The sequence below is a fragment of the Gorilla gorilla genome, chromosome 8 (assembly GCF_029281585.2).
Source record: "Gorilla gorilla gorilla isolate KB3781 chromosome 8, NHGRI_mGorGor1-v2.1_pri, whole genome shotgun sequence".
NCBI classification, from domain to species: domain Eukaryota; kingdom Metazoa; phylum Chordata; class Mammalia; order Primates; family Hominidae; genus Gorilla; species Gorilla gorilla.
Genome location: NC_073232.2, coordinates 81,546,104 through 81,834,461, shown reverse-complemented (window position 1 = coordinate 81,834,461; position 288,358 = coordinate 81,546,104). Strand labels below are relative to the sequence as shown.

At 40.1% G+C, this 288,358-nt stretch overlaps 1 protein-coding gene, 2 long non-coding RNA genes and 2 pseudogenes across 5 annotated transcripts; 4 read left to right on the top strand and 1 right to left on the bottom strand.

Moving 5' to 3' along the window:
- Positions 1–46,028: 46,028 nt before the first annotated feature.
- On the bottom strand, positions 46,029–47,418 carry LOC129524851 (uncharacterized). The gene is made up of 2 exons (XR_008668782.2): positions 47,295–47,418; positions 46,029–46,391 (listed from the first exon to the last, which is right to left on the bottom strand). It is a non-coding gene; the product is annotated as an uncharacterized lncRNA (long non-coding RNA).
- A 2,183-nt stretch (positions 47,419–49,601) lies between these two features.
- Positions 49,602–166,361, top strand: LOC109028496 (uncharacterized). Of its 3 annotated transcripts, none has more exons than XM_055352079.2 (4): positions 49,602–49,914; positions 55,091–55,154; positions 56,408–56,513; positions 161,510–166,361. In XM_055352079.2, the coding sequence occupies exons 1-4, from the start codon at positions 49,808–49,810 to the stop codon at positions 161,575–161,577; spliced, it is 345 nt and encodes a 114-aa protein (XP_055208054.2). In that variant the 5' UTR covers positions 49,602–49,807; the 3' UTR covers positions 161,578–166,361. The 3 variants fall into 3 exon arrangements, with proteins under 3 accessions (XP_055208054.2, XP_055208056.1, XP_055208057.1); XM_055352081.1 differs by lacking the exon at positions 161,510–166,361 and adding an exon at positions 83,331–83,423; XM_055352082.1 differs by lacking the exon at positions 161,510–166,361 and adding an exon at positions 83,331–83,418 and having other exon boundaries at positions 49,602–50,062.
- On the top strand, positions 78,347–80,432 carry LOC101126211 (transmembrane protein 161B-like; annotated as a pseudogene).
- Positions 98,688–111,670, top strand: LOC129524850 (uncharacterized). Its single transcript, XR_010135109.1, has 3 exons — positions 98,688–98,768; positions 110,496–110,570; positions 111,169–111,670. It is a non-coding gene; the product is annotated as an uncharacterized lncRNA (long non-coding RNA).
- Positions 166,362–254,418: 88,057 nt separating the features above from the next.
- Positions 254,419–262,080, top strand: LOC101126568 (transforming acidic coiled-coil-containing protein 1-like; annotated as a pseudogene).
- Positions 262,081–288,358: the final 26,278 nt, after the last annotated feature.

The window sequence follows — 288,358 nt, the reverse complement described above, 5'->3', positions numbered from 1 at the left end:
ATCAGAAAATGTCTTCATCAAAGGCATGCAACTTAAAATGACAATGGGATACTATGACACACAGACCAGTCTGGTCAAAATAAAAAATACAGATAATGCCAAGTGACAGCAAGGATATGGAACAACTAGAACTGGTGAAGGTAAAATAGCACAACCACTTGAAAAATTCTTAGGCAGCATTTAATGAAGTTAATATATAAATATTTTAAGACCCAGCAGTTTCATACTTGTTATATACCCAACAGAAATGCACACAAGTGTGTACCAAAAGAATGTTCATAGCAGCATTATTTGTCATAGTCAAGAGCTGGAAGCAACCCAGTTGTGCATCAATGGTAGAATGGATGACTAAATTGTAGTGTATTCTTACAATAAAATACTATAGAGCAATGAAAATAAATAAACTATGGCTATATGCAACAACATGGATAAATCTTACCAACAATGTTAGACAAATGTAGCCAAACCAAAAAATACACATATTCTATGAATCCATATATGCAAGGTTCACAATAGGTGATAGTAGCTACTCTTTTGGGAAGGAGTGAGGAAAGGACTAAGAGAGTACTGCAGAGGGGGCTCTGGGTGTTTGTAGTTTCTATTTCCCAGTGCAGGTGTGGTTTGCATGAGCATGTTCACTTTATGGAAATTCATTGAGCTGTAACTAAATATACAGAATTATTTATGAATGAAATGATATATAATTCAGTGGGAACCTGGGAGGATAGGGAGGAGGTGGGGGAGCTGAAGAAACATGAGTGGCCAAATGCTTACAATTGTTATTGTTAGGTTATGGATACCCGGGGAGTGGTTGTACTATTCTTTCCATTTGTGTATGTTTGAAATTTTCCATTATAAAAAGGACAAAAAAAAAAGAGAGAGAAAACTAAAAAAGAAAAAATAGTGTTGCGCTTGTTAGTAAAACCAATCTTAAGGCCAGTTACTAAAAAGTAAACTCCTACAATTTTGAATAGCTATTTGCTAATACATTGATTTGCTGCCTTCTTGGGGTTAGTTTAGCCTGTCCATTCCTTTTTTAACTTGCTCCCTTCCTTCCCTTTTAATAAGTCCTGCCTAAGCTCCAGGCTTTATTTTCCACCTCTCCCCTAAGATTTAGGATTGTTCCGTTTTAAGTCAGTGGCCATATGTCTTCCTGTTCTCCTAGTGTAACTCTTACCTTACCCAGCAGCAGGCCCTCTGTTTAGGGCAGCCTATAATATTGCTTTTATGATTAATCTTCCCTTATCCACAAACTTAACTGTGGAGAAACAGGAGAAAGTGTGTGCCTAGAAGCTGGATTCAGGGACCCATGGTTACCCACTTCTACTTATGATTCCATCATTACTGTTGTTTTAGGAAAATAAACAGATCTTGATTCTTTCATAAAAGTCGATTCTTCAACAAGCAAATGGGAAAATCGGCAGGCCCAGATATGTGTGTATAGCAGCTACTGGTTGGAAATTTGGACACAAAAGTCTTTATCTACCCAGCCTCTGAGCCACAAATCTGGACTGAGTATAAAAAAGAATCAAACTAAATACCACATGTTCTCACTTATAAGTGGGAACTAAACATTGAGTATGCATGAACATATAGATGGGAACAATAGACACTGGGGAACATGAGAAGGGAGGGAGAGAGAAAAGGGTTGAAAAACTACCAATTGTGTGCTATGCTCACTACCTGGATGATGGATTTGTTTGTACTGCAGCCTTAACATTCCACAATGTATCTTTTTAACAAACTTTCACTTTACCCCCAAATGTAAAATAAAAGTTGAAAAAATATAAAAGAATAAAAGGTGGTTGGCTGTGTCATACAAAGATACTGAGGCTTATCTTAAAAATAGGCTCTGACCCCTCAGGATAAAAATCAGACTTCTCCATGCAGCTTTAGTTGACATGATTAGATGACTCTCCCAGAGTTCTGCCTTAGTGGTTGTCATATACATTGTTATAGACATCCTTGAAAAAACAAGACAAGACAGGAAAACTGAAGCTTTGAAATCCTTCCTGTATTTTCTAAACATCTATCATTGGATTGCTTGCATTCCTCTAACTGATAGGTTCCAGAAACTCACATAGTTGCAAATAAGAACATGAGTAGTAAATATCCCCCCGAATTATTTCAGAACTCAGCCATTATAAATTGATTTTATATTCATATAGTTATCTTTTTATTGATCTGTAATCCAAATTTAGCAAAAAATTAAAGATGAATCATAAATGAACACTTGAAAAAAGGTTCAATGTTGGCATTTTATAAAAATAGGTTAATAATTTCTTATTCCTTATCAAAAAACTGGATAAATAGAAATTTTAATCTTCATAAACATGTAAATTCCAATGCAGATCAAGTGTTTGGTTGTTTGGTTTGTTGAAAGCTTGACTTTGTTTGCTTCATTTAGACAGACTATAAGATGAAAAACTTTAGCCCTAGAAACAAAATTAGGCATTAGAATCACAGAGAATGGGATTTTGAAATGCCCCTGTGAGTTTACAGATGTTTCTAAAGTTCTGTGTTTAATATTTTGAATAAAATATGTGGCCATGCTCAGGATCTAGGAAGTTAGCAGTAGCCTCTTTCTTTTTCAGATACTGTGTTGACCAGTGGTCATGCCACTGCCCATTGATTTGTTGAAAATATTGTTTACACAGTAAGTTTATCTCTGTTTACTGAGTCATTCTTAAGCAGCTCATGTGTGGCTTGTACTTCTCTAAACCCTTTATATAAGACCTTCCTTGTTATTATTCCTTATTTTAAATCTTCAAAATGTATTTGATAGATCCTTTAAAGGCCTGAATGGTTATGAAGTGCTTACATTATTGTTTTTGAAGGTTATACAAAGTCAAAGTTTCTTGACAGGTGATTAGCAGATTTCCCCATTCTTCAAATGACCATTTCACATCTACCTGCAAAAGAGAACAACACTCAGAAAGATGGTGTCTCCCAAATCATCCAAGCTAACAGAAAGTCTTTCTCTACTATTTATGAGAAGGTCCATCACTAGATTGAGAGCTCTTCTGGAAGTGAATCTGCCTGTATGTTCCCTAAAAACAACCTCTAGAGAGTTAGCTGCTGAGATGGCTGTATTTTCAAACTTGAGCTGCCTTGGAGAAAGCAGATCTGGAGTGGAGACATGGGATTTCTCATGGAAAGTGAAAATAACTCACTCAGAATAATGTTTTTTCAAACTCTTCTGTCTTTCCACAGTATGTTCTTGTTACTGATTGTCAGAAAGCTGGTTTTGAGACTGCAGCTTGGACTAAAGTAAGTTTTGTCTAGAATTGTTTCTCTATTCAGTATAGACATTTTCATGCTATGATTTATTTCTAAGCCTAGGGGAAACAATGAACAGCATCTGGCTATCTTATTTCAAATTTGTTATGTAAAAATTGTGGATTGATCTTTATTGGAGCAAATTTGCAATCCAAATTCTCTTGGTGATTTATTTGCTTGGCACCTAATACACCTCTAAGCTAACAACAGTCATCTCATTTCAAATGCAAAGCCTCATTGTAAAAACAAAAAGCATATACATACACAAATATATAGAAAATAAAGACTAAAAAAATTTAATTTTCATAATTTTATCATCAAGAGATAGCCACTACTAATGCTTTGCTGGGGATCCTTCCAGACATTGTTCTATGTCTGTGTGTGTGTGTATTTTTAAATAAGATGATGCATTACAGAACACAAGGCTTTGTTATTAAAAAAAATTAGACACAATTTCTATGCCTTAAAATCTAATTCAACAAAATTATTGTTTATGATTAAAGATTAAGTTTTATAGATGTTCCATCATTTATTTCAGCAGTCTCTTATTTTAGACATTTTCGTTATTTTCAGCATTTAAAGATTATATCTAAATCTTTATGTTTGTTTCTCATGAAGTGTCATGACCTGCCTGATATTTAAATGCTCTGCTAAAAAAAAAAATGAGTATGAGGTGGTAAGTCAATGTGGAATAGGTAATCTCCTAAGATAGCAGTCCCCAACTTTTTTGGCACCAGAGACTGGTTTCATGGAAGACAGTTATTCTATGGAAAAGGGGACTTCCATGAGTCTCCTAGGAGCTGGTTTCAGGATGATTCAAGAACATTACGTTTATTATGCACTTTATTTCTCATATATTACATTGTAATGTATAAGAAAATAATTATACAACTCACCATAATACAGAATCAGTGGGAGTCCTGAGCTTGTTTTCCTGCAACTAGATAGCCCCATCTGGGGGTGATGGGAGACAGTGAGAGATCATCAGGCATTAAATTTTCAGAAGGAACATGCAACCTAGGTCCTTCGCATGCGCAGTTCTCAATAGGGTTCGTGCTCCTATGAGAATCTAATGCCACTGCTGATCTGACAGGAGGCAGAGCTGCAGGTGGGAATGCCAGTGATAGGGAATGGCTGTAAATACAGAGGTAGCTTTGCTTGCTCACCTGTTGCGCACCTCCTGCTATGCAGCCTGGTTCCTAACAGGCCATGGTCTGGTACCAGTCCATGGCCTGTGTCGTGGGTTGGGGCCCACTGCCCTAAGAGACAGTGGCAGTTAATCCAGGTTAAATGTGATGATGTCTTAATTAGCCTGGGATGTTAGAGGAGGAGGCAGTGAGAAGTGGTCAGAGCCTGGATTTATTTTATCTTTTTAAAAGCTAACAGAACTTGCATATGGATTAGATTGTGAGTTGTGGAAGAAAGAAAGAAGTCAAGGATCATCATATTAAGTAAGAGGACAAAGGAGGAAAAATGAACAACTCAGTAGATGCTTAAAGAAACATTGTTAAGAGGCAATATCCATTTCAGATTTTTTTAAAAAACAGTTTTTGCAAATTGAACAGAACAATTGAAGTCCCAAAATGATCAATAAAAACATCTTATTGATTTTGTCCATTCAGCCACTCTCTTACCAGATTAATGAATCCTTGTTGTATACAGCCTTAGGTTGGAGCAAACCCTTGCCATGAACTGAGAGGGGCCTGCTGTCACTATGGGATAAATCTTAGAGAAAGGCCAGCCATGACAGCAAAAGTGTGTTCATCTTCAGAGTACTTTGGGGACACTCATTACTTGAAGTCATTGTTAAAAATTCTGAGACAAGGAAATTAGGAAGATTGACCTCCCCAGTAAGCTATGAGTCATGAGAATCCTTCCATAAGAAGAGGTAGCTAGGATGCAGGGATTCTGTAGCGGGTGGAGTTCGGGTGAATCTGCCATGCCAGCCAAGAAGCCCTGTCTGAGTGACTGTTTTCCTCTGCAGTTCAGTCATCTGGCTGTCTGGGGAAGCATGCTGACCAGTCTGGTGTTCTTTGGCATCTACTCAGCCATCTGGTCCACCATTCTCATTGCCCCAAATATGAGAGGACAGGTAAGTATGCCAGATTGGAAGTTTGCCTTCTGTGTCTTGTGATAACAATGTTTCTCCATGTGTAGGCAAGCAGGCTCTCTGTGTTTTACAACTGTATTGAGGTTCGATAGACGCTGGTGCTACCTCTTTCTGTCAGGATCTATCAGGAGGTAAACCAAATTAAAGCACCTGGAAGATGTCATCCAATCCACAGAAATGGCATTTCAAATTTAAAGTATTATAAAAAGTCAACCTAAATCCCCTTACTTACCTGGCATGTCCACATTTTCATAATAAATTATGTGTTAATTGCACATAGTACTGATATGTGCAGTTTATGGCTCTTTGGAAACTGGAGCTATTTTGAGTTGCTCATAATCCAGTGATTATACTGGTTACAGTTTTGATGTTGTACTCTGATTAGTAGTTATCCTCTGCTGAGTCATCTGTGGAAGTTAAATCTAACAGCTCTATGAACCAGCATCTCTCATTGTTCCGTCTGTTTGAACTAGAAAGACTGAGATTAAAGGTCTTTATACTCACTTGAATGTCTTTTTATTTTTTTCTTTTATATTACCTTTTTCTAGTGCATGAGATTCAGCCATCAACCGTGATGAACTGGATCATGGAATCTAACAATATCAAGTTTGGATAGAAAGGAGCTTGGCAATCTTGTGGTCCATACCTCCTCAATTTACCAAGGAAGCTGTGCAAGCTCAGGTCTCCAGGTTCATCCCAGAGACCCCACCCTGGGGTTGCCCGCAGCATTCCTGTCCTTAGACCCCAAAAACAGGCTGCTGGGCCCTGTATTTAGGGACCTCTGCACTGGCTCTTCTTCGCTGGGTGTATTTCTCTGCACAGAGTGAAAAGCTGTGATGCACACAGCCAGTCTTCCCACTTCTAATCTGTTCTCTGGGCTCCCAGGAACCCAAGCCTCTTTCTCAAACAGCCAAATGCCCACTGCCCAGGCCTGCCTGGGCCTCCTTCCAGATCCAGGCCAGTTTGCACAACCTTAGGCCCAAGGGACAGTTGTTTGCAAGGGGTGTGCACTGAGTAGATTGATGTTTGCACTGGTGTTTCCACCGACGTTTAAAGGAGGATGTTCATGCTGGGGCACAGAACCCAGGTGGAAAGGGAAGAACTGTGGGTCAGACTTTAATTGGTGTTTCCCACCCAGGAATACATATTTTAGGGGCAGGTCTGGGCATGGCACAGCTGTCTGCTATCTCTGCCTCAGTTACTCTGCGGAAGTAAACAAAACCCCCTGGGTTGACCCAAGTCTAGACTGTGTCCAGCAGCTGTTTCTTGTGAGGTAGCCCTGAGTAGTGTTGCTTGTCTTTTGACCTGGTGGCTCAATTGGCTAATATCCCAAGGTGCAGAGGACCTCCACTGAGGATGCTGAGTGGGATGGACCTGTCCTGCAGGAGCGGGCGTGCTTGCCCTCTAATGCATTTTTGCTTTTTGTAAGAAAAGAGGACAAATATCTAATGTGCTTTTCAGTTCTTTTCCAAATTCAGACAATAGAGGAAATTAGAGGGGATTCAATAAACCCAGAAGATTGTTGTGTAGCAAAATGAGCATTTCCAACAAAGAAACTTTGTGTGTTTAAAGAAAGCAATTCTATTTTAAAGCAGCATGATTGAGCCCCACAAAACAGAGTGTCAGCTACAAGACAACAATCTTTTGGTAAGGTATTGGGGCTTACGATATCTGTTTTGTGCCCTCTTCCTTCTGGTTCAGAGTTGATCTGCTATGATAAATATTTTATTTGGGGAGTTTTTTGGTACTGGACAATAAACAGGGCCACAGCTGATTGCCAGAGACAATTTTCTAAATTAGAGGACAATGACAGCTGACAGGATGGGTCACTTGGTTTGTGACTGGCAAACTAAGCCCATTTGTCTAGGTTCCTAGGTTGGTGAATGCTCAGAAGTGAAGGGTATTCTAGGAAAATACTGCTTTTTATAGGCCCGGCACGCTTCCGCTGCACAACTCTGCTATCGAAAAGACTTTTTTTTTTTTTTTTTTTTTTTTAGACACAGTCTTCCTCTGTTGCCTAGGCTAGAGTGCAGTGGCAAGATCTCGGCTCACTGCAACCTCCACCTTCTAGGTTCTAAGCGATTCTCCTGCCTCAGCTTCTGGAGTAGCTGGGATTACAGGTGTGTACCACCACACCTGGCTAATTTGGTATTTTTAGCAGAGACGGTGTTTCACCGTGTTGGCTAGGCTGGTGTCAAATTCCTGACCTCAGGTGATCCACCGGCCTCAGCCTCCCAAAGTGCTGGGATTTCAGGTGTGAGCCACCATGCTTTTAAAATTACTATTTGAATAACGCTTCTGATAATTTTTCTTTTTTTTTCTTGAGAATGAGTTTTGCTCTTGTTGCCCAGGCTGGAGTGCAATGGCGCAATCTCGGCTCACTGCAACCTCTGCCTCCCAGGTTCAAATGATTCTCCTGCCTCAGCCTCCCAAGTTGCTGGGAGTATAGGCATGCGCCACCACACTCGGGTAATTTTTTATATTTAATAGAGATGGAGTTTCACTATGTTAGGTTGATCTCAAACTCCTGACGTCAGGTGATCCACCAACCTCGGCCTCCCAAAGTGTTGGGATTACATGCATGTGCTACCACACCTGGCCAGCTTCTAGTGATTTTTATAAACCATTTTTTGTAGTTCACTAAACAGTAGGTTTTTGGCAAATAAACATGGTTATTTGATGCTCTTCTATTAAACTACTGTGTAATAGCAAATGGCGTTTTTCACCCAGAAGCCAGAGAGATTGGATACACAAAACATTTTCTCTATTCATAACTTTTTTTTTTTGAGATAGAGTTTCATTTTTTTTGCCCAGACTGGAGTGCAATGATGCAATCTCAGCTCACTGTAACCTCCGCCTCCCAGGTTCAAGTGATTCTCCTGCCTCAGCCTCCTGTGTAGCTGGGATTAAAGGTGCCCACCACCATACCCAGCAACTTTTTGTATTTTTAGTAGAGACAGGGTTTCACCATGTTGGCCAGGCTGTTCTTGAACTCCTGTCCTCAAGAGATCCACCCACCTCAGCCTCCCAAAGTGCTGGGATTACAGGCGTGAGCCACTGTGCCTGACCCATAACATCTTTAACTTTCAAAAAGATGCAGTTTCTGCTGGGGGTTTCTTTTACTAATTTGATTAGAGAATTCTTTGTTTTGTCCATGATATTTGGAGTTTTTCTCATGGGGGAGAATGCAGGTTTTCTCTTGATGGTAATAATTCTACAGTAGAATTAGAATTCTTCTTCACTATCAAAGAGTCTTTATCTTCTGTAAAGAATCTCATGATGTGGTATGTGAAACCCAACCAGACAACACATTAGGAAGTTCCAGTTGAAGTTTCTGAAATCAAAGAAGCCACCTGTGTCCTTCCTCTCTTGAAAATATGCCGCATTTGTGGGATCGTAAAAGGAGACCTGTTTTTCCATTTGTCTCTTCTCAAGCTTAGATCTATAGTAAGTTAAAAACTCAGATTGTATCTATCATGGTTAATGCCAGCCAAACCCTCAGCTATGGAAAATATGTGATAATGTTTTTTCTGTAGGGGATTACAGAAAGTGTTTTTTCCCCCAGTAACATATCTGTGAGATTTAAGTTTCCCCATAATGGGTCCCCAAGGCAAATACTTAAAAGTAGAATATAACTAAATTATTTTTAGTTCGCTGCCTCCCCCAAAGTTGCCTACTGATAGAGAATTGGAGAGATGAGGAAATCTTGATCCAAAATTAGATTAGGAAATGTGTTTATATTTTCTGCATGCTTTTCCCAATGCTTTTGACTTTAGTAGTGGTAGAGGGAATGCCATATTACTTGACCTCTGTACAAAAGTCAGGAGACCTGGCAGGGTTTATGCCCCAGGCAGATATATAACATTTGGCAAATCCCTTTACCTGCATTAATCTCCCAATCAGCAAAGTCAGAATAGTACCACTCACCCTAATTACCTGATAGGATTCTGGAAAATATGTAACAACCTGTGGAAAATCTAAAACATGCATGCTCTTCTTTTTCCTGGAGTGATGAATTATTTTTAAACCTTCATGAATAGAAATATTGCTGTGATTTAAACTCCAAATTCTTTTGGCCACATAGTTTTAACATTTTGTAGGTTCTAAATTGGATGTTTCTCAGCAAGGTCCATTGATTACCTGCACTCAAATCATTTGGATTGCTTGTTAAAATGACAACCCCTCCACCTGCAGGCAATCTCTCTCTCTCTCTCTCTGTCTCTCTCTCTCTTACACACACACACACACACACACACACACACAGAGTGAATTTGGAACCTCTGGGTGTGGCACACCAGCACCTAAATTGTAATAAATCTTCAGGTGATTCTTTCCTTTAAACTTTGAGAACCACTGCTCTAAAACACCTAAAATATGACTTCATTAGAATGTTTTAGCTGTCATAGGGTGTTACAGGAGAACATGATACATTGAAGATATTCACAGCTGAGAATGTCAGTGGAGGAGGAGAGATTAAGTGTAGGAATCTGCCTAGGGCCAGGAGAGGACTTGTTTTCAGGTTAAGGTCTGTGGTGTGGAACCATGTTTGCTTGTCTCAGCATCCATTCTTCTTCACCCTTTCCTAATTGTTCCCATATGTGCTGTGACTTTCCCCCTTACTCCTGGGGAAAACTTAATCCCATCCCTTCTGTAGTGATTGGTTCATGAAGCCGAGAGACATGGGGACACACTTGTCAGGGGCTTCTGGGATAGCAGCAAGTGTGCTCCTAAAAGAATCCGTCAAAGAGACAGCTTTCTCATCTGAATGCTGTGGTTGCTGCTGTGACACTGGGAATGGTTCAGCTAAAGGAGGAAAACCACCCTCAATACCACCCTACTGCTGGCATGAAAGATAGACTAGAAAGACAGAAAGGCAAACAAAACCAAAAGTCTCTTTTTTATTGCTTTATTTGACAAGTAAATAAAACCCAAAAGTCTCTGCGTGATTGTTGAGACCCTGTATAAAGCCAGCTTCAAAGCCCAACCCAAATGGGGCACTCGGAGAGTCTCCTGTGTGTGGCTTGGCATTGTGGTCAGCTCTTGCCAAGGAAGCTTCTCTCCACCTAAGTGAGGCTGTCAAGTTGTTTGCTTAGCTTCACAAGCACGTGGTCAGCCAAGGAAGTAAATGCTTTTTAAGAACAGTCTTTAGTATAGCATGTTTAACTGTTTTACTATGCCTAAAGTTACAGATTGGTTTTACGAACCTTGTAAAGAATTATTTAGTGTTGCAATTATTAGTTTTTTTAGGCAGTAACATCCCAGAAAATGTCTAATGGGCATATCTTAAGCTTATTGGAATAAATCTCAAATACAATGTTGAATAGACTCAGTCCAGTTTTCTTCAAGTATCATCTTTCAGAAACCTGAGGCCTGTCTGGTGAGGAGCAGTCAGCCTCATCAAGGAGGAAGTCCCATCAGCGGAGGCTTGCCTTTCTGTTTGAAATAACATTGTGGCATATTTTTATACAGTTTTCTTGAATATTGAAGTTGGCTGAATTATTTGTTGTAGTCTGATTTCCATTCTGGCTTTTAAACTTGTATATTTTGTGGAACAGTAAGACTCACTTAAAAGAAGTAACATGCTGTGTTTCTGGATGATATTCTTATCTGAGTACAAAGCACGATGAGATGAGCAAAGTTAACATGGCACAGACTTCCTGGTTTCTCCCATACCTGTGACTCTTGTTGCCTGCAACCTGGGGTCTCCCATTCATGTATATTTCTCTCCTTGAAGGCTCCTGACATCAATCCCTGTCTGAGGCAATTTCTAGAATAAAAGAAAATTAAAACTATAACAAAAAGCCGTCTTCACTGATAATAAAAAAAAAGTCAGAAACATTGACTTGACCAGTGCTAGCAAGGTGCGTTCTCACAGTCTATAAATATTTGGGATCTAGAATCAGAAAACTCAGGCATCCATCAGACAACAATTCTGTCACAGAATTGCTTTGTCATTGTTACATGTAATACCAACTTGTTTTGAGTTTTCTTTTCCTAATTAACAAATGAAAAAGAAAGTAGATTTTCTTAAGTTGAAAGCTCTTTAAAGTGATTTCAGATTCTTTCGATAGGCAGTGATGGGCACAGCATCTTCCTTTATCAAAATTGCCTCTGGATTCTCTCGAATCCTTCCAAATTAAAGTGACCCGAATCTAATGTCTTTCCTATTCAGTTAAAATTATAACTGTGAAAGTAGGATTTGAACTAAATTACCTAATGCCTAAATCATTTATGACGTTGAGTCTATTGTCCATATTAGCCATACTTGTGTTATTTCTGAGCCTCAGCTTTTCAGGTGTATGAAGGTGATAATATCCTTGGATTTTATATGGAAATTAAAGAAAATAAGTCATGTAAATGAGACTTTGTTGTTTATTGAACAATTACTATGTGTCAGACAGAATATATTTATGAAAATATGTTTTTACTTTATGCAATTACATGCAGAATAACTTTAGCATCAGCTCATTCAGTAATCTGCAACCTCAGGAAACAGGCTTAGAGAGAAAGAGTCAGCTTTTTGGCCAGGCAGGGAATAGAGTAGCTGGAATTTCCCCTGGAGTCAGACTCCAAGCTGTGAGTCTCCTCACTTTGTGACTCTGGATAACACCTACAGTGATAATAAACCAGGCATCTGAGAAATGGTTAACACTCCTGAATATTTTGCACTTAATAAATTTTATTTGAAGTGACTTACCCTGCAATGCAATTTAATTTTTAAAAGATAAATGGAGAGTTAGAAGGAATAAGCAGACTTTGTGCTTGAACTGCAATCTTGTGTCCGTGAGCCCAATCTTTCCTATGGTAAAGCAGGTTTCAAACAACAGTGTTTATTTTTTATGTACATTATGAAAAGTCAAATGGTGTTTCTGGTTCTAGATCCTTGAGGAATCGCCACACTGTCTTCCACAATGGTTGAACTAATTTACACTCCCACCAACAGTGTAAAAGCATTCCTGTTTCTCCACAGCCTTTCCAGCATCTGTTGTTTCCAGACTTTTTAATGATTGCCATTCTAACTGGCATGAGATGGTATCTCATTTTGGTTTTGATTTGCATTTCTCTAATGACCAGTGATGATGAGCTTTTTTTCATATGTTTGTTGGATGCATAAACATCTTCTCTTGAGAAGTGTCTGTTCATATCCTTCATCCAGTTTTTGATGGGTTTGATTTTTTTCTTGTAAATTTGTTTAGGTTCCTTGTAGATTCTGGATATTAGACCTTTGTCAGATGGGTAGATTGCAACATTTTTCTCTCATTCTCTAGGTTACCTGTTCATTCTGATGATAGTTTCTTTTGCTGTTCAGAAGCTCTTTAGTTTAATTAAATCCCATTTGTCAATTTTGGCTTTTATTGCAATTGCTTTTGGTGTTTTAGTCATGAAGTCTTTGCCCATGCCTATGTCCTGAATGGTATTGCCTAGGTTTTGTTGTAGGGTTTTTATGGTTTTAGGTTTTACATTTAAGTCTTTATTCCATCTTGAGTTAATTTTTTTTAAATAAAGTATAAGGAAGGGATCCAGTTTCTGTTTTCTGCATATGGCTAGCTGGTTTTCCCAGCACCATTTATTAAATAGGGAATCCTTTCCCCATTGCTTGTTTTTGTCAGGTTTGCCAAAGATCAGATGGTTGTAAAGGTGTGATGTTATTTCTAAGGCCTCTGTTGTGTTCCATTGGTCTATACACCTGTTTTGGTCCCAGTACCATGTTGTTTTGGTTACTGAACCCATGAAGTATAGTTTGAAGTCAGGTAGCTTGATGCCTCTAGGTTTGTTCTTTTTTGCTTAGGATTGTCTTGGCTATACGGGCTCTTTTTTGGTTCCATATGAAATTTAAAGTAGGTTTTTCTCTAGTTCTATGAAGAAAGTCAATGGTACCTTGATGGGAATAGCATTGTATCTATAAATTACTTTGGACCATATGGCCATTTTCATGATATTGATTCTTCCTCTCCATGAGCATGGAATGTTTTTCCATTTGTTTGTGTCCTCTCTTATTTCCTTGAGCAGTGGTTTGTGGTTGTCTTTTAAGAGGTCCTTCATGTCCCTTGTAAGTTGTATTCCTAGGTATTTTATTCTCTTTGTAGCAATTGTGAATAGGAGTTCACAAATGATTTGGATCTCTGCTTGTCTATTGTTGGCATATAGGAATGCTTGTGATTTTTGCACATTTATTTTGTATCCTGAGACTTTGCTGAAATTGCTTTATCAGCTTAAGGAGTTTTTGGGCTGAGATAGTGGGATTTTCTAAATATACAATCTTGTTGTCTGCAAACAGAGACAATTTCACTTGTTCTCTTCCTATTTGAATACCTTTATTTCTTTCGGTTGCCTGATTGGTCTGGCCAGATCTTCCAATACTATGTTGAATAGGAGTGATGAGAGAGGGCAAACTTGTCTTATGCCGGTTTTGAAAGGGAATGTTTCCAGCTTTTACCCATTCAGTATGATATTGGCTATGTGCTTAACAGAAATAGCTCTTACTACTTTGAGATATGTTCCATCAATACCTAGTTTATTGAGAGTTTTTAGCGTGAAGCAGTGTTGAATTTTAATGAAGGCCTTTACTGCATCTATTCAGATAATCATGTGGTTTTTGTCATTGGTTCTTTTTATGTAATGGATTATGTTTATTGATTTGTGTATGTTGAACCAGTCTTGCATCTCAGGGATGAAGCCAACTTGATCGTGGTGGATAAGCTTTTTGATGTACTGCTGGATTCATTTTGCCAGTATTTAATTGAGGATTTTCATCTCAATGTTCATCAGGGATATTGGCCTGAAATTTTCTTTTTTTATTGTGTCTCTACCAGGTTTTGGAATGAGAATGATTCTGGCCTCATGAAATGAGTTAGGGAGGTGTCCCTCTTTTTCTTTTGTTTGGAATAGTTTCAGAAGGAATGGTACCAGATCCTCTTTGTACCTCTGGTAGAAGCCAGCTGTGAATCCATCTGCTTCTGGACTTTTTTTGGTTGGTAGGCTATTAATTACTGCCTCAATTTCAGAAATTGTTATTGGTCTATTCAGGGATTTGACTTCTTCCTTGTTTAGTCTTGGGAGGGTGTATGTGTCCAGGAATTTATCCATTTCTTCTAGATTTCCTAGTTTTTTAGCATAGACATGTTTATAGTATTTTTTGATGGTAGTTTGTATTTCTGTGAAATCAGTGGTGATATCCCCTTTATCATTTTTTATTGTGTCTATTTGATTCTCCTGTCTTTTTTTCTTTATTAGTCTGGCTAGTGGTCTATTTTGTTAATCTTTTCATAAAAACAGCTCCTGGAGTCATTAATTTTTTTAATCCAGTCTATCATTGATGGACATTTGGGTTGGTTTCAAGTCTTTGCTATTGTGAATAGTGCCGCAATAAACATGCGTGTGCATGTGTCTTTATAGCAGCATGTTTTATAATCCTTTGGGTATATACCCAGTAATGGGATTGCTGGGTCAAATGGTATTTCTAGTTCTAGGTCCTTGAGGAATTGCCACACTGTCTTCCACAATGGTTGAACTAGTTTACAGTCCCACCTACAGTGTAAAAGTGTTCCTATTTCTCCACATCATCTCCAGCACCTGTTGTTTCCTGACTTTTTAATGATTGCCATTCTAACTGGTGTGAGAGGGTATCTCATTGTGGTTTTGATTTGCATTTCTCTGATGGCCAGTGATGATGAGCATTTTTTCATGTGTCTTTTGGCTGCATAAATGTCTTCTTTTGAGAAGTGTCTATTCATATTGTGTCCAAAATTGGTGGGTTCTTGGTCTCGTTGACTTCAAGAATGAAGCCACGGACCCTCGTGGTGAGTGTTACAGTTCTTGAAGATGGTGTGTCCCGAGTTTGTTCCTTCCGATGTTTGAAGTTTGGACGTGTTTGGAATTTCTTCCTTTTGGTAGGTTTATGGTCTCACTGGCTTCAGGAGTGAAGCCGCAGACCTTTGCGGTGAGTGTTACAGCTCTTAAGGCAGCGCGTCTGGAGTTGTTTGTTCCTCCCGTCTGGAGTTGTTCATTCCTCCCAGTGGGTTCGTGGTCTTGCTGGCCTCAGGAGTGAAGCTGCAGACCTTCATGGTGAGCATTACAGCTCATAAAGGCAGTGCGGGCCAAAGAGTGAGCAGCAGCAAGATGTATTGCAAAGAGCAAAAGAACAAAGCTTCCACAGTATGGAAGGGGACCTGAGTGGGTTGCTGCTGCTGGCTCCAGCAGCCTGCTTTTATTCCCTTATCTGACCCCACCCACGTCCTCCTGATTGGTCCATTTTATAGAGAGCTGATTGTTCCATTTTACAGAGCGCCAACTGATCCATTTTACAGAGAGCTGATTGGTCTGTTTTGACAGGGTGCTGATTGGTGTATTTACAAACATTGAGCTAGACACAGAGTGCTGATTGGTGCATTTACAATCCTTTAGGTAGATATAAAAGTTCTCCAAGTCCCCACCAGATTAGCTAGATACAGAGTGCTGATTGGTGCATCCACAAAACCCGAGCTAGACACAGAGTGCTGATTGGTGCATATACAATCCTCTGGCTAGACATAAAAGTTCTCCAAGTCCCCACCCGACTCAGGAGCCCAGCTGGCTTCGCCTAGTGGATCCTGCACCAGGGCTGTGGGCGGAGCTGCCTGCCAGTCCCTTGCCATGCACCTGCACTCCTCAGCCCTTGGGCGGTCGATAGGACTGGGCACTGCAGAGCAGGGGGCGACACCCATTGGGAAGGCTCAGGCCGCATGGGAGCCCATGGCAAGGGGGAGGTTCAGGTATGGCAGGCTGCAGGTTCTCAGCCCTGCCCCGTGGGGAGGCAGCTGAGGCCCGGCAAGAAATCAAGCATGGCGCCGGCAGGCCAGCACTGCTGGAGGACCTGGCACACCCTCTGCAGCTGCTGGCCCAGGTGGTAAGCCCCTCACTGCCCAGGGCCGGCAGCGCTGGACAGCTGCTCCGAGTGCAGGGCCTGCTGAGCCCGCACCCACCCAGAACTCAATGCTGGCCTGCGAGTGCCGCATGCAGCCCCGGTTCATGCCTGCACCTCTCCCTCCACACTTCCCTGCAAGCAGAGGGAGCCAGCTCCAGGCTCAGCCAGCCCAGATAGGGCCTCCTACAGTGCAGTGGTGGGCTGAAGGGCTCCTCAAGCATGACCAGAGCAGATGCCAAGGCTGAGGAGGTGCTAAGAGTGAGCAAGGGCTGCTTGCATGCTGTCACCTCTCAATCCCCGCTCTAAACAGGACACCCCAACTGCTGTTGGGAATTTGGCCAGTGACCACTCTAGCTACTTCCTGCTGCATAGGGGCAATGAAGAGGCCCTGCAGTTTTAGTGTCCTCCAGAGGGGAGCTCTCTAGACCAGTGAAAGTGCCAGCGGGTCGGTCCAGGGTCCTCATTAGAAGTCGTTAATTGAACTCATTTGGGGTTCCATTCGTAAGACCATCTGTAGCTTGATGGCCTCGATTCTGGAGGAAAAAAATTTGACAAGAAGGTTAAAAACACAGGGCCCAAAGGTGAGTAACAGTAAGATGGCTGCCATGGGACCTAGAAAGGGGAGAAGCCATGTTGCCCAACTCCAGAGGTTGGTATGAGTTTGAAAGGCATTGCCTGATTTCAGAAGCCTTTTCCTGTAAATGCTGGGTGGCATCTCATACTATCCTTGACTGGTTAGTGTAAAAACAATACTCTTCCCCTAAGAAGGTGCAAAGTCCTCCTTTCTCAGCAGTGAGGAGGTCTAGGCCTCGGAGGTTTTGGAGAGTCATTGCTGCTAAAGAGTCTATTTGGGATTGTAAAGTAAGGATAGATTTTGTTATTTCTTGCAAACTGAGAAATCCTTTGAGAGTGTGTGGTAGTAGAATAATGAAGTAGATAAACCAGCTATTCCAGTTCCTGTAGCAGTAGCCATTCCTCACCCTATAAGTAGGGTTATTAGTTGTATGGCTCTGCACTGAGGGACTTGAGCTTTGAGGGGTACTGATAAGGTCTGATTTCCTGGGGCAATGTTAATGTTGGGACTTAGAAAGACTAAGGTGCAGGTGCCTGTCCAGTTAGTGGGGAGGCAGATATAGGTCGATGTTCCACATAAGAATATACCTTGGCTGGGTAGACAGAACTGGTTATGTATGTTAAAAAAGTGTGTGAGTTTGTTGTTTTCATTTTCCCATACTCCTATAGCACTTGCCAAGGTAGCTCCAGTGAGTGGCTGGAAAGGGGTATTGGGAGCAAACTGAGTGGCTCCCTGTGTTCTGTTTTCCCATTGGAGAAAAAAACATTTTGTATCCACTAGGAACCATTCGAGAGAGTGATTGAAAGAGGGGATGAGAAGGCATTCACTAGTGGTGGGGGCACTGCTGCACGGGGTCCAGGGGTGAATGGCCATGCAGGGAGTATGTTTGCCATTACAAAACCTGGACTATTTGTTAAGCAGGGAGGAGATGATGATTTTGGGGGGGCCCTGAGAAGCGGACAAGCCATCTGAATGGAGCTGTTTGGGTGACTCAGAAGTTACTATGATCAGTTGGGGCTTGAAGCAATAGGGTGTAATTACACTGATGAGGTAGTAGGTGCCCCACGGGTAGACCTGATAACAGGTTGCATTGGATGCATAAAGGGGGTTGGAAAGGTAAGATAGTATTCGTGGTTACAGGGCCTTGTATGGGATTTTCATTGCTTGTGTAGTAGGTGAGATTGGAAATGTAAGAACCTAAAAGTTGGATTGCACATCCTCTTATGGTATTCTTGGTCCTATCAGATATGGGGAAGTCGGCTAATGATTGCATATTTAGAAGTCAGAAAGGGTCTTTTCCTTCATAACGAGGGTAGTAGGTTAAGTTGGTAAAGACCCAGTTTTTTCCGGGAATGGGAGTGGCAACGTAGACAGAGGTTGATAGAGAGATAGAAAGGCAATAGTCATTTGCCAGGGAAGGATTGGACTGGTTTAACAGAGAGTGAGTTAAGTTGAGAGTCTTGTAGAGGTAATTAGGAGCTAGTGGAAGGGGAGGGGTGATTGTGTGAGGTATCCAAGGAAGCAGGAGGGATACATAGGCAAAGAGCAAATAGGAAGGTAAAGAGGGTGCTCTGGAAAATGAGATCATTTTATCTAGTCTGAGTTAAAGGTAGGAGTAAATTGCTGTCAAAAGGAAGGAAGATAGAAGGTTGATGTGATTAGGATTTTCATCCCGGCAGGAGCTACAGTATATAGTCCTATCACAAAGAGTATGGTTAGTATGCTGTTTTCACTTATCTTTTTTAAGGAGGAAGGGGTCTTTCCTCAGGATCAGTGGTAGGAGCCTTTTTAGTCTGGGATGTTTCCTTCTGAAGTAGGAGATACAATTCCTTCAACAGTTTGCAGGTGTATCGAGGCTGGTCTGGCTGATCTTGGGACTCCTGAGTTGATGGTCCTGCAGGTTCCTCAGGGGATGTCCAAAGTTTAACTCGGGTGTGGTGAATCCAAGATTCCACTCCTGCCACCTTAACTGCAGTGGGAGTAGAGAGGATTACCGAGTATGGTCCTTCCCATAAAGAGTCCATAGATGGGGAGGTAAAGGGGAGATATTTGACCAACACTAGATCTCCTGGTTGAAACAACTCTGTTCCCTTTTTTCTGTGACATCCTTCAGGTAGGTTTTAAAGGTTTTGTTGATGTTTTGCCAAAGAAGTTATATCTTTGACCAAGTTGGCCATTTCCTGATCAAGTAAGAGGTCATTTGTGAGAAAAGGTCGTCCATACAGCATTTCATTTGGACTGAGCTCTATTTTGTGAGGAGAATTTCGGATTCTCAACAGGGCCATGGGCAAAAGAGTAGGCCATGGGAGATGAATTTCTTGTGTTAGTTTCCTTAAGTGCCTCTTGAGTGTTTCATTTGCCTTCTCAACCTTCCCTGAAGATTGTGGCCTCCAGGAGCAGTGAAGGTGATATTGTATCCCTAGCACCCTGGAAATTCCCTGATTTATCATGGCTTTAAAAGCCAGACCATTGTCACTCTGTAAGCTTTGGGGAAGCCCAAATCTAGGAATTATTTCATGAATTAGGACTTTAATCACTTCCTGAGCCTTCTCTGTCTTGCAGGGGAAAGCTTATATCCAATTTGTAAAGGTATCAACACAGACCAACAAATATTGAAATCCCTTTGACTTAGGCATATGGGTGAAGTCTAACTGCCAGACCTCTCAGGGATAGTGACCTCTTCTTTGTTTCCCCAGAGGGGCCTTATGATGAACAAAGGGATTATTCTTTTGGCACACCTCATAGGCTTTGACTACGTGTTGGATGGTCCAGAGGAGACTTGGCCCTGTAAATAGGGATTTGGCCATTTGATGAGTGTTTTCAATACCCATATGAAAAGTTTGGTGGAGGGTTTTAAGTATTTTCCACTGGCTGGCTTTGGGTATAAGTACCTTTCCTTCTTCTATCACCAACCACCCCAAGGGGAGAAAACTATGCCCCATGAAAGTCCCCATTCTGCTTCAGTCAGGGAATACTGGGGCTTAATCTGTTGGAGTGGGTTGATCCATACCAAGGGTCCTTCCGTAAGTATTTCTAATGGGGGGTTCCACCTAGCAGCAATTTTGGCCTCAGCATCTGCCTGATGGTTTCCTTCTGCCTTTCTTCCTTCACCTTTCTGATGGCTGTGGCAGTGTAAGACTGCCACCTCCTTGGCTTTTTGCACTGCATGCAATAACTCTATAATTTCCTTGTGGTATTTAATGGCAGTTCCCCCAGAGGTTAGGAACTCCCTTTCTTTCCATATTGCAGCATGGGCATGTAGGATTAGATAAGCATACTTGCTATCTGTATACACATTTATTCTATTTCCCTTTCCCAGTTCTAAGGCACGGGTAAGTGCCACTAGTTCTTCTAACTGGGCACTGGTCCCTGGGGGAAGAGGCTTACTTTCAAGTACAGTTACATCACTAACTATGGTGTAACCTGCCCTTCATATCCCATTCTCCAAGAATGAACTTCCATCGGTATATAGGTTAAGGTCAGGATTAGCTAAGGGGACTTCTTCTAAGAGATAATCTTGGGTGGCATAAGTCTAGACTATAATTTTTTGGCAGTCATGCTCAATTGGTTCCCCATCCTCTGGGAGAAAAGTGGCAGGGTTGAGGGCCACGCACATGCATATTTGAAGCACCAGTCAGTCCCTCAAGGAGTAGCACCTGGTATCTAAATAGGTGGTTGTCTGATAGCCATAAACTTCCTTTGGCACCTAGTATGCCATTTACATCATGAGTAGTCCAGACAGTGAGATCCTTTCCTTGCATTATCTTGATAGCCTCTGACACTAAGATGGCCACCACTGCAACTACCCTTAAACAGTGAGGCCAGCCTTTTGGTAGTACATCAATTTCCTTACTTAGGTATGCCACTGGTTGTGGGGTTGTCCCACAAGTCTGAGTAAGGACTCCCAAGAGCTATCCCTGCTCTCTCTGTGATGTATAAAGAAAAGTTTTGTCCTGTGGGAAGGCTTAAAGCTGGAGCTTGTACTAGGGCCTGCTTTAAGGTTTTAAAGGCTGTTTCTGCATCTTATTCCCATTCTATTAGATGAGTATTTGCTCTCTGGGTCTCCTTGATTAGAGTATAGAGTATAGAGTATAGAGGGGCTTGGCTATCTCGCTGTATCTGGGGATCCATAGTTGGCAAAAGCCTGTGATTCCAAGGAACCTCCACAACTGTTTTAATGTCTTAGGGTGAGGATAAGCCAGTATAGGTTGTATTCATTCTTGCTGAGAGCCCTGGTCCCTATGGCTAAGATTAGGCCTAGATATTTGACCTGCTGTTGGCAAAGCTGGGCCTTCGACCTAGACACCTTGTACCCTTGATTAGCTAGAAAGTTCAAGAGATCTAGAGTAGCCTGCTGGCATGATGCTTCCAAACTGGTAGCCAAAAGTAAATCATCCACATACTGAAGGACCAGAGTGCCTGGACTTGAGAAGTGGCCGAGATCTTGGGCCAGTGCCTCACAAAACAGGTGAGGGCTATCCCTAAACCCTTGGGGCAAGACCATCCATGTAAGTTGGGACATGTGGTCTGTGGGATCCTCAAAGGCAAAGAGAAACTGGGAGTCAGAATGCAGGGGAATACAGAAGAAGGCATCCTTGAGGTCCAAAACCATGAACCATTCTGCTTCCTTTGGTATTTGAGAGAGCAGGGTATAGGGGTTGGGTACAACTGGATATAGAGGAATTACTGCCTTATTGATGAGTCTAAGATCTTACACTAGTCTCCACTGATGGTTTGGTATTTGTACTCCTAGAATTGGGGTGTTGCAGGGACTGCTGCATTTCCTTACTAAGCCTTGAGCTTTTAAATGTTTAACAATATCCTGTAATCCTTTATGAGCTTCAAGCCTTAAGAGATATTGACTTTGATAAGGAAAAGTGGTGGGATCTTTTAACCTGATTTGGACTGGGCGGGCATTTTTTGCCCTTCCAAATTGTCCTTCCAATGCCCAGACTTCAGGGTTGATTCCCTCCTCAAGTAGGGGACAACAAATGGGTAACTTGTTCCCCACATTCCTGTAGATAATAGCTCCAGCCTTGGCTAATATATCCCTCCCTAATAAAGGTGTGGGACTTTCAGGCATAACAAGAAAAGCATGTGAAAAGAGCAAAGTCTCCCAATTACAACTAGGAGGTGGGAGAAATACCTGGTTACAGGCTGTCCCAGGATTCCTTAGATAGTAATGGGCCTTGAGGACAGTCATCCAGGAGAGGAGATTAACACTGAGAAGGCCACGCCAGTGTCCAGGAGGAAGTCAATTTTGTGGCCCTCAATGGTTAAACGTACCTTGAGCTCAGTGAGGGTGTTGACATGAGCTCACGCTTGTCCCAGGCACCCTCAATCCTGTTGTTGGATCATCTGGTTGGGGGCTTCTGACCCAGAGGACCTTTTTCCTCTGGGGCAGTGCACCTTCCAGTGATTGCCTCGGCATACTGGACATGGATGAGGGGGCAGCTTGTTTCTCGTTGGACAATCTTTTTTAAAGTGTCCTAGTAAACCACACTGATAACAAGCCCTACCGGGTAATTGGCCTGCTCCATTTTCTGTTCTCTCTGAACCACCAAGGTTTGTTTGTCTGAGGGCCATGACTAAGTCTGTGGCCTTTCTCTGATCCCGCTTTTCCTTTTGGGCCTGTTCCTCTTGGTCCCTGTTACAGAACACTGAGGTTGCCGGGTTTAATAATGCCTCCAAATTTTGTTAAGGGCCCAGGGCTTGCTTTTAGAGCTTTCTCCTGATATCTGTGGCTGATTGGGTAATAAACTTATCTTTTAGAATCAATTGACCGGGAAGTATATTTTCTTAAGGCCTCCTGTAGCCACTCAAGGAAGGCCAAAGGATTTTCTTCCTTTCCCTGAGTTATGGTGGACATCATTGAATAATTCATGGGCTTTTTTCTAATTCTCCTTAGTCCTTCTAGAACACAGATCAACAGATGTTTACAACTCCAGTCCCCATGATCTGAGTCAAGGTCCCAGTGGGGATCCATACTGGGGATGGCTTGCTGACCGGTAGGAAATTTGTCCCTTTCTTCAGCTGTCATTCTATCATTTACTTGACTAAGATACCAGGTATCTCCAAACTCTCGGGCTGCAGCTAAAGGCACATTCTTTTCATTAAAGGCCAGAGTTTGATCTAACAATAGCATGACATCTCTCCAAGCGAGGTCGAAGGTTTCCCCTAGGCCCTTTAGGACATCTGTGTGCCTATCAGGATCATTTGAAAACTTCCCCAGGTCTTCCTTGATCTGCTTTAAATCAGAGAGGGAGAAGGGGACACGTACCCGAGTTTGGCCAAATTCCCCTCCCCCTACAGCTTGAAGGGGACATAACCAATAGCCTGGGGTTTTTTGTGGTCCTTTGGAGATTTATTTGCTTATTTTCTTCTGGGTGGGGGTGATTAGAGGAGGCTTATCACTAATAGGAAGGGGAGCTGTAGGGAGGCTAGGATTTGGGGGTAAGCTGAGAGGTCCTCCTGTGGGATGTAAATTTCAAGCTTTGCATAGTGTATTCTCCTTCAATGAAAAGAAAGCTTGGACATAAGGTATTTCACTCCATTTGGCTTCCCTCTTACAGAAAAGGTCAAGCTGCAGGATAGTATTGTAATCTGTACTTCCCTCAGGTGGCCATTTTTTCCCCATCAGAGAGAGAATGTTGGGGCCAAGCCATAGTGCAGAAAAAAAATGAGCCACCTCTTTTTCCAGGGTTTGTGGGTCAAATTTGTCCCATTGGCTTAGGATGCATTTCAAAGGTGAGCCTGTTGATGCCTGAGTGTTTCCCATCTGAAAGACAAAACTGCCCATGGTTTTGGTTTGTTTTGTTTCTCCCCCTGCCCAAGAACCCGCAGTGGTCCCTGGACCCTGCTGATCAGAATAGTTGTGCTCACTGACACAGCAACAGAAACACTAGTTTTCCTCCCAGACCACAAGGAGGAACGAGGAAGGTCGGATTTAGTGGCCCTTACTGATGCATTCTTGAAAATCTGCACCCTTGCCTGTCCTCCTAGACCACAAGGAGGACCAAGAAAAATTGGATTGAGTGGCCCTTACCAACACATTCTCAAAAACCTGTTAGAGTCCTAAGCATTCTCCTGTTAGTATTGGGACTTTACCCCTGTCCCATAAAGATGTTACGTACCAAAAATGAAGTGGAGGGCCATACCCTGAGGGAGGGGAGGGATCTCTAGGGTTGGAAGAGTGATACCTTTTGTCCTCACTTGAATAGGAAGGATACCATTTCTGAGGTTCCACATATCCTAGCTTCAGGAATAGCTTTTATTAGGCCTGTTAGTCTGAGGAGGGATCCTAAAATTACAGATATTCCCCCCTACAATGGGGCTTTGGGCAAAAATTATGTCATTCTGCTTGGTGAGCCAGGTTTCCTAAAAAAGGTAACAGAGTCCTGGAGTTTATACTAGAAATCATTCTTACAGGAAAAACTAGAAAACCACTAGAGATGGAGTGATTTTTAGAAGCGGGGCTAGCCTTGGAGAAGAGAGGCAAGAGGGAGTTTGTCTGGCAGGCATTAGGACCCAGGGGGCAAGGGTCAGGATAGATAGGATAGATGGGTGAGTCTCACTTGGGTGACATGCCTTTGAGAGTTCCACTCTTGGCTGCAGGGTCAACCAACTTGTTGTTGGGACCCCAGAGCTAAATGGCTTTCCTCTCTGTTGACCCTCGGCTCAGCCCAGAAGTAAAGGAAAAGTGAAAGCTGGTTCCAGGCAAACCAATGCTCCCAACTCTGAAGAGTCAGAGGTTGTTAGAGAGCCCTTTCCCAGAAAGCCTGACACCTGTGTCTTTACTCTGGCAGCTGTGCTAGTCGCTTTTAACTGGCTGACAGGTGCATGGTATTTAGCCCCCAAATTCTAAGGAAAAATAGGACAGAATAGCAAGCGAAAGGGGTCCAATGGTACCGCTTGGTGATAGGCAATGGCCTCACCACTTGGCGACAGGTGATGGTCTCACCATTTGGTGATAGTCTCACCTCTTGGCGACAGGTGATAGCCCCATCTGGCTTGCCAAAATATGCCCAAAATTGTGAGTTCTTGGGTCTGACTTCAAGAATGAAGCCGCAGACCCTTGTGGTGAGTGTTACAGTTCTTAAAGATGGTGTGTCTGGAGCTTGTTCCTTCTGATGTTTGGACGTGTTTGGAGTTTCTTCCTTCTGATGGATTCGTGGTCTCACTGGCTTCAGGATTGAAGCTGCAGACCTTCACAGTGAGTGTTACAGCTCTTAAGGCAGCATGTCTGGACTTGTTCATTCCTCCTGTCTGGAGTTGTTCATTCCTCCCGGTGGGTTTGTGGTCTCGCTGGCCTCAGGAGTGAAGCTGCAGACCTTCGTGGTGAGTGTTACAGTGCATAAAGGCAGTGTGGACCCAAACAGTGAGCAGCAGCAAGATTTATTGCAAAGACCGAAAGAACAAAGCTTCCACAGTGTGGAAGGGGACCCGAGCGGGTGGCTGCTGTTGGCTCTGGTAGCATGCTTTTATTCCCTTATCTGGCCCCACCCACATCCTGCTGATTGGTCCTTTTACAGAGAGCCGATTGGTCCATTTTACGGAGAGCTGATTGGGCCATTTTGCAGAGAGCTGATTCTTCTGTTTTGACAGGGTGCTGATTGGTGCATTTACAATCCCTGAACTAGACACAAAGTGCTGATTGGTGTATTTATAGTCCTCTAGCTAGACATAAAAGTTCTCGAAGTCCCCACTAGATTAGCTAGACACAGAGCACTGATTGATGCATTTACAAACCTGGAGGTAGACACAGAGTGCTGATTGGTGCATTTACAATCCTTTAGCTAGACGTAAAAGTTCTCCAAGTCCCCACCAGATTAGCTAGATACAGAGTGCTGATTGGTGCATCCATGAACCCTGAGCTAGACCCAGAGTGCTGATTGGTGCATATACAATCCTCTGGCTAGACATAAAAGTTCTCCAAGTCCCCACCCAACTCAGGAGCCCAGCTGGCTTTGCCTAGTGGATCCCACACCAGGGCTGTGGACGGAGCTGCCTGCCAGTCCTGTGCTGTGCGCCTGCACTCCTTAGCCCTTGGGCGGTCGATGGGACTGGCCGCCGTGGAGCAGGGTGCGGTGCCCATCGGGGAGGCTTGGGCTGTGCAGGAGCCCACAGCCAGGGGGTGGCTCAGGCATGGTGGGCTGCAAGTCCCAAGCTCTGCCCCACAGGGAGGCAGCTGAGGCCTGGCCAGAATTCGAGCGCAGCACCAGTGGGTCGGCACTGCTAGGGGACACGGCACACCGTCCACAGCTGCTGGCCTGGGTGCTAAGCCCCTCACTGCCTGGGGCCGGTGGCACCAGCCGGCCACTCTGTGTGTGGGGCCAGCCCATCCCATGCCCACCTGGAACTTGCCCTGGCCCGTGAGTGCCACATGAAGCCCTGGTTCCCGCCTGTGCCTCTCCCTCCACACCTCCCCACAAGCAGAGGGAGCCAGCTCCAGCCTTAGCCAACCCAGAGAGGGGCTCCCACAGTGCAGCAGCAGGCTTAAGGGCTCCTCAAGCATGGCCAGAGTGGACACTGAGGCCGAGGAGGCGCTGAGAGAGAGTGAGAGCTGCTAGCACGTTGTCACCTCTCAATATCCTTTGCCCACTTTCTGATGGGGTTGTTGTTTTTTTCTTGTAAATTTGTTTGAGTTCTTTGTAGATTCTGGATATTAGCCCTTTGTCAGATGAGTAGATTGCAAAAATTTTCTTCCATTCTATAGGTTGCCTATTCACTCTGATGATAGTTTCTTTTGCTGTGCAGAGGCTCTTTAGTTTAATTAGATCCCATTTGTCAATTTTGGCTTTTGTTGTCATTGCTTTTGGTGTTTTAGACATGAAGTCCTTGCCCATGCCTGTGTCCTGAATGGTATTGCCTAGGTTTTCTTCTAGGGTTTTTATGGTTTTAGGTCTAACATTTAAGTATTTGATCCATCTTGAATTAATTTTTGTATAAGGTGTAAGGAAGGGATCCAGTTTCAGCTTTCTACATATGGATAGCCAGTTTTCCCAGCACCATTTATTAAATAGGGAATCCTTTGCCCATTTCTTGTTTTTGTCAGATTTGTCAAAGATCAGATGGTTGTAGATGTGTGGTGTTATTTCTGAGGGCTCTGTTCTGTTTTTTGAATGGTTTTCTGTGTCTGTATCTCTTTCAGTTCTGCTCTGATCTTAGTTATTTCTTGTCTTCTGCTAGCTTTTGAATTTGCTTGCTCTTGCTTGTCTAGTTCTTTTAATTGTGATGTTAGGGTGTCGAATTTAGATCTTTCTCACTTTCTGACGTGGGTATTTAGTGCTATAAATTTCCCTCTAAACACTTCTTTAGCTGTGTCCCAGAGGTTCAGATACATTGTGTCTTTATTCTCATTGATTTCAATAACTTACTTATTTCTGCCTTAATTTTGTTTTTTACCAAGTAGTCATTCAAGAGCAGGTTGTTCAGTTTCCATGTAGTTGTGTAGTTTTGAGTGAGTTTCTTAATCTTGAGTTCTAATTTGATTGCACTGTGGTCTTAGAGACTGTTATAATTTTTGTTCTTTTGCATTTGCCAAGGAGTGTTTTACTTCCAATTGTGTGGTTGATTTTAGAATACATGCTATGTGTTGCTGAGAAAAATGTATATTTTGTTGATTTGGGGTGGAGAGTTCTGTAGATGTCTATTAGGTCCACTTGGTGCAGAGCTGAGTTAAAGTCCTGAATATCCTTGTTAATTTTCTGTCTTGTTGATCTGTCTAATATTGACAGTGGGGTATTAAAGTCTCCCACTATTATTTTGTGGGAGTCTAAGTCTCTTTGTAGGTCTCTTAGAACTGGCTTTATGAATCTGGGTGCCCCTGTGTTGGGTGCATATATATTTAGGATAGTTAGCTCTTGTTGTTGCATTGATCCCTTTACCATTATGTAATGCCCTACTCTGTCTCTTTTGATCTTTGTTTGTTTGAAGTCTGTTTTATAAGAGGCTAGGATTCCAACCCCCGCTTTTTTTTGGCTTTCCATTTGCTTGGTATATGTTCCTCCATCCCTTTCTTTTGAGCCTATGTGTGTCTTTGCACATGAGATGGGTCTCCTGAATACAGCACACTGATGGATCTTGACTCTTTATCCAATTTGCCAGTCTGTGTCTTTTAATTGGGGCATTTAGCACATTTACATTTAAGGTTAAAATTGTTATGTATGAATTTGATCCTGTCATCATGATGCTAGCTGGTTATTTTGTACATTTGTTGATGCAGTTTCTTCATGGTGCCATTGGTCTTTATATTTTGGTGTATTTTTACAGCGGCTGGAACCAGTTTTTCCTTTCCATATTTAGTGCATCCTTCAGGAGCTCTTGTAAGGCAGGCCTGGTGGTAACAAAATCCCTCAGCATTTGCTTGTCTGGAAAGGATTTTGTTTCTCCTTCACTTGTGAAACTTAGTTTGGCGGGATATGAAATTCTGGGTTGAAAATTCTTTTCTTTAAGAATGTTGAATATTGGCCCCCACTGTCTTCTGGCTTTTAGGGTTTCTGCAGAGTATCTGTTGGTAGTCTGATGGTCTTCCCTTTGTAGGTAATCCAACCTTTCTCTCTGGTTGCCCTTAACATTTTTTCCATCATTTCAACCTTGGAGAATCTGAAGATTATGTGTCTTGGGGTTGTTCTTCTCAAGGAGTATCTTAGTGGTGTTCTATGTATTTCTAGAATTTGAATGTTGGCCTGTCTTCCTAGGTTGGGGAAGTTTTCCTAGATAATATTCTGATGTGCATTTTCCAACTCTCTCCTCATCACTGTCAGGGACCCCAATCAATTGTAAGTTTGGTCCAGTCCCATATTTCTTGGAGGCTTTTTTTGTTCCTTTTCAATCTTGTTTCTCTAATCTTGTCTTCACATCTTATTTCAGTAAGTTGATCTTCAATCTCTGATATCCTTTCTTCTGCTTGATAGATTCAGCTATTGATACTTATATATGCTTCACGACATTCTCATGCTGTGTTTTTCAACTCCATCAGGTCATTTATGATTTTCTTTAAACTGGTTATTCTACTTAGCCATTCCTATACCTTTTGTCAAGGTTTTTGGCTTCCTTGCATTGGGTTAGAAGGTGCTCCTTTAGCTCAGAGGAGTTTGTTATCACCTACCTTCTGAAGCCTACTTCTGTCAATTTCTCAAACTCATTCTCTGTCCAGTTTTGTGTCCTTGCTGGAGAGGAGTTGTAATCATTTGGAGGAGAAGTGGCACTCTGGTTTTTGGAATTTTCAGGATTTGGGTGCTGGTTTTCCCTTCATGGGTTTATCTACCTTTGATCTTTGAGGCTGATTACCTTTGAATGGGGTTTCTATGTGGCAGTTCTTTTTGTTGATGTTGATATTATTGCTTTCTGTTTGTTAGTTTTTCTTCTCACTGTCAGGGCCCTCTTCTGCAGATCTCCTGCAGTCTCCTGGACGTCCACTCCAGATGCTATTTGCTTGGGTATCACCAGCAGAGGCTGCAGAATAGCAAAGATTGCTGCCTACCCCTTCCTCTGAAAGCTTCATCCCAGAGGGGCACCAGCCTGATGCCAGCCAGAGCTCTCCTGTATGAGGTGTCTGTCAACCCCTGTAGGGAGGTCTCTCCCAGTCAGGAGGCACGGGGGTCAGTGATCAACTTGAGGAGGCAGTCTGTCCCTTAGCAGAGTTCTAGTGCTGTGCTGGTAGAGCCTTCCTTGTCAGGATCTGCTGCTCTCTTCAGAGCTGGCAAGCAGGAATGTTTAAGAGTGCTGAAGGTGTGCCCACAGCTGCCCCCTTCCCCCAGGTGCTCTGTCCCAGTAAGATCAGAGTTTTATTTATAAGCTCCTGACTAGGGCTGCTGCCTTTCTTTCAGAGATGCCCTACCAGGTGAAGAGGAATCTAGAGAGGCAGTCTGGCCACAGCCACTTGGCCCCCCACTTCTTGCACTTCCTGGGTGAGGTGACACTCCATCCTGCTTCTGCTCACCTTGCATGGGCTGCACCCACTGCCTAACTAGTCCCAATGAGATGAACAGGGTACCTCAATTGTAAATGCAGAAACCACCCACTTTCTGCATTGGTCTCACTGGGAGCTGCAGACTGGAGCTGTTCCTATTCAGCCATCTTGCCAGCCATTTTATGAACTTTGAGCAACCAGCTATCATAAGTGTTTGGCATTTCTTTGGCTAAAGAGAAATCTAGATTGCTTTTGTCTGTGCTCCTATGCGAACTTTGAGTCACAATAGTTCTGTAATGGTTGCGACCTGATTTCAATGAAAGGTGGAAAATGAAAGAAGGGCATATTTAAATGCACAGATACTTTTCAGTGTCCTCAGAAGACAAACCCTACCATTTTGCTCAGCAGTAGCAAAGACATCTCTTGTGCAGGGTGCATTGGCATCTTGTCATCTTCTGCTTGCTCTGCATTCATTTCCCTTTCTTCTGATCACAGGCCCTTAATCCCTTGCTCTCTTTTAGAACATACATTCAAATGGTGGTGGTTCCAGCTCCGTGCCACCTCTGGGGTCTGGATCTGTGGCCAAAGACTAGTCAACCAGGTTTTGCATTTGGAAAATAGTGAGAAAAACATGAGGCAGCTTCTAATCCACAGCCCCTTAGTATTCCATAGGCTTTACATGGTTTTGCTGGTTGCTAATTGTAGGGTCAAATTTAAAAAGAAAAGGATAATCAGCTCAGGCAAGTTGACAACAGCTGACCAGCTAGCTGACCGAGAACACTTTTTATGGAGTCCTTTTAGGAAAAAGGAGTCAGGCTGGCAGAACCAGGGGAAAGCAAAAAGAGAAAGCAGATAAACTATAAGTCTGCTTTTCTTCATGGTTCAGAACATGTAGCCCTCCTGCACCCAACTTATCACCAGGCACCTGCAGGTTAGCTCACTTGCAACTTTGGTGTTGTCAGTACTGCACAAAGCTCTCTTCAGCACACAGCATAAACACTAACCTATAAAATATCCAGAAAGACTTGGTTTTATTGCAGTTGGCTTCTCTCATGCTGGTGTGCTCATTGCTTTCTTGCAACATATTTTTATATTTTCTCTCATAAGTCTACCTTTCTTTATCTACAACTGTCTTCGTAAATTCTTTTGCCCCTGCACCACCAGCCCAGATGTTTGTTGGGCTTATCTGCAACACTTTTTTTATACCTGGCAAGGATCCATAATATCTAAGTATGCTCTGTGAACATCCATCCCGTATGACTCATTTGGATGAAGTTTCAAAGCTTGCGAAACTAGTTTATGATGTTGGAGGTCAGGAGAGTAGTTATGCCTGGGTTGAGGGACAATGAGTGAGAAGTGGAAAGGGCATGAGGAGGCAGCTTCTGACTTTTTAGAAATATAAGTGCTGCCCATATGTATTCATATTTTGAAAATGGAACACCATTTGAGATGCACACATTTGATCTGTGCAGTTTTTGTATGTATATTCTACTTCTAAAACGTTTACACTAAAAATAACGCATAAGATTGTAAAAAAAGTTTTTCTCAGTCCAACTTTTATTAATACTAAACTCAAACAAGAGGAGGAAAGAAAGATGACAAAGCTAAGTACTACATGTCTTCCATATGCAGGCTCTGAGACAGAAGCTTGCTTCACATTTGCCCTGTGAGCCCTTTAGGTTATAATTACATCTAAGTTTTGATTTGTTTATTGATAATTCCCAGTTTGTTATTTTTATTTTGTTTTCTTTAACAGACCAATAATAATCATATCAATATGTTTTTGACTCTTAGTGGAATACTTTTGAATAAATGTTTCAGTGGTCTGCTTATGTAATAAATAATCTAGAAATTTATTTCAACACACTGACTTGGCTATTACTGCCATTTGGGTGATATTTGATGTCGTAGAAGAATGGTACCGGTACTGCCAATGGAGATGGAGGAAGGAGACAGAAAGAAACAGAGCCCAGACCCTAGGGACCACCAGCATTTGCAGAATGGATAAACAGCCTTCTTCCTAACAAAGGAAGCACAGGTCAGCAAGACAGAGTGCCATGATTGCTCTGTAAGAATGCTCGACTATTTCAATTTTGTTTTAACTTTACAAAAGTGAAATTGCTTTCACGTATTGTAAAATTCTGTCTGCAATTTCATGGTAGGGCCAAAACAATACATTGACGAGAATTTGGTATCACCAGATTTTATCTGATTAGAGAACTTTATCTAAAAGATGCCTATAAATATTTTGTATAAAATGTCAGAAATTGGCTGATAAAAAGACTTGCCTTTTTTCTCTATCAAGTTCATAAAAAGCTAAAATGGAGGAGGAAGCAACAAAGTATAGACATTGCCTGCAGTCACTAATCAAGAGAGTCGATGTGGCTGGGAATATGCAATGTTTTCAAACATTTTGCAGCTCGGTTATTCAACCCTGTGGTATATAGAAACCTGCAAGTTTAGTAAAGATGAATATTTTATTGAAATAAGAAACTTTTTTCTTTTATTAATCTGGAAAGACTATTTCTGAAGTTTCCTTCTCTTCTTTAGCGAAATATGGCATTTTTTTCTATGACCTATCTGTGACTATGCCAAGAAGCAGTGTAATTTCTAGCACATAAGAAAAACACATAAGAAAGACATCCTTTTTGCATCCTCCACAAATATTTAAATTTCATTTGTATATCACCTTCAGACAGTAATTTGTTTTACTATTTTTGTTTTTGTTGTTTCAGCCCCGAGCTTTTTCTCCACATCCTAATACAGATTAATGTCTTTTAGTTGCTGTTAAATTTGTTTGCTCATCCTTTGTCATATGTATAACAAATGATTAATTAAAAATAATAAAAAGTTACATCTTTATATTGAAAGGATGAAAAAATCCCCTAGATGAAAGATTTCATGAAAGCTTGCATGAAAAATCCTCTAGTGTTTTTTCTAAATCACACACTTTTCTCTATTTTGTGGCTATAGAACTCTTTAAGCAGTAACTTCACTATTCTTAGAAAAAATTTTGAGATGTGCTTTCATCATAACCCTGTTCACACTTGCTTGAGGCCCATTGGTGGTTTAGTGTTCTTCTAAAAAAGAACAATTATCTGAGGCTTGGTATATGTTTTTGTGCACCTTAGCTCTTTTCCTGTGGCATTTTGTCACTGTCACTTCTGCATCTTCCTTCTTAAATGTGTGACTTCTCCTTAAGCTTCATGATGGTCACTCTCCTGGCAGCACTTACTTCTGCCCATTCATTCCTTCTAAAAATTTTTTCTCTTTTGCTTCTGAAGCATAATTCTTTTCTAGCTTTCCTTACTGCTGTTTGATTAGTTTATTCTCCTCTATCACTCATATCTTAAATTGGGCTGGAGAATTTTCTCTTCAAGTTTTTTGTATTCTTAAATTTTTTTACTTTCCCTCTAGTTTATGTCATATATACCAAGGCTTCAAAAACAACTTCCAAATATATATCAGTAGCACAACACTTTATATATAGTTGCCTACAGCTCAATTTACTTTGTAATTGGAGACAGAGCTTTTTTATCTTTTGTATATCTTTAAATACCTAATAGAATACTTGGCACACAAATATTAGATAGAAGAAAATTATACATCAATTAAATTTTAAAATAATTTCTATATCAATTTCAGGATTGTATTTTAATGAAATATTTTCCAGTGATTCACTGGACAAAACGAATGCTGTAGATATTTTTTCCCCAGATGTGTATTTATACTTATGTCCTAATGACCAACAGACCATCCTCAAAATTGATCCGTTTTTAACTCAAGCCTCTAAGAGACAGAAGTGCCTGTTAGGGACTTAGATGACATTTTACACAATAATTGTTTTCTTTATTCTTGTGGGACATACTGATTTTGAGCATAAGTCTGTGGAGTAGAAATAAGAAAATATTTGGAAAATCTATTTTTTTTCGTAGTTGGAGTTTTTTTTTTTTTTTTTTTTTTTGAGACAGAGTCTTGCTCTGTCACCCAGGCTGGAGTGCAGTGGTGCGATCTCAATTCACTGCAACCTCCACCTCCCAGCTTCAAGTGATTCTCCTGCCTCAGCGTCCCTAGTAGCTGAGATTACAGTTGCTTGCCACCACGCCTGGCTAATTTTGGTATTTTTAGTAGAGACGGGGTTTCACTATCTTGACCAGGCTGGTCTCGAACTCCTGACCTCGTGATCCACCCACCTTGGCCTCCCAAAGTGCTGAGATTACAGGCATGAGCTATCGCACCTGGCCTGTTGGAGCCTTTTATTGCTAAAAGTGAATATTCCATAGAGGTAAAGAAAGACCTATGTCTTTAGCATGTAAAAACAGAGCTGCATTTAAGTTCTGTGGAAACAGAAGATATTAAAGATATTGGTTAAAAATGACATGGTAGATGTTATGAAATTTGTTTTAAAGCATTACTCCCAGGTTAAGTTATGTCTGCCAAATCACAACCTAAAACACATTTTTTTCAAATCAGCAAAGCTCTGAATTGAGAGTCTGTGATGATAAAAGGGTGCTCACATTCTGTGATGGGCCATAAGTGCTCTGTCAAGCTATGCATGAGGAAATGAACCTTACATTGCCTTAGGAACATGCTGTGTCTCTTCCTGAGTGGACTTAGTGAAACCAAAGATGATGCCTGAGATTTACTTTGTTTAATAGAAGCATGTTTTAATACATGTTGTTCATTGCTTTACTCAGTTTTAGACTGATCTGTGGTTTTCCTCAACATGTATTTGATGTTTCTTTAGTGCAAAGTTCTGCCACACAAAAATGATCTGATTGAAAGTGCATTATATTCCAAATGGGGTAGAAATTATGTTGCTTCTTAGATCTGAGCCATTCGATTCCTGTCTTCATCCCTGTTAACTTACAGTATATAAATATCATTAGTGGACTCTGTGAGGTGGTTCAGACCAATGTTGGAGGGAATCTGCTACAGTTCTTGCCTCTGCATTTAAGTGTATAAGTGTTTCACAGGGATGGCCAAAGTGTCCCACTCTGGGAAAAGAAGAAAAAACAGGCCAAAGAAGATTTCTTTTGTCTGATACATTTTTAAAATTCCAACATAATATATTTAACAGATTTGTTGTACTGAATTGTTTTTTGTGTATGTGTGTGGTTTGCTTGATTTTGAGACTCCATAGTCTTTTAAGAAGATGGAGGTGTGTGACCTTCAAAACCTTTTTCTCATTTTTATTAGTAGGTGTTGTCAGCTTGAGTACCTTCCTGCAGAGCCTGTCTTGCATACCACTTACTAATCTCTTTGGTTATGAGACATTTAATTTGGCTTTAGGGGTGGAATTTTCTTGATGCCTATGAAAAAGAAGTTAAAAGACAATGCCAACAACAAATGGAAACTTTCACCTCTCTCTGTCTTTCTCTCTCTCTCTCTCACACACACACACACACACAAATTAGTCATCTTTTTTTCCTCCACCTGTTTCACACAGATATTCTAGGGCACTGTGTATACAGAGTGTAATGCTGTCTCATTCATGGCTTGAAGCTGCCCCTGCATCCACCTACACTGTAGTGGCCTATTTGATGACACTGGTGACTGTATGGGGCCACAGGTTGGATCTCACCTTTGTGTGAAGCACAGAGATTTTGTTCATGTGTTTAATTTTTTTGTATCAATATGAGGATCGAAGGATTTTAGAACTCCTTATAGAAAATATTCTTCAAAGAATATCCAGGGCTGAAAGCATAAAAAGTTATCACATAGTGTTAAGTGGCTGGTAATATTAGATAGACCCGAGTTTGAGACTGTTTTCTTAAAACATACTGGACATATCAATAAAATACGGTTTTAGCATAAGTCCAGGGAAGTTTATTACTGACAAGCATGGCTGCATGCGTGCATTGGTTCCTAGTCTGAATGCTGGAGCTCTATAGAGCCAGGGCAGCTTATGATGACCTGCCAGTGTGCCCTGGCAATTCTGTATTAGAGGAGCTGTCCTTTCTGCTCCTTGTGGTGTGACATGCCACAGCACATGTAATCTCCTGAGCCTGGGTATGTCTGACAAATTGAGGATATAGGGCTTAATTTATTTAGAGTTTTGCCAGGTAACACATAAATGTGGCTGGTATACTCCCCTGAAAATATACTACGGTTATGTCGAGAATTACAATAGCGAGGGACTGTGTACTTCCTGCAGATCATGGAGATCATGGAAGCCTCCCAGGGGAGGCACCATCTCGGTAGTGACCTGAGTGAGGAACGGAGCTGGTGCTGCCCATGCCAGGGGAGGCCAAGCTGAGCCAAGGACACAGAATATGGTATGTTCTGAGGACAGGGCCACAGCCAACCAGGCAGGCAGGAAAGAGCAGGTGGTAGGGAGAGTGGCAGAAAGGAGAGAAGAGGGGTGCACAGCACCTGGACCATGGGAACCTTTGTCAAAGACAGAGCAAGAAACTTGACTTTTCCTGGAGATGGGATGGAGAGCCTATGGAGAGCTTCAGCCAGAAAATGATATCCTCTGACATTCACTTTAAAAGCTGACTCTGACACTCTGTGGGAAATAGATGGCACAGTGGAAGGAGTGGAGGCAGGGAGGCCAAGTGGCTGGTGAAGACTTGCATTTGAGAGTCAGGTGGACACGAGGAACATGGCTGTGTTTAGGATGATAGCACCTGTGGAGGGACTGGAGTAGAAGATGTCAACTGAAGAATCACAGGATTCAAAATTTGGAAAGAACTTTATTTCTCATGAAGGGTTACTGACTGAGGGCTGGCCATCCTGCTGGCTGGGAGGCATAGCTGAGAGGAAGCACTTGGAGGGAATGGAAGGCAAGACAGAAATGCATGCTGAGTGGGTGGCAAAATATATGTATTTAATGAGCTATAGGAGGAGTTACAAATATTTATGAGAGGAGAAACCTGTTCAGGAACAATTCTTAATGCCTTTTCATGGATTGCATGTTTTAAAAAATGGCATTAGTGTGATCTGAGGTGGAGTTTTCAGCCCTCTGACATCAAAAGGTAAAATGAAGGATGCCAAAACCCTCACTGCATCCTTTGAGAGTCAGCCAAAACACATCCAGAGATGGAGGTCACTGTTTAGAAAGAAATGCATTGTGTGACGGGTGAACTGTCACCTGGAAGCAGTGAAGAGGAAGGGGAATCTTGTAGCAGCCTCAGATGGTTTGCTAAAAATGATGAAGAAACAAGTCATCTATTTATTGTTTTCCAGAGCTGGTCTCTGCTTACTCCTTAGGAAGGAGTTTTGGCTAAAGGTTGATAAGGAAGGGGCATACTGAGGCACACTTGACCTCCCATCTGTCATGGCCAATAACTCAGTCTTTAAGGTTTCTCTGGAATCCTCTTGGCCAAGAGAGGGGTATTTCCAGTTGATTAAGGGGCTTAAGATTTTATTTGTATCTCTCAAATGTTAAGGAAAGAGAAGAATCAAAGGCATCTGCTAGAGTTTTGCTAAGCAAGAAGCCAGGGAGGTAGTAGAGCTGTTGGCCAAGATGGAAATCACTTAGGAGGGGGCTTGTGGGGAAACCACACCTCCATTCTAGCCATATCAGTTGCTAATGTAGGTGATACCATGAAACAGCAGAGCGCCCATGAGTGTCTTCATAATGTTTGGATCATGATGGGATAAAATACTATGCATTTGGTACAAGAGAAGCCAGGGGGTGGTATAATTAGTGCTTAAAGGGGGACTGTTGGGTGGCTTCATTGCTGCAGTGAGGAAGGAGGAGTGGAAGGGAAACAGGTGGAAGAGGCAAAGCTACTGGTTAGGTTTGTGTAAGTACACTCCAGGATGTTCCCATAATAATAAAATCCCCTAAGGATGCCTTTCTCAAAATGCATCTCCATTGTTAAGTGTATGACTCTGTATTTTGTAAGCTGCTGATCCCCTCTGATATGATTTGAAGACCAATCTTACTTTTACTTTATTGGTATCAAACTTAATAAGACTTGTCCTACTAAGGAATAGTGAGGAACCATGAAATCCAGTATAATGTGATGGACTTTTTAGATTCCCAATCTTCTATTTATGAATGAGCTTTGTGTTGCTTATTAACTGAGCAGCAAGATACAGCAGCTTTTGCTTTATGAATGATGCATGACTGGTTGCTCACATAGCACAACTGCAGTGTGCTGGAGGAACAGCAACACTCCTTGAAAACAGTCCAATTATTTCATTTATCATTTTAAACTCTTACATTTTAAGCAAAATAGAAAAAGACAATAGTCAGGAATATAGTAAAATGTGTATGAGATAAAGTCAGACTAGGATTGCTGGGCTAAAAATTGAAGCTATTTTATACAAATTGTAAGGCTTGCAATTGATGAAAATAAAAGTTATTAAAATGGTAGTAAATCATAATATAGAAAATATTAATAAATTATGAACTAGAAATTAAAGCCATTGTCTACTAAGCATATAGGTCTGCAGGAGGATGGCTTGCTTGAGCCCAGGAGTTCTGGGCTGTAGAATGTGACACTGAAAGGTTACTGGTGCTAAGCTCGACATCAATATGGTGACCTCCTGGGAGCAGGGGACCACCAGGGTGCCTAAGGAGGGGTGAACAAGCTCAGGTCAGAAACAGATCAGATCGGAACCCCTGCGCTGGTCAGTAGTGGGCTCACATCTGTGAATAGCCACTTCCCTCCAGCTGGGCAATATAGCCAGACTCTGTCTCTCATAAAAAATTTATTAAAAAATATATATATATGTGTGTGTGTGTGTGTGTGTGTGTGTGTGTGTGTGTGTTTGTGTGATACCATGAAACAGTCACAGACTCTAGCATTGGAGAGACCTGGATTCAAATCTTGCCTCGGCCCTTTACTATATGACATTGGATTGAACCCCTGAGCCTTATTTGCTTCATCTGTGAAATGGGAATAATTAGTATCTCTATTGCAAGGGTTTTGAAATAATATATGTGGGAATACCCAGGAAGGGGTATGGATAGAAGAGAGTAGAAACTGAAACCAAGACCCACCTTTCACTTACGCCTGAGGGCAGTGTGTCATTGATGAAAATAGGAAGTATTAGGGAAAAGGGGGAGAAAGTGAGGGTTGATTTTAAACTAAATTTGAAAGTGTTTATGATTTGGAAAACTTCTGTTGGAAGTTTGGAGTGATTGCAGGGTGTGCTGGTGAATCCTCCTGTGCACCCATAAGGGTGTGTGTATAAATGAATCACTAGTCTCAGATACACATCCCATTCTGTCAGATGTGTAGAGCCTGTGCCTATCAGTAAGCTTTGGGGACTGTGCTTTCTTCATATTTGTGTCTCTGAGAAGTAAACAAGAGGTTGACGTGCAATAAGCGTTCAAAAACCGCTGGTGGAAGAAAGGCATGTTTGTAGTGGTTGTAACATTATTCATTTTATAAAGGAAATAAATCAATGTTAAAAGTGGATACCAAGATTTTAACTTTTAAATTTGGACTTTTTTACAATTTTCATTGGTGTTACCATGATATCTTTATTAAATCTTTTCTTCCCCAAGAACATCATTCCATTCAAAAAAAAACCATGAAGTTTGGTGCATAAAAGCAGTAAAAAGAGTAGCAGCAAGAGGGAGAGAGGGAGAGAGAAAGAAAGATAAAGAATTTTGGGGGGCTACAAGCTCCTGCTAAATTTCAGTTGCAATTGTCAGAGTTAAAGAAAACATTAAAGAAAATGTCTCATTAAGTGGCTCCCTGGATTTTTCTGCTCTGGGAAGGCTGCCTGAGGGATGGATCATGGCCAGCCTGCAGGGGTCAGATCCCTAGTATTGTGTTCTAGCCTCTTACCTCATTGACTCCAGCAAAGTGATTTTACAGCCAGAGCTGTTTTAAGATCAGTGCAAGGCATTGTACACATATTTGTGGGTGGAGAAGTAGAATTTGAGGAATGAAGAAACATAGCTTAGTTTTGAAGTTTTCATTTCATAGCTTCTTGCGCTTTTGGTGAAATGGAATGTGTGGAAGTAGGAGTACAGCTAACTGTGCTAGGCAGGGCAGCCCTGTGAGTTAGGTTCTACTGCTTCTTGTTTTTACAGAGGGGGGAAGTGAGGCACAGAGAAGTTAATTAACCTCTGAAGTGTTGCAGTCTAAGGCACAGAGGCACAGTTCCAGGCAAGGTTCATCTGAATCTTAAGTCCTCACTCTTTGCCACCATCCTCCACTGCTGAGACCATCCCTGTGAGTCCTGCCGCTCTCCTCCCCTGGTCCATATTCACTGCTACTCAGTGAGGCCAAGGAAGCCAATGGTCGTGTCCCCAAGAGGATATCTCTCCCCTCCTGAGAATCTTTCTCATACATCTCAATTCTGAGATACAGATTGAGAAGCACCTCAGCAAATCCACTGCATGGAAGGCAAAACAACCTTGATCCACAGTAATGACCACAAGCAAGGGAAGCCTGGCTATGAGCACAGTCATAATGTCATTCAAGTTTGGGGATTCAAAGCGTAGCATGTCTACCTGAACATCCTCAGATCCTGCTGACATCACCAGTGGAGGTCCTCTGCTGATTGATATAAATCATTTTCAAATCCAGCAATGCATTGATGACTGTTAATTCCATGCTCCTCAAACTTGCCCAGAAATGCCTCTAATAGGTAAGAGAAAGAGAAGACACCTCAGTATGTATCCTATGGCAATGCATCTCAAAAATGATACTTATTTAAAGACTCTGTTTTTAGGTAAAAAGAAATTATTCAAATGTATTCTGAAAATGTTATTGGTTTTAATATAAAATGATATATTCTCCAAATCTTTAAGTGGGATTGAAGATCCAGGAAGATGTATCTTGATATTCTTGATCATTTGGTTTAATGCAGCTACGCACAGGCAGTACTCTAATTTAGGATCCATGAATCTTCAGGTCACACTGGCCTTTCAAAGGATGCTCTGAATGCCCCAATAAGTGATTGATATGAACTTTTCAGTGAGATAAAATAGCTCTTATTCAGGATATGTTCATGTGTATATACATTCTGTGTCTTCTATTCTCTACATTTTCATTAATTCCATGTAGAAAAGTAGAGGCTAGGGACGCTGTCCCTCCCAGGGTCGCTGCCATTAAGCCCTGTGGGTGACCACTTGTCTTTAGCACCTGTGAGGCCCACTGTTGGGGCGAGAGGAGTCTTCATCAACAGCAGCAACAATAACTATATGTCTCCAGCTTATGATTCCTGCCATCTTGGAGGCTACAGAAAAGACTGAGTGCCAAGATGGTTTCCAGGACTTCCAGGACTTCCAGGACTTCCAGCTCTGAAATTCCTTTTCTAAGTGATAAGGATCATATAAGCAAATGGCCTGGGCAGTTCCACTCTGTGTAATGGAGGTGGCCTTATTCCCTCCCCAGCCCTGCAGAAGCAGCTGAGGCTCTGGAGCACAACTTAGGCTGAGAATCACCCCCTTCTTCCTGGGGCCCTGACTGAGGCAGGCACCCAGTTCAGCAGTTTGATGTGAACAACACTTTTCATGAGCAATCATCACCCCCCCTTTCTCTTGTCTATTTGGGCACTAAGTTGCTGGTGAACATCCTTCATGATCAAAGAGCAACATCTGAGTGTGTCCTGAAAGAGAAAGTTTACCAGCATCAATTAATTAAAATAGAAGGCAGCCAATGGGCATTGGGCACAAGGGAATGATGCTTGTATTGGAGCATGATGAAGAGATGTCAGCTTTGTCTCAGCACCAACATCACTATTAACACTTGCTATCTGTCACCAATCAGCAATCTGTTCCTGATGTAATCGAGAGTTCCAAAGCACAGCTCAATTCTTCCACCTCTCTGAGAAGAGTGGTGTGTAGGCCTTCTGACAGTGGAGAAAGTTGCACTCTTTGGGACTCAGTTTCTTCTCAAAACTCATTCAGAAATCATCACGTGTCACTGTTAGCTAGGTCCAGGATGTTTGAATAAGAATTGTGGTTATAGTAAATTGTGTAAAAAATCAGTTAGTTATGGGTAATAGGTATGGCAGTTACCATGTGCCAAGAATCTTGTAAAGGTTTTTACATTTAGTAATTCATTTAAGTCTCACAGTAACCCTACAAGGTATATTTTCCTCATTTTAAAGAGGACAAAACTGAGGTACAGTGGTTAAATAATGACTCAATGACAAAAGTGGGATTGGAGTCCCAACAGTGTGGACATGCTTGCTTTGGATTGAATGTTTGTGTCTTGCCCCATATCCCAATGTTACAGCCCTAACCACCAATGTGATGGTATTGAGATTAGGGCCTTGAGTACATAACTAGGGTTAGCCGAGGTCAGGAGGGTGGATGCCTTATTATGGGATTAGTGCCCTTCTAAGAGGGACAGTAGAGGGCTTGTTCATGCTGTCTCTCTCCATGCACAAGAAAGAGCACACAGTGAGAAGGAAAGAGGCCCTCACCAGAACCTGACCATGCTGGCACCGTGATTGCAGACTTCCAGCCTCCAGGATTGTGAGAAGATAAATATCTGTGGTTTAAGTCACCAAGTCTGTGGTGTGTTTTATGGCAGCACAAGGTAACCCAGATGATGCTTTTCACCAGTGGGTGGTCCAGCCTTTCATGGAAGCTGTCAGCTCCTCAGCCTTGCAAAAAATGCTTGCTGGTCACTCTCTTTGGTCCTTTCAGATGCCTTTCTTAGTGGTGCCTCTACCAGGCCCTTGACTTCATCCTTTTCTGTCAGAGGAAGGGTGAGTAAATTACCTCCTCCCTATGCATCTGCTGTGGGAAGTGTGGGTAACTCACAGATGATGCCACAGGGCATGTATTCAGGCACCACAGGCAGCAGTGAATGAATGAAATGAAATGGTATTTATCCATTTCCTGGAAAGGTCCAGGGTTTGGCTCTGCAGGGCCAAGAGAACAGCTTTAGCTGTGCCTTAACCCAGTCCTGGAGAAGCCAGCAGCCCGTAATCACGGGGAGGAAACCCATCTTTTAAGGGCTCCTCGCTCAGGTGGTGACAAGGTGAGGTGGTCATCTATGCTGTCTTTATCAGTATCTGTCCTAAATACTGTGCTCTGGCATTGATGCTAATATTCCATATTATCAGGGCTTCTGCGGTGTTTAGGCCTCTAATTTTTCTCTTCAGTAAGGGGAATAACTTTGCTGTGTCAGCGCAGTGCCTCAGGAGGGTTGCAATCTAGAAACAGTGATTGTTAAAATTGCCTATAAACACACAATATAAACAATATGCCACAGACACAGAGGCCCCCAGCATAGTTTCTGGAAGGTGAAGTCTCACCTCTGCCAGAGTAGAGTCACAGTGGGAATTGAGGCTTGGCATCTGGGTGCCTCTGAAGCTCTTCCTGTGGCTCCTGTTAGACAATTGACCCCGAAACACAGAAGATAGAGATTGCACATTGCGTTCAGTAATTGTTGTTTATTTATGTTGTTTCTGAAAATAAAAGACAGCACAGGCTGCTTATCTTTAAACCACACAGTACCAGTTTTAAACCTGTTCTATTCTAACCTTGGAATGGAGTCACATGTTTCAGCAGCAATATTCTGTTTCCCTTCCTCAGTTTCTCACATCACACCCTCTGGAGAATGGTGTGGAAACTGCCCTGTTTTTACATCAAGATAAAAGCTTCAGGAAGTTACTGGAGAGTGGAATGCAGGGGTCATTCTGGATAACACAAAATAACTATTTGATTAGACCAACCATTTGGTCTCTTAAATTGGGTGCTAAAGACAAAGATAGGAAATTCAAAAAATCACCACCTGTAGAAGAAAAATCAGTTAATAATTTGACAGATTTAAGGGCCTCACCTTTCTTTCACAGAACTTTACCTCATAACACCCTGTTTGGGAAAATTGGAAAATATCTTCTCCTTACCTCCTGGGGATAAACAGGAGTTTAAATGTTGCCACCAACTCAAACAAAACACACCTCATTCTTTATGTTCTGGAGGGAGAGAGGGAGTCCTTATTTTGCTTCAAAGTTTCCTTTCTGGAGCTTCTTTTTTTTAAGTAAAAAAAAAAAAAAAAAATGTGTTTAAGGACTAGTTAAGTACAGTATTGAGAAGTAGGGAAAGAATAGAAGGAGGAGTTGAATCTGTAATTGACTGAACAATCAGTTGAGATAACTCACTGCCTCCAGATAACCTTGGGCTGTCCTATGAGTCAGTGGAGAGCAGCCCCTCTCATGTAGGTTCAGTCTGAGGTAGCTCACTGGCACTGGGAAAGTTGATCAGGGTAGTCCCATCTCATGCACAGCCCCATTTCCCCATGAGCCGCTAGAGTGGCTCATATCAGAAAGATGCCATACCAAATGCTGGCAAGGACCTGGAGCAACTAGAATGCATATGCATTTACCTTGTCCTGACAGCCACTTTGGAGAACTCTTTGGCTGTTTCTTATAAAGCTAAACATAATCTTCCCAAATAACATGGCAATCCCACTTCCACTTCATTATGTGAAAAAAATGGAAACATATGTCCATGAAAAAGACTTGTAGAAGCTTGTCCATAGCAGCCTTATTCTTAATAATAGGTCTAAACTGGAAATAATGCAAACATCCACAAACAAGAGATTGGATAAAGAAATTGTTATATATTCGTACAATGGAATAACATTCCAAAAATAAAATGAATGTGTTACAGGTACGTGTAACAACATGAATTCATCTCAAAGACATTATGTTGAAGCCAGATTTGACATAACTCATTCTTTGTCATTCCATTTATGTGAACTTTGGGAATAGTCAAAACTTAGCTATGGTGACAGCAGTCAGGGCAGTAATTACCTATCGAGTGTGGAGATTGACTGAAAAGGGCACAGGAGAACTTTCTGAAATAATAAAAATGTCCTATATCTTGTTTTGCATGGTAGTTACACAGGTGTAGACAGTTGCTAAAACACTAAAAACTAAATGTATAAGATTTGTGCATTTTAGTGTATTTAAATTATAACCCCCAGAAAGCATTGCCTTATTTTTTCTGGAGGGTAAATATGCTCGTTAGGAGCATAAGGGGATGATTTTGAGAAACCCTTGCTCTGTCATTCTGTCAGTAAACCGCCACTAACTTTTCTGGTTTCAAAAAAGCAAGGTCCATTGATGAAACTCCTTTGTGCCTTAGTGACAAATAACATTGATAAGGCCTACTGTCAACAAGAGTGTGTTTGTTATATCTTTTGTTTTTAGTGACTAAATTTGTAGGAATGACATTTTCATGGGATTACTCAATCTCACCCACCATTAGTTGCAGGTGACAAGAAAGCTAAGTTGGCAGATGTTTGTGCTAGAAGCTGTGGGTTTACGTCTCCTTTGTGCATGTGTTCCAGACATACCAGTGGCTTGGTATTTAAACATCATGCTCAGGTGTGCAGGGTAGTTTTTGAGTTATAATAGGTATGCAGGTGCTGTGGGATTACTTGGTTGTTTATGTAAAAATTATTTTGCACTCACTTCTGAAATGAGTGTTAGTAGAATCATCTTTAGAGGAGGTTCCAAGGCATTGAACTGAGATACCTGCACTGTTTGCTGTAAATTTAAGCTTAAAATTGAAACCAGGTTATCAGCATTTCATGCCAGGAGAGAGTGGGCATGAATGATTTCAGGAAATGAAGAGCTAGATTTCAGCCTCGAATTTGCTTCCACCCTTCTGTGGCAAATTAGTGTGGGCTCACTGAGCACTTTATCTGTCCATGGTAATTTATTTTACCAGACAGGGTGTCACTTTGTCATCCAGGCTGGAGTACAGTGGCACAATCATAGCTTAGTGCAGCCTCATTCTCTTGGGCACAAGCGCTCCTCAGCCTCCCTCCTCAGCCTCCCAGTTGCTGGAACTTACAGGTGCACCACCATAACCAGCTAGTTTTATTTTTTGTAGAGACAGAAGTCTCACTTTTTTTCCTAGACTGGTCTGAAATAGACCATTCTATTTGCTAGAATGGTCTCAAACCATCCTTCTGCCTCAGCCTCCCAAATTGCTGGAATTTCAGGCATAATTCATCATACCTAGCCATTTCTTTTTTCTGCTGCATTGCAGAGTTAGAACCAATTTCATTTGTCCTGCACTGAGAATGTGCATTCCCAGCAGATTGTGGTTGAGCTCAGCACACCTGCAACTCAGCCAGCCTCTTTGAAGGGTGCACAGTTACTAACTGTCAGCGTTGCACAGCCACCTTTAGCAGGTATGTTCAGAACTTACATTCCCACCCTTTCTAAAACAGCTCACAGTAACAAGAGAACGGGATTTAACTTTTGACATGCACACTCATGAAAACCAATGATTTTGGAAAGCCAAATTGTTGAGAAGATAAGGTGGGGATTCTGACTACTAGTATTTTTACAAATCTGATTGTCGTTGCAGGTTTTGTTTTATTTTGTTGTCTTAATGCTGAGAGTGGAGAATAGATTGGAATATTTGCCTCTTGTGTTTCTTTTTGCTTTGTAACATTGCAAGTGGTCCACATTTTCCTTTATTTAAAATTTAAAGTTGGTGCCTGGGGTTTCTGGTGTTAAATAGAAGTAATACTTCTGCATAAAGTATTATGGAGATGCTCTGTTCCATCCAGGGAGGTGCAGGTAAAAAGAGGGCAGTTCATCCTCCTCACACTTAGGGCAGGGAGCAGCATGCAGGGGCAGATCAGCAGCTTTGCATGTTGACAAATCCACTCTCTGCTGCAGATGCATGGGGGAAGTTGCAGACTTAAATTTTCTTCTGTAAAATGGGGGAACACAAACAGATCTTATGTCACACTGGTTACTCCAGAAAAAAAAAAAAAAAGAAAAAGAAGGAAGGAAGAAAAGAAAAAGAAGGAAGGAAGAAAAGAAAAAGAAGGAAGGAAGAAAAGACAGAAGGAAGGAAGGAAGAAAAGAAAAAGAAGGAAGGAAGAAAAGAAAGAAGGAAGGAAGGAAGGAAGGAACATTTTTGTAGTCTGTCACCACATTTATGAATGGCTGGTCCTCAGGCTCTGTGGTGTGTAGGATTAGTAGCATGGCTGAAGCTAATGCATTCTCTAATCCTGATCCCCAGGTTCATGAGTGTCTTTCATTAATATTCTTTGTAATTTAACCCCAGAGCAGTGCTGCACAGCTCAATGGCCTTACGATAAGATAAGCCTCTAATTCTGTCTTCAGCTCTCACCAGCTTGTGTCCTAACGTATCAAGAATTTCGCCCACCTGAGCCTCACTTTCCTGTAATTTACTGCAGTGGGTTCCTAGGCATATAACACCTAAGAGGTCAGTAGATTGCCTTAGAATGATTTTCGGATTCCAGATCTCAATTCATCTGTAAAAATCAGGGCAGTAGGAAACTTTCTGAGACACACCTTTAAAATTAGCTATAATGTGTGTTATATTTACAGATCTTAGTTTTGAAGACCAGCAACACAGCAATACTTCCAGATCTCCATATAACCTCTGTTCATTTGGGAGGGGCTTTGTATTTTCAACAGGAGAGTTCAAAGTTCATTTTTTTTTCAGCAACTACAGTTCTAAGTTAAATCTATTTTTATTGATACATGATATTTTACATGTTTATGGGATACATATGAGTCATAATCTATTTTAAATAATATCTTAGTGTTATAAAATCAACAGTGCTTTTTAAAAGAAATATACCTTGTTAATTATCCCACATGTGTCATCAGAAGTACAGCTTGAACAAGTCCACCTTCCGTGGACCAAGCACCACCCTGGGCATTTCTAGCATGAGCAAAATCCAAGGTCCTGGCTGGACTCCAGAGATGCTATTTACCTCAGAAGCATGACAATAGGAGGCAGAAGGAGCAGGCAAATCCAACTCCTTTCTTGTAGTTTCCTTGTTTGGGGAGGAAAAGTTGAGTTTTACTATTATGGAAAAGAAACAGGAAATAGAGACAGACAAAGAGATATGACAATACAGTCCTGCCACCCAGATACTCGTTTCCACCTACCATTCCATGCATTTGTTTTGAATATATAAGTATGTACATAAAGGTAGGTACTCTCAAGTCCATCAGGGCTTGGATGTCCACTGTTTTTGAAGTTCCAGAATGTTTTTGCTAAGTTGAGGAAATACCAAAACAGGACTATGAAAATTATGGTATGTATTGATGTGTCACAGAACACAGATGTGACATAATAAAGATGTGTAAGATTATATATATAACTTGTGTGTACACCTACCTCATCTGGGGATAACACCTCAAGTTTAATTTTGAGGCTTGGGTCAATCGTGCTTCCCTTCCCTTTCATAGGTCCTCTATGAGATATTGTCATAGATTCCATGTTATGCAATAGCCATAGAATATGACATCTCTCTATGATAATTCTATATTACTTTAATTGCTGCACAGAAGTTTGTTGTATGTAAGTGCCACAGTATATTATAGATCTTCTTGTGGGACATCTATTTCTAGTTTATGTGATAGTATAGCACTCTCATGAATGTTCTTGTACTTGATCTTTACACATTTTCTTTTTTCCTTAGGATGAATTCTGAGAGATGTAATTGATGGGGCAAAATGTACTCACTGTTTGAGGTTTGAAATTTTTCCATCAAAAGCTGGTACTCTTGGTTTTTTAAGACAAAGAGCAAATCCTCCCCTGCCAGGATTGACTTTTGGCTCTTTTTTTTCAAACCTCGCTGCTTTTTGGTTTAGTTGTCATAAAATGCCAAGCACCATGAACAGGGCTCCATGAAGGGGCTCAGAGGTAGGAGGGCTGTGATTAGGAGAAGGCTTGGACTGATGGGCAATTTGAGTGCTCAGAATTAGAGTGAGGGGGTGGGGGTGCTGCAGGGACAGATGCTGGGGAAAGACACCCTGAAGGGCAAAGGGAGCAACAATGGCTGCAGTACATGTGGCCATTCAGCTAGTGCAGAGGATGGAAACCAGAGTGGGCTGATGATTGGATGCCAGGCCTGAGCCAGGTGAGTCCTGTTCTCATTATGCTGTAAAGTGAGCTGCTCCAAGCCTCCCTGATTCTTAGCACTCCCAGTCCCTGCAGGGGTCCCTGAGAAGGTTAATCTTGCATTAGGCCCTCTGCTGTTTTCCCTCTGTAAGCCTTACTCCACTTTGCAGTGAGTTCTAGTATAACTTCTATTCCAGTAAGATCAAATGGTTAAGGACTCCAAAAAAGAAATTTGGTGAACACAAAGGGTTTGTCATACTTTAACTTTTGTCCCTTTCCCAGGTGGCCCATGCTTCTAGGCCAGCCTCCCAATTCCTAGCTTGCTTCATGCTCCTGGCCTTTGCCTACTCAGAACAATCTGTCCTCCCCACCCTGTCATCTCTGTTCAGAGTAAATACCTCCCTCCCTCTGCTTTTGCCCTAAGTTCTTTTTTCAACTCACCTAACATCTAACTTGGCTTTGCAGCTCTGTTTCTCCAAAACCCTCTCTGCCTGTTTCCTCCAAGCTATCTATGACCAGTGCCAGAAACCAGAAAATCTTCTTGGAAGCTGCACTCTGTGCTTCTCTTCCCTCTCCTTTATCCTTCCACTTGGAATCTCTCTCCTTCTACCTGTCTCTATCTGCTGCAATCCTGTTCATCTTTCCAGGTACATTCCTCACTTTTTCATCTTTAAGAAGTCCTCTCAGAAACCGCATAGGATTTTTTCATGATATATGCCATATTCCACTGTGTAGTGTAGATTACACCACAGGGTTTTTAATTTCCTAAAGGCAAGAGCTATAACCTAGTCATCTTCCTCTCCTAAGTGGGGAGTATCACCATGACTTGACCAAGTAGCTATGATATGGGTGCTATCTCCATAAATGAATGAGCAGTGAGGAAAAAGGAGATGATTATGAGTGAATGAAGAATCTTAATAAGGAAAGTTTATTCCACAGTGAAGCAGTGTTGGTGGCTCCAAAACCTCTCTTTAGGAAGGATTTAGGACAGCATCCTAATCAAAAGGGCCTGGAAGCACTTTATAAAAGAGAGAGACAAGATCGCATGTCAAACTAGAAGGATGGAGGTGAGAGGAGATAGGGCTCCAGAGTGGAGCAAGCCCCTTCTGTCCCCTTGAACTTCCTGCCGGTGCATGGGTTACCTCTCATTAAATTTAGTAGTACTTGTTGCTTTGGTGTAGTGAAATGAATGCCTTGATGAAATTGCATTGCACCATTTTTGAAAGAGAGAATACTCAAACATGTCACTTCTGTTTCTTGCAAGCAACTGTGATCCTGAGCTGTGCACACTTCTGGTTGGGATTATTTCTGGTTTCTACTTCCTGTTTGAAGATGTGGCATGGAGAGTGTAAGTTGAAGAGATGAGTGCGGGGCTCATCTATCCCTGGAATTGTCTTTCCCACAATCCCTGACACAGAATATGAGCCATACAGGAATTCTGAAGAAATGGGTCTCTTGCCACCTCCCAGTAAAAGATTATTTTTGGAAAAAAAAAGGTAAATCTAAACTTGTGCTTTATCTTGATATGAAAATATAGACAGCAATAGAAAAATTTAAAAATTAACTGGGCATGGTGGTGCATACCTGTAATATCAGCTACTTGGGAAACTGAAGTAAGAGGATCACTTGAACCCGGGAGTTTGAGGCTACAGTGACCTGTCACTGCAGTCCAGCCTGGGCAAGAGAGCAAGACCCTGTATCTTAAAAAATAGAAAAAGAAAAGAAAGGATATGTTATGGTAAGAAAATATATAGACAAAAAGGAGCTTTGAGAGAACCCGTGAAGTCAATAGGGATGCTGCCTTGTAGGCAGAGTTTCTAAGTACACACCCATTCCATCAAGTTGAGAAAGTATGACTCAAAATTTATCTCGGTTTATACCTTAAACCAGGTGCTATGTGATCACAAAGATCACAAATATGGCCCAGCTTCACATCCCATGCTTAGAGAAAAACCATGTATAGGTAAGGCATTTCAAATTAGAAGAGTGAAGTATTCTTCATTTTTCCAAATATCCCAAAATAAATATATTTACAATAAATTCTTCTAGAGAGGTAGCTCACATGTCTATGAGAAAATCAGTCACAAAGATGGCATTATTATGTAGGTAAAATAGAAAATACTACTTAAATTTTTCTTTTATGTTCTAAAATATATTACTTCCAAGATATCTTGTGTACAATGTAAATGCAGGGACTGATTTCCAAGATTATGTAAATTTTAATTTTATCCATAAGCAAAAGGAGGGGCTGCTTGTAAAACATAATACTGATTGTTGTTTAGGGTGGTTCCAATTTCTCCTGCAAATAGGTGGCAACTTCCTTGAAAATTGAGACTCTGGGCTGGGTGTGGTGGCTCACATCTGTAATCCTAGCACTTTGGGATGCTGAAGTGGGTGGATTACCTGAGGTCAGGAGTTCAAGAACAGCCTGGCTAACATGGTGAAACCCCATCTCTACTAAAATACAAAAAGTAGCCGGGCATGATAATGGGTACCTGTAATCCCAGCTACTCGGGAGGCTGAGATGGGAGAGTCGCTTGAACCCAGAAGACGGTGGTTGCAGTGAGCTGAGATCGTGCAACTGCATTCCAGCCTGGGCGGCTGAGCCAGACTCCATCTAAAAAAAAAGGAAATTGACACTCTGAGCTCAGCTTTACCTTGGGCAAACACAATTACATTGGGTTCCTGATGTTAACAATTGAGATTTTAATTCAAACCTTCTAGGAAAAGACATCAGATTTCATTTTTATCTCACCATTTCTCCCACACTCATTGAGAATTTTTCTTGCCTGACAGTCAAGGATGTCTTTTGGGACAGTGTTCATTTTGGCATTATCTTGACAACCAATTATGGCTAATGCAAAGAGAGAAGGGAGAAAGAATATTACAGCCATATTTTGTTTTTTTCCCCATTCATTGTTTTTTAACTGTTCATAAAAAATCATTTTAATTTCTTAAATGTTTTGATTTATCACTACTTCCATTTTCTTTGGTAAAACCATGTTCTGAAAATAGCAGAGTCATAACCCTTTGGAAATAAAAAGATTATAGCCAGAAAAGCTGTTTTCTTAATCTAACGGATATACTGTATGAAAATATTAGTTCTGTTATTTGCTCTTTCAACTGATATGTCCAGTTGTGACACAGCATATTCCCTTACTGAATTTGTTCAGTTTTGCAAAGATAAGTTAGTTTTAGATAAATACAGAATAGTGCTGCCCACAGGAACAAGCTGCTGCCCACCACCTGGCATCACAGCCCCAGAACTCAGCTATTTCCATGAGACCACAGCATCTCATCTCTGGGCTGAGCCAGAAAGACCCCTACTGAAGTCCAGAGGCACTTTTCTGAAAGGCGTTTTTGTCTTGTTTTGTTGAGGGGACCGGGAAAGACAGTATATATTGGCTGTCACCTGGAGTATTTGCCCAAAGTATATATATGCTCAATTTGTAATATCTATTTAATATCTAAACTATACTCATCCATCTCCTCAAAAACAAGAATTTGGTGAGTTTATTTGGGCATTTTCTCTTTGATCATGAGGCCCATATTATGTCTCATATTATACTCCAAACCAAAAGTATTTGTTGAGGCAAGTAAATTCAGAGGCTTCTTCCAAGGAGAAAAGGCATATTGTGAGTTGCTTTCCTCTGAGAAGGCTACAGTGCTTCACTGTGATTTATCTTTCTGAATTTGCAGCTTTAGAAAACATGTTGTTTTTTTCTTCCCATACACTAAACAAAAATATTAATCCTGTTTGTCCCCAACCACCCATCATTGGATATATGTTTTCAAATATTTACTGAGGCACAATATGCTACGATGCACCTTGAAGTTCCCAGAATAGGTTTACAGTAGTGAGAGGAAAATGAAGAGCAGCTGAAGGTCTTATTTTGTGTTGGCAACACACGGTAATGTTAGGGAGCTTCCAAGGTGATGCTGCTGTTCTTTCATATTGCCTTTGGTCAGTTTTGTTTTTGTTTTGTTTTGTTTTATTTTGTTTTGTTTTGAGACGAAGTTTCACGCTGTTGCTTGGGCTGGAGTGCAATGGCCTGATCTCAGCTGACTGCAACCTCTGCATTCCGGGTTCATGCAGTTCTCCTGCTTCAGCCTCCCAAGTAGCTGGGATTACAGGTGTTCAACACTAAACTTGGCTAATTTTTTGTATTTTTAGTAGAGACAGGGTTTCACTATGTTGGCCAGACTGGTCTCAAACTCCTGACCTGGTGATCTGCCCTCCTTGGCCCCCCCAAACTACTGGGATTACAGGAGTGAGCCACTGTGACCTGCTGCCTTCGGTCAATCTTAAGGATGTTTTGTTTTGTTTTAAATTTTCGTGGCCATCATTCTCTTTGGAAAGAGCTTTTAAATTCCAGTGCAAGGCAGGCCTACCTTTTCAAATATATTTCTGTGAGCACTTAAGAAACTGAGTTGCTCCATATTTCTGCACCTTCTCCTTTTTTTTTTTTGCCAGTTTCTAACTTGAATTTCTGGACCTGGGCTTTTAAAAGTAAGTAAAGAGAACCAGAATGAGATAATTCAGTCACTTTTTTCTTGGAGTCTGTCAACTTTCTGGATGCAGATCCATTATTATTACACTATTTAAGTCAGATTTGGAACTCCATAAAATGCCTACTCTATTGTCCTTTTAACCAAAATTTTCATGAGGAACCAAACCTATCTTTTATTAAAATAATTGATTGAGTATATGTGATACCTAGCTAATGAATATTTGTCTTAGAAGTATGAAGTTTAAATTACCCAGAACTGTTTTAGAATCCCTTAGCTTATATTCACAGAAAATGTTTGCCTATGACAGCATTCTTGAGTAAGCTGCCATGTACCAGCTCTCATTTAGGAGAAATTTGTTAATATTGCTTTATAAAAATAATATAAGCTCAAGGCCACTGAATACAGAGAAACTCATTTTCATTTATCTAACTGTATGTCTTGTACTTTGCCTTTGTTCAAACAATACAGTCCCCAATTCTAGAATGACTTTATTTTCTTTTTTGTTTGTTTGTTTCTTTTGTTTTGTTTTTTGAGACACAGTCTCTCTCTTTCACCCAGGCTGCAGTACAGTGGTGCGATCTTGGCTCACTGCAACCTCTGCCTGCCAGATTCCAGTGATTATCCTGCCTCAGCCTCCCAAGTAGCTGGGATTACAGGCATGCACCATCACACCTGGTTAATTTTTGTATTTTTAGTAGAGATTGGGTTTCACCATCTTGGTCAGGCTGGTCTCAAATCCTGACCTAAAGTGATCCCCCCATCTCAACCTCCCAAAGTGCTGGGATTACAGGCGTGAGCCACCGCACCTGGCCTTTATTATCTTATTATAACCCCAGATAGGCAGTTAAATGGAAATAAGAGATAATGAGCTATTTCTAAGTACAAATAGACCTTGATTTTTTTTAACTTTCTAACTAAACTAATTTATTTTGGAGCACATTATATTTACATTTTCATCCACGTTTAGAACTAAACACTTTGACTGGCTATACTTGCATGCAAAAAGGGTCCAGGAAAAAAAATTTTCAAAACAAAAAGATGGGAAGTAAGATCCTAAATCAACCTATTTATTTTAAAAGTCTCTAAGGACCTGGAGACACCCTTAGGTAGACTGAAGAGTCACAAGTCTCATACTCATGTGTCAGTTGCCGCAACCCCACTTTGTCCCTTCTGTGGTCATCTGTCCTCTTGATGTGGGGTTAGATGAAACCTGGACTACTGGGGAATAAGCCATTTACAGATAATGGGGCTTACTTTGTCAAAGTTGTTATGCAGAACACACAAAATCCTGGCTCCTGGTGAGACTTAAGTGACGTGCCAGTGGCCGATGCTTAACAACTCACTTTGTAACCTATAAATAACAGTATTAGGCCACTCACTTGTAGATTTTAGACAGGGAATATTTTAGAATCTTTTTTCCTAATTCAGGCCTTATGACATAAAAAGTGCTCGAGAACACTGTTTTGAATTACCAGCACCCCTTCTATTCAAGTGCTACATGCAGAAAGAGAAGATGAATCATCCCCAGCATTGCAATGCATTGTTCTCCAATAGCAGCAAAGTTTCCAGGCTAGCTCACAGGGGCTAGCCTAGTGGAAATACTAACAAATTGCTGAGTAACTCTCATATGTGGATGCAATTTCATCCACTGAGACCATGCACAATGCCTGGGAGCATAGAGATGCTCAGACCATTGCCCTCTGAGGCCTGATTTTGAATGAGAGGAAACAAGCAGCTTCCATGCTGGGTTGGATTCTCTTTGTTCTTGGCCTAAGCTGTAGATTATAAGTGCACAGCCTTCCTATTTCTCCTGGTACCTGTGCAAGCTGATGGCTCACAGCAGGTGGGGCACACACTCGGTGGCCTTGTCAGTCTGGTCTGTAAGATAAAAGGTAATGTTTACGTTCCCAAATAATTCATAATAAACAGGGTATATTTTAACATCTTTTTTGAATGTCTCTTTTCCAACAAAAGACATTTTCTCATCTATTGTTTAAATTAAAATTCCACAGGCTCTGCTTTGACCTGAAGTATTTTATCTATCCTCAGTCTCAGGACACTGTTGATGGAATTAAGGTATAATGTGTTAAAGCCTGTGTGGCTTTCTCTTGTTTACTTTGGGGGAAAGGATGCCAGGAACATGTACAGTGTCTCAGTGCTAATACTCTATGATGGATTAACTCAAAGCATCGGGAGATGACTCATATTATCTTAACATGCTTTATTTTATTGAAGGTGGAGGGCGGGTGGTGGTAGAATGTGATTCTACAGAAATGGCCCACGTCTTCAGAATGTTCTCCTGACACTTTTTATTTTGGGGCAAATGTGCTCAGTTTTTGTTCTCATTCTATCTTTGAGTTCTGGTACCCAGCAGAATTCTCACATGTGCTTATTTTGAAATTAAACCAATGCAAAAGTTTTTACCCTGAGGTGTTGCTAATTCATAAACCTATTCTCTTGACAGTTTTTTCCTCCAATATAACCTATATCTTATTAAATGTCTTTTCTTCTTCTAGATTGTTTCCAATGGTAGCTCAATTTTAGCTTTGTTCAGGCTCCAAATTAGAAAAATGCTGAGATTAGCCAAATATTTGAACACTGTAAGGTATTAATCAGTTTAATCTGAAAAAAAGGTATAAGAACACTTCCTACAGTTCCAGAAGAGTGAGCTGTCCTGGCCGAGGGTTATTTCATAAGCACCTACATGTATGGACACTAATGGTGAGTCATCACCAGAGGAAGATGAAAAATCTGAACTCTGTATTTGTGTTGATGCCACATTTCAGGGCAAAGGTTTTGCATCCAGACCATGCACTCTAGCATCCTAAGTCCATGGCTGCTGTGGCAGTGGCTCTTTTCACACCAAAAATGGAGGGAGAAAACCAGCTAACTCCTGGGCTCTCTGACTGCAGTCAGGCCAAGGACCAGGGAACCTGCATCTGTTCACTAGGGTGAAGATTTAAAGCATCTTCTGGGTTTTCAGATGCTACCAAGAAAAGCTTCAGAGGCAGACCTTGAGTCTCTGTGAACCCCATCCTGTATTTTAATGACTGGGCTCCTCAGCAGATCTACAGACTTCTAGTTCTTTTCGGGGTGGTGGTGACTCTTGACATTTATTGTCCAGGTCTGGTCTGCAGCACTTAGGATGCCTCTAGCCTATGGAGATGGAGTTACACATCATGCATGTCGACTGTACATGCTACACCACTTCTCCAGACTTGACCTCTATCAAAGGGCATTTGGGTATGGCCCGAGATGGGAGTAACCTCTCTTTTCAGCTGTGTCAAATTCTTACACCATGTTCTTTTGTTTTTTCTTCATAATACAAGGCCAAGCACATCTGCAAAAAAGACATTGCTGGAGGAGGTGCAAAGAGCTGGAAACCAAGTCTCCAGTCCTGGGAAAAGCAGTGGTATGGAAAAGCAATGGAAAGAGGTAAGGAGCTTCATCCCAATACCTACAGAACACAAATTCTCCTGGTCCCTTTCTCTGTTTTTCTATTCATACATTTTTTTTCTCATATTGGTTTTCTATAGAAGCACAACATGCTCAATTTTAAGGATTTTGGTTATTCTCAAATTTAAGTTGCACTCTTTCAGTGGCCACATGAAATCTGACTTTCTGGGTCACTGGGTCTGTCTCTAGGTAAGAATGGGGGTTTTATTGGGTTTAGAGGTGAGCAAAACTACCCATGTCCCAAAAAATCGATGTCATGGCATTATTATCTTAAGGTGGAAAGATGTAGGTTTAGTAATATTGTTGGGGAAACCAGCCCCACACCACCCGGCGGGTACCCCAAGTCCGGCGGAGACAAAGGAATTAGAAAGAGACAGAATAAGCATTTAAAAGGTGGATCCAGGGGACCAGAGCATCGGAGGCTTGCTCATGGCCCAGAGCTCTCTGGCTCCACCCAATTTATTGGTTTACAAGATCTTTGTTCTTAGGGCAGATGGGAGGGGTAGGAAGGGATGAGGAAAAGGATTAATCAGTGGAGAACTCTTGAGTCATTCAATAAGATATATAGCAGTGGCAGTTTCTGTGAATTTCCTTGAGCAAAGGTGTGTGTGTAAACTACTTAAGATCTTTAACTTATTGGGACTGAAACAGGAGGGAGCAGGTTTCAGGAGGAGCCAAGATGTTTGATTATACTCCACTGCTTCAAGGGAGTGTTATCTCCCTGGGCAACCTGTGGAATGCCGCTGAGCGTTTATGCTTTCGGGGCATAAAGACATGAAGGCAATAAGGAGACTTTTCTCCTCAGAGTCCGCCCATGGCTCCCCATGGGTGTCTCACACAGGGGAGACCAACTCATCTGGCACCCCAGAAACTCTCTTTCCCACAAATATTCCACAGAGGAGTTAAAGCCAAGCCTTTGGATTTCAGACTCAATTATTTTATCCAAGGATGAGTATCACACATGAAGGTTTGCATGTGGAATAATTCATGTTATTATTCATTTAAATCTTGTTAATCCCACTTCAGCATACCTAGATGAGGGAGTTGTTTTTAATTAATTAATATTTCTGCTGGAGTTGAAAAGGATCATGTGAACTTTTGGAACAAATATTGCTTCTTGCATTTCTAATTGCTTATGAACATCAGCCTGCCTGCCCTTCCCTGCACTTAACAGCTAGGCCTGTGCGTAGTTTTTGTTTCATCATGTACGTTAAGATTGTCTTAGGGTACACTCTATTAATATCTCTATACCACCAAGAAAAATTTTCCTGGTCATGAGAAAAATTTTCGGAGTACTAGAAAGCCATTGCCGTATTAAGGATGTCTAGAATATTCTGAATATCATTCTATAAATGCTTAGAAGGAAATCTGTAACTAACTTCTAATGAAACACATATCTAGAAGTCAAATATTTATAGAGATTTCCACTTTGTGTAGGGTTTTATATTTTATTTCTACCACCTTTTAACACAATAAAGATAAAGCTTTTTTTATTAAAGAGAATCCAAAAATTTTGAGAGGCTTTAGAAATATAATTTCAAATAAATATATTAGGAAGGAGATTATGACATATAGTTGAAGTTGTGGATTTTTGATTATGTTAAGTACATTTATTAAGCATTCATTATATATCACCTATGCTAGTCACTAAAAAGTCATCAGTCAACAACACCAAAAGCACTGTATTCAATAAAATTAAAATTGTGAATATGTGGGGATAGCAGGCTGATCTTACTGCAAGTGTATATACAACCACTACATGTGTCTGAAGCATGCACAGGACTGTTCTATCTTTCACTTGGCTTAAGCACAGGGCTCAGAACCTACCAGAGTTTTAAGGACCTACAACATTCTTTGGGACCTGAAAAAAAATATTCATAGGCTCCAAAAATTGGGGAGCAGGAAACCTCTGCATAATAAAACTAAGAAACACTTAAAACATTTTAAAATGAACATCAGTTGTAATAACTGTTAAGCTTAGGAAGCACAATGAGTTTATCATATTTAGAAACAACTTACAGGCTTTCTTATATCTCAAGACTTCTCAAGTATACACAACGATTGCTGAGCAAGCATAAGTAATTTCTAAGTAAAATGAGAATTTCAGAGCCCCCCAAGTTCTAAAACTCCTTGAAAGCATTTTACAAGGAAACATTACATAAGGCTGAAATCAGGTGTTGGCCTGCTGGGCTCTTTTCAGAAGACTCTGGAAAGAAACTTCTTCCAAGCACATTTATGCTGTTAGCAGAATCCATTGCCTTTCTTGCATTTATAGAACTGAGGTAACCATTCCTTACTGACTGTCAACTACAGGACAGGGGACACCTTTAGTTCCTAGAGACTTTTATAAGGACTTTGCATGTGTCCCTACATCTTCAAGCCAGCAAAGATGAGTTGAATCCTTCTCATACTCAGAACTTCTCTGACTTCCCCTTCTGCTGCATGTCTCTTACTTTCTGTTCTGACACATCTCCCACTGGCTTTCTACCTTCCCTTTCTGCTTTTGAAGGCTCGTGTGATTATATTGGGTCTGCCCAGATAATGCAGGATAAAATCCTTATTTTAAAGTCAGCTGACCATTAACCTTAGTTCAATCTGCAAAGTCCCTTTACAGCAGAACCTGCATTAGTGTTTCATTAAATTACCTGGGGTTAGGGAACTGGGGGTTTCTTGAGAATTCTGCCTACCCCTAGAAGATATTATGAGTTCCTCTCTTTTATATAGAGTGTTGTTTCTTTCTCATATTTTTAAATTCCTCCTCTTAGGTCCTTAATCATTGAAAATACTTATCTTGTAATCTTTATTTGCATTTTTATTTTGTGAGACCCTTGGAGGGCAGTCTAAATGTTTGTATCTGTTAATTTGTGATCATAGGGATTGGTTCCTTTCATGTTTCCTTATGTTGGATTATAAATTTATGTTTCAGCCTGGTTTGAGGTTTTGTGTTTACTCCACCATCTGACTCCTTATGTTAATTTAATGTTTGGGATTAATCAAACCAGGCACATAGTGTAAATTCAAACCCGAAATCTATTTGAATGCAAGCCTGTTTACATTATTATAGCACACTCTTTACCTCCTTTCCAGAGCATAGAGCAAATTGGACAAGCTTTATTATTGTCTCCCAATGCCATGGTTTTGGGTTTTGTGATTTCTGTGCATGTATGGTTTTTTTGTTTGTTTTTTGTCATTAAATGTTCTACCCTTCTGCTGAAAGTGTACCCCTTTGAAAGTCTCAGCCATATGAACAGGGTCTCATCAGTTTCAACCTTCCATTCATTAGAAGCCTGAAGTATTTGTGTTTGGAACATTCAAACCAAAGTTCATACAGAATTGAGACAGGATAACTTCTCTAAGGCAGCCTCTTTGAGCTTGAAGTTTTAAGGTATCCATTTTATTTCTGACCCCTAAAGATTTTTCTTAGTTTCTTAGATACTCAGGTATTCATTTTAGGTAATTTTAACTAGGATAGTTTTTAGGTTGTCTAGTTTTTCTTATTACCAGAAACAGAAATTCTTTCAGTGATTTATTTTTTCGAACCAATTTTTAGTGACCTCCACTCAGGTCAGGAATGACTTTCACGTTGCCAAATCAATAAATATTTTGTCTTCATCTTAGGCAACATTTCATCAAAAATGTTTTCATTGAGACATTCCTGTTAGAAACACTTTTTACTTTAATATTTTAATATTTTTGCTTTTGTTACAGTGTGCTTAGCTTGGCTTTCCTATTCTTTCTTCTTTTACTTCACTTTTATTTTTCAGGATTGCATGTGCAGGTCTGTTATATAGGTAAATTAGTGTCATCGTAGTTTGTTATACAGATTATTTTATCCCCCTGGTATTAAGCCTATTACCCATTCATTTTTTTTCTGATCCTCTCTCTCATCCCACCCCACCCTCCACCTTCTGATAGGTTCAAGTGTTTGTTGTTCCCCTCTATAGGTCTATGTATTAATGTTTAGCTCCTATGTGAGAATATGTGGTATTTGGCTTTCAGTTTCTGCATTGGTTTGTTAAGTGTAACAGTCTCCAGCTCCATCCCTGTTTCTGCAAAGGACATAATTTCATTCTCTTTATGGCTACATAGTATTCCATGGTCTTACTTTTCTGACAATTTTTAGTTTTCCCATAGCTTTGTTGTATCCTAAATTGTATAAAAATTCTTTGGGCATTTGCGTTTCTCACTCCACAATTTTCACCAGATTTTAGTACTTAAAATATTTTTTCTCCAATATGACAATAGCTACTGAAGTGATCTCCCTGACTTTACTCCTCTGTTGTCTTTGAAGGCATTGTCCACACTGCAAAGTGATTTTCTTTTTGAGGTAAAGTTTCACTCTTTTTTTTTTTTTTGAGATGGAGTTTCGCTCTTGTTGCCCAGGCTGGAGTGCAATGGTGTGATCTCGGCTCACTGCAACCTCCACCTCCTTGGTTCAAGTGATTCTCCTGCCTCAGCCTCCCGAGTGGCTGTGATTACAGCCATGCACCATCATGCCCAGCTAATTTTGTATTTTTAGTAGAGATGGGGTTTCTCCATGTTGGTCAGGCTGGTCTCAAACTCCCAACCTCAGGTGATCTGAGGTGATCTGCCTGCCTCGGCCTCCCAAAGTGCTGGGATTACAGGTGTGATCCACTACACCCAGCAAGGTGGAGTTTCACTTGTGTAGCCCAGGCTGGAGTGCGATGGCACAATCTCAGCTCATTGCAACCTCTGGCTCCTGTGTTTAAGTGATTTTCCTGCCTCAGCCTCCCGAGTAGCTGGGATTACAGGTGCCCACCACCATGCCCAGCTAATTTTTGTATTTTCAGGAGAAATGGGGTTTCACCATGTTGGCCAGTGTGGTCTTGAATTCCTGACCTCAGGTGATCCACCTGCCACAGCCTCCCAAAGTGCTGGGATTACAGGCATGAGCCCCCATGCCCAGCCCAAAGTGATCTTATTGATACAGGAGCTATGTAGAAAGAAATTATTTAGGCAGATAATGAGGGATAAAGAGTCCTCGACAGAGCTTCCCTTCTAACAAAAAGCAGCCCAGAAAAGTATTTCTTTTCTCTTAGAAAGAGCAGCCTGAAAAATCGAGCTTCAGACATAGATAAGCAAGCTGGAAGCTTGCATGGGGGAATGCTGGCAGCTATGCCAAGAGAAAAATGCTACCTGGGGGCCACGCATATTCAGCATGGAGGCTCCATCCTCCCTTTTGTTACCATGTTTACATGAACATAGAAATGGGCAACATGTCACAGCTCAGGCAGATAACCTGCCTGCATAATAAGAGATTAAAATGGGGCTACCAGAGATTCACCTTCTATGCAAATGGCACACCTGGTCTAACCAGTTTTTCATGTCCTAGTCCAATCAGACGCTGCCTCCTCACCAGCTGATCTTTAAAACCCTCTGTATTTTGCCATGGACAGGCAACCCATTTTTCCAGGACAACTCTTTGCAGCAGAGAGCTATTCTCTTTCTTTTGCCTTCCACTCTCAACCTCAGTCTTTGAGTGTCTGCATCCTAGTTTTCCATGGCCATAAGATAAGGAACCATCAGTGTTACTCTAGATAAGGCTGTTTCATTGTGGGAGCTCATCCAGGATCCAAGGTAGATTCATCAGAAGGGTAAGTATAGGAATGGAACCCAAATCTCTACTTTTATTTTGAGGCCTTCTCTCCTCAATTTTAAATTGTAAAATCAAACTTAAAACTGGGTATCTGATGGCCAGTTAAAAGACTGGGTATCTGATTGCCAGTTAAGAGATGGCCATTTATGCTCACCACCATTCTCAAGATGCAGGTGAGGTGACAGGCTTGCTGGGGAATGCTGAGCGAATCCCCCAGTGCCTTCAGGATTCTGGGAATGTTGGCTCTGTTTTAAACTGGTTGACTTTCACAAAGAGCCTAGCCATCATGTGGGACTGGAAGAGATCCAGAGGCAGTTCCTGGCCAAGGCTACACCCCAGTGTTACCCGAAGGCTTCTGGACATACTCTTCCAGCCTCTTACTGCTCATTAGGCATCAGCAACACAATCTCCAAGTTTTTTCCATCAAATTTTTTTTCTTTCCTCTCCATGACCACCATGTCTTCTGTTCCCTCTTTATATACAATGCTGTAGGAATTTTTACAGTTAAAGGAAAGAATCCTGTCAGTCAACATCAGCAAATGCCACAGTAAAACTGGGAATATAGCTTAAAGGATTGCCTTTTTTGTGATTTTTCTAGGAACAGGGGTTCTCCTCTCCCCCACCCAGTGAAGGTCTTTTTCTCTATCCGTTGTCTGGAAAGTACACGGTATTTCAAGACCTACAGTGCCACCTAGCAGAATAGGAATCCTCTCCAAGATGTACCTTGTCAGACCTTTGCTGGAACACTGTATTTTCCCAATCCTATTCCCCTTTTGCACCCCTCAACTATAAACCAAGCTTTATGCCCTATCCGTGAATGGGAAAACTCAACAACAAGGAGGAAAATGTCTCCCAAAACCAAATTTTGTGACAGTAATTTCCATTCAGCAGAAAAACTGCCATTCGATCACTACATTTTTTAAGGCAACTATTCTACCTCCTGTTAGAATAATACTTAAATAATAAGTGGATTTTATGTAGTAAGGATGTTAACCAGAACTAGTGCCTAAGAATATACACTTTAATCTGGGGTATAATAACAGAATATACAGCGCGGCCGGGTGCGGTGGCTCACGCCTGTAATCCCAGCACTTTGGGAGGCCGAGGCGGGTGTATCACGAGGTCAGGAGATTGAAACCATCCTGGCTAACACGGTGAAACCCCGTCTCTACTAAAAATACTAAAAATTAGCCGGGCGTGGTGGCGGGCGCCTGTAGTCCCAGCTACTCGGGAGGCTGAGGCAGGAGAATGGCGTGAACCCAGGAGGCGGAGCTTGCAGTGAGCCGAGATCGCGCCACTGCACTCCAGCCTGGGCGACAGAGCGAGACTCCGTCTCAAAAAAAAAAAAAAAAAAAAGAATATACAGCACAACCCAGTCCTCTTGCTCCATTAAGGGGCCTTGCCGACATACAACTGTTACATAGTCTGTCCTGAGAGCCATCTATTGGGAAGTCACACAGATCACAGAAGTCTAGAAAGTCAAAGGGAAATCACCAACAGAGGACTACAGTTGCATTGGTACGTGTGACTAATCCCATTGCTTAGCTCCCCCGGATCCATGCCTGAGGGTGATGTCTGCATCCACCTTTAATGGATGCTGGGGCTTAGGGAACCAAGGAAGGAAACAGTTGAAAGGATACCCCAGTTGTCACCTCCTTCACCCTGGGTCATTCCAAAAGAAAGGAAGGACACTACACCGGGTGCAGTGGCTCACACCTATAATCCCAGCACTTTGGGAGGCCAAGGCAGGCGGATCATGAGGTCAGGAGATATAGATCATCCTGGCTAACACGGTGAAACCCTTTCTCTACTAAAGATACAAAACGTTAGCTGGGCGTGGTGGCAGGGTCCTGTAGTCCCAGCTACCTGGGAGGCTGAGGCAGGAGAATGGCATGAACCTTGGAGGCAGAGCTTGTAGTGAGTTGAGATGTGCCATTGCACTCCAGCCTGGGTGACAGAGTGAGACTCCTTAAAAAAAAAAAAAAAAAAAAAAAAAAAGAAGGGAAGGAAGGAGACTAAAGGGATATCTTTTTCTCACTTCTCTTTTTAGATGGGTAACAGACCATCTTTGGCCTGTACTCCTCTGGAGTGCATTCTGAAGCTCTGGGACTCCTATGACCCTAGGACTTTGAAGAAAAAGTGGCTAAATTTCTTTTGCACAAGAGTGTGGCCTTCTTATTATCTTGAACTAACCTGGCTTTGGAGGGAAGCTTTGATTTTAATACTATCCAAAAATTAGATCTTTTCCGTAGATGAGAGAGCAAATGATTAAAGGTTTTCTATGTACAGGTTTTCTTTGCCCTGTGAGACAACCTAGACTTTTGCAAGCATTGCACAATTGGCCCAGCTCTTTTAGCAGTCATATCAGGCAGGCACAAAGCAAATAATTCTCCAAAACTAGAAAGGCAACTTCTAGGAGAACCATTTGAGGGAGCAATCTAGTGTCCTAGCCCTTCCTGTCCCCCTTATTCAGGCCCCCCTCTAACCACACCATAGGCTCTTCCACTTCCACCATCTCCAAAGCTTCCCACTCCTCCAGCTTTGCTCTTACTCATATAGGAAATGCCCAATGAAGGTGATGCCACTAGGGTTCAAGTTCCTTTCTCTTTTCAGGACCTTAGGCAAATAAAGGGAGACTTAGGCTGATTTTCTAATGACCCTGATAGCTATATAGAAGCCTTCCAAAATTTATCTCAGGTGTTTGACCTCTCATGGAGGGATGTTATGTTGCTCCTAAGCCAAGCTCTAACTACTGCTGAAAAACAGGCAGCTCTGCCGGCATCAGAGGAATTCAAAGATGAGCAATATGTCTCTTCTAGAAGGCCAAAAAGCGAAAGAGAAAGTAGGCAAGAACAAAAAAAAAGGGAAAACACCATTCCCAATAGAAAGAGAGGAAATACATCTTGACAACCCTGATTAGAACCCGAGTGACTCCACAGATGAATAGAAAAGAAAACACTTTTTAATGTGCTTATTGGAAGGCCTATGAAGAATTAGTGCCAAACCTCTTAGTTACTCTAAAATGTCCATGACAGACAAAAACCCAGATGAGAATCCCACAACCTTTATGGCAAGGCTGAGAGAAGCACTAATAAAACACACCACCATATCATCTGAATCAGTTGAGGGTCACCAATTTTAAAAGACATGTTTATTACACAGGAAGCTCCTGATATTAGAAGGAAACTGCAGACGCAGGCTATAGGACCACATACCACCTTGGAAAAGCTCTTGAGGGTGGCCACCTTGGTATTTTGTAATAGAAACCAGGAGGAGGCCCAGGAGAAAGAGAGGAATCACAGAGAAGGACAGGGGCTATAGTGGCTGCTTTACACACTTGCAAGATCCAGGATCCCTGAGGTGCATCTGCTAGTTGCTACCAATGTGGCAAGTCAGGGCACTTTAAGAAGGATTGCCCAGGGAGCAAGAAGAAGCCACCTTGACCCTGTACAGCACATGGCAGTGACCACTGGAAATCAAACTGCCCCCAGAGATGGAGGTCACCATGTCCAAAACTGGTTTCACCAGTGGACCAATAGGACTGATGGGTCCCTGGGATCAGACCCCCAGCTCCAGTGGCTCAAACTTCCATTATTGCTCAGGAACCCTGGTGATTCTGGAAATAGAAGGAAGGAGGGTGGACTTCTTTCTGGAAACTGAAGCCAGTCTTTTACTTCTCTCTAATCCAGGCCTCCCCTCTTTCTGTAGCATGACCGTGATAGGCATCTCAGGAAAGATTCTAACCTGATATTTTTCTCAACCCCTTAGTTGTAGTTTGGGGGATCTATTATTTACACATATCTTCTTAATCATGCCTAAAATCCCACTCCTTTATTAGGTAGAGATATTTTAGCTCCCATGGGGTCAGCATTCTTATAGCCCCAGGACAAACTCTTTGTTTCCCCCTGGTAGAAGCTAATATTAATTCAGAAGTGTGGGCAATTCATGGAAGAATAGGTCAAGTTATAAGCACTAGGCCAGTCCAGATCCATCTTGTGGATCCCAGTTTTTTGGAGGGTTTAGATGATAGTTAGGACAATATTCCCTAAAGCCAGATGCTAGGAATGGGCTAGAAGCCATTATTAATAATCTGAAAATGCAGGGCCTCCTCAAACCCTGTAACAGCCCTGCAACACAACTGTCCCAAGGAAAACACCTTCTTTGGGCTACTCTTCTTTCCAGGGCTTTACTGTGGCTTTACCCTTCAAAGTTAGGTCTGAACCCTTTTGAAATGCTGTATGGATGGTCTTTTCTTACAGATGATTTTATTTTAAGGCAAGAGACCGCTTAGTTGGCTTAGTATATAACCCCCTAGCTCACTTTCAACAAGAATTAACATACCTTAGAGAAACCCACCTGCATAATAAAAGATTAGGGTGGGAGCTACCAAAGATTTGTGTCCTGTGCAAATGGCACACCTGGTCTAACCAGTTTTTTATATAAGTCAGACACCACCCCCTCAGCATCTTATCTATAAAACCCCCTGCATTTCACCACAGACCACCAATGTCTCCAGACTCCTGTCTGCAGCAGAGAGCTATTCTCTTTCTTTTGCCTATTAAACTTCTGCTCTCAACCTCACTTTTTGTGTGTCCATGTCCTTGTTTTCCATAGCTGTGAGACAATGAACCTTGAGTGTTAATCCTGACATGGAAGCTGTTTTATTATGAAAACATACTTCTGATTATGCAGTCTCCTGCTTAAATTTTTTAAATGGCTTTCCATTAGAGTGAAATTTAAAAGTCCTTTATGCCCTGAAAGCCTACACCAGTTGACTCCTAGCTTCATCTGTGAGCATCTTGTTTCTTTTCTTACTATACCATAATGACTGTGTCAGCTAGGGTTGATTGTTACATAAACCACAGAAGTAAATTCTGTACAATTTAAGCAAAAGGGGGAATCTGTTACCGATTTATGCTTATTGCAGAGAATTAAGGGCAAAGCCTGTCTCATAATTCTGGAAGGACAGAAATAAGCTTGGTTTTAAGAGTTAGATGAACAAGAATTAACCAACAGGCTTTATTTTACTACCATTGGACTATCATAGGTCTGACCATTTTCTACTCATTTGAGTACATGTTTAAGGTTTAAACACCCAAGAGAAACTATTATTGTCTTGGCATGGGTCACATGTTCACCCATGGGCCACGAGGGTATGAAATGTGGGAGGTACAATTCACTGATAGAAAAGATAATGCTATTTGTGAAAGAAATGAAAGGAATTCTGAGTAAGCAAAAACAACAGGAATTGTTTCTAAGGATTTCTTATTAGTTTACGTGTCCCTTTTGCAGAGATGCCTGCCCTAAACTGTTAATCTCAGTGGTTACCTTTTAAAATCCTGTCAAAGCACATTTTACTTTTTGTTGGGAACAGGCCCCCCAAAATCTGGCCATAAACAGGCCCCCAAACTGGCCATAAACAAAATCTCTGCAGCACTGTGACATGTTTATGATGGCCATGATGCCCACACTGGAAGGTTGTGGGTTTACCAGAATGAGGGCAAGGAATACCTGGCCCACCCAGGGCGGAAAACCACTTTAAGGCATTCTTAAACTACAAACAATAGCATGAGCAATCTCTGCTTTAAGGACATGCTACTGCTGCAGATAGCTAGCCAAACCCATCCCTTTATTTTGGCCCATCCCTTTGTTTCCTATAAGGAATACTTTTAATTAATCTATAATCTATAGAAACAATGCTTATCACTGGCTTGCTGTTAATAAATACATGGGTAAATCTCTGATTGAGGCTCTCAGCTCTGAAGGCTGTGAGACCCCTGATTTCCCACTCCACACCTCTATATTTATGTGCGTGTGTCTTTAATTCTTCTAGCACCGCTGGGTTAGAGTCTCCCTGAACAAGCTGGTCTTGGCAACTTTTCATGATAACATTAACATGTATATGATTTTATAATCTCTATTTCCTTCACTTTAAGTTTCATAAATGCAAGAATGACACCTATTTAGTTTTTTTTGTAGTATTATTGCATCTATTATTTTATCTGGACATAAAAGGCACATATGATTTATAGAATACTGTAAAATAAAGTAAATTTTGAAAAATTTTACTGATGCAGTCAATTAAATGACGTTAAAATATTTAAAATAATTTTATAATGGAATAGAAAAATGTGCATGTTAAAAATAAAAAGAATTGAAAATTCTGTATTTGGTATACAGACAATTATATAGAAGAAAACAAAAGCACAAACTATGCAGTAAAAAGCTTGAAAAATACTTTATCAATTTTTCATTTATGAAGCTTAATTTTGATAGACATGTAATTCTTGGCTGGCATTTATATGGTTTCAGGCTAAAAGCAGGAGGACCCCAATCCCTCTGGTTTGTAAGGTTTTTGCTGAGAAGTCTGCTGTTAGTCTGACAGGTTTTTTAATAGGTTACCTGATACTCTGTCTCACAGCTCTTAAAATTCTCTCCTTCACATTGACTTTTTTCAGACAAACAAGTGCTGAGGGAATTTGCCACTTCCAAACCAGCGCTACAAGAAATGCTAAAGGGAGTTCTAAATTTTAAAACAAAAGCTTGCTATACACCAAAATGGAACCTCCTTAAAGCATAAAACTAACAGGGCCTATAAAACAATAACACAATGAGAAAAACAAAGTGTCTAAGTAACAACTAACAGAATTAATTGAACAGTATCTCACATCTTAACATTAACATTGAATGTAAATGGCCTAAATGCTCCAAGTAAAAAAATATAGAATGACAGAATGGATAAAAATCCACCAACCACGTATCTGCTGTCTTCAAGAGAGTCACCTAACACATAAGGACTCATGAAACTTAAGGTAAAAAGGTGGAAAATGATATTCCACAAAAATGAAAACCAAAAGCAAGCAGGAGTAGCTATTCTTATATCAAACAAAACAAACCTTAAAGCTACAAAGCTTTGTTGCTTTAAGGTCTGTATCCTTTTTTATATTAAAAAAAAGACAAAGAAGGATACTATGTAATGATAAAATGATTAATCCAACAGGAAGATCAGTATCCTTTTTTGTCTTTAAAAAAGACAAAGAAGAATACTGTATAATGATAAAAGGATTCATCCAACAAGAAGATATTACAATCCCAAATTTATAGGCATCTAACACTGGAGCTCCCAGATGTATAAAACAATTCTTACTACACCTAAGAAGTGAGAAAAACAGCAACACAGTAATAATGGGGAACTTCAATACTTTACTGACAGCACTACACAAATCATCAAGACATAAAGTAAAGAAGAAGCAATGAACTTAAATTACACTCTAGAACAAATACACCTAACAGACATTCACAGAACATTCTTCCCCCAAACTGCAGAATATGCATTCTTCTCTTCAGCACATGGAAAATTCTTTAAGATATGCCATACAATAGGGCACAAAAAAACAAGTCTCAATAAATTTAGAAAAATCAAAATCATATCAGGAATTTTCTCAGATCACAGTGAAATAAAACTGGAAACTAACTTCAAAAGGAACCCTCAAAACCATAAAAATAAATGGAAATTAAACAATCTTCTCTTGATTAATGTTTGAGTTAAAAATTAAATCAAGATGGAAATTTAACAATTCTTTAAAATGAACAGTAATAGTGGCACAACTTATCCAAACATCTGGGATACAGCAAAAATGGTGCTAAGAGGAAAGTTTATAGCATTAAATGCCTACATCAAAAAGTCTGAAAGAGCACAAATAGACAACTAAGGTCACACTTCAAGAAACTAGAGAAACAGGAACAACTAAACCCAAACAAAACAGAAAGCAAGAAATAACAAAGATCAGAGCAGAACTGAATGACATTGAAACAAAAAATAGAAAAGATAAACAAAAAGCTATTTTTTTGAAAAGATAAACAAAATTGATCTTAGTAAGATAAGTCAAGAAAAGAAAAGAGAAAATCTAAATAAGCTCAGTTAGAAATAAAACTGGACATATTACAGCCAATACCACAAAAATTATAAAAAATTATTTAAGGCTACTGTGAACACCTTTACACATACAGACTAGGAAATCTAGAGAAAATTGATAGATCCTTCAAAATATACAACCCTCTTACATCAGTAAGAAATAGAAACCATGAACAGCCCAATAACAAGCAGCGAAATGGAATTGGTTATAAAAAGAAAGTTGCCAACAACAAAAAAGGGCTAAAACCAGAAGGATTCACAGCTGAATTCAATTAGACATTCAAAGAAGAATTGGTACTATTTCTTCTAAAACTATTCCAAAAAATAGAGAAAGAGGAAATCTTCCCTAAACTATTCTATACAGCCATTATCATCCTAATAGCAAAACCAGCAAAGGCTACAACAAAAACAGACATCTACAGACCAATGTCCCTGATGAACATAATTGCAAAAATTCTCAACAGTATACAGCTAACTGAATTCAACAGCACATCAAAAAGATAAGGCATCATGACAAAGTAGGTTTTATCCTAGGGATGCAGGGATGGTTTAACATATGCAAGTCAATAAATGTGATACGTCTTATGAACAGAATTTTTTAAAAAGTATGATTATCTCAAAAATGCAGAAAAAGCATTTGATAAAATCGAGAATTATTTTATGATAAATTTCCTCGACAAAATAGGCATAGAAGGCACTTACCTCAAACAAATAAAAGCCATTTATGACAAACCCACTGCCAACATCATACTAAATCAGATAATTTGAAAGCATTCCCCCTGAGAACTGAAACAAGACAAGGATGCCCACTTTTATCACTTATATTCAGCATAGTAGCGGAAGTCCTGGCCAGAGCAACCAAACAAAAGAAATACATAAAGGCATCCAATCTTGAAAAGAGGAAGTCAAACTCTTTCTGTTCACTGGTGGTATGATTGCATACCTAAAAAACTCGAAAGGCTCATCTAAAAAGCTTCCAGATTTTACAAACAAATTTAGTAAAGTCTTAGGATACAAAATCAATGTACACAAATTAGTAGCACTGCCATACACCAAAAACAAGGAAGCTGAGAATCAAATTAAGAACTCAATCTGTTTTACAATAGCTGCAAAAATAAATAAATAAATACTTAGAAATATATTTAACAAAAAAAGTGAAAGAGCTCTACAAGGAAAAATTATAAAACACTGCTGGAAGAAATCATGGATGACACAAACAAATGGAAACATATTTCATGCTCATAGATTGTGACCTGGTTAAGTTTGTGTCCTTACACTAACCTCATTTTTAATTATAATTCCCATAATCCCCATTTGTCAAGAAAGAGACCAGATGGAGGTAAGTGGATCATGGGGGTGATTTCTCCCATGCTGTTTTTGTGATAGTAAATTCTCATGAATCTGATGGTTTTATAAGAGTTTGATAGTTCCCCCTGTGTTCAATCTCCCTCCTGCTGCCAAGTGAAGAAGGTGTCTTGCTTGCTTCCCCTTTACCCTCCACCATAATTGTAAGTTTCTTGAGTCCCCCCAAGCCCTGTGGAACTGTGAGTCAATTAAACCTCTTTCCATTATATTTTATTATATATATATATAATATATATAATAGGTAATATATATTATATATTATATATTTATATTATATATATTATATAATATATATTATATATATTTTATATATTATATATTATATAATACATATTATATATATTATATAATATATATTATATAATATATATAATATGTATTATATAATATATTTTATATAATATGTGTAATATATATTATATAATATATATTATATAATATATATTATTATATATCATATGATATATAATATATATTATATAATATATATTATATAATATATATTATATATCATATGATATATATAATATATATTATATAATATATATTATATATCATTTAATATATAATATATATTTTATAAATATATATTATATAATATGATATATATTATATATTTATAAAATATATATTATATATATTTATATAATATAACATGTTATATATTATATAAATATATATATTTACACATATATTTCCAGTCTTGGGCACTTCTTTACAGCAGTATGAAAATAGGCTAATACAGATATAAAAAAAATTATTGTGAAAATGACCATACTGCTTAATCTATAGATTCAATGTAATTTTTATCAAAATACCATTATTATTCTTCACAGAACTGGAAAAAAAAACTTCTAAATTTCATTTGGAACCCATAAAGAGCCTTCAGAGCCAAAACCATACTAAGCAAAAACAACAAATCTGGAGTCATCACATTACCTGACTTCAAATTATAGTGCAAGGCTGTAGTTACCAAAGCAACGTGGTACTGGTATAAAAATAGACATGCAGACCAACAGAACAGAATAGACAACCCCTGAAATAAAGCCAAATACAGCCAACTGATCTTTGACAAAGCATACAAGAACATAAAAGGACCCCCTCTTCATCAAATGGTGCTTGGATAACTGTCAATGAAACTAAATCTTCAGCTCTCACCTTATACAAAAATCAACTTCTGATGGATCAAAGTCTGAAATCTGAGACCAGAAACCATATAAATTCTAGAAGATAACATCAGAAAACCTCTTCCAGGCATTGGCTTAGAAAAAGAAATTATGGCTTAGATCTCGTAAGCAAATAAAACAAAAATAAATCAATAAATGGGACCTAATCAAACTAAAAAGCTTATGCACAGCAAATAATAATAATGATAATCAGCAGAGTAAACAGACAACCCACAGAGACAAAATATTTGCATGCAAACTATGCATATCAGAAAGGATTAATATCCAATAACTACAAGCAACTCAGGCAAATTGGCCAGAAAAAAAAATAATCCCATCAAATGTATGCAAAGGACATGAATAGACTATTTTTTAAAGAAGTATACTAACTGCCAACAAACATGAAAAAATGCTGAACATCACTAATTATCAGGGAAATGCAAATTAGACCCACAGTGAGATACCGCCTTACTCCTGCTTGAATGGCTATAATTAAAAAGTAAAAAAAAAAAAAAAAGATATTGGCATGGATGTGATAAAAATGGAATACTTTTACACTGCTGGTGAGAATGTAAGTTAGTACAACCACCATGGAAAGCAGTATGTGTGTTCCTTAAAGAACTAAAAGTAGAACTACCATTCAATTTAGCAATCTTGCCTCTGGGTATCTACCACCCCACCCCCACAAAAAATAAGTCATTATATGGAAAAGGCATATGAACATGTATGTTTATAGCAGCACAATTCACTATTACAAAGATATAGAATTAACCTAAGTGCCCATCATCCAAGGAACGGATAAAGAAAATGTGATATATATGCACCATGAAATACGACTCCCCCATAAAAAAGGAGCAAAATAATGTCCTTTGCAGCAACTTAAATGGAGTTAGAGGAAATTATTCTAAGTTAAGAAACTCAGGAATAAAAAAAAATTGTGTATTTTCACTTATAAGGGGAAGCTAAGCTATGAGAATGCAAATGCATAAGAATAACATAAGGGACTTATATTATCCTAGTATCTAGAATCTACAAGGAACTCAAATCAGCAAGAAAAAGTGAATAATTCTATGAGAAAGTATGCAAAGTTCATGAATAGACAATTATCAAAAGAAGATACACAGTCAAAAACATATGAAAAATGCTAATCATCACTAATTTTAACTCAAGAGTGAAGGTTGGTGGGGGTGATAAATAAAAAACATATTGGGTACAGTGTATACTGCTCAGATGTGGGTGCACAAAAATCTAATAAATCACCGCTAAAAAACTTATCCGTGGACCAAAAACCACCTGTACCTCAAAAATCATTGAAATAAAAATAAAAATATTTAAATAAATAAATATAAAAGGAATGAAAATATACCAATATATCAACAATATTTATGGATGATTTTCCACGTATTTCAAATGTTTAATAATGAGTATTTGTTATTTTATAGATCATATCCAAAGAAACAATACATAATGAGTAAAAATTTTCATCTTCATGTGGATATAGAGTTACATAAAAAATAGTTAATGCTAGCCAAAGGAGATTTAGAAACACCTGTATTCTATTGAGATGACTGAGTCTCAAGAAACTTCAATTTTATTTTGCTCTTTCTTAGTAATGATTGGATTCATCATATGGAAATGTATTCCACGGTCTAGAAAGAAAAAGCGAATGATAAAGAAGGTTGGAATCTTGTGTTTATTCACTAGTTGCCACAGGGAATGGGGCATTAAAACAAATTAACAATATGAAAATGTTTGCTATGGGATATTTTAGTCTATTTATTTTAAAGTTGCTTAGATTTAAACTTTGTATTTTTTGTTTTTCTTTTACTGACACATAATGTTTTACATAAGTATGGGATACATGTGAGTTTTTGTTGCATGCATAGAATGCATAATGATCAAGTCAAGGTATATAGGATATCATTTTGAATATATATCATTTCTATGTGATGAGAACATTTCAATACCTCTCTTTTAGCTGCTTTGTAATTTAAAATATATTGTTAACACAAGTCACACTAGCCTTCCACTGGACATTAAAACTTACTTTTTCTATGTGTGTGTTTTTCCCATTTGCCAGCCTCTCTTTATTTTCCTCTCCCACCCTTCCACACTTCCAAGCCTCTGGTATCTATCAGTCTATTGCCTATTTCCATGAGATCAAGTTTTTAGCTCTCATGTATGAGTTGAGGACATGTGGTATTTGAATTCCTGTGCCTGGCTTATTTCACTCAATGTAGTCACCTCCAGTTGCAAATGACTTAATTTTATTCTTTGTTATAGCTGAATAGTATTCCATTGTGTGTGTGAGTGTGTACTACATTTTCTGTATCCATTGGCTCATTGAAGAAACACTGGTTGATTTTGTGTCTTTGCTATTGTGAATAATGCTGTGATACACATGTGAGTGTGTTATCCTTTTGATATACTGATTTAATTTCCTTTGAGTAAATACCCAATAGTGGGGTCCTGAATCATCTGGAAGTTCTATTTTTACTTTTTGAAGAAATATCTATAATGTTTTCTATATTGGTTGTACTAATTTACATTCCCACCAACAGCGTATAAACATTAATTTTTATCACATTCTCAACAGTGTCTATTATTTTTTGTCTTTTTTAAAAATTATTATTATACTTTAAGTTTTAGGGTACATGTGCACAATGTGCAGGTTAGTTACATATGTATACATGTGCCATGCTGGTGTGCTGCACCCACTAACTCGTCATCTAGCACTAGGTGTATCTCCCAATGCTATCCCTCCCCCTCCCCCCACCCCCCAACAGTCCCCAGAGTGTGATGTTCCCCTTCCTGTGTCCATGTGTTCTCATTGTTCAATTCCCACCTATGAGTGAGAATATGCAGTGTTTGGTTTTTTGTTCTTGCGATAGTTTACTGAGAATGATGATTTCCGATTTCATCCATGTCCCTACAAAGGACATGAACTCATCATTTTTTATGACTGCATAGTATTCCATGGTGTATATGTGCCACATTTTCTTAATCCAGTCTATCATTGTTGGACATTTGGGTTGGTTCCCAGTCTTTGCTATTGTGAATAATGCCGCAATAAACATACGTGTGCATATCATAGCCATTCTAACTGAGGTAAGATGATGCCTCATTGTGCTTTTGATTTGCATTTCCCAGAGGATGTTAAGCATTTTTTCATGGACCTATTTTTCATTACTGTGTCATCATTTGAGAAATATCCATGCATGTCCTTTGACCACTTTTTAATGAGTTTTTTTTATTCTTGAGTTGCTTGAGTTTCTTATATATTCTAAATATTTGTTGTCAGTTGAGTACTTTTCAATATATTCTATGCAACAGTTTGTCTCTTCGGCGCTTTGATTATTTCTTTTTCTGTGCAGAAGCTTTTTCGTTTATTATAGCTTCATTTTGTCTTTGCGTTTAGTTGGCTCTGTTTTTGAGGTCTTAACCAAAAAATATTTGCCTAGACCAATGTTCTGATTTTTTAAATGTTTTCTTCTTGTAGTTTTATAATTTTAGATCTTATGTTTAAGTCATTAATCCATCTTGGGTTGGCTTTTGTGTATGGTAAGAGATATAGTTTCAGTCTTTTGCATATGGATATTCAATTTTCCCAGCACCATTTATTGAAGAGGGTATTCTTTTCCCGGTGTACATTCTAGCTGCCTTTGTTGAAAATCAATAGGCTATACAAACATAAGTGTATTGCTGGGTTCTCTGTTTTGTTCCATTGGTTTTGCTCAGGATTAATTTGGCTATTGTAGTTCTTTTTAGGTTTCATACAAATGATAGATATCTGTTTTTTTATTTCTATAAAAGTGATGTTATTTTGATAGCAGTTGCATTGACTCTAGATTTCTTTGGACAATGTAGTCATTTTAATGATAATAATTCTTTCTATCCATGAGCATGAGATTTCTTTAAATTTGTTTGTGTCCTCTTCAGTTTCTTTCATCAGTGTTCCGTAGTTATCTTTGTAAACATTTTTCATGTCTTGGTTAAATTTACTCCTGGGTAATCTATATAGCTATTGTAAACAGGATTGCCTTCTTGCTTCATTTTTTGACTATTTTATTATCAATGTATTGAAACACTACTGATTTTTGTATGTTGATTTCATATTGTCCAAATTTACTAAATTTATTTATGAGTTCTTTTCTTTTTTTCTTTTCTTTCTTTTTTTTTTTTAGATGGAGTCTTGCTCTTTTGCCCAGGCTGGAGTGCAATGGCATGATCTCAGCTCACTGCAATCTCTGCATTCTGGATTCGAGTGATTCTCCTGCCTCAGCCTCCAGACTAGCTGGGACTACAAGCGCGTGCCACCACAGGCTAATTTTTTCACTTTTAGTAGACACAGGGTCTCATCGTGTTGGCCAGGCTATTCTTGAACTCCTGGCCTCAGGAGATCCACCCGCCTTGGCCTTCCAAAGCGCTGGGAATACAGGCATGAGCCACAGTGCCTGGCCTTGTTTATGAGTTCTTACAGTCTTTTGTTGGAGTCTTTTTTAGGTCTTTCTATATACAAAATTATGTCATCTGCAAAGTGGACAATTTGACTTCTTTTTGCAAGTCAATTTGGATGTTTCTTATTTTTTTCTCTTCCCAGATTACTGATTAGGACTTTCATGTTCAATAAGATTTGTGAAAGTGAACATTCTTTTTTTGTTCTGTGTCTTAGAGAAAAAGCTTTCAGCTTTTGTCTGTTCAGTATATTGTTAGCTTTGGGTTTGTCACATATGACCTTTATAATTTTGCAGAATGATCTTTCTATGTCTAGTTTGTTGAGAGTTTTTAATATGAACAGATGTTAAATTTTATCAATTACTTTTTCTACATCTATTAACCTAGTTATATGGGTTTTGTTCTTCATTCTACTGAGGCAATGTATTCAGTGTATTGATATGTGTATGTGACCATCCTTGCATTTCGGTATAAATTTCACTTGATCATGGTGCATTACCTTTTGATGTGCTGTTGCATTTGGTTTGCTAGTATTTTATTAAAGATCGTTGCATCTACGTTTTCTTACAGATATTGGCCTGTAGTTTTGTGTTGTTGGTGGCAGATGCTTGTCTGGTTTGGTATTGTGGCCTCGCAAAATAAGTTTGGAAGCATTCCTTTCTCTCATGTGTTTTTGAAATAGTTTGAGGAGGATTGATATTCATTCTTTTTTAATACATTTGGAAGAATTCAGCAGTTAATCGACCTGATCTTGTCACTTTTTTTGTTGGGAGACATTTTATTACTGACTCAATCTCATTGTTCACTGATCAGTTCAGTTTTTCTACTTCTGATTCAATCTGGATAGGTTGTGTGTTTATAGAAATTCAATCATTTCCTCTATATTTTCCTGTTTGTTAGCATTTATAATATTCTCTGATTATCTTTGATATTTCTGTGATATCAATTGTAGTGTCTGTTCTTTTATTTTGCTGATTTGTTTCTTATCTGTTTTCTTGGTTAGTCAAGCTAGCAGTTTATCAATATTGGTTATATTTTTGAATAACATACTTATCACTTCATTGACCTTTGTATTTCTTTCCTTAGTCTATCTTTAGTTTTTCTCCAATCTTTATTATTTCTTTCATCCTACAAATTTTGGGTTTGCTGTGTTCTTGCTTTTTCACTTCCTTGAGGCGCATTGTTAGATTGTTTATAAGAAATCTTTCTGCTTTCTGGTGTAGATGTTTATTGCTATAGCCTACCTGTTCTTCATGCTTTTGCTGTATAGTATAGATTTTGACATGTCGTGTTTTCATTTTTATTTCTTTCGATAGTTTAAAAAAATGTCCATCTTGAAAACCAAACACCGCATGTTCTCACTCATAGGGTGTGTTAGGTATACAGCTGTTGTTACCATGGTGATGGCCAGTGTCATGCAGAAGATTATACCTCGCTATTCTCTTGCTCAATGGCTACTCTGTAATGGCAGTTTGAGATGGTATCAACATTCTACAGTAGAAGAATCAAGAATTCTTGCAGGGAATCAGCAAAAAGAGAAAAGCAAAAAAGATAGGAAATAAAATGGTCACATTGAAAGTAAGCCATTAACCATTCCAAAGGATATTGACCTTCGTCTAGAAACAAAGTCAGTTACAGAAGTGGATACATTAGCATTGCATTACTTTCCAGAATACCAGTGACTGGTGGATTTCACAGTGGCTGCTACAGTCGTGTATCTAGTAACTGAAGTCGACTACAAGTTTATGAAGCCTACACAGGAAATAAATATCAGTTTAGTCTGGTGCCTGCTTGTTTCGTCTTTTGCAATCGAAGTTCTATTTTCATTAATTACACACTATTTTAAAGTAGAAGATGCTGGTGAAAGATCTGTTTGTGTCACCTTTGGATTTTTTTTCTTTGTCAAAGCAATGGCAGTGTTGATTGTAACAGAAAATTATCTGGAATTTGGACTTGAAACAGGGTTTACAAATTTTTCAGGCAGTGTGATGCAGTTTCTTGAAAAGCAAGGTTTAGAATCTCAGAGTCCTGTTTCAAAACTTACTTCCAAATTTTTTCCTGGCTATTTTCTGTTCACTCACTGGGGCTTTTTACACATTTCCTGGATTACAGCTGGCTCAAATGCATCTGGATACCCTGAATTTGTCAACAGAAAAAATTACACAAACATTACTTCATATCAGCTTCTTGGCACATTTATTTATGGTTCTGCTCTGGGTAAAACCAGTCACCAAAGACTACATTATGAACCCAACCTTGGGTGAAGAAAGCATCACTTTAATGACAGAAGCCACATTTGGTACTCTGCAAATCTGGTTAATAATCCTGCTGTGTGCTTTGCGGTTGGCCATGATGCATAGTCACCTGCAAGCTTATTTAAATTTAGCCCAAAAATGTGTGGATCAGATGAAGAAAGAAGCAGGGTGAATAATAAGTACAGCTGAGCTACAGAAAATGGTGGCTTGAGTCTTTTATTATCTTTTTGTCATTGCACTGCAGTATGTGGTGCCTCTGGTAACGCTGTTTCACACAACTCTGCTTTTGAAAACATTAGGTAATCATTCCTGGGGTATTTATCCAGAATCTGTCTCTACCTTACCAGTAGATAATAGTCTACTCTACAATTCTGTTTACTCTGAATTACCATCAGCTGAAGAGAAGATGAAGGTTACTGTTACACAAATAACAGTGGCACTGAGCAGCTTAAAAACATTTTTACACTTCTTGTTTTTTGAGGACTTCTGTCTTTTCTGACCTGGTAGATTGCTGCTTGCCTCTTTTCTACAAGCCTTTTTGGGCTTTTTTATCACCAGTATCTGACTGTGGCATGAATCTCAGTTAACAAAAAAGCATATCAAAATCACAGTTTAAATTCAAATATTTGTGCCCTTAAAGGGCTGACGAAAACCAGAAGAAAGCAAATACAATGGAAAAAAATCAGAATATCTTGTATTAAATGTTTCCTCTGTATTCTCAGGGTGAATTAATGTTAAAATTACAAAATAGATTGTTAACTGTTACACTGTGGCATTGGAATTTTAACTGTTTGTATTTACTGGTATGAGGGCTATCTACAAGGGTAATATTTCTGATTACCTTGGCTTACAGAAACCTCCAGCAGTCTTTGAAACATCTCACATGACTCTAGTTATTGATTGCTTTTAATGGTATTATGGTACTGCTGGTCGTCATAGTGGCTGCCTATAGAACAATCTTCAAACTGAGCCATGCTTTAGGGGAGAGAAAGGGGCTAAAGTCTCTTCTGTTGGTAATATATTAGTTACTCTTGAAACGATAAAATCCAACAGAAAGGAAGAGATAGCTACTGTATATTACAGTAAAGAAAGCTGCATAGTTATTTTAAATTTAGTGGAGATGAATACAGTTATTATCTACAACTACTGCTGCTTGAGAATGGCAAGAGTATTGTTTTAAAACATATTCTACCCAACTTGAGAGTTCTTTTAAAATGATTGGCCATATGAACACTTGTAATCTTGCCATTAGGCTTAGACCTGCCATATTTTTTTTATTCTATGATCCTAAATAGTTCCTTTTAATAGTCTAAAAATATTTATCAATACTGATCAGACTTTAAAGAAATTACTTTGTAAACTTGCTGACTACCTGTATGTATTGTACATCTATTATATATTAAATATATAATATATTGAGATTATAAAAGATGGAAATATTGATTCCTTATAACATTTTAAGTTGCAGAATGTATGATAAAAGTGATTTGAATGAGATGTATTTGTATCTAGAAATTTTATTTCTTTTTGGAATGCGATTAAAATACATTTTGAAAGCTCAAAAAAAAAGTCCATCTTAACTATTAATGGTCATTTGGGATTATGTTATTTAATTTTCATGTATTCATATAGTTTCCAAAGATCCTCTTGGTGTAGGTTTTTACTTGTATTTTATGGTGGTTCGACTTATTTGCAATATATATATATATTTTACTTTGTTGTCATTTATAGCCTATTGTGTTTTGTCTTATTTGTTTTATTTATTTATTTATGTATTTATTTATTTTTTGAGACGGAGCCTTGCACTGTCGCCCAGGCTGGAGTGCAGTGGCGCAATCTCGGCTCACTGCAAGCTCCGCCTCCTGGGTTCACCCTGTTCTCCTGCCTCAGCCTCCTGAGTAGCTGGGACTACAGGCGCCCACCACCACGCCCCGCTAATTTTTTGTACCTTTAGTAGAAATGGGGTTTCACCGTGTTAGCCAGGATGGTCTCGATTTACTGACCTCGTGATCTGCCCGTCTCGGCCTCCCAAAGTGCTCGGGTTACAGGCGTGAGCCACCGCGCTGGGGCAGCCTATTGTTTTTTAAATGTTGACATTTGTAGGCTGTACGGAGAATGTGCTAATAAAAAGAACGTTTATTCCGCCCTTGTTGGATAACATGTTTTGTAAATATATATTAAAATCATTTGGCCTAAATTCCAGTTTAAATCCAGTGTTTGTTTTTTGATTTACTGTTTTAATAATCTTTTTCATGCTGAGGTGGGGGTATTGAAGTCTCCCACAGTTATTGTATTGCAGTCTATTCCTCTTTTTAGATGTAGTAATATTTGCTTTATGAATCTGGGTATTCCAGTGTTTGCTGAATATATATATTCAGAATTGTTATACTCTGTTGCTGGATTGATCACTTTATTATTATTTAATGAGTTTCTTTTCTTTTTCTAACTTAAATTCTGGTTTGTGTGATATAAGTATAGCTACTTCTGCTTAGTTTTGGTTTCTTGTTGCATGAAATATCTTTTTTCATGCTTTTGCTTTCTCATCTATATTTGTCTTAATAGGTGAGGTGCATTTCTTGTAGGCAGCATGTAGTCAGACCATGTTTTCTAAATTCATTCACACAGTCTATTATTTTAAGTGAGTAATATGATGCATTTACATTCAAGGTTGTCTTTGATATCTAAGGTAGTGTTTCTGTTATATTCTTAACTGTTTTATATATTCTTTGTTCCTTACTATTTCTCTGACTTTGTCATTGTTGTTAGTTTTTTTGTAGTGGTACCATGAATCCTTGCTCTTCCTTATTTGTGTTTTTGCTTTACCAATGGGTTTTTTACTTTTATTTGTTTTCATGAAGGTTATCCTTTTGCTTCCAATTTTAGAATTCATTTTATAAATAATTTTCATCTTAATTTCTTTGTTGACATCACTGTCATTCATGTTATTTAAATTTCACTTATTTGTATAGTTTCCAGAGTTTCTCTTGGTATTGATTTCTAGTTTTACTCCACTGTGGTCTGCGAAGATACTTAATCTGATTTCAGTATTTTAAAATTTGTTGAGACTTATTTTGTGGCCTAAAATATGGTCTGTCTTGGACAATAATCCATGTGCTGATGAGAAGAATATATATTCTGCAGTTGTTGAGTAGAATGTTCTGTAAATGTCTGTTAAGTCATTTGGTCTAAAGTCCAATTTTAGTCCAACGTTTATTTATTTATTTTCTATCTAGATAATTTGTCTAATGCTCTGAATGGTGTGTTGAATTTCCCAGGTATTATTGTATTGCTCCCTATCTCTCTGTTTATGACTAAATATAGGTTTTATAAATGTGGGTGATCCAGCATTTTGTAAATATATATTTGTAATTGGTGTAAGTTCTTAATGAATTGACCCCTTTATTATTATATAATAACCCTTTTGCATTTCCTTAACTGTTTTTGACTTAAGGTCTGATTTATCTGGTATAAGTGTAGCTTCTCCTTTTTGCTTTTAGTTTTCATTTGCATGGAGTATCTTTGTCCACTCCTTTACAGGTAACATGAGTTTCTCGTAAGCAGCATATAGCTCAAAAATGTTTCTAAATGTATTCAGCCAGTCTATATATTTTTAAATGAATATTTAATCCATTTACAATCAAGGAATGTAATTGATATGTAAGGTTTTGTTCCTGTCATGTTATTGTTTTCTAGTTAATTTATAAATTCTTTGAATTTTTCCTTTTCTTTGACTGTCGTTGTTTGGTGGAGTTTCTGTAGTAGAGTCCTATGATTCGTTTCTCTTCCTCCTTCATGTGATTGCTTTACCAGTGAGTTTTATACTTTCATGTGTTTTCCTGGTTGTAAATGTTGTCTTTTTACTTCCATGTTTAGGAATGAGTTGAGCATTTCTTGTAGGGCCAGTCTAGTGGTGACAAATTTCTTTAGGATTTGCTTGCCTGGAAAAGATTCATATATACTTTATTTATGAAGTTTAGCCTTGCTGAATGTGGAATTCTTAGCTGACATTATTTTTTCTTTCAGCATTTTGAAAATGCCATTCCACTGTTTTCTGGCCTTTATGATTTCTGCTGAGAAATCCACTGTTAGTCTGATGGGGTCTCCTTCATAGGTGAGTAGATGCACTTCTCTTTCTGGTTTTAGAATCTATGCATTTACATTGATTTGAGACAGTCAGATTTTAATGTGCTGTGGTGAAGTCCTTTTTCACTGCATTTGTTAGGGAACACTGAGCCTTCCATATCTGAATGTCTAAATCTCTTGCTAAATGTGGAAAGATTTTATCTATTATTTCATTAACTAGATTCTCTAGGTCTTTTGAATTCTCATAACCCTTAAGAATACAATTCATAATTTGGTTTGTCCTATGGAGTCCCAAATGTCTCAAAGAGTTTCACTTATTTTAAAAATTTATTTTGCAAAATTTTTTCTTAATTATTTTAAAGGACCTACTTCAAGTCATGGAATTTTTTTCTTTTCCTTGGTATAGCCTATTTTTTAATGTTTTAAATGTGTTTTGTATTTCCTCCAATATATTTTTTTTTCCTTCAGAATTTCTGGGTTTTCTTTTCTTTTCTTTTTTGAGATACCTATTTCCTTTCTCATTTGTACCTTGAATTGATTTTCTCACTTTCTTTTATTGGTTTTCAGATTTCCCTTGCATCTCACTGAGCTTCTTTAAACTTAATGTTTTGTAATTTTTAGGGGGTGATGAATATATTTATTATCATGATAGTGGTGATGGTTTCATGGGTATACATGTGTCAAAACTTAACCAAATTTTACACCATAAACAGGTGCAATTTATTGTGTGGCAATTATACATCAATCAAAATGTTAAAATAGAGCCACAAAATCCTTTCGATTTCTCTCAATACGAGATGGATTATAATTCTCTTCTCCCGAGTGTGGGCTGGCCTTAGTGTATCGTTTGACCATTAGAATATAGCAGATACTGGGACTTCTGAATATAGGGCATAAGAGGCCTTGCATCTTTGGTACAGCTGCCTGGGAACACTCTCTGAAAGCCCTGAGCTGCCACATAAGAAGTCTGGCTACCTTGAGACTGTGATGCTAGAGAGGCCATTTGTAGATACTCCAGTTGAAGCTCCCAGCTGAGCCCAACCTTCTCCATCAAAGTGCCAGACATGTGAGTGACCAACCCAGCCCAGCCCAGATACCATCTGAATACCACAGGGTAACCTTTGTTACTATCGTGTGGAAAAAAATATATTACCCCAATTGAGCCCTGTTTGAGTTTCTGACATCTGGAATTGTGAGATATATTATAATGAAATGCCTATTGTTTAAAGCCATTAGAAAGTTTTGGGGAAGTTTATTATGCAGCAGTAGATAAAAAGAAATGAATTTGGCACATGGAAGTCATCAGTGCTTTTTTAACAAAACTATGTGGCATTGAATTGGTACTGGGTAAGGGGCAGAAGCTGGAAGAGCCATGAAGAGACTGACAGTGAAGGGCTGAAGGACAATGAGGAATATGTTATTAGAGCTGGAGAAGATATGACACATTATGTGGTGTAAGAAGTTTTGTGAACCTGCTGACTTTAAATAATATTTTTGAATTTTTCTCTGATATTTTGAGGACTTATTTTTGGTTAAGATCTTTTCTTGCCGGACACAGTGGCTCAAGCCTGTAATCCCAGCACTTTGGGAGCCTGAGGCAGGTGGATCATGAGGTCAGGAGATCGAGACCATCCTAGCTAACACGATGAAACCCCACCTCTACTAAAAAAATACAAAGAAAATTAGCCGGCCGTGGTGGTGGGCGCCTGTAGTCCCAGCTACTCGGGAGGCTGAGGCAGGAGAATGGCATGAACCCGGGAGGTGGAGCTTGGTGAGCCGAGATCGCGCCACTGCACTCTGGCCTGGGAGACAGAGAGAGACTCCGTCTCAAACAAAAAAAAAAAACTTTTGTTAAGGAAATATTATATTCCTTTAGGGATGTCATATGTCTTTGCTTTCTTATGTTTCTTGTGTCTGTACATTGATTTCTGTGCATCTGATGTAAAAGTCACTTTTTATTTTTGAATTTACTTTCTTTGAGGGTGAGGATTTTTTTCCTGAAGATGTGACTGTAATGTTGGTTGGGTAGGGTTTGTTGGCTTTGCATTCAATCATGAAGTCTCTGTGTGATTTCTTTGGCTGTAAATATCATTAGTGGTATCTGTGGTTTCCTCAGTGCATTACAGTGTGGTTATTGCTAGGGGCTACAGTGAAGTTGTGATGGCTACACTGAAGTGCTGTATGGGCCCATCTCTAGGTTTCAGTGGTAGTGTTGGTGAACTAAGCTTATCTATCCTTTTGACCTAGAGTGACATATGCTGGCACCTGTGTTGGTGACTCCAGGCAGGCCACCAGCAGGGTAACTTACTCAGATGCCAGTTGTAATTGTAGCATACTGGGAGGGCAAATGGACTCTCAAACTTCTGGACAGCCATGGTGGCACGGGCAATGTAGGTAGAAGTGGTGAAATGCTCTTCGAAGTCTCAAGTGCTCTTCTGAGTCCCAATTGTGTTGGCAATGGTTGCAATGGGCTGTGTATGCCAGTGTCTAGGCCAGTTGTTGGCACTTGCAGGTAAAAGCCAGCTGTGATGGAAGCAGTATGTGGTTTATGCCCAACTTCAGTGCCCCCAAAAGACACAATTTGTTGTCCCAGGTGGTGGATTAGATTGGGGAACCTCCCCAGGACCCTGGATCCTGCACTTTGTCCTAAGGAAGGGGTGATACTGGATGGAGCTGAATTACACTCAGGTTCCCCCCAGTGGTGAGTGCCTGCACAGATGTATTTGGTAGGAGTTAGGCAATCCTCAGGGGGCTTGTGAAATGCTTGGGTGAGGGGCATCTGTCACTGCTCTGGGGTCCTGCCACAGGGACGGGGGTGGTGGTCTCAGCATCCACAACTTTGACTGGTGACTGGTGGTTGGGTAAATTTATTCCTCTCATGCCCAGCCCCTCTGGGGCTTGCTCCCTCCTCCCACCTGTCACAGACAACCTGGCTATTCTGTCAGACCTGAGAAATTTATGCTGTTCTTTAGTTCAACCCTGGTTAGTAGGAACTCCTCCACAGCTCAAGACCAAGTCACTGTGACAGCTGTCACCCTGCTCAAGTCGTTGGGATAATGATCACTTCCAGTGCTGTTGGCTGCAGTCCATGTCATGCTTGCTTCTCAGTCTTGGTTGTGTTAGCCCACTCCCTGCTCATGCCCCAGTTCCATGAGCAGCAGCTTGAGTTTCCTTAATGACTAGGAATGTCAACAACCCTGATAACTAGGTCCATGAATAGTCTGTTAAGAGCTAAGATTAAAAATGGCATCTTGCTATAGCTTCTTAGGCTATAGGAAGTGTGTGGAACCAAGGGCATGTTCCCTCCCTTGAGTGGTTTCTTCTCTCAGTCACCTGACTGTTCCCTTTGCTAGATTCAGGGATTGGGAGGATCAAAGTGCTCTCCCATGATCTAGATTTTATGATTCCCCGGTGAGAAAATGGACCAGAGAAAAGCTGTTGCTTACTTTCTCCTGCATTATAGAGTCACTCCTGATTTCCAGCCAGTCTTGGCCACACAGGCTGCCTGTTTTTCTTTTCCTTTCTAGTTTTTGCCATTTCCTGTCACTTTTCTGTTGAACTCTTGCATTCTCTCTTGGATAATGTACTGAATGTATGATTGTCTATATACTATTATGGTACTAAATGGATGCAGCTGGCTTGAAATGTTCCTAGTCAGCCATCTTCAAAAAAATTCGTACAGATGTTGAATCATGCAACCTTTCTGAACTCATTTATTCATTCTAGTGGGTTTTTCAAAATTCCTTAGAAATTTTTATTTGCATGATACTGTAAAGTTTCCAATCCCCAGGTGGAGGCCATTGATTATTTTTGTTGCATGATATCTTTCACTAAGACCTTCAGTATAATGTTGAATAGAAGTGGTAGAAACATATTCTTGTCTTGTTTCTAAAGTAACTTTCCCAAACTATAATAATACTTTCCCAAAGTATTATTATATTTTCTAGGGTACATGTGCACAAAGTACAGGTTTGTTACATAGGTATACATGTGCCACATTGGTTTGCTGCATCCATCAACTCGTCACTCACTTAGGTATTTCTCCTAATGCTATCCCTCCCCCAGCTCCTACCCCCCAACAGGCCACAGCATGTGATGTTTCCCTCCCCTGTGTCCACGTGTTCTCATTGTTCAACTCCCACTTATGAGTGAGAACATGTGGTGTTTGATTTTCTCTCCTTGTGATATTTTGCTGAGAATGATGCTTTCCAGCTTCATTCATGTCCCTGCAAAAGACATGAAATCATCCTTTTTATGGCTGCATAGTATTCCATGGTGTATATGTGCCTCATTTTCTTTATCCCGTCTATTATTGATGGACATTTGGGTTATCAGTTCTTTATCCGTGATATCATGCTGTTTTCCTGTCCTGCCTCAGCACCAATGACCTGACGAGCCTTGTTGAAGGAAGACTCCATCTGATGACTCAGAGCAAGTATTTTTTAGTGTGTTATTGTTATTAGCAGAAAGAGGGCCATAAAATACATGGGGCAAGCTGAATATATCTTAGGCAAAAGAAGAAAATATTCAGATTCTTATGTTATTTTATCTAATTATTTTATCTCTTTTGGTGTGTGTCTTATAATGTGTGTATTGTATTAATAAAAGTATATAAACATGTAGTTTACAAATAGTTGCCAATATTATTAGTGCATATCCAAGTATTATATTACTGGAAGTATAATCCTGAAAATATAGAGACCATTAAGCTCTTAAGTCAATAGTATCCTGATGCTTTTCCTGGTTCCATCATGATAGCTGAGCAAAATTGTGCTGAGGGTGCAGAGAGATGCTAAAGAACTATCAGTTATTGGTTCTGGCAGTAAGATAAATGTTTCTTTACTAACTTACGCTCTTGGACAAAGATAACAATTTTAACTATAAAATGTGTTTCTTGTAAACTCATAGATATCAGGAGGTTGTAGGGCAATGTTCTACAGTATAGTCATAATTGATCTTGACATATAATTGGACCCACTTTTATCTCAAAAGAAACTGATTAATTGTGGTAGTTTTTCATTTTTTTGTGTGATGTAAGGGTAAATTGTTTGAGTCACTGGATTAAATAGATTTTATAGCACAACGATGCCTACATCCTGGCAAATAACATTAGTAGCTGCAAAATTGTTCAGTGAAGTCATGCAAGGTGTTCTGATGTTGCGGATTTCCTGAGACAACTTGAGGAAAATTATATTTTAAATTGGAGACCAAAGTATTGTTCAAGGCATAAGAGGGGATTCCTGTATTAAGTGGGATCTCAAAAAAAATCATGATGTGATCATTTTGATGCAACTTTATGGTTTTTATAAAGTTATTGCAAGTAGTGTTTACTCTCTTTAAAAGTCAGTGATGGATATCAGAAATATGCTGATGTTGAAATGAATTTAGATAAAGAATCTCTTAGATGGAAACTAAACTGGGAAAAACCCAGCGCCATTTTTATGTGGTACAGCTGAGGGTTTTGGTAAGCACAATAATGCCCTCCAAAGATGTTTATGTTCTACTTCTCAGGTATTGGGAATATATTATGTTTCATGGCAATGGGCATACAAAGTTATACATAGGATCAAGATTGCTAATCTTCTGATGAAAAACAGGGATATTATAATGAATTATAATGGTGAATTCAGTGTAGTAACTAGGGTCCAGAAATGTGAAAGAGATATAGAGAATGTAAAATGTCAAAATGATGGCATCTTAGAAAGGCAACCAGATAATGTTTTCTTCAACTGTTTGCTTTGGTAATTTTCTCCATATTAGCTTAAAATTCCACCAAGTTCCCATAAACTGTATACATAAAATTGGATAATTTTACATTAACAGCATCGATATAAAGTGAGAGAATATAGAACAAAAGTATAATGTCTAAAACGGGAGGCTCAGGTACAATTAGAGTATAGATAGTGTACATTTTATAAGGTCATAATTGTGGATGGCTTGGTGAGACAAATATTAATACATGTATGTTTTACTAATAATATTTATTAAATTATTACGTACACAATTTGGTATAGAAAATAATGTAGAGACTGAATTATCAAGAAGTCATATGAGATAGTCTGGGTTTATCAAGGGTAAGAGGATAGTGTAAAAATGAAGATGATTTGTGAGGATATTAACTACTAAATAATAAACACTGATGATATGAAGTCTTTCTTTTCCAGATATACAAAATAGGTTTTCTCTTTGCCATTTGGAAGAACCCACTTTCCACTTATGTTATCATTAAAAGATCCCTTTTATTTCCAAGCTGGCACTGGGGTCCGCCAGCACTTTCTTGTTTTTTTTTTGTTTTTGTTTTTTTTCTCCACATCTTCACATTCTTTCTGAATAACAAGCCTAAGCCCCCATGACCTGATCACCTGTCAGGTGATCACCTTGGCCATCACCTTGGCCTTTATTCACCTAGTGATGCTTCTCATAGTAATGGATTTGTTGTCTCCAGATGTATTTGAGTCACTGCATTTTTGGAATGACTTCAGATGTTAAGTGTAATTCTACCTGAGCAGAGTGACAAGGGGCCTCTCCATCTGCACCTCCTGCCTCCTGAGTACTCTCCAGGCCATCACCATCAATCCTAGCACCTCCTGGTTGGCAAGAGTTAAACATAAATCCACAAATTACATTATCCATGTTTTCTTCTTTTTTTGGTTCCTCAATTTATTTTCCAGAAGTAACATGATCACGTACACCGTAGCTTATTTCAAGTGACACAGACCAGGCAACTGACAAATACCGACAAGTAAATATTGTTCATTTTCCTAGATAATCTCTATAATCAAGGGGGCTGATTTTTATTCTGGAATTTTCCCCAAATGTTTTCTTTGTAGAAATTATGTTGCTCTCATTGTTTAACCATTAGAGGTGATCCCATCATCTTCACAGCCCCAGCCTCTGCTCCAGTCCCTCCCCAGAGAAAAGGGCCGCCCATGCCATCCTGCTGCTGGTGAGTTGCTTTGTGGTCATGGACTCAGTGGACATCATTATTTTATTAACCGTGTGGTAGGTTTTTAACTCAGTTATCCTGGATATCCAAAGGTTTGTGGTCCATCTTTAGGCTTCCATTTGTTCTTTGGTACAGATCAATGTGTCCTTTGGTACAAATCAATTGATAAAGGAATAATCAATGTTCTGCAAAAAATAAATTCAAAGAGGCATCATTTTTAATAAGATCATAACAGAAAAATAATCCTCTGAAAAAACAGATTTTTCCTTCAGCAGTTAAATTATTGAGGGTAGCACAGGATTTTCATCTGACTGAAGTACAATGTGTAAAATTGTAATTTCATATCTAAATATTTTTGAATTTCATGCTACCAAGAATTATTTGGTTTCTTTAGTTCAAAGTCCACCAGATTTTGATCTTCCCAAATCAAGTCTCTTACTCTTTAATTTTTAACTGTATACACAAAAAGCATTTCTTTCTTCTTGAAGTGTACTCTTAAGAAGCTCCTATTTGTAACCAAAAAACGTAGTGTTTTTTCTTTTGAAATTATTTTAGTCTCTTTTTGACTAAGGCATTTTAGCTAAGTATCTAATTGTTGCTTTAATGATATTTTACTCACCTCTATTAGTATTCATTTCTCTGTTTTTGGCTCCACAAGAGCTGCGGAATTTTTCTCTCATCTTTGCAAGTTATGTATTTTTCTCTTGCTGATTTTTAGTGTTTTCCTCATTTTTGGTGTTATACAGATTATGATTTCTTTTATGTATTATTTATTTTTTTCTTTTGTGGACACACAATTTCTGAATTCAAGGATTCATGTTTTAAATTGTAGAAACTTATATTTATATTACAAATTCTTTGACTATTGCTGTTCTCTCTTTTTCTTTTTTTTTTGAGACAGAGTCTCGCTCTGTCGCCCAGACTGGAGTGCAGTAGTGCGATCTCGGCTCACTGCAAGCTCCACCTGCCAGGTTCACGCCATTCTCCTGCCTCAGCCTCCAAAGTAGCTGGGACTACAGGTGCCTGCCACCACGCCCAGCTAATTTTTTGTATATTTTTTAGTAGAGACGGGGTTTCACCGTGGTCTCGATCTCCTGACCTCGTGATCTGCCAGCCTTGGCCTCCCAAAGTGTATTCTCTTTTTATTATTATTATTATTTTTGAGATGGAGTCTGTCTCTGTCACCCAGGCTGGAGTGCAGTGGCGCGATCTCTGCTCACTGCAAGCTCCGCCTCCTGGGTTCATGCCATTCTCCTGCCTCAGCCTCCCGAGTAGCTGGGACTACAGCCCCCCGCCACCACACCCGGCTAATTTTTTGTATTTTTAGTAGAGACGGGGTTTCACCGTGTTAGCCAGGGTGGTCTCTATCTTCTGACCTCGTGATCCGCCAGCCTCAGTCTCTCAAAGTGCTGGGATTACAGGAGTGAGCCACCGCGACCAGCCAACTATTGCTGTTTATTTTTAAATATATTTTCAAGAAACAATTAGTTTTGTTTTCTTTCTCATTCTTTTACTTCTACTCTTCATGTATGTATAATTATATTTGTGTTTTCTATTACCTTTCCTCTTTTTACTGTATTGGACTATAATAATTGTGCTCACTAATTTCTGTTCACTGATCTTATCAGCTTAGATAATACTTTAATTTTTAACTTATATATTGAGTATTAAATTGATCAGTTTTATTTGTAATTATCTATCTTCCGCTTGGCTGAATATAACTTCTTAAGCTTATAACTTCTTGTTCTTTCCATGTTATTTTTTTCTTTTTCTTAATGTATTGAATTTCTTCTGACACTCATTCTAGTAACTTTTTTCTCTGTGTGCAACGTAAGTTATAATTTGTTTCTCAGATTTGAGATCTGCCATAAGTTTGAGGCTTTATTTTTTTTTTTTCTATTTGCTTTATGGCAAGTCGGACAACCTGCATGGATTTGGCGTCATTGTAGTCACCCATATCTAAGAGCAGCACTTGCTTCTTAGCATGATGAGTTGTTTCTGGATTGTTTCTTTATTTTACTTATATTCCTGGTAGATTCTTATATTTTCCCTTCAACTCTATTCAGTATTTTAAGAATTCTTAGGACTTTCTGAGAATTTCAGCTTTCTGTATTAAATGTTTTTAATGAGTATTGTATTTTCTCAAAAAGCACAAATATCAATAGTGTACACATGAGGAAAACTATATATATATTCTGTTGCAGACGACAGCATCTCATAACAAAATCCTAGTTACTTCATTTAAAAGACAGCTCTCCTCCAATATACTATGAGGTAACAAAAATTTGTAGTGTGTAATTTTTTTAATATTAGAAAACTGATCTTACATTTTGCACAAATTTCTGAAGTGATAATACTTCACTGTTTTTCTATAGAAGTAACTTAATATTGGCAAAATTACTTATTGGATTTGCTTTTGAAGTCTTAGTCATAAGCTCATTTCCTATGCCAATGTCTAGAAGAAATTTTTCTAGGTTATCTTCTAGGATTTTTGTTTTCTGAGGTCTTATATTTAAGTATCATCAATGTTGTGTTAATTTTTGTACATGGTGAGAGGTATGAGTCCAGTTTTATTTTTCTGCATATGGCTAGCCAGTTATCCCAGAACCATTTATTGAATAGGGTGTCTTTTCCCTATTGTATATTTTTTGACTGTTGAAAAGACCAGTTGGTTGCTGATGTGTGGATATATTTGTGGGCTGTCCATTCTGTTCCAGTGATATATGTGTCCATTGTTTTTACCAGTGCCATGCTATTTTGTTTAATATGGCTTTGTAATATATTTTGAAGTCAGGTAATATGATGTCTCTGGCTTTGTTCTTTTTGCTTAATATTGCTTTGGCTATTCAGGCTCTTTTTTGATTCCAGATAAATATTAAGATTGCTTTTGTAAAAAATTTCTGAAAATGGCATTGGTAATTTGACAGAATTGTGTTGTGTCTGCAGATTGCTTTGGGTTGTATGGAAATTTTAATAATATTGTTTCTTCCAATTCATGAGCATGAAATGTTTTCCCTCTTTCATCTGCAATTTCTTTCATCCGTTTTTTTTTTTTTTTAGTTTATCTTGTAGAGATCTTTCACCTCCTTGGTTAGATATATTTTTAGGTATTTAAATTTGCATATGTGGCTATTTTAAATTTGATTGCATCCCTGATTTGCTTATCAGCTTTTATTTTATTAGGGTATATAAAACGTACTGAATATTTCACATTCGTTTTGTATCTTGACACATTACTGAAGTCACTTATCATGTCTAAGAGTCTTTTGGAAGAATCCTTAGAGTTTTCTAGGTATAGAATCATATCATCAGCAAACAGAGATAATTTGACTTCCTTTCTTCCTATTTGGATGCCTTTAATTTCTCTCCCTTGCCTAAATGCTCTGGCTAGGACTTCCATTACTATGTTGAGTAGGAGTGGTGAGAGTGAGCATATAAGCATAACATTAATACAGGTCTTTTTGACCCTCAAGCTCTGAACAAGGAAAGCATGAAGGCAAAAACAAAGATAAAATACAGTTAAAAATGCAGTGGCTGACTGAAAAATGTATGCCACAAGGAACACAGAGCACAGGCTCAATAATTTTGGGATTGTTTTTGTAATTGGTAGATTTATTTATTTATTTATTTATTTATTCACTAATTCATTCATTTAGTTGACTTTTAATCATAAAATTGCACGTTTTTGAGATACAGTGTGATGTTTCAAAATATATGTAAATTGCATAATAATAAAATCAGGGTAGTTAGCATGTCCATCACCTCAAACCTTTATCATTTCTTTTTGGTGGTAACTTTCAAGATTCTTTTTTCTAGGTAACTTGAAATACACAATACGTTATTATTACCTAGAGTCACCCTGATGTGAAATAGACACAAGAACTTATTCTTCCTATCTAACTGTAACTTTGTACCCATTGGCCAATCTCTTCTTATCTTCCCCCTTCCCCACAACCACTGGTAACTGCCATATCTACTCTTTACTTCTGTGAAATTCACTTTTGTAGATTTTGTAGATTTCAGATATAAGTAAGATCAAGGTATTTCTCTCTCTGCCTCTGGCTTATTTTATTTAATCCTATATCCCTCAGATTCATCTATGTTGCCTCAAATGACAAGATTTTATTTCTTTTTATAGCTGAATAGTATTCTGCTGTGTAGATATAGCACGTTTTGTTTATCCATTTATCCATTTATTACATCTCTTCAATTTATTTGGCCATATACTCAGTGGGAGTATTTCAGGGTCATATGGTAGTTCTGTTTTTAATATTCTGAGAAATCTCCATATAATTGCGTTCTTTATCAGATATGTGTTTTGCAAATATTTTCTCTCACTCTGAATTGTCCTATTTGAATAGTGTCTTTTGCAGTGCAGTTTTATTTTTCATATAGTTCAATGTATAATTTTTTTTCATGGATAATTCTTTTGATATATCAAAGAAGCCAATCCCAATGTAATTCAGATTCTGCCCTATGTTATCTTCTAGGAGTTTTGTAGTTTTGCATTTTACATAGGTCTATGATCTACTTTGGGTTAATTTTTGTGAAAGTTGTAAGGTCTGTGTCTAGGTTTTTTCTTCTTTTTGCATGGGAATGTCCAGTTCTTCCAGTATCGTTTGTTGAAAAATTATCTTTTCTCGGGGCCGGGCCTGGTGGCTCATACCTGTAATCCCAGCACTTTGGGAGGCCGAGGTGGGTGGATCACGAGGCCAGGAGATGGAGACTATCCTGGCTAATACGGTGAAACCCCATCTCTACTAAAAATACAAAAAAAAAAAAAAAATTAGTCAGGCATGGTGGCGGGCTCCTGTAGTCCCAGCTACAGGAGCTGAGGCTGAGGCAGGAGAATGGCGTGAACTCAGGAGGAGGAGCTTGCAGTGAGCCGAGATGGTGCCACTGTGCTCCAGCCTGGGTGATAGAGTGAGAGTCCGTCTCAAAAAAAATGAAAAAAATTATCTTTTCTCAATTGACTTACCTTTGCTCTTTTATCAAAGAGAAGTTGAATATATTTTTTTGGGTCAACTTCTGAGCTATTTTGTTTCATTAATCTATTTCTCTATTCTTTCTTCAGTACCACACTGTTTTGATTACTATAGCTTAATAGTAATTCTTAAAGCTGGGTAGCATTGTTACCACAACCATGTTCTTCTTCAATATTTTGGCTATTCTGTATCTTTTGCTTTTCTATAATAACTATAAAATTAGTTTGTCAGTATTCACAGTCTAACTTGATAGAATTTTGATTGGGATTGTATTGAATATGCATGAAGTATGGAAGTAAAGACATTCTAACAGTGTTGAATCTATTTATGAATGTGAGTTATTGCTCTATTAATGTAGATATTTAATTTTTAATCAAAATTTTATAGTTTTTATATAGATCTCATACTTATTTTGTTAGATTTGTACCTATTTTATTTGTTTGTTACTAGTGTAAATGCCATTGTGTTTTTAATTTTAGGTTCTAATTATTAATTATTGATACAAAGAAAAGCAATTGACATTTGTATAATAATCTTGTATCCATGAAAGTTGCTATAATTGCTCATTATAATTGGTTATTCTAAGAGGTTTATTTTGTTTTGTTATGCTTTGGGATTTTTGCATCATGTGGGATTTTTGTGTCATGGCAATCATGTCGTCTGTGAACAAGGAGATTTTCATTTTTCCCTCCCCATCTATGAACTTTTAATCTTCTTATTCCATTAGCTAGAGTTTATAGTATAAGATTGTATGGGGATGGTGAGAAGAGGCATCTTTGGCTTGCTCTCGATCTTAGCAGGAAAGCATCTAGTATTTCAGCATTCAGTATGAGACTAGATGCAAGTTTTTTTGTTGATATTCTTTATCAAATTGAGAAAGTTTCCCTTTATTCCTAGTTTATGGAGAGTTTTTATCATGAATCAGTTTTGGATTTTGTCAAATGCATTTTTGACATTGATGTGGCTATATGATTTTTCTTTAGATTGTTAATATAATGAACTAATTAATTTGTTTTTTGAGACAGAGTCTTGCTCTGTTGCCCAGGCTGGAGTGCAGTGGTGTGATCTTGGCTCACTACAAGCTCTGCTTCCTGGGTTCATGCCATTCTCCTGCCTCAGCCTCCCAAGTAGCAGGGACTACAGGTGCCTGCCACCATGCCTGGCTAATTTTTTTTTTTTTGTATTTTTAGTAGAGATGGGGTTTCACTGTGTTAGCCAGGATGGTCTTGATCTCTTGACCTCGTGATCTGCCCGCCTCGGCCTCCCAAAGTGTTGGGATTACAGGCGTGAGCCACTGTGCCAGGCCGATTAACTGATTTTCAAATGGTGAAGCAACCTTGAATGCATGTGATAATTCTCACTGGGTTGTGGTATATAATTCTTTCTATACATTTTTGAATTTCATTTTCTAATATTGTATTGAAACTTTTTACATCTATGTTTTTGTGAGTTATTCTGTGGCTGTTTTTCTTGTAATGTCTTGGTCTAGATTTGTATCATGATGATATTGGCCTCATAGTGTGAATTTAGAAGTATTCACTCTGGTTCTATTTTCTGGAGCAGACTGTAGAGAATTGTTATAATTTCTTCCTTAAATGATTGGTAGAATTTATTAGTAATCTTGTCTGGACTTGGTACTTTCTATTTGGTAAGGTTATTGATTATTGACTCAAGATTTCTTTTTTTTTTTTTTTTTTTTTTTGAGACAGAGTCTGGCTCTGTCGCCAAAGCTGGAGTGCAGTGGCGCGATCTCTACTCACTGCAAGCTCTGCCTCCTGGGTTTGCGCCATTCCCCTGCCTCAGCCTCCCGAGTAGCTGGGACCATAGGCACCCACCACCATGCCTGGCTAATTTTTTTGTATTTTTAGTAGAGACGGAGTTTCACAGTGTTAGCCAGGATGGTCTCGATCTCCTGACCTCGTGATCTGCCCGCCTAGGCCTCCCAAAGTGCTGGGATTACAGGTGTGAGCCACTGCACCCGGCCAAAATTTCTTTAATAAATATAATTGCTATTCAAGTTCTCTCTTTTTGCTTGAGTTCTGATAGGTTATTTCTTCTAAGGAGTTTTGCTATTTTATTTAGGTTATCAAATCTGTGGGCATAAAGTTGCTCATAATATTCTTTTATCATGCTTTAAGTCTTAGTGAGATCAGTAGTGATAACCCCTCTTTCATTTTTACTATTAGCATTGTGTCTTCTCAAACTAGAAGAGAAACTTTTCAAAATGGAAAAAAAAATTTGATAAATTCTCAAATTTTCCATGATCTGCAACTGTAGGTACATAGTAAATACATGAAAACAGATGTTTGACAGAGCCTGCAAGGAACCTCTTTCCTGTGGCAAGATGGTACGCCTCTCAAGATGACAATCTCAGGCAGTAGAAATGTGAAAAAGAAAGAATGTGTTCTGTTCTCAGTTGGGAGCCATCCTATGACTCTACACCTCAACTGCACACAGTGATCTTAATGTGCATCTTTCTAGAAGGAAGCTGCATCTCAGGGGCTGCCACCCAAGCCATATGGGCCAGGGAAAGACTTGAGTCTGTTATTCATTTTAACAAATTATTGTAGAAAATGGCTAGAGTTTTTTTGAATGCTATTTGTTCACATCTTATTATATAGAGTAGTTCCTTAGTATTCCTGGCAACTTGATTCCAGGACTCATTTTGGATATGAAAATCCATGCATGCAAAAGTCCCTTATATAAAATGGCATGGTATTTACATATAATCTATGCTCTACACATTCTCTCATATACTTTAATCACTAGATCACTTACAGTACCTAATATAGTGTAAATGCTATCTAAATAGTTGTTATACTATATTGATTAGGGAATAATGACAAGAAAAAAATGTGTACATGTTTATTATAGATACTTTTTATAAAAACATTTTTGATTGACAGTTGTTTGAATCCAGGGTTGTGGAACCCATGGATGAGGAGGGCCAACTTCACCCATGTTTGGGGTCGCAAATGTGTGTTCTTCCTATGTTGGTAAATTGAAAGTCATTTTACATATTGGTTCAACTCTTTCTTCTCTGACACTTTCAAAAAACTTGAAAGAATCAGAACAAGAACTGCGAAAGGGAAGGGATGCTGATTGAGAGTTGGAAGGTTGCACATTTTCACAGAATTGTAGAATAAAATTGTAGCAAACATACTGGTAGAAAATTTTCTGCAACTGTCCTCAGAGCAGTGATTGGTAAGGCAGGAAAGAGAAAGGTGGAATAGATTATAAATTAATTGGAGAAGAAAAAGATAAATCCTAGTACTAATTTGGCAACCCATTTCAAGCAAGGAAAATGTAGATGCTGTGTCCCTGCTTTTTCTGAATAATTTTATTACCCTATGGAATAGGAGCTGTTATCACTGCAGAACCAAGGTCACCTGTGGAAACTCCTTGCTGAAGCCAGTTTTCTATCAGATCATCCATCAGGCCTAGCAGGTACTGCTCTGAAGTAAGAATGTAGCAATGACCAAAAACAACACAAGTTTTACAATCTGGTGAGGCAAAGAAATTTTTATGAAATCATCACACAATTAAATATAAATTTAAATGGCAGAAAACTCAATGTCCAGTAGAAAAATGGTAAATTTATGACATTCTTTTGATTTAATATTATACAGTCACTGAGTTCATTTCAAATAATTGTGAAATTTTCACAATAACAGCAGATAATTTTAAAGTATAATATAAAATTACAGATTATAATCTTTATTTTATAAAAATAAATGCATGTTTAGCCTCAAATTGTGGCTCAAATTATTACCAAGCAATAGAGGCTTGCTGCCCAATGCACTGCAAGTCAATACTATGACACAGATTTTTTTTAAAGAAGGTGTTGTTTTTTTTTTTTAAATTGACTCACAAGGCAACAGAAGTCTAGCTCAAATGCATCTTCATATGCTGGCTTTACGGTAGTAATTTTATTAGGAAAACATTCATGGGGCGGATTCTGAAATTAGTAGGTTAATTGGTAGATAGTCATTTGAGATGACTGAATTTCAAGAAACTTAAATTTTCTTTCGCTCTTTCTTAGTAATGAATGCATTCATCATATATAAATGTATCCCATGGTCTAGAAAGAAAAAGCCAATGATAGAGAAGGTCAGAATCTTGTGTTTATTCATTAGTTTCCACGGAATGGGGCATTAAGGCAAATTAACAATATAAAAATTTTTGTGATGGGATATTTTACTCTATTTAATTTAAAATTGCTTAGATTTAAACTTTGTATTTTTTGTTTTTCTTTTATTGACACATAATGTTTTCCATATGTATGGGATACATGTGAGTATTTGTTACATGCATAGAATGTGTAATGATCAAGTCAAGGTATATAGGATATCATTTTGAATATATATCATTTCTGTGTGATGAGAACATTTCAAGACCTCTCTTTCAGCTACTTTGAAATATACAAGATACTGTCAACACAAGTTACCCTAGCCTTCTACTGGGCATTAAAACTTACTTTTTTCCATGTAAGTGTGTTTTTACCCATTCATCAGCCTCTCTTTATTTCTCCCTCCCACCCTTCCACACTTCTGGTATCTATCATTCTATCCTCTGTCTCTATGAGATCAAATTTTTAGCTCTTATGTATGAGTTGAGAATATGTGATATTTGAATTCCTGTGCCTGGCTTATTTCACTCAACATAGTCACCTCCAGTTGCACCCATGTTGCTGCAAATGACATAATTTCATTATTTGTTATGGCTAAATAGTATTATTCCATTGTGTGCCTGAACCACATTTTCTGTATCCATGGCTCATTGAAGACACACTGGTTGATTTCGTGTCTTTGCTTTTTTGAATAATGCTGTGATACACATGTGAGTGCATGTATCCCTTTGATATACTGATTTAGTTTCCTTTGTGTAAATAGCCAGTAGTGGGTTTCCTAAATGATCTGAAAGTTCTATTTTTACTTTTTGGAGAAGTACCTATACTGTTTTCTACAGTGGTTTTAATAATTTACATTCCCACCAAGAGTGTATAAATATTATTTTTCTTCATATTCTCAACAGCATGTATTATTTTTTGTCTTTTTAATCTTAGTCATTCTAACGGGGTAAGATGATGTCTCATTGTGCTTTTGATTTGGATTTCCCAGAGGATGTTAAGCATTTTTTCGTGGACCTGTTTTCCATTAGTGTGTCATCATTTGAGAAATATCCATTAATGTCCTTTGACTCCCCCTTTTAATGAGATCTTTTTTTATTGTTGAGATATTTGAGTTCCTTATATATTCTAAATATTGGTTGTCAGTTGAATACTTTGCAATATATTCTCCTATGCAACAGTTTGTCTCTTCACTGTTTTGATTGTTTCTTTTGCTGTGCAGAAGCTTTTTCATTTATTATAGTTTCATTTTGTCTATTTTGCTTTTAGTTGGCTGTGGCTGTGGTCTTAGCCATAAAATCTTTGCCGAGACCAAAGTTCTCATTTTTTTAAAATGTTTTCTTCTGGTAGTTTTATACTTTTAGGTCTTATGTTTAAGTCGTTAATCCACCTTGGGTTAGCTTTTATGTGTGGTGAGAGATATAGTTTCATTCTTTGGCATATGGATATTCAATTTTCCCAGCACCATTTATTAAAGAGGGTATATTTTCCTCAGTACACGTTCTAGCTTCTTTTGTTGAAAATCAATAGGCTGTACAAACATAAGTGTATTGCTGGGTTCTCTATTTTGTCCCATTGGTTTTTTTATTACTTTCACTATTATGGTTCTTTTTTTGTTTTCATACAAATGTTAGATCTGTTTTTTTATTTCTATAAAAACAATGTTATTTTGATAGCAATTGCATTGACTCTAGATTTCTTTGGACAATGTAGTCATTTTAATGATAATAATTCTTTCTATCCATGAGCATGAGATTTCTTTACATTTGTTTGTGTCCTCTTCAATTTCTTTCATCAGTATTCCGTAGTTTTCTTTGTAAAGATTTTTCATGTCTTTGATTGAATTTACTCCTGGGTAATTTATATAGGTATCGTAAACAGGATTGCCTTCTTGCTTCATTTTTTGACTATTTATTATCAATGTAGAGAAGCATTACTGATTTTTGTATGTTGATTTTGTATTCTCCAAAGTTGCTGAATTTATTTATGAGTTCTATTATTTTCTTTTCTGTTTTTTTTCGTTGATTTTCTCTTTTTGTTGTTGTTGTTGTTGTTTTAGATGGAGTCTTGCTCTTTTGCCCAGGCTGGAGTGCAATGGCATGATCTCAGCTCATTGCAACCTCTGTCTCCTGGGTTCAAGCAATTCTCCTGCCTCAACCTCCCAACTAGCTGGGACTACAGGCACGTGCCACCATGCCGGGCTAATTTTTGCATTTTTAGTAGACACAAGGTCTCACCATGTTGGCCAGGCTGTTCTCAAACTCCTGGCCTCAGGTGATCCACCTGCCTCAGCACCCCAAAGTGCTGGGAATACAGGCATGAGCCACAGTGCCTGGCCTTGTTTATGAGTTCTTATAGTCTTTTGTTGGAGTCTTTTTAGGTTTTTCTATATACAAAATTATGTCATCTGCAAAGTGGACAATTTGACTTCCTTTTGCAAGTCAATTTGGATGTCTGTTATTTTTTTCTCTTGCCAGATTACTGATTAGGACTTTCATGTTCAATAAGATTTGTGAAAGTGAATATTCTTGTTTAGTTCTAGGTCCTAGAGAAAAAGCTTTCAGCTTTTGTCTGTTCAGTATATTGTTAGCTTTGGGTTTGTCACATATGACCTTTATAATTTTGCAGAATGCTCTTTCTATGCCTAGTTTTTTGGGGGGGTTTAATATGAACAGATGTTGAATGTTTTCAATTGCTTCTTCTACATCTATTGACCTGGTTATATGGGTTTTGTCGTTCATTCTACTGAGGCAATTTATTTAGTGTATTGATATGTGTATGTGACCATCCTTGCATTTTTGGTACAAATTTCACTTGATTGTGGTGTATTACCTTTTGATGTGCTGTTGTATTTGGTTTGTTAGCATTTCATTAAGGATTGTTGCGTCAATGTTTATTACAGATACTGGCCTGTAGTTTTTGTTGTTGTTTTTGGATCCTTGTCTGGTTTGGTTTTAGGGCCTCTCAGAATGAGTAAAGCATTCCTTTCTCTTATGTGTTTTTGAAATCGTTTGAGGAGGATTGGTGTTCATTCTTTTTTTATAAACTTGGAAGAATTCAGCAGTTAATCGATCTGATCTTGTCTCTTTTTTTGCTGGGAGACATTTTATTACTGACTCAATCTCATTACTCATTGATTAGTTCAGTTTTTCTACTTCTGATTCAATCTGGATAGGTTGTGTGTTTATGGAAATTCAATCATTTCCTCTAGATTTTCCCGTTTGTTAACATTTATAATATTCTCTGATTATCTTTGGTATTTCTGTGATATCAATTGTAATTTCTATTTTTTTATTTTGCTGATTTGGTTCTTATCTCTTTTCTTGGTCAGTCAAGCTGGCAGTTTTTCAATATTGGTTATATTTTTGAATAACATACTTATCATTTCATTGATCCCTTGTATTTCTTTCTTTAGTCTCTCTTTAGTTCTTCTCAAATCTCTATTATTTCTTCCATTCTGCAAATTTTGGGTTTGGTGTGTTCACGTTTTTTCACTTCCTTGAGGTGCATTGTTAGATTGTTGATTTGAAATCTTTCTGCTTTCTGATCTAGATATCTATTGCTATAGCCTATCTGTTCTTAATGCTTTTGCTGTATACTATAGATTTTGATATGTTGTGTTTTCTTTTTTATTTCTTTCAATACTTTAAAAAACATCAATCTTAACTGTTAATTGACCCAATGGTCATTTGGGATGGTGTTATTTAATTTTCATGTATTCATATAGTTTCCAAAGTGTCTCTTGGTGTTGATTTTTAGTTGTATTTTAGGGTGGCTTGAGATATTTGCTACAGTTTTTTTAATTTTTTGTTGTTGTCATTTGTAGCCTTTTTTTTTTTTTTTTTGAAATGGAGTCTTATGTTGTCACCTAGGCCGGAGTGCAGTGGCATAATCTCAGCTCACAGCAACCTCCGCCGCCTGGGTTCAAGTGATTCTCCTGCCTCAGCCTCCTTAGTAGCTGGGACTACAGGCACATGCCACCATGTCCGGCTAATTTTTTGTATTTTTAAAGAGATTGGGTTTCACAGTGTTAGCCAGGATGGTCTTGATCTCCTGACCTAGTGATCCACCCCCCTCAGCCTCCCAAAGTGCTGGGATTACAGGTGTGACCCACCATGCCCGGCCCATTTGTAGCCTATTTTTTTAAATGTTGACATTTGTAGTCTGTTACGGAGAATGTGCTAATAAAAAGAATGCTTATTCTGCTGTTATTGGATAAAATGTTTTGTAAATGTCTATTAAAATCATTTGGCCTAAATTCCAGTTTAAATCCAGTGTTTGTTTTTTGATTTACTGTTTCAATAATCTTCTTCATGCTGAGGTGGGGTATTGAAGTCTCCCACAATTGGTATATTGCAGACTATAGTCTGTCCCTCTCTTTAGCTGTAGTAATATATGCTTTATGAATCTGGGTATTCCGGTGTTTGGTTAATATATATATTTAGAATTGTTATATTCTGTTGCTGGATTGGTCACTTTATTATTATTTAATGAGTTTCTTTTTCTAATTTAAATTCTTTTTTATGTGATATAAGTATAGCTACTTCTGCTTATGTTTAATTTCTCATTGCATGAAATATCTTTTTTCATGCTTTTACTTTCTTGTCTATATGTGTCTTAATAGGTGAAGTGCTTTTCTTGCAGGCAGCCTGTAGCCAGACCATGTTTTCTAAATTCATTCACACAGTCTATTATTTTAAGTGAATAATTTAATTCATTAACATTCAGGGTTGTCTTTGATATCTAAGGTATTGTTTCTGTTATATTAATTATTTTATATATTCTTTGTTTCTTCCTTTTTCTCTTATTTTGACATTGTTCTTTGTTAGTGTTTTGTTATGTTACCATAAGTCCTTGCTCTTCCTCATTTGTGTATCTGCTTTACCAATGGGTTTTTTACTTCTATGTGTTTTCACGAAGGTTATCTTTTTGCTTCCAAGTTTAGAATTCATTTTATAAATAATTTTCATCTTAATTTCTCTGTTGACTTCATGGTCATTCATGTTATTTAAATTTCATTTATTTGTATAGTTTCCAGAGTTTCCCTTGGTATTGATTTCTAGTTTTACTCCACTGTGGTCTGAGAAGATACCTAATCTAATTTCAGTATTTTAAAATTTGTTGAGACTTATTTTGTGGCCTAAAATATGGTCTAATTTGGATAATAATTCATGTGCTGATGAGAAGAATGTATATTCTGCAGTTGTTGAGTAGAATGTTCTATAAATGTCTGTTAAATCATTTGGTCTAAAGTCAAATTTTAGTCCAATATTTGTTTGTTTATTTTCTGTCTAGATAATTTGTCTAATGCTCTGAATGGCATATTGAATTTCCCTAGTATTATTGTATTGCTGCTTATCTCTCTGTTTCTGACTAAATATTGCTTTTATAAATCTAGGTGATCCAGCATTTTATAAATATATATTTATAATTATAGCTTCTTGATGAAATGACCCCTTTATTATTATATAGTAACCCTTTAGCCCTTTTTTAACTGTTTTTGACTTAAAGTCTGATTTACCTGATATAAGTACAGCTTCTACTTTTTGAGTTTGGTTTCTATTTGCATGGAATATCTTTTTCTACTCCTTTACAGGCAACATGAGTTTCTTGTAAGCAGCATATAGCTGGAAAATGTTTTAAAATTTATTAAGCCAGTCTATATATTTTAAATGAACATTTAATCCATTTACAATCAAGGTTTACATTGATATGTAAGGTTTTGTTCCTGTTATGTTATGAATTGTTTTCTAGTTATTTTGTAAATTCTTTAAATTTTTCCTTTTCTTTGATTGTCATGGTGGCTTGGTGGAATTCTGTAGTAGAGTCCTTTGATTCATTTCTCTTCCTCCTTTGTGTGATTGCTTATACACCTGAGCACAGATACACACATGTGCACAGGCACACACACTCTTGCGTGAATACGCACACACAGCAGGGCAGAGGCCATCAGCATGGGTGACTTGGGGCCTCAGCCCCTGCTGGTCTGCCCCTAATCATCAGGTCCCAGACCTCCCTACTGCAAGCTACAGCAGGAAGAATAGAAGTTGGTTCCCTATAGGGTGCCCAGTAGAGTTATCTCCAGCCTCCTGGGGTGCAGTGCAATGGAAGCATTCTATTGTTTCCAAGAGGGGCTCCAAGATCCTTTTGAACGCCCATCTAAATGTATATGAAAGAAGCCCCAAGGACCCATCATCTTCCCGTTTTAATGAGTAAGAAGTGGCTGTTCACAGGGCATCTATTTTATGCCAAGCAGTGGGCTGGATCCTTGACATACACCACCACTTTTGATCCTCCTGACATTTCTGTAAAACAGGGATTATTTCTCCCATTTAACAGATTGGTAAACAGGGCAGCAAGGTGTTATAGCCACCCCAGGCAGGTGCTTTCCATGACATCTTTCACTTCATTTTCATATGCCATTCAAGACAGTCCCCTACACTGGCCAAGAAACAGCACAGAGACTGTGGGCATCAACTTCAGTACCTTCTCCAAACAAGGTTCCCTGGTGGGAATGCTGTTCCTCTCCTTCCTGTGCGTCCCACCTACCTCATCTTCCAAGGCTCAAAATATGTTCACAAGGAGCCTTCTCAGACTCCCCCACCGCTCTCCCCCAGCCGTTCACTGTCTGCTCCCCCACTGCGCCATTCACTGTTTGCTCCCCCAGCACTGTGTCTGCTGGCCACTTCTCCCCTCTTCCTCCCTACTTTACTCTGTCACTCTGCCATTTCCACTATTGGTTGATGATTACAAGAATGCACAGACTCTTTCTCTTTGCCCCTTGTGTCCCTCTGTAGCTACTCTGCACCCAGAAGTTGATATTACAGGAACGACCCCTCACTGACAGCCCCATCCTAGCTTGTCAAGAAATCTGATTTTCAGTAGATCTGAAGTAGTAAAGCATACATGTTTTTGCTATTTCTGTTTCCAATACCTGGAATTCAAAGAAACTAAGGTGTGGAGATGTCTGTTCCATACAAAATACACAAGTAGAAGGGGACTCCGTCTCGAAACCTCTCTTCTCCCTTCAAGAGAGGTGACCCCCAGGAGCACACTCCTCTTCCCCTAATTCCTTCAACTCTCTTATACCACCCAGGGCAGAAATAGGGCTGTAGGTTCCTCCTTTTCCCCTTCCAAGCCCACCTTCACTGCCATGCTAGCATCTTGGGATGTGGCCAATCAACGGAGTGTCTCTTCCTTACTTCAAATAAGGCCATTTCTCAATACAATGCAATCTTTTCCTTATCCAAGTCTTATGCCCACAATCCATAATATACACACCTCTAATCTTCTCTCTGTTCCTAATCTATATCAGGCTTCAGAGAGCTCTGCACCATGGCTGCTAAAATTTCTCATACCGCTTGGGATGTTTGTTCATGGTCAGAAGAATTGAGTTGGGTGATAGCGTTTCTTTCAAATTTGGGGTCCAAACCGCTGGTGAGGTGGGGGTTTGAAAACAACGTATTCAGGTGCCAATGACAGAGTGTAAAATTTAATATTTTGACATCAGGCAGGTGTGGGTTTGGATCCTAGCTCTGCTGTGCAGTAGCTGTTCACCACTGGTGAGTTTGCTTAGCCTTTTTAAGCCTCAATCTTCATGTCTATAAAGTGAAATGATAGCACCAACCTCATAAGTTTGTTGTGAAAATTAAAATTACATGTTAAGAAGTTCTGGCATGTACTAGACCCTATCCCTGCAAGGACTGAGCTGTATTTCAACAATCAGAGATTAGAATAAGATGGCACCAATGCCCAGCAGAAGATGGTCACAGATGAGATGAGCAGCAACTAACATTTGTGGACTGACTTTATCAGAACTCAACAGAAACTGGCCCTTTGGCCTGCAAAGGTCAGATATCAGGTGTCAAATATATGGGTAATGAGTAAATATCATATCTAGGCATCAGGAAATCTCAGTTCTTAGCTCAGTGTCCCCATTCACAAGAAACAGAGCTCAGGGCTCCAGAAAAGCTGGTCAGGAAAAGTGGAAAATAAGATTTTCTGCTTTGCAAGCTTGTCTGGGACTGAGGTTGACCACTGTACAAGGTCATTTCTCAGTACAATGCAATCTTTATGACCTGGGGCCATTTTGTTTTAATGTTGCTTTATGAGATAGCCAAAATTCTTGAGCCAAGGACTGTGACCACTCTTAGAGTATTCTACTTTTTAAATGGAACCAAAGCCCTTCACAGAAGCACTAGGGAGAGGAGTACCCATTGCTTCTTCCAGCATTTTTTCTTGTCATCTCTGCCTACCTAGTATTGTAGAAGGAGCACTGAATTAGGATCCCAGGGATTCAGCTCCAGATTTGCCATTTCTTCATGGCATTACATTACTGCATCTAATGTGTTGCTCATGGAGCTCACCTCTCTGGACTTGTATGTCCACTTCTGTTAAATGGGAATATTTACTTAGCTTCTATTATTGAGTAGTTAGGAGATCAGGAGGGTGAATGCTCTTTGCAAACTAAGAGACCCGTAACACACGCAACAAATTATAATAGTATTTCACATGGCTAATCCTGAAAAACCAAGGAAAATAATAATGATGATAATTATCCTTATTACCTGTCTATATACCAACGTATATATCTTCCTACTGTTCTTCCTCCTTTCTTATATACCCACCTACCTTCCTACATGCTGAGCTAAAGAAGTCAACAAATGTTTCACACATTCAGTCGAGCTAATGAACACACAAACATCTGGTATTCAAAAGAAAACCATGCCTGTTAGTTTACAAATGTTGATAATGACAGGAGACAGGTAGAAATTATCTATTTACTAGAATTGTATGCATCTCTAAACACTTACCATTTTTGAAATTAAGCTTAGAATTTCTTCATTACATAATAATAAATGTACCTTAATCGTTTTAAACCCAATACAACGCATTAAATTATTTCTGATAATTGAATACATTTTTGAGGGTTAATTCATGTAACCAAAAAATGTTATGACTCTGTGAGACATTCCTCCAGTTATTCAAAGGCTTAAAAGTTTTAAGAAGTATACAATGGCTGAATCATGAGAAATAACCCTGAGAAACTATTGAAGAAATGCTAATGAAACATGAGAGGGGAGATCAAATAGATGATGAAACCACAATGAACATCTAGGCCTATAAGGACTGAGAGAGAACACTGATAAAAGAGAAATTGGAAATGAATGGGAGTGAAACTGCGTAGAGGTGATCAAGTAAAAGTACCAGGTTCAAATAGTCAACAGCCCATCATAATCAATGAGGGAGGACATAAAGTAGGAAAAATGCATCACCATGGTGAGCAAGGAAAGCAAGTTATTGGAGGCACATGTTAACACATAAAGTATAAAATTAATATGATCACACTGGAAAGGCTTGCCTGAGCCCACAGTTTGAATGCCTACAATAAGATGAGATGCACAACAAAAAGCAAGAGAACCTGATCAAGTGGGTGACCTGGCCATGGTGCTCTCATCAGTGGGGACCCAAATGCTTACGTGGACTCACCAGGTATCAAATTAGACATGAATAGGAGTGTTTGTTGTGATGGCAAGAAACTATATAATCAAATGAATACAATGAAACTTTAAAAATAATTGTAAGATCTTTATACCAGCCAATGTCATGTTGCATACTAGCTGTTTTTGTGACTTTTAATAATAACACCTACTAGTTACTGAGTGTCATCATCACCAATGCCATGATTGCCACGATTTATTGAGTGCCTACTACATGCAGGCCCCAGGTCGGTGCTTTACACTCTTAACTCTCATGTTGACAACAGCTCTGAATGACAGGAGCTCTGTTCAGTGTTTTACAAGTGAGAAAACTAAAGACACTAATAATTTTTAAAAATATATCCACAGTTCTATGATTAGTAAGTAAGGGAGCTAGTATAGAAAGAGGTTTGTCTGACTTAAAGTGATTTGTCATCTTTCTTTTCCACTCTCCTAATCATGATCTGTTCCCCCTCCTGGCCCAATAACTTAATGCTTGTAAACTGAGGTCCACCCATTTATGGAAAACTCTTTAGTCACAGAGTTCCCTAACACCCTCCTCTGTCCCTGTGACAATGTATTGAAAATAACAGTTGAAGCCCCTCTAGAGGGTGGTCCAAGTTGACTAAATGGGTAGCAGTGAACAGCATTAAAAGGAAAAGAAATAAAATAACACATAGAAAATGTCATAAAGCAACATGCAGCAAAGATAGTTTTTATAAAAAGTGGTTTTTAATTACACATATGCCATATTTCGCTGAATCACAGTCAACATTTATTGGAAAATGCAAAACTTTATATATCACTCAGAAAGAAAAAAATGCTGCCAATTAATGGCAAGATGTCATAATTTGTAAAACATATCCAAATTTCAGAGATGTTCAACTGTGGGGGGAAAATGTGTATGTGAGAATGATAAAATACATTGTATGCATATATGCACTGGGTCACTGCAATATGTATTTCCTACTGTGGATCATGGCCAACAGAGTTTGAAAACCTCCATTCTTTGAGGTAGAAAAGCTGATTGGAGTATCTACATGGTGGTTGGAGCTGCCAAGGGCACCCAACCTGGTCAACGAATTAGTGTGCTCAGCCAGAGGCAGTCCTGGATGAATTCAGGCTGCAAAGTGCCCTGTGACCTGGCCCTTGGGAAGCCACACTCTGATGAGGTTTGCAGATCTCCCCGCAATCCAGGGCCAAGCATGAATGAAGGTGTTAGGCATTTCAAGGATGCGACTAGGACGTGCTGCTGTCTCAGGTTCACATTATACCGAAATAAGGTCCTGGCCAGACAGCACCATATAGTTAATTGAGGTGTTTGGGAGATACTCAAATGGGTGTTAATATTTCCCAGGCAATATTTTCAAGGCTCAGAGCCTCTATTCAAAAGATAACTGAAAGGCTAGCAAAGGGTATTGCAAAGGTATATTCTGATTTCTGACAGGAAGATTGATGGATGGACAGTGAGAGTATAAAGACCTTAGGGTTTGGGGTTCTGATTTGGCCTTGGTCTGTTGAATGATTGATTCGTTCATTCAACAAATATTTATGCAACACCCACAGGGGGCAGGCATTGTGCTGACTGTGGAAGATCACAGAGAGTGTGTCAGAGTGAAATTGACTTTGGAACTGTCTTTGGTGAGTCCACACCTTATTTATCCACTTCTACTTTCTCCAGAGCTGCCTAGCCTGGTACGTAGGGGCCCTTTGCTGCAAGCTCAGGCCACTGTCAGCTCCTGAGCCACTCCTGACTCAGTTGGGGGAGACTCAGTGTCCTCTGCCCCCTGCCTGGTGGAGCTTGGCAGCAAGTCCCAAGTTTTACAGTGTTGAGACCAGGTGGGCAGCCATCACCATTGAGGGGTGCCCTTTTGCTCCCCCTCGAGTCCAAGTTACAGTATTGCTTACTTCCTACCTGAAATAGTTTATGGGCCACGGGTCTGGTTTACATCAAGCCCCATAGCCAGTCTGGTTGCCCCACCTAAGGTCTTGGTGCTCTGTGATAATAGCCACAGCTAAATGTATTAGTCCTGTCCTAGGAAATGCATGATCTTCTCCCCAAAAATATATACACTTACTATGTATACATAGAAACTAAAAATAAAACATTGGAAAATTAAGAAAAATAAATGTATGATATTTTTATATCTCAATCCTTTCCATAGCCCTGTGTGATAGAGCCTGTTAATATGCCCATCATGCAGATGAAAGCACTGAGACTTATTCCATTTCCTTCCAGTCCCTTTTGTACAAACCACACAACTGGTGCCAATGGCGTCGCTGCCTGACTTTAAACTGTCCTGCCACTAGGAACCCTCACTGTCCAGCTCCATAGTGCAACCAGAAGGAGGTGAGGTTTTGGCATCTTCAGGGAGTGTCCTCAGTCTTCCTATGTTTTGGAATGAGTTCCATTTGGCTGCAAAAAGAGGAGCTTCTGGGATGATAAAATGAGGCATATCCTGCACCACTACATGTGTCCATACATGATCTGAGCAGGAAGAGCAGTGGACAAGGAATCTGGAATGCTGGCTCAAGTTCTGAGTCAGCCACAGCCTGCTGTGTGACTCTGAGTGAGTCACTGAGTTTCCCTGGATTCAGTTTCCTCAACAGTCAAATTTCTATGGCCTTTTGGGCACCACCATGCATGAGAACACAAAGAGAGCATGATTACTCAGGGGTGTGTGCATGTGTGAGGTAGGTTTTTCTGTTTTGTTTTGTTTTGTTTACATTTTCAATCTGTTTAGCTTTCCTCACTGAGTCCTGTCCATAGCGACGTGCTGGGCAGAGGAATAGAAATGTATATAAGCTGGGCTGAAAAATGGTGGTAGAGGAAAGGAGATTCTATGAAGGATCCAGGAAGCCACCCTAGGGAAGGGCTGTCTCCATGAAGAGAGGAAAAGGGTCAGGCTCATCCTTCTATGTAGCAGAAATAGGCAGCCCAGCCTTAACCAGGCCTGATTTCAGCATCAAAACAGGTTACTCTGTGGCCTAAAGAAGAACCCTTCTCCCATGGGGTCTATGTTGCCGCCATTCCTTTACTAGGAACAGAGTTTTTCTTTTTCCAAGGTAGGGACTCAAGTGTAAGTGTCATGTATAGCAAGCCTTGCATGAAACATGCCTCCTGAATCCCACATTCTCTGAGGGGTGCTTCATGGAGCTTCCTGCTCTCCGCTGATGAAACCTGGCTATCACAGGCCAGCCAGGGGCAGCAGGGCTCAGCCTCAGCAATACCTACCAGGGACTCTAGAGATAACTGAAGTATCTGTTGAGAATCACCCACTCCACACCCTAGAATGGGAAATACATGCAGGTTCCTATATAACTAACATTGACATGCATTTATACTGTAAACCCTGAACGCTGCTCAGTGGGGCCCTGTGAGGCCCTTGCAGTTTCTCTTCAGTAAGAATTGAATAAGAACTCTTAAAAGTGTGGCTGCTGGCCTGGCGTGGTGGCTTACGCCTGTAATCCCAGCACTTTGGGAGGCTGAGGTGGGCAGATCACCACAAGGTCAGGAGTTCGAGACCAGCCTGACCAACATGGTGAAACCCCGTCTCTACTAAAAATACAAAAATTGGCCAGGCGTGGTGGTCCCAGCTACTCAGGAGGCTGAGGCAGGAGAATTGCTTGAACCCGGGAGGCGGAGGTTGCAGTCAGTTGAGACTGCACCACTGCACTCCAGCCTAGGGTACAGAGTGAGGAGTGAGACTGTCTCAAAAAAAAAAAAAAGTGCAGCTGCTGAGAGAGTCTCTGTGCCAACTTAGTTTGAGTTCTTCTTCTGGGCCCTGTATGTCCTTGGGTGTACCCCATGCCATCCCATGTGAGGTTGGCTGTCTAATCCAGGTGGATCAGGAGGTGCTTTGTGGTTTTAGCAGCAAAGAAATGACGTCTGGCAAGCAAACAATGATTAAACATGTTTCCATTCGTGACTTGTCTTTTGGTGAAATGCAAAAGGTGGCTGTGATTTTCTTAATTCAAAGAAAATCTCTTTAAAATCCCCTCATCCCTTCTTGTTCTTCTAAATAATCTATTCCTAGATATCTTGCACCCTGCAAACTCCCTCAGCCTCCATGGCAGCTTTTCTCTCTCCTCTCTCTCTTTCCCGTCTCTCCATCTCCTCACTTCAGCGTTTCCTCTTTCTTAGCTCTTTATTATGTAGAGAAAAACCTCTCCAACCTCTTTAGCATTCTCTCCATTGCATCCCTTACCTGAATTCTCCCCAAGAAAGAGCCCAAGATCTGACACAGCAATCAGAAATACTCCACCCTTAGAAGCCCAGGGGCGAAGGAGTTCAACACTTTGTCCCTGTTACAGTCACTTCCTTGCATCAGGACCCTTGTTACTATTTACAGACTATTTTCCACGTCTACTAATGCAACTGCTCAAAGGGCACTTTAAGAATAATCGTTATCCATTGATATTTTTTGGAGGCTTTTATTCCCTCCAATAAGTTCTGCCAAATACTGGCTGCTGGCTCTATTTGTTAAACAATGGAGGGTGTTGTTCTGCTTGGTTTTTTTTGTTTGTTTGTTTGTTTTTCTTAATCTGAGCTTTCTGCCCACTCTTAGCACTGGGCAAAGGGAAGATTTTTCTGCCACTTCTTTTGGTGAGAAGAGTCACTTTCTGATTAGGATTTGAGCTGAAAATAGGTCCCCCTTGGGAAAGAAACATGAGTGCAGGGCGCTTCCTGTGTCACTCCCAAGGAGGCACTCCCAAGGAGGCACCTCCTCAGGGCAGTTCCTCTTTGAGAATTTCATGGTCAGTAAGAAGTAGGCTCCCAGGGACCCCAGAGTGGGGACCCTTTGACTGAAGTCACCCCAGTGGGTATAACATAAACATAAGAGACGCTTCTCAGAGAAGATTTGGAAAGAAGTAAAAGAGTAAAAGGTTCACACGGACCATGGAGTTCTGGAAAAGGGCCCAGAAAGACAACCTGTGGCTAAAAAGAGAAACTGCCTGATTACACAGACCCAGGAGACGGAATGAAATCTCTGGTCACGTATCTCAATAATGATTTTCCACATGCTACAAAGCTTGTGGGTTTACCAAATGAGTTTTATACTTTCCTGTGTTTTCCTCGTTGTAAAAGTTGTCCTTTTGCTTCCATGTTTAGGACTCAGTTGAGCAATTCTTCTAGGGCCAGTCTAGTGGTGACATATTTCTTCAGGATTTGCTTGTCTGGAAAATACTTTATTTTGACTTTATTTATGAAGTTTAGGCTTGCTGAATGTAGAATTCTTAGCTGACATTTTTTTTTCTTTCAGTATTTTGAAAATACTATCCCATTCTTTTCTGCTGAGACAGGTTTCTGCTGAGAAGCCCACTGTTAGTCTGATGGGGTCTCCTTCATAGGTGACTAGATGCACTTTTCTTTCTGATTTTAGAATCTTTGCTTTCATATTGATTTTAGACAGTCAGATTATAATGTGCTATGGTGAAATCCTTTCTGCGTTCATTTGTTAGGGATCACTGAGCCTTCCATATCTGAATGTCTAAATCTTGCTGAATGTGGAAAGATTTTATCTTTTATTTTATTAAATAGGTTCTTTAGGCCTTTTGAATTCTCTTAACCCTTGAGAATACTGATAATTCATAAATTGGTTTGCCTTATGTAGTCCCAAATGTCTCAAAGAGTTTCACTTACTTTTAAACATTTATTTTGCAAAATTTTGTCTGGATTATTTCAAAGTTGTAGAATTTTTTCTTTTCCTTGGTATAGCCTATTTTTGAATGTTTTAAATGCATTTTGTATTTCCTCCAATATTTTTTTTTCTTTCAGAATTTCTGTTTTTTTCTTTTCTTTTTTAAGATATCTATTTCCTTTCTCATTTGTACCTTGAATTGATTTTCTGACTTTCTTTTATTGGTTTTCAGATTTCTTCTGCATCTCACTAAGCTTCTTTAAAATTAATGTTTTGTATTTTTTAGGGGATGATGAATATGTTTATTATCATGATAGTGGTGTTGGTTTTATGGGTATACATGTGTCAAATCTTAACCAAATTTTATACTATAAACATGTGCAGTTTATTGTATGGCAATTATACATCAAGATGTTAAAATAGGGCCACAAACTCTTTTCTGTTTCTCTCAGTAAGAGATGCATTATAATTCTCTTCCCACTGAGTCTGGGGTGGCCTTAGTGTATCGTTTGACCATTAGGATATAGCACATACTGGGACTTCTGAACATAAGTCTTAGGCATTGCATCTGGCCAGACGAGGTGGCTTATGCCTGTAATCCCAGCACTTTGGGAGGCTGAGGTGGGCGGATCATGAGGTCAGGAGATGGAGACCATCCTGGTTAACATGGTGAAACCCAGTCTCTACTAAAAATACAAAACAAAAAAAAATTAGCCAGGCGTGGTGGTGGGTGCCTGTAGTCCCAGCTACTCGGGAGGCTGAGGCAAGAGAATAGTGTGAACCTGGGAGGCAGAGCTTGCAGTGAGCCCAGATTGCACCACTGCACTCCAGCCTGGGTGACAGAGCAAGACTCCATCTCAAAAAAAAGAAAAAAAAACAGGCATTGTGTTTTTGGCATAGCTGTCTGGGAACACTTTCTGAAAGCCCTGAGCTGCCACATAAGAAGTCTGGCTACCTTGAGACTGTGATGCTAGAGAGGCCATGTGTAGATACTCCAGTTGAAGCTCCCAGCTGAGCCCAGCCTTCTCCATCAAAGTGCCAGATATGTGATTGACTAGCCCAGACCAGCCCAGATACCATCTGAATACCACAGGATAAGCTTTGTTACTATCACGTGGAAAAAATATATCTATTACCCCAATTGAGCCCTGTTTGAGTTTCTGACCTCTGGAATTGTGAGATATATTTAAAAACCTGTTGTTTAAAGCCATTAGAAAGTTTTGAGGAAGTTTATTATGCAGCAGTAGATAACAAGAAATGAATTTGGCACAAGGAAGTTGAGAGTGCTTTTGCAGCACAAATATGTGGCATTGACATTGGTACTGGGTAGTAGGCAGAAGCTGAAAGAGCCATGAAAAGACCGATGGTGAAAGGTTGGAGAACAATGAGGAAGATGTTATTAGAGCTGGAGAAAATATGACACATTATGTGGTTGTAAGAAGTTTTGTGAACCTGTTGACTTTATATCAATACTTTGGATTTTTTCTCTGATATTTTGAGGATTTATTTTTGGTTAAGATCTTCTGTTAAGGACATATTACGTTCCTTTAGGGATGTCATATTTCCTTGCTTTCTTATGTTTCTTGTGTCTGTACATTGATTTCTGTGCATCTGATATGAAAGTCACTTTTTATTTTTGAATTTACTTTCTTTAAAGGTGAGGATTTTTTTCCTGAAGATGTGACTATAATGTTCGTTGGGTAGGGTTTGTTGGCTTTGCATTCAATAGTGAAGTTTGTGTGATTTCTTTGGCTGTGAATATCATTAGTGGCATCTGTGGTTTCCTCAGTGTGTTACGGTGTGGTTATTGCTAGAGACTATGGTGAAGTTGTGCTGGCTACACTGAAATGCTATATAGTCCCATTTCGGGGTTTCAGTGGTAGCGCTGGTGAACTAAGCTTATCTATCCTTTTGCCCTAGGGTGACATATGCTGGCACTTGTGTTGGTGACTCCAGGCAGGCCACCAGCAGGGTAGCTTACTCAGATGCCAGTTGTAGTTGTAGTGTACTGGGAGGGTGAATGGACCCTCAAACTTCTAGACAGCCATAGTGGCATGGGCAATGGAGGTAGCAGTGGTGATGAAATGCTCTTCCAAGTCTCAAGTAGTCTTCTGAGTCCCGATTGTGTTGGCAATGGTTGCAATGGGCTGTGTAGGCCAGTCTCTAGGCCAGTTGTTGGCACTTGCAGGTAAAAGCAATATAAGGTGGTAGCAGTAGGGTGTTCACACCCAACCTGAATACCCCCAAAAGACAGACTTGGTTGTCCCAGTTGGTGGATTAGGTTGGGGAACCTCCCTACGACCCTGGATCTTGCATTTTGTCTCAAGGAAAGATGATACTGGGTGGAGCTAAATTGCCCTCAACTTCCCCCAGTGGTGAGTGTCTGCACAGATGTAATTGGTAGGAGTTAGGCAATCCTCCCAGGGCTGGTGAAATGCTTGGGTGAGGGGCAACTGTCACTGCCCTGAGGTCCTGCCACAGGGAGGGTGATGGTGGTCTCCGCATCCACAGCTTTGACTGGTGGATGGGGAACTTTTATCCCTCTCATGCCCAGCCCCACTAGGGCTTGCTCCCTCCTCTCACCTGTCACAGACAACTTGGCTATTCTGCCAAACATGAGAAATTTATACTGTTCTTTAGTTCAACCCTGGGTCATAGTAGCCCCTCCCCAGCTCAAGACCAAGCCACTGTGACAACTGTCACCCTGCTCAAGTCCTGGGGGTAATGCCTACTTTCAATGCCATTGAATGCACTCCATGCCATGCTTGTTTCTCAGTCTTGGTTGTGTTAGCCCACTCCCTGCTCATGCCCCAGTTCTGTAAGCAGCAGCTTGAGTTTCCTTAATGCCTGGGATTGGCAACCCTGGTAACAAGGACCATGAACACTCTATTAAGAGCTAGGATTAACAATGGCATCTTGCTATAGCTGCTTAGGCTTCAGGAAGGGTGTGGAACTAAAAGCATTTTCCCTGCCTTGAGCAGTTCCTTGTCTCAGTCACCTGACTGCTCCCCATGCTAGATTCAGGGAGTGAGAGGGTCAAAATGCTCTCCCAAGATCTAGATTGTATGATTCCCCAGAGAGAAAATGGACCACAGAAAAGCCATTGCTTACTTTCTCCTGTATTATAGAGTCACTCCTGATTTCCAGCTGGTCTTGGCCACACAGGCTGCCTGTTTTTCTTTTCCTTTCTAGTTTTTGCAGTCTCCTGTCACTTCTGTTGAACTCTTGTGTTCTCTCTTGGATAATGTACTCAATGTGTGATTGTCTATATGCTATTATGGTGCTAAATGGATGCAGCTGGCTTGAAATGCTCCTAGTCAGCCATCTTAAAAAAAAAAATTGTACTGATCTTCAATCATGCCACCTTGCTAAACTCACTTACTAGTTCTAGTGAATTTTTAAAAATTCCTCAGACATTTTTATTTGCATGATAATGTGATCTGTAAAGTTTCCAAACCCCAGGTGGAAGCCATTAATTTATTTTTGTTGCATCATATCTCTGGCTAAGACCTCCAGTATAATGTTGAATGGAAGTGGTAGAAACAGACATTTTTGTCTTGTTTCTAAAGTAACGTTCCCAAACCCAGGTTTTAACCATTACATGTGACATTAGCTGCACATTTTATAGATGCCCTTTCGCAAGTCTAGAAAGTTTTCTTACATTTCTAGACTGCTTTGGGTTTTATTATGAATAGATGTTGGTTTTGTTAAATGTTCTTGTGTGTATCAAATTTTTTTTTGTATTTTGTTTTACTGTTATCCTGTGTTACATTGACTAATTTTTGGATGTTTAGCCTAATTTGCATTTTTGAGATAGCTCCTTTCGGTGATGGTTAAACTATTAAAAATGCTATAGAAATAACTGTTCTGGCATAAAACAAATAACTATAAAGAGTGTTGAATAGCTTTATTAGGAAGTTTGACTAAATACACAAAGGAACAGCAATTATGAGCCCTAAACAAGGTTTAAAGCTTGAGAAATGTATCAATAACTTGATAAAACATGAAGTGCTACAGGTAATATTATCTAAGTACTATGAAATGACAATAGAAAGTTTCAAAGTATAACCAATAAGAAATATCTAATCACATGCAAATTTCCTCTAAGATTATTTAAGCAACTATTGGAGTAAATAGAAAATTTAAACTGAGATTATCTTTATAGAGCCAGAGAATTGCTAAGAAAGCATTTTGACTGGAGGCAAAGAACCAAAAGCTATTCAATTAATTCTACCAGTTCTGTCTTAAGGTCACAGAAAGATCATGATTTGGTATATATCCATATATTTTTAATTAAAGAGGAGGGTTATTACTCAAGAAATTTGTACAAAATATAAATATACTTTTAAGTATTAAGAAAATATCTATACTCTACAAATAATGTTACCATGTAGCATATGAAGGTTATGGTATTCTAACTAAAGAAGCTTAAGATTTTTTATGGGATATTGTTCTGCCCGAAAATATCTATGTGCAGTGTGGATATATGATGTAGAACAAAAAAATTGTATATACTCCAAAGTATTATTTAATGTAGAAAACTGAAAATCTTCAAAAGTTACAAAAAAACTTCACCATGTCCAATGCAGCTGATAGGAAAAATATTTCTGCAAGACCAGAAATAAACTAGAAGAAGGATTTACAGGAGTAATAAAACTGAGAAACCGCTACTCCCTTCGGGTCTTGATTGATTGCAAGGACCTCAAACTTGTGTGGATTGCCCAATTTACCCTCTTGAAATAAACAAAGAAAAAGTACTGACTGAAGCAGATCATAAAATATAAAACACAGAAGAAAATAAGCTACCACTCTAAAGAATGAGAAAAAAATTAATTGTATACATTTTAGTTATTTTAAATATACTTAAAATATTTAAGTAAACACAATGGGTAAAATAGAAAATTTTAAAAAATGATTTGAAAAGACCAAGAAATTGTAAACTAAATAAGCATATTTGGGAAAGGAGCCAAAGAGAAATTGAAAAAAAAATAAGTTTAATACACAATATTTGGGTTAAATATTAAGTTAGACTCGATAAAAAGATTGGTAAACTGAAATATTGAGCAGAATGAATATCACCAAATAAAGACAAAATATAAAAATACAAATATAATTATAGGAAGAATATAAGAAGGAAAATACATTTAAATTATCCAATAGAATATATAAAACTATAGAATATATAAATAGAACGTATAAACATTTCCAGCAGCAATAAATGAGAGCTCTTGTTACTCTACATCCTCGCTAGCGTTAGTGTAGTCAGTGTTTTAGATTTTAGCCATTCTAATATGGGTGTAGCAGTATGTCATTGTTATTTTAAATTTCTATTTCCTAATGACACATGATGCTGAGCATATTTCCATATGCTTATTTACCATACTCTTATGCTCTTTAGTGAGACCTTACAACTTTTACATTTGTATTTGTTTGAATCCTTTGCCATTTTATAATTGGATTGTTTATTTTTTATTCTTGAGGTTTTTTTTTTTTTGTCTTTTTTTTGTTTTTTTGTTTTTTGAGACGGAGTCTCGCTCTTTCTCCCAGGCGAGAGTGCAGTGGCGTTATCTTCGGCTCACTGCAAGCTCCGCCTCCCGGGTTCAGGTCATTCTCCTGCCTCAGCCTCCTGAGTAGCTGGGACTACAGGCACCCGCCACCGTGCCCGGCTATTTTTTTTTTTTTTGTATTTTTAGTAGAGACGGGGTTTCACCGCGTTAGCCAGGATGGTCTGGATCTCCTGACCTCGTGATCCACCAGCCTCGGCCTCCCAAAGTGCTGGGATTGCAGGCGTGAGCCACACCACGCCCTTCCTATTCTTGAGTTTTAAGTGTTTTTTATTTTTTATTTTTTGCATGTTTTGGATACCAGTCTCTTATCCGTTATGTGTTTTGCAATTATTTTCTCTCATTCTGTGCCTTTTCTTTTTATTCTTTTAACAGTGTCTTTGCAGTTCAGAAATGTTACTTTTAACATAGTTCAACTCAGCAGTTTTTGCTTTCATGGACCATATTTTGGTTTTTGGTGTTGTATCAAAGGAGACAGAGTGAAAGATACTGAAATACACACCTGAGCTGTTTCCTCGAGGGCTTTGACTTTGTAGCGTGGCTGAGATTTCATATGCTCTGTAGCTCTGCCTTCGGGGTTGCAGAGGATGAACAGACTTTGGGGAGGTTGGAGAGTTGGGGAAAAACTGGCAACTAAGCATCCCGCAAGCTTCAGGGTTCTTCTTCTTTTCTTCCCTAAAGGGATTCCTGGAAAAGGAAAGTACTTTGACTGGGGAAACCTTGGCCAGGTTTGACCTGCTTCTCCTTGCAATTTCAAAGAGCCCTGCTCTCACTCAGGCCTCTCACTAGGGCCAGCCTTAGACCTAGTTGTAAGTCTGCTTTAGGAATGGAACTGTCGCAGCATGAGGGAATGGCTATTTTCTTCAGAGTCCAACTCTAAGCACAAAATGCTAGGATTTTTCAAGGTGCATCCATATTGGTGAGCATCATGGTTAAGATTAATGACCCAACTTACTTGTAAATTTCAGGTTGACTAAGAATCAGGAATTTCAGGTTACTGTAAGGCCCAGTACAAATATTGAAGGGGAAGAAAATATAATTGTCCTTTCTATCTTTTTTCTCATAATTTAGCTCTTTCTCCACCACGTCATGCAGCTGAATTGAGCCAAGCATTAGTGGTGGGGATAAAAATAATGCTGGAATCACTCTCCCCCATTCCAACTTCCACTCTCTTCATGTGCACAGCTGCACTTCGTACAACATTGTCATTTTTGGAGCCAAAGTTCTCCAACATGTTATCAACTGAAATACAATTAACTATTTTTTTTTGAGACAGGGTCCTCCTCTGTTGCCCAGGCTGGAGTGCAGTGGTGTGATCACCACTCACTGTAGCCTAGAACTCCTGGGTTCAAGCAAACCTCCCACCCCAGCCTCCCAAGTAGCTGAGATGACAATCGTGTGCCAAACCTGGATTTCTTTTCTTTTTTTTTTTTGGTAAAGATGGAGTCTCATTATGTGGCCCAGGCTGGTCTCAAACTCCTGGACTCAAGCAATCCTCCCACCTCAGCCTCTCAAAGTGCTGGGATTATAGATAGGCATGAACCACTGCACCCAGCCACAATTAAGTAAAACTTACGATAAATCTATAAAGAGCAATTAAGGGGTAAGAAACTCTTTGGGGGTATGTAGTTTACCACTAAAGTATCATGTCTTGCCAGAACCTTCTTCCACAGCACAATGGAGGCAGCCTTGTAGGCTGAACCCACTCAGTTTGGAAAACGCTTGTTCTTCCCCCGGTCTTACGTTATTTCCACAGGTTGGGCCCTGAGCTCGAGCTGTTCTTGCCACATGAGGGGTCTTCTGGGTCTCCTGGCTTGGAGTACAAGTTGATTATGCAGGTGGCCGGGGTCCAGGCTTCATCTCCCTGTGCTCTGAACACATCCCACACCTCTATTTTAGCACATTTCCCAGTTGATTCTAAATGCGTGCTCACTCCTCTTTTCCCCCCACTAGAGAGTAAGCCTGATCTTGCTCACTCGCAGTTAGCTTCTGGACAACTTGTGGCGTATAATAAATTTTTCTCAACAAAATTTATTAAATGAAGGAGTATCTCCAATTTGAAGGCAAACTTTCTTTGTTATCTTGGAAACTGCCATAGGAGCTGTGTCTGAATGTGGTGATGGGTGAAGATCTCGTACTGTCAGGAAACTTGCCTAGGTACTGAGCCATGCTGGGGCTGCCTTTCCACTGAACTGGTTGTCATGCTAGCTTCTGGTGGGTGTGTTCAAGCTGATACACTCCAATCTCCAAGTAACACGCTGATCTTTATGTTTCCAGGAGGTTAGGTAGCTTGACTGCATTGGGGGCTGAGCTGGTCTCCATGAGGTTGGTGTGTGCAGACTTCCTACCGCTCTGTTCTTCATTTCCCTCTTTCGAGCAGCCGATAAACTGAGATTACAGCTACAACCCAGCTGAACTGTGTCCCTTCTGCCTGTTTTTGTCACATGTCTATTACTTTTTTTCCCTCAAAAATTAACTTCCAAGACTTAAAACACCGAAGAACCACTCCCGATGGAAGGCGATAAGAGGGCATGGGTGTATTTAGCAACTTTGAGTCCTAGTGGCTCCATTTGAAGTGTTTTAAATGTAAACTGGGATTAGAATGTACAGGGCTCACTAACTTGAGCGACTGTTCACCCTCCCTTGCCCCAAAAGAGGGGGGCTTATTAGAGGCAGCACTTTGCCTTAAAGAATGACTGTTGTTCAGTGTATTTCTATCAAGCACATAATACACATTCTCTCTCTCTCTCTCTCAGAGGCTAACCAAGTCCTGAATTCCATTGTCTCTCAACTGTTTGATTCAATGATTGTTATTAAGCAATAAACCCACACCAACCGTGCAGTCATTGTGTTTCTAAAAAGTGTAAATGTCAGTTTTTTGGTCTTTAAAAATTATTAAGCAGAGAGAAAGATAGCAATTTCCAGTGTTTGCTTGGATGGTAAGATGCAGGAGAATTCGCATTACTCTTGAGAGCTGCCATTGGTTAGCTGGAAGGAAAAAGGATATCAATTATACATAATCTAAGAAGCCTCTGCATAATAATCAGGCCCAGTAGGGGCTTTGGTGCACCTTTGTTATTCTCTTGAATACAAGAGCCCAGATTCCCTTTTCTCTATGTGCTAATGCAATTACCTTATAACTTGTGAATTTCCAGTGCATTTGTCTGGTGTTTCCTCTCTAAATGATATGTTTGTAATGTGGATGTGGAAGGAGAACACTTGCAAAATGCAGGAACTGGAGAAGGTAGGTCCTCTGTTAATGCCTAGAGGACGCTACCTCACAGCAGATGCTCACGTTTCTGCCTTCAAGGTAGACTGTTCTTTTATCTCTTACCCCCACTCCAAATAATTAATATTCCTTTTCTTCCCAGGGTCACTTTAATGACCTGAATGGACAATGCAGGTCAGGACAGGCTTCTCAAGTTGCAGGGTTTTTGCCCCAACCTATGTGGTTTGGGAACCCCAAATCACAACCCAGTGGATCCCGGGCTCTGGGCATTGCTCCGTCTTGGCACCTCCATAATTGGCTGAGCAAAGACACACAGGACTGAGGAGAGGGGGCAGAGAGGAAGGGGGCTTCACATAGCAGTTGATAGTTTCAAATCAAGATACCATGCATGATGGCTTTTCAATATCCAGTTGTTCTCATGAATAAAATCTCTTGCACAGAAATATTCTTCCAATCCACTGGGTTAATTTACCATCTACAGAAACCACTCAGCTTTGCTGGCTAAATAGCAGAGTCTTGTATAATATATACATATTATACATAATCATATAATGATATATGATTATGATATATCATAATCATATGATATGATATGATATATCATATGATATATGATATATATTATATCATTATATGATATATACATAATCATATAATATGATTTCTTGTATAATATAGGACCTCCTCCTTCTCACCACTAATTCAATCTCAGGGCCATGCCTTCTAGGTGCCTGACATGGGAGACAGGGCCTGTCCGTTGTGCCTGATAAACGGATGTTAATACCAGCATGAATATCCTCCACTCTTAAGCAGCATCTTAACTCTTTCCCATAAAAAGAGGTGCCATATTTCCCATCCCTTAGTAAACCAATCAGCGGGCAGGTTTCTAACCACTGTCTCAGTTTATGACAGTACAGTAGGGTATTACACAGCAAAAAAAGCCTTCCTGCTGGAATATTTCAGCATTTCAGTAATTTATTACATTAGCTTTATGGCATATCACAACCTATTTGAGACAGGTAGAGTGAACCCTTTTCTGCCACACAGAGGCGCATTAAGTGGCCATCATGACTGGTGAGACTTAATTGTTTTACACCGGCCAGTTCTCTGTCATGATTTAAATCCCTCGTAAAGCAGCTGACCCCAGTTCTCAGGATGATTTGGATCCCCCCGCTAACTTGGAAAATCAGAGCCAGCTGAGAGTTGGCTTGCACATTTTAGCATCTGGTAAAAGCGTGCAAACTAGTGAGATGTGCAGGGGAGTCATTGGCAATTGTATGTGAAAACACTTAATTAATTGTCTGTTTTAATTTGTTTAAGTGATCATAAAATTGCTCGCATTATTTTGAAGATGTCTTCATGTTTATAAAACTGTCTTCATGTCTTCACATATTTATAAAACAAAGTTACAATCATTTACCAACTCATTGTTTATGATTAGAACGTAATGTGCAAAACCAGATTAACAATGCTATTGTATCCAAATTCAAATGCCAAGTGCTTTTGGCTATGATTGCAGGTACATCTAACTGATATACAGATAAATAGACAGGTACATAGATAGATAGATAGATAAATAGACAGATATATAGATATAAATATAGATATAGATATAGATATAGATATAGATCAAGAGAGAGTGGGGAGGGAGGTCTTGCTCTGTCACTCAGGCTGGAATGCAGAGGTGTGATCACAGCTCACTGCAGCTTTGACCTCCCAGGCTCAAGCAATCCCCTCACGTCGGCCTCCCAAGTAGCTGGGACCACAGGTCTGTGCCACCACATCTACCTAATTAAAACAAATTGTAGGGATGAGATCTCACTATGTTGCCAGGCTGATCTTGAACTCCTGTCCTCAAGCAATCCTCCTGCCTTGGCCTCCCAAAGTGCTGGGATTAAAAACGTGAGCCACCATGCCCGGCCTGACTGATATTTTAAGGTCATGCTGTTGGTTCTAAGTAAAATGATAAAGATGTTCAGCCAGGTGAATTTTAGATTTGTGAATGTTCTGCTGTGTTGGTATACCGTTTAGATTTGTCTTCTTATGTATAAGGAAGAGTATAGCCTGTGGATGAGAATGCAGACTTTTGAGCTGGACTCTTTGAATTCTGACTCTGACTTAGTGGCTGTGTAATCTGGATCAGGTGAATCAACCTTTCCGTATTTCAGTTTCCTCATCTGTGAAATAGGTACAGAAATAGTGCCTACCTCATAGGGTTGTTGGAAAGATTAAATTACTGAATATATAAAAAGCCTCTTTTAAGGCAATACACATTGGCTGCTGTTGTTGCTCCTTCCTGTAATATACAATAGCCTTAGTGTTGTTTACATGGTGGAGACATCTAGGTTATCTTCTCATGTGATTATCACCATATAGTAATCTGGATTTAGAATTTGGTGATCCAATGCTACATCAACAGTCTGTCTTCCTGACAATAATGAATCCAATCTCATTGTTGGTAATATTGATATTTGTAGATCTGGAGTGCATTAAGGTTTGCATCAAGATGAAGCACCTATTGATGGATTCACCCATTGCTTCAAGCTAAGCTCTTTATGATGGCTAAAAGAACCACAGACTATTCCCATTTAGTTCATTTTATATCATTCATGCACCTCTTACCATGCTAGATATAATGTATATTGATATAATTAAACAAAGAATAGTGGTGCTGTTTCTATGACTTAATTTTCTCTCATCCTATAAAGTGGATTTATCTTTTGATCATATGTTCTGGAGTGGAAGACACTCTTAGTGGAATAGGAGTTATGATAACATACATAACACGTTCAAGTCTGCTTTGAAGGAAGTAAGCAGTTTTTTAAGACAACACAATTTGAATGAGCTGCAACTTGACTCTCCTCTTTTGCTGTATCCTGGATGTGAATAGGAGGAACTGATAAATCTTGAGAAACTGGTGCAAGTTGTTGTTAAAAAAATTATTCTCCTTTTTCATTAAGTGCCATTTGCTCTATAATTTAAGGGGTTGTTATGCCCAGAGTGAATCTGGGGAATTCAACAGTCTTCTCCATAACAGCCTTATAATTAGCTGGATGATAAAGTAAAGGTGTGCTGAGATTAACATACTTTATCCCAACTATCAAAGGGAGGGAGGGAGGGAGGGAGGGAGGGAAAAAAGGGGAAACACTTCTGTTTTGCATTTTGATCAGCTCAGGGAGCTTTCCTTTAATTGGAGGATGGATATAGCAGGAGGGTTGAAGAACTTAGAGCATAAATGCCTATTTTTGAAAGTCATCTTCAAAAATAAGACAGTTGTGTTGAATGATTTGGGGATCCTTTTTTCTAGCATCTGAAAATTAACCATGTGTTTTAATTCCACAGGTTGATTTCTTTAGGTCCCCACCACCCACCATGAGATTGGACAAGTCTAGTGGGTAGTGGTCTAGAGGTGATGGATCTTCTAGAAGGGTTGCAATCAGAGCTGGCTTCATGAGTGTGCACAGGGGTCCCACACATGAATGAATACTTTCCTTCACTGTCTTAAAATTCTTAATAGTGTTTGAACAAGGTATCCCACATTCATTTTCATTTGCACTGTGCCCCACAAATTATGTAGCCAGATTAGGTTACAGTCAACATTTGGACAATGCTAACTCTATTTATTGCACACTATTTTTCTAAGATAACTAGGAAAAATGCTTGCATGTCAGAAATGTTGTTGAAATATCTGATGACTTAAGCTCTCTTACAATTAGGCTGATATCTCTCCTTACATCTTTTCTGCCATTAACATTAGGGATTAGATAGACAGATCAAACAAGGCAAGGAGAACTCAAGAAAGTCTGGTCACTTCAGTGAGTGTTGGTGTGTGAGGAGAATCAAGTGAGAAGTGCTTTTAGAAACACCCATGCAGGTATGAAGGAGCTCTAGCATGCCAGGTGAGTGGACATGGCTTGGGGAAGGTTGACGATACCTACAGACACGTCAGCCTTTGGGTCAGAGCCTGCCTAACCTCATGGGGAACTGATGGGTGGAATAGGCACTCTAGGCTCCCCCTGGCATGGGCAGGGTTGCAGAGAATTCAGAAATTTGTGTGTGTTCACGGAGGGGAGGCCAAGCTTCTGACTGTTGAAGTTAGGGTCAGAATGGAGAGGCCAGCATGTGTGTGAGGGACTCTGAGATGGGAGGCTGACAATTAGGACAATGGGCTTTGCCCATGGAGCCAGAATGTTACCCTGCGAGGGTGAATGGCACTGGGCCACATATCTCAGTGGTCAGATCCAGAATCTCAGCAGTCACTCCTATCAATCAGAGATTGGACCATGGCAAGCACACTCAGCAAAGTCTCCCACGATCCAGAAGACATGTGCGAATTCTGCATCATCTTCCCCTCCATAATCCTGAGGACAGTGAGAGCCAAGGTAATGACCTTGACAGACAGATTCGTTACCAGGAGGAATTCTTTGCCTACTGAATCATTCTGAATATATCGGATTTGTCTAAATAGATCCCACCTGCCCCCCTCATCTACTCTTCTCCAGTAAAGAGGCTTACGTGGAAGATTAGATCTGTTACCAAAAATAAATTTTAAATAAAAGCCAAATTCTTTTTGTATATTTTGTGACAAAATACCTCTGAAGTATTTGTTTCAAAGATAAAATAATAAATTTTGGCATCTGCTAGGTGTGTCTGGTAGACCTCTTATAATGTTCCCCATGATCCCATCTCCCCCTTTTCTCTCCTCCTCTCTCTTCCTTCTCCTTCTTCCTCCAATGCCCCTAATTCTGGGAATTACTCTGAAAATAAGTAGGAAATCTGTGATCTTCACTTACTCCTTATTTTATTTTATTTTATTTATTTTTATTTTTTGAGACAGAGTCTGGCTCAGTTGTCCAGGCAGGAGGGCAGTGGTGTGATCTCGGCTCACTGCAATCTCCGCCTCTTGGGTTCAAACAATTCTCCTGCCTCAGCCTCCCAAGTAGCTGGGATTACAGATGCCCACCACCACGCTTGGCTAATTTTTTTTTTGTATTTTTAGTAGAGACGGGGATTCACCATGTTGGCCAGGCTGGTCTCAAACTCCTGACCTCAGGTGATCTGCCTGCCTCAGCCTCCCAGTGTTGGGATTACAGGCATGAGCCACCACGCCCAACTATCACAGGGAAGGAAGGAAAAATGGGAAAACAATTCTGTTTTGCATTTTGATCAGCTCAGGGAGCTTTCTTTAAGTGGAGGAAGGATATAGCAGGAGGGTTGAAGAACTTAGAGCATAAATGCTCTAAGAGAGAAGGAAGAGAGTAGAAGAGAGAAAAGGGGGAGATGGGATCATGGGGAATGTTATAAGAGGTCTACCAGACACACCTAGTAGATGCTGACTCCTTATTTTTGAAGAAAAATTGGCTTTGTTATATTTGTTTGCAGGCAGACTTATTAGGGCAAATATTTGCATAATAAGGGTTTTTGGTTTCTTCCAATTATATCCTCAGCTATGCCTGCAGTGTTTCTCCCATCTACATCTGGGGCAATATTTGTATGAGGTTGCAGAAAACCAGTGGTTCTCAAACTCTGCTGCACATTAGGGTCACCTGGGGAGCCTTAAAAGTACAGATGTCCAGGCCTTGTTCCTTTCCAATTAAGCCAGAACATGGGATGGGGAGCAGGCACCAGCATCAGGGGTTTTTTAAACTTCCCAAGAGATCCCAGTGTGCAACCAAGCTGAGAATAAGAGTTCAAGACAGCAGTGCTTTCCAAACCTGCTTGATTATAAGAATTACCCATGGTCTTTTTAAACTACGAAAATTACCTGGCCTCTTCCATAGAAATTTGGGTTCAGCAGGTCTAGGTTTGGGGCTAAGACTGTATATTTTTAACTAACAGGCAAAAAGAACTGGAGGACGCAGTTTTTGTCTAGTGCAGATGAGTTTTTGGGGGATTGGCGAGAATTTCAGAAGTTGTTTTTTAAGGGAGACAAAATAAGAAAGTGAGAAAAGAGAAATGGATTAAGTGCAGCAGTAATTTATGTGTGTGGATTTCCTTCTTACCTTCTGAGAGAAACGCAAGTGAAGGACTGAAGTTATTTTACAATTACTTTTGGAGGTGTGCTGTGCTTTACTGAATAAGAAGTTTCTCCCAAACTGGACTATATGAGTCTAATGCAGTTTTAAGGAAAAAGGAGGCAGAAACATCTTTGGATGAAGAAGGCTATAGAGAGAGGGTTGAGAGTTTTAGGTACACCGGGAAAGTTTGAAGCAGTTCCCCAGGAGAATCAGGGAGGGACCTCATCACAGATATGGTACAGAGGTGCTCATCTGTGTGAGATAATGACTGAGCTAGAATATCCTGTTTCTAGTAGCCCCTGTCTGAATGGTTCTGTGATTTTTTCACCGGATTGCTTAGTCACACAGGTGTAGCAGTGGAGGAAGCAGAAAGCTAGATGAATCCATGGATGGAATTTTTCAGGAGAGTAACGTAGGGCATGAAGGTGAGAGAACCGAGTGTGCTGGAAAGAGGATGATTATTTGGGGATGGTAGTTGCTTTAGCTCTCTATTGCCACAGTGTTGCTGCATAGAAAACCACCACAATCCTCAACTGCATGCATTGGTAAGCTCTTTTGCTCATGGGTCTGGGATGTAGGAAAAGCTCTTGTTGCTCATGTGTCTGTGATGCAGGTAGGTGACCCTGCTGGTCTTGGCTGGGTTTATTCATATGTCATGGATTTGCTGGCTGTCTGCTGACCCTGGAAGTTCTCAGCTAGGGTGACAGAATCAAAGTATGATGTTGAGACAAAGGTACATGGCAGAGTATGCACAAATGGCAGGTGGAACATTGGGGCTATTTTTGCTGTCTACCACAGTAGCTGCCAATACATTTTAGCATCCTTTTGAAAACATTTCAACTTATGTTAAATTCTGGGGATACATGGGCAGGTTTGTAACACAAGTATATTACATGATGCTGAAGTTTGGGGTATGGGTGATTCTATCACCTGGGCATGTGCATAGTACCCAATAGGTAGTTTTCCAGCCCACACCCCCTCCCTTTCTCCCTCCTCTGGTAGTCCCCACTGTCTATTGTTGCCATCTTTATGTCCACATGTACCCAATGTTTAGCTCCCACTTCTAAGTGAGAATATGCAGTGTTTGGTTTACTATTCCTGCATTAATTCACTTAGGATCATGGCCTCCAGCCACATTCGTGTTGCTGCAAAGAACATGATTTTATTCTTTTTTAAGGCTGTGTAGTATTCCATGGTATATATGTATTACATTTTCTTTATCCAATCCACCATTTATGGACATCTGTGTTGATCCCATGTCTTTGCTATTGTGAATAATACTTTTACTATCATTTGAAAGCATACTTTTATAAGGGACTATTTGTACAGATAAAACAAAATATGGAGAAAAGTCATTCAGATTTTTTGGTTTAAAATGCTTGATATTACTATCTAATAAAACCTCAAACATCTAAAATAAAACCTCAACCATCTTAAGCAACTAAAGCAAGAAATACTATTTTTTCATTGTTCCTTTTTATCATGGGCCATGTGTGTATGTATCTCTTTTATGGATCTCAATCAGGATTCATTCAGCATTTTCAAGATATAAAATGTGAGAGTTAAAATTAAATTCTGCCTCTCTCAAATCATTTCTGGTATTAAGTTTCCTTCAGGACATCCTTTTTTTTTGAAAAATGAGTTAAGATATGCAAAAGAACTTTGTACTTTGTCTTCACTATAAAAGTGCCTGGAGTGAACTTCTTCTCTACTCAAGCTAAATTGTTAATTAGTTCAAGGTACACCAGAGATGTGATCTTGGAATCTTCTGATAGCCAACATTTATTAAAACAGTAGTCATTGGTCTTGATTAGATTTATGTGTGTATGTGGGTGGGTGGTGGGCAGCTTAGAGTAATTTTAATGTGTTATAAAGACTAGTGTTGGACAGTTGCAGTGGCTCACACCTGTAATTCCAGCACTTTGGGAAGCCAAGGAGGGCGGATCACCTGAGGTCAGGAGTTTGAGACCAGCCTGGCCAACATGGTGAAACCCCGTCTGTACTAAAAAATACAAAAAACAAAACAAAACAAAACAAAAATCAGCTGGGCCTGGTGGCGGGTACCTGTAATCCCAGCTACTTGGGAGGCCAAGGCAGGAGAATTTCTTGAACCCAGGAGGAGGAGGTTGCAGTAAGCCGAGACCATGCAACTGCACTCCAGCCTGGGCAACAGAGTGAAACTGTGTCTTAAAACAAAAAAAAAAACAAAAAAAAACTAGTGTGGAAGAATTTGACAATAGTTGGCTACCTAACAAAACCCACTAATACCACTTTAAATCAGAATTTTGTGAAGGGTACAGCCTCATCTTGAGACATATTCTTTTTCATCCTCATATGCACATTTGATTTCTCTACAACTGACACTGTTTAGGAGCCCTATTATATATTTTCGTAAGATCTTACCCTTCTTCTGTTATAGAAGTTGCTTGCAATTCTTGATGTGATTAGACTGGGTTTCCTTCCCTACTGGATGGTGAGATTCATGGGGGCTAAGCTCTGTGAGCTTTGCTCATGTTGCTGGAGTCTCAGCCACTGACACAGTGCAGGGCCTCAGTGAACACTGTTGCATGAACAGGTGCATGAGATGCTTCTTCACAAGGACAAAACAGGTACCTCCTGCCTTGAGTGATTTAAAGCATTTTAAGATATGCTTTGCTGCCTCTAGATATTTCTCTGGTTAGATCCCCACAAAGATACCATAACATTAAGCTCTGGGACCATTTGAGAGCAAACTAGCTGCTCACAGATTCCTGAAAGAAATGCAAAATCTTTTCTCTGGCCCCAGGTACTCAGCTTACTTTTTTCCCCTTCATCTCTTTTTGCCTTGCCAACCTGGAAACCCCATGGAATTATTTCTCCCAGCTCTTATCTCTGAGGATAGAACTCAATCACCACCCACCCTTAGTTTTTGTTTCTGCAGAGCCAATCACAATAGAATAGCAATAATTTGCATCTCCAAGCTTCTGTGACCTGGATGCATGGCATTTTCTGAGACTCTGACCTCAAGGGTACACAGCTCCCCTGCAGGCTGCCCCTCTGAGTCCCTGCTGGGCTTCAGGCTGGACAGCTCTGCCTTCCTGGCCCTAGGGATATCCCTGTGATCGACATAGCTTGGCTTCAGTGAAAAAACACGAAGTGCCAGGTCTTTCACTTTGGTTTATTTTTTCCCCTTCCTTTGCAAACAGGAGAAAAACTATTTTACCCTTGTGTTTTATCAAAAGATACACATATATATGTTTTATTTGACATATTTAAAGCAAGAGAATAGGATCACTTCTTCCCATAGCCTCTTAGCTTGTAGACAGGGCCTTTTTAAAAATATTCATGCATTTAAAGATATGTGGAAACACACAGCTACAACGACAGGTTTTTCAGTTCTCAGATTTTTTTTTTTCTAATCTGCCTCCAGCACTGGCCTAAGCCTTCCCAGAACCCCAAGTGAATATTACTGGAAGCCTCAGGAGAGAGTCTCCAGCTAGATCTGCATTTGTACAACTGTCGGGATTCTGCTTCCTTTTAGGTCTTAAATCAGCCATTGACAGGTTTGCAACATAAAGCCTAGAGGGAACTCTCTCAGGTATTCAAGCCTGGAAACAAGTAGAGATAAAAAAAAGATAGTAGCATTTGAGGCAAACGCACTGTCTTTAAGCTAGACTAGAGTACGTTTGGGTGAGTACTTTTCCAGGAGTTCTGTTAGCGATCTGGGGAAGGCCAAATACTTTCAGAACTGCATGTTTCCTTCTTTGACCTTTATAAATAGGGAATATCCAAACAGGATGTTAAGGAGATTTCCTGTCAGCTGCAAATAAGCAAAAGGGATGGGATGGAAGGCTTTTATTCCTTAGTCCTCAACTTGTTCTTAGTCAGATATCTCTGCCCCCATGATAAAGGCCCAAAGGGAAATTTCATCTTCTTGGTGTCGGGTTGGGGCCTGTGGTCTAGAAGTAGGTGGTGAGGTTAAAGAGAAACAGCCTTAAACTGTTTTCCCCTTCCTTCCTTCCTTCCCTTCTTCCCTCCTTTATTTTCCTTCCTTACTTACTCCTTCCTTGTCTCCCTCCCTCCCTCCTTTCTTTTCCTTCCTTCCCTCCCTCCCTCCCTCCCTCCTTTCTTTCCCTTCCTTCCTTCCTTCCCTCCCTCCTTCCCTCCCTCCTTCCCTCCCTCCTTTCTTTCCCTTCCTTCCTTCCTTCCTTCCTTCCCTCCCTCCCTCTCTCCCTCCTTCCTTCTTTCCCTCCCTCCTTCCTTCCTTCCTTTTTGGCCACTCCTTGTTGTCCCCCAAATCATCTTGTTCTTTTATTTTTGGAGGTGGTTGTTATTATTTATTGAAATCTGTAAGATCAAGAGCAGCATGTCAAAAGGGTTGCCTACTAGGTTATTTGATTGAGATGACTTCAATATCCTGAACCCCTGTGTATTATTATAGGAGAATGCACTGTTAATTATCAGCTAATAACTTATTTATTATGTACTTACTGTAATGTTTGTTGAGCCCTGTAAGAAATATGTAAATGAATAAAATCTAGTCCCTGCCTTCAAAAAACTTCAATTTAGGGAAGAAAAACAATACACATCTAAAAAGATAACTGTACCAAGACAATTAGTACCATGTGTGGCCTAGACAGGGAGGCGTTTAAGGGCAGTGCTGGCATAACATGGCCCCCCGCAGCTCTGCTGACTATTTTTCTGTGCTTGTCATCACTGACAGTCTGTGGCCTGGAGCTTCTGTAGGAATGTTAATCATAAATACCAGGTTTCTGTTTGTAGCAAAGCTGTGAAATTCAGCACTAGCAAGGTATTTCAAAGTTCCAGATGAAATCCCTTGAGGTAGCATGTGAAAAGGACCCATATTTGCTAAAGCGACTTGGAGTGAAAATCAATGTCTGGCAAAAGATCCCCGCTGGATAAAGTATGGGAAGTGCTCTCTCGTCTCCCCTCTCTTTTATTCTCATTCCCTTTTTGTCTCATCTCTCCCTCATTTCCTCTGACCCTTTTGCTCATTTTAATAGCTTTCCCAGTCTAATTGGGATCCCCTGCAACAGAGGGGTCAGGAAAGGCTGGAAGAGAAAGGAGGGCTATTCTGAATGAGGAAGGCAGGATCCTATTACAGAGGCAATTTGCCCATAAGTGAAATTTCACGTCTAACAAATATACTTCCCTATTCCAAATTCACTCAACTAAAACTCAACTACATCATCTAACTGTACTCAGTGAAGTAGAGTAACTCTTGGGATATAATTTTGAGTGTTCTCATTATAATTGCTAAATCATAAAATCAGTCAATTCACACTGGGTCTGTAGAGCATTAATATCTAATAATGAAGTTCTACCATGGTGGGAATTCTACTCAGTTCTTCTTCTTCCAAGATATTTCCATTAACCCCTGATAAACAAAATATATAGAGTCTCAAGGAGTCAGATTTTCTGGTTCTTTTGGATGCTCAATTAGTTTGTACAAGGTCATATTTAAGATGATTGGGCAAGGCTTTTGTAGGAGTGGAAAAGGCTGAAAGAATAATAGCAAAGCACAAGACAGGATGGTTGTGGGTGTGTGAGTTGGTTTGTTTTTATTTTAGAACTTTGAAGACAGCATCATGGAGCAGAAAAAAGGGGACATGGGATAGGTATATACCTGCTGGAAAGGTATGGCCTCTTGAGTTGGCTTTCGATAGGCAATTACAAGTGATAGAATTACATTGTAGAACTTTGAAATCTAGTTATGAGGTGAAATACGTGGAAGTGAAATGTAAAATGTGACTCTTTTGACACCATTGATTATTGTTGCAGCTAAAATCTAATCCTCTTTTTGTTGGTGATACTATTTACATAGAGGTTGGTTTTCCTTACACATCTTTTTCTTATCATAGCTGTGGGATGAGTGTGATATTTTTTATTTAATAGTATAAACTCAGTGGTGGTGTAGCTCCCAAATCCCCTGGGAAGGAGGTAGAAGCCTTAATCTACTCTACCTAAGTGGGTGAGTCATTCTCTGTGTCTCTAGTCATAGTTGTTTCCAGAGCTCTGGGCATGGGAGAATACACAGTGATCTCAGGACAGGAAATGGCTAGCCCTCAACTGAAGCTATCATCACTGAAGGTGAAAAATCTTAACTTTAACAGTAGAAACCATGTGGTTGTCAGGTTTTCAGGAAAACAAAGAGGAGATTAAATGTGTGGGTGGCATGGGAAGGGTGAGTTGGTATGGGTTGGGAAAGGCAGAAACAACTTCATTTCCCTGAGCAGTTTCCATTGTAATCAATGTATTGGGTCAGCACCAACCTCTACCTGAGATAAAACATTTAACGCATGTTTCTGTCAGCCTCAGAATATGCTTTGCCCTCTTAGGTTTATATTTGTGAGTTTGGGGTCTGGGTTAGGCCCAAAACTAGTGCCCTAGCCTTAGGCCAACCTCTTCCATGAGGTGTGTTTTTTTTTTTCTTTTGACTGAGTCTCCTCTGTTGCCCAGGCTGGAATGCAATGGTGCAATCTCAGCTCACTGCAACCTCTGCCTACTGGGTTCAAGTGATTCTCCTGCCTCAGCCTCCTGAGTAGCTGGAATTACAGGCACGCGCCACCATGCCCAGCTAATTTTTTTTTTGTATTTTTAGTAGAGATGTCATTTCATCGCGTTAGCCAGGATGGTCTCAATCTCCTGACCTCGCAATCCGCCCACCTCGTCCTCCCAAAGTGCTGGGATTAAAGGCGTTGAGCCACTGCGCCTGGCCCTTCCATGAGTTTTATATCCAGCTACAGCCTCTGAGGACCCAATTATATGAAGTTTTCTGAACTGAAACAAAATTCAGGAGCGTGACCAGAGAAAAGGCTCCATTTTCCCCCTCACTGTTGCCCTAGTCCTGGGGAAATTAACATGGTGGACAGTTATCTCTGACCTTCTCTCAGCAGTTGATTGTACAAAATGGGGGAGTAAGACATAACCACAGGTTCTTTTCCTGCAGAAAAGAAGCTGGAAATGGATCCTCTCTTTTATAAAAATATTCCACAATGACCAATGTGAGGCAGCATTATCGAGAGCATGCATTCTCAGCAGGGGCGACTTACCCCTAAGGAGCAACAACTGCTCCTTGAGGATGGGGCAAAAAAAATATCAAATACTCAATGGTGCGTAGGCTTCCAGGGGTCCACAACACAGAGCGCTGCTACAGAGCACATCACCAGCATTCAAATGTTATGGATTGTGCGGGGTTGCAATTAGGAAAAACGAAATCTCTGAAAAGGCTCTTTAAGGGTACCATAATTAAAGTATGGTTAAAAATCATTGGTCCAGGGTAAGGTATGATTTTAGGAACTGCAGGATTGATAGCTATTTGCATACACTTCTCCATGGAGCATTGACACAATTCGTAACTTTTTCAAAAGAAAATAGAATCCAGGAATTTTTGATATGGAAAGAGTTCAGTATCTAAAACTAACAGTAAGAAAAACCTTTTAAAAAATAATATCATCCTTGAGGCACAGGAGTCTTACTCTCTCTGCAGTATTCCCTCAAGTACATTTTTAAAAAAAAGACAATGTTCAGATCCAAGAAGCTGGACAGAAACAAGTGCCTGTAATTCTTCCTGATACGTTAATCCTGAGGATGAACGTGAGCTGTCTTGGTATCTATGGGAAAAGGATCCATTATCTAGTACATAGTTCTGTGTGGGTTTCTGAAAGTGGACACATTTTACTCTGGATCTAGTCTTTTAAACTACATATTGGTAAATGTTGACAATTGAGAACACTGCTTCTGTTTTATGATGTAGTATAACCCAAGAGATTTGTTTGTATTTATAGAAGTTCTTTTCAGAGGTAACCAAATCAAACTCTTTAAAAATATTGCCATTTGCATTTCCAGTGATTTTAATTAATTTAGTTTAGTATTATCTATCTGTTTTTTATTGGATAATCTTGATATACAATATCCAGTTTTACTCACCATCTATTATTTTGATTGCACAGAATAATGAAATTGTGTTATTTTTAAGTATATTCAAAAACCTTTGTTTAGAAATTATTATATTTTTATAAGAAGGTGTTAATTGTTTGGTTCTTATTAAAACCTAGTAGTCATTTATAGAAAAATTATCGATAATGTTGTAGGAGAATAGTATTAAAGATAGAAAGCTTATACCCCCTGATTTCACCATAGGAACTTAAACTTTGATAAATGAAGGCTTGGCTCTACTTCTGCAGAAATTGCAATATAGACAATTCTAGCCTAAAGTGAAGGGAAAGTTGTTTCTGTTTAGCTTTAAAAATTGTGAAGCAAAATCTTGTAGGCCTAAATAGGAGTTAAAATAGACCACTATCTTTTGCCCAATGGATCTCAAAAATAAATGAACACGTACTGAAAAGAATATTCTTTAATGTCAAATTTCAATCTTGATCTTTAATAAGGTTATAGCAGGAAAATTATGAAGGGCCTTACGAAAAATCATTCTGAAAATAAATCAGACCTCTGATTTCCAGTCTGGTATATAAGAAGCTTGGAAGTCATGCCATAGCCCCATCCTAATACCAAGTAGAAAGCAGAACAAACTGAAAATCAAAAACTCATTGTAGAACCTTCAGACAAGGGAGGACATAGGGCAAGCCTCTACATCTTGGATTGGAGAGACAGACAGGAAAATACAGAGAATTACAAGCTGCCAGAGTGGAGAGCCACAAGCAGAAACATCCGGGGAAACAAGCACGAGGGCATGGAAACCTGAACTGTAATTAGTGAATTGCCGAAGGCTCAGTGTGGACAAGTCTGAGAGTTAAGAACTCCAGGGGGCCCAGTCATAGGGGCACCCTCCAATCCTTGCAATTTTGTGAGTTTCACCTCTAGGAGCTCAGCTCTTCTAAGTTCTCACAGTGACTGTCTGAGAAAAATCCTCTCATTCTTCCAGCAGAGAAGAAAAAGTAACCATTTTGAAATATGTCAGAAATGTCTGCTCTTGAAAAGGCCTGCCCACAGGAGAAACTATCTTCCCAGTGCCTAACAAACCTGAGGGAAGGCAAATTCCTATTTCCAGCCCCTTCTAGCAACCCTGTCTCACATAAGTGGGGAGAAAACTGAGAAACACTGGTAAAACCCACAGACCAGGGGCACAGGCTCACCTTAACCTAATCATAAAACTACACAGCACTTTCCTTCCTTCTGCCCCTTACTACTACATCATTACATGCCTCATTACCAGACTTCCTTAAATAGGAATAAACTAGGTGTTGATGGAACGTATCTCAAAAAAATAAGAGCTATCTATGACAAACCCACAGCCAATATGATACTGAATGGGCAAAAGCTGGAAGCATTCCCTTTGAAAACCAGCACAAGACAAAGATGCCCTCTCTCACCACTCCTATTCAACATTGTGTTGGAAGTTCTGGCCAGGGCAATCAGACAAGAGAAAGAAATAAAGAGTATTCAATTAGGAAAAGAGGAAGTCAAATTGTCCCTGTTTGCAGATGACATGATTGTATATTTACAAACCCCCATTCTCTCAGCCCAAAATCTCCTTAAGCTGATAAGCAACTTCAGCAAAGTCTCAGGATAAAAAATCAATGTGCAAAAATCACAAGCATTCCTATACACCAATAACAGACAAACAGAGAGCCAAATCATGAGTGAACTCCCATTCACAATTGCTACAAAGAGAATAAAATACCTAGGAATCCAACTTACAAGGGATGTGAAGGGCCTCTCCAAGGAGAACTGCAAAGCACTGCTCAACGATATAAAAGAGGACACAAACAAATGGAGGAACATTCCATGCACATGGGTAGGAAGAATCAATATCATGAAAATGGCCATACTGCCCAAGGTAATTTATAGATTCAATGCCATCCCCATCAAGCTACCAATGACTTTCTTCACAGAATTGGAAAAAACTACTTTTAAGTTCATATGGAACCAAAAAAGAGCCCACATTGCCAAGACAATCCTAAGCAAAAAGAACAAAGCTGGAGGCATCATGCTGCCTGACTTCAAACTATACTACAAGGCTACAGTAACCAAAACAGCATGGTACTGGTACCAAAACAGAGATATAGACCAATGGAACAGAAAAGAGCCCTCAGAAATAACACCACACATCTACAACCATCTGATCTTTGACAAACCTGACAAAAAAAAGCAATGGGGAAAGGATCCCCTATTTAATAAATGTTGCTGGGAAAACTGGCTAACAATATGTAAAAAGCTGAAACTGGATCCTTTCCTTACACCTTTTACAAAAATTAATTCAAGATGGATTAACGACTTAAATGTTAGACCTAAAACCATAAAAACTCTAGAAGAAAACCTAGCCACAATGCCATTCAGCAGATAGGCATGGGCAAGGACTTCATGCCTAAAACACCAAAAGCAGTGGCACCAAAAGCCAAAATAGACAAATGGGATCTAATTAAACTAAAGAGCCTCTGCACAGCAACCATCAGAGTGAACAGGCAGCCTACAGAATGGGAAAACATTTTTGCAATCTACCCATCTGACAAAGGGCTGATATCCAGAATCTGCAAAGAACTTAAACAAGTTTACAAGAAAAAACAACCCCATCAAAAAGTGCACGAAGGATATGAACAGACACTTCTCAAAAAAAGACATTTATGCAGCCAACAGACACATGAAAAAATGCTTATCATCACTGGTCACCAGAGAAATGCAAATCAAAACCACAATGAGATACCATCTCACACCAGTTAGAATGGTGGTCATTAAAAAGTCAGGAAACAACAGATGCTGGAGAGGATATGGAGAAATAAGAATGTTTTTACACTGTTGGTGGGAGTGTAAATTAGTTCAACCTTTGTGGAAGACAGTGTGGTGATTCCTCAAGGATCTAGAACTAGAAATACCATTTGACCCAGCAATCTCATTACTGGGTATATACCCAAAGGATTGTAAATCATGCTACTATAAAGACACATGCACACGTATGTTTATTTTGGCACTATTCACAATAGCAAAGACTTGGAACCAACCAAAATGTCCATCAATGATAGACCAGATTAAGAAAATGATAGACCACATATATATCATGGAATACCATGCAGCCATAAAAAAGGATAAGTTCATGTCCTTTGCAGGGACATGGATGAAGCTGGAAACCATCATTCTCAGCAAACTATCACAAGGACAGAAAACCAAACGCTACATGTTCTCACTTATAGGTGGGAATTGAACAATGAGAACACTTGGACACATGGTGGGGAACATCACACACCAGGACAGGTTGGGAGGTGGGAGTGGGGAAGGGATAGCATTAGGAGAAATACCTAATGTAAATAATGAGTTGAGGGTGCAGCAAACCAACATGGCACATGTATACATATGTAACAAATCTGCACGTTGTGCACATGTACCCTGGAACTTAAAGTGTAATAATTTTTAAAAAGTAAAGAAAAAAAGAAAGAAAAAAAATTGATAGGATCTTGCTTTGTCCCCCAGGCAGGAATGCGATGGCACTATCATAGCTTACTGCAGCCTTGAACTTCTGGACCCAAGTGATCCTCCTGCCTCAGTCCTCTTTGTAGCTGGAACCAGAAGTGTGTACCACTATGCCTGGCTAATATTTTTATTTTTATTTTTTTTGTAGAGACAGGGTCTTGTTATGTTGCCCAGGCTGTTCTCAAACTCCTAGCCTCAAGCCATCCTCCCATCTCAGCCACTCAACTTGCTGGAATTACCAGTGGAAGCCACTGTGCCCAGCCCAGACTCCCTTTTACCTAGTATATCATGTCTAATTTCTAACAAAAAATTAAAAAACATAGTAAGAGGAAAAAAAGAAACCCTAAAACAAACAAGCAAACAAAAAACCCCAAACAACAAAAAGTTTCAAGAAACAGAGCTAGCTGACAGAACTATATTCAGATATGGCAGGTATATTAGAATTATCAGATTGGTAATTTTAAACAACTATGACTAATATGGTAAGAGTGATAATGGAAAAAATAGACAATTTGCAAGAACAGATCAGTAATATAAGCAGAGAAATGGAAAGTCTAAGAAAGAATCAAATAAAAATTCTAGAGGTCAAGAAACTAACAAAAATGAAGCATGGTGTTGAAGCCTCATTAGCAGACTGGATGTGGGTGAGGAAAGAATCTGGAGCTTGAGTATATTTCAAGAGAAACTTCCAAAAATGAAAGCAAAGGGAAAAAGACTGAATAAAAAAGGAACAGAATATCCAAGAACAGTGGGACAACTATAAAAGATGTAAGTATGCATAGTGGAACCCCAGAAGGAGAGGAAAGAGAGAAAGGAATAGAAGAAATATTCAAAGCAATAATGAATGAGAATTTTTCTAAATTAATATGTGACACGAAACCACAGATTCAGGAAGCTCAGAGAACAACAAACAGGATAAAAGCCAAAAAAAAAAAAAACCACATCTAAGGCATATCATATCTAAACTGCAGGAAACCAAGGATAAAAAAATAAAACTTTGAAAGAAACCAGAGGAAGGAAAAATAAACCTTACTTATAGAGGAATAAAGATGCAAACTGCAGCTGTATTTTCAGAAACCACACAAGCAAGAAGAGAGTGGAATAAAAAGTACTGAGAGGAAAATCCTTCAACCTAGAATTCTGTATCCTGTGAAATTATCCTTCAAAAGTTAGGGAGAAAGACTTTCTCAGACCAACAAAAATTAATGGAATTTGTTACCAGTAGACCTGTCTTACAAGAAATGTTAAGGAAAGTTCTTTAGAAAGAAGAAATGTGATGTAGGTCAAGGAATCTCAGATCTACATAAAGGAGTGCACAACGTTAGAGAAGTAGTAAGTGATGGTAAAATGGAAGTTTTTACCTTTAAAAATTCTCAGTTTATCTAGCAGACAACAGTTTGTTCAAAATCGTGATAGCAACACTGAATTTAGTGATTATAGCTTATGTATAAGTGCAGTGAATGACTGCAATGGTACAAGGGACAGGAGAGAGGAATTAGTAATATTTTGTTATACCCCTGAACCTAAAATCAAAGTTGTTTAACAAAGATATCTGCCCTACTTGTAAAGTCATATTGTACTATTTGAAAGTGGATTTGCGTTAGTTATAAGTATATGTTGGAAACTGCAGGGCAACCACAAAAAAAATGTAAAAAAGAAGTGTAACGAATATGCTAAGAAAAGAGAGAAAATGGAATCATAGAAAATGGTCAGTTAAAGCCATGAGAGGAAGAAACAGTTGAAAGCAAAGATAGAAAGATATGGTAGATATATGGTAGATATAAATACAACTATAACAATAATCCCCAAATACATGAAGATTAAGCAACATAATTCTAAATAACACATGGTTCAAAGACATTTCAAAAGAAATTTTAAAAATTGAACTACATAACCATACACCTGATTAAAATTTGTGGAATACAGCAAAAATACTGTTTAAAGGAAAAGTAGAGGAAATTTATAGCATTGAATGCATATATTAGAAGAGAAGAAAGATCTAAAATCAATAATCTAAGCTTCCACTTTAGAAACTAGAAAAAGAAGAGCAAATTAAATCCAAAGTAAGCTGAAGAAAATAAATAATAAAAATTGGAGAAGAAATCAATAAAATTGAAAACAGAAAATTGATAGAGAAAAATCAATGAAATAAAAAGCTATTTTGTTTTTTTTAAAAAGACCTCTATGAGGTCAGCATCTATCTAAAATTAAACCAAAGACATTACAAGAAAAGGAAGCTAAAAACCAATATCTCTCATGAACATAGATGAGAAAATTCTCAACAAAATATTAGCAAATTTTATCCAACAATTATGAAAAGAATTATATACCATGACCAATTAGGATTTATCCCACATCGGTAAGGCTGGTTTAACAATCCAAAATCAATTTAAGTAATCCATCTCAACAGGCTAAACAAGAAAAACTGCATGATCATATAAATAGAACCAGAAAAAGCATTTGCAAAATTCTACATTCATTCATGGTAAATCTTCAACTTGGAAAAAGACATCTACAAAAAAACCTATAGCTAACAACACACTTAATGATGAGAAACTAGAAGCTTTCCTGCTAAGATCAGGTAAGAGGCAGGGATGTTCTTTTCTCATCACTCCTTTTCAACACTTTTGGGAAGTTGAGCTAATACAATAAGAAAATAAAATAAGAGGTGTACTGATTGGGAAAAAATAAAACTGTCTTTGTTTGAAGAACACACGATAATCTAGGTAGAAAATCTGAAAGAATCAACAAAATACTCCTTGATTATAGCAAGGTTGTAGGATGCAAAGTTATATACAAAAGTTAATTATTTTCCTATATGCCATCAATGAACAAGTAAAATTTCAAATTGAAAACACAAAATCATTTTCATTAGGACTTCCAAATATAAAATACCTAGGTATAAATCTAACAAAATGTGTACAATATCTATATGAAGAAAATGACAAAAATCTGGAAGAAATAAATAAATTGAGAGATATTCCATATTCATCGATTTAAAGGCTCAATATTGTCAAGCTGTAACTTTTCCCAACTTGAGGTATAGAGTCAACACAATCCCAATCAAAATCCCAGTAAAATGTTTTTTTGGGTATGTACAACTAATATTAAAGTTTATATGGGGAGTCGAAGATCTAGAATTAGCAACATGTTACTGAGGGAGAAGAACAATAGTGGAGGTCTGACAATGCTTGACTTCAAGACTTCCTATAAAGCTAGGTAATTATTGGGGGAAATTCAGCCCCCGATATTTTAACATGAGTCCTTTTCTACTTTCCCTAAGTGTTGGCTTGTCTGAGAAATAAAGGGAAAGAGTGCAAAAGAGAGAAATTTTAAAGCTGGGTGTCCGGGGGAGACATCACATGTCGGCAGTTTCCCTGATGCCCCCCAAGCCGCAAAACCAGCAAGTTTTTATTAGTGATTTCAAAAGGGGAGGGAGTGTATGAATAGGGTGTGGGTCACAGAGATCCCATGCTTCACAAGGTAATAAAATATCACAAGGCAAATAGAGGCAGGGTGAGATCACAGGACCGGGGCAAAATTAAAATTGCTAATGAAGTTTTGGGCATGCATTGTAATTGATAACATCTTATCAGGAGACAGGGTTTGAGAGCAGACAACCGGTCTGACCAAAATTTATGAGGCGGGAATTTCCTTGTCCTAATAATCCTAGGAGCGCTTCGGGAGATGGGGGCTTGTCATCCCTTATTGACAACCGTAAAAGACAGCCAGTCCCAAACTGGCCATTTTAGAGACCTTCCCTTGGGAACGCAGTCTCCTTCTCAGGGATGTTCCTTGCTGAGAAAAAGAATTCAGTGATATTTCTCCTATTTGCTTTTGAAAGAAGAGAAATATGGCTCTGTTCTTCCTGGCTCTCAGGCAGCCAGATCTAATGGTTATCTCCCTTGTTCCCTGAACATTGCTGTTATCCTGTTCTTTTTTCAAGGTGCCCAGATTTCGTATTGTTTAAACAATTCGTGCAGTTAACACAATCATCACAGGGTCCTGAGGTGACATTCATCCTCAGTTTAGGAAGATGATGGGATTAAGAGATTAAAGGAAAGACAGGCATAGGAAATCACAAGAGTATTGATTGGGGAAGTGATAAGTGTCCATGAAATCTTCACAATTTATGTTCAGAGATTGCAGTAAAGACAGGCATAAGAAATTATAAAAGTATTAATTTGGGGAACTAATAAATGTCCATGAAATCTTCACAATTTCTGTTCTTCTGCTATGGCTTCAGCCAGTGCCTCCATTCAGGGTCCCTGACTTCCCGCAACAGTAATCAAGACAAAGTGGTGTTGTTAAATGAATGACCAGTAAATCAATGAAACAAAATAAAGATCTCAGAAATAGACCATAAATATCATCAACTGATCTTGGGTAAAGAAACAAAAGCGACATAATGGAGCAAAGATAGTCTTTTCAACAAATGGAGCTGGAACACTTGGACATCCATGTGCATAAAAATAAATCTAGTTATAGGCTTTATGCTCTTCACAAAAAATGCACTCAAAATGGATTATAGACCTAAATGTAAAGAGCAAGCTTAATAAAACTCCTAGAAGATAACAGGAGAAAATCTAGGTGACCTACACTATGGCTATGAATTTTTAGATTCAACACCAAAAGCATGATCCTTGAAAGAAATAATTGATAGGCTGGACTTTATTTAAAAACTTCTGCTCTGCTGAAGAGTCTGTCAAAAAAATAAGCCAAAGATTTGGAGTAAATAGTTGCAAAAGATCTATCTGATAAAGGACTTCATCCAAAATAAGCAAAGAACTCTTAAAATTCAACAATAAGAAAGTAAACACTGTGATTTAAAAATGGGCAAAACACTTGAACAGATACTACACCAAAGGAGATATACAGATGGCAAGTGAGCAATCGAGAAGATGCTCCACATCATATCCCATTAAGGAATTGTAAATTAAAACAACAGTGAGATGCCACAATACGCCTATTAGAATCACCAAAACTCTAAACACTGGCAACACCAGGTGCTGGGGAGGAAGTAGAATAACAGGAACTCTCATTCACTGCTGGTTGGAATGAAAATGATACAGCTGTTTTGAAAGACGGTTTGGCAGTTTCTTACAAAACTACACACTCTTGCCATATGATGCACTAGTCTCTTTAGCATGTACTTGAATGAGTTGAAAACTTATGTCCATACAAAAACCTGCACATGGATGATTACAGCAGCTTTTTAAAGACTTGCCAAGTCTTAGAAGCAACTGAGATATCCTTCAGGAGGTGAGGGGATAAACACATTGTGGTACATCCAGAGATGGAATATTATTCAGTGATGCAAAGAAATTAGCCACAAAAAGACATGGAGGGAACCTAAATGCATAATACTAAGTGAAGGAAGCCAATCTGATAAGGCTGCGCACTGTGTGATTCCAAGTATGACATCCTGGAAAAGGCAAAACTGTAGAAGCAGTAAAAGAGTCGGTGATTGCCGGGGTTTAGTGAGGAAGGAGGCATGAATAGTCAGATCACAGGGGAGTTTTAGGGCGGAGGAAATGTTCCGTATGATATTGTAATGGTAGATACGTATCACTGCCCATTTATCAGAATCCATAGCATGTACACACCAAGAGTGAACCTAATGTAAACTATGGGTAAACCATGGACTCGGGGTGAGGACAATGTGTCAATGTAGGTACATCAGTTGTAACAAATGCACCACTCTGGTGGGGGATGTTGATAATGGAGGTTGGGCATGTTGGGGGAGGGGTAGAGGGTAGATGAGAATTCTCTGTACTTTTTTTCTCAGTGTTGCTGTGGGACTAAAATTACTTTTTTAAAAAAAAAAATAAAGTCCATATAGACTGGTCATGGTGGCTCACACCTGTAATCCCAGAACCTTGGGAGACTGAGGTGGGAAGATCTCTTGAGGCCAGGAGTTTGAGACCAGCTGGGCAAAATAGTGAGACTCCATCTCTACAAAAACAAAAATTTAGCCAGGCATGACAGGGTGCATGTGTAGTGCTAGCTATTCAGGAGGCTGAGGCAAGAGCCTAGGAGGTTGAGACTGCAGTGAGCTATGATTGTGCCACTACACTCCAGCCTGGGCAACAGAGTGAGATCCTATTAGAAAGAAAGGAAGAAAAAGAGATAAAGGAGGGGAAGGAGGAGAAGGAGGGGCAGGAAGGAAGACAGGCAAGCAGGCAGGCAGGATCTCTATATAAAGAAGTAAATCAGATGTCACTCTTTTACCGGAAATCTAACAGAACAAATGTCTGCACAGACTTATATGTAAATGATCACAGCCACTTTATTCATCATAGCCCAAAATTGGGGGGATAATTGGTCTTTTGGATGACAGATCCCAAAAAACTGTAGAAAAGTGATAAAATAGTGATTTTAAATTCTGAGCAGACAGCACCCTTGGTAGATATCCAGCCTGAACCAGAATGATTGCTGAGGATGATCTGTGTGTTCCTGGGCTCATAGAGGTGCAAGGGCTGAATCAGGCTTGGGAAGTGGGGCCTGGATGGCTGTGGAGATGAGCTCTGTTGATGAAAGGCTTCAGCCCCGTGCTAGACATGAGGGTTTGCTGAACTTGCTGCATGTGGGCAGCTGAGGAGTGGCACTTTATACTTGGGGTACACCTTGTGCTCTTCCACATAAAGCGTGATTTGATTTTGTATATTTTAATTGTTGGGCCAGCACCCGATGGTTAAAAACCTCACCTTGTCCCTTATTGAACGTGTCAAAGGGTTGTTTCAGTCTTTCAAACTTGGATTTATTTTTGGCCTCTTTCTCCTTATTCTTGTCCCTCACAGTTCATCTTTTATCAAACACTTCTCGACATTTTCTAGCTCATTCTCTCCCTCCCTCTCAGCCACAGCCACCTCAGGCCTAGCTGAAAGCACCATATTGCTCCTAGCTGCCCTCTGCCTTCCAATTTATTCTGCAAACAGAATCCAGGATCATATTGTTCATGCTGGTTTTGATCATGCCCCTGCAATCTGATAATTCCAGAGCACATCCCAAATGCCTTTGGAATTAAAACTCGAACATGTGACCTCTGTCAACTCTCTCTTCTCCTTCTCTCCATTCCTCTTTCCATATCCACAAAATTGATTTGGATGTCTATGTCACTGCTACTGTTCTGTGATCACAAAGATCCAGTCCTGATTATGCTTTAAACACGCTGCCTCTCAAATCCAGGGCACAGCAAACACCACTGCACATGCAGGCTGTCTGTATGCTGTGCTCTGATACCATATTTTTCTTTACTTCATTTGTCTTCATGGTGAAATAGAGGTATAATGGGGTGCAGGGGGCAAGGAGGCTTTCCGGAAAAGGAATGGTCCAAGCTGACATTCTGTTTTTGTTGCCTGTGAATTTTCCCTGAAGCAAGCTCTGTCTTTGTGGAAGTTTCAGCATAATGGGATATCTGAGCACAACACTCATGGACCTTCAGGATTTGATGCTTTGAGGCTACTCTCCAAGGCTATTTTTCCAGCTTCATTGCACACTCCTCCAGTTTTCTCCCCAAGTTTTGAGGTTCAGCTGCATATTGCAACAGTGTTTTCTTTCCAAGTTTTGAGGTTCAGCTGTACTGAAGTGCTTGTCATTTATTGAGCACTTCATGCTTTCATACATCTCCTTTGCATCTCACATTACGCATTTGACAATCTTGTTTGTTTAGTCTTTCCTGACCCCTCACCCTGCAACCCACCAGCAAGTTAGATGGTGGCCTATAGATGTTTTGCAAAAGTCCTATCACTGGGAGTTCTCTGGTTTCTTGGTCCTACCCATTCTGTTCTCACCTGTTCAGATCTTGATCAAGCACCAGGTTTCAAAATCATCTTTCCCTTTAACTCTAGCCCCAAAATGTGTCCCTTCTCAATTATAGTAGCTGTTGTCTTGACTACACATGTAGCATTTAACCATAACACTGTTTCCTTGTTTAATGGTGATGTGCATACACCCTTTCTGGTGGCAAGGACTGTGGCTATATTGTATTTCCCTAAGACACTAGAATAGTGAGGGGTGGGGCTCTTGATAAACTAGGTACAACAAGCTTATTTTCCTTTCTTTGGGAGGGACATGTTGCTGGTTCCAGGAGCCCCCTTAACTCAGCATCTGATGTCTTAAACACTATCCCTCAGGGGTTCCAGGACTAGAGAACTCACACACTGCATACTCTACTGCTAATGGTTCCTATTGTCGGTCTGTCTTTATCAATTATAAGTTAATCTAATACATCAATGGGAACAATTTCCCATACAAATAATTATCCTATTTAAAATTGAACTCAATTGCATTTATCTACAGTTTCACTAGATCTCTCCATGACACCTGCAGTTTTTTAGAAGTCATGGTGATTTACAAGTAGAAGATTCTGCATTTGATAGGCCAGGGTTTCCTGGAGTTTTAATCCAAGCCCTATTCACTACAGATCAAGCCACTGTACCTGCTTTTCCAGAAGGGTAGGGAACTCAAACTCAGTCTGATGTGGTTACACTCAAGTAAACAAACACACACCTTACCCAGGGGCCCAGAACAAATAACAAACAATCGGGGAAGAGGGCATGACCTCTCAGGTAGATTACCTCCTCATTGTCATTTCTATTTTCGGTAGAATGGCTGATTTAACTGGTCTCTATCTCCACCGGGGACTCCCTGGTTGTGCTGATGTTTGCTGTAGTTACCAGCCTAATGGCTGCTTTGTAAATTGTTTGGATTTGCTAATAATTCCTAATGAGGATAATTAAGCAAACAAAGCAATGGGTAGAGAATAGAGTGTGTAAATACGGATACATTTAATGATGCACTGACTGATGATTTCTGTTCCTTGGTTGTTAACTGTGAGAATCTACCCCAAAGATGCTTGAGGTGTGAGCAGACACAAGGCGCTGCCACAGTTGCTTTTTCTGGATCTCTGTATTATCCTCTCCTCCCTTAACACCCCTTCCACTCTCCTTTACTTCTTTCTTTCTCCTTCCCTCCCTCCTCACTCCCTCCTGCCCTCCATCTTCCTCCCTGTGGGAGGAGGAGTTAGGTCAGGTCAATACATTAGCAGGGGTTTTAGGAAAAGGGTGGTTATTCTCTATGAATCTAACTAATTAGGCTTCTTGCATGGATGGAGAATTTTAGGGAGTTGGTGTGTTAGAAAGCAGTGTGACTTGGCAACTGCCAAGGGACTGGGGGACAAAACCACTGAGAGGACTGCTGGTCTGGCTGGCAAAGGCAGTGGAGTTGGGAGTCAAATATGGCGAGGTGACAGGACAGGTCTGTGATAGACACCACCCCAGCAGAAGCACCTGGACCCAGGTGAATGGAGGCTGTTTTTTGGAAGCGATGAAATAGAACTTTGACAAAATGAAATGATTTTAATTTCAAGAACTTCACAGGGGAGTTTGGAAGAAAGCTCCTGTGGAGAGCTGGGTTCAATCTACCTCTTCGCTGTGGTCAGTGCATCTCACCTGCTAATGGGGTGTAATTTTGTGGAGTCAATGACATATATTAGAGTCTGGCTGCGTGTGGAGCAGGACCTACACATTGTGCAGTGGAGCGAGTGTGGGTTTGGGAAAGAATAGAGTGGAGTCCAGTCTGTGAAAAGAGCCACTGCAGTGCCTTAGGGCACTTCTATAATCATGAACAAAAAGTACACAGGAGTGCTGCCCAGACAGCAGGGGACATGTCTGGTCAGGTGGGTTACCTGAGCTTGTGTGTATGTGGGTCACAGTCATCTGTATTTAACATAGTATAAATTAACACAGAGAAGGATGTGAAGGATCAGAATTCACAAGCACATGTTCCATTTGTCAAAGGAGAAACGATATCATCATACACCGTGGAGCTTCTGAAAAACTCCTCTGTACCCTGGTGAGAGGATGAAGATGAGTGAGACAAGGCAAATAATGTCTTAGGATGATTACAAAAATTGTTTGAACTTTGTACACTCCTTGGAAAGATCTAGCTATCCCTGTGGGTCCCCATCCTATGCTTTGAGAATTGTTCTCAGGAAAGAGAGGATGAGTGTAGATTTCCATATGAGACGAGCAATGAAGAAAGTAAGAACTGTTGTATATAGTTTAGCAGCTCAATTATAATTTCCTTCTTGCACCAGATGAGCCTTGAAAACAGAAACCACCACTAGCCTGTTTCTTAGCCCTTGTCACTTACCATCTCCCTTGCTCTAGGTGTCTGGGGCTCTGTCTGTGTCTGTGTCTTTCTCTTCCTCTGTGCTGCTTTTCCCTTTTTCTCACTTCCTTTCCCTCTTTGACTCCCTCTTCACCTACCCTCTCCTCTTTTTTCTCCTCCCTGCTTCTTCAACTCTCTCACTGAATGTCTCTATCTCTGTATTTTTTCTCCATAAGTAACCAGTATCCCCCTTTCACTCCCAATATTGTTCATTTGCCACTTCCCATGTGTTTTCTTGATATACCTTGCCAAAGTTGACAACTGTGTTTGTCTGTTCAACAAACTAACTTTTCGCCATTAAAAATATCCTTTTCTATGACATTAATTTCTCCCCCTTATGCTTCTCTTTCTTCTAGCTTCTTTGGGTGCATTCCAATAGTTTTTTTCTTCCTCTAAATTTTTAAGTGATACACTTAGCTTATTTTCAGTCCTTCTTTTCAAATATATATGTGTAAGGCTGTAACCCTCCAGGTATAATTTTACCTTTTAAAATTGTCGTTTACATTTTAGACTCAGGGGGTATATGTGCAGGTTTGTTGCAAGGACATATTGCATGATGCTGAGGTTTGGGCTTCTGTTGAATCCGTCACCCAAATAGTGAGCCTAGTATTTAATAGAAAGTTCTTCGGCCCTTGCCATTCTCTCCCACTCACCATTCTTGTAGTCCCCAGTGTTTATTGCCTCCATCTTTATGTCTGTGTGTACTTAAGATTTAGCCCCTACTTATAAATGAAAATATGTGATATTTGGTTTTCTGTTTCTGTGTTAATTTGCTTAGGATTACGGTCTCCAGCTGCATCCGTGTTGCTGCAAAGGACAGGATTTTATTCTATTTTATGGCTGCATAGTATTCCATGGTGTATATGTACCACATTTTCTTTATCCAGTCCACCATTGATGGGCACCTGGGTAGATTCCATGTCTCTGCTATTGTGAATAGGGCTGTGACAAACACATGAGTGCAGTTACCTTTTTTGGTAGAATGATTTATTTTTGTTTGGGTATAAATATAATTTTAAATGCATCTCACAGATTTCATAAATAGTATTTTTGTCATCATTCAGTTTTAAGCATTTATATTTTTATTTCTTATTTGACCCACAAGATATTCTGTTGCGTTTAAAAATTCCTAAATATATATGTGTATATACACATTTTAATGTTATATTTTTAATAATGAATTTTATCCTAATTGTGTTCCAAGCAGACAGAAAATGCAATCTGTATGATACCAATTCTGCGGCATTTATTGAGACATCATTATGGCTTATTACAGAGTCAACTTTCATAAATGTTTCATGGATGCTTGAAAAGGATGTATATTCTTTATTTATTGAGTGTACTTGTCATGTACATGTACATGAGCTCAAATTTACTTATTCTGTTGTTATGTTGTGTTCTGTATCTTTTCTGATTTTTACTTGCTTGATTTATCAAATTCTAGGAGGGATATCCTGAAAGTTCTCATGTGACAGAGGATTTCTCTACATTCTGATAATTTTTGCTTAACATATTGTGAATGTTATTATATGTATAGAAGTTTAGGCTTTTTATATATTTCTGGTGAATTGAAACTTTGGTTGCATAAAATGACTTTTATCAAATGACTTGCACCCATCTAAGGGTATTCTCCTTGAGGACTCCTGGCTATTTGAAAAATTCCTGACCTAGCCTCATATTATTCTTAGAGATCTAAGCATTGTTTCATATTTTTGGAGAAGCTGTGGCATATTTAAACATAGATCCCAGAGCTTCAGAGATTAACAATGTCCTAATGAAAGCTTCAGTCTTCAGACCTTATTCATTTCTCTAAATTCATGCTTGCTTTGTTTGCGTTTTCTTTATCTGTTCCTCCCCACTCCCCTGGCTGGCTTCTGATGATTCTCTTACTTCCCGTGTATTTGAAAAGTTTTAATAATCATTCCTTGACTATTATATCTGTCATCTATGTGTCCTTTATTGGAGGATTTCTCCATCCAAACATCTATCATGGTATTTTTACAGGAATGGAAATCGCATTCTCAATTCTTCACACATATATGGTGTGTGTCTCTGTGACTCACCTTAATTCCTTTACTTTATCCTTTCTATTATTTTAACTACTATTACTAAGGCAATACTTTCTTTTGTATTACTGATTATAAAGTAATTCATATACATGGTAGAAAGTTTGAAAACCAATGCAAAGTATTGAGGAGAAAAAACTACTCATAATAATTATTAGAATCACATAGCATTTGGGGGTCAGATTTGTTAAGATACAATTTGTATATCTCAACTTGTATAAGATTTGCCTCTTTTAACTGTACAAATAAACCACTTTTGACAAATATTTACTGCAGTGTAATCAGCACAACAATTGTGATCTAGAACATTTCAGACACCTCAGATAGTTCTTTTATGCCCGTTTGCAATTAATTCTCTCCCTGCAACTCCTGACCCCTGAAAACCACTGATACACCACTGATATATTTTTGTCTGTTCTAGAATTTTACAAATACAGAGTCATATAGTATGAAGTCTTCTGTGTTTGTCTTCCTTCACTTACCATAATTCTTTTGAGAGGCAATGATGTTGCATTTATTTAGTAGTCTTGTCTTCATTTTAAATTCTGAGTAGTATTGCATTGTATGAATATTTTAAAAATTATTTATCCATTTACCATTTGGTAGAAATTTGGATTGTTTTCAGCTTTTGACCATTGTGAGTAAAAATACTACTGTGAAAATTCTGTACCATTTTGGATTTCCACCAGCACCAACACTTGGTATTGCAGTTGTCCCTTGGTATCCACCAGGGATTGGTTCCAAGACCCTATGCATTCCAAAATAAATGCTTGTTCAAATCTTGCAGTGGGCCCTGCGCAACCAGCAGATACAAACATTCAGCCTCCCATATACACAAGTTTTGCATCCCATGAACACTATTTTTATGCCATGTTTAGTTGAAACAAATCCACATATAAATGGACCTGTGCAATTCAAACCTGTGTTGTTCAAGGGTCAGCTGTATTTTTAAATTTCAGCCATTCTACTGTATGTATATCAGTGTCTTACTTTAGTTTTTTAATTTCCATTCTCAATGAATAATAATTTAGAGCATGGTTTTCATATGGTTATTTTGCATCTGCATATTATTTTTGGTGAAGTATTCACATCTTTTGCCCATTAAAAACTGAGTTGTTTGTCTTCTTAGTATTGAGTTGTGTTTATACATTCTTATATATTTAGATATTTTGTAGGTTATCTCGTTACTTTCCCAATAGTGTCTCTTGCAGAGCAAAATATTTTAATTTTGATGAATTCAAATTTACCACTTTTTCTTTCAGACTGCGTTGCATCCTATTTTAAAAATACATGCTTAATCTGAGATTATTAAGATTTTCTCCTATGTTTTTAGTAGAAATTTTATAGTTTTTACCCGTTCTATTTAAGTCCATGATCCATTTTAAATAAGTTTTCATGTATAATGTGTGAGGTAAGAGTTAATGTTTCTCTGTCTCTCTCTGCATGTGGATAACTAACTCTTCCAGTATAATTTGTTAAAAGTTTATTTCCCCATTGAAATGTCTTGGCACCTTTGTTGAATAGCAGTTAACCTTATTTATGCAGGTCTAGTTCTGAACTCTACATTCTGTTCTTTTGCATAATAATCAGTATGCCAACATCACATTTTCTTGTGACAATATGGCTTTCTGGTGAGTATTAGGTAGTGTAAGTCCTCCAACTTTCTTCTTTCTTTACAAAATTGGTTTGGCTCTTCTAGATGACATTTGCATTTTCGTGTACATTTTAGGATTAGTTTGCCAATTTCTACCAAAAATCTGCCAAAATTTTGATGGGAATTACATTGAATGTATAGATGAATTTGGAAAGAATTGCACTCTTAACAAAATTGAGTGTATCTCTCTATTTATATAGATCTTTAATAATTTATCTCAGCAATACATTGTAGTTTTCAGTATACAGTCTTGCATATCTTTAATTTCTAACTAGATATTTCATAATTTTATGAGCAGTATTACTTTAAAGTTTTATTTTCTGATTTTTCATTGCCAGTATTTAGGAATAAAATAATTTTTAGATGTAGACCTTGTATCCCATGACTTTTGTAAAGTCATTTATTGGTTCTAGTGGATTTTTGATAGATTATTTGGGTTTACCAGATAGATCGTCAAGTTGTCTCTGAGTAGAGATTGTTTTACTTCTTCCTTTCCAGCATATATGCATTTCAATTCTTTTACTTGCCTTATTACACTGGCCATTCATTATAACATTGAGTAAAAGTGGTGAGAATATTTTTGTCTTGTTCTTTATTTTTGGGGAAGGAAAATCAGTCATTCTGTAAGGACTACTAAATAGAATAACTACAGCTTTTATGTAATGTCATTTATTAAGTTGAGGAAATTGTCTTCTATTTGCAATTAGCAGTTTTTAAATCATGGATGAGTGCTGAAATTTTATAAGATTTTGTTTGATTGTATCTATTGACATTATCATGTAGTTTTGTTTTTTTTTCAGTTCGTTAATGCAGCAAATTAGATTGATTGCTTTTTGAATGTCAAGCCAATCTTGAATTCCTAATATAAACCCCCTTTGGTCATGATATATATTAGCTTTTATATATTGCTGGACCTGATTTGCTAATAATTTGTTAAGGATTTTGTGTATATATTCACAAGAGATATTAGTTTGTGGTGCCTTTTATGCGATGTTTGTGTCTGGTTTTGGTATCAGGGCAATGCTGGCCTCATATCAATTAGGTTGTGGTTCTGCATCTTCTCTTTTCTAGAAAAATTTGTGCATAATTAGTATTTCTTCTTAATTGTTTGTTTGAATTAATTAGTAGGTCCTAGAATTTTCTTTATGAGTAGAATTTTAACTATAAAGTAAATTAATTTTATTTTTGTTTTCCTTTGAGACTATAGAGGTTATGTCTTGTTATCTATTTTCTGAGTGCCTTGTCTATAAATACCAAGTCATTTATCTCTTTTATCAAAAGTGTTGAATTCATTAGCATAAAGCTGTTCATAATACTCTTTATTATTATTTTGATATCTATAGGCTCTGCACTGATGCCTCATTTCTGCTATTGGTAATTTATATCTTTTTTCTTTTGGTTCATGACTAACCTCTAACTAGGTTAGTCATAAACCTGTAACTAGAGCTTTATTAATTTTATTGTCCTTTACAAATAACTAGATATTTAACTTGCTGGTGTTTTCTATTTTTTCTGTTTGTCTGTTTTAGCTTATTGGTTTCTGTTCTTATGTTTACTATTTTCTACTTCTAATTATTCAGTGTTTAATTTTTCTTTTTTTTTCAAATTTCTTAAGGTAGGAGGTTAGGCCATTGATTTTAGACATTTATTGTTTTCTAATATAAGCGTTAATGCTAAAAAAATTTCCTCTATGCACCGCTTTAGTTTCATGTCACAAACTTTGACATGTTCCAATGTTCATTCTGTTTAATGTACTTAAATATTCCCATTTTGATTTCTTTGATCCCATCACTACCCTCTGGTGTTTTACCTAATTTCCAAATATTTGAGGATTTTCTTGATATTTTCTAGTTTTGATTTCTGATTCCACCGCAGTTAAAGAACATACTCTATATTATTTCAATCCTATTATTTGGAAATAATGTGTCTCTTGATGAATTTTTCTCTTTACTATTATGTATTTTTGGCAATAGTTATTGCTCTAAAAGTTATATTTTCTGATATTAATATAACCAAATAAGCTTTCTTTTCAGTGTTAGCACAGTATATCGTTTTTCATACATTTACTTTTAAGCTGTATGTTTTTGTTTGTTCAAAGTGAGTTTCTTCCAGACAACATTTAGTTGGATTTTGCTTTTTCAAAGTTTTTTATTTTATTTTACTCTAAGTTCTGGGATACACGTGCAGAATGTGCAGGTTTGTTACATAGGTATACATGTGCCATAGTGTTTTGCTGCACCTATCAACCCAACATCTAGATTTTAAGCCCTGCATGCATTAGGTATTTGTCCTGATGTTCTCCCTCCCCTTGTCCCTGACCCCCTTATGGGCCCTGGTGTATGTTGTTCCCCTCCCTGTGTCCATGTGTTCTCATTGTTCAACTCCCACTTGTAAGTGAGAACATGTGGTGTTTGGTTTTCTGTTGCTGTGTTAGTTTGCTGAAAATGATGGCTCCCAGCTTCATCCATGTCCCTGCAAAGGACATGATCTCATTCTTTTTTATGGCTGCATAGTATTCCATGGAGTATATGTGCCACATTTTCCTTATCCAATTAGATTGGATTTAAAAAAATCCCATCTAACAATCTCTGACTTTAAATGGGATTATTTATATCATTCACTTTTCATTTGATGATTGTATGGTTGACTTTAAATATTTACTTGTAGGATTATCTTGAGGGTTGATAACTTCATATATTAATATATGCAGTTATTAGAGCAGTGCCTAAAACATGTGAAGTTCTCACTAAACATTTGCCGTTATTAAATGACTCTTCCAGGGGCAAGCATGTAGTAAACACCAGAGTCTAAATTAACCTCATCTCTCCTAACTTGAATATATACTTTTTCCTTGATATAAAGGTGATGTGACTATTTAAATTATGATCATTAAAAACCTTGATGAATTCTTTGTTGTTTCCTTCTTGGCTGCTAAGCTCATAAATTCAGTTTGAGCTTCAGTTATGTGATTCTGAGCTGTCCAATGATGACAGATTCCTTACATACCACTCTATCATATATTTATGAAATAATTTATATTTTTGTTGTCCCTGGGGCATCAAATATTTCTTTGGATGTCTTTGACACCAAGTTCATTTTCTCTCTCATGATGGCAGAGATACTTTTTGTATATCACTAGAAATACAACTGTCACACTTCCTGGTAGAAAGTAATGTTTAGGGTATGGGCTTAGATATAGGGAAGAAATGATGACAAATCAGCATAGTCATGAGGGTTTTGAGCATCGCTGGGCTTTCACGATACCTTCTCTGTTATTAAAGTAGGGCAAAAAGCCATTCATTATGTGATTTTTGTCTAGGCAAATATTTATCTAGTTCAATTGCAGATTTAACCTTGTTGGTGTCCAAGGATGCTTTCCATGGTGTTCTTGAATTGGACTGGCTTAGAGAGCTGAGGATCTCTGTTACTAAACCTTATCCAAATTGACAAATGAGGTAGTTTTTCAAAATTACCTGAAAGCAACACTGGCTTACTTTTTGACTTTGGATATAGTTAGAAACTGGATTTACTTATTTCTTTTGTTTATTTTTATTTATTTATTTATTATTATTTTTTTAGATGGAGTCTCACTCTGTCACCCAGGCTGGAGTGCAGTGGCACGATCTCGGCTCACTGCAAGCTCTGCCTCCTGGGTTCATGCCATTCTCCTGCTTCAGCCTCCTGGGTAGCTGGGACTACAGGTGCCGCCACCACGCCCGGCTAATTTTTTGTATTTTTAGTAGAGATGGGGTTTCACCGTGTTAGCCAGGAGGGTCTCGATCTCCTGAGCTTGTGATCCGCCCACCTCGGCCTCCCAAAGTGCTGGGATTACAGGCGTGAGCCACCGCGCCTGGCCTCCTTTGTTTTTAATTAAGGAAAAGGACATCAATATCTTCCATATTGAAGGGAGTGGAAGGCGGGACTAATTATATATATTATCTTTTACTTCCATGATTTTTTTCTCCTTTTGGGAGTTCGCAAATAGTTTTTTGATGACGGCAAATACTCCTCATTGCTAATTTTTGGTGACAGAGAATATTAACTCTTTCTTCTTTAGAAAATAGCAAGAGGGGAAGCCCTCTCTTCTACTTTGAATTAGAGTACGTGCTTCATTTGCTTGTGACGAACCGCCCTTGGGGAACTTTTCCTTTCCTTCTTTCCTAGATTAACAATGGTACCAGCACGTGCAGAAAAGAAAGAGTCTCCGCTTGTCTTTGTCTGATTCTCCTGTCCTCTCCATGGAAGTTACATTTTCTCTAAAGGAAGAGCTGAAAATTCTCCTGGTCGTTGCCAGTTGAACTTCTGCTGTGCTCTGGGAAGGCATTCTCACTCTGTTTATGTTGTCTAAGTTCAGACATGGATGTGCAGGTTTGCTAGAACCTCCTGAGGATGTGCAATGGTTCTGTTCATGCCTGAATCAGTTCTTTTGGGAGTGGACATTCTTTCTCTCCCTCATGCACAGCCTCAGGCACATGGCTTGAGCTATGGCGGCACGCAGTATGGCCATCACCCAGGTACACCCCTTCCCTAAGAAGAGGCTCTTCAGGTTACACTCGGGTACTGTTGTTATCTGGCTTATTGTCCATAGGATCAACATAGAGTCCTGAGGTCAGTTCAAACCATCAAACCAGGGATGTTACTTATTATTTGAAAACTTCTTTGGAAAGATAATCTTGGGTTGTTCAGTGGGACCAGTCTTTGACGGGCAAATCTCCAGAATACATGGGGTCAGTTCTCTCAGGTTCAGGAAGCATGTAATCTCTCTAAGATTCATTAATTTTAAGAAAAAGACACATGCATAGAAAAATAGAACAAAATGGAAACTCTTTATTGGATACCTACTATGGGTTATGTGCCAGGGTTTCCTCATCATCTGGGGACATGTGTGTATAAACAAGACCAGGCTATGTGGCCAGGCACTGTGTGGCTCACACCTGTAATCCCAGTGCTTTGGGAAGCCAAGTTGTAAGGATCGCTTGAAACCAGGAGTTCGAGACTAGCCTGGGCAACATAGTGAGACCCGGTCTCTGCAAAAAAAAAAAAAAAAAAAAAAGAAGATGAAGAAGAAAGAGAAAGGAAGGAAGGAAGGAAGGAAAGAAAGAAAGAAAGAAAGAAAGAAAGAAAGAAAGAAAGAAAGAAAGAAAGAAAGAAAGAGAGAGAGAGAAAGAAAAGAAAAAAAGAGAAAGAAAGAAAGAAAAAGAAAGAAAGAGAAAGAAAGAAAGAAAGAAAGAAAGAAAGAAAGAAAGAAAGAAAGAAAGAAAGAAAACGAAAGAAAGAAAGAAAGAAAAGCTAGGAAGCTAGGGTGTGGGGGCGCATGCCTGTAGTCCACATTACTTGGGAAGTTGAGGCAGGAGGATTGCTTGAGCCCAGGAGATCCAGGCTGCAGTGAACTGTGATTGTGCTATTACATTCCAGCCTGGGCAACAGAGCAAGACCCTGTCTCTACAAAAACAAAACAAAACAAGACAACAACAACAAAAAAGACCTGCCTATGTCTTCATGAACTTTGCAGTATAGTGGTAGAATATGTGAGGGCCTGTTCTGTCGTGCTTCTTGGACACTCGGTGGGTTTACGCAACCTCAATCAGGAGCCCTGAACACCGTCAGGCCTTAGCCAAAATCTCTATAAAGTAATTTCTATGTATGAGTGCCAACTGCTAGGGGCAGTTCTGCTGAGCAAACTCTGAAGTTGTATGCACGGGCTTACAGTTATAACTCATTTGGGGCTGAGAGGAGAACTTGTTATTTGGTTTCCTGTCTCCTGATCCAGATGTTACATTTTGTGGTGGGCATGGAAAGCCCCCAAACTCCCCCAAGACAGTACCTAGTTCATTCTGGGAGTTTCCAGGTGTCCTGTCTTTCGTATTTCCAGAGGAGTTAATGGAAGAGTGTAGAAACTCTGCTCTCTATCCTGTAGCTTCCTTGCTACACAAGTTAATTTGGGATTAGATATTTTACCTCTTGATAAAGTTTTAGTATTTTGTGAGACAAAAACTGAGTTGAGGTAGAAATATTTTTCTGTCATGGGACATTACTCAGGATGCAATAAACTGTGTTTTGCTTGTGGCAAAATTTGCAAACCTTCACTCAGTGAAAAGTACATGATTTTGTTAGCGATGAAGCCAGTGAAAAGTCAAATTTACCCATTTCTTTCCACATGGGTAATTTTTTGAGCATTGCACTCCCATTTATGGCATGTACTCTGTTTTCATCGAGGTCTATAATTAGACCAACAGGGGTGACTGTTTTAGCAAAAACATAAAAGACTCAGGAAGATACGTACCCCAGGATTGCATGAACCTAAATCTGGAGTCAGTTCTTAGTGGACTCTTTCCTTTCCCCATCCTCATTACATTTAAAAAGTATGAACTCACTGGAAGCTTTATATAAACTAACACCTAAAGTTCTCTCAACCCAAGGTTGATTTGAGCATGTGTGTGTAAGTGCGTGGTGATGTCTAGTGCCAACTGATCCTGTCTAAAAGCCATTTCCCATTCTAATTAGTAGGTCAGCAGGCAGGTTAAAATATTAATTATAAAGCTGCCATTACTTATCAGGAGAAATCAGAATTCTTAATTAAAACAGCTGCTAATTAATTTGCCCTTGACAACTCTAAGAAATAATAGAGCAAAAGAAAGAATAATCAGAGGTAAAACTGATGAAAATAGTTTAGATTTCATTTTAATCATTTGAGGAAATGTTACACTAAAAATAAGTAGCATAAATTATCAATTTGTCTAGAAAAAATTAGGACTTTTAGAAAGTTGCCAATGTGGCTATACCATTTTAAAAAATGTTTGTTTTTTTTCAGGCCCATCAATGAGAGAGACAACATTTAGACAGGAGTACTGGACATTTGAAAATTCTTACACCCTGTGATGTGACATGGAGAAGTGACCAACACAACTTTGCCAACTATACTCCATTCTTAGTAACTGCCGATTAGGAAGGATTTCTTTCTAAGTCTGTCACTAATTCAACTGTTATTCATAAGAGAAGTAGAGGCAAATGATAGCAGCTTGATCGTTGATTTTTGATTTAGATGATCAATGATGTTCAGAATAGTGTTTGTATGTGTGAGCATGGATGTGTATGTCGTGTGTGTGTGTGTATGTGGTGTGTGTGTCTGTGTATGTGGTGTGTGTGTCTGTGTATATTGTGTGTGTGTGCATGCGTGTGTGCAGTGTAGCTATCACCACATTCCCTGTGGTGGTGTGTCTCTTCTCTGGGATTTGTTCTTCTAGAATCTCCCACCTTTTAGAACCACTTTAAGATATTTCTTTATTCTCTCCAACCATCCTGGCAATCTTTTTATCCTTAAACAGGAGTAAATTCCTACAGCTGAATCTATTCAGGATTTCTGTGTGTATGTGTGAAAATTTATATGATGCTCAATCCTTTAAAAATCTTTTATTCAAGTAACTTTAAAAGTAAAACACAAGGTGTTTTATCATAAAAAGTGAGAGATGTTAGTCCACTTAATTTCTTGCTTGCTTTCTTTTGTGTCCCTAGATTACTTTAGCCTCTGTTTCCAGCCAGCAGTGGAAACAGCAAGGGTGAGGGTCTTAGGAGTTGACATGTAAGACCTATTACTTCCCTTTGAAGTTCAGAACCAATTTAGAGTTAACAGCCAAGAGACACACAAATAGAGATCTTATTTCAGCTTTATTACTGATAAAACCATCTGGAGAATGTGTTTTTAAATTTGTGTGCAAATGGCTTGCTCAGACACCCTGATTGGATTAGTTGGATTCATACCCCCAGCCATGGACAGCTCTGGGCATTTCCAGGCACCACCATGGGGCCGGCCTGGCCTGCTAGGCAGAGAGAGAACCATTGTGGTTTGCAGAATATACTGTAATCAGTTTCCTCTACTAACTCCTTTAGTTAGAAAAGTCACTCATCACCTGATGATAGAGGGGCCAGAAGGGCATGTTACACTCAAGTGCCTCCCCATGGAAACATGAAGAGTGAGGAATAACTGTTCCTTCCTAAGAGCAAGTAGGATTGATTAATCCCTTGAACCACAATATGCAGTAAGACAAGCAATTTATGTAGGGACTTGAGTTCTGCAGTTAGTGTACTTATCTCTGGTAGGAGGCATTCCATGTTTTTAAGGCAGTCCTGTTTGTGTCTGTTGGCCCCTTGTTTTTTTACTTAAGCTCCTTTCACTCTCAAACATGTTCTAGTATGCCCGGCCTCATGTGGATAATTAATTATATAATGCCCGTAGTGTCTGGGGATAAAGAAGTCAATAGATTGAATCTCCTTAGATAGCCTGACAGTAAACTTATACTTGTGTTATTCTTGGAGTTTGAGATTGTTTTCCAGGATATCCATTTGGTGGAATTTCATATTATTGAGAACTGAAACTATTCATCAGTGTGAACAATAACAACAGTGTTTGCAGCAATGAGAAACCACCACTTCCTATGTGACTTTGTTGAAGACCTTTCCAGATTGCATATAATGTCCCTCTGGACTAGACTTTATTTTTTCAGAGATGGTGATTTAAAGTGAATTTCCTCCCTTTCCATGACCACACCTGCAGCATTTATTGAAGGTTTTGTCTTTTAAGACCCAGGGATTATGATGGTATTAAGTCTCCAGAAAGTGAAGCTTTCCTGGGCGATGGGAAACATAAGAAACAAACTGAGAAATGGGGGTTAAGAGTAGAACCGAAGAAGACTCCAGGACACGTCCTGGAGAAGTGATATTTATAGCAGGATATAGAAAATGATTCCAGCCCCGTAGCATGGGAAGAAATGGCTGTGTGACCGGAATCCAAGGCAAACTGTTTGCCTGCTCTCATGCATTAAGCTATAAGAGGGCAAACTGTTATCAGCAAGACTGCACATGCTCAAATATATTGCCCCTGGTTATTTAAATGTCTATTAAAAGTGTTCCAATTTAGGGTCAGGATTTGAATTTCTTCTATTAATTGATGAAAATTTGTGAGGCTCTGTCAGAAACCATTTTCTTTATGAGGGCTCCAAAGTAAAAGAGGTGTTAGCTGGGTAGCTGGGCTGCTATTCTTAGTAAACCCCCTCTCCTCCTGCTGTGCTGACATACTAATATTTTACTCAGCATTTGAAAAATCCTTTGGCTGCAATTAAAAGTCCTGTAAGTCTGAGTGGGTATACGGAGGCTAGGGTAAAAATTAAGTATTTGCTTCCCACACATTTTTTTTTTTGAATATGTGACTCTTACTATACTGAGGATGTCAGAATACCATTCAGATATCAATGAATTTATTTATTTAAATATAATTATAAACATTTAAATCCTGAAGCACTTCTAAATGAAATGTATTTTCAGGTTTTATTTTACTGAGAGAGAAGTGCAGAGCCCAAGGAATGAATTAATTATTAGTCAAAAGATGACATAAGTGTGAAGACCAAGAGGGGAAAGGTGGTATGTTGTATTTAAGATATAAGTGGAAATTCAATATATTTAAAGCGTGGAGTTTGAGAGAAAGAGAGTGGTGGGAGGTGAGTCTGAAGAGGTGTAGGAACCAAATCTCCATCTACGGGAAGGTCCTGGAAGCCATGGTAAGGATATTGGTGTTTCTAAAGGTGCCCAAGAGAGCAGGAGAGGGGAAGAGAGGTCAGAGGTGCCCAAAAAGGGGTCTGTGTCCAGAGAGCTAACTGAGCACACATGTCTATTTCCCTCTTGGTTCCACTTTCCTTTCATGACTTATAGTGCATCATTAAGAAGAGTATGTCTTAGAGAGAACTGGATGATTAGAGGAGAAGTGGTCATTGAATTAAAACTTGTGATGAATTCTTGGAAGGTAGACAGAGGTGCCAAAGCCCAAGATAGACATCAGAGAAAAGACAGAGGAAGGTGAGAACACCTAGCTCCCATTCAGGGGAAAACATTTTGGGTAAACAATGCTACATAACTGTAGACAAAACACATGACAGTAATTTGCACTTGTTAACCTAGTTAACCTCATTTTCCAGTCATCAAAAGAAGGAGATAACTGAAGCTTATTAGATCTTCAAGGAAAACCAAGATCATGGGGGAAAAACGACTGAACAATCACATAGAAAATAATTATTTAGCACTTAATTATTGCCAGGGACTCTTCTAAAACCTTTTCTTAAATTAACTCATTCAATCCTCAACAACTCTGAGAGGTACTGTTATTATCCTTAAGATGAGGGAACTGAGGAACCGAGAGGTTAAGCAATTTGCCTTTGGTTCATATAGCTAATGACGTGGAGATTTGAACTTAGGCTGTTTGTCTCCCAAGCCTATGTTCTTAAATTTGGGGAAATAGTAAAGATAATTTCCACAATGTGAAGACAGTTATCAGCCTTAAGGATGAAAGGATGGTGCAAGTACCATGCCCAGTGAGTGACAGAGTATCAAGGCTGGTAGAGCCTGGTGAAAGCACAAGTTTTCAGAAAAGAGGGAAACAAACAATTCCTATAAAGTTAAGAAAATCACATTGACACCAGACTTCTCATTGGTAGAGACCACAAAGCCCTTTTCAAAAGTGGGTCAAACTGGCAGGCTGAGCACATATCCTTCCTTCCCTTTCTGTCAAAAGATGGGACATTGTCTTCAATTTTGAATGACTTACACAGCAAAACATTCAAATTTATGGAAAGAAATGAAGACAATTTTAGACATGCCAGACTCATGGTTTACTATACAACAACCATCTCAGAAAGAATTATTCAGTAATAGCATCAAAATGAAAAATAAATCAAAGAAATAAGGTAGTAATCAAAATAAGAGTTAAGTAACTACTGACATATATAAGGAAAGTAGTAACCATTCGGAACTAAAAACAATGGTATATGTTGCTGGAGGAGCAGTGTGGGGAGGGTGAGTATGGCAGCATAGTGCGATTTCTTTTTGTTTCTGGAGAAAATATAAAAGTAAACAAGCTTAGTTTTGTGTGTATTTTCTTTTAGAGATGGGGTTTCACCATGTTGCCCAGGTTGGACTCAAATTCTTGAGCTCAAGCAATCCTTCAACCTCAGCCTCTTGAGTAACAAGGATTCTAGTCACATTCCACTGTGACTGGCTCCATACAAATATGTGAAGAGCAAGTATTACAAACACGGTATTAGGATTTATTACTTCTAGACCACTAGAGGGGAAAATGGGATAAAGAATAAACAATGAAACCAAAGACAAGGAAGTGAAATAAATAAAAACAAAAATTAAAAAGAGAAAACAGAACCAACAATGAATGTGAAATAGAAACAAATAATACAGCAGAATTAAGTTTGAATATAACATTAATCCCAATTAATGTAAATAAGTGAAATTCTGCTCTTCAAAAATGGGTACTCTGAGAATAGACAAGCAAGTCAAATCCCACAAACCGCTGTAACAGGGTTTGAAAAACAATAATAAGTTTTTTTCCTCAAATAAATGATACTCCAGTGTCATGCACAAATCTTAATTCTGTGCTTTTAAATAGATATTAAAAATTATTCCTAATTTATTAAAAGAAAAATCTTACTTGATCGTGATGTGTTTTACTCAACAATAGAAGGATGGCTCAACATTCAGAAATATATTACTTTAGCTCAGTATAACATAGATTAAAGAAAAAATCACATTCATTCATAGAAATATATTAGTTGTATTCTTGTAAATGCAGCTCTTTCTCATTGATTTATAAAAGCTCCTTATGTATTCTGGATATTACTAATGGTTCCTCGATGTTTATATTGCAATGATTTCTTCTTTTTAAAGTAATATCCTCTATTTTGAATAATTTAGAATATTATCATTTTAATACTGTAAATATTGTTAATACTGTTATTTTATCTTCTGGATTATTAAATATTGTTGAAGATGGGCTTTCCTTATCCTAGGTTTTTAAACAATTCTCTCATATTTTCTTCCACTACTTTTATAATTGTTGGCTACATTGCTGTTTGTAAGACTGATAAACTGGGAACCAACTGAATGTTGTTGGTGAAATCATGGTGCATTCATATGACGGGATACTTCTGAGCTCAAATGAGTAATCAGAGTTATATGAAATAATATAGAAAGAGCTCCAAAACACAGTCAGTAGAAAAAGCAAATCACAGAGTAAAATATAATGACTACATTAAGGTAAGAAAGTCTTTATGGAATACAAATGCACAGAGAATGTCTAAAATGGAATATACCAATGCACTTCAAACTGTGGGAAGGGGAATTCAATTGGTTGGTACTCTGAATTCTATATTATTTGAAATCAGGAAGATAATGTTAGAATAGTTAATTTAAAAGGAGGGAAATATAAGAAAACAGAGGCAGCTGTTGATCAAGCTTTTACAGCATCTGACTCAGGCGAGGCTCCTGTCTTCTAGGCTAGTGCCTCTCTAGTACTTAACCTGGGCAATTGTAAGAGCCCTGGGCCAATAAAATAACCAGGAGGGCTGGGGTATCCCTGCTTCCAGGCTCAAGCCATCCCCCCATCTCAGCCTCCCAAAGGGCTGGGATTATAGGTATGAGCCACTGCAACCACCACATAAGGTTCATGAACCTCTGTGGAGCCTGGGAGAGTCAGCATGGGACAGGAACCAGCTCGACAACTATATGGACCAGAGACACCTGGGTTTAAATCCAAGCTCCACCCTTTGGAATTTGTTTGCAGGAAACAGACTATGATGCATTTCTTAAGGTGCAGGTAGGTTAAATGTGATGCATTTTCTAGCACAGTGCCTGGTTACTTTATTTTATTTTGGATTATAAAATGAAGATTACTAAGGCTCTTTATGATTCTAATATTTTTATGGGTCTTTTGAATCTGGGAAATGTGGTTTGGGGAAGAGCTCTATTAGACATTATTGTCAGGTAAATGAAGAGCATTTACTATAGTAGCTTCTCACTGAGGCCTGCTAGATTAGATTAATTATATGCTGTGGATTAAACTGGATTTTAATTATGAGCTCAAATACGATCCTGGTGTCATTCATCTATGTTAATGTTAAGATTTTTCTTTTTCTAATGGTTTTGACAGAAAGAGGGAAAGGCTATTCTTGGAACATGAATAAGGCATATATAGCCACAGCTATACATACCTTTAATTACAACCAGGAAGAGTTCAGAGGGGAGAAAAGAAGATGAGGTATATGATCCCATGATATGCTAATTCGAATTTTTCATATATGTTGGTTTGCAAAATACTACTGAATACTCATTAGGTATTTTTGCAAAGACATTGAAGAGGAAATTTGTACTGCTATATGAGCCTCCAGTCTCTCTGAAGATAGCAACTTTCCAAACCACACTGGTCAGGATGAAAAAATGACTTTCTGCAATTGCTCTACAGTCAGAACTTTGCAATCACAGTGACTGAAGTGAAAGTGCTGACTAAGGGCTCTATAGGAAGGTGACATGTGCAGAATTATAATAAGAAGGTGGCAATGATTCAACCATGGGTCATTTGGCAACTCTCATTAGCAGGTGACAGGGCTGTGGTGAAGGGAAAAGGAGAATCATTCCAATTATGTCCCATAGCTTTTACTTTTTCCTCCAATTCCATGCCTTTCTCAATTTTGCTTTTTTTTTTTTTTCAGGGTCTCACTCTGTCACCCAGGCTAGATAGAGTGTGGTGGCACAATGGCAGCTCACTTCAGTCTCAACCTCCTGGGCTCAAGCAAATCCTCCCACCTCAGCCTTCTAAGTAGCTAGGAATATAGGCACATGCCATCATGTCCGGCTAATTTTCTTCTTCTTCTTCTTCTTCTTATTTTTTTGTAGAGACAGAGTCTCATTATGTTTCCCATGCTGGTCTTGAACTCCTGGGCTCAAGCCGTCCCTCCACCTCGGCCTGCCAAAGTGATGGGATTGCAGGTGTGAGCCATTGCAACCAACAATTTTGCTTTTCAGTGTAGTTGTTTGCATACTTGCCTCCCCAGTAAGATTTTAAAGGTGTGCAAAGGCATAAACTAGACACGTATTCATCAGTGACCCCTATAGCACTTAGCAGGATACTTTGCAGGAATATTCTGCAGTAATTGCTGCTTCATAAATGTTGGTTGGATTATATCTTCAAATATCTGGTCCTGTGGATTTATTCCACAGATGCTGGATTAAACATTTGGCTATAAGCATAAACAGACATGTGGGACCGGCTTTGTGCTTGGCCTGAAAGAGTTTCACTCTTTTTAAAAAATTAAAGTTTTAAAATATATTTTGGAGACAGAGTCTCATTCTGTCACTCAAGGCTGGAGTGCCATGATGCTATCACAGGTCACTGCAGCCTCAAACCCCTGGGCTCAAGTGATCCTCACACCTTAGCCTCCCGAGTAGCTGGGACTACAGTTGTGAGCCACCATGCCCTGCTAATGTTTTCATTTTTATAGAGGTCTTGTTATGTTGCCCAGGATGGTCTCAAACTCCTGTCCTCAAGCGATCCCCCGCCACCTCAGCATCCCAAAATGTTGGGATCACAGGCGTGAGCCACAGCACCTGGCAGGAAACTGACTCTTTATTAAATCTGTGAGTCCCATTTTGTGCTTAACAGAGTGACTTGAGTGTATTGCTTGTCAGGAGCCATAGTCGGAGAGCTGTGCTCCAAACCAGTATGATTTTTAAAAACTTCCTGAAAAGAGGAAACAAAGGCACTGAAGTCAGCTTTGAGTTGACTGGTTCTAATTTTGAACACCTCTTGGTATCAGTAAATCCTTCAGTCTCCAATCTCACAAGGTGCCTTTTAATCCCCCGTACTCTCTCTTTTCTCATGGGAGAGATGGATTTTGGCCACTTTGCTATGTTATGTGGAACCATTTATGATCTTGACTGTGGTAGCAGTATGACCTCGCAGCTTCGGGTGAGGTTTGAGCCAAATCATGCATTGGTCTGTTTTCCCCATTAACTGGTGAACTGTAGAGTTAGAGCTATGGATGTAGATTACATTTTGAAGCTTAGTCATCAGCAAGAGCCTGATTAATTTCTTTAGCTCTGATATTAGTCCAAAGCCAGAGGCTTTCAGTTTGGTGAAAAACATTAACTGCCTCCTTCATTTGAGCTGATTGATTGGTGGCTGAACAGAAAGCGTTTCTTCCAGTCCACAGTGAATGTGAATTTTCCTTCAGATGCTCCCACTGAAAGCATAAGCTTTGTTTACTCATGCAAGGAGTGAAAAGATCAGATTCCTTTTCTGCTCAACTGTTCTTAACAGCTTTCTCAGAATCTTAATTTTCCTCTTCTCCTCCCAGCCAGCAAGGAGAGATGGTGGCAAGACACTGACTTTGAATTGGGGGATGGGATTGAAGACTGCTCCTGCTTCTTCCTTGGTCAATGCATTAATAACCAGCTCATAAAATAATATGTCAACCAGATTTTCTCTCTCAGCAGTGAATAACATCTCAGAATACCTTGGAGGTGCTCACAACTGCGTGCGTTATTTGCGATTGGTCCTTGCTTTCCCTCCCCAGTGTGAAGATTCATTTCCTCTTCCTTTTCCTTAGCAGAGTTGAAATGTTTCCTGCTTGCCTGAGTATGAAGGGATCACATGTTTGTCCTTGTGTTTCAGCTCTGCAATATAAATGCTTGATGTAACCATTTAACAGGATTGAATTTTATCCGAACCATTTAAAAGTTGGGGCAAACAATGAAAATGACTAAAATAGCTAAGTTATCTTCTAGTCTTAGTAGCTACTTAAATGTCAGTTGGGTAAATTTGATGTAAGCATTTGGTTTTAATTAATATATATATATATTTTTTTGGTAGAGGTGGGGTGGGCTCCTGCTATATTTCTTAGGCTGGTCTTGAACTCCTGGGCTCAAGCAATCCTCCCACTTTCGGCCTCCCAACGTGCTGGCTTTACAGGCATGAGCTACCATGCCTAGACTGTTGGGTAAATTTCCATTGCCTGCTACTTGTACTGAAACCAGAAATATTGAAAGGGATGATTACTACTTTAGCCAAGAATTAAGCTTAAAATCTGAATTGAGGTCAAAGTATAATAATCCTAATTAACATTAATCTGAGTGATGGTGAATAACACATTTTTGAATTATTTTTTGTGTATTATTTCACTTCATTTTAGCAACAACCCTAAGGGATAAGTGCTATCATTATTATTATTACTACTATTTTGCAGTTGAAGCAATTTCAGATTGGAGAGTTAAGTAACTTTACCCAAGATTACATGACCAGGAAATAGAGAAGGTGGGACTCTAACTGCAGTCTACATTTTACAGGTGACTATGGAATGCCACTATATTGTATTTCCAGGTAGACTGTGAATGGTTGAAATATGCTCCTGTTATCTGCTAACTGCTTAATGCCAGCTTCTGGGGTGCTACTTTCTCAAAAGATGTAATTGGCATCAGGATGGCCCTTCTCATCTTAACATTTGCTTTCATGTAGATTCTAGAATGTTTGCAAATACTTGTATCTTAGTCCATGGGTAGATGATTGTTTTAGCAGAAAAGGATTTATGTCACTTTATAGAAGCATAGGGATTTAAGAAGCCCTTGAAGAATGGGCAGGGCTTGGAACAATTAAATGGAGTGATGCTAGTTAGTTGAACTATCTACTGCCACGGGCTGTGGTCTAGATGAACTAAGCCTTTTCAACATTATCTTCAAAAGTCATGATTTTCTTTTTCTGTGAAAGGAGAATATTATTCATTTAACTCATTGCAATGAATTTTCTGTGATTTTTATGCATGACCCTGTTCAATGCTGTGGTTTTGTACAGTGCTATGGTGGAATTAGCTAGCTTTTGGTTTTCTAGCATTTGAATACTCTCTTACTTGGACACTGCCATTTGTTATGCAGGCCTTTGTGGGAGGGATGGTGAGATCCCCAAACGAAACAAAAGGAAGGAACAAATATCCTCTCTCCCTGTTCTTTGCTGCTTGAGTAACCTGGACTTGGCCAATCAGATGCTCCTGTCCAACACTGTGAGGTCATCTGTGGAAATTTCTAGCACTGTGAGTATCCAGGGGATGCAGCACCAACATTGGCACCCTGGCCAGACTCTCTGGTGCAGACTTGACTAGGTTCTGAGCTGCCAGGCTTTCTCTGTTTTCTGCCAATATGCTGACTATTATCCAGGCTTCCCAGAGTTTCTGTGAGCTCCCACTACCCAATATTTCATAATACATTCTATTAGCGTTCTCCAGAGAAACAGAATTAACAAATGGACAATAACAACAACAACAACAACACACACACACGTTATTTAGTATAAGGAATTGGCTCAAGTGATTTTGGAGGCTTAGAAATTCCACCATCTGCCACTTGCAAGCTGGAGAAAAGCCACTTGCAGGCAAGCCAGTGGTGGAATTCTGAGAACCAGAGGGCTGATGGTGTAAGTTCTAGTGTAGGGGCAGGAGACTGATATTCCAGTTCAAGAAGTCAGGAAAAGAGAAGAAATTCTAACTTCTGCCTTTTTGTTCTATTCAGGCCTTCAATGGATTGAAGGCCGCCTTCCCACATTGGCAAAGGCAATCTGTCTACTAATTCAAATGCTAATCTTATCCAGAAACACCCTCACAGACACACCCAGAAATAATGTTTATCCCAAAACCTGGACACCCCATGATCCAGTCAAGTTGACACGTAAAATTAACCATTGTGTATCTATTCCCACCAAGTAAGCCATAATTGGTTTCTGATACATGGAATCAGAAATTCCACTGGTACAAGTCCCTTTCAGAAATGTACAACTATGGTTGGGTGTGGTGGTTTACACCTGCAATCCCAACACTTTGGGAGGCTGAAGCAGGAGGATCACTTGAGAGCAGAAGTTCCTAGCCTGGGCAACATAGCAAGGCCCCATCTCTACAAAAAGAGAAATACACAACTAGATTTTAAATATGTAATGGAATTATAAAAATTAATACAAATAATATGACAGAAATTTGTGAAACAGAAAAAACTCATCCATAATCACACCATTCTAATATGATATCACATTTGTGTTTTTAAACTTTTTTTTAACCTATAAGCATTTCCATAGTTATTCTCATGCCTCACCCAGCTTCTCAAGGTGCTCACTCTCACATAGCTCTTTCACGGAAAACTCAGTGGGCCACAAGATTCTGGGGGAGCTCAGTGAGAAGTGTTTAATAATGAATCAGGATGAGATGTGCCTCACCCCTAGCCCCAGTTAGCATGTATTGAGTGAGGCATCATCTCACCTTAAGAAAAGTCCTTTTAGCAGGTAATGGAAAATTGTGTATAGATTATTCTGCTTTATTTTTATTTTTATTTATTTATTTATTTATTTATTTATTTATTTATTTGAGACCGAGTTTCCCTCTGTTGCCCAAGCTGGAGTGCAGTGGTGCAATCTTGGCTCACTGCAAGCTCCGCCTCCCGGGTTCATGCCATTCTACTGCCTCAGCCTCCCAGGTAGCTGGGACTACAGGTGCCTGCCGCCAGGCCTGGCTAATGTCTTGTATTTTTAGTAGAGACGGGGGTTTCACCGTGTTAGCCAGGATCCTCTCTATCTCCTGACCTCATGATCCACCCACCTCGGCATCTCAAAGTGCTGGGATTACAGGAGTGAGCCACTGCACCCGGCCAGATGATTCTCCTTTTATACAAAGCTCAAAAGGTAGGGCCTTGAGAGAAGATGGATTTCTAAGGGGGAAGCTCTGTGGCAAAAGTCTATTACAATGTGTTATAATGCTCACATTCAAGTTGGAAGGTCATATTTAAACCTAACTATGCAGATATATATCTAATGAGCTGGGTATAGGAAGACACAGAAGAGGTTTGCAGAGTTCCCACTCTCAAAGACTTTACAAACAGCTTGGTGTGACAAGACCTGCAACATTAGGCAACTAGAGAACACAGTATGAGGCAGTGAAAGTTATGGACGGTGAGGACTGCGTGTCTTATAGCCCCAGGAAGGGCTTCTTGGATATGGTAACACTTCAGATTTGCCTGGAAGAATGGGCAGAGTCTGGATGGATAAGGAGAAACAGGGATAGCAAGTTGAGAGGCCAATATTAGCAAACAGGATGGCAGAGAGGGAATGCTACTTTGGTGGGGGCCATCATCCAGTTCTTCTTCAGTTATATAATAATGAGAACTTGGATTTGCAGTTCTCAAACTTTATGGATCCAGGATCCCTTTACACTGTTAAAAATTACTGAACACATCAAAGATTTTTTTGTGTGTATGTGGGTAATTTTTATTGGTATTTACTGGATTTGAAGTTGAAATAAGTAACATAGTTTTATGAAAAATAACTCCATTTTTGGAAAAAAAAATTAGCAAGAAGGCTGATATTGTTTTTGAAAATCTTAATAGAAGACAGCTGGCTTGTTTTATTGACTTCTGCATTTAATCTGTTGCAATATGTTGTTTTGTCTGTAGGAGCTGAAGGAAATCTGACCTCACAAAGATATGTGGTTAGAAAGGGGAGACATAGTTTAACAGTACTTTCCAAATTGTTGTGAATATTCTTTGATAGTATCTATAGTACAGAATTTGGCAAGAAGCGATTTCTTAAATGTTGGTTACAATGTGGAATCTGAAAGTTTGTCAATAAACCTTCATATTCTGCTGTGTTATAGTCCACTGGCCCATCATGCAGTGTGTGATTTTACCTGTGTGTGATTTTGTAACACCATGCATTGGCCATTTGGAAAATATTTGTTCACTGAGTTGTGCAGATCTTCATAACCCTGACACATTTCATTAAACAGCAGCAAAAGATCACATTTAGGCCGGGTGGTGGCTCACACCTATAATCTCAGCACTTTGCGAGGCCAAGGTGGGAGGATCGCTTGAGCCCAGGAGTTTGAGACTAGCCTGAGCAACAAGCAAGAGCCCATCTTTGCAAAATTAAAATTAAAATATTAGTTGGGTGTGGTGGTGCATGCCTGTGGTCACAGAAACTCAGAAGGCTGAGGTAGGAGGATCTGCTGAACCCAGGTGGTTGGTGATGCTGCAGTGAGCCATGAGTGCACCACTGCACTCCAGCCTAGGCAAGAGAGTGAGACCCTGTCTCAAAAAAAGTCACATTTGTTAATATCATCCCTCCTTTGTATTATAAAAGTCTCTAAGTATTCAGAAGCTATCAAGCTGATGGTGGCAGATACAAGCTTTGCAACATTCTAATTTTCATTTGAAATCTACAAAAATTTTACATCATTGGCAGCAAGTTCTGTCAGTCATTTTCCTTGAAATGACAGGGTCATATAATTCATTTTAGAGAGAATGCCTGACAAATACTCAACTCTGAGTAGCTGTAGTTTTCTGTCAATAGTTCTTTCAAGTAAAAATGTATTTCATGAAAAAAGTAGCTAGTTTTGCTCACACTTTGAATGACTGCACAAGTACTCGACCTTCCTTGGTAGGCAGCAAAAGTGCTTTATGCATGCTTCCTGTTTAGACACACTGAATATTAGAAATTGCACTCACATTGAGATTTAGTAAAATTAATAAATTTACTTCATTGTATCAAGGAAATTCTTAAGTTCTTAGGTGACATTGACTCCTCCTCCTCCTCCTCCTCCTCCTTCTCCTTCTTCTTCCTCTTCTTCTTTATTTACTGCAACCATGTGGCAGCAAAGACTACAATGAATGATCACCTGTAGTACAGCGTGTGCTGCTGCCTTGATTTTTGTGATGGTGTCACCATTCTACCCACCTTTATTTTTGCACCACCAATGCAAATGTCAACAAAATGAGAAAGAAGCAAATAATTATTTTTGTTATTATAGAACAGTTTGGCCTCATGCAGTCCCTGAAGGGGCTCTGGAGCCCTCAGGAGTCTGTGAACACACTCAGAGAACCACTGACTTAAATTCATAAACAGTGAAGGTGGGTGGATCACCTGAGGTCAGGAGTTCGAGACCAGCCTGGCTAACATGGCAAAACCCCATCTCTACTAAAAATACAAAAATTAGTCTGGTCCAGTTGTGTGTGCCTGTAATATTAGCTACTTGGGAGGCTGAGGCAGGAGAATCACTTGAACCCAGGATGTGGAGGCTGCAGTGAGCCGAGATCATACCACTGCACTTCAGCCTGGGTGATAGAGCAAGACTTCATCTCAAAAAAAAAATTACAAACAGTGCCTTCTATACTAGGCATTTTTTCTTTGATTTAAATGTATTAAATTATTTAATTCTCACAACTCTCTTTAGGACATAAGGTTAATATTTCTCAGTTTACACATGAGGAAACTGAGGCTCAGAGGTTTTTCAGGTCACACAGATGTGACATAGCAGAGGCTCACTCTGGCTTTAGCCCATGGTGTATTGACCTAGCTTATGAACTCAGCTGTATCATTGCCATTTGTATATAACAGAGGTCTAAGTGGATGCAGCCCAAGTCTCAGGTTCAGAGTGGTCCTCTGAATGGAGTGGTCCTGTGTCAGTCAACATCATGATAAGACAGAGAAAGCATTGAAAAAGCATGGACAGTGTGTAGGGAACCGTTATAGGTTTCTAGTGCTATATGCCTTCTGCTCACCACCTTTCTCCATCCTTCTTGACTGGCACACAGGCAGTTTCCCAGGACAAGCAACAGTGGGCCACCTTGCAACCCTGGGCCTGTAAAGAAAAAGATGGCTTTGTGCAGAAGGTCACCTGCAGAACCTTGGTTGTGGGATGTTGTCAGTCAGCCCGTGGCCACGTTGCAGGGTGGAACTCTGGGGATTGTATTCTCTATCTGCTATAACTTAGACATGGTTTGTTTGTCCCCACTAAATCTCATGTTGAAATTTGGAGGTGGGGCCTAATGGGAAGTGTTTGGGTCATGCGAGCAGATCCCTCATGAGTAGGTTAATGCCCTCCTTCAAGGTGAATGAGTTCTCTATTAGTTCTCATGAAAGCTGGTTGTTAAAAAGAACCCAACATCTCCCCTCTCTTTCTTGCTTCCTCTCTTACCGTGTGATCTCTGCACACACTGTTTCCCTTTCACCTTCTACCATGAGTTGAAGCAGAAGCCCTCACCAGAAGCCAAGCAGATGTTGGTACCTTGCTTCTTGCACATTCTGCAGAACTGTGAGCCAAATAAACCTCTTTTCCTTATAAATTAGCCAGCCTCAGATATTCCATTAGAGCAACACAAAATGCACTAAGACAGCAACCTGTCTCCCTCCCTCTGGTCTCTGGCTGCATCTCCTGCTGGAAGCCAGGGAGCAGGGGCTAATGTCTTTGAGCTGTTCTCTGATGTTACTGATTGATACAAGTCAGCCAGAATTATGAAGGAGTTAGGTATAGGGCTAGAAGGGAAAGTAGAGGGTATCTAGCACCATGAACTTGTAAGAGTTCCTTCCTTTGATTGCCATATCTTATATTTCAACTTGGGATTAAAGTCTATACTTTATTCATACAGCTGGAGGGTGAACTGGAATTTGTTCACAACTGTGTTGTGGACATATTTCAGACATGACAATGATTTTCATTGGCCTGTCATGCCAAGTAGATCTTTTCATATACATGTGGCTCTGGCTCCCTGCTTATAGGGTTTGGGACAGAGTTACCCTTCCATTGAGTGTGGTAACCTACTTGTTACTCCTTCCCCATCTGCAGGAATTCAACTCCTTGTATGAGGCATTGCCTCAAGATGAAGAGCTTCCAGCTCCCCACCTGGTGTCCCTAAGTGGCAGCAGAGGCTGCTGCTGTATTCCTGAGTCCTAGTTTTATGCATCCATTTGTCTCAGATCTCATCAGTCCTTCCTCTTCAATTGATTCAAGGCCTCAACCCCAAATGCTTCCTGCATTGCTCTGCAGCACCCTCCAGCCCTACTGATGCCCATCAAGTCATAGGAATCACACTTGTCCTCTATGGAGACCCAAACATTAAATAATTAAAACAATGAGAGAAGATTTGGGAAGCAAAGTCGATGCACTTTTCTGCATAGCCACAGAGCTGAGTCATCTAAGCTCTGTACAGATTCATCAATTGAAATTGTCTGTGATGGTTAATTTTCTGTGTTAACTTGGCTTGGCAATGGTGCCCAGTTGTTGTCAAATATCAGTCTACATATTGCTGTGAAGTTATTTTTTAAACGTGATTAACATTTAAATTGGCAGACTTTGAGTAAAGCTGATTACCTTCCATAGTGTGAGTGGCCCTCACCCAATCGTTGAAGACGTTAAGAGAGAAAACTGAGATCCCTCAAAGAGGAAGGAATTCTGCCTCCAAATTACTTTCCTTTGGGCTTGAGTTGCAACATTAACTTTTTCCTTAGTATCTGGCCTGCTGACCTGCCCTGCATATTTAGGACTTGCCAGCCCCTACAATCACATGGGCCAATTCCTTAAAATAATTATCTCTCTCTGTCTCCCTCTGTGTGTGTGTGTGCGTGTAGGGTTTTCTTATTATGTTAAATTAATAAGTAAATTTCGATTTAAAAGAATTATCAGCTTTAATTTCTATGATGGAAAATCTTCAGATTTTCATACGGAGATTAAAAAATGTTTGGGAATGTGGATGTATACCCTAAGGTGTAAATGGGGGAATGTTTGTAAAGTACTCTGACATCATCTGACATGGCAGCTCCCCAGCCATGGTGGTGGTGATAGAAATATAAATGGTGACAGCAGCAGCAGTGTGATAGTCACAGTGGAGGGAGATTGCTTTTCTGCAGCCATGCTTCTGGCATCTCCCAACCTGGGTGGGACCCAGCTGAAGATCAGCAGAGAAACCAGCCATTTCTGAGAGCAAGGCAATCAGTGGGCATTTACTGGAGGGTGTCTAGGTTCTTAACATTTCACTGTTATTTGGGCTCATGGGATCATAAGAATGACAAAATAAAGAGAAGTCCTCATTTCTGACCACAAGAAGCTTGACACAATTCCAGTAAGTCTTGGATTGAAAGGAGAGACATGTTTTCATGTGTTTATATTCCCTTAACAACCAATATACCTTGGCATTGAAGAGCCAAGATGTGAGTGGGAGGTAGTGCTATGGTTTGTATGCATTTCCCAAAGTTTATGTGTTGGAAACTTAATCCTCAGTGCAATGGTGTTGAGAGGTGGGACTTTTAAAAAGTGATATAGGTTATGAGGGCTCTGCACTTATAATGGATTAATGCTGTTATCATGGGAGATCATGGGAATGGATTCCTAATAAAAGGATGAGCTTGGCCCCCTTTTCGTCTCTCTATTTGTCTGTCTCTCTTTCTCTCTCCACCTCTCTTGTGTGTGCACACATTTTCTTGGGCATATGTGCCCTCTTGCCCTTCCACCTTCTTCCATGAGATGATGTAGCAAGAAGGTTCTCACCAGATGCCATCCCCTTGACCAGTCTCCAGAACTATAAGAAATAAATCTCTGTTTTCTATAAATTACCCAGTTTCAGGTATTCTATAATAGCAGCACAAAATCAACTAAGACAGTGGAGGAGTAGGAGTCTGAAATAGTTTGACATTTTAGTGGACAGTCAGAAAGTATTGTACCAAATGCAGGTGGTACAGAAAGTGAACTTCCTCACAAAAAAAAAGTAAGATACTGTTGACATCTTATAGAGCTCAGTCTCTGCCAGAATTGATGAAACCTCATGAGATCCAGATGGCTTCAAAACTGACTACAAGCAAGGTGGCTGGTGCAGTGGCCCACCTCTCCTGTAAAATAGGACAGACTCTCCCTTGCGAATAAACATACTGTTTGAAAAGTAAAGTACAGCTTAAATCCCAACGGGAAGTTCAGTGCCAACAGCATGGTTATGGTGAATCCCATTTTAAAACAAACAGTCTTTTTGGAAAATTGCGTATTTCAGGTTACAAGTCTGGTCCTATCGCTCACTGCCTTAGTCCACCACAACTATGTTGCAGAGAGAAAGGATTCATTCATTCATTGCACATAATTTCAGAGAGTTGCTTTTTAAAACACCTGCTCTGAGCTGGAGGTGGATATAGCAAGTTGGAACACGATGACTTATTTAGTTTCCAGTAACCCTTGGTAATGACTGCAATAAAGACAAATCCAGTTAGCCTGGCCCAGAAGGGTGGCTCCTCTCATGGATGCAGATGAGCTGAGTGGGAGCTCAGAGGATTTCTTTTGCAATTAGAATTTGAGGGCAAGCGTAAGTTCTGCCAAAAACCCAGCCTAGTGACCCAAACGAGGTGGTCAGCCTTCTTGGGGGCAGCTCAGCTTTCCCGTAGGCAGCTCAGCCTCTGGAGGCCCCTGACCTCTAGGCTGAATCACTTCTCCCATATGGCTTTCAGTTCTGGTTTTCAGGTAGCCTAGAAGGGAAACATGCAACAGAAGCTGTCTGGACTGTGGATCTCAAACCAGCACTCCATACTTGGCCCCTTTGTGCAGAGCCCAGGCTGCATGCTGTACTTGGGATGGTGGCATGTGGGAGATTTTGTTGCACACAAATAATAAAGTGGTAAAGAATCATTCGATAGGCAGTTAGGCCAGCGAGTAGGAGTTCATAAAGTGGGAGAGGAAATTATCCATTCCTGTGGGACAAAAAATTTTGGTCCTGGAGAAAATGAATGCGACAAATTGTCCTAATTCAGGGGCTGTTCCTTCTACACTAGACCAGGGGTCTTAAAAGACAGAGGCCAGGTCTTTGTCACACTTGTGTCCACAAGGCTTGGTGCATAGCAAGTTCTCTATGAATATGTGTTTGCTGAACTCAACTGGAACTTAAAAAAAATATTTTATTTGGAAATTCAAACTTAATAGATTCAAGGAAAAGTAAAGAGAACAACTGTATATATTTGACTTGGATTCACTATTGTTTGTTGAAATTTCATTTGCACATGCTTTTGTCTCACTTTCTCTCTTTTTCTATATTTGTAACATTATTTTTTCCTGAATCATTTGAGAGAAGGTTGCGTATATCGTGGTTGTTTATCCTCAAATGCTTTAGTGTGTGTGTGCTAAGAATAAACATATAACTAACCTCAGTAAATTTAACATTAACCCAGTACTTTATCTGTTCTATCACTGGTACTTCAACAGTCTTAATTATCCCAAAATATTACTTATAACTTATGTTCTCCTTCCAGTATAGTAGCTGCTCTGGGATCAGGTATTGTCAAGTCTCCTTCCACCTATTAATAGAACGTTTCCATAGCCTTTCTTTGTCTTTTATGACATAGATATTTTTTACAAATACACTCATCAATTCTTCTGTACTGCAATGAGTATATATATTATAGATAAGAGTTTGACTTTTTTTCCCACTGTGCCTCAGACAGTAAATCTCTCCAAGGGCTCACTTGGTGTCTGACTTATTGTCATGGGATCTTGAATAGAATAGCATCATCTTGGACCAAGAGACCAACTTTATCACAAAGGAGATGACTCCAGGATCCACGAGTCCTACTATTCTGAATCTGCCAGAAGTTGCCTACCTGAATGCTGGAATGGTCCCTTAAATGGGCAGCTAAGGGGCCAGCTTAGAGACGAAACCCTGGGAGTTTGAGGTACTCTTTTTCAAAATGCCATATTTTGAAATTGCTATTTGCTATTATATGATGCTGTGTCCTTGAGAAACAGAATACATGGATCTGGCAACCAGGAGTGTGTGTAGGTAGAACTGGCTTCTCTCATCATATACCCCAGGGATCCAATGGGAAATGTTTTCTTCCTGTCCTTTTAACTTCAGGTTTTTTTTTCAGGGGGTGGGGGTAGCGGTAGGGGGTTAGTGAGGATCTTCTAGCAGAGAATACCTTACAAGGATACCACTAAATCTAAAGCTCCAACTACCTCCTGGTCACTTCAGGCTCCTCCGGACAGTAGTCCAGCAGGCAAAAAGGTTACTGAACTGGCAGGGGTAATTGCCACAGATTGTCATGAGGAGTTATGGCAGCTACTACATAATGGGGTAGGAAAGGTGTCTTAGTCTATTTGTATGACTATAACAAAATACTCGAGACTGGGTAATTTATCAAGAACAGGAATTTATTTCTCACAGTTCTGGAGGCTGGAAAGTCCAAGATCAAGTTGCCAGCATTTGGTGCCTGGTGAGAACCTTCTTGCTGTGTCCTCACATGGCAGAAGGCTGAGGGGCAAGAGGGGGATGAACAATGCGTCCTTTACATGGTAGAAGAGTGGAAGAGCTTTTCTATAAGAATCATAATCTATTCATGAAGTATGACCTAATCACCTTCCCAAAAGGCCCGCCTCAATTAATTGAATTAAGTCTCAACATAAATTTTGGAGGTGAAACCATTATTCAAACCATAGTGGAAGTGTGTGTCTGGAAGCCAGGTGATTCACTGGGAACATACTGGTGCTTCCATACCACTGATTACTGAAAACAGGCAATGGCAACAACCACAGCCTAATAAGGGCATGGTACCCAGGACTCAGATCTCTTTAGAAACGAAGATCTGGGTTACCCACCATGCAAGCAAACTAGAACAATAGAAATGCTGACCAAGGGTGAGAGGAATCTACAATAGGTGGTGCAGGAGGAGAAGATGAGTGTCCATTAGGTTTGAGACCAACTGCAGCAATTAAGTTGTAGCTTGTCCCACTAACACTCCCAATGCAAGCCTTATAAAAAAATATTTTTAATTGTGAGTGGTCACTACCTTGAAGGACACGGTGAACTTGATGTGCAAGAGAGTGGATTTGAGCTGGCACCATACTTATATCCTTTGGCATTCCTCTAGACACCAAAGTGTATACTGTGAGCAACTGTGACTCTCTCTGCCTGAAGACATCTCTTTGTTTGGTGAGCATACTCAGTCCACTTTCATGGAAAATCAAAAAGTGCTGGAGATTTAATAATGGCTTGGGAGCAGCTCTGGGCCCATGACAGGTGGGGAGTTGGTGAAAAACACCAACTTTCTTGCATCTCCTAGGATACCCTTCAGCTTCACTGGCCCTCAATGGTAACTGCACTGAATGTGGATCCTTTATTGGCTTTTTTCCATTCCCTGTATCACTTCCCTATTTTCATATCAGTATTTCCTGGGTTCACCTCTTAAATCTCCCTCCCTCAGGGTTTGCTTCTGGGAACACCCAAGCTAAGACACTTACATTAACTCTAGGCTCCAAAGTTCTAATGATTGTCCAGGTAGATTCATAAAGCTAAGGTACTTTTGCTTAATAATATTCAAAAGGACTATTAAGCAATACATCAAACTTTTTAAAAGTAATATTCATAAAGTAGAGTGCACATAGAAAAGTATACAGCTCAAAAATATTCATGAAGCAAACACTTAGCTGAAGTTATAGAATATTACTAGCATACTGGATGTTTTGGCATATGTTCAGCTTTAGAAGACACTATCAAATGGACTTCCAAAGTGATTGTTCAAACTTACATTCGCTTCAGCAGTAGCTTTCACTTTTGAAAGATAGTTTTGTAGGGTATTGAATCTTACACTGGTAATTTTTCTTTAAACTTTTAGAAGAACGCTGCTCTACTGGGTTCTTCTTTACATTGTTTCCAAAAAGAAATTTGTTATCCTTATCTTTGTCCCTGTGTATGTGATATATGTTTTTCCTCTCCTGGTTGCTTTCAAAATATTCCCTTTATCAGTGATATTGAGCATTTTGATTATAATGTGCCTTGGTGTAGTTTTCTTCATGTTTCTAATGCCTATGGAAATGAAGTTCTTGGAATAGACTTTTGAGACTTGGAGAAACTTTCACTTTGCAGGTTCCAAGGATTTGCTTCAAATCCTTGCCAATATGTGATATGATATAGTTTGCTTTTTTGTTTTAGCCATTCTGGCAGGTGTGTAGTGGTTTCATATTGTAGCTTTTATTTTATTTTATTTTATTTTATTTTTTTATTTTATTTTATTTTATTTTTATTTTATTTTGAAACAGAGTCTCACTCTGTCACCCAGGCTGGAGTGCAGTGGCGCGATCTCGGCTCACTGCAAGCTCCGCCTCCTGGGTTCACAACATTCTGCTGTCTCAGCCTCCTGAGTAGCTGGGACTACAGGCACCCGCCACCACGCCCAGCTAATTTTTTTGTTTTTGTATTTTTAACAGAGACAGGGTTTCACCATGTTAGCCAGGATGGTCTTGATCTCCTGACCTCACGATCCACCCACCTAGGCCTCTCAAAGTGCTGGGATTACAGGCGTGAGCCACCGCACCTGGCCCCACATTATAGCTTTAATTTGCATTTTCCTGGTAAACAGCGATGATGAACACTTTCAATCTCTTTACTAGCATTTGGCAATCCTCTTTTGTGAAGTGTTGGTTCCAGTCTTTTGCCAGTTTTTCTATTGGGTTGTCTTTTTCTTATCAATTAGTAGGACTTCTTGATATTGTCTGCATATAAATTATGTATCAGATATATGTGTTGCAAATACCTTCTCCCATTCTGTGAATTCTCTTTTTGTCTCTTCATAGTGACTTTTGATAAACAGAATTTCTTTATTTTAATATGGTAGAATTTATCAATTTTCACTTTAAGTTCAGCTTTGTGGGTGTGTTTCCTATTTAAGAAACCTCTGCCTACTCCAAAGTCATGAGGATGTTCTTATATGACTGTATATGTAAAACTCTGCGTGGGTCTTCTATTCCACTGGTTGTTTTGGTCATTTTTGTGTCTATTCTATTCTTATATTACATTAGTAATATATAGTATATATTACCAATACCATAGCTTTAAAATAGGACTTAACAAAACTTGGAAGTTCTCCAGTTTGACCCATCTTCTTCAAGATGACCTTTGCTCTTCTTGGCCTCCGAACTTCAGTGAAAATTTTAGAATCTGTCCATTTCTTTTTTAAAAAAAACAACTTTTGGTATTTTGACTGGGATTACATTAAATCTATAGATTCATTAGGGGAAAAATTGATATGTGTATAATATCATGTCCTATAATTCACAACATGGTATAGACCATGATCATTTTAGGATTTTCTTATTTTCTCTCAATAATATATTTTTTTATTTTTAATTATTTTCAAGGAGTTCTTGCACACTATGGGGCTGTTGAAAGCTCTGAGTTATTTCAAAGGGAACAAAAAGATTAGTTGAGAAGCTGAACACATTCCACTGAGTGATAGTTAAACTATTTTCAATTAATTCAGGAACCACCAAACTACATAGCTATAACCACAGTAAGACTCTGGAGTGCACTTCATTTTTTTCTCATGAAGGAAAAAGGACTGCTGTGGGTTGAATTGTATCCTTCAGAAACATGTCTTGAAGTCCAAATCCTGTTTACCTATGAATGTTACCTTTATAGATGTAATCAAGATGAAGTCATATCAGAGTAGGGAGGGCCTTAATCCAGTATGACTGGTGTCCTTGTAAGAAGAGGAGAAGAGGCACAGACACACACACAGGGAAAGTGCCATGCAACAATAGCAGCAGAGAAGGAAGTTATTTTGCCACAGGCCAAGGAGCACCAAAGCTTGCCGACAACCATTAGAAGCAAGGAGATTTCTTCTCCAGAGCCTCCAGAAGGATCCAACACTACCAACCCCTCAATTTCAGACTTCCATCCTCCTGAACTGTGAGAGAATAAATTTCTGGTTTGTTTGTTCGTTTGAGATGGAGTCTCGCTCTTTCGCCCAGGCGGGAGTGCAATGGCGTGACCTCGGCTCACTGCAACCTCTGCCTCTGGGGTTCAAGCAATTCTCCTGCCTCAGCCTACCAAGTAGCTGGGATTACAAGCATGTGCCACCACACCCAGCTAGTTTTTTGTATTTTTAGTAGAAATGGGGTTGCACCGTGTTAGGCAGGATGGTGTCGATCTCCTGACCTCATGATTTGTTTGCCTCTGCCTCCCGAAGTGGTGGGATTACAGGCATAAGCCACCGCACCTGGCCAAAGCCAAATTTCTGTTTTTTTAAACTGCCCAGTCTGTTGTACTTCATTACAGCAACCGTGAGAAACTAATACATATGATGTGGAGCTCTTGGGTCTTTTCTTGTCTCCTGTTTCTCTTTAGGTCCTGTTCTATAATTCCCATGTCACTTATCACAATGTGTGATTTCATGACTCAGGAAAATGTCCTGAGAATTTGGCTTGGGATTTGCTCTTCTACTCCTCCCAAATATTTTTTTGTAAGCCACTTGCAATCTGATGTCAAATTTCTTTCTGCTTAAACTAGTTAGAAATGTTTGTTTTCTGCAACTGAGACTGATACCCTAGCCACCATGCCCCACCCTTACACATATATGTAAATCCTGGGAGACTGGGGACCATCGCTGCTTCTGCCACAGGATAAACACAACCCAGGAAACTCCTGACTGCAGAGCCATCCTGCCTCTGCCATGATCTGAGCCAGCACCGTGGATGCTCCCCACCTCCCATCTCTCCTTGTAACTAGCACGGCATTTATGTCTGTCATGCATGCACTGAATTGGTTGAACCTAAATCATATGCAGGACTCTAGATGCAGGAGAGTCTGAGGAATGATGTCGTTTTTGACATTTGGGTCTCTGTAATAGAGCAAGGCACACAAAGAAGCTGGATTGGATGTCAAGTCAGCCAGCCTTAGCATCTGCCAGAGGTGGGAGGACATTTCTCTCCTGCCCTGGCCTTTGTCTAGAGGAGAAAACCCTCCAGGTGAATTTAGACATCCTCATTTCTTTAGAGTTCATAGTTTCTACTTTTGGCATACCGTTAGGTTCTGCCTCTAGCAGTTTTGTCATCTAGCAGTTTTGGAGTTTGAGATTTAACTCTTTCATGCTCTTTTCTTTGTGAAACCTTGCTCTGTTGTCCAGGCTGGAGTACAGTGGTGCAATCTGGACTCACTGCAACCTCAGCCTCCCAAGTTCAAGCAATTCTCCTGGCTCAGGCTTCCGAGTAGCTGGGACTACACGCACGCACCACCTTTAATGCTCTTTCCTCAGATACTTGCCAACAATAGGCACTAGTCTAATCTTGTCTTTTATCTGATACATTTTTCTGGTTTTGATATAAACTGGTGTTTTTACAGCACTAACAACTAGATCAGTGTGTACAGAGTAACCTTGAATTGGTTTTCAGTTCCAGGAGAGAATGTAGCAAGAGCTCTGTGCCCCAGGATATGCTGGTGTAAAACAGAAAGCTGTGGTGTGTATTAGCATTGATTTCTCCTTTTGTGCTCTAAAGACAAGTTTCTTAATTGGATAGGGTCTGGGCTTAATGAGGCCGTCAGCCACATTTTACTCATATATCGGCCTCTCGACTCTGCAGCTGTCTTATTTCCTGCTGCCCATTTCTCTCCTTGCTTTCTTCAGGCCTCAACGCTCCTGTTCTTTATCCCTTCCTTCTTCCTCTCCAAACCAGTCTTCAGGAAAAGATCTGGTATCAGCCATTCCCACCTTGACAGAAACTGGAATCAATGAGTGCATTCTTCCAGTTGTTTGCATTTATTTATTTATTTTTGTTTATTTGTTTGAGATGGAGTCTCTGTTACCCAGACTGGAGTGCGGTGGTGGGGTCTTGGCTCACTGCAACCTTTGCCTCTGAGGTTCAAGTGACTCTCCTCCTGCCTCAGCCTCCCAAGTAGCTGAGATTATACGTGTGTACCACCACGCGTGGCTAATTTTTTTTTGTATTTTTAGTAGAGATGGGGTTTCATCATATTGGCCAGGCTGGTCTTGAACTCCTGACCTCAAGTAATCCATCCTCCTTGGCCTCTCAAAGTGCTGGGATTATGGCCATGAGCCACCGCGCCTGGCCAAAAGCATTGTTTTTAATGGAAAAAATATATCAACTGAAGGGTTTTGTTTTTTTAAAAAACAACTCCTATATGTCAACCACATTAAACCTGGCTACATAGCATTATGATACTCCTGAGTACCTGGGGAAGCTCAACTTTCCACATAGACCATTACCAAAGTTTGCACTGAGCAGAAAACAGGAGATAGTGTCCACGTGGGAAGGGTGTGTGATTCTCCTTGTCAAGGGTTTCAGGATCATTCTTCAGTATGCACCTGTGGTACTGAAACCAGTCCAAGAGTCCCAGAAACAGTTGTTTTTGGATAAACATTGAAATGGACCCTTCTGTTATTAAAGCTTGAAACTTGTATTTTTTTTATCTGAGTTCCTTCCTCAGGAAAGGACCTTCAGTTCTCTAAAAACAGGTATAAGCCAGGCCCGGTGGCTCATGCCTGTAATCCTAGCACTTTGGGAGGCTGAGGTGGGCAGATCACGAGGTTAGGAGTTCGAGACCAGCCTGACCAACATGGAGAAACTCCATCTCTACTAAAAATACAAAAATTAGCTTGGCGTGGTAGTGTGCGCTTATAATCCCAGCTACACAGGAGGCTGAGGCAGGAGAATTGCTTGAACCCGGGAGGCGGAGGTTACAGTGAGCCGAGCCGAGATTGCGCCATTGCACTCCAGCGTAGGCAACAGAATGGAGACTCCATCTCAAAAAAAAAAAAAAAAAAAAGTATCAAAGAACTGAAACTCATAGGTTCAGGGTAGCAGATGCCTCTGTGCCTTTCCCTAGTTCCTGTTTTCTTACACATTGTTACATTTCTTCCCTGCTATATTAAAGCCTGGTTTTAGTCAGGGAGATGGATTTGAGACTGAGCACCCATGTGCTTGGTTTCAGCACCCTATTAAAGCCTTCTTCCTTGGCAATAGTTGAAATCTCAGTGAATGGCTTTCTGTGCAGCAAGCAGCAGTACCTAGATGGAAACTGTGGTGTCTCTAGTAACAGTATACTGGTCAACCAGGTCTCTCTGGGAAAAAATAGCTGACATTTGTAGCATTTGCTGATATTCATGGTATAAATACATGTAGCAGATTTCAAGCTACCAATAGTGTAACAACTGGTTCATAGTACTCCTGTTTACCAGCCAGACAGGATGGCTCATGCCTGTAATCCCAGCTCTTTGGGAGGCCAAGCATGGTGGTGGTGTAATTCCAACTACTTGGGAGGCTGAGGCAGGAGAATCACCTGAACCCTGGAGAGGGAGGTTGCAGTGAGCCAAGGTTGTGCCACTGCACTTCAGCCTGGGCGACAGAGCAGAGACTCCATCTCAAAAAAAAAGTATTTCTGTTTACCAATCAGTTCGTTCACTGAGAAAGTCTTGGTGGTTTATTTTACAATGGAATGTTCTTTAAAGATGGTATTTAGGGATCACACCCATCTCACCTGTTTATTATAACAGACATGACTAGAGGCATTGCTTCTCAATATTACATATGTGTTAGGAGCTGTATGAAATCATTATTGATCATGGTGGCCAATGGCTAATATGTCTTTGAAATTTAAGCCTACATTTTTTTGAGACAGAGTCTTGCTCTGTCGCCCAGGCTGGAGTGCAGTGGCATGATCTCGGCTCACTGCAAGCTCTGCCTCCTGGGTTCATGCCATTCTCCTGCCTCAGCCTCCCAAATAGCCGAGACTACCGGCACCCGCCACCATGACTGGCTAATTTTTTTCGTATTTTTAGTAGAGACAGGGTTTCACCATGTTAGCCAGGATGGTCTCGATCTCCAGACCTCATGATCCGCCTGCCTTGGCCTCCCAACGTGCTGGGATTACAGGCGTGAGCTGCTGCACCCAGCCCTTTTTTTTTTTTTTTTAGTTGAGACAGGGTCTTGCTTTGTAACCCAGGCTGGAATGCAGTGGCACGACCTAGCTCACAGCAGCCTCGAACTCCTGGGCTCAAGCAATCCTCCTGAGTTGCTTGGACTCCAGACACATGCTGCCATGCCTGGTTAATTTTTAAATTTTTCCTTTTGACAGAGACAAGGTCTCACTGTGTTGCCCAGGCTCTCTTGTATACTGTATGGTGCATGACATTTGACTGTAATTTGATGCTCATTGAGGCAGGCTCATAATTTGTTGTTTAGAAAAACTTGGATCCTGCAACTTTGGGAATGGTGGCCTTTCTTTGAAAAAGAGAGTCTGGGCCTGGTCCAGTGGCTCACACCTGTAATCCCAACACTTTGGGAGGCCAAGTCAGGCAGATCATCTGAGGTCAGGAGTTCAAGATCAGCCTGGCCAACATGGTGAAACCTGTCTCTACTAAAAATACAAAAATTAGCTGGGCATGGTGATGCATGCCTGTAATCCCAGCTACTCGGGTGGCTGAGGCAGGAGAATCACTTGAACCCAGAAGGCAGAGGTAGCAGTGAGCCAAGATCATGCCATTGCACTCCAGCCTGGGTGGCAGAGTGAAACTCTGTCTCAAAACAAAAACAAGAGGCTGTGTGTGGTGGCTCACGCCTATAATCCCAGTACTTTGGGAGGCCAAGGTGGGCAGATCACGAGGTTAAGAGATCGAGATCATCCTGGCTAACATGGTGAAACTCTGTCTGTACTAAGAATACAAAAATTAGCTGGGCGTGGTAGCACACGACTGTAGTTCCAGCTACTCCGGAGGCTGAGGCAGGAGAATAGCTTGAACAAAGGAGGCAGAGGTTGCAGTGAGCCGAGATTGTGCCACTGCACTGCAGCCTGGCACAGAGCAAGACTCTGTCTCAAAACAAAAAAAATAAAAAGAAAGAAAAAGAGAGTCTGTGTGAGACCCCTTAATTTTACAACAGTCTGTCAATTCTTGTAGCTAGCTTCAGGTATCTAAAGCATAGGGAACTCTATCTGGCAGTGCAGACAATAAAAAAGAAAATGTTGGCTGGGTGCGGTGGCTCACAACTGTAATCTCATCACTTTGGGAGGATGAGATGGGCCAATCATGAGGTCAGGAGATTGAGACCATCCTGTCTAACATGGTGAAACCCTATCTCTACTAAAAATACAAAAAAGTTAGCCAGGCATGGTGGCACACACCTATAGTCTCAGCTACTCGGGAGGCTGAGGCAGGAGAATCACTTGAACCTGGGAGGTAGAGCTGATATTACGCCACTGCACTCTAGCCTGGGTAACAGAGCAAGATACCATCTCAAAAAAAACCACAACAAAAACACAAAAAATGCATATGGGGCCATACACAGTTATTCTTTTCTACATCATGATGTCTTGAAGTTTAGTGGGCATCAAAATCACCAAGTTTCAAAAATACAGATTTATGTCCTCTCCTCCCAATATTCTGATCCAAAAGGTCTGGGTTGGCTCTAGAATCCATGTTTTATAATCATTCAGCTGAATCTGATGCAGAGGCTCAGGGAACACTTGGAGAGGCCCTGGTCAAGATCTTCTGAGTCCTACCCTTACATGAAGATTGGTCAACGGATATGAATACATTCAGACCTGTAGAATCAACCCTGCTCGGGCGTGGTGCCTCACGCCTATAATCCCAGCACTTTGGGAGGCCAAGGTGGGCAGATCACCTGAGGTCGGGAATTTGAGACCAGCCTGACCAACATGGTGAAACCCCGTCTCTATTAAAAATACAAAATTTAGCTGGGTGTGGTGTCGGGTGCCTGTAATCCCAGCTACTCGGAAGCTGAGGTAGGAGAATCGCTTCAACCCTGGAGGCGGAGGTTGTGGTGAGCCGAGATCTCACCATTGTTGCCTGGGCAACAAGAATGAAACTCCATCTCAAAAAAAAAGAGTCACCCTGGCTCAGCCGCAAGTCATTAGTCTCCCTGCTTGGTTTTTATCAAAGGCCCAAACAAGAAACAGCTATATAAGGAAATGTGTTTTCACTCATTTTGATTTAATAATAAATTCCTTTTAGAATTTTAGCATGAAAAAGCTATTATCTGAATAGAGTCATCACATTCTTTTCCCTTAGTCCCTATGATGCTCAAAATAAGCTAAATGTAGTGTTCAATAAAAATCTTTTCCCACCCCTGGTTCTTGGCATAATTATGACTGCCTTTTTCTCCATAGTTTCTGATGCCTCAGCTTTTATTTTAAAGTACCTTAAATCCTTTTTGGAAACGCACAATGTGTAACAAAGCAAAAAATAGATAAAACACAGATAAATCTGTTACGTATCATTACACTAACAAGAGACTATATCTTGGTCCATCCAAAGTTGTGGACTAGTAGGGACTTTAAAGCACAGTTTTACCATACCATTTATTCTGCCCTTTAACATCAAATTCCCCTTTCTGCTACCTTCATTAGCATAGGACTGACCAGACCATCAGTAAACAATAAGCAATGTTCTCAACTCACTGCAATCCCCACCTCCTGGGTTTAAGTGATTCTCCTGCCTTAGCCTCCCAAATAGCTGGAATTACAGGCACCTGCCACCACACCCGGCTAATTTTTGTATTTTTAGTAGAGACGGGGTTTTACTATGTGGGCCAAGCTGGTCTTGAACTCCTGACCTGAAGTGATCTGCCCGCCTTGGCCTACCAAAGTGCTGGGATTGCAGGTGTGAGTCACTGACCCCAGCCAAGTTTTGTTTTGTTTTGTTTTGTTTTTTGAAATGGAATTTCATTCTTGTTGCCCGGGCTGGAGTGCAATGGCTTGATCTCAGCTAACCGTCACCTCCGCCTCCCGACTTCAAGCAATTCTCCTGCCTCAGCATCCCGAGTAGCTGGGTTGATAGGCGCACACCACCACGCCCGGCTAATTTTGTATTTTTAGTAGAGACAGGGTTTCTCCATGTTGGTCAGGCTGATCTCGACCTCCCGACCTCAGGTGATCTGCCCGCCTCAGCCTCCCAAAGTTCTGGGATTGCAGGTGTGAGCCACTGCTCTCATCTGTTCTTTCTTCTACTTGTCTCCACTCCCTGGAATGTTGCAATTCCAACCCTGCAGCTACAGAGTTCTCAGGTATCTATGAAGCCCCTTTCAGGAGGTCGTCATGGCCAGGCGCAGTGGCTCACGCCTTTAATCTCAATACCTTGAAAGGCTGAGGTGGGAAGGATGTCTTAAGGCCAGGAGTTTAAGACCAGCCCTGGCAACATAGCAAGACCATATTGCTACCAAAAAATAAAAATAAACAATTAGCTGGGGCCGGGCGCGGTGGCTCACGCTTGTAATCCCAGCACTTTGGGAGGCTGAGGTGGACAGATCACCTGAGGTCGGGAGGTCGGGACCAGCCTGACCAACATGGAGAAACCCTGTCTCTACTAAAAATACAAAAAATTAGCTGGGTGTGGTGGCACATGCCTGTAATCCCAGCTACTCGGAAGGCTGAGGCAGGAGAATCATTTGAAACTGGGAGGCAGAGGTTGCAGAGGGCCGAGATCGTGCCGTTGCACTCCAGGTTGGGCAACAAGAGTGAAACTCCGACTCAAAAAAAAAAAAAAAAAATTAGCTGGGCATGGCAGTGTGCACCTGTGGTCACAGCTATTGAAGCTGAGGTGGGAGGATTGCTGGAGCCCAAGAAGTCTTTTTGTTTTGTTTTGTTTTTTGAGATGGAGTCTTGCTCTGTCACCCAGGCTGGAGTGCAGTGGCATGATCTTGGCTCACTGCAAGCTCTGCCTCCCAGGTTCACACCATTCTCCTGCCTCAGCCTCCCGAGTAGCCAGGACTACAGGCACCCGCCACCACGCCTGGCTAATTTTTTGTATTTTTAGTAGAGATGGGGTTTCACTGTGTTAGCCGGGATGGTCTCCATCTCCTGACCTGGTGATCCTCCCTCCTCAGCCTCCCAAAGGGCTGGGATTACAGGCGTGAGCCACCGTACACAGCCAGAGCCCAAGAAGTTGAGGATGCAGTGAGCTATGATTGTGCCACTGTACCCCAGCCTGGGTGACAGAATGAGTCCCCGTCTCAAAACAAATAAAAATAAAAGCGGTAATCACTTCTCCCATGCATTCCCATTGAGCTTGGCATACACTCATATTATAGAACCTATCAAAATTTCACTTTATTTTCCCATCAGCCTCCCCATCAGCCTCCCCAGTCTTAATCAGGGGCTCTGTATCTTTCAACCTCTTAGCATACACTTATTTTATACAGTAGATGTCTCTTATTAGCTGTAAGGAATTGATAATATGAAACTTAGAGCTTCAAATGAAAGCCCCTATGTGAGGAAGCATAAGAGAGGCCGGCTAAGAATTTACTGTGATTTAACTCCAAAGTCTCCAAGCAGAACATGTTTTTCACTGTCCATGAATGCGTCTGTGCTAACATACTGAAGGACTGAGAGGACTAACATACTGAAGGACTGTGGGCACCAGGAAGAATGTGCCCCCCACTGCTGACACCTCCTTCCAGACATTTCTGCACTTCTGAAGGAACAGTGCATATTTCCTATTTGAAAGGCCCAAATCTGTAGCATCTTAAATGTAGTCTGCATCAGACTTCCTTTAAGTGGCACTTGGATTTCAGAGAGAGTTTGCATTGAGTGGAAACCCCAGGAGGACGCTAAGAGCTTTGGAAAGGTTGACATGGAACCAGTTATTTGCAGCATGAAGAGCTTCTGTGTAAGACGGCTGGAGGAAGCAGGTAAGAAAGGAAACCATCTCACTTCAGTTTCATCTCAGACACCTGGGCATCTTTTAGATCCATAGCTGACTCTCAGGAGTGGAGAGGAGAAGCTATTCCAACAGTGTTCTAGGCATTTCCATAATCACCCCCAACCTCATGACAAAGAAGCCTGGCTAAACCCACCCCTGGAAACAAGCCCTTGGGATTACTTGTTTCCTGTGAAATTTCCAACACTTAGCATGGTGCCTAGCCCATCATAGGTGCCCAATAATTGTTGAGTAGATAAATGAATGAAAGACAACCAAACAAAATGGCCAATAGAGCCATTTGGTCAAACTGCTTTAAGGATCAAATCAATCATAATTTTAGGCCAAATAAGCCTCTTGCTTGTGTTTGTTTGTTTGTTTTAGTTTAGTTTTGTTTTTTTCGAGACAGAGTCTTGCCCTGTCACTCAGGCTAGAGTGCAGTGGCGCAACCTCAGCTCACTGCAACTTCTGCTTCCCGAGTTCGAGCAATTCTCCTGCCTCAGCCTCCCAAGTAGCTGGGATTATAGGCACACACCACCACACCTGGCTAACTTTTGTATTTTTAGTAGAGATGGGGTTTCACCATGTTGGTCAGGCTGGTCTTTAATACCTGACCTCATGATCCACCTGCCTCGGCCTCCCAAAGTGCTGGGATTATAGACATGAGCCACCGCACCCAGCTGCCTCCTGCTTGTTTTATTATGAAGACTAATTCAAGGTTTGATTAGGTCATGTGCTATTTTACTGTATTTATTTGAATAGTTTGGGTCCCAAGCACAGAATTTAGATCTTGAGGGCAGGGATTATACCTTATTTTGCCCTCCTCTTCATTCAAATGCCAGCTGATGATTCTATCAGGTAATTAGATAGAGTAATCTTGAGAGGTCAAATATTTAAATCCAATTTTTCTTTAGTAAATGATCTTTCTCCATTAATTATATTTAACACAGAGTATTTTGCCAATAGAAATAATCTCAAGTGGCCTGGTACAGTGGTTTATGCCTATAATCTCAGCACTTTGGGAGGCCGAGTCGGGTGGATCATCTGAGGTTGGGAGTTTGAGACCAGCCTGACCAACATGGAGAAACCCTGTCTACTAAAAATATAAAAAAATTAGCCAGGCTTGGTGGTGCATGCCTGTAATCCCAGCTATTCAGGAGGCTGAGGCAGGAGAATCACTTGAACTCAGGAGGTGGAGGTTGCAGTGAGCTGAGATTGTGCCACTGCACTCCAGCCTGGGTGACAGAGGGAGATCCCATCTCAAAGAAAAAAAAAGAAAGAAAGAAAAAAGAAAGAAAGAGTCCCAAGTGAACTGAGTGCATAGTCGATGTGACCTTTACAACTGAAAAAAAAAGGGCTTCTGTTAGTATTATACACAGAACTTTCAGTGCACTTATGCCTGCAAAACCAATTGTAGTTTTTGTAAGATGCATCTAAGAATGAGAATTTCTCATTTTTGGAAAAAAATCAGCCAGGCGCGGTGGCTTATGCCTGTAATCCCAACACTTTGGGAGGCCAAGGTGGGTGGATCACCAGGGGTCAGGAGTTGCCAGCCTGGCCAATACAGTGAAACCCTGTCTCTACTAAAAATACAAAAATTAGCTGGGCATGGTGGTACATACCTGTAATTCCAGCTACTTGGGAGGCTGAGGCTGGAGAATCGCTTGAACCTGAGAGGCAGAGGTTGCAGTGAGCTGAGGTCGCACCATTGCACTCCAGCCTGAAAGACAAGAGCGAGACTCCATCTCAAAAAAAAAAAAAAAAAAAAAAAAAGGAAAACCATCATGCAAGAGGTAGCAGTTTCCTTGTCTAGGACATAGTAATCCGCCTTGAGAAAATTCTCCAGTTTGTGAGGGTAAGTTCTGATTGAATGCCAGGGGATTCCCCTGACACATGTTCTTATAATATTAAGTAGGAAAAAGTTTCCTGACTTGACTTTAATTTGATTCTCAAGGATTTAAAGATGTTTTCTTTGCAACCACGGCAATGAACAAAACTGGAAATTATGAAAAGACAAAATGAAACCATGAGAAGGATAGTCATATATCCATGTAGAGCGAAATAATATATTTTTGTCAAAATTTGAATCGCTTCTGGCCAGGTGCAGTGGCTCATGCCTGTAATCCTAGCACTTTGGGAGGCCGAGGCAGGTGGATCACTTGAGGTCAGGGGCTCTAGACCAGCCTGGCCAACATGGTGAAACCCTGTCTCTACTAAAGATACAAAAATTCGGAGGGCATGGTGGCACACACCTGTAATCCCAGCTACCTGGGAGGCTGAGGCAGGAGAATTGCTTGAACCCAGGAGACGGAGGTTGCAGTGAGCGGAGATTGTGCCACTGCACTCTGCACTCCAGCCTGGGCGACAGAGGGAGACTCTGTCTCAAAAAAAAAAAAAAAAAGAATCATTTCAGAATCTGTAGTTTTGCAGCCTCCACCCTCAAAACAAAGCCTTGGACTTTGGGAAAACTTGACTACAGATGACAGCTCTGTGCCTCTAAGCAGAACTTGAGTTTAGTTTTCTCAGATGAGTCGTTTTACTCAGTGAAGTAGATTCCACCCCTGTCCCAGGGTGAAAATGTTTCAGTGAATTGCAGTGTTTACAGCCAACAGGTTCTTCCTAATATCCCATGTTCTGGGTCCTTAGTAGATGTTCAATAAACATTTGCCCACTTAGGTAAACCAGATGTCCTGTGTGAGACCCCAAAACTAGGATTTCTGCCTTCTGGACTTTTTTGGTCTTCAATCAGTTATTGATACATTTAGTCCTCAATAATTGGCTGCTTCACTGCCTTTATCCCCATTGTCTTCTGTGATCAGCTAGAGTAATGCTTTCTTGCTGACATTAAACCTCCTGGGAGAAGCTGAGGCTGGTGCTTCCACTTCCCTATAGATGATGGAGCTTTTCCTCCACCCTCAGATGGTCTTGCCCGTCACTCCACCCGAACCCCATTCAACTTTGCTTGACTGAATTTTCCAGCCGGGCTTGCTTAAAAGTCATAGGCCAGACGCAGTGGCTCATGGCTGTATTCCCAGCACTTTGGGAGGCCAAGGCGGGTGGATCACTTGAGGTCAGGAGTTCAAGACTAGCCTGGCCAGTGTGGTGAAACCCCATTTCTACTAAAACTACAAAAATTAGCTAGGCGTGGTGGCGGGTGTCTGTGATTCTAGCTCCTTGGGAGACTGAGGCAGGAGAACCATTTGAACCCAGGAGGCAGAAGTTGCAGTGAGCAAAGATCATGCCACTGCACTCCAGCCTGGGTGACAGAGCCAGACTCCATCTCAGAAAATAGTAATAAAAGTCATGGTAAACACCCACAGGCAGCAGCAGGCACCCCTTTCCTCCTCTCCAGTACTCAGCATTTACCCAGTTTTTTGTTTTTGTTTTTGTTTTGTTTGAGACGGAGTCTCACTCTATCACCCAGGCTGGAGTGCAGTGGCATGATCTTGGCTCACTGCAACCTCCGCATCCTGGGTTGAAGCGATTCTCCTGCCTCAGCCTCTTGAGTTGCTGGGATTACAGGTGTGTGCCAACCAAGCCTAGTTAATTTTGTATTTTTAGTAGAGATAGGGCTTTCACCATGTTGACCAGGCTGGTCTCGAACTCCTGACCTTGTTATCTGCCTGCCATGGCCTCCCAAAGTTCTGGGATTACAGGTGTGAGCCACCTTACCCCACCCTAAGAGGTTTTGCATTGCCTCTTAGGATAGCAATAATTGATGCTAGTCCCCCAAAAATCTCCTGTGCAATGGAAACTCCTTTCTTTCTGAATTGTCTTCATCAGTAAGAACAGACATCAATTTTCACAAACAATAGAAATGCCAGGGTCAATTTCCCTCCTAGGGCACCCAGGTTAGCCCACTATGCCCTCTTCATAGCTTTCACTGCTTTGGGTATGGAAATGGATCCAGGAACTCATGAGATAAGAGTGGCAGTGTGCAGAGAATGTTCTAGTGAAGAAGAGGACAATTGATGCCCCTTCATGGGAGATGTTGCCTAATTGCTCTAAGAAGTTGGGATTTTGGCCAGGCGCAGTGGCTCATGCATGTAATTCCAGCAGTTTGGGAGGCTGAGGTGGGCGGATCACAAGGTCAGAAGATCGAGACCATCCTGGCCAACATGTTGAAACACCGTCTCTACTAAAAATAGAAAAATTAGCTGGGTGTGGTGGCATGTGCCTGTAATCCCAGCTACTGGGGAGGCTGACACATGATAGTTGCTTGAACCCAGGATGCGAAGGTGCAGTGAGCCGAGATCACACCACTGGACTCCAGCCTGGTGACAGAATGAGACTCCCTCTCAAAAAAAAAAAAAAAAAAAAAGAGAAGTTGGGATTTCTTGGGGAGTCAAAATGAGACAAGGATGATCTTGCAGGGCTCACATTTTCAGCCTCTCTTGTGGTACGTGAAGGCTGTTTGTGGTGGGTGTGTTTTTGTTTTTGCTTCTTTTTTTTTTTTTTTGGTTTTGCCTTTGTTTTTTGAGATAGGGTCTTGCTCTATCATCCAAGCTGGATTGCAGTGGTGCAATCATGGCTCACTGCAGCCTCAAACTCCTGGGCTCAAGTGATTCTCCCAACTCAGTCTCCCTAGCAGCTGGGACCACAGGTGCTCACCACCATCCCCAGCTAATTTTTTTGCATATATATTTTTTTAGAGACAGGGTTTCACCATGTTGCCCAGGCTGGTCTCAAACTCTTGGACTCAAGCAATCCAGCTCCCTCAGCCTCCCAAAGTGCTGTTCTTAACATGGAAGTTACTGATAAACATCCTGCTTATGAAAGCCACTCATATTTTTCAGGCCCAGAACCTGAGGGGAGGCCGTTGAAGGGATGTCATGGTGCAAATGAGTTACTTTGCCTCTCCAAGCACTGGTCCTTATTAACCTGGAGGTGACTGCAGCCACAAGAAAAACTCCCTAAAAGCTTTGCTGGCAGGAGGTGAAAGAGAAGATGCACCACGCCTGGAACATCCTAAGTGCTCAATAAACGGCTGCCATGGGTTGCTGCTTCCCCAAGTCCTCCTCCTTCACCACAGGGTTCTTGTAAAATTCCTAACTGTCCTTGGAGGCCTAAATTCCCTGCTGTAGCCATCCTGAGGCCCCTACCCTGTGACTTCGTGGTTTCATAATAAAGATAACAACAGCTGGGCCAGATGCATTGGCTCATCCCTGTAATCCCAACACTTTGGGTGGTCGAGGAAGGAGGATTTTTGGTGCCAGGAGTTTGAGATCAGCCTGGGCAACATAGCAAGACTTCATCTCTACAAAAATAAAGAAATTAGCCAGGTGCAATTGCATATGCCTATAGTCCCAGCTTCTTGGGAAGCTGAGGCAGGAGGATCACTTGAGACCAACAGTTTGAGGCTGCAGTAATCATTCTGCTGAACTCTAGCCTAGGGAACAGACTCTGTTTCTTTTTTTTTTTTTTTTGAGATGGAGTATTGCTCTGTCACCCAGGCTGGAGTCCAGTGGTGGGATCTTGGCTCACTGCAAGCTCCGCCTCCTGGGTTCATACCATTCTCCTGCCTCAGGCTCCCGAGTAGCTGGGACTACAGGCACCCACCACAATGCCTGGCTAACTTTTTTGTATTTTTAGTAGAGACGGGGTTTCACCGTGTTAGCCAGGAGGGTCTTGATCTCATGACCTCGTGATCTGCCCTCCTCGGCCTCCCAAAGTGCTGGGATTATAGGCGTGAACCACTGTGCCCAGCCCAGACTCTGTTTCTTAAAAAAAAGAGAGATATAATAATAGCTAATTTATTGAGCACCTGCTCTGTGCTGGGAAGTATCTGAACACTTTATATGCATTAACTCACTTAATCCTTGCAACAGTGCCATAAGATAAATGCACTGTCATTTCCAATTCAGGGGTGATGAAACTGAGGCACAGGAAAGCTTTATTTTGCTGCCCAGTTGCTGCGACTCAGAAAGCATGGCACTGGCCCCTGGACTCAGGCTCAGCCCCAGACTTTCCCCCAGCTTCCCTTTTAACTCTGGAGTCTTTGTGGGTTTGATCTGACAAAAACCCAACAACTCTTTGGAAGGTGGTTTGGAGGAAAACGTGTTTTGCCTTTCCAAAATCAACATCTCCATGAACTTTTGGAAAAATGTTCCTTTGTCCAGTCAGGGCTTTTGGTATTGGAGATGGGGTTGGGGCTCCTGAGTAGCTACTGGACTTAGCTGTGCTACAAGGTGGTCGCCCCAACCTCACCATAGAACTGCAGCCCACACTTTGGAGGACTCCTAAGTCAGCAGGTCTGACAGGTTTCCAGCAATTACTTCATGTTTTTGAACCATCTGCCTGGACTTGCCCAGTTTCCAGTGGGTTCCTCCATGTAACTCTCCAGAGACAGCCATGATGTTTCAAGTGCTGGGTCCCTTTGAAGGAGGTCTCATTCACATTCACAGACTGGATCTTTAGGTTATCAAATACTGTCACTATGACCTGTCACTTGCATGAAAGCATTTTCCATTTTCCATGTCCCCTTCACATCTTAGCTGCAGGGAGATGGAAGAATGATTTCATCTTTTCTGTCCCTTATTTATTTACTTATTTAATTTTTTTTTTTTTTTTTTTTTTTTTGAGATGGAGTCTCGCTCCGTCACCCAGGCTGGAGTGCAATGGCACGGTCTCAGCTCACTGCAACCTCCGCCTCCCAGGTTTAATCAATTCTCCTGCCTCAGCCTCCCAAGTAGCTGGGACTACAGGTGCCCACCACCATGCCTGGTTAATTTTTGTATTTTTAGTAGAGATGGAGTTTGACTATGTTGGCCAGGCTTGTCTCGAACTGCTGACCTCGTGATCTACCTGCCTCAGCCTTCCAAAGTGCTGGGATTACTGGTGTGAGCCACTGCACCCAGTAATTTTTTTTTTTTTTTTTTTGATGGAGTCTCACTCTGTCCCCCAGGCTGGAGTGCAGTGGCATGATCTCAGCTCACTGCAACCTTTGCCTCCCAGGTTCAAGCAATTCTCCTGTTGTGAGTAGCAGGAACCACAGGAGCATAACACCATGCCCGGCTCATTTTTGTGTTTTTAGTAGACACGGGGTTTCACCATGTTGGCCAGGCTGGTCTCGAACTCCTGGCTGGCCTCAAGTGATCCGCCTGCCTTGGCCTCCCAAAGTGCTGGGATTACAGGTATAGGCCCCTGTGCCCAACCTCTTATTTAATTTTTAATTTTTATTTAATTAGATACAAGATCTCACCATGTTGCCCAGGCTGGTCTCAAACTTCTGGGTTCAGGTGATACTCCCCGCTTGGCCTCCGAAAGTGCTGGGATTATAAGCGTGAGCCACTGCACCCTGCCTAGTGCCTTATTTAGAAGTGAAGAGGTTGGTGCTTCCTTGGAAGGAATTCTTTGTTGCCACTGATAACAACTATGGTTTCTTGAGTCTGTTCTGACTTGAGTCTGTTCTGTGTCCTCAGCAGCATGCCCAAATTACCTGCAGTCTCGCCAGTTTCACAGATGAGGAAACAGAGGCTCAGAGGACTTATGCCCTAGGCGGAGCTGGGGTTGAAACCCAGTTCTGTCTAGTGCCAAAGACTGTTTTCCCAACCACCAGGCTCTCCTGCCTCCAGCTGCCTGTGGTCCTCCATGGGGATCAAGAGGGTGCAGGTGGGGCTAGTGCAAATGGCAGACAACTTTGAAAAATCCCTGCTTGCTTCTGGAATCTATTATTGGTGAGATTTACTTGTTCTGTTTAGGCTAATATTGACATTAATTTACATTTTGTGAGTTTACAGGAGCTCATGGAAGTTGGGAGGGGGAATCAAGAAGGAAGTCAGAAGGAGGTTGGAAATCAGCTTTATTGTACCAACAAAGTGGCAGCTGTGGAACTGGGTTAACTGAGGCTTGGCTATGTGTGCAGGTTTTATGGGAGATGATGAAATTATGAATTTCAGTCTGTGATGCAGGTTCATTGACACTTCTAATTTAAAATTCACAGTGACCAAGCAGTGGCTTATTTAAAGCCTTTCTGTATTTACTTAGCAAAGAAAAAAAAAAATTCTTTTGGCTGGGCGCAGTGGCTCACGCCTGTAATCCCAGCACTTTGGGAGGCTGAGGCGGTCAGATCACAAGGTCGGGAGTTTGAGACTAGCCTGGCCAATGTGGTGAAACCTCTTCCCTACTAAAAATACAAAAATTAGCCGGGTGTGGTGGCGCTCACTTGTAGTCGCAGCTACTCAGGAGGCTGAGGCAGGAGAATCGCTTGAACCCGGGAGGCGGAGTTTACAGTGAGCCAAAATCATGCCATTGCACTCCAGCCTAGGCGACAGAGCAAGACTCCACCCCGCCCCCCTAAAAAAAGATTATACAAATGAGTAAGGTAAACAGAGATGTCAGAGACTGTACTGTTTTGGGGGAGTTTTCAGTGGCTTGATCACATGCATTTCTTTCCAGACAACAATCCCTATTAAGTATGTGTCTTATTCCCAGTTTATTAATGTGGTCCCCAAGGATGCCTCTATGAGGCAGCTTTTTGTTAGGCCAGGTTGTCATCCTCCTTTTTAAAATGCTGAGATTAAGATTTTCTCCAATTATGATCTGTCTTCCTTCTGATTTAATGAGGTTTGATTTGTGTCAGAAAATTTTCATGACTGTACCTGACATTCTTTAGCAGCGGCTGACACCTAGCTTGCCATGGTGGAATGCACGTATTTATTGTGTGTATAGAGAGAAGGGAGGATATCACCGTGAACCAAAGAAACTCCAACTAATTGCAACATTTCTGGAAAAGATGAGCTGCCGTGGGAAAGATATTCTTTAGAAACATTGATTTCTGTGAAAACACAATCCAAAGAAAATGCAGGGGAAATCAGATGCCTGTGTGCCTTCCTGGACCAGTGCTTGTTTTTTGTTTTTGAGATGGAGTCTCGCTCTGTCACCAGGTTGGAGTACAGTGGCACGATCTTGGCTCACTGCAACCTCCAACTCCCTGGTTCAAGTGAATCTCCTGCCTCAGCCTCCCAAGTAGCTGGGATTACAGGCACGGACAACCATGTCCAGCTAATTTTTGTATTTTGAGTAGAGATGGAGTTTGACCATGTTGGCCAGGATGGTCTCAATCTTCTGACCTTGTGATCTGCCTGCCTCGGCCTCCCAGAGTGCTGGGATTATAGGCGTGAGCCACTGTGCCTGGCCGCCAGCGCTTGTTTTTAATGGGGGTATCTGATACTTGTTCCCATAAACAGGCCCCTCTCTCTCCTTCATTTCATTCTTATTTATCCATCTGCAGAAAAAACACAAGGCTGCCTCTCTAGCTCCAAGAAGACTTAGACGTGATGTGGCTTGCTTGGCACATATATCTTTTGTTTGTTTGTTTGTTTTTCATTCTTTGGGGTTGTTCAAGATAGAGAAAAGAAATTACAGGCTGGGCGCAATGGCTTATGCCTGTAATGCAGCACTTTGGGAGACTGAGGCAGGCAGATCACCTGAGGTCAGGAGTTTGAGACCAGCCTGGCCAACATGGAGAAACCCTGTCTCTACTATAAATACAAAAATCAGCCAGGCGTGGTGGTGGGTGCCTGTAATCCCAGCTACTCAGGAGGCTGAGGCAGGAGAATCGCTTGAACTGGGGAGGCAGAGGCTGCAGTGAGCTGAGATCATGCCAGTGCAGTCCAGCCTGGGCGACAAAGAGAGACAAAAAAAAGGAAAGGAAAGGAGAGGAGAGGAGAGTAGAGGGGAGGGGAGGGGAGGGGAAGGGAGGGGAAGGGAAGGGAAGGGAGGGGAAGGGAGGGGAAGGGAATTACACACATGTTCAGGCCCTGTAAAAATTTCCAAACTGCTAAGATCATGACCTGATATCGATTATTATTTAGCCTAGTGCAGTGGTCTAAGCTGTCTTTGACGTGAATGAAGACATGTGAAAGACAGTCTAGATGAGTGTAATTCATTCATGCCTGCATTCATTCAACAAGCATGTCCTGATTGACAGTCATATGCCATTCATTGATGGTAAGGTGGATTGACTTCCCTCTTCCTAAGAGGATGAGCACTTCTAGTTGCTTTCTAGTGATGGTGATGGGTTTTCCTGATGCACAGCTTGCCTAGAGACTGCTTGTGAACCAGGATACTCATTTTCCAAGGATAGTTGAGTAAGGAGTGCAAGGAAGACTGTTAAAGTAGAGGGACAGTCAACGACCCAGGCCTCCTGGCCACCATGTTCTGATCAGTTAGGCTGCTGGACTCAGCTGTGAAGTGGCTTGTGATGATGGCAAAAGCTACAAGTCAGGCTGATTTGTAAAATTTTATACATGGATGAAGGAGTCTTCTCTAAGTCCTTGACAGTTGACCCCATATTGAGGGAGCTGCATAGGTGATAGGTACCTACCACTACAAACCCTCTTTATGGGAACATGAGCTCCAGTAGATGACATTCAGTGTGGACTCCATCAGTGATTCATGTGTCACTCCTAAAGAATAGAGTAAGTGGGCCGGGCACAGTAGTTCACGCCTGTAATCCCTGCACTTTGGGAGTATAAGGTAGGCAGATCATGAGGTCAAGAGATGGAGACCAGCCTGGCCAACATGGTAAAACCCTGTCTCTACTAAAAATATAAAAATTAGCTGGGTATGGTGGCACACGCCTGTAGTCCCAGCTACTCTGGAGGCTGAGGCAGGAGAATTGCTTGAACCCAGGAGGTGGAGGTTGCAGTGAGCTGAGGTCACACCACTGTACTCCAGCCTGGCAATAGAATGAGACTCCGTCTCAAAAAAAAAAAAAAAAAAAAAGAGTAAGTGAATTTATCTCCACTTCTATGGAGTCTATGCTCATTTGGAAAGGTTTCTGTTTAGGAAAGTAAATTTCAAATGATCATAACTTTGGCTTCCTTTACAGATTCAGGTTTACCTTGAGATTAACATATCCATTCTCAAACAAAAAAAAATGAAACAAGCTTATGTTCAGATTTCACTACTTTTTTTTGTTTTGTTTTGTTTTCAGTTTAGTAGTGTTTCATTTTAAAAACCAGACCATGCTTTTTATTTTGTCTGTTTTGTTTTTTTTCACCCAAGAAGAGGTCCAGAATTGCAAAATCCTTTTCTTAGGTTTAATCCAGATATATGTTTCTCAGAACATTTGCTTTTACATGAGTAATAAGAAAAGAAATGAGAGAAATGGATGATCTTTATTTTCACATCGAATAATGTATAAAAAGTACATGTAAGGCTGGGCGCAGTGGCTCGTGCACTTTGGGAGGATGAGGCGGGCAGATCATGAGGTCAGGAGATCGAGACCAACTTGGCCAACATGGTGGAACCCCGTATCTACTAAAAATACAAAAATTAGCTGTGCATGGTGGCGTGCGCCTGTAGTCCCAGCTACTCGGGAGGCTGAGGCAGGAGAATCGCTGGAACCTGGGAGGTTGCAGTGAACCAAGACTGTGCCACTGCACTCCAGCATGGTGACAGAGTGAGACTCTCTCCAAAAGAAAAAGAACACGCATGAGGCCAGGTGCTGTGGCTTACGCCTGTAATCCTAGCATTTTGGGAAGCCAACGGGGATGGATCACTTGAGGCCAGGAGTGCCCAGTCAACATGGGGAAACCCCGTCTCTATAAAAAAAAAAAAAAAATTTAGTCAGGTGTGGTGGTGCATGCCTGTAATCCCAGATACTGGGGAGGGTAAGGCATGAGAATGACTTGAACCTAGGAGGCTGAAGTTGCAGTGGGCCGAGATTGCACTACTGCACTCCAGCCTGGGCAACAAGAGTGAGACTGTGTCTCAAAAAATAAAATAAAATAAAATAAAATAAAATAAAATAAAATAAAATAAAATAAAATAAAATAAAATAATTACGTGCATGAATGATCTTTGAAACAATGAGAAGTTCTGTAGGTGTATGTAAGATTGCAGTAATTAAAGCAGTGTGTTGTTGGTAAAAATAGTAGAACACAGATGAATAGAACACAGAAGACACCCATGAAGCAGATTCTAGAACTTGTAATGATAGTTTATGATAAAGGTATTTTACAAACCATTGCTAAAAGGATGAATTATTTAATTGATGGTAAGAGAATGAAATATCTGAGAGAGGTCTCAAGTTATGTTTATCTTCACCATCAGAGAAGAAAAACCGTGTCGGTCGGGCGTGGTAGCTCACGCCTGTAAACCCAGCAGTTTGGGAGGCCGAGGCGGGCAAATCACAAGGTCAGGAGATCGAGACTTTCCTGGCTAACATGGTGAAACCCCATCTCTACTAAAAATACAAAAAATTAGCTGGGCGTGGTGTCGGGCGCCTGTAATCCCAGCTACTCAGGAGGCTGAGGCAGGAGAATGGCATGAACCTGGGAGGCGGAGCTTGCTGTGAGCCGAGATCCTGCCAATGCACTCCAGCCTGGGTGACAGAGCGAGACTCCATCTCAAAAAAAAGCAAATGTCAAAATGAATTCGAGATGGATTAAGAGTAAAATAGAATAACAAAACCATTAAAAAAAAATCCAAAAGAAAATCTAAATGATCTCAGAGTCAAAGAGGACATTGTTATTTATTTATTTATTTATTTATTTATTTATTTATTGAGATGGAGCCTCACTCTGTTGCCCAGGCTAGAGTGCAGTGGCGCCATCTCGGCTCACCCCAACCTCTGTCTCCCCGGTTCGAGCAATTCTCATGCTTCACCTTCCAAGTAGCTGGGACTACAGGCGTGTGCCACCACGTGTGGCTAATTTTTGTATTTTTAGTAGAGACGGGTTTCAAAATGTTGGGCAGGCTGGTCTCCAACTCTTGACCTCAAGTGATCTGTCTGCTTCAGCCTCCCAATGTGTGAGATTACAGGCATGAGCCATCATGCCTGGCATAACAGGACATTGTAATTTTTAAAAATCAATGGAAGAAATTAAAAAAGGAAAGACCCATGGATTAAATTATATAAACTGTAAAACTTTTTTTGGTAAAAATGTCATAAGCAAAATTAAAACACATATTACAACAAATACCAGTCAAATATATTAAGAGATTTAAAAATATAGAACAGGCCAATACAGTGGCTCACCTTTGTAATCCCAGCGCTTTGGGAGGTCCAGGTGGGAGGATTGTTTGAGCCCAGGAGTTTGAGAACGGCCTGGGAAACATAGCAACATCCTGTCTCTACAAAAATAAAAAATTAATCAGGTGTGGCGACGCATGCCTCTAGTCCTAGCTACCTGCGGGAGAGTCACTTGAGCCTAGGAGCTCCAGGATTCAATGAGCTATGATTGCACACTGTACTCCAGCCTAGGCAACAGGGTAAAACCCTGTCTCTGAAAAAATAAAAAATTATATGCACATATATATGTAATGAATACGTTGCACCAAGAGAAAAGTAAGCGAAAAGTGGCCGGGCACGGTGGCTCATGCCTGTAATGCCAGCACTTTGGGAGGCCAAGGCGGGCGGATCACGAGGTCAGGAGATCGAGACCATCCTGGCTAACATGGTGAAACCGCATCTCTACTAAAAATACAAAAAATTAGCCAGGCGTGGTGGCGGGCGCCTGTAGTCCCAGCTACTCGGGAGGCTGAGACAGGAGAATGGTGTGAACCTGGGAGGCAGAGCTTGCAGCGAGCTGAGATTGTGCCACTGCACTCCAGCCTGGGTGACAGAGAGACTCCATCTCAAAAAAAAAAAAAAAAAGAAAAGTAAGCAAAAATATGGATAATTCATAGAAATACACATTAATGAAAAATATATTTTAAGGAATTCAAACACACAAGGAACAAAATGATGGTTTAAATGCAATTCTGTGATTCTAGTTTTCCCTTATCAAATTAGCAAAGATAAGAAGAATACTTCAATCTAGTGTACCTTTGCAGGAAAGAAAGCCCTTTCATGTACACTTGATGAATGTGTAAATTGCTAAACTCTTTTTTGAAAACAATTTGTCAATATATATCAACAGTCCTAAAATATTTATGCCCTTTTCTCTAGTAATTTCATATCACAAAGTTGTCAGATGCAGACCAATATTTATATCCTGGGATTTCATTGCAGCATTATTTATAATAATGAACAATTGGAAGGAACTCAAATATTCAACAGAGAGCGATTATAAACAACATTATGATACATCAAGAAAATGGAAGATTATGTGGCTAGTAAACATTTTGTGGTATGGTTTGGATGTGGTCGGTCCCTGCTGGAATGCATGTTGAAATTTGATACCCAATGTAGCTGTGTTGGGAGGTAGAGCCTAGTGGGAGGTGTTTGGGATATGGGAACAGATCCCTCATTAATAGATTAGATTAGTGCTCTTCTGCAAAGGTAAATGAATTCTCCCTCTGGCAGGAATAGATTAGTTCCCTTGAGAGCAGATTAAAAAAAAAAAAATTCTGGCTGGAGGCAGGGCTCACACCTGCAATCCCAGCACTTTGGAGGCAGAGGCAAGAAGATGGCTTGAGTCCAGTATTTTGAGACCAGCTTGAGCAACATAGCGAGACCTCATCTCTACAAAAATAAAAATTAAAATATTAGCCAAGCATGGTGGCATGGGCCTGTAGTTCCAGCTACTCAGGGGGCTAAGGTAGGAGGATTGCTTAAGCCTAGATGTTGGAGGCTGCAGTGAGCTTTGACCATGCCACTGCACTCCAACCTGGGTGAGTGTGAGACCCTGAAAAAAACAAAAGTCTGGCTTCCCCAGTTTTTCTTTTTTGCTTCCTTTCTTGCCATGTGATCTTTGCACACTTCCACTTCCCTCCTGTTTTCTGCCTGGAGTGGTGGCCCTCACCTGATGCAACTGCCCAATCGTGGACTTTCCAGCCACCAGAATCATGAGCCAAATACGTTTCTTTTCTTGATAAATTACCCAGCCTCAGATCTTCTGTAATAGCAACAGAAAACAGACAAAGACTTTTTGTTTTCAAAGAATATTCCATGTCATGGGGAAAGTCTCATAATATGGTGTTATGTGAAAATAGATACACAGGTTCCATTTTGAAATAAATATATATTTAGAAATGAAACAGGAAGAAAATATGCCAAAATGTTAACTAGTTTTTCTCTTATTGATAGGATTACAGTGGAGCTTTTAGATTTTACTGTCTTCCAGATCTCCCCTCCCCTTCCCTTCCCCTTCCCCTCCCCTCACCTCCACTTTCCTTTCTTTTTCAAGTAAGGGTCTTCCCCTGTCACCCATGACAGAATGCAGTGGCATATTCGTGGCTCACCGTAGCCTCGAACTCCTAGGCTCAAGCAATCCTCCCATCTCAGCCTCTCAAGAAGATGAGACTACAGATGTGTGCCACCACACCTGGCTAATATATATATAGCATCTGTTTCTGCAACTGGATTGCAAGCACCTTGTGGTGTCTAGTGTGATACTTAGTATATAAGAGTAGTGTTAGTACACAGCAGGTGCTCAATAAATACTGCAGATTATCTCATTTCTAAGCTACCTGTGGCAACATGGTCCTCCATGCATTCAGGAATTTTTTTTTCTTTGCGTATTTCCCGTCTACCCTCCCCAAACAAAGCCATTTAGAGACAGATGGACCAGACCTTCTGCAATCTCAGTGAGCCCATGAGCATCCCAGACTAAACAGAAATTCAGCTGTAGACCTAGCAGATGTTTATTATCCTCCCTCCTTCTTTTGTTGTTTTTCACACACCTCTGTGCTGGAAAAGAGCCACCTGGTATATTAACTCTACACAGATGCTTGGAATTTTCTGTCCTTTTAACCTAGCAAAGAAAGGAGTTGTAAAACATAAAGACTTCTTTTTTTAACTTTTAAAATAAATGAAATCGGCTGGGCATGGTGACTCATGCCTGTAATCCTAGCACTTTGGGAGGCTGAGGCGGGGGGATCGCTTGAGGACAGTAGTTCTAGACCAGCCCGGCCAACGTGGTGAAACCACATCTCTACTAAAAATACAAAAATTAGCCAAAAAAACACAAAAATTACAAAAATACAAAAATTAGTGTGGCCTGTAGTCCCAGCTGTTCAGAAGGCTAGGCAAGAGAATTGCTTGAACCTGGGAGGCAGTGGTTGCAGTGAGCGAAGATCGTGCCATTGCACTCCAGCCTGGATGACAGAGCAAGACTCTGTCTAAAAAATAAAAATAAATAAAAAATAATAAATGAAATCATCTTTCATTTTAGTTATGGAGTTTAAGGGAGGGTGAGGCCTTCCTTACAGAGCTGGGGCCAGCTGTGTTTATACTGAACATCAGGGCCAGGGCCTAGGAGTAGTGACAGGCGCAGGTGGCCATAAGATACTGGCAAGAGGTCACAGACCCAGACACGTGCATGGCCAGGCATGTAGCAAATGGGGGGGGGGCATGTCAAATGGTAGCCGTGGGTGGGACCAGAGGTGGAAGTACATGATTTAAGCTTCCTGAGCCCTGACTTGCTCAGGCCTCTGGAGGGGCCTTAGCAATTTTGTATTTATAATTTCAATTTATTTTTCTTAGAGAAGTCATTCCAACTAATATAAGCCTCAGGCCTGATAAAAACCTATCTATCTTTGCCTCTGGTGGAACTCTCGTACCCAGTGTGCCCTGGCCTAAATAAGTTGGACCATTCGGCCTCAAGTGATGACAGCTAATCAGAAGTGTTGCTAGGGCTTTTGATTTTTCCAGAGCAGGAGGAATCCAGGTTTTTGTATGAAATCTCTGACAGTTTAAATGTCGGTAACTTACAGCCAGGCATGGTGGCTCACACGTATAATCCCAGCACTTTGGGAGGCTGAGGCAAGTGGATCATTTGAAGTCAGGAGTTCGAGACCAGCCTGGGCAACATGGTGAAACCCCGTCTTTACTAAAAATACAAAAATTAGCTGGGCGTGGTTGCGTGTACCTGTAGTCCCAGTTACTTGGGAGGCTGAGGCAGGGGAATCACTTGAACCCAGGAGGCGGAGGTTGCAGTGAACCGAGATCATACCACTGCACTCCAGCCTGGGTGTCAGAGTAAGACTTTGTCTCAAAAAAAAAAAAAAAAAAAATTGTTGGTAACTTACAACAAAATAAAAAACCACTATGGCCAAACAAGTTGTGTATATATATAGGCTGGAGTGAACTCATGGACTGCCAATCTGTGACTTCTGGTTATTTGAGCTGAGGAATTACAGAATTGCCAAATTCTGTCATTTGGCTCCATGGCAGGGTCTACCTGTCCTCTGTCCTCTGCCCATTAGAACAGGTTTGGATAGGTCTCTACCAGGGAGTTTTGATCTTTTCTGTGGCTGCAGCCAACAGCCAGACATCCTCTAAATGGCACCCGCTGGTCACAACGACGGAAAGCCAACCGAGGGTGCAGCTAGACAAATTGATGTAAATTCATTTCCACAATTGGCAAAGCCAACCAAAGCACATGGCCCACTGACAGTGATGTGGCAGCAAAGTCACTTGAACATGTGAAGACCACGTGGGGTGGCTATTGTTCTTTCTGGGCACTAATTAATCTTGTGGGTGGGTAAGTAACTGTGTTGTGCTCCTCCGGATGGCCGCAGCCAGTGAGTTCAGGGGAGATTTATATAACTGATCAAACAGAGAGCAAGTCACTTCCCTCGAGCCCCCAAATCCACTTGAGGCCACACACCCAGCCTTTCATAACTGCAGGCTTTCCACCATGTGAACACTATTCAGAAACTGCAAAGGCCCCCCAGTTAAAGGAGTGACTTCTGCATGTCATTTCATATATAGAAGATGATGGTTCCTCTTAAGTTCCCGGGATGACAGGTGACATCAGATGGGGTCACAGGCTGGTATTTAGGGCAGAACACAGCTGTCAAGGATATTGGGTAGAGGGACGAGGCTGTTAAGAACAATGGATTGCGAGTGACAGCCTGTGGGCGTCCTTCTGTTGTTAGCTCAGATCGGCCATAAAGCTGCTTTGAGTGGCTGTGTTTCCATCACTAATTAGCATGCTGTGGGAGCTGCTTTGGCATTGCCATAGAGAGGTTTCAGGGCTGCTGCTTGGCATTTTTTGTTTTTTTCTTTTTTTTTTTTGAGACAATCTCGCATCTTGCTCTGTTGCCCAGGCTGGAGTGCAGTGGTGCGATCTTGGCTCACTGCAACCTCCATCTCCTGGGTTCAAGCAGTTCTTGTGCCTCAGCCTCCTGAGTAGCTAGGACTACAGGCACGTGCCACCATGCCTGGCTAATTTTTTTGTATTTTAGTGGAGACCGGGTTTCGCCATATTGGCCAAGCTGGTCTTGAACTCCTGACCTTGTGATCCGCCCGCCTCAGCCTCCCAAAGTGCTGGGATTACAGGCCTGAGCCGCCAGGCCCGACCTGCTGCTTAGCTTTTAAGTAACTACCAGGATCTGTGGTAGTGGTGAAGTGTGCTTTGCATAAGCCTAGGGATCTGTTGTATAAACTCCACTACTCCTGCTTCTGATCAGGGGTGTCAGGGGGTGAGGGAATTGCATAACATTTAAGGGAGCATCCACCCTTCACCCCATGCATGGGCTTCTTCCGGAAAGGGCCCATCAGAACCACCACCCCCCACCAGGGAAGGGGTGTTATTTATTTATTTATTTTTTTTTTTTTTTGAGATGAAGTCTCACTCTTGTCATCCGGGCTGGGATGCAGTGGCACAATCTCAGCTCACCGCAACCTCCACCTCCTGGATTCAAGCAATTCTCCTGCCTCCCTCCCGAATAGCTGGGACTACAGGTGCCCGCCACCACGCCTGGATAATTTTTCTATTTTTTAGTAGTGACGGGGTTTTGCCATGTTGGCCAGACTGGTATCGAACTCCTGATGTAAGGTGATCCGTCTACTACCACCTCCCAGTGATTACAGGTGTGAGCCACTGCACCTGGCCAAAAAGTCTATATAGTCTTAGAAAAAGCTGCAGGCTGGGCATGGTGGTACACACTTGTAGTCCCAGCTACTTAGGAGGCTGAAGCAGGAGGATTACTTGAGCCTAGGGGTTCAAGGCCAGCCTGGGCAACATAGCTAGACCCCATCTCCTTAAAAAATGCAGAAGTTAGCCAGGCATGGGGGTGGGTGCCTGTAGACCCAGCTACTTGGGAGGCTGAAATGGGAGGATCCCTTGATCTCAGGAGTCAAAGCTGCAGTGAGCTGTGATCATGCCACTGCACTCCAGCCTGGGCGATAGTGTGAGCCCCCATTTCTAAAAAAGAAAAAAAAGAAAGAAACTGCAGTCGATAATGTATAATGGAAGACAATAAAAGAAGGAAGATGAAGCGTTTTTCCCCAGGGAGTTAGACTGTCAGTGTGTCTGTCTGAAACCTTCCCAGTAAGTCAGTATTTCTAGTGTGTGCCTGGTAGAATTACCTTGATTTGTCTTCTAATTCATTCACTCGCAAATTAATATATGAATTCCTATTATAATCCAGTCCCTCAGTCAGATGCTAGGCACACTTGATGAGTGAAATACAGTCCCTGCAGTTTGGAGCATACATAAAGAAGAGTATAAAAACTAAATGTCAGCCGGGCACAGTGGCTCATGCCTGTAATCCCCGCACTTTGGGAGCCTAAGGCAGATGGATCATCTGAGGTCAGGAGTTCGAGACCAGCCTGGCTAAGAAGGTGAACCGCCCCGCCCCCCCCCCCCCCCACACTAATAATAATAAAAAAAGTTAGCTGGGCATGGTGGCACGTGCCTGTATTCCTAGCTACTCGGGAGGCTGAGACAGGAGAATCGCTTGAAACTGGGAGGCAGAGGTTGGTTGCAGTGAGCCGAGATCATGCCACTGTACTTCAGCCTGGAGACAGACCAACACTCGTCTAAAAAAAAAAAAAAAAAAAGGAAATGTTCTGGATTCTAATGAAGAATGATGACATAGTTTGGATTAATTATCTTGGACTGGTTTTTTATTGTTGTTGTTGTTTGTTTGTTTTGAGACAGAGTGTTGCTCACTGCAACCTCCGCCTCCCGGGTTCCAGAGATTCTCCTGCCTCAGCCTCCTGAGTAACTGGGACTACAGGTATGTGTCACCACACCTGGCTAATTTTTGTATTTTTAGTAGAGACCGGGTTTCGCCATATTAGCCAGGATGGTCTCGATCTCCTGACCTCATGATCTGCCCAGCTCACCCTCTGAAGATGCTGGGATTACAGGCCGGAGCCACAGTGCCCGGCCTGTCTTCAGTTTTATACATTGTATCCAGGTGTGGACTTTTACAAATTTATATTGCTTGGGATTTGCTGTGAGTTGATGTCTGTCATCAGCTCTGGAGAATTCCTGGCTATTATTTCTCCAAACATTGGCTTTGCTCCAATATCTCATTCTTCTTTCTTCCTGTATGTCAATTAAATGAATGTTAGATCTTTTTAACCACTCTCCTTTTCATATTTTCCTTCTTTTTTTTCCTTTTCAAGCTGAATTATGGATAGTTTTTTCTGTCTTCTGTCTTCTGCTTCACTAATTCTCACTTCAGCTGAGATGATCTGCTATGAAGTCAGCCACTGGCTTTTTAACTTCAATGACTATATTTTTCAGTTTGAGAATTTCTAGTTGGCCCTTTAAAAAACTTTTATGTCATTTTCTATGGTTTCCAATTGCCATAATTGTCAAGTGTGGCTTTTATGTTTCTGAAGGCAGTAAACAGAGTTGTTTTATGGCCTGTGTCTAAGAATTCTCATTTCTAAAGTCTCTGTGAGCCCGTTTGCACTCTTGGCTGTTCCTGCCATCCTAGCTCTTAATGTCTTGTTTTATTTCTTTTTCTTTCTTTTTTTTTTTTTTTTTTTGTGACAGAGTCTTGCTCTGTCACCCAGGCTGGAGTGCAGTGGTGCAATCTCTGCTTACTGCAACCTCCACCTCCCTGGCTCTAACAATCCTCCTACCTCAGCCTCCTGAGTAGTTGAGATTACAGGTGCACGCCACCATGCCCGGCTAATTTTTGTATTTTTAGTAGAGACTGGGTTTCACCATATTGGCCAGGGTGATCTTGAACTCCTGGCCTCAAGTGATCCATCTGCCTCAGCCTCCCAAAATGCTGCAATTACAGGCATTAACCAACAAGCTGGGCTGTAATGTCCTGCTTTCTTAAGTACCTGAATTATGTTAGATGGTATTGGGCATTACATATGTATGAATATATATGTATATACGTGAATAATGGTGGAGTCTTCCAGATAGGTTTTTAGCTGTGTCTGCCAGTGGGGCACCACCAGTCTGGAACCACCTTAATCCAAGTTCAAAGTTTGAGACTCCTGGACTGCCCAGATGATCTGAACTCGTCTGTGAGCCTGAGGGCTGCATACTTGCCCTCCTCCCTGACCCTGAGGACCCTGCTTGACATGGGGAGTGGTGTATCTGAATCCCTAAATTTGGCAGACCCTGCGCTTTGAATTGTGTTCTTTTACCCTGTAAGACTATGGAAAAAACAGCTCATTTTCAAAGCTATTTTTTTCCAGATTGAAAAATGCCTTAGGATAAAAGCTTTGTGGGCTGGGCGAACCTCTTCTGGGTTTGTCCTGGCCTCAATTTTGGCAGATGTTTCTTCACCACTTTATTATCATTTTGATCCTCTTAAGGAAATTAAACAAATCTTTCAGCTAGCTTTTTAAGTTGTCTTTTGTAGAAGAGTTTATCTAAATTACTTAACCTGCTGTTAGCAAGGGAGAAGTACCAGGTGACCTAGGTTCAAATCCCAGGTGTGTGTATCACTTACAGCTGGCTGGTGTCAGCCAAGTTTGTTTGCTCATCTATCTGATGCACACAGTAAACCCATACCTACTTGATAGCGTGGCTGTAAAATTTAAAAGTGAACATTGTTTTTTATAAAGGGATATAGTCACAGATTTATTTATTGTGTGTGTCCCACACTAGAATGTCAATTCCAAAAGAATGGCACTTCACAGCCTGGTGTGGTGGCTCACGCCTATAATCCCGGCACTTTGGAAGGCTGAGGCAGGCAAATCACGAGGTCAGGATTTCAAGACCAGCCTGGCCAACGTGGCAAAACCATGTCTCTATTAAAAATACAATTAGCTGGGTGTGGTGATGGGCACCTATAATCCCAGCAACTCAGGAGGCTGAGGCATGAGAATCGCTTGAACCCGGGAGGCAGAGGTTGCAGTGAGCCGAGATCACGCCATTGCACTCCAGCCTGGGTGACAGTGGGAGACTCTGTCTCAAAAAAAAAAAAAAAAAAAAAAGAAAAGTGGCACTTCACCATTATTTGTTATTTCCCTAATAATGCCTGATACATAGTAGATGCTCAATCAGCATGGACTACAGGAAGGGTTACTTTGTAAAGATAACCAAGTACTTACCCAGAAAACATGTATGTAGGCTGTGTACAGTGGCTCATGCCTGTATTTCTAGCTTTCTGGGAGGCTGCTGTAGGACCACTTGAGGCCAGGAGTTTGAGACCAGTCTGGGCAACATAGTGAGACCCCATCTCTACAAGAAGAATTTTTTAAAAATTTACTGGGCATGGTGGCATGCATCTATAGTCCCAGCTACTCAGAAGGCTGAGGCAGGAGGTTCACTTGAGCCCAAGAGTTTGAGGCTGAAGTGAGCTGTGATGGCACCACTGCACTCCAGCCTGGGTGACAGCAAGATCTTGTCTCTGAAACATTTTTTTGTAAAACCAAGATTTGAACTTGGATTAAGGTGGTTCTAGAAGGGTGGTACCCCAAGGCTTGGCAGACACAGCAAGAAAAAAAAAAATCCCCGCATGTATTTAAAGATAAAACCATATCAGAAAACTGCATTCTTGGGGATCAAGATCAAATCTTCATATCAGCATCTACTATCTAAGTAGAAGGTCCTGTTCCCTTTTGTTAATTTCTAAACCTGGTTGTTAGATTAATACAATCATTGTTATTTCATTTTAATTTTTTACTTGATATGATTTTTTTTTTGAGACAAAGTCTTGTTCTGTCACCCAGGCTGGAGTGCAGTGGCAAAACCTTGGCTCACTGCAACCTCCACCTCCCAAGTTCAAGCAATTCTGCTGCCTCAACGTCCTGAGTAGCTGGGATTACAGGCACATGCCACCACACCTGGCTAATTTTTGTATATTTTAGTAGAGGTGGGGTTTCGCCATGTTGGCTAGGCTGGTCTTGAACTCCTGACCTCAGGTGATCCGCCCACCTTGGCCTCCCAAAGTGCTGGGATTACAGGCGAGAGCCACCGCGCCTGGCCCCCTGATATGATTTTGAACAGGATCTTTATCTTCAGTGAAATGCTGATACTCCATTTCTTTGTGGAAACAGTCTTGACTTGTTGGGCACTTGGGCTGTTTCCAGTTTTGGGGTATTAGAGATAATGTCAGCTTCTTTGTCTACTGACGAAAGTGAAAATGGTGAAATGTGTCTATAGTCAAACCTTGACACTGTGTTCAGGCTCATTTTGGATGTATCTTTCAGTGCTTGAAGTTTGGCATCCTCTATAGTATAAACAAGATCAACAAAAATTGATTCCTGAGCCTCCCAAGGGAAAAATTCAGACGATTTCCAAAGGAGATCAAAGAAAGATGTTCAATATAGAATTCAGGGTCACTGTGGAATCTTAATGATAAACTTTGGTATTTCCTTTGACCAAAATTATTTTAATAAATGCTCTAGCAATCACTGCCACCAGTACTTTTTTTTTTTAACCGAGGAGTGATTTAGGAATGGTAAGGTGATTTGCCTTAAGCCATAGAAGCTGAGGTGCTGACTGACTCATTCTGTATTCTTCTGCAGCTTTTTAGGTAAAGAATTACCATGAATTTTTCCTTTTTGTTTTTTCGAGATGGGGTCTCACTCTGTCACCCATTTAGGAGTGCAGTGGCACCATCATGGCTCACTGCAGCCTCAACCTCCCAGGCTCAAGCAATCCTCCCACCTCAGCCTCCGCAGTAGCTGGGACCAAGGCGCATACCATCATGCTCAGCTAATTTTTTGTATTTTTGGTAGAGATGGGGTTTTGTCATGTTGCCCAGGCTGGTGTCACTCCTGGCCTCAAGCAATCCTCCCATCTTGACCTCCCAAAGTGCTGGAATTACAGGTGTGAGCCACTATGCCTGGCCAAGAATTACTATAATTTTATAATCAGAACAATGAAGTAACCAAAGTATACTTTTATTTGATGCTCAAATAAAACTAATCAAGTGATCTTGTTTTACAAGTGAAAAAGTCATGACAACAACAGTAGCTACTATTTATTGTCTGCCGTTGGTTTAGGTGTTTTACAGTCACTCACTGTCTATGTTCTTAAAACAACCTGGCAAAGTAGATAAAGATGTTTCCTGACTTACATGATTCCGGTCTGTCCCAACAAACCATTGTAAGTTGAAAATGCTTTTATTTCATTAATTGATTAATTAATTTGAGACAGAGTCTCTCTCTGTCACCCAGCTGGGGTGTAGTGGCATGATCTCTGGTTACTTCAACCTCCACCTCCTGGGTTCAAACGATTCTCCTGCTTCAACCTCCCGAGTAGCTGGGATTACAGGTGTGTGCCATCACACCTGGCCAGTTTTTTTATTTTTAGTAGAGACAGAGTTTCACCATGTTGGCCAAGCTGGTCTCCAACTCCTGACCTCAAATAATCTGCCCACCTTGGCCTCCCAAAATGCTGTGATTACAGGCATAAGCCACTGTGCCCAGCTGAAAATGCATTTAGTATAACTAACCCACCCAACATCACATCTTAGCCTGGCCTAACTTACATGTGCTCAGAACACTTACATTAGCCTAAAGTTGGGCAAAAACATCTCACCCAAAGCCTATTTTATACTAAAGTGTTGATTTGGGAGACCGAGGTAGGTGGATCACCTGAGGTCAGCAGTTTGAGACCAGCCTGGCCAACATGGTGAAACCCCGTCTTTACAAAAATTACAGAAAAATTAGCTGGATGTGGTGGTGCACACCTGTAATCCCAGCTACTCAGGAGGCTGAGGCAGGAGAATCACTTGAACCCAGGAGGCAGAGGTTGCAGTGAGCCAAGATCGTGCCATTGCACTCCAGCTTGGGCAACAAGAGCAAAACTCTGTCTCAAAAAATAATAAATAAATAAAGTGTTGAGTGTCTCATGGAATTTATTGAACATTGTACCGAAAATGAAAAGTGGAATGTTTTTATAGGTACGCAAAGTACCGTTTCTTTTTTTTTTTTTTTTCTTTTTTTGAGAAAGAGTTTCGCTCTCTTGCCCAGGATGGAATTCAGTGGTACAATCACGGCTCACTGCAACCTCCATATCCTGGACTCAAGTGATTCTCCTGCCTCAGCCTCCTGAGTAGCTGAGACTATAAGCACTCACCAATATGCCCGACTAACTTTTGTATTTTTAGCAGAGACAGGGTTTTGCCATGTTAACCAGGTTGGTCTTGAACTTCTGGGCTCAATTGATCCACCTGCCTCAGCCTCCCAAAGTGCCGGGATTACAGGCATGGGCCACCACACTCAGCCTCAAAGTACAGTTTCCACTAAATGCAGATTGTTTTCACAGCATCATAAATTTGAAAAATTATAAGTTAGGCTGGGCGCGGTGGCTCACACCTGTAATCCCAGCACTTTGGGAGGCCGAGGCAGGCGGATCACCTGAGGTCAGGAGTTCAAGACCAGCCTGGACAACGTGGTGAAACCCTGTCTCTACTAAAAATACAAAATTAGCCAGGCATTGTGGTGGGCACCTGTAATCACAGGTACTTGGTAGGCTGAGGCAGGAGAATTCCTTGGACCTGGGAGGTGGAGGTTGCAGTGAGTTGAGATTGTGTCATTGTATTCCAGCCTGGGCAACAAGAACAAACTCCATCTCAAAAAAAAAAAAAAGAAAAGAAAAATAATAAGTTAAATTATTGTAAGTAGAGTACGATCTGTACTACTGTTATTTCCATTTTCCAGGTAAACAAAACTGAGGCTGAGAGGAGTTATGCAACTTGCTGCCCTTAAAGCCACAAAGCTAGAGCATGGTGGAGGCAAAACAATAGTGCCTAATTTACCACTTGCTTATTACCACTGAAAGAAAAGATGACATTTCCAGGTGTTCTGGGTGCTAATTCAATTCTTTAAGTGTTTGTTTAGGATCTAGCAATGTTTGTCCCCCAGGGTAAGGGGTAGGGTATCTTAAAAGGTGACAAGTGGTATCCTTACATACAAGGGAGATTTTATCTTTTATCTCAGCCTTTTTTTTTTTTCAAGAGACAGGATCTCAGTCAGTCACCCAGCCTGGAGTGCAGTGGCATGATCTCAGCTCACTGCAACCTCTGCGTCCTGGGTTCAAGCGATTCTCATCCCTCAGCTTCCCAAGTAGCTGGGATTACAGTAGTGTGCCACCATGCCCGGCTTTTGTATTTCTAGTAGAGACGAGGTTTCACCATGTTGGCCAGGCTGGTCTTGAACTCCTAACCTCAAATGATCCACTCGCCTCAGCCTCCCAAAGTGCTGGGATGACAGATGTGAGCCACCGTGCCCAGCCTCAGCGTTTATATCTATAAAATAGAGCTTTTACGGCTGGGCGTGGTTGGAAAATAAAAGATGTGAAACTATCCTTGGCTAGCATCCATCTGCCCCTTCTCTCAACCATGCATCGTTTGTCACTTGTGGCGAAGGTGGAGGGAAGATCAAGATGGCAGATGGAGGAAGAGAGGACTCGGAAACCCTCGTTTCTTCTGATTTGCCTCTGACTTGAACTGAAGCTCATGCCCCCGTGAACCTGGAAACATTTTGATTTCTGGAAGGAGCTGCGTGCAGAAAGTCTGACTGGACCAAATTAAAACTTTGGGTTTTAGGTAGGCACAGCCACAAAAAAGTTGAAATTGGCATGTCTTGTCCAAGGCTACCTATCAATACAGAAATAGAAGTGGCTCTCTGGCCTGGCTGTCTGGGATTGTGATGCCTCATTGTGGGGCCTGCCTGTAACTGAAGGTTCTGCATGAGTCACAGATTTCCCTGGCGCAGGGCAGCAACCCAGTGGCTTGGTTAACTGGGGAGGGAAAGAGAGTTTTTGTTTATGATCTCATTCCAATCAGAATATTTCCAGACACCCAAATATTTGATTTGAGCCTGATTGCTAAGAGACCTCCCACTGGGACCAGCTGCCTGCAGGCAGGAGGGCAGTATTGGCGTCATTTCAGATTTCTGCCAATTTATTTTGAAACCAGAAAACCTAGAACCTCGGCCTCCTCAAGGCAACCAGGGGGAGAGGAGAGATCTGAATCAGAGGAAATACAGAGAGAAAAACCCGCTACCAGCGGGAGAGGAGAGATCTGAGTCAGAGGAACTACAGAGAGAAAAACCTGCTAATCTTCTGCCAGGGAGCTGTAGGAAGGTTTGGGATAGAATGATGACATCGTGCTTACTTACTTCATGGGAAATAGGTTGGTAGGGTAGTGAAGAAGAAATTGAAGCTTTGTGCTTAGAAATGCAAGTTTCATCTTGAAGAAACCTCAGGGATTCCATAACAATGCTGGATTTGTGACTAATAACTGGGCGTCATGAAGGCTGCCCTGATTCACATTCGGAACCATACACCCAGATCTTGGGTTTTAATTGCCTAGTGACTTAAACCCCTTAGGGAAATGGCAGGAGTAACACTGTCATGTGTAAGCCTGTGCAGGGTCAGTGCACATGGGAGAGGTGGGGAAACCTGCTTCTGGCGCTCACTCCTTTCTCAGCAGAAGGCAGACAGCTGAAGGGAAAAGGCTTCACATGTGTATGGTATCAATGAACATTGGGCTTTCCCACACTAGTAGCAGCAGAACAGAAACTCTGGATGTGACCTCTATCCCCAGTGCCACTCTCAGGACCAAGTCGTGATAAATACAGACCTAGAACTTTTTCCAGGGTTTTGTTGTTGTTGTTGTTGCCCAGGCTGGAGGGCAGTAGTGCAATCTCGGCTCACTGCAACCTCCAACTCCCGGATTCAAGCTATTCTTGTGCCTCAGCCTCCCGTGTTGCTGGGACTGCAGGCACATGCCACCGCACCTGGCTAGTTTTTGTATTTTTAGTACAGACGGGGTTTCACTATGTTGGCCAGGCTGGTCTCGATCTGCTGACCTCAGGGCAGGAGAAATTGGATGTCCCAACTCCAACAATCAGGCAGGAAGGGGAAAAGGAGCAAATTCCTCTTTCCTCCATCTGTTTGCTCTATTCAAGCCCTCAATGGATTGTTCAATGCCCTCCCACACTAGAGAGGGTTTTCTACTTCACCGTGACCCCGTGGTGTGGTCAAGTTGACACATAAAATGACTCATCACAGTCTTCCTCTCAATGACATTCTGCGGAGCAGGACAGCACAGTGGGTTTTGCTTTCAGATGCAACCTTATTGCAGGCTCCACTCTTTTCTGATGAGCCATGTGATCTTGGGCAAGTTCTGATGCCTCAATTTCTCCAGCTGTCAAAACCTATCCTGATATAAATTGTTATACCATAAAGACAAATGCACTCATAGGTTCATCGCAGCACTATTCACAAAAGCAAAGACATGGAATCAACCTAGATGCCCACCAATGGTGGAATGGATAAAAAAATCTGGAACATATGCACCATGGAATACTATGCAGCCATAAAAAGAACAAAATCATGTCTTTTGCAGCAACATGAATGGAGCTGGAGGGCACTATCCTAAGTTAATAACACAGGAACGGAAAACCAAATACTGGCCAGACGTGGTGGCTCACACCTGTAATCCCAGCATTTTGGGAGGCCAAGGTGGGTGGATCACTTGAGGTCAGGAGTTCAAGACCAGCCTGGCCAACATAGCAAAACCCCATCTCTATTTATAAAAATATAAAAATTAGTGGGTAGGTGGTGCATGCCTGTAATCCCAGCTACTCAGGAGTCTGAGTCAGGAGAATTGCTTGAACCTGGGAAGCGGAGGTTATAGTGAGCTGAGATGCACCACTGCACTCTAGCCTGGGCCACAGAGTGAGACTCCATCTCAAATAAAAATAAAAGCAAATACTGTATGTTCTCACTCATAAGTGGGAGCTAAATAAACATTGAGTACAGATGGATAAAAAGGGAGCAACAGACAGCAGGGCCCACTGGAGGGTGGAGGGTAGGGAGAGGGTGAAGATTAAAAAACTACGTATCAGGCTGGCGTGGTGGTTCACGCCTGTAATCCTAGCAATTTGGGAGGCCAAGATGGGTGGATCATTTAAGGCTAGAAGTTCGAGACCAGCCTGGCCAACATAGCAAAACCCCATGTCTACTAAAAAAAAAAAAAATACAAAAATTAGGCCAGGTGCAGTGGCTCATGCCTGTAATCCCAGCACTTTGGGAGGACAAGGTGGGTGGATCATGAGGTCAGGAGCTTGAGACCAGCCTGACCAACATGGTGAAACCCTGTCTGTACTAAAAATACAAAAATTAGCCAGGTGTGGTGGTGGGCACCTGTAATCTCGGCTACTCAGGAGGCTGAGGCAGAAGAATCACTTGAACCTGGCAGGCAGAGGTTGTAGTAAGCTGAGATTGTGTCACTGCACTCCAGCCTGGACAACAGAATGAGACTCTGTCTCAAACAACAACAACAACGATGAAGAAAACTACCTACCACATATTATGCTGATTACCTGGGTGACAAAATTATCTGTACACCAAACCCTTAGAACATGCAACTTAGCCATGTGACAAACCTGCACATGTACCACCTCAGCCTAAAATAAAAGTTGGAAAGAAAAAAAACACGCTATCCTGAAAGAAGTATTTGCTGAGTTTTAAAAGAATGGGTAGTAGTTCGGCACTTGGAAAAAAAAAGTCACGGGAGGGAGCTTTAAATTAAATATGGAAATAGGAGACAGAGGGACAGGGCCTGGGTCTAGCACCATGTGGGCCACCCAGGAACTAGCTTGTAAATCCCTCTGATTTGACTTTTATTTTTTTAGAGGAAGTCTCACTCTGTTGCCCAGCTGGAGTGCAGTGGCATGATCTTGGCTCACTGCAACCAACCTCTGCCTCCCAGGTTCAAGCAATTCTCCTGTCTCAGCCTCCCAAGTAGCTGGGATTACAGGCACATGTCACCACGCCTGGCTAATTTTTTTGTATTTTTAGTAGAGATGGGGTTTCACCATATTGGACAGGCTGGTCTCAAACTGCTGACCTTAGGCAATCCACCTGCCTCAGCCTCCCAAAGTGCTAGGATTACAGGCATGAGCCACTGCACCTGGCCTGGATTGACTTTGAAGGGCTCAAATCAAGTTTGCTTGACTGGGAAACAAGACGAGAAAGGAAGTGCATGCACAGTTCCATGAACAAGGAAGTCTGGAAACCTAGAATGAATAGTTTGAACGTGATATGGAAGGTAATGGAGAATCACCAATGCAGTGCCCATCTGGGTCTCATGGTTACAGAAGGCATGAAATCAGCAGGCTTTGTCATTTCCATCTTGCAAACCAGCAAAAGATACCCTTACCATGTGGAATATTTAAGTATTAAATCCAGGGAGAATGTCCCTCAATAGATAAGTTTTTGCTGGTGAAGTCTGTGTGCCGAGAAATTCTGCAAGACATGCTTAAATTTGTTCCCCAGTCTTTGGTTAAATAGACCATGTCATCCAAGGTACCAACAACTTGCTTCCACCAAGGAAGCTATTATGTCAGTGGTGCTGCATGATGACAGATATCCTTGCTAATGAGGAACATTGGCATGGAGGAGAAGGCCACTCCAAATAAGATGAATTGCTGCAGATGGAGAGCCAAATTCTGCATGGAGATCTTGAATATTCCATAGGCTGTTCAGCCAAAATCGGTCTCTTAGTTTTTCAGTAATGATAGATGACAAAGCCTGGGGTAAAAATAAATCCACTTTCATGTTAGTTGTTTCTGGCTGGTTCCGCGGGAAACAGCATCGTTAACCTTCAGGGGACTGGGGGATGCTTGAGATCTGGAAGCTGGGGCCTCTTTAGGAGGAATGGTTGGGGAAGGCTGAGGGGCTAGAGAGTCACCCTAGGCTAAGTTCCTCCTCAATGTTCTCTTTTCTTAGTTATTGTGTAAATTTAATCAGGAGAAACGCTCTTCTCAAGGCTGGTAATTGAAACATCTTTCTTAAATGCATCAGTTTAAGGCCAGTGATTGCATTAGGTCAGGTGTGGGGAAAAGAAAGAGAGATCAGACTGTTATTGTGTCTATGTAGAAAGAAGTAGACATAAGAGACTCCATTTTGTTCCGTACTAAGAAAAATTCTTCTGTCTTGAGATGCTGTTAATCTGTAACCCTAGCCCCAACCCTGTGCTCACAGAGACAGGTGCTGTGTTGACTCAAGGTTTAATGGATTTAGGGCTATGCAGGATGTGCTTTGTTAAACAAGTGCTTGAAGGCACTATGCTTGTAAAAGTCATCACCACTCTCTAATCTCAAGTACCCAGGGACACAACACACTGCGGAAGGCGGCAGGGACCTCTGCCTAGGAAAGCCAGGAATTGTCTAAGCTTTCTCCCCGTGTGATAGCCTGAGATATGGCCTGGTGGGAAGGGAAAGACCTGAACATCCCCCAGCCCGACACCTGTAAAGGGTCTGTGCTGAGGAGGATTAGTAAAAGAGGAAGGCCTCTTTGCAGTTGAGATAAGAGGAAGGCATTTGTCTCCTGCTCGTCCCTGGGCAATGGAATGTCCCAGTGTAAAACCTGATTGTATGTTCCATTTACTGAGGTAGGAGAAAACCACCTGAGGGCTGGAGGTGAGACATGCTGGTGGCAATACTGCTCTTTAATGCACCAGCAATACTGCTCTTTAATGCACCGAGATGTTTGTATACATGCACATCAAGGCACAGCACCTTTTCTTTACCTTGTTTGTGACACAGAGTTCACATGTTTTCCTGCTGACCCTCTCCCCACCATTACCCTATTGTCCTGCCACATCCCCTCTCCGAGATGGTAGAGATAATGATCAATAAATACTGAGGGAACTTAGGTCTCAGTGCCAGCACGGGTCCTCCGTATGCTGAGCTCCGGTCCCCTGGGCCCACTTTTCTTTCTCTATACTTTGTCTCTGTGTCTCTTTCTTTTCTCAGTCTCTTGTTCCACCTGACGAGAAACACCCACAGGTGTGGAGGGGCTGGCCCCCTTCAGTAAGGTACCTACATTTCATCCTGAGTACAGTTGTCATCCAAGCACCCCGCAGACTGGTTTATGTCCATCTGAGGTGTAAATTCCACAGAAACCTCAATTGGTGAGCAGTGGAAAAAGCAGTTGGACCTGAAATGCTGAGAGGCACTTAGCATTTGCCTTGAAACATTTTGGATGGATATTTTCCCTTTATCCTTCCTCCATTTTCAGAAACACTTGTAGAAGTAGAAGACCCACAGTGGCCCAATAGTGGCAATATCATTAAAAAATAAAAATAAAAAGCTACAAGTCATTCACCTTTATAAAATATTGGTCTTTACTTACAGGTCTAAAATTAATTTTTTAATATTTTTTTTTTTAGACAAGGTCTCACTCTGTTGCCCAGGCTGGAGTGCAGTGGTGCAATTTCGGCTCACTGCAACCTCTTTCTCCTGGGTTCAAGCGATTCCCCTGGGTCAGCCTCCCGAGTAGCTGGGACTACAAGTGCCTGCCACCATGCTCAGCTAATTTTTGTATTTTTAGTAGAGACGGGTTTCGCCATGTTGGCCAGGCTGGTCTCAAACTCCTGACCTCATGTGATCCACCCACCTCGGCCTCCCTAAGTGCTAGAATTACAGGCATGAGCCACTGTGCCCAGCTGGGTCTATACTTTAAATAAGAAAACTGCTATATGTTTCTGGTGTTAAGAGTCCAAAAGTTTGGGATCAGAAGAGTTAATGTCTACAGTTCCAAGGCATTCACAGGGAATAACATATTGGCAGCATCTTTCTACTTAATAGATTTTCTTGGCCAGAGGCAGTGGTTCACACCTGTAATCCTAGCACTTTGGGAGGCTGAGGCGGGCGGATCACGAGGTCAGCAGTTCGAGACCAGCCTGGCAAACATGATGAAAACCCATCTCTACTAAAAATACAAAAATTAGCTGGGCGTGGTGGCAGGCGCCTGTAATTCTAGCTACTCAGGAGGCTGAAGCAAGAGGATCACTTGAACCCAGGAGGTGGAGGTTGTAGTGAGCCCAGACCATGCCACTGCACTCCAGCTGGGTGACATAACAAAGAGACTAGTGATATTGTTCCCCTTCTCTATGAATCTGTTGAAATTTGAACTTGAAAGAGACGATTTAGGGTATCTGGTGGAAGAAATTTCTAAGCATTAAACCATTCAAGAGGAGGCCTGGTTTCTTCTAAATGCCTAGCTCATTTGCATAAACAAAGAAATGACCTGAAACTAGAGCTTATATTTATAACAGAAGCAGAGCATAAAGTTTTGGAACATTTGCAGCTCCACCTTGTAGTAAAAAAGAAAAATCTATTTTCTGGGGAGGACTTCAAGGCTGCAGAAATTTGCATAAAGAAAGAAGAGCTGAATGTTAACAGCCAAGACAATGGGGAAAATGCCTTCAAGGCATTTCAAAGACCTTTAGGACAGCCCTTCCCATCACAGGCCTGGCAGCATAGGAGGGAAAAAATAGTTTTGTGGCCCAAGTCTAGAGCCCCAGTGCTCTGTGCAGCTTTGGGACATGGTGCCCTGTGTCCCAGCTACTCAAATTCCAGCCATGGCTAAAAGGGGCCAACTTATAGCTTGGGCTGTTGCTTCAGAGGGTGCAAGCCCCAAGTCATGGTGGCTTCCTCTTGGTGTTTGGCTTGTGGGTGTGCAGAAGGCAAAAGCTGAGGTTTGCAAGCCTCTGCCTAGATTTCAGAGGATATATGGAAATGCTTAGAGGTCAAGGCAGAAGTCTGCTGCAGGGGTATAGCTTTCATGGAGAACCTCTATTAGGACAGTGCATGAGGAAATGTGGAGTTGGAGCCCCCACATAGAGTCCCCACTGGGGCACTGCCTAGTGGAGATGTAAGAAAAGAGCCACCATCCTCCAGACCCCAGAATGGTATATAAACCTACAGCTTGCACCATGCACTTAGAAAAGCCACAGACACTCAATGCTAGCTTATGAAAGCAGCAGCTGGAGCTGTACCCTGCAGAGCCACAGAGGCCAAGCTACTGAAGGCCTTGGAAGCCCAACCCTTGCATCAGTATGGCTTGAATTTGAGACATGGAGTCAAAGAAAAGCATTTGGGAGCTTTAAGATGTAATGACTGCCCTGCTGGGTTTCAGACTTGCATAGGGCCTGTAATCCCTTGGTTTTGGCCAATTTCTGCCTTTTGGAATGGGAGCATTCACCCAATGTCTGTAACCCTATTGTATCTTGGAAATAACTTATTTGGTTTTGATTTCACAGGCTCATAGGTGAAAGGATTTGCCTTGTCTCAGATGACACTTTGGACTTGGACTTTTCAGTTAATGTTGAAACAAGTTAATACTTTGAGGGGGTTTGGGGAAGGCATGATTGTGTTTTGAAATTTGGGGAGGACATGTGATTTGGGAGGGGCCATTGTTGGACTGATACAGCTTGGCTCTATGTCCCCATCCAAATCTCATGTCAAATTGTAATCCCCATGTGTTGCATGAGGGGCAAGGTGGGAGGTGATTCAATCATGGGGGAAGACTTCCGCATTGCTGTGCTTGTGATACTGAATGAGTTCTCATGAGATCTGGTCATTTCAAAAGTGTGTAGTGCTTCCCCCTTCTCACTCTCTTTCCTGCCACCACGTGAAGATGTGTTTGCCTCCCTTTCACCTTCTGCCATGATTGTAAGTTTCCTGAGGCCTCTCAGCCATGATTCTTATATAGCCTACAGAACTGTATAAAAGGTGAGTCAATTAAACCTCTTTTCTTCATAAATTTTCCAGTCTCATGTAGTTCTTTATAGCAGTGTGACAATAAACTAATACAGAGGGAAATAGTGAAATAACATCACTCTATCTCTCTGCTTTCTCTGGAAAGAATACATAATACAACTTAGATTGCTACTAGTGCTTTAGTAAAATAAGTTGAAGCTCAGGCCCTTCAATTAATGAAAGAAGTGGCATTGAGGTTGAATCCCAACTATTGGTGTTATGCAGGTAAAGAGAATGTCATAACCACATTTGCATTTAGTTTTCCAATTATGCCTTAATTCTGGAGAATGGACAGGAGATCATCAAAATGGAAGACAAGAAGATCATATAGGATAGCCTAGAAGTAAAAGGCCAATTAATAAGACATGTTTGAAATAGTTTACGTGGAGAAAGAGAATACTGCTGGAAAAATGTAGCAAGATGGGAGGAAAAATCTGATGTCTATAACTGATAATTATGAGGCTCAATATCTGATTTTATTGAGCTTGGCATGTGAATATATGGTTTCCAGGAAAGAGTCAAAATGAGTCAAAAATGATTTATAGGTTTCCAGTATGGGCAACTCATAGAAACAGAGAGGGTCATGTTATTGACTGAGGTAAGGAATGATGGTGAAAGTTTTAATCACATTTATATTTAAGAACCAGCAAGGTATTAAAGTCGAGCTCTCCATTGGGCATTTGAATATATGAGTATGCATTTTCAAATTTTAATTGGAAATACAGATATTGGTATTGTTGAAGCCTGAAAATAAATCATTACCCAAAACTTTTAAATGAAAAAAAGAAAGGTGATTAACTTTATACTAATATTTAAGGTCAGAAAAAAAGGAGCAAGTATAAAAAATACCAAAGAAACATCAGAGACCTAAGAAGAAAGGCAACATAGTACCACAAAAGCCAAGAAGAGCATTTTATCAAGAACGGAGGAGCCAAGTAGTAAGTCAAGTAGGATAAAAACTATATGAGTCAATTAACTTTAAATGTGAAGGATTTACTTCATATGTTGGACTTGGACTTTTAAGTTAATAAACTTTAAACTTTTGATAATAAACGTTATTCTTTTCAAATTATAGGTTGAGAAGTTGCATCACATATTGTATAGAGCAAACAACTTGTGAAATTGCTCTACTCTAATTCTCTGGCTCTTTTCATTCAGATATGTTGTCTTCTTCTTGGGGGCAAAATATTTTCCATATTTGGGAGAACAAACTTTCAATCTTCCATAACATGAATGTCCCCTGGAAAGGAACTCTTGAGTCAAAGAGTTTCATTGACCCAGGCTAATATAAGGCCATGGTACCTATAACCGTATGAATGAAGACCTCGTGTATTTTTAAAATGAAAATCATAAGAAACGGTATACTCCATTGCCTTACACTTGTGCTAGGATCCAATAAGGCCATAACTAAAAGAAATGTGGAAACTATCACATCTCTTGTAATTATCTCAAGATTTTGTCACACTTCTCTAACTCAACTTAAGCTCAATAATTCAAGATTCATTAAAATATAAAATAATAAAGCTATACAATTGGCATATCTAAGTAATGATATTTAAATGTTCCTTCAAGATAGTAGTTAATGAAATCTAGCTATGCCTCTAATCCCCAGAGAATTTCTATATATATATATATATATATATATATATATGTGTGTGTATATATATATGTGTATATATATATGTGTGTGTATATATATATATATATATAGGTATGCCATGTAATCACATATTTCAGTGCACTACCACTAAAATAAATCAATACGAAGAAGATAAAATAAACTAAAAGCCATAGCATCTCAGATATTTTATCATCAGCAATAAATTAGCACTGTGGTATCTACTAGCCACAGGTGTTTTTTGAGTATCAGAAATGTGGCTAGTCTCAGTTAAGAACTATTGCAATGGTAAAATACTAGATTTCAAAGAATAGGGTAAAGTAAACCTTTTAATAAACTTCGAATGGATTTTATGGTTAAATTATAATAAATTTACATATGAGATTAAATAAAATATAATTTTAATATTGCTATCACATAATTCTTTTTACTTTTTAAATATGAATACTAGATAATTTACATATATGGCTCACATATATTGGACATTGTGCCTGAAGTATCATCTTACTAGTCTTATTGATTTACATAGTTTTAGTCCTTCTGGAAAAAATCTTAGAAACCCTAAAGCAATCTTATCACTTTAGTATCACTGAGAAAATTGGAAAATCATCTAATTAACCAGAGGAGCTTAACAGAAAAGGAATAATAACAGGGATATTTTGAAAACCACTGGTCATATTTCAGAAAGAATAATAAACAACTAGACTAGATAGGGAATGAATTAGAACATTAGTAACTGCGAGATGTAGCTAGTTATGATCCTAGAGCTTTAGAATCTATCCCTTGACTTAACCAAATAAGTGTTCTTATTGTGTTTATAACTAGTTTTAAAAGCCTAACATGGAAAGCAAAGTCTAATTTGAAGAGGTCAAGCCAGATGTTTTTGTTGCAAATAACTAAATGTATGTATGTATGTAGTTAAGAAACAGAGAGAATTCAGGCTCGGTCATCATTTATGATGACAGGCACCTCCATAATAAGACAGGTGGCCTCCATGTTTATTTCATTTAATTTTTAATTAAAGAAAACTTTTGATTATAAACGTTATTCTTCTCAAATTATAGGTTGAGAAGTTGAGTCACATATTGTATAGACACAACTTGTGAAGTTGTTCTACTCTAATTCTCTGGCTCTTTCCATTCAGATATGCTGTCTTCTTTTTGAGGTCAAAATATTTTTAACATTTGGGAGAACAAAATTTCAATCTTCTGTAACATGAACATTCCCTGGAGAGGAATGAAATTTAAATTCAGAAAACAAAAATGACTGTATCAAGGGCAGAGCTTACATATAATCAGGCTTCACTTGCCCAACACTGAACTCAGTAGAGTACTATATTCAAACTTTTTTTTTTTTTTGAGTCGGAGTCTCACTCTGTCCCCTAGGCTGGAGTGCAGTGGTGCTATCTTGGCTCACTGCAAGCTCTGCCTCCCGGGTTCACACCATCCTCCTGCCTTAGCCTCCCGTGTAGCTGGGACTACAGGTGCCTGCCACCACGCCCGGCTAATTTTTTGTATTTTTAGTAGAGGCGGGGTTTCACCGTGTTAGACAGGACGGTCTCGATCTCCTGACCTCGTGATCCGCCCGTCTCGGCCTCCCAAAGTGCTGGGATTACAGGCTTGACAAACTTATTTTTTATCTCACAAAATAAATTATTATACTTAACAATTAAAAAATTTAAAGGTGTGTATCCATGGCTAATTGACTCTCATAAATAACCCTGGCAACAAAGAGACTTAAATTTTAATTTTCTAACTGAAGAACGTGAGCATACATGGCACATGGCTTCTAAAAGACCAAAATCATTGTCTTATTTTCTTTCCCTAGGTTCAACTTCTGCTAATAGTTACAGATTCTAATTTAATTTTTTAAATACATTCCTTTGTTAAATAAATAATGTAACGACTTTACCAAAAAAGAAATATTTTTGAATAAAAATGTTGAGATTAAAGATATGCAAATTTTGAAAACTTGCCTTTGTGAAATTTAGGTGCATAAATAAGTTTGATATTGAACTTATGATACACTTGAGAGACACATATGACTATATAACTCTTCATCATTTGCAGAATACTATCACATAATTTTATTAAATTTGATGCACATAAATTACCCTTATTTATTATGCAATGCTGCTTCTATAAATGCCAATATAATGAGATTTAAGATGTACTTGTTATTAATGAATATTTAGCCCAAGTTTTAATTTACAACTGGTGACCTTTTTCCACAAAGAAATTTTTCTAGGGATGTGATATATGCATTCACTTTCACATGTATTCACTCTAGAATCTTCAAGTTCATTTAAGTGTCTAAGGCTATTTAAGGGAAAGTGAATATGGCTTGAGTTTCAGACTATGTTAGACCTCCTGATATTCAGTCTCATCAAATTCACTGTGACGAGTCCTGTCAAATTCTTTGCAGGGTGCCACATAATTTCCAAGGTCATTCATGCTTATACAGGCAAGCTGCCTGATAGCAGACTGGTCAGATATGTAAGAGTAAAAACAAGGAAAGAACTCTATGAAAGGTGCTTTAGAGGCAAGGCACTGATCGCAAATGAAAAACATTTTCTATGTATACAAGGGAGCACATTGATTCAATGAATTCTCTGGTGAGTGCTAAAGTTGGTTAAGCATGCTAATTAGGTGCCACTTGATGACATTCATTTATTATCACCATCACAAGCACTGTCATAAGCACAATTTTCTATAGGTCATTAATGAATATCTGTGTCATCACATCTTAGAAACTTTATTATTACCTTGTATTCTTTAGGTTTAATGATGGCTTGCTCCTACTGAAGAAAGATCATTCAAGAATACATATGCTGAAAGCTAAAGTGTTTTTAATCAGTTATTAGCATCTCACAATTTATTTTTTCTGTTCCAAAAGAACATTTTGATTTACCAAGTAGTAACTTTTTAAATTTTTTGTTTCTTTCTTGAGTGTTCCCCTTAGGTTTACTATTTAAGTATCATTCTATTACTGATGACTTCTTAATGATGATCATTTAATGTTTATATTATCTATTGTGTTACAGACAATCTAATATACATCAGATTCACCTGGAGAAATTTTCAAACATACACGCAGATGCCTTGTTTAATGTGGCTAAAAACAGGGCTGGAGGACATTTGTATTTCTTAAAAACTCCAAATATGAGGCCGGGCACGGTGGCTCGTACCTGTAATCCCAGCACTTTGGGAGGCCGAGGTGGGCAGATCAGGAGGTCAAGAGATCAAGTCCATCCTGGCCAACATGGTGAAACCCCCGTCTACTAAAAATACAAAAATTATCTAGGCATGGTGGTGCACACCTGTAGTCCCAGTACCTTGGGAGGCTGAGACAGGAGAATCGCTTGAACCCAGGAGGCAGAGGTTGCAGTGAGCCGAGATCTCACCACTGCACTCCAGCCTGGTGACAGAGCGAGACTCGTCTCAAAAAAAAATAAAAGAAAATAAAAGAAAAAACTCCAAATATGAGTAACCTTCCATATAATATATTACCTACGATTTTATCTGTCTTGGTTGCTGGATTTAGTGATTCTACAAGTACTCATTTCATGTCTACTGTATTCTGTGTGCTTAAGGCATTTCAAAGATCTGCCCTCAGGGAACATGCATTCTCAGGCCAGATAAAACATAAAACATAATAGGCTAATCACACAAAATATTGAAAAAATGAGATCCTCTTAAGAAAATAGATAGCATTATAAAAACAATCGAAATCTGCAAAACATTCACTGGCACAGCCACACATACACATATGTATATATGGACTTTTCCACAAACATGTCCACATACAGATTCATGTCCATGTAAACATCCATATCATTTATAGATATAGATCTATTACCTTTATCTCTAAAAGCATCACCTGTATTGTACCTATATCTACATGTACCTGCCAAACCCCCATACTTACTTTCAAAATGCAATTAATTCCAAATTGTTAAGGTTTTGGGGGCACCTATTTCTTTATTCTTAGATGATGTATTTATACTGCTTTTGATATGTCAGTTTTAAACATCAATTACTTGCTTTCTGTAATGATAGTTGATGATTAAGCTCATAAGTCACCTCTAGCTATCTGCTCACAGTTGATAGATATAACTCAGTATATATATATAAATATTATATATTAGTTTAGCTCAGTATATAAATATACTGAGTATATATATAATATACATATATATGAGTATATATACACATATATACATATACTAGTATATATACATATACTAGTATATATACATATACTAGTATATATACATATACTAGTATATATACATATACTAAATTAATAAACTCTATGACTGTGTAAACATTAATGCAGGATCAAATAGTATATTATGATTGCATGTTTTTTTTTATAATTTTGCATGTTTTCATAGATAGAGTTCAGTTAATGAAAGCGTATTTTTTCTTCTCACAAATTTGTGTAATTCTCTAAAGTTTTAACATGACTTTTTTTTAATGTTCTTTTAAGTTTCCTTTCTCTGTCCTCCTTTCCACTGAAAAGAACAAAATATCAGCTCCTCAGGTCTGTGCTCCTGTGCGGCTGTACTCCTGGTCCTGACTTATTTCCCTGATTTGTACACATTGTTTTTTGAATTCCATGCTTTTTTTTTCTGTTTACTGTCTGGTTTTAATGGTGCATATTATTATGCAAAATCTTAAGAATTTGTATATTAGAAGTAAGTTTGTGCTTTTATTCATCACTGAAAAAGAAACCTGTTTATTCTACCTTCACATTAGATTTTCTTGGTTTTGTTGGAATTTGAATTCTGGGTTGAAAATATTTTTTAAGATATTATATCCTAGCATTTCGGTATTGAGATGAGAATAGTAGCATCTGTCTGTTGAAAGACAAATCCTTATGGGTGTCTCATATATGTGTTACAAATAGAGGCACTGACCACCCTGTTCCTAGCTACTTCTTCAAGGACATTTTTAGAGTAAACAGCCATGGAATATAGAGATAATGTCTCTTTCTGGGGAAGTGGATATGCATATTTACTGCCCATTATAAAATGATTCCTTTTCCTAAAGCAGTCTACTGTGTGTGCAATTGTCACATGGTTCCCTTCACCTTACTTTTTAAAAATTAAGGTTTGGTGAACTATGCAAGACAATGCTGCTACTATGGCTAATGCGATTGCGAGTAATAAAGTCCTTTGTTTCTAACCAAGGAGTCTCATATCTTCTACCAGCATTCGTAAATTTGTCACAGGTTTGCATGCTAGCTTGCAAAAAGTGTAAAATTTAAAGACCCTTCAAGGTTCTCAACAATATCTTAGATAGCCTCCACTTCTTCCAGCACCAGAATTTGCCAACATCAGGCATAACTTTCCCAGGCCTGATAGAGGAAAGGCACAATCTCTCATTTCCTCAATAATTGTTCTAGAACATATAATTTTTGCAAATTTTAGGACCTACCACTTCCCCTTCATCTCCAAGATAATTATAATTTTTTTACTCTTTAGAATTTCAATTTCTGAAATAAACATATTAAACATTTCTCAAATGCCCCTTACTTATTAATACTTTCTCTTGACATATACAGTTATTAGCAAACCAACAAGGCAGTTTATTGTTTTTCTGCCAATTATCCTTTATTACAAAAATGTTAAATTTTCTATTACAGTTTTTTCTAAGTCTGTTTTAACTACAGTTCATCAATGTTCCTGAAACCATCCTAAGCTACAGAATTTCTACCTACTGTTGTTCCACTCCATGGTATGGTAGTCATATCCTTTCTTTAAAAATTCTATTTTTTTTTTTTTTTGAGGCAGAGTCCCGCTCTGTCACCCAGGCTGGAGTGCAGTGGCACTATCTTGGCTCACTGCAACTTCTACTTCCTGGGTTCAAGCAATTCTCATGTCTCAGTCTTCTGAGTAGCTGGGATTACAGATGTGCACCACCAGCCCCAGCTAATTTTTGTATTTTTAGTAGACACGTGGTTTTGCCATGTTGACCAGGCTGGTCTCAAACTCCTGACCTCAGGTGATCCGCCCTCCTAGGCCTCCAAAGTGCTAGGATTACAGGCTTGAGCCACTGCACCCAAACGTCTTTAAGGATTGTTTTTTTGTTTTTTTTTTTTTTTTTTTTTTGAGACGGAATTCTCGCTCTGTCACCCAGGCTGGAGTGCAGTGGCACAATCTCAGCTCACTGCAACCTCTGCCTCCTGGGTTCAAGAGATTCTCCTGTCTCAGCTTTTGGAGTTGTGCAACACAAGAGTCATGGTATTATGCCAGCAATGTACATTATGCTACAAGTTTACTTGTGAGGAAACATGCTTACTAAGACTAAGTAACTTGCCTAATGTAATCTTTTTTTTTTTTCTTTCCAACAGAGTCTTGCTCTGTCACTCAGGCTGGAGTACAGTGGCACAATCTCGGCTCACTGCAACCTCAGCCTCCTAGGTTCAAGTGATAATCCTGCCTCAGCCTCCCAAGTAACTGGGATTTCAGGTGCGCACCACCATGCCCAGCTAATTTTTGTATTTTTGGTAGAGACAGTGTTTCACCATCTTGGCCAGGCTGGTCTTGAACTGCTGACATCGTGATCCACCCACCTTGGCCTTCCAAAGTGCTGGGACTACAGGCGTGAGCCACCGCGTGCAACCTCTTTAAGGATTCTTAAACATTCCAGACGAGTTCTGCACTGTGAATGGTACAAGTTTTATACCACAAAGTTCAAAGTGTAAACTATGTAATTCTTTTTTTTTTGATGGAGTCTCACTCTGTTGCGCTGGCTGGAAGGCAGTGGTGCGATCTCTGCTCACTGCAAGCTCTGCCTCCTGGGTTCACACCATTCTCCGGCTCAGCCTCCCGAGTAGCTGGGACTACAGGCGCCTGCCACTACACCAGGCTAATTTTTACGTAATTTTAGTAGAGACAGGGTTTCACAGTGTTAGCCAGGATGGTCTCCAGCTCCTGACCTCATGGTTCACCCGCCTCAGCCTCCCAAAGTGGTGGGATTACAGGCATGAGCCACTGCGCCCGGCCCAGTGTGTGATTCTTAAAATGTTTCCATGCCTCCACTTATTATCTATTTTAAGTACTAATGTACCTAATTTGTTTGAATTATACTCTTAGAAAAATTCAAGTAAAATATAGTATGTTTATTATTTTTTCAAGTAATTAATAATCCTAAAATTGTTCCAATATTTACTTTAATAATAGCGGCTGACATATGCACTACTCAAGTTTGAGGCACTTTTCTGAGTGCTTTACATATAAATAGCTCCTTTAATTATCACAACAATCAGAAATTAATTTTTTTTTTGGTCCAAGGACAGTGGCTTATGCTTATAATCTCAGCACTTTGGGAAGCAGAGACAGGAAGATAGCTTGAGCCCAGGAATTCAAGACCAGCCTAGGCAACACAGCAAAACCCTGTTTTTACCAAAAATACAAAATTTAGCTGGGCATTGTGACACATGCCTGTAGACCCAGCTACTTGGGAGGATGAGGTAGGAGGATCACTTGAGCCTAGGAGGTAGAGGATGTAATGAGCTGTGATCATGTCACTGCATTCCAGCCTGGATGACAGAGCAGAACCTTGTCTCAAAAAAAGAAAATAAAATAAATAAATGGATAAATAAATTTGCCTTCTCATTGATATTGATTTGTAAGAAAAACTTTCAAATAGATATTTCTGTAAGTATTATATGTTTCATCAGGTACATTTAAAGACTATGTCATATAATTTATTACAAAGCACTTGAATTATATAAGACATAATGCAAATGTTTACAAGTATAAGAAATTTTATAGCACATATTCAATTTATAAACTCATAGATTTTTGTGTCCAGATGCGGACTCAAATAATCATAAACATTTCCATTGAAATATGGTAATAAAAGTATTAACATTTATGACACAAATCTAAAAATAGAATTGTTTCTCTTAATATGAAATTTAAAAGAAATTATGCAGAATTGGATTTGCAAGTGAGGTCCTACGGTACAATCCTGATCATCCAAATAGACATGCATATATTTCACATTTAATTAGTGATCCCAAATTGGGTGGTCGTTTGCAGAGTTCTAGGGCAATCTTTCAAGACAAGTATCCTTTGAGTTTATTCCTCTGATTTTTTTTAAGTTTAATTGGGAGTTTGAATCCATGTTGAAAGTATCAAGGGACACATATAAATTGTGAGTAAGCCTGCTTTCTGGATACGAATAAAATAGTATAAATTGAAAAGTTTTGTTAGAGTGAACTTTATGGTGAGAAATAGTGAAACGAATTATAGGAGATGCCAGAGCATTGTTTCAAGTAAAGTTCCTTGAGAGCACTTTTCTGATCATGTTCTTTAGTGTTACTCAAATATAGAATGCAGTGAAGACATGAAAGAAGAGGCAATGCCCAAACAGTAAAAAAAAAATTTGTATAATACAAAGTGGGTTTGATTCATTATGTACAGAAATAGAAAGTAGTTAAATATGCTGAATTAGTCTATGGCATTTATTTATTTATTTATTTATTTTGTTGAGACAGAGTCTTGCTCTGTCACCCAGGCTGGAGTGCAGTGGTGCAATCTCCGCTCACCGCAAGCTCCGCCTCCCGGGTTCATGCCATTCTCCTGCCTCAGCCTCCCGAGTAGCTGGGACTACAGGCGCCCACCACAACACCCGGCTAATTTTGTTTTGTATTTTTAGTAGAGACGGGGTTTCACCATGTTAACCAGGATGGTCTCGATCTCCTGACCTCATGATCTGCCCGCCTCGGCCTCCCAAAGTGCTGGGATTACAGGTGTGAGCCCCCACACCCGACTGTCTGTGGCTTTTAAATTTGAAGGCTATAAAGATTATCCCAGTGGCATTATGACAATTAAGAACTGCAAGAGTTGGCTAGAGTGGATAAGTTGAATTCGTTCCAACTTATCCACAGCAGTGGCTGTGTGTATGGAGGGAAGTGAGAGATTTCTTGTGTGTTTTCCATATATGGTGGCATGATGGGCTCAAGAAGGCTTTTTGAACTTGTGGTCTGTAGATCCCTGGGGCTCTGCTAGGCACTTTTAGGACTTCCGTGAGGACAAAATTAATTTAAAAAACTGTTATCTTGTCCTTTATACTGTCATATTATCAGTTAAGTTTCCCAAAGCTACATTACTTGTGTGACATTATCATTCTCACAGGTAATGGAATATGTGATTAGGTACTTTTTTGTGTTTTAATATTTTCTTGTTTAACATGTGGCATTTATCTACCAATAGAGCATCAAAGTTGATCATATTTTGTTCTCAGTACCCCTTTTTAAAACTCTTAAATTATTGATGACCCCAAAATGATTGATGGCAATTGAAAGAGAAGCCTAGGATTTGTAGACAGAGAAATGGAGATAGATAGATAAATAGAGAAATAGATTTTTTTTCTTCCCTACGCATCTCCTGGTAACAGAATCTCTACTGTGTGGTTTAAAGAAGCTTACCTGATTCTCTCCGACATAAGGTGAAGCACAGAGTCTCAAGAAGCAGATCAGAGAACAGCCGTTTCCTGGCCTTTGTGATGGTTTAGGTTTGAGACTTGACTCAAGTCAAGGCCAACCAAAGCTCTTATTCAGATTTTTTCTAGACACTGGGGAGTTCTGTGCTCTAGAATTTCTGAGAAACAGATAAGCCTGAACAAATGACTAAGAAGTTTACTATAATATGTTGACATCTTTACTGAGAATAAAGCCAAAAGATACAAAGACTCAAGTGAGGTATGAAGAGAGCTATTGTGTTCTTTACTTTTTTGTTTGTTTAAACTATTCTGAATTTGATTTAAATGACCTATGAATGAAAGAACTCTGACAAATATAACTTGATTATTTGGATATTTTAGGCCTTATGATATTTTATTTTTGAACACATATTGCGTTGAATGCATTATATGCAGTAAGCACAATCATTCAAACTACAATGTGAAAGGAAGATCCTCATTTTGAAAATAAGCAAACTGAGACACACAGTCATAGAGGTCATTAGTTGTGCAGCCAGATTAAAAATCCAGAATTTTCTTTCTCTAGAGACCTTGGCTTTATTTACCCACTACAATTCCTTTTATTTCATATATTAAATTATAGAAAATAAAATCCAACAAATGAAGTATAAAACTTTGGGAATATACCAAATCCTCACTGTTTATGCAGTGCTGTGCATCTCTTGCTGCCAAAGTCACATAACAAATTCATTTTCCAAGTTCAGAGCATGTGAATCTGGTTGTTTTTAGTTAGAAAAATTGCAGGCAGCATTATGTAACTTATGTTTAAGACTTAAGGAGAATTATAAATTTCAGCCTGAAGTGTCCTGAAAGAAAATTAAAGTGGCAATTTTCTAAGCCAGGAAGTTCAAGTGATCCCTTAAGAACCATTAAGGACTTGTTTTTATAAAGCTATAAACAACTTTTTTGGTATCTGATCTAAGTTTGCACAGCAAGTGCAATCTCAGGGGAGTTCTGATAATATTTCTATCTCGTTGTATAAATGAAGAAAACAATGGCTTAATATCTTTTTCTTCAGCCAAGGAAGGGCATGATAAAAGTCTCAAAAGAGTCTATCCTAGAAGAGAAATAATTCAAATGAGTTCTGAAAATTTCACAGAAATTATTTTTCTAAGAAGTCAAACAATTTAACTTCCACATTGGAAAATTGCCAACAATGTATTCTGTGTATATATTCTGCCGTAACCAAGATATTTGTGGATGTCTTTAAAAAGTTCCTTAAAAATCTCAGCAATTAGATCTGCTGTAAATCCAGTTATATTTCTGTGGGTGTTTGGGGAAAGTCCTGGGAGGCAATTGGGTGGACCACTATTTGAAACTCAGACTTTCTTATGTTCTTGTAAATATCTGAAGAAAACAACGTGACAATACCATTCATATTATTAACTCCATTGATGTAGCAAACATATTTATCTGCATTAATTTAAGATAATTTCTACTTGTGAGAAATAATGTCAGACTAATAACTTCTTAATATATATGGTCATCTGATTATTTAGGAAAGAAAAAACATCGAGGCCATGGTTAATGTGAGGTAAGCCAGTTCCTCTGGGGAATATTCATCTTCTCTAATAGAGTTAATCAGAAGGAATGAAAAGGGACTTCTAAGTCCAGAAACATTTTCTCTTTGACCGCAACATTTACACTTCCACCAGCCTCCCAATTACATCCAATTGAGGTAGTGACATCTGTCCTCCAGAAATGCATGAAATAATCAAATCTCTTTATTTGTGAATTACTGAATGCCTTTCAGGATGTAATGGTCAACAAGTAAAACTCTCTACCTTTTATCTAGTGACACAAGATTGTGTGCACGTTTTAGAAACTAGTGAATAACTGTGTTACTCATTATTACTGATGGTGCTTCTGCCCTGATCCTCTAGGAAGCCTTTTATTCAAATTTCAAAATAAACGTCCTTTGAGTACAGAGGTGGAAGTAGAGGAGGGAAGCATTCTATGATGCAGGTTTCATTTTGTGCTATAGTTTTATATAAGTGCATCTTGAATTCAGACAGTTCTTGATGTCATTTATACTATGGGCAAGGTATGATTCTAGTTCCTATGGACAAAACTCTAACGAAAAATAAAACTTTAAAGATTTTCTCATAGAGTTAACCAGCTACTTTGGGCCATACTTATTTTAGAGTTTGTCAATTCTGTTTCACTTCAATAATTAATAAATATAATAAGAATCAAAACATTTAGATATTTATCATGGATTTACCACTATATATTTGTTTACATTATTTTTCCCAAATCTCTTAACCATTCCATATCCAGATATTCAGAATATACAAAAATACTATTGATATGGTTTGGCTCTGTGTCCCCCCACAAATCTCATCTTGTACCTTCCATAATTCCCACACGTTGTGGGAGGGACTTAGTGAGAGATGATTGATTCATGGGGCGGGTCTTTCCCATGCTGTTCTTGTGATAGTGAATGGGACTCCTGAGATCTGACGGTTTTAAAAACAGAAGTGTCTCTGCACAAGCTCTCTCTTTGCCTGATACACATCCATGTAACATGTGACTTGCTTCTCCTTGCCCTCCGCCATGATTATGAGGCCTTCCCAGCCGTGTGGAACTGTAAGTCCAATAAACCTCTTTCTTTTGTAAATTGGCCAGTCTTAAGTATGTCTTTATAAGCAGGATGAAAACTGACTAATACAGTAAATTGGTACCAGGAGTGGGGTGTTACTGAAAAGATACCCAAACATGTTGAAGCGACTTTGGAACTGGGTAACAGGCTGAGGTTGGAACAGTTTAGAGGGGAGACAGGAAAATATGTGAAAGTTTGGAACTTCCTAGAGACTTGTTGAATGGCTTTGACCAAAATGCTGATAGTGATATAGACAATGAAATCCAGGCTGAGGTGGATCTCAAATGGAGATGAGGAACTTGTGGTGAACTGGAGCAAAGGTGACTCTTGTTATGTTTTAGCAAAGAGAATGGAGGCATTTTGACCCTACTCTAAAGATTTGTGGAACTTTCAACTTGAGAGACGTAAGTTAGAGTATCCAGTCAAAGAAATCTTTATGCAGCAAAGCATTCAAGAGGTGACTTGGGTGCTGTTAAAGGCATTCAGTTTCAAAAGAGAAACAGAGCACAAAAGATTAGAAAATGTGCAAACAGACAATGCAATAGAAAAGCAAAACTCATTTTCTGAGGAGAAATTCAAGCCGGCTGCAGAAATTTGCATAAGTAAAAAGGAGCTGAATGTTAAACACCAAGAAAATGGGGAAAATATCTCCAGGGTATGTCAGAGGCCTTTGCGGCAGCCCCTTCCATTACGGGCTTAGGAGGAAAAATGGTTTCATGGGCTGGGCTCAGGATATCTGTGCTGTGTGCAGCCTAGGGACTTGGTGCCCTGTATCCCAGCTGCTCTAGCCGTGGCTGAAAAGGGCCAAAATAGAGCTTGGTCTGTGGCTTTAGAGCATGCAAGCCTCAAGCCTTGGCAGCTTCTATGTGGGGTTGAGCCTGCAGAGTGCATGGAAGTCAAGAATTGAGATTCAGGAACTTCTGCCTAGTTTTCACAAGACATATGTAAATGCCTGGATGCCAAGGCAGAAGTTTGCTGTAGGAGCAGTGTCCCAGTGGTGAACCTCTGCTAGTACAGAAGGGAAATGTGGGGGTGGGAGCCTCCACACAGAGTCCCTCTTGGGCACCTCCTAGTGGAGTTGTAAGAAGAGAGCCACTGTCCTCCAGACCCCAGAATGGTAGATCCACCAAGAGCTTATACCATGTGCCTGGAAAAGCCATAGACACTCAACACCAGCCAATGAAGGCAGCTGGGAGGGGAGCTGTACCCTGCAAAGCCACAGGGGCAGAGCTGCCCAAGACTATGGGAACTTCCCTCTCGCATCGGCATGACCTGGATGTGAGACATGGAGTCAAAGGAGATCATTTTGGAGTTTTAAGATTTGACTGCCCTGCTGGATTTCAGACTTGCGTGGGGTCTGTAGCCCCTTTGTTTTGACCAATTTCTCCAATTTGGAATGGCTGTATTTACGCAATGTTTGTACCTGCATTGTATCTAGGAGGTAACTAACTTGCTTTTGATTTTACAGGCTCATAGGCAGAAGGGACTTGCCTTGTCTTAGATGAGATGTTGGCCTGTGGACTTTTGAGTTAATGTTCAAATGAGTTGAGACTTTAGGGGACTGTTGGGAAGGCATGATTGGTTTTGAAATGTGAAGATATGAGATTGTGGAGGGGCTAGGGACAGAATTATGTGGTTTGACTCTGTGTGCCTACCCAAATCTCATCTCGTAACTCCCATAATTCCCATGTGTTATTGGAGGGACTCAGTGAGAGTTGATTGGTGAGAGAGTGAGAGTTGATTGAATCATGGGAGCAGGTCTTTTCCATGCTGTTCTCATAATAGTGAATGGGTCTCACAAAATCTGATGGTTTTAAAAATGGAAATTTCTCTGCACAAGCTCTCTCTTTGCCTGCTGCCATCCATATAAGATGTGACTTGCTCATCTTTGCCTTCTGCCATGATTATGAGGACTCCCCAGCCATGTAGAACTGTAAGTCCAATATACCTCTTTCTTTTGTAAATTCCCAGTCTCGGGAATGTCTTTATTAGCAGCATGAAAATGGACTAATATAACTATCAAGCACTATTTTTTATAATTGGAAGTATGTTTGAGTTTTAATAATATATGAAGTTTTTGTAACATAACAAAGTGCAAGATAATTTAAAAATCATATAATTCATGTTTTCTATTAAGGATGATCTCTGATAATATGAAAATTGTAAAATGATATAGCTACTATTTGGTGCACAATCAGTAAATAAAAAGCACCAGTTACCATGATATATGGTTACTTTATAGAATTATTTAAATGAATGTAATACATTATTTACATTGGCATAAAAGTTTTTCTAAATATTTCTAATATTTCTTGAACTGCACATGGAAACAAAATGCTACGATAGGAAGATGAGAGAATATTTTTGAAGTACTTACAATGAAAGATGCTAGATAGAAAAATACATCACAAAAATATTAGATATACAAAACTATTAAACTTTAACAAAACACTCAAAAGATTATTGTGTTACAGAATGTTTGGCAGAAATGGTCTAGACCAGTGCTTCTCAAACTTTTGCATATTTAAGAAACTTTAGGGGTGAAGTTCGGCAATCTATTTGGGTAAGCTCTAAACAAAATATACACTAATTTAAAACTAATGATTCATGTTGAATCTTTTCTTCTCTGAATTGATTTAATTAAGTCATTTAGTACACATAATTTTCTCTCTTAAAATCTAGACTCATTAAACCAAGATGTCAATCTGCAAGCCCTCCTGTGTAGCTAAAATAGGCATCCCAAATTTAACATTTCCAAACGCTAGACACATGATTTCCTCACCCAAACCAGCCCTTGTTTCCAGTTTGTTATACCTCAATAATAACCATCTGATTGACTATTTTAGTCTAATCTCTTTGAGTCATCTTTCACTTATTTCTGCAAATCAATGTGAGAAAAAAATACCAATGGCTCTACCTTATAAATAGATCTATAGTTTGATTGATACTCAAAAACTGGACCACTACTTCTATGAATCCAGGCAACCATCATATCTCAACTGGACTACTGCAGAAACCTTCTAGTTGATGTCCTGTCTTTCATCTTTATTCTGGTTAGTGTTTTGACTGTCCCAGAGTGAAAGAAATACTTTTACATGTAAGTCACATCATTTCTCTTCTTTCTTAACCTAAACTTTGCAATGGTTTTCCAATTCACTCGGAATGAAAGTTAAATAACTTGCCACGGCCAAAATGGTCCTGCCAGATCTGGCTCCCATTAACCAGTAAGAAATTCTCTCGTCTCAATATCATCTTACTCGTTCCAGATTTGCAAAAGAGAAGCCTTTTATATTCTTTTTTTTTTTTTTTTTTGAGATGGAGTCTCACTCTGTTGGCCAGGCTGGAGTGCAGTGGCGTAATCTAGGCTCACTGCAAGCTCCGCCTCTTGAGTTCATGCCATTCTCCTGCCTCAGTAGCTGGGACTTCAGGTGCCTGCCACCACACCCAGCTAATTGTTTGTATTTTTAGTAGAGACGGGGTTTCACCATGTTAGCCAGGAAGGTCTCAATCTCCTGACCTCGTGATCTGCTCTCCTCGGCCTCCCAAAGTGCTGGGATTACAGGCGTGAGCCAGTGCGCCTGGCCTGATATTCTTTATAATGATTCTCTTCTCAGAATAATTATCTTCTCAGAACCTCTCTGTCTATTCTTCTTCCTACAGTGGAATTCCACCTTAAATATCTGTAGCTATTTCTCATGGTATGGTCAAATAACATACTCAGTGGTACTTTATCAGAAAGAATTTTCCATGACAACAATACAAAATAGCACCTCCCATCCTTATATTGTCCTTTCCCCCAAGTTGGAGTAGGTTCCAGGAAAGTAGGGTTGTTGTATTTCTTTTTTTTAATGGTTGTTGCTCTTTGTTGGAGATCAAGAATCTTAAAGAGAGTCTGAAACAAGTCATTGCTTGTTATGAGTTGGATTGTGTACTCCCCAAAAATGCATAGGTTGAAGTATTAGACCCCAGGCCCATAGAATGTGATGTTGTTTAGAGATAGGGTCTTTAGAGTGGTAATCAAGTTAAAATGACGTTATTAGATCAGGCTTAATATATTATGTCTAATGTCCTTATAAAAAAGGAGAATGTGAACAAAGAGATGTGGATAGGAACAAGTGATATAAGGAGAAGATAGCTACCTACAAGTTGAGAAGAGAGGACTTGAGATGGATTCTTCCCTCACAGCTTTCACCAGGAACCAATCCTGCTGTCTCCTTGATTTTGGATTTCTATTCTCTAAAACCATGACACAATAATTTCTATAATTTAAACCACTCAGTGTGTGGTACTTTGTTGCAGTAGCACTAGCAAACTAATACATTGTTCAATAAGTACGTATCTGTTGAATAAATTGAATGAGAAAATATTCTGAAACCAGGTTTATAAAATGAACTGGATGCCTCTCCAGCTTTCTCACATTTCATGTCTGTTGACAATTATTTAGTAAATACTGCAACTATATATAAGTCCTTCCAGTGAAACAGGTAAAAATTATAAAGAAATCAGAATGGTGCATATGTGCTGATACCACCAAAAAAAAGGGGAAAGGAAACAGGAAAAGAAATGCAAACATACTTGTAGATGAAAATGAAAATCATAAAAATTATATAATGAAATAGAAGAAAATTTTAACACAGGCACTTTTCCATGAGCTTAACAGTCTTGAAGAAGATAGAGCTTTTGAAAAGAAGAGCTCAGATACACAAGAAATATTGTTTTAAAAAATAGAATAAAAAACTGGCAGCACTCAAGAAAGGAAAATTTAAAAATTATAAAAATGAAAGCTGCACTGGAGGAGTAAAAGAGTTAAATATGAATTTCTGAATGGATTCAGGAGTATGATAAGAAAACTTAGTAAACTTAAATACATCTCAATTAAAATGAAACCATTTTAAAGCAAAAAAAGAAAAAACTCAAGGAAACTGTGAACATCTCCATAATTGTTTCTCTTGAAGTAAATACTGTAATAATGGAGCACATGAAACAGAAATATGGTTTTAAAGATAGGATAGGCTATTAATAAAAACATACTATCTGAGGGCATCTCAGAGCTGAAGGAATGAAGAATAATTAGCGGCCAGGCATGGTGGCTTATGCCTGTAATCCCAGCAGTGTGGGAGGCCGAGGTGGGTGGATCATGAGGTCAGGAGATCGAGATCATCCTGACTAACACAGTGAAACCCCGTCTTTACTAAAAATACAAAAATATTAGCTGGGCATGGTGGCAGGCGCCTGTGGTCCCAGCTACTTCGGAGGCTGAGGCAGGAGATTGGCATGAACTCGGTAGGCAGAGGTTGCAGTGAGCTGAGATCACACCACTGCACTCCACCCTGGGCGACAGAGACTCCGTCTCAAGAAAAAATAATTACAAGTAATGTAGGTTGGCAAAGCATAATCCTAAATTGTATTACCATGCCTACCACATTTTTAGTTTGTAGAAATTTAACTTAAGAGAGAAATTTTTATTTCAATAAATATGTAGAAAATTTCAATACATATGTGATGACTCTCAATAGAAGTTGGTTTACAAAAAAAATACAAATAATACTTTTATTATATATAATTTATTCCTCTACATGTATAATTTTTAAGAAAATCTTTCTTCCTTCCCACACGCAATCTTTCAGGTCACACCATAAAATTATCATGGTTCTTTTTAGGCTGATATCTTAGTTCAATTCCAATGGATAACATAAAAATAAACCCCTACAAAGTTTATTTTTTAATTTTCCTTAATACTAGAGTGTTCTGTACTTATTGGCATTCAGAGATATAATGTAAATATATTGCCCAGAAGGCAATGTCTCAAATAAGAAAATGAAATATGATCTTTTATTTCAATTCTCTGTCAAATATGTAAAAGTTGATGCATAATAGAGGAAGTATGGCAGAAAATTTTCTTCCTTTATTTAATATAAATAACTTCTCCATTGGATTAAAAAAACTTTACAGAAAACATACATACTGAACAGGCAGGATAAAAGTATTATCAGCAGTAAATCTGGTATCTATCTATCTGTCTATCTATCTCTACTATTTTCCGTACTCTCTATCTATCTGCATATTTTATTCACATTTTAATAAGAGAGCTTGTATTACCGTTTGCGGGTATTTCTAAAGTAAAGAAAGAGAAGTGAAATAATATAAATTTTGCTTAATTTGATAGATGTTACTACCCTTGCATTTGGTCAATTTACTAAATCAATTATTAGTTTCAATATTTGGTTAATTTTATTAGGTAGACCATGTACATAATTATACACACAAATGCTCATGCACACATATACACACATATACCCTCATATAAAACGTTGAATTACATCAACTTTTATCTAGGCATTTACTGAGATGTTAATTTGCCAAGGACATTTATTCAGCTCTTACTGTGTTCAGTATGGATTTTCCACTGAACTTCCTCTAAAGGAATATTGTTGAGTAATCATTTTTGGCCTTATTGTGTTTCCCTTCCTTATTCCTCTGCAAGGCATGAGGCAGCAATATTTTAAGCGGTGATTTTGAGAAGAGAAATTGAACATGCTCAGACCAACCTTTTTTCTCACTCTTTGTGTGAGCCAAGAAAAAGGAGAAGGAGAAGGAAAGAAAAAGAGATATGAAAGACAGGTAGAGAAGCATAAGAAGGAAGAAAAGGATGGAACAAAAGAATGAAGGAGATAGGAGAGATAGCACTCACACACATAGCATATATAGTTCAACAGACACTATCCTAAACGCCTTGCATATATTATCTAACTTAATGCACACAACAATTCTCATGGACTATTATTATTCTCATCTGTAAATAAGAAAACTGACGCACAAAAGGATATAGTGTTTATACAGCTAGTAAGTGATAAAGCTGAGCTGGTAACCCGGAGAGTTTGAAGAATTACACCTAAGTTTTAATAATTCCTTTAATTGTCACAATTCCCTAAATTTTATGAGTTTATTCCTTAGTTCCTGTCAGTTTTTCATTAATAAATATATACATACTTTTTTTGGATATACTTGTGGTTTTTAAGCTTCTCACTTCCGTCACGTGTGTTAAAATTATCTTAAGGTTGAGAGCGATGGTTCATGCCTGTAATTCCAGCACTTGCAGAGGCTGATATGGGAGGATTGCTTGATGCCAGGAGTTCACAGCCAACCTGAGCAACAGAGCAAGACCCCGTCTCTACAAAAAATAAATTAGCCAGGCATGGTCGTGTGTGTTTGGCCTATAGTCTCAGCTATAGGCTGAGATGCTGAGACAGGAGGATACTTTGAGCCCAGGAGATTAAGCCTGCAGTCAGCTTTGGTTGAGCCACTGCAGTCCATCCTGGGCAGCAGAGCAAGACTCTGTCTCAAATTGTATATATATATATTTAATTTGTGCTACTATATCTGATTCTTAGAAGAGTCTGATTGCACACATGGTTTTTTGCATTCTCACTGATTTTATTGTACATATATCTCCTAGAAATCAATGCTAGAGAACTGTGATGCCAACCTGATTCATATTGCTTTATAAGCGAACTGATATTTTTCTTTCATGGTTATTGGAAATTTTTTGTTCATTTTTTTTCTGTATCATCAATATGTAATTGGGTATTGGCTTTGTTTTCCCCCCATTGGATCCTATTTGATATGAGATTGACTTTTTTTAAATAGAAGATTTATATCCCAGCTCAAAGAAATTTTATTATTTTGATTATATTCTTTCAATCAAATTGGAAAAAAGTATTTATCCTTATATAGTCACATGGCTACATCTCTCAAGTCTCCCAATACCATAAATTTTACTCAAATATTGCCCTTGTCACCTTTTAAATGAAAGCTATCACACCACCCTATTTAAAATGCAAACTGCCTTCTACCCTATCACATGCAAACCGCTTTCATCTGTTCTACTTCTTTTCTATTCTCTAACATTCTGTGAAGTTTACTATTTAGTGTATCTATTGTTAATTGTCTGGCTACTCATATTACAATATAAGCTTTCTGAGAGTAAAGGTCATTGTCTTTTCGGATCCATTAGAATCATGTCTGGCATCTAGAAGGGTCATCAAGAATATACAACGAATAAATGAAAAACCAATGAGATTTTTGCATCTTACGTCTATGAGCCTTAAATGTCCTCTCACATTTTCTTTGTGTTCTGTTCCATAATTATCTCATTATCTGGGCATTTAGTTCATTACATTAGTAATCAGGTGTAGCTCCTCTACTAGCACTTTGCTGCTACTGTTTGTTTCGCTCTTAAATATTCAAAATTCATTGTTAGACTCCTAGCCTCTTGAATGTTAATTTTTCATTGCAAACTTGTTTTATTGAGTTATGGATGTGGTATGCTTTCAATTCTCTTTGTTTGTATTAATTATATTTTATATGTTCTTGTTTTCCATATCACCTCTTTATTTCTCTGGTTTTTTTGTTGATTGTGGTGGGGTTTTTCTTTGCCATATTTAAAGTTCTTTAGAATTTGTTAATCTGAGTTGTCTGTTCATACTCAGTGATGAGAAATAAGTAAGCAAGGTTAGCAACCATGGAAAATTTTTGTAGCCTTCCTAAGCATTCACTTTTCATAATTAATGAATATGATTCTGTTGACAGCACGCAAAGGGGAGAAGGCATAATCAGGTAGAGTGTGCACATTGCTACTCTCTATTTGAAAGCGCCCTCATCACAGGATGATTATAAGACTCCTTGAATACTAAGCCATTCTCTGGTGGCAAAATTCTCTTTGTTAACTATCTAGATAAAAAGAGCCAATTGCCCAAAGTTTAGCAAGTATTTAATAGATGCTTAATAAGTATCTCATGAATTAATTATTGATGCACTAATACCCCAAGTATGAGTTGCCCAGAGCAGCTATTCCTTTATATTTTTTTTCTGGACAACCCTGAGTAATACAGACAGAACTATTGATATGACACCTTCATGACCCTACAGTACTATCATGGAGTTCTGTGAAACTGATGGTTTGACTGATTCACAAAATGAGCCTCTTATTAGTTATTATTATTTGAGCCACTATCTTCCTAGGGCAAAATTAGTTCATGTGGGTCTGGCTTTTCACCATCTGAATTTTTTTTTTCAATGAGCATATAGCAAACCATAAAAGAAAACCAACATATATAAACCAAAACACAGTTTTTGTTTTTTTAGGGATCTACTTACTCATTTAATAAATTATGTTAAGGAAAATGAAACACTGAAATATTAAATTTTCAGAAGAACTGTTTATTCATTAAAGTTATTAGGCAAAATCAGTGGGAAAATGTTTTAGGCAAAGAAACTTTGATTCCATTTTGGTTTTGTTGTTGTTGTTGTCGTCATGGAAAATTCTACCCTGTTATCATTTGAAAATTCCTTACCTCTCTTTGCTTCAATGCTATAATTGCTATTTCATTGACTGGTTACAGCCTCAGAAGCTGGGTTGTTACCATCTGTTTTAGCTTTCTAGAACTGCTGTAACAAAGCACTACAAACTGAGTGGCTTAAACAACAGAAATATATAGTCTTGCAGTCATGAAGACTAGATGTCCAGACTTGAGGTTTTGACTGTGTTGGTTCCTTCAGAGGCTGTGAGGAAACAATCTGTTCCAAGGCTCTCTTCTTGGCTTATAGAGGGCCATATTCTCCCTGTGTTCCTTTGCATCATTTTTCTTTCTGCATATCTGTCTCTGTGTCAAAATGTTTCCTTTATATAAGGACACCATCCTTATGCAAGGATGTTGGATTATGGCTCATCCTAATCCCCTCATCTTGACTTAAGCAATTATGTCTTCAAAGATGTTAAGAGAAAGAGATAGAGATCAAGAGTGATCTTTACTTATATAGAGATCTCTCTGTATATAGAGAGATCTATGTAGATCTATATATATGTATATATTTTTATACCACCTGTGTTGAATCTAAAAAGCTGACAATAAACATCAAAACTTAAAAGGAGTGATAACTATCTAAACCTTGATATAATCAGGATTCAGTGTTGCACAACTGGCCTGCCTTTTAACTGAGCCCTTGCGCATGGACACACATGGATATTTATAGCCCTAGGGTGTTGATGGTTTATTTTTAGTTGTCTACCTCCCCCTCATCAGCACAAAGAAACAATAACACATTTATGACAGTTCAAATACATGGAGAGGGATAATGGAATCTGCACACGTAAGTGAAATTGTTAGTACACTTTAAATTGTTCTTGTTAAAATTTTGTGTGTAGTGCAGTTGAGTTTTTAAATTTTTTTAATTACCAAAATTTCATGACTGTAGGACAGAGAACATAGTACAATGAAAACTCTCGTATACCTATCCCTGGACAACAGTTACCAAGATTTTGCCATACTTACTATCTCTATTTTTAAAAATCCTCCTGAAATATTTTAAACCAAATTCTAGTTATAAAGCATTGAGAAGTTTTAACACATTATAGTATTAATAATATTTAAACATATATTTTAAAAATTTAAACTGGACATTTGCAGAATATCCGAAGCAACTCTGTGGAGTATAATTTATAAACCACTACCCAATAATAATCATAAAATATTCATGAGAAAGGTGTGTGAGTGCTTTAAAAAACTTCCAAATCCCAGTTACTCAGACAAATGAGGTGAGAAGATTGCTTGAACCCAGGAGTTTGAGGCTGCAGTGAGCTATGATCACACCACTGCACTCCAGCCTGAGCAAAAGTGAGAGACCCCTTAAAAAAATAAAAACAGGCCGGGCGTGGGGGCTCATGCCTGTAATCCCAGCACTTTAGGAAGTGGAGGTGGGTGGATCACGAGGTCAGGGGTTCGAGACCAGCCTGACCAACATGGTGAAACCCCATCTCTACTAAAAATACAAAAATTAGCTGGGCGTGGTGACAGGCACTTGTAATCCCAGCTACTCAGGAGGCTGAGGCAGGAGAATTGCTTGAGCCCGGGAGGCAGAGGTTGCAGTGAGCCAAGATCACGCCACTGCACTCCAGCCTGGGCGACAGAGCGAGACTCCATCTCAAAAAAAATAAAATAAAATAAAATAAAAACAGGCTGGGCACAGTGGTTCATACCTGTAATCCTAGCACTTTGGGAGGCGGAGGCAGGCAGACTGCTTAAGCCAGCAAGATCAGCTGGGGCATCATGGCAAAATCCCATCTCTACATTAAAAATAAAAATAAAAAATAAAAAATAGCCAAGCATGGTGGCTCGTGCCTGTGGTTCCAGTTCTTAGGAGACTGAGGTGGTAGTATCACTTGAGCCTGAGAGGTCAAGGCTGCAGTAAGCCATTATCACGCCACTGCACTCTAGCCTGGGTAACAGAGGCACTGTCTCAAGAAAAAAAAAAAAAAAGCAACAACAACAACAACAATAACAGCAACAAAAAGCTATTCTAGTGATATTTCTGGTACTGGACTCTGATCCTGGATTAGGATTATGAAGTAGGATTTGGAGGGTTATCTCTTATTTTCCTTTAAAATAATGAGATATTATGTACACCTATTTACTGAGTTTTCTCTACCACCCTTGTTTCAGGTATCTACGTCAGGAAATCACTTTAGTTTAACAAAATTACCTCATTTACGGCTTCCTAATATTTGCAGCTCTTATCCCAGTATGACCCCAGTCAAAAATGATTTTTATTTTTCACAAGTGATTTACAGAATTCCTGGCCTGGCTTAGAGACAGTGGTTCTAAAGAAAAAATAACTTCATTGTTTTATAATTTGTGTCTTAGTAAAATAAGGGCTATTTGTTTTAAAACCATTTCCATATCTGGTTTTTCAAATTAGCTTTCTTGGTTCTTTTAGTTTTCAGGTCTACAGAGAGATGATTTTGAGTTGGTCACAGTAGGTTTCTTAATTTATTTTTTAATTTATTTTTGAAACAGTCTATATAAATTCTGTTCTGTGAATACTTGTGGTTTTAACATCCAAAGATTCAAATCTGTTCACTCCATAAAGTTCTGACCCTGAAGCTGTTGGGCTGTGCCTAGGAACTGTCTCAGTGCCAATATGCCTCCCTGCACTGAAGCTGTTGGTTTCTAAAAATTCGTTCAGACCAGTTTTAACCTATAGAATGTTAACATCACATAATATGCATTGCAGCATATAGACTCTTGCTCTATCCTTTTTCTAAATAGCTCTTTTGGTGTACTTGTTATTCATATCACTTGGATAATGCACATACACAATTTGGGATCGAGAATTCATTTTAGGGTGTTGTGCCAGCTGTTCTCTTTCAGGCTGTGCTGCCGTCCTTGCTGAACTTTAGAGATGCTTAATAAAAGCAAAGAGGGAAGAACTTGCTGTTTGCTTATGTGAATTCAGGTAGGAGAGAATATTTACCAATGCCAGAAAGACAATTCTTTAATGGACGGTTTTGTGTTTCATTTTAGAATCACAGGAAACTGATGAGGAAAGCTGGTAGCAGAAGTGGTTGAAAAATGTTCATCTGAGACTTGTTCTAAACTGTCAGAAAATGAGGCACCACAGAAGGCCATTGACTCTTTCTCAGTCAAGGATTTCAAAGAACCTGAATATGATTTTAGCAACATTTCCATCGTGAGGCCATTTTCAATAGAAGCGAAGGATTCCACGGGTATCCTGGCAGCCGTCAGAACAAAACCAGCTCATGGCTGTGTAACTGCAGTCTCAGGCACAGCCTGCCTTCTAGCCCTCCAGACGCCCTCCAGGACAAGGCAATGACAGAAGGTGACATGGGATTCACCCTAGAGGCTTCCACAGAAGCTGATCTGAAAGTTGGAAACTCCTGTCTAGAGCCTGTGCCCAGCAGAAGAAGCAAGCTGAGAAAGCCCAAGCCTGTCCCTCTGAGGAAGAAAGCAATTGAAGGAGAGTTCTCAGATGCCGGCACTGCTGTGGAAGGCACACCTCTCCCCAAGTCATCCTACCACTTCAGTCCCGAAGAGCTGGATGAGAACACAAGTCCTTCTTTGCTAGGAAGTGCTGGGTTCCAGAAGTCTCCTCCTGACCTTAAAGAAACTCCCGGCACTATGAAAGCCCTTCCAAGGAAACTTGGCAAGAAACCGGGTAGCAAACTGACTCACAAGATACAAAAAGATGGTATCAGTAAGTAAGCAGGTGTCGAAAAGCCTACAGACACAGTGGCATAAGATGGGCCTCTCTCCCAAGTGTCTTCCAAGCTAGATCCTAGTCAGTGGGATAAGCCCAGCTTCAACCCCTTTGGGAGCCACTCCGTTCTGCAGAACTCCCCAACCCTCTCTTCTGAGGGCTTCTACTACTTTGACCCAAATAACTTTGATGAATCCATGGATCCCTTTAAACCAACTGTGACCTTAACAAGCAGTGACTTTTGTTCTCCCACTGGAAATCATGTTAAAGAAATATTAGAATCACCTAAGAAGGCAAAGTCACATTGAATAATGAGTGACAGTGGGTGCTGGGTGTCACGCTCTGTGTCTTCTCTGTGAGTTTGTCAGATGGCTACTTTTGGCTTTGGTAAACTGAATTTAGCTTTGAGGTCCACCAAGGTTGATACAAAGCTTATAACATCCTATAGTCTTCCCTATTTGGCCTAACTCGTGTAGAATCAGAAATACCATGTGCCATGTTGGTGTGCTGCACCCTAAAACTTAGAGTATTAAAAAAAAAAAAAAGAAAAGAAATACCAGATGTTTCCTTTTCAGATTGTTGTCTTATTTCTGAATCCTCAGCTTAATCAGGTAAGCTCCTTTCCCTGGGCCTGGAGACATTTTTATGTTTTAAAAAAATAAAGAATGGCATAAGATAGGCAGGTAGAGATTTGACGGTTTTCAGAAAACCTGGCCAGGCTGTCAGGAGTCACATTATAGACAGAATTCAAATGTCAGTGCTGGCCACCGTCTTCAAATTCTTTATGGAAAAAACAGAAATTCCAGTCCTATAAATTACCTATGTAGTATCAATAACGTGTAGAAAATGGTTCAAAAGGGTCTTGTAGAAAGTCTTTTTACATAAACAGAAAACTGTGATCTTTTGTTGGAAACAAACCTACCACTAAAATTTGGTGAGCATTCTTGTTTCCATGTGTAGTTTCTAACTCATCAGCAAGGAGGTAAATTTCCAATTAGAATCAAGAATATTTTAAATGATCAGTTAAAACTGAGTAAATTAGTTGGTTTAATCAGTCCCCCCATCTCTCATCTCTCCTGGGAAATCATCTGACTTTTGCAAGGTCCTTGGAGTTTTCAGCGTAATCACTTAAGGTCACATTCTATATCAAGTTTCAGTTTAACTTTGCTACAGGATTAGTTTATCACAAAACTTTAGTTGAGTACATTATAATATAGTCATACATCGCTTAGCCACAGGGTAGTTCTGAGAAATGCATCCTTCGGTGATTTTTTTGTGTGAACATCATAAAGTCAACTTACACAAACTTAGGTGGTGTAGACTATTACACACCTAGGCTAAATGGTACAACCTATTGCTCCTGGGCTACAAACCTGTACATCACATTATTGTATTGAATACTATAGGTGTTAGGTGTGATGCCTCACACTTATAATACCAACATTTTGGGAGGCTAAGGTGGGAGGATCCCTTGAGGCCAGGAGTTTGAGACCAGCCTGGTCAACATAGTGAGATGCCCCCCGCTGCCAAAACACACCTCCTGTCTCTTAAGTTTAAAAAAAAAAAATAGCTGGGAGTGGTGGTGCATGCCTGTAGTCCCAGCTACTCAGGAGGCTGAGGCAGGAGGATTGCTTGAGCCTAAGAGGTTGAGTCTGCAGTGACCCATGATTTTGCCATTGTACTCCAGCCTGGCTGGCAGAACAAAACCCTGTCTAAAAACAAACAAAACAAAACAAACAAACAAACAAAAAAACAAGAAAACAAACTACTGTGGGCAATTGTAACACAGTCGTAAGCATTTGTGTATCTAAACATATCTAAGCATAGAAAAGGTACAGTAAAAATATGGTATAAAAGATAAAAAATAATACATCTGTAGAGGGCGCTTACCATGAATGGAACTTGCAGGACTGGAAGTTGCTCTGAGTGAGTCAATGAGTGAGTGGTGAGTGAATGTGAAGGCCTAAGACATTCCTGTACACTACTGTAGCTTGTATAAACACTGTATCCTTCAGGTACACTAAATTTATTTTTAAAAACTCTTCCTTCTGTAGTAAATTAAATTTAATTTACTCTTTTACTTTATCAACTTTTGAACTTTTAAAGAAGCTTTGACTCTTTTATAATAGTGATTAGCTTAAAAAACAAACACATGGAACAGCTATACACAATATTTTATTTCTTTATATCCCTAGTTCATAAGTTTTCTTTGTTTAAAATTACTTATTTACTTACTTTTTAAACTTTTTTGTTAAAAACTAAGGCACAGACACACAAATTGCCTAGGCTTACACAGGGTCAGGATTGTCAGGACATCACTAGGCAATAGTTTTTCTGCTCCATTATAACCCTACGGGACCACCACATGACCGAAAGTTTATTACGTGGCACATGACTGTACTTCCTTTTGCGGCCCTGTGACATTTTGCTAAAACGTTTCAGTAAAATGTAGATATAAAGAAGGACCAAGGAGTTGCAGCATGAAGTATGGAAAAGGAGTGCAAGAAGCACTGTGTTTGTAGTTGTCACTATAGATCAGTTGGGGAAATGCTTCTCAGCGTTGCTATGACTTAAAGAAAAACTCCAGATGCCATGGTGAGTTACAGCAGAAAGGAAGACACCCAGAGGTTTAAAGAGCAGAAGGATGGACTAAAGTACCAAGAAAATAGAACGATGTAGGAGTCAGTTCTTCAGCAGCCCCAGAACGTCTAAGGGGAGTGAAATGTCATTAGTAACTCTGGATCTGTTCTTTGATTATATACCAGCAGTTAAATGGTTGTTGAAAAATATTATTGACTTGGTGCCCTCTTTTGTGGCTTTTAAGGTTATTTAGTTCTCTCTAGACAGTAGTTGGGGTATGTACTGGGCACGTCACTGCCTAGTTACTTCCTCCTCTAAATGTGCGATGTTTCAGCCTACTGAAGTTGATAAGGAGTCGTTTGTGAGCCTTTCAGTTGCATGCAAGCAGTGCATTCATGTCAAATAAGATGAAATCTGGGCCAAAGAGAGGATAATTCATTCTACACTTTATAATCAGTAGCAAGAAATACCATCTTTCGAGTCCTACCACCCTCACCTGGTAGGTAGCCTTTTTCCCCTATTCTGTTTTTGTCAAATGAACTTCTTGATCTAATATACTTAATAGGTTTTTTTAAAGGTCCTTATGCAACCAAAAATCTTGTTTTCTTGTTCTTTATACAAGAAAGCAGTGCTAGACGTCTTGGAAGTTTACTTTTCATCTACAAATTTGAATTTGTGGCATGTCTGAGTGTTTCTACCAGTCTCTCTTATAGTTGAGGTCTGTTAATCATTCACTCACTAGTGATAACATTCATGAATATGACATTTTAAATTAGTATCTCCCCTCATAGAAAGAATTGTGCAGCTTTTACATCTGCAAGACTAGAGTTGAATATTCCAGTCTTTACATGATTTTTTTCTCCCTCTGTGTCTTTCCTGTCTCTTAATTTTGTTGGTGCATCGGGATTACTAAACAAGTGAAATTTCTCTGTTTTCTGTTGTAAGTACTCCTGCTGTTTCTGTTTGTCCCTGGGACCACTGGCAGTTTTCTCTCCCATCCTCCCTGAGCCATCTCTCTATAGCATGGTTTGCTTCTGAGTTTGATCTTTTGATGATTTTTTGTATTTCACTGGCCACTTCATGAGTCAGCTAAGCTTTGCAGGTGTCCGCACCTCAGGGAGTGGGGCTTGGCCTTTACACCTTAGGTGTGAGAACTTGCACTCCCTAGCCTGGCAAGTGTCACGTGGTGCTTTGACAATACCAAGAGCTGGCTTGGCCTCAAGCAGTGGTTTGAGGGACTGTTCTGCTATTTAATATTGGAAATCATTGACTTTTGGTAGGATAAAGCTACTAGCTTGGAACAGTTAATTTTACTGAGTCAGCTCAACTTGAGTTTGGTGGCAGAGGGTGGCACTCAGTAGGAAAACTAGGGAAAGAAGATCATGAAGTAATGATTATGCACATTCTGGTAACTTATGTGGTTGTCTTTTTATTTTTTCTTGCAAAAGAAAGAAGTTGCAAATTTTTTTTTCCTTTTTTGGTCACAGTGGTGTTTTTACTGAAAATTCTAAGTTTATTAAAACAGAACAGAATCTCAATTGTCCTGTAACCACAAATTTTGTGCTAGTCTACAAATAACAGGTGGTTCAAGCTTTCCCCAGCTTCAGGCTTTGTGCAATACGTGGCATTCATCTTCCATCTTACTACTTAATAGGAATGGTAACCGTTTACTCACATATTTTTATTTTTACACTTTTTGTTGACCACAGTTCTTGTCTGTGAACACACAAGTCTAACTGGAACTGTTTTATGAGACTTCTGTGGCTTTTGGTGAAATAAAGAATTTTTAAAGAAACCAGTCCAGCGTGATGATTTTTCTAATGAGTGTCAAAGCCAAGCAAGGGAGGCTCAGAGGAACTGAATGTCTCCAGCTGCTAAGGCTCTACTATCTGAAAAGCTTTTGGTGGTGTGTAATTAAAAACCATAGACATCAGAGTGCTAGTGTTTGAAAACTCACAGAAGCAAGCAAGGGGGTCTTTTCAGAGAATGAGCCCCGCTCTAGGTCTTTGCTTACCCCTTCTCTCCAGAGAAAACTCAGAGGCATAAAAGGTGTCCCTGCCTCTCTCACAGGTAGATGTACGGTGTGTGTGGTGCTGTACGCTTTGGCTTCTATCTGCACACATTGCTCTCTGTCCCATTTCATACCTTGACAGTTGTCAGTGTGGTTCCAAATTAGCTTTTTTATGTTTCTTCTCTTGCCAGAAGTGGCTTTAAGGTGAAGAAGCATGAAACTCAGTCTCTTGCCTGGGTGCATGTTCTCAGGTGAGTCTGTGCTCATCCCCAGAATGTCTCTTAGACCAGGGGTCCCCCAGCGGGAGTGGATCATAGGACTTTCCAATGAGTGCCTGAGAAACCAATTTCCAGATCCTCACTGTCCCTGAAGAAAAGGCGCCTGAAGAAAAGGAAACCCTTTCACAATGACTCTCTCTCTCTCTTTCTCTCCATTTTTTTTTTGTAAAATTCTCACTAAAAGCTACAAAGATGCATCACCACAGGGTGTGAAAGTCTCCAGGGCACCAAAGGGAAGATCTGAAATATTGGTATAGGTTCTAAGAAGATAATTGACTCTAATAACTGAAAGATATTTTTCTTAAGTCAGGTGGTTTCCCAATTCATTGGTTTCGACAAAATAAGAAGACCTGAGTTGTCAGCTGATAGATCTAAAAATAATCTTTGATGATAGAATTTTTGGGCACATGACTTGGAAAGGGGTTCAAAGAATTGAAAGGCCTTCTGTTACAGAACTACCTTCCGTTTCATCTATTGTTCATATAAATAAGGTTTCTTAATAATTATAATTATAAAAATAGAAATCAGGAATAAAATTGACATTGACCTTTGTTACATTCTAGCAATAAACAGTATGCATCCATAACCATATGAACTAATTGCAAAACACACATAAACCAAAGCCCAAGCCCATCTGATTGCAACGAGATCCTTTTGTTCTTTTTAAAACTTAATGTCAGTATGCTTATGATTTTAGAAATACATTCATATTGGCTAATAGAATTCAATTTTAACATAACTTATTCTATACAATTTGGACCAGAAATTTGGTATATGGTGTAAGATGTAAAAAAAGGGGTGCAGTGGGGGGAAATTTGCAATCTGAGTTATTTTTCATCTGTTACAGATGTGTAAAAGATTCTCCCTCAAATTTTGCTAATGTAGGCAACAAGAACTATGAGAAATTTATCTTTTGTTTTCTTTAAAGAAAAACCCAAACCCACATATTTTTGTACTGTAAAAGTTTTTAAGAATTAGTGCAATAAAACATTTTGTAGATGATATAAAAATTTACTTTTGTGTCTAATACTTATCAAAACTTGCAATATTTTGAAAATAAGTTGTGCATTAGTAAATGTAACAATAACTCATCAGCAGAAAAAAAAATTTAACACCTCAAGACTTACAGTCGAAGAAAAAAATGTAACAGAGGCATTGGATAGAGACCTTTAAAAGACTTTCAGTCATGCAGATGTTTTTCATTGGGATAATTTCTTGATGGAAGTGGAATAGAAATACAGAGGAAAATGAACAACGTAAATTTCTGACTTATTCAGGAACTTGTTTGTGTAAATTTAGAATGGATCATATGGTATCAAATCACAAAGGTAACTAGATAGCATTAAGCAATTCAATATTTAGAATAAGGCAGATATTACATTCTTTGCAATTATTTAAACTTATGCTGAAAAGTTTTTAGATGTCATTTGAAAATGCAATGGGGTACATAGATTTAAAAAAATTAGGAGGTATCTGAGCAAAAAAATTGAAAACCACTGTCTTAGACCACTTAAACTGCTTGCTTATAAACTTAGCCTAGAGAAGCTCATTTTTTAAAACCTCAGACTCAAGTTACAGAACCTAAGTTCTACAAAACAGCATGTCACAATTGAAAGATTCCAGCTTCCTCCTTGCTTTGTACCCAGATCTGTGGCTAACTCCCTCAGATATCTGTATGGAGTTGTATCCACTTGGTTCCATTCATGAGATGTCACTTTTCCCCATTGCTTGCCCTCCTAAAGGGTAACATCTTCTCTGTTGTGTTTCTCAGGATGAAGGGGCAGTGATCTACCAGATTTCAGACATTTCTAATAGGGATGTCCACGCTACCAATGAGGAGAAACTGACATCCACGTCATGTGGTCAGAAATCAGGTGGGGGCGAGGTGAAAGGTGACCAGAGGGAGACCTGGAGTACTTTGAATGTTCCAGTGCTCCCATGTCTACCATAAATCATGCGTTTTCATCCTCAGAAGCAGGTATGGAAGCATATCTTCATCTTTCTAATGTATATAAGCATAGAAATGCCTGAAAGCCTAATGAAGCAGGAGGCACCTTACAGAGCTTAAAGAACTGGGTCACTGGAAGGATAGATTTAGGATTATTGACCTATGCTTTTGCTTCTTTATCGAGAAAGTGGACACTAACAAAAGTGCTTATTGAAGTACTAGGAACATAGGGATACTTGTGGCAAGTTGTATAGGAGACGCTGATGTGTGTGAGACTGCTTGAATTTCTTTATAATTTTCTGTCAATATGGCCATATCTTGTAGTGGTGTGTTAGTTCATTTGCGTTGCTGTAAAGGAATACCTGAGACTGGATGATTTATAAGAAAAAGAGGTTTATTTGGTTCATTTTTCTTCAGGCTGTAGAAGAAGCATGGCACCAGTGTCTGCTTCTGTTGAGGGACTCAGGAAACTTCCAATCATGGCAGAAGGCAAAGGGGAGCAAGTGGTCACATGGCGAGAGAGAAGGAGGAAGAGAGAGGGGTAGGAAGATGCCAAGCTGTTTTTAAGAGACATATCTTGCAGAAACTAAGAGACCAAGAAGTCACTCATTACCACAAGGAAGGCACCAAGCTATTCATGCGGGATACGCGCCTATGACCCAAACACCTCCCATTAGGCCTCACTCACCTCCACCATTGGGATTAAGTGTCAACATGAGATTCAGAGGGGATAAATATTCAAACTATATCAGATGGCCTATAAATATGTCATACATTATGCAGCCATAAAAAAAATGAGTTAATGTCCTTTGCAGGGACATGGATGAAGCTGGAAGCCATCATTCTCAGCAAAGTAACAGAGGAACAGAGAACCAAACACCGCATGTTCTTACTCTTAAGTTAGAGTTGAACAATAAGAACACATAGACACAGGAAGGGGAGAATCACACACCAGACAGATCAGGGGGGTGGGGGAAAATGGGAGGGGGAGCATAAACACAAATACCTAATGCGCGCTGGGCTTAAAAACTAGGTGACAAGATGATAGGTGCAGTAAACCACCATGGCAGATATATACCTATGTAACAAACCTGCACATTCTGCACAAGTATCCCAGAACTTAAAGTAAAACAAAAAATAAATAAAATAAATATGTCATATGTCTGACTTTTTATGATTTTTATGTTCATTGTTTAACTTACAGAAATAATAACTAATACATATGGTGCCTTATCATGTGCAGGCATTGTTCTAAGTGCCTTGCATATACTCATTCATAGCAAGGTGTTACTCTTTTCTCCTTTTTTCAGAGAAACAAAGAAGGCAAAAAGTTAAGTAACTTGACTAAAGTCTCTTGGCAAGTGTAGGAAAGGAAAGTGGTATCTTTCCTCACTCATCACAAGGTTCATGGCTGAGACATCTCTAACAGAAGACAGATCAATAAGACAAAAGCATACAAATATATTTAATATAAGTTTTACATGACATTAGAGCCTCCAGAAATGAAGACCCAAACAGGGAAAACTGTACTTTTATGGAGAGTTGTGCAGAAGTACAATTGGAGGACAGAAGGGTGTGATCTAATGGTAATAGACTAGGGGAACTTAGTCAATTCTGTTTGTTTCAATTCCTCTTAGTGTCTGTGTCTTTCAGGATAAGGACTTTGTTTTTCTCTGGGTGTAGGGAGGACCCCTCTGTTATTAGGTCTTATGACCTATTTTCATGGGAAGGTCTGAGGGATTCCTTTATGGCCTGCTTCAGGGGAGAGGGCAGGAGAGGTGCCAAGAGACCTTCCTGCTTCTGCTGTGTCCTCAGGTGCGAAGGCACCAGATTTTGGTGAAGTGTGTTCTGAACCTTGTCATTAGTAAATGGTAGAACTACATTTGACTCTAAGCAGTCTGGTTCCATGATCGTTTGGCCACAATGTCAAAGTGTGAAGAGATTATCTTAATGACCCTAGGCTACTGTAAATTTTCCTGGTACAGTGTGTTAAGTTGAAACTGACCAGTGCACTGTAAAATCTTTCTTAAAGTGCTAATGAGGAAGTTGGACTAAGCAGGGCTGAAGCCTCTTACTGATGGACTCTTCAGATCATTCGAGAGCTAAGCCCCTCTCCTGGGTACCAAGTTAGATGGATGGCCTTAAACTTTACTTATGAAAAGTTTAGAAACATGTTCCTGACTACATTAAATATTATTAAAAACTTAGATCTTCTTAAACAACATAATTTTATTTGTGGCATTTTATGCACAGAATTTTAAAAGTCATGATCTGCCATTAAGCCAGGGAAGCAGATGGAAAGTCAGGACTTGGAGCAATTTATTCCCCCTGGTCTCCTTCCCATCCCAGATCCCAGTCTCTCTTCTATAAAATAATGGGCCAAGCATTGTTCCTGACTTTGTCCAACACTGCCTTCTGCCCTGACATCTTTCCCAAAGACCGTGTTCACCATTCTGCTGGTTTCTCGGGGTTAATCCTGGGTATTCTTGCACCTGCCTTCGTTTCGTCCATCTGAAGTGTTTTCCTTTGCTGCCTCCTACACAGATCTGCACATCCCTTCAGGTCTCTCCTGCATGCTTTATGCTCCCACAACATTTCCTATTCCCCTTCCTGTTCCACAGCACCTAGTGCAGTGTGTCAATTACAGGAAAGTAATATTATAAACTTACTGAGGTTAGAGACTAGGAGACGGTCATTTTCGAGTCACCTTTGACACAGTACATGGTAAACATTTATTGAATTATATTCTTCCTCACCCGAGGAAATTCCTTCAACAAAAATTTATACAGACAGCTGGGACCCTTGTTTACATCTCTTCCCCCTACTGTTTGCTAACTTTGAAGACAGCACTGTATGCTATCTTCATACTGAAAGAAACCTGAGCCCAACCTGGCCCTCCACGTTCAGGAACTTATAAAGCACGGCAGACACGTCTTCTTCCATCTTTTGGCACGTCTCCTTCTCTATGCCTAAGACAGAAAGTCATTTTTATAGTTATCAGTAAGTTGGTTCCTTATTGGGAACCAGATTTAAAAAGGAGGAAGAGATTTAAAGAACCGGCTACACTGTAACTGATCAGCCACATCACAGGCAAGTGGAGGCTGCTGTACTGGTGTGGGGGTGGCTACAGGCCCTGTTAGGTGAATCCAGACCATGTCCTGGGGAGTGTCCACTTGGAGTTGGGTCCTGATGGCTACTTACCTAGATGTTTTCTGGGAAATGAGACCCTCACACAGCCATGGGGAGGAAGCCGCCATGTTGGTAAAATGCCCAGTTTCTTTCTCTGAGTACATGGCAAGTGGGAAACAAGGTCATACCATGGAATCTGGGCTTGAGCCTTTGGTAGGGAGTGGGGAGGTTGAAGGTTTTTGAACAAGGGAGTGAGGGTCACATTTGTGTTTTAAATAATTAACTGACAACAATAGTAGTTAGTGATTGCCATGTGGAGGATTGTAGCTTTAAAGTTTTGTATGCTTTTCTGCATTTTTATGTTTACTTCAATGAGTGCATCTTCTGGTTATTTTAAATGTCACCCTCCACCCTAGTAGAGTAGAGGATAGACCTGAGACGAGGAAGCCCATTTGAAGGGTATGGAGGAAGAATGAGTTTAGATTTGCTGGCTTAAATTTTAAAGCTTATTATCTTATCTGCTGCATTAATTAGATCAAGGCCACTCTTCTGGGCTGGAATTTAAATTCATTCAGACTTGATGATAAAAAAAAAAAATCAGTGTTACAGTGTGTTCACTTTCTACCGTAATGCCATGGTTAGTCGAGTGCATTAGCCAAAATTTTAACGGACACAAGGGTGCAGGCTTGCTGTTCTTTCTGCCTGAAGGTTGATGACCTGTTTGTGGCTGACTAACCTGTGCTCTTCTTCTGAATGTCATGGACTTGTAATGCTGAACTGCACAGCGCTCAGCAGAATGCCAGCGCTCCTTTTAAATAAAATTTTGGAATGCTTTTTATGTGTTCACTGGCATTCTTGGCCTGCACTGGGGTTTCCAAGAGCCTTTCACTAGGGGGAAAAGGAACCAACTTATTGGGATAACTATAAAAATGACTTTCTGTCTTAGGCATAGAGAAGGAGACGTGCCAAAAGGTGGAAGAAGACGTGTCCACCATGCTTGTAAGTTCCTGAATGTGGAGGGCCAGGTGGGGCTCGGGTTTCTTTCAGTATTTGTTTTGAAGCCCATGTGCATTTGTTAAACTCTGGTCAGTGTTAGGTGATGAGGATAAAATACAAATAAGACACAGTTTCTTCACTCGAGGAACATGTAGTCTCTGCAGTGTTCTGTACAGTAGCCCTAGCCGCAGGTAGCTGTTGAGCACTTGAACCGTAGCTAGTCAGAATTGAGATATCCGGTATGTGTAATGTGCAACCATTTTTTGAAGACTCAGTACAAAAAGAAGCATAAAATGTCTCAATATTTTATATTAACTACATGTTGAGATAATATTTTGGATATATTGGGTTAACTAAGGTATATTATTGTTATTATTATTATTATTATTATTAGAGACAGTCTCACTCTGTCACCCAGGCTAGAGTGCCGTGGTGCAATCTCAGCTAACTGCAACCTCCACCTCCTGGGCTCAAGTGATCCTCCCACTGCAGCATCCCAACTAGCTGGGACAACATGAGCATGGCACCATACCCGCTAATTTTTGTATTTTTTGTAGAGATGGGGTCTTGCCATGTTGCCTAGGCTGGTCCCAAACTCCTGAGCTCAAGTGATCTGCCCACCTTGGCCTCCCAAAGTGCTGGGATCACAGGCATGAGCCACCACACCTGGCTGGTTTACTCAGTTCTTGAAACAAACTTTAAACTTCCTGATTCCCAACTTATTCACCCATAAAATGAGCAGCACCCATCTGCCTCTTCAGAGTAGTTGTGAGGGTAAGATGAAATGACAGTGTGAAAGATTTAAGCTGTAAAGAGCTAGAATACACTAGTGGTGTTGTGCTAGAATACACTGGTGTAATGTTGATAAGAAATATGTGGGAAAGAGTGTGAAAAAGACAGTGAAAAAGAAGAGAGTGAAAAGGAAGAATGGCAAACACTGTCTCTGGAGCCAGCTGGTGAGTAACTTATATGCTGTGACCTTTTAAGAGCAACTCCCTTTGAACTTCCCAACATAAATTAATTTCTACATCCTTAGAGCACTGAATAAACATTGTATAAAGAAATTTCAGCATGCAAAACATGGAATGAAGAAATCTGTTTAATCCAGCATTTACTTTTTAAGTTTCTCTGTGTCACTCTGAAGTCCATTCCTATGCAGTTTGTGCCCAGCAGTAGGTGGTGGCTGGGACTAAGGCCAGAGTACAGTCAGTGGTGGGGAGTCAGTCTCACCTTGCTTTTCAGCTGTTGTTCTGCAGCATTTTTGATGTAGGAAGTTAACTTTTCTTTTTAAGTTTTAAATTTCTTAAGAGCTGAGTTCATTTGGCTTTTCTGGGCGTGTCACTGTTAGAGTACAGCAGGGGCTGGTACTGCTCCATTGTGATTGAGGACAAATGACAGGATGAGCACAGTCAGCATACGGCCACAGATTAGTGATGCAAATTCTCCTGCCATGAGGACACAGCCACGGGAATCTGTGGCATCTGTGCTCACTATAGATTTGCAACCGGGAGTCCATTGAGTTCTATTGTTTATATACTGGTCTTTGTTGGTCTTCAATTGTGAACGTTTTGAGGGACTGGGAGAAGCATTTGGCAAACATGAAATGAGGCCCTTTTGGAAGGATATGATTGATTGATTTAGCATGTTAATTAAAGACACACTGGATGGCCCAGGCCTGAAAGAGATCTTCTGGTCAATTCTGTGTGATGGTAGCTTCTATAATAAGGTTGTCCAGCTTCCTTAATTTTGTTGTTGTTGTTCTGTTTTGTTTTGTTTTAGGCTTTTATCAGCCTGAAGCCATGGTTTTTAGTTTCTGTCTCTAGTGATAAGCAGAAAAGACGGATGAGGAAGGAGTTTTACTGTCCCAACCAGAAACAGCAACTAAGAATCCATGACTCTATTCTCTCCCTCGGATTCTCCTGTGAGCTATTCTGCACTTTTTGGTAAGCAACTTCAAGGACTAAGGAATATAAAAAGTTAAATCCTAAGAGACTGGAAAGGATGGCTAAAGTAGGCCATGTCATACATTCCTGCCCTTACACCTGTGAGAGCTGTTGCATTTTTGAGTACTGAGGCTTGTAGATGTGGCCAGGCCAAGAGAAGAGTGGCCGGGGAGAGCTGCCAAGCTGAAGAGTCCACTTGCCTGGAGACGTCAAAATCCATCCAAGGTCTTATCTCCCACCTCCAGCTCAGTATGCTGCCTGTTCTGACCCCACATGTGTTAACATTAAGTTGTTAAGCAGATAGACTGAATGCATTTGCCCCCTCAAGAAATGACTGAGATGCCAAACTCTGTAATGGACATTGATGTTTTCCTGGCTAAGAAGATTTTTAGGAGTCTTATTTCCCAAATTCTCATGAACCTTGTAGCCATGAGAAGCCCTGAGAGTCTGTTTCCTAAAGTTGACTTAACCTGGGGAGTCTGGCTTAAACTAAGAACTCACAAGAGACTGACCAATGAAATGCTATTAATTTAGACTTGGAAGTGTAACAGCAAGGTGAATCAAGTGTCAACTTGACCTCCTGTAATATCTCCCTTTAGGCAAGTTACAGTTTCTTGATAAGAAATAAGGCACAGGAGGTTAATGAGGTGATGCAAATGTCTAGGAGTGTATCAGCTATCTACTGCTCTGTAACACATGCTAAAATTCTGTTTCTGAGTGTTTCCTAGAGAAAGGGTAAAACTATAATGACTGAAAAATTTAAAAGCCACTGGTCTAAGTTCACCTTAGACTTTCTGTTTAGTATTTGTTCACACAAGATATAACTGATTGATTATAATCAATAATCGATCAGTTATGCCCACATTTAAGATTAAGATTATTCCAGGTCACTTTGGCATTTTGGATGTTCCCAAAGTATTAAATGACTCATTTATATAAAAAGTTTACTTCTGTAGCTGGGAGGAATAGCCAGCAAAAAATCCTTTTGGGAAGGAAAAATACTACAAAGTCCAAGTCCTTGTGAAAAAACAAACAAACAAACAAACAAACAAACAAAAACACTTGCCAGTGTTTGGCTCTGGACCTTCTGGAACCTGGGTTTATAATAGAAGGGAGCCACCACCTCAGAAGGCGAAGTGCTGCCCAGAAGGGAGTGAAAAACTTAGTAGCAAGGAAGAACCAACACACAGGCATGGACCTTCACTTATATATGGCCGTTTTGCATACAACAAATAATGGTGGACACCCAGCAAGCTGGGTTATGGCCGGAGGTCACCATGGAGCAGTGGAAGTTCATTATGATCCTGAGTCATCTGGGTGGAAGAGTGGTTCGGAGTTCAAATATATCTGCTATTTCTGCCTCCTTAGTCCTGAAAGTTAGTATTTTAGAAACATTTCCACCTGCAGGGGGTGGAGCCAAGATGGCCAAATAGGAACAGCTCCAGTCTACAGCTCCCAGCATGAGCGATGCAGAAGATGGGTGATTTCTGCATTTCCAACTGAGGTACTGGATTCATCTCACTGGGGAGTGCCGGACAGTGGGGGCAGGACAGTGGGTGCAGTGCACTGTGTGTGAGCCAAAACAGGGAGAGGCATCACCTCACCCGGGAAGTGCAAGGGGTCAGGGAATTCCCTTTCCTAGTCAAAGAAAGGGGTGACAGACGGCACCTGGAAAATCAGGTCACTCCTACCCTAATACTGCACTTTTCCAATGGGCTCAACAAACGGCACAGCAGGAGATTATATCCTGCACCTGGCTTGGAGGGTCCTACACCCACAGAGCCTCACTCATTGGTAGCACAGCAGTCTGAGATCAAACTGAAAGGTGGCAGCGAGGCTGGGAAAGGGGCACCCGCCATTGCCCAAGCTTGAGTAGGTAAACAAAGCAGCTGGGAAGCTCGAACTGGGTGGAGCCCACCACAACTCAAGGAGGCCTGCCTGCCTCTACAGGCTCCACCTCTGGGGGCAGGGCACAGACAAACAAAAGACAGCAATAACCTCTGCAGACTTAAATGTCCCTATCTGAGAGCTTTGAAGAGAGTAGTGGTTCTCCCAGCATGCAGCTTCAGATCTGAGAACGGGCAGACTGCCTCCTCAAGTGGGTCCCTGAACCCCGAGTAGCCTAACCAGGAGGCACCCCCCAGTAGGGGCGGACTGACACCTCACATGGCCGAGTACTCCTCTGAGACAAAACTTCCAGGGGAACGATCAGGCAGCAGCATTTGCAGTTCACCAATATCCGCTATTCCGCAGCCACCGCTGCTGATACCCAGGCAAACAGGGTCTGGAGTGGACCTCCGGCAAACTCCAACAGACCTGCAGCTGAGGATCCTGACTGTTAGAAGGAAAACTAACACACAGAAAGGATATCCACACCAAAAACCCATCTGTACATCAACATCATCAAAGACCAAAGGTAGATAAAACCACAAAAATAGGGAAAAAACAGAGCAGAAAAACCGGAAACTCTAAAAATCAGAGCACCTCTCCTCCTCCAAAGGAAAGCAGCTCCTCACCAGCAATGGAACAAAGCTGGATGGAGAATGACTTTGATGAGTTGAGAGAAGAAGGCTTCAGAAGATCAAACTACTCCAAGCTAAAGGAGAAAGTTCGAACCAATGGCAAAGAAGTTAAAAACTTTGAAAAAAAATTACATGAATGGATAACTAGAATAACCAATGCAGAGAAGTCCTTAAAGGACCTGATGGAGCTGAAAACCACAGCACAAGAACTACGTGACGAATGCACAAGCCTCAGTAACTGGTGCCATCAACTGGAATAAAGGGTAACAGCAATGGAAGATGAAATGAATGAAATGAAGCATGAAGAGAAGTTTAGAGAAAAAAGAATAAAAAGAAACAATCAAAGCCTCAAGAAACATGGGACTATGTGAAAAGACCAAATCTACGTCTGACTGGTGTACCTGAATGTGACAGGGAGAATGGAACCAAGTTGGAAAACACTCTGCAGGATATTATCCAGGAGAACTTCCCTATCTAGCAAGGCAGGCCAACATTCAAATTCAGGAAATACAGAGAACGCCGCAAAGATACTCCTCGAGAAGAGCAACTCCAAGACACATAATTGTCAGATTCACTAAAGTTGAAATGAAGGAAAAAATGTTAAGGGCAGCCAGAGAGAAAGGTCAGGTTACCCACAAAGGGAAGCCCATCAGACTAACAGCTGATCTCTCAGCAGAAACTCTACAAGCCAGAAGAGAGTGGGGGTCAATATTCAACATTTTTAAAGAAAAGAATTTTCAACCCGGAATTTCATATCCAGCCAAACTAAGCTTCGTAAGTGAAGGAGAAATAAAATCCTTTACAGACAAGCAAATGCTGATAGATTTAATCAACACTGGGCCTGCCCTAAAAGAGCTCCTGAAGGAAGCACTAAACATGGAAAGGAACAACCGGTACCAGCCACTGCAAAAACATGCCAAATTTTAAAGACCATCAATGCTAGGAAGAAACTGCATCAACTAACAAGCAAAATAACCAGCTAACATCATAATGACAGGATCAAATTCACACATAACAATACTAACTTTAAATGTAAACGGGCTAAATGCTCCAATTAAAAGGCACAGACTGGCAAATTGGATAAAGAGTCAAGACCCATCAGTGTGCTCTATTCAGAAAACCCATCTCATGTGCAGAGACACATATAGGCTCAAAATAAAGGGATGGAGGAAGATCTACCAAGCAAATGGAAAACAAAAAAAGGCAGGGGTTGCAATCCTAGTCTCTGATAAAACAGACTTTAAACCAACAAAGATCAAAAGAGACAAAGAAGGCCATTACATAATGGTAAAGGGATCAATTCAACAAGAAGAGCTAACAGTCTTAAATATATATGCACCCAATACAGGAGCACCCAGATTCATAAAGCAAGTCCTGAGTGACCTACAAAGAGACTTAGACTCCCACACAATAATAATGGGAGACTTTAACACCCCACTGTCAACATTAGACAGATCAACGAGACAGAAAGTTAACAAAGATATCCAGGAATTGAACTCAGCTGTGCACCAAGCGGACCTAATAGACATCTACAGAACTCTCCACCCCAAATCAACAGAGTATACATTCTTCTCAGCACCACACTACACCTATTCCAAAATTGATCACATAGTTGGAAGTAAAGCACTCCTCAGCAAATGTAAAAGAACAGAAATTATAACAAACTGTCTCTCAGACCACAGTGCAATCAAACTAGAACTCACGATTAAGAAACTCACTCAAAACTGCTCAACTACATGAAAACTGAACAACCTGCTCCTGAATAGACTACTGGGTACATAACAAAATGAAGGCAGAAATAAAGATGTTCTTTGAAACCAACGAGAACAAAGACACAACATACCATAATCTCTGGGACACATTCAAAGCAGTGTGTAGAGGGAAATTTATAGCACTAAATGCCCACAAGAGAAAGCAGGAAAGATCTAAAATGGACACCCTAACATCACAATTAAAAGAACTAGAGAAGCAAGAGCAAACACATTCAAAAGCTAGCAGAAGGCAAGAAATAACTAAGATTGGAGCAGAACTGAAGGAAATAGAGACACAAAAAACCCTTCAAAAAATCAATGAATCCAGGAGCTGGTTTTTTGAAAAGATCAACAAAGTTGATAGACTGCCAGCAAGACTAATAAAGAAGAAAAGAGAGAAGAATCAAATAGACGCAATAAAGAATGACAAAGGGCATATCACCACTGATCCCACAGAAATACAAACTACCATCAGAGAATACTATACCAACACCTCTATGCAAATAAACTAGAAAATCTAGAAGAAATGGATAAATTCCTTGACACATACACCCTCCCAAGACTAAACCACGAAGAAGTTGAATCTCTGAATAGACCAATAACAGGCTCTGAAATTGAGGCAATAATTAATAACTTAGCAACCAAAAAAAAGTCCAGGACCAGATGGATTCACAGCCAAATTCTACCAGAGGTACAAAGAGGAGCTGGTACCATTCCTTCTGAAACTATTCCAATCAATAGAAACAGAGGGAATCCTCCCTAACTCATTTTATGAGGCCAGCATCATCCTGATACCAAAGCCTGGCAGAGACACAATAAAAAAAGAGAATTTTAGACCAATATCCTTGATGAACATTAATGCAAAAATCCTCAGTAAAATACTGGCAAACCGAATCCAGCAGCACATCAAAAAGCTTATCCACCATGATCAACTCAGCTTCATCCCTGTGATGCAAGGCTGGTTCAACATATGCAAATCAATAAACGTAATCCAGCATATAAACAGAACCAATGACAAAAACCACATGATTATCTCAATAGATGCAGAAAAGGCCTTTGACAAAATTCAACAACCCTTCATGCTAAAAACTCTCAATAAATTAGGTATAGATGGGACATATCTCAAAATAATAAGAGCTATCTATGACAAACCCACAGCCAATATCATACTGAATGGATAAAAAGTGGAAGCATTCCCTTTGAAAACTGGCACAAGACAGGGATGCCCTCTCTCACCACTCGTATTCAACATAGTGTTGGAAGTTCTGGCCAGGGCAATCAGGCAGGAGAAGGAAATAAAGGGCATTCATTAGGAAAAGAGGAAGTCAAATTGTCCCTGTTTGCAGATGACATGATTGTATATCTAGAAAACCCCATCGTCTCAGCCCCAAATCTCCTTAAGCTGATAAGCAACTTCAGCAAAGTCTCAGGATACAAAATCAATGTGCAAAAATCACAAGCATTCTTATACACCAATAAGAGACAAACAGAGAACCAAATCATGAGTGAACTCCCATTCACAATTGCTTCAAAGAGAATAAAATACCTAGGAATCCAACTTACAAGGGATGTGAAGGACCCCTTCAAAGATAACTACAAACCACTGCTCAATGAAATAAAAGAGGATACAAACAAATGGAAGAACATTCCATGCTCATGGGTAGGAAGAATCAATATTGTGAAAATGGCCATACTGCCCAAAGTAATTCATAGATTCAATGCCATCCCCATCAATCTACCAATGACTTTCTCCACAGAATTGGAAAAAACTACTTTAAAGTTCATATGGAACCAAAAAAGAGCCCACATTGCCAAGTCAATCCTAAGCCAAAAGAACAAACCTGGAGGCATCATGCTACCTGACTTCAAACAATACTACAAGGCTACAGTAACCAAAACAGCATGGTACTGGTATCCAAACAGAGATATAGACCAATGGAACATAACAGAGCCCTCACAAATAATGCCGCATATCTACAACCATCTGATCTTTGACAAACCTGACAAAAACAAGCAATGGGGAAACAATTCCCTATTTAATAAATGATGCTGGGAAAACTGGCTAGCCATATGTAGAAAGCTGAAACTGGATCCCTTCCTTACACCTTATACAAAAATTAATTCGAGATGGATTAAAGACTTACATGTTAGACCTAAAACCATAAAAACCCTAGAAGAAAACCTAGGCAATACCATTCAGGACATAGGCATGGGCAAGGACTTCATGTCTAAAACACCAAAAGCAATGGCAACAAAAGCCAAAATTGACAAATGGGATCTAATTAAACTAAAGAGCTTCTGCACAGCAAAAGAAACTACCATCAGAGTGAACAGGCAGCCTACAGAATGGGAGAAAATTTTTGCAATCTACTCATCTGACAAACGGCTAATATCCAGAATCTACAAAGAACTCAAACAAATTTACGAGATAAGAACAAACAACCCCATCAACAAGTGGGCAAAGGATATGAACAGACACTTCTCAAAAGAATACATTTATGCAGCCAAAAAACACATGAAAAAATGCTCATCATCACTGGCCATCAGAGAAATGCAAATCAAAACCACAATGAGATATCATCTCACACCAGTTAGAATGGCGATCATTAAAAAGTCAGGAAACAACAGGTGCTGGAGAGGATGTGGAGAAATAGGAACAGTTTTACACTATTGGTGGGACTGTAAACTAGTTCAACCATTGTGGAAGTCAGTGTGGTGATTCCTCAGGGATCTAGAACTAGAAATACCATTTGACTCAGCCATCCCATTACTGGGTATATACCCAAAGGATTATAAATCATGCTGCTATAAAGACACATGCACAGGTATGTTTATTGCGGCACTATTCACAATAGCAAAGACTTGGAACCAACCCAAATGTCCAACAATGATAGACTGGATTAAGAAAATGTGGCACATATACACCATGGAACACTTTGCAGCCATAAAAAAATGAATGATGGGTTCATGTCCTTTGTAGGGACATGAATGAAGCTGGAAACCATCATTCTCAGCAAACTATAGCAAGGACAAGAAACCAAACACTGCATGTTCTCACTCACAGGTGGGAATTGAACAATGAGAACACATGGACACAGGAAGGGGAACATCACACACCAGGGACTGTTGTGGGGTGGGGGTAGGGGGGAGGGATAGCATTAGGAGAGATACCTAATGCTAAATGATGCGTTAATGGGTACAGCACACCAACATGGCACATGTATACATACGTAAGAAACCTGTACGTTGTGCACATGTACCCTAAAACTTAAAGTATAATAATAATAAAAGAAAAAAAAGAAACATTTCCACCTGTAGTAGCTAAATAAAGATACATACAAAGGATCAACATGTAACGGGAGCAGCTGTCACTTGTTTTTGTTTTTGCATTTTAAAAAAAGAAAGTTCCATTTACATTGAGCTTATCATCATGAAAAACTTAATCATGGGTGTGTTTCTCTTTTAGCCATGTGGTTCTTGGTGAGTGACCACTATTATAAGTACACTTTTCCCCTTTTATATCAGAAGAAAACTTTTCCAGGTTGTTTGTTCAACAGAAGTTAAGACCACTCTATATTCATTATAACAGTTTCTCTTTAGACAGTTCTGTAATTAGATTTGTTTTTTAAAAGGCTACCCCCTGCTGATTTTTCCCCCTGCATTGTTTTAAAGGGGGTGATCAGTTTAGTAATGAGGAAGTTGTTGAAGGATATCTGGGGTTAAGAAGCTGAAGACTGATGTATTCAGTGTAATCCTTTTCCCCACAGGGGCTGCTGGAGTCCTCTGCAGAGAAGGCCCCTGTGTTGGTGTCCTGTGGAGGTGAGAGCCCCCGGATGGGATCTGCCTCAGCGACTCAGATAAGACAACCATGCTCACATTAATGAGAGAAGGGGTAAAACTCTCCTGTTTAGTCTGCTTATCACTCCATTTCTTTGTAAGGCCCATGTACCAGCAGGTAGATTGCATCTCTTCTGGCTCAAGTTATCCCAGGCTGGAAGTTCTTATTTCCTGCAGCTTGTTTAGGTTGTAAAAAGGGTTCCCTGTGGCATTGGTGCTGGAGTCCTGACATTCTGGTGTCCAGGGAAAAATGTTTACAATCTGAAATATTCTTGAGAATTTTGTACCTTTCTTTATCTTTCAGCCCTGATATTTTAAATGTCTAAATTTGCCAGCTTTGTTCACATATGTAACTAAATCAGTGCTTTTATTTTACAGAGGATATATGCTCATGCCTAAACATTTTTAAATGTTTTTGTAGTCACACACAGTTGTTTCCTACTTTCATCTATTCTTTGACTAAACAATTCAACTCTCTGATTCCTGTATTGAGTTTCTTGAACAGCCTTCATTCAAAATAGGTCACTGCTAGGCCTTCCTTGGTTATCTGAAAAAATATGAAAGACCCTGTTGTGTATGATTAATCAGTTACCACCCTCTCCTGTTATATTTCTGTGCTGTATTTTGTAAGTTTGGTTTGTGTGTTTCTTGACAATTACACCTGTTCTTAAAGGAAGGTGTAGCAATTTTATTTTTACAGTATGCTGAAAGTGGTTAAGCCCCTCAGCTATAGGTCTTTTAAAGCTTTATAAAATAGCATCAAGTTGTTAATGAAAGATGTCAGCTAGTCCTATTTTCAACACTTGGGAGTAGTGGTAAGGAGGCATACCAAAATCTTTATTTTTATTTATTTATTTATTTATTTATTTATTTATTTATTTTTTAAGAGACAAGATCTCACTCTGTCACCCAGGCTGAAGTGCAGTGGCACAATTATAGCTCATTGCAGCCTTGAACTCCTAGGCTCAAGAGATCCTCCTACCTCAGCCACCTGAGTGGCTGGGACAACAGGCATGCACCACTGTGACTGGCCAAAATCTTGTAAATAAGGAAAATGACTTTATCTTTTTCCTGGGAGTTAAACTGTGAGATGACCATCTAATGGATCAAAGTAAAGAGAAGCCTGGTTACCTGAAGCAGACAGAGTACCTTCTAGGTTCTTGAGATTCCGATAAATATAACAAATCTTCCAATTAGAAGAGAGAGGCTCAGCCAGGGAAGTACAGTAAGCTGAGAGCCGTGGCTGCCCATCCAAGCCCCGGCTGCCCATCCAAGCCCCTGCCCAGGGCAAATGGAGCTTGAGGCAATGAATTTAGAGTGTTTCCTTCCAGTTAGCAAGAGCATCCCAAATATGAGTCTAGATTCTGGACTGACAAGAAAGACTCTACCTGTGATGATGAATGCTATAGCTAGATGTAGCCAGCTCAGGGCATTATGTGAGCCCCCTCCTTCTAACTCCATTTTTATGAAACTGTCAAAAATCTCTATAGAAAGAGAATATGCTGCTCATGCCAAGTTCCAATGCTCTGATTTGTGGCAGTTTCATTATCATCCTAAATAAAACTGGTGGCCTGGCATCAGCTGTGATTACACGGCCTTGGTTAGGGTGAATACCTGCCAGTCAGATGGCTCTGTCACAGTCAGGGTCTTGGCCTGCAGAGCTGAGAGCTAGACCCTGGACCAAGGTAAAGTTCACGGAGGCGGGAAATACCACTTGGAATTTCTGGGAGATGTTCTACTCACCTTTATCTTGGTGTCTACACCCCAGCATCCTGTGTGGCTGAGAGTACACTTTTCCAAATATGTACAAATATGAAATGTTGAGATTTATATTCCTAATATAAACAAACTTTGTAAGAGTAACCCTTATCTTTCTGGTTACTTGTCCACAATTTACTACTCTTTGTTTAAGTTAGTACAGAAGCCTTCAGCCCTCTGTGTAAGCTGCTTCTCTATGCCTTCATTTTTCTTGTGAGGGCTCCCATGCACCTGTCAATCTGCGTTCTTTTCTCCTGTCACTCTGTGTGATGTCAGTCCCAGCTGGAGATGCCAGAAGTGGGGAGGAAAAACCAACCTTCCCTCCAGTATTGATGGAAGACAATGACTACCTGAAGTTCCCCATCATGATACTTATGGGTCAAAGCAATGCCACTTTCTGCTGACCAGAAGATACTATTTCCAAAGGGCAAGAACCTTAGAGATTATCTGGTTCTTCTCTGTGATTTTATGGATAAAAGACTTGAATAGCAAAGTGACCATCTAAGGCTACACAGTAATTTGGTGGCAGTGAAGTGGTAGGATTGTTACTTAGAGATTCTCTTTTTTTTTTTTTTTTTTGAGAGGAGTCTTTCTCTGTCACCCAGGCTGCAGTGCAGTGGTGCAATCTCAGCTCACTGTAACCACTGCCTCCCAGATTCGTGTAATTCTGGTGTCTCAGCCTCCCAAGTAGCTGGGACTACAGGTGTGCACCACCACTCCTGGATAATTTGTATATTTTTAGTAGAGACGAGTTTTCCCCATGTTGGTCAGGCTGGTCTCAAACTCCTGACCTCAAGTGATCTGCCTGCCTTGGGCTCCCAAAGTGCTGAAATTACAGGCATGAGCCACTGCGCCCAGCTGTTACTTAAGGATTCTTTCCACCCAGGCACTTTACCTTTCTTGAAGCCTGTAAGAAAAATAAAGGTAGCTGAAGTGGGAGGATCACTTGAGTCAAGGAGTTCGAGGCCTGCCTGGGCAACATAGGGAGACCCCTTCTCTGCAAAAAATACGAAAATTAACTGGGCATGGTGAAACATGCCTGTAATCCCAGTTACTTGGGAGACTGAGCTGGGAGGATCTCTTCAGCCCAAGAGTTGGAGGCTGCAGTGAGCTATGATCTCACCATGCACTCCGGCCAGGGTGACATAGAGACAGCCTGTCTCTAAAAAAAATAAATTAATTAATAAAAATAAAAATTATATCCCTAAGTTTTAAAAAGGAGAGAGGCTGCTCATTATCTTGATAAGTATATTGGAGTCTATGTAAATGGCACCCCCTAGAGTTGTGCCCTGACTTGCCCACGTGGCTGCTCATGAGAGCCCTGGTGACAGGACGTGTTTTACAATGGGGAGACAAAGAGTCTGTTTAAGGAAAACCAAACCAAATTAGACAAAGCTTTCAATAACAATGTCAGAAAAAAAGGCATCTTTGCAGATGCAAATAGAAGGGCTATGCCTTACTCTTGCAAGCCTATTAGAAAGAACACTTGAGCTCTCAGTGGCGGAAGAGAACTTCCTTGGCCTGCTTTTCTGACCATGGCTGCCAGGCTCCTGTCAGCCATGCAGTGACAAAGTTGCTTTCATCTTTGTTTGGCCTTGATGCTGGTCCTCTGCCCCACTCTGCACCTGACTTGCTGGTCCCAAGTCCCCCTTGTCAGGGCTGACCAACCTCCCTGCCAATGGCTCCTGGGAACAATGATGACTCCAGATGGGCTTCATCCAGCCTAGTCGGCCTTGCCTTGGCTATAGCCCAGGGAACATAACTTTAAGAAGTGGGAATTTCAGAATGTTGGGCAAATCTTTTTTGTGGGAGGCAGGGTCTTGCTCTATTGCCCAGGCTGGAAGACAGTGGCATGATCATAGCTCACTGCAGCCTCCATCCCCCAGGCTTAAGCCATCCTTCCGCCTCAACCTCCTGAGTAGCTGGGACCACAGGTGCATGCCACCACATGTGGCTAATTTTTTAATTTTTTGTAGCAACACGTTCTTGCTTTGTTGCCCAGGCTGGTCTTGAACCCCTAGGCTCAAGCAATCCACCTGCCTTGGCCTCCCAAAGTGCTGGGATTACTGGCATGAGCCACCATGCCTGCTCAGAGAAATCCTTTAACAAACAGTAGAATCAGTTTGAATATAAGTTGTTAAGAAATGGGAAGTTGGTGGGTGAGAGAGCATTGAGTTGGGGGTTTGTGAAGGGAACAGAAGTGTCTGACTGGACACTTGAAAGAGTTTCCTTAAAATACGAAAATAATTTTGCAGAGGCATGTTTACGCAAAAACTGATCTAAAGAAAAAACAGCTTACACACTGGAATCAAAATGTCACTTGATTCCCAGAGAGAATGAGCTCAGAGGTTAAAAAGAGAGGGATCCTTTCCAACTATTTAATGTGTTTTGAAAGGCCCTTTTGGGTTTAAATTGGTTTCCAGAAGAACACAGGCCCTTATCCCAGGGGAGGATGCAGATGCAGATAGAAAGGCAGAGAAGCTCACCTTTCAGAATAGGGGTGGCAACTGGGAAGAGGGCAGAGAGGTCAACCAGAAATACTCCATCAGTGGTTGTTTCAGCTGATAAATTCAGCCAGATTTTAAGATCAACCATTTGGAACTTGAGAACTTTCCACTAGGTTTGCTTTTGTTTATCCTTCTTTTCTGGCTATTGAAGTTCACAGGGAGTGATATCCCTGGAAGATCTTTGATAGCAGGTCCAGATTTTCTAAGGCACTATCTTTGGAATGGAAAACAATTCTGCAAGTTGGTTTGCAAGAGTCATAAATAAACTTTGAGTGGGCAGTTTTAATAAGTGTGCTGCCTGAGCTGTTAAGGAAATTGAAAATGCAGCTGCCCAACTGCAAGCAGCTAGCTGGTCACCGCAAGAAAGGGGAACCAGCATGTTCCTGATTCCCAGTCCAGTGCTTTTATTATAAGCTTGATGCTATGGTCTGAAGGTCAACTTCATAAGTATAAAAATAGCTCCAGAATTGAAGTTGATTTACATATGAAGTGCAGAATAAGATGCCTTGTTTTCCAAGGCATCATGCAAAATCTGGAACTCTAAGCAACTTGTCACTGTCTAAGGCCATCAAATCAAAAGGGAACAAGAAAGGTGCTCCTACCTAGTTGGGAGAGAAGAGGGGACTTGGGGACCTGAGGACCTAGGGACTAAGGAGCTGGCAGGTAGGCAACTCTTAAAGATACTGTCATTTCGGAAGATTCTTTCTTTCTGCAAAACCTTCAACTTTCTCCCCCTCCCCCAAGGCCAGTGCCTCAAATTCTACCTCTAGAGCTTCCTTTGTTTGCTCCTGGGCACACCTTTGTCACTGCACTTTAGTATAGCAGTCCCCAACCTTTTTGGCACCAGGGACCAGTTCCATGGAAGACAATTTTCCCACAGACTGGGGGATGTAGGGGGAATGGTTTCGGGATGAAACTGTTCTACCTCAGATCATTGGGCATTAGATTCTCATACGCAGTGCACAACCTAGATCCCTTTCAGGAGCAGTTCATAATATAGTTTGTGCTTCAATGAGAATCTGATACAGACGCTGATTTGACAGGAGATGGAGCTCAGGCAGTAATGCTTGCTCACCTGCTGCTTACCTCCTGCTGTGCAGCCTGGTTCCTAACAGGCCAGTCTGCCACTCAGGGGTTGGAGACCACTGCTTTAGGACAACAAAAGCCAAGGGAGTTCATTTACTGCGGGTAACTTAACGGGAACACTGGTCATCCCACCCACCCCCTCTCCATCCCTGCCTCTCATCTTTACTTGCAACACACTCCTGTGCAACTTTTTCCCTGTTGTTTTGTCCAAAATATCCCAAGTGTCAGAGGTGTTTGAACCAGAGCAACTCCATCTTGAATAGGGGCTTGGTAAAATAAGGCTGAGACCTGCTGGGCTGCATTCCCAGGAGGTTTAGGCATTCTTAGTCACAGGATGAGATAGGAGGTCAGCATATGATACAGGTCTTAAAGACCTTGCTGATAAAACAGGTTGCAGTAAAGAAGCTGGCTAAAACCCACCAAAACCAAGATGATGGCGAAAGTAATCTCTAGTCATCCTCACTACTACACTCCCACCAGTGCCATGACAGTTTACAAATACCATGGCAACATCAGGAAGTTAGCCTATAGGGTCTAAAAAGGGGAGGAATGAATAATCCATCCCTAGTTTAGCATATAATCAAGAAATAACCATGAAAATGGGCAACCAGCAGCCCTCAGGGCTGCTCTGCGTATGGAGTAGCCATTCTTTATTCCTTTACTTTCTTAATAAATTTGCATTCACTTTACTCTATGGGATTCTCCTTGAACTCTTTCATGCACAAGACCCAAAAACCCTCTCTTGGGGTCTAGATCAGGACTTCTTTCTGATAACATGAGTAATGACTGATGAAGTGTGTGGTCGGTTACCACTGACTCTTCAGCAGTTTCCATTTATTCAGTAAACCTTTACCAAGCTCCTTCTGCAGTCCCAGCAGCATGCTGAATATCAGGAATTCAGTAGACCAGTCCCCGTCCCTCCATAGCCCAGCAGGGTAGTCTGACAGCAAACCACCAATGCCACAACATCTCTGGTCATGAGGGTTGTCGGGGGTTCAGGCTGTGGCCATGGCAGCCAGCAGAGGGGAGACAAGGAAGGTATACTTTCCTTGGAGATCTGTGGGAAGACAGCCCTGTGGATAGGATGCGGGTGAGAGGGAACAGGAAAGACACTCTACATCCAGGGAAACCACATGCAGAGGAGTGAGGTGAGGGGGGGAATGCTGGGAGGTCGGGAGTAACAAGAGGCAAATTCGAAGAGCCAGGCAGGGGTCAAGCCGTAGAGTAACCATGAGCCATCACAGGCATCTGAACAGGAGACTGGGATGATCCGGTTTCTGATTTAGAAAAATCACCTGGGACTGGAGGGAGGAGAATAGATGAGTGGAGAGGTGAGTCTAAACAAATCAGATCAGGATCCCCACATTTGGTTGCCCCAAATTAAAATCTCTCAGCAACCTTTGTCTCACACAATCTCTAAATTCTAGAGAAAGTGGGCCCTTGCTGAGATGGGGGCAGCAATCCTCTGAGAAGAATTATCTGACGGGCCTCCCTACAGGTCTCTTTACACAGAGTTGTGAGTCCATTTCCTGGACTTTTCTTAAACCCACAAATAAAGTTCCAGGTAGGAGAACCTGAGACATTGCTAACACACCCTGGGGCAGCGGTTCTCCAAGTGTGGCTCCAGATCACTAGGAGCAGCAGCATTGCGTGAGAACTTTAAGGTCTCATCTTCTTGAAAACTAGAACCAGAAACACTAAGGCCCAGCTATAGTGGGTTTTTTGTTGTTGTTGTTTTAGAGGCAGGATCTCACTCTGTTGCCCAGGCTGGAGTGCAGTAGTGTGATCATGGCTCACTCTGGCCTCCAGCTCTTGGGCTCAAGTTATCCTCCTACTTCAGCCTCCCAAGTATCTGGGACCACAGGGGCACCACCATACCCAGCATAGTGACAGGCTCTCACTTTGCAGAGATGGGATCTCACTATATTGCCCAGGCTGGTCTCAAACTCCTGGCCTTGAGTGATCCTCCCACCTTGGCCTCCCAAAGTGCTGAGATGACACGTGTGAGCCAGTTTGCCCAAACCTAGCTAGCTCCACAGCTAGGCGTGGTGGCTCATGCCTGTAATCACAGCACTTTGGGAGGCCAAGGTGGGCAATCACCTGAGGTCGGGAGTTCAAGACCAGCCTGACCAACATGGAGAAACCCCATCTCTACTAAAAATACAAACAATTAGCCAGGTATGGTTGCACATGCCTGTAATCCCAAGTACTCGGGGATTTATTGTAACCACCCAGGTACTTATAGTTTGAGAACTACTACCTTGTGGTAGCACAAATTCGGATGAGCTATATGGAGAACTGATCACCAGGCTCCTAATATTTTATTTTTGTTTTGTTTAAGAGAGAGAAAAACATCAAGCCTAATCAAAGTCACCAACAAGCAACTTAGATGTTCATGTGAGAGGCTGAGTGCAGTGGCTCACGCCTGAAATCCTAGCATTTTGTGAGGCTGAGGTAGGTGGACTGCTTGAGCCCAGGAGTTCAAGACCAGCCTGGGCAACATGGTGAAGCCCCATCTCTACAAAAAATAAAAAATTTAGCCAGGCATGGTGGTGCATGCCTGTAGTCTTAGTTATTTAGGAGGCTAAGGTGGGAGGATTGCTTGAACCCAGGAACAGGTGGGGGTTGCAGCGAGCTGAGATCATGCCATGGCACTCCAGCCTGGGCAACAGAGCTAGACCCTGTCTCAAACAAAAAAAAAAGGTTTCATGTGACAGACATGGAATGGTTATAATTATGTTTTATTTGATAATCTAGCAAATGGTTTTTATAAATCTATTTGCACTGTACTTTCTGGGAAGAGGGAGAAAATAAATAAAAAAGACACAAGGTTTCTTCCTCCAATAGGATTCGGCCACCATCACCAGTCATCATCATCATCAGTCATCATCATCATTATCATCAATCACCACCGTCTTCAAAAAACATATGTTAATACTAATAATAGTCACTTATAAGAATCCACATCTGAGAATCCACAAGGGCTTTCTGAGAATTAATTTTGTACCCAGCTCTGTACTCACAACTGAATTGCTATCTGGCTGAGTCAAAACTTGAACACAAGAAATAATCAGTTACACAGAGCAGCATATAATCATGGGCCAAATAGTTCTGAGCTTAAGCAGGCCTTGTGGATTCAAGAGTGCTCTTCCAGCTTTATGCAAATTGCCTTCATTTTCACTCCTTGCCCAAGCCCTGGACCAGGGTTTGTCCTGTGGAGATGGGGAGAGGAGTCTTTTGGTGCCCTGACTCTGAGAACTTTGACCTTTAACTGTGGAGCCCTGGGCCCCCATCATATCTCCCAAAGGGAGTGTTTGAGGATATGGCAACTGCTCATTAACAGATGACTCTAGGAAGGAGAGGAAAAGGCCTGTTCTATAAATAAATATACTGTTCCTGGATGAGGCACTGTCCTCCCTACTCCTACCCAGTCACCTTTGTGATCATCAGAGCAGAGCAGCCAAGGGATTAGTGCAATTATATGTTCAACAATAGATAACCCGTCATAAATACACCTGGAGAGCTTTTGTCATTGACTAGGAGCCAGGAGTCGGGGGATAAAAAGGACAGTGGGGAGAGAGCTGGAACGGTGTAGGGCTAGCTTGAAACATCTACTGTTTGTTTGTTTGTTTGTTTGTTTGTTTGTTTGTTTGTTTGTTTAAAAAAGCCTGACTTTCTTTCTGAATGTGAAAGTCTCTGGAAGGTGTGGAGAAGGGAAGGGACACAGGCAATCCCGAGAAGGACTTGTTTTTAGTGTAGTTAGCTTTATCCTCAGAGCACAGATCTGCCCCAAAATCTTTTTAAAAAAATAAACCCAAGAGCTGGCCCCACCAGACATTTCTGAATCTGTTGTTATATCTCTGTTAAGCAGGAAGAGAGAGCAAGGCTCCTGCATTGATAATGCTGGGAAATAGTTTAATATCTAACCTTTTTGGATACGTGGACCAATAAAGCCAAGTGATAATCTGTTGGAGGTGCCTGTTCTCTGGGTTCTGAGGACCTCAGGGAACTTCAAGTCTTCACTCTCTTTTTGGCCATGAACATTTAGGTGTTGCAGGCAGATAAAAGCAGTGGGGAAATGTGATTGAGCGATGCACTTTGCTTACCAGCATTGCACCTAAATAAAGAAGGCCTCAATGTGCTGGTGACAGTGCCACAGAACTGATAGTCTGCATTTTCACCAGGCAGTGGGGAGGACAGGGTGGGTCGACTTTACTGTCACCAGCAGAGACAACTTCCAGAGCAGCTTGGATGATGAACCTGGTGCACACAGTCGACATTTTAAAATATGGATGACAGGGCTGGGGAGGCACCAACTCACAAAAGCTGACTGTTGGGTACATAATTTTTTGGACCCGGTGTGTCTAATTCTATCTTCAATTATACTTTTGAGCCCTTTCAAGTGAAACTGTAAGTGACTTATCTAAAGGTATACTGCTGCTAAGCTTATGTTAGAAAGAGGTAAAAACCTAAGTTATTTAAGGTGACATGGCTAATGTAAGCAGCTAATCAGAAAACAAATTAGCTAATTGGATGTGGTCACAAATATTATTAACATCAGATGCTACTAACATCTTTGTTTTACTTTGTCTAAAAAAAAAAAAATTAAGACACAGAGTCTCACTATTTCACTCAGGCTGGTCTTGAACTCCTGGCCTTGTCCTCCCAACTAGCTGAGATTACAGTTAACTACGATTGCACCACTCTATTCCAGCCTGGGCAACAGAGTGAGACCTTATCTCAAAAAAAATAAATAAATAAAAAAAAAAAAAGATAAAGATAGAACCAAGGTTTAGGTTCTGAGTTCCAGGGTGAATTTGTGTTTACAGTTGGTATTCAGAGCAAGGATTCACTTTCCCTGCTTCTCCCTGGGTCCCTGTGTTGGAGAAGGGCATGGGCTTTGGTGGACAGTAGATCTGACAAATGGTGCCATTTCTTATCACTAGGAAAAAAAAAAAGCCACAGAATTAAATTCCTTATTTGTCTTTGGAGACACAGGTTCTACCTCGGCATAAAAGGTGAAAGAAGATTCTGGCCAAACAAATGGGAATGTAAGAAACCCTTGAGAGATTCAGAGATCGAAACCTAGCTAAACATAGCTGTAAAGGACTTTTTGTGTGCAACTGGAGCTATGTGAAGATGGCTTCTATATGAGATGATAGTTAATAAATATTCATGTCTTGCTATGATCTAAAAGGCTAAAAAGTTGCTAAGTCAGTCCAGCTACAGATGTTTTGCACACGTTTGTTATGTACAGTGAACTACATAGGCCCCTGCTCTGGAAACACCATGGCCTGTGTATTAAATTAGACTAGTGAGCCAAGACATAAATGTGTGGAAAGCTAAAAACAAAACAAAAAATTCAGCTGAAAATTTTGACCAGTAAATAAGGAGATACCCTGACTTAAACTTCACCAAGAAACTGCATTTTGGGCCAGGTGCTGTGGCTCACACCTGTAATCCCCCCAGCTTAAGAGGCTGAGGAGGGAGGATTGCTTGAGGCCAGGAGTTTGAAACCAGCCTGGGTAACATAGTGAGACCCTATCTCTACAAAAAGTAAAATTATTATTTTTTTAAGTTGCCATTTGCTTGATGCTTAAGACCAAATGAAATCACCGCAAATAGAATTTATGGAAGGAAGGGCCATCACCGTTTATAGCTTGATTTAAAGTTTTCATATCTTTCTTCAGAAATTGGTCGTGGTTACATCTCATCAGAGCTGCAGCCAGCTGCCCGCTCCAAAGTTGTGCTGCTTATGATGTGGTTGCAGGCAATGACGTCCACTTGACAAAGCTTCTGAATCAGCCATGTCTGGGCATCAAGAGAACTTGGCACCATTGGTCTTTGGCACGGGCACACATCTGCCTTTGGTGTCCCCATCATGACTTTTTTCAGTAAGGACTCATGCAACAGTAATCAGTGACAGCAGTTCTCAAACCTGGAGAGCAGAAGTGCACAGACTGGTCCCAGATGTATTTCCCTGGTTACTTCTTCACTCCTCCAGGCCACTTCTGCCCCACCTTCTGAGCAGAAGCTGCTAAAAAGACAGGATGGACACTCGTTCTGAAGGTGTTTCTCAGCATACGGCAAGCCCTTTGATAGGCAGTAGAGAACTTTGAGCTCTTGGCAGGGTCATTTTCTGATTCTTTTTCTTTCTTTCTGTAGCCATTAACATCTGGTAATTTTTGGATTCTCTTTTGCTTCATCCTCATTTGTGGCCTGGACTATGATAAGCAGACACAAGCTAGTAGGACCCATGTACTCCTTCAACATCAAGGAGACCTTCAACATCAAGGTCAAGAGACCTTGAAAAACACCTGTAGCTTTTGCTGCCTGTAACACAGCATCCAGTGCTTCATAATATAGCCCTAGTTTATCTTCTAATTATATCTTGCCCGTCAATTGACAAACATCAATTGGTGCCTTTTGTGGACACATTCATGATCTCCCTTCCCCAAATATAGGGAACAAGTTTTTTACTTTTTTATTTTCCCCCACCTACACTCCACAGCGCAGAGCACTTACCAGGAAATTATTTAAAGTTCTCAAACAGGGTCTCACTCTGTTGCCCATACTGGAATGTAGTGGCATAATCAGAGCTCACTGCAACCCCAACCTCCTGGGTTCAAGCAATCCTCCCACCTCAGCCCCATGAGTAGCTGGGACTGCAGGCATGCCACCACACCCAGCTAATTTTTAAAATCTTTTGTAGAGATGTGGTCTCGCTATACTGCCCAGGCTTGTCTTGAACTCTTGTTCTCAAACATTTCTCCTACTATAGCCTCGCAAAGTGCTGAGATTACAGGTGTAAGCCACCATGTCCAGCTTTAGC

Coding starts and splice junctions, on each gene's coding strand:
- LOC109028496 (XM_055352079.2), top strand. CDS start 49,808: ATGTCACTTCTGTTTCTTGCAAGCAACTGTGATCCTGAGCTGTGCACA. Junction 49,915..55,090: donor GAAGATGTGGCATGGAGAGT/GTAAGTTGAAGA, acceptor AAAATTCCACAG/GCTCTGCTTTGACCTGAAGT. Junction 56,514..161,509: donor TGGAAAAGCAATGGAAAGAG/GTAAGGAGCTTC, acceptor GTTTTTTTTCAG/GCCCATCAATGAGAGAGACA.